The sequence below is a fragment of the Histoplasma capsulatum genome (assembly GCF_000150115.1).
Source record: "Histoplasma capsulatum G186AR genomic scaffold supercont2.9, whole genome shotgun sequence".
Taxonomy (NCBI): domain Eukaryota; kingdom Fungi; phylum Ascomycota; class Eurotiomycetes; order Onygenales; family Ajellomycetaceae; genus Histoplasma; species Histoplasma capsulatum.
Window position 1 is genome coordinate 1,003,064 of NW_025544809.1, and position 247,171 is coordinate 1,250,234.

Genomic DNA, 247,171 nt, shown 5'->3' on the forward strand with positions numbered 1-247,171 from the left:
CCGGAGTAAAAGTCAATTGGGTAATCCGGTGTATGTGCTAGCTATCCGCCGCAATATACTGATATGTTATCGGAGACTGACATGAGAATATTAGCAACGGGACGAGGCCCATGTTGGATGTCGCCGCCATTTGTAACACCACTGAAGAAATGGATAGAAAAGCTCGCAAGTACGCCTGGCAACAGCGCACATCAACCCAGGCCGTTTCTACAGCATTGTGCTAATCCCTTTGCATAGACATCCGCTTCCTGACCTGGTTTAGTCCCTGCGTTTTTAGTGAAGCTGGTGGCTACAGCGCCATCCGCAATTTCCTCCACGGCACTGCTATCGGCCGAGCTATTGTCAACACTTTTTGGAGCATCCTTGGCGGAGATGTCATAACACTCGGTGGATTCGACAAACACCCGGAAACAGCCAAACTAAAGCCATGGACTCATCCAATGTTCACAGGAACTAGTTTCAGCATCTTCAACTATGACACTGACATTTTCGACTTGATCAAAAAGGGTGACAAAATCTCGATCCACATTGGTGAAGTAAGCCACCTCAGCCCTGGTAAGGTGCACCTGGCCGATGATACAGAGTTGGACTCAGACGCCTTCCTCGCCGTTACCGGCTGGAAACATGTGCCACCCATGAAGTTCCTTCCTGAGGGAATCGATAAGGAGCTGGGACTCCCGCATGCCCGCTCAAAGGATGCCCCAGCAGAAGACCTCGCCAACCAACAAGATCTTATTGAACGTGCCGACAGAGAGATCTTCGAGCGCTACCCGCGGCTTAAGGACCAACCAGCCTGGAACAAGGATTACGTCCCACTGACATCTCAAACGGGCATCAACACAACGGATGATATAACGCCCTGGACACCACTGACGCCCTATATGCTACATCGCTTCATCGTACCCCCATCCGAGCGTTTCCTCAAGGCTCGCGACGTGGCATTTGTTGGCATGGTCAGCAACTTCAGCAACATCCTCACTGCCCATTTGCAGGGTCTTTGGGTCAGCGCCTACTTCTCTGGGCTCCTGGCGAATGATCCCGCAGCGGCGATCGCTGACGAAAAAGCTATGCAGGCACTGTGTTATGAGGCTGTGTTGCACAACCGATTTGGCAAATGGCGGTACCCTACAGACTGGGGCAGCAGAGCTCCTAGCTTTATCTTTGATGCCGTTCCGTACCTCGACATGCTGCTACGCGATATGGGGCTGGAACCCCACCGGAAGAGAGGGTTCATGGCTGAGATTTGGGATCCATATGGCCCCGAGGATTATCGGAATGTGAATGAAGAATGGCAGAAAAAATATGAAAATGCTAAAAGTACTATTTAGAGTTGCATATTGATGTGCAGGGAATCCCTCAGTGTGGACGGGTTCAAGAATTGGCCGGAGCACCATGGAGATGAGGGGATCAAGGACGTAATTCAAGGCGTGGGCCGAAGTGGGGCAACGGGCCCGAGACTTCGTGTTTTCTCCCGTATCAAAATGCGACTCTGACTGCTGACGCTTAAGCGGCTGGTAGGAGCGACAGCTAACTTTGCATTTGTTGAAGATTAGCGCACTTTTAATTAGCACCTTTCTTTCTCCAATCCATAATTAACTTTCTACTAAGCCGAATTAATGCATAACAAAAATGGGCTCCTCCGTTACGTTGAACCACATGCAACTGCATATACTATAAAGTCGCTATCAAAAGTTTATAACAATCCGCAAGAAGATCTTGCGCCAAAGTGCTATGGTAAAAGAGCACGAGAACAAGAATGTCGCGGGCTGAATTTGATGTGGCACCTTTAGGGTTATCTTGATCTGCCGAAGGAGTTTGAGACCATCGCGAACTTCATGCTGGCGGGGTGCCACTAACTAACGCTGTTTGGTAAAACCTGCAGCCAGCGACAACGATGAGACTCATGAGAGGTTCAAATACGAAGTCGGCACACTCGCAGAAAAGGTCAGTTTCGCCCATCGCTGGGCCGTCAGTCTAAGTTGAGATGCATGGCAATGGCCAAGAGAATTGGCATACAGCCTCTTTCGAGTCTAATGATAACAAGCGTTTAGCTGAAAAGGACCATAGAAGCTTGGAACAGCCCTCGAACTATCGAACTCAGCTACTGCATCTAATGCCTCCGAGGAGATGGAACACTCGCATCGGTCCCAGAGATTGATGTTGAGCGAGCCCGGAAGCCCCGAGAAAGGATCTGGCTTATATCCATGTTATGAAAGCGCTTGTTCCACCCCGCGTATGGTTTGATGAGAGATGGGAAAACGAGGATATGCGCCGGCGGGACGCCACTTGATCCTGCTCTGTGGGGAAAATCCGATCAAACGTCGTCCTCGTTGCCCAAACACCCTAACGCTTGCTCACGATACCAGCGAAGGAAAGCTAATAACCCTCCTGTGGCGTCCATGATCTTTTAACCCTTGTCCATATGACTGGCGGAAAACCTAGTAGCTAGCTCGGTATTAGTCCAAGAAGCTTTGCATAGCAACGGCCAAATATTGAAACTGTTGGACATCTGAGTGGTTGGCAGAGGCATGCTGCGTGTACATGCAATGCGCTAATGGAGCCAGCAGAAACGTTGCAAAAATTACTGGGACCGAATTGTCGGGTCCAATACAAGTTTTTCTCCAACGGGTTCTAATGGCTCACGGTGTTAAAATTGATCTGCCGGCTTGATCTTCATGTCCACAGTACTATGCAAGTACTGATTGACCTGGTTTCTTCAAAACCTTCACAAGAAAGCATGACTTTTCTTATTCCTACTTATCTCAACTAACCTACAAGTTACGCAAGCAGAGTTGAACTAGTTAACCATGATAGCCACCCAGTTGTGCTAATACCTTAGTAAGATACATGATGCGAACCGATAAAAAATGAAGGGAGGCAATGGGTTAATTGCTCTTGGATATTTCTTCCTTTCTTTTCTCCTAACTCCGAACCAGAAAATCCTAGATGTCGATCAAGCAGAATAAGAACCTACAAGAGGGAGGGAGATAGGAGCTGTAGCCTGTCATCGCGATTGGCCATCTCAGTTGACCACAACTCTTAAGAAGAATGTAGTTGCAGATAGGCCTCCCTGATTCCACAGGTAACTCTACCTACACAACCCATAAATCGGCTCATCTAACCTAGATGAGTTTGCCAGCCGTATATGTTCTGTAAGCAGCTTGACTACCAGGAAATCCTCGCAAGGATCCCGTTCAGCCAACTCCGAACACTGTATTTTCTAGTTCGTCCAGAAAAGGGGCCCAAGACCAAAACTCGAACGATAGGGAAAACGTGCTCTAGTGACAATGTTGTGATTTGCAGCAATCTCCGGAGGACAATATAACATTCTTGATTTTTGTGGTCAAGGGAAGCGACAGTCCGTCAATTGACGGTAGAAAGAAGCAGGGGAAAGTACATATGGCTAAAAGGAAACGATCAGCGTCGACTCAGGGAAAAAGAGGCGAAGCAGCAAAATGACGGTAGAAAAAAGACACAAGTATGAACACTATGCACAGAACCTGTACCATAGCGAAAAGGAGGAATAGGATCTTGGACTGTTATTTTTTGAAAATCGGTGGCCGCGAGAATATGCCTAGATATCTGGTGCGGACGACGAAGTTGACAAGTGTATATATCGATTGCGTCTTATTTGATATATTGACAGCCAGTCCGGACCCTATTGCAATCCAAATTGCCATTCCTCAGTTTCACGGCACGGAATGGAATGTTGTGTGCCTATACACAAACAAGGAAATGACGAATTGTTAATTTAGTGATTTCATTTCAAGGACAACCGTTCAAGGGGGCAAGAGGTGTTGCATAACGTGCCCCCATGTAGCAGAATTCCATGATAAAGCAAGTTGCACATTCATCACCAATAAATCTGTAGGCATAGGGGATGAGTCTGATATTTACCAGACCACCCTTTTTTCTTTGGAGCACGGGGTGGTCGAAAGAGAACGCCAATTCCAAAAGTTCAAACACTGAAGTGATAACATCTACCGCAATCTATAAAGAGATGTCGGTATCCTAGACCAGGGTCTGGATATATCAGGCATCTCTGACCTCGCCGGATATTAATCTGAGAGGGATAGAGCACAGCTCTCTCAAGCAACCTAAGCCCACTAGGCATGATCTTGAACAGGAAATAAAATTAACGAACGTACCTACGACCACCCGCCCATATTTATATGCTTAGCAATTGCTGAAAACGCATCGAAACGTATCGTGTCTGCTGCCTCGATGGCAATATCGGAGCCACTACCAAGGGCAACGCCCACATCGGCTATCTTCAAGACGGGTAAATCATTGACCTCATCTCTTGTCATAGCTGCAGTATTCTCGTGTGTTTGGAATCCCTTAACAATTCGAAGATTCTGTTTCCCTGTTGTGCGGGGGGAAAAGGTTTCTTCATATTTCCAGAGTTGTTCCCATTGATTATCATTGGGGGTTATCGGTTTAGGAACACTTCTAACGATTGACTGAAAATTTTCCCAACTTCCCTGGAGAAAATATGAAGTCACAATCAAGCTCGGTGATCCCATGAATAAGGAATGGCATGGCTTTGATAATTTCACGATCGGTGGTGATTGCTTGCCTGATTAGCTTGAAGTCTCTAGTGTCTGTATAACGTTATGTATATCTTATGACGCTGAAAAATTCTGAACATTTGTTAAACAGTGAAGATTTTGCGGAAATAAACCAACAAGCACTTACAACTGGTTATATCAGGCCAACAAGGCCCCACAAAGTCAAGTTCTCCTTAACTCTATCCTTGACCTCTATCACCACAGCCTTTTCCAGCATTTGGTTCAATCATCACGCGTTGTCCCACGAGTGACCATTGTTCTTGATTGATTCGATTTGTGATGGATCCGCACTCGAAACAGTGTCATCTTTTTGAACTACACTGCTTCATTGGGGAATCAGGGCATCTGGCGTGCCTTTAAAATATAGTCTAGGAGAAGTTAGCTCGTGACTGTAAATCAAAACAATAAAAACAACTAACTGCGCATACATGGTCTTCAACATCTGTGTGTAAGGAGTGCGTAATGCGGATCATGAACTTGTCCTGGCTGCTGAAGGTGATCTCAAAGGGCTGTTTTTATATTCCGGAACTTATGGCCGGGATTTTCGAATCACCATCCATTTCGATCTTGCTACGCGGGCAGCAAAGCGTTGAAGTATCAAACTCTGCCGCATTGCACAAACCCCCTAGTTCCATGTGGCCGATGTATTGAGCTTCCCAATGAGCCGTCGATGTGTTCTCCTCTCATGAGAGATATCTGCGAAGCTTCGTCGGTGTATTCCTCTCAACCAGTGAAGCAACCGGCCACAAACATCTCGTTCTAGAAAATCCAATATATTAGCGAATATCGGGGGGATAAAGTTAATACAGCTCGATGATGTTAACTTTGTCAAAGTGGCAGTTTTGTCCGCGCAAATGAAAGAAACAGTACTGAGAGTTTGACTGCCGTGAGAGATTTGCGGAGAATTTTATTTCCATGATATCTGCTCTGATGGCGAGGCTCATGACAACAACCACAACTGTGAGCTCTTTCGGTATGAGAGCAATTCCAATTGCGTGGCAGCTGGCAATCAGAAGGGGAACATTGGCAATCTTATGAAGGCAACCAACCCAGCTCAGTAGGTAAAAGGGAAAAAAGTGCAAGGGGGCCCACTTCCGCAACTCCAGCCTAACAATTGAAGAGATGTGATGCAAAATAAAGTACATGGAAGTACATGTACGTATCTTTTTGAATGGAAAACTGCTGCATTTTTATATCCTTTCTACAGGAGTTAAAATCTTTTGAAGACAGAAACACCCGCTCTTAACACCCTGCAGCTTGTTCCTCAGCTTCACAATCGGAGATGGCCCGTAGCACAAAGGCAACCAATATCACAGAAATTATTTTTCATATCTCCCAATTCGTTTAAATCCCAGGGGCAAAATTCATGCATAACCATGTATGCATCGGATGAAGATCCTTTCTCCAAATAATCTATATTGACGCAAATAGACTCTCTGTATCATCAAGATCTTCTCCCAAGTCAGAGCCGTCAAGGAGGATTCCAGTAGACTTTGTCTGTGTTTCGAGATGCGTGCGACAGCTGATTTTCCTTTTTTTCCTACTAAGACTGTCATCTTGTTGTGAGCACTGCGCGCAATAGGAGTGACTGCAACGTTAGGCGCAGATGTTTCGTCGGAAGTGTTTGCGACCTGAACGCGGAAATAACGAGGCCATGCGAGTGATAGGCCGACGCAAGAGGGTTAAATTCCAATATAGTGGTATGATTGTGATGGAGGTGGAAGGTTGGTTCAATGTGCTACGAAGTATCTAACGGGCGCAGCGCTTAAATAGGTATGGTCACGTGGCATTCTAGCGAGCAATAGGGATGCCAACAGATTGTTTATTTCTTTATGCTTCTGCTAGCTAAATCTGAAATATCCTCATCCTCAAAGGTCCTTTTGCGTTTACAATACTCAGTCCGGAGAGGGATGTCGCTATTCAACCTTACGTGCGGTACGTCCGGCTCCGTACGCATTGCCATTATTGTAAAATTACAGGCGATCCTTGGGTGCTCCTCGCTTCACAATGAGATTGCCCAACTACATGGCTTTCAGGAGGTAGAAGTCGTAGGAACCAAGGCCATGTTACTCCATATATTGGTGGGACTTTCATTGAAAAAGAATATTTACTAGTATCCTCGAGTTACTACTTCTTCCATGCTTAATTTTCCTTTTCCTTCGCAAACCGTACGTGCTCGATCCAGGATCCGTGCTTGATTCAAGAGTCTTTGCTTGCTTTCATCATGGGCTTCGATCGCGTTGAGGACGGCCTATACTCTCTTCAATCGCTATCACCCCTGTCCTGGACGGAGCGAAGCTGGGATGTCCACGTTTTCTGTCCGCGTTTTGTGTCCGATGGCAAGTAGATCAATTCGTTTATGCCGGGAGCAAAATAAAAGGCGTTCACCGCTCCAACCGCCTAGAGTCACCGCTGTTCTGCGTAAAGGAGAGAATGATTCTCCAGGCAACCAGGATCAGCTCCCCAACAGCGGACAGCAATTTCCAGCAAAGTTGTCGAGACCCCAAAGCTGTTTCTCCACCGGCTGCGGAGTTGTTCGCTTTCCGGCAGAACCGAGGACCATCAGCGTTTACTAATCAGCCTTCAGCATGCGAAATGTAACATGCAACCCACTCCGGTCGTCACCGTCGCCAAAAAAGAAAAGAAAAGAAAAGAAAAACAGGTCTCGTTCCTCATTCATTTTCCTTCCCCTTTGCTGGGGTATCAACTATCGTCCTTGACTCCGAGCCCTCTCTTGACACCACACTGCTCTGCCCCGCTCCGTCTAAGTATGAGCCCGTCGTTGACTGCGTCCCAGCCCACCTCTCCGCACAATACGTCCAACTTCCTTCCGCCGTCCCCTACCGTAATACAAATAGCCCGTTCGAGTCAAAGGCTTCCGTAGTCAGCAGCCTCATGCGGGCAGAACGAGCGGCGGCGGATTTCTCTAATTCCAATTCTCCTGTTGGTCTTAGGAATGGGCTGCCGTTGCAGCAGGGACAATATCCGCCCTGGCTGATTGCGGCCAGTTGGGCCGCTGTCATCTGGTACCTGATTGTGACCTTTGTGATCCTAGTGGGATGGACTCGACTGTGAGATCTTCTTGTTGTTGAATTTGATGCTAGATGTGGAAAAAAAATTACATATTAACGCTCAGGTCTTTTCCTTCCCTTGTATCTAGACAAATAAATTACTCCTCCGCCCCGAAGAAATCATTCTCCGCCTCACTTCGACCTTTCCAAGTTCGCCATGTCACCATCATTCGGCCCGTCAAAGATCTCGAGCCCCATCTCTACGAGTGCCTGGCTGCTAGCTTCCGTCAGAACTATCCTAAGGATAAGCTTACGATATATCTCTGCATTGCAACAAAAACCGACCCGGCGTTTGCCGTGTTGAAGAAACTATTGGAGGATTTCCCGGACGCAGACGCTCGGATTTTTGTGGAGGAGGAAAGCGGGGAGAGTGACAACCTTGGACCCAACCCGAAAATTAGGAACATGAGTCGTGCGTATAACGAAGCCAAGGGCGATATCGTGTGGATTGCAGATTGCAACGTGTGGATGGGGAAAGGCGTTTGTGGCAGAATGGTGGATAAACTGTGCGGAATAGTCGCGGACGATGGCACCGTCGACAAGCAGTACAGGTTCGTCCACCAGATGCCTATCGCGGTCGATTTGGGAAATGAAGAACCGCCAATGAGGAATGCGGACGAGAGACCGGACGAGCGACAGGACTTTCCATATCAAAACTACTACAACGGCATTAACCCCTTGAAAGCATCCACAGGGGCAAAAACTAGAGGGCAGTCGCCGTCTATCCTAGACATAGCAGGAGGCCGTCTAGAGGAACTCTTCCTCTCATCTTCCCACCCAAAATTCTACTCTGCAATCAACACCATCGTCATCGCCCCGTGTGCTGTTGGCAAATCAACTATGTTCCGCCGCTCACATCTGGACTACCTTACTTCACCTGCCGTCTCAAAACCCCAAGCGCAACCCCGACGGCCCGGAATTGACTACTTCTCAGATAACATCTGCGAAGACCATCTCATCGGGGACTGCCTCTTCAAAGGGAAACCCCCGGTCAAAGTAGGGGAGCGATGGGGTAGACACAAGCTGGTATACGGTGATGTTGCCATCCAACCAGTAGCTCGTATGAGCGTCAAATCCTACCTCCGCCGGCGCATCCGCTGGCTCCGTGTGCGCAAGTACACCGTGCTGCTTGCCACACTTGCAGAGCCGGGTACGGAATCATTCCTCTGCTCAACCTACCTTGCCTTCGGACTTAGCAACCTCCTTGCTCATTATTTCCCCCAATACACCACGTATCTAAACTCCTGGAGTGCGTTCTTTTCATTCTGGTCCTTCAGCATCGCCTTTTGGATCGTCATTGACTGGCTTCTCTATTTAACACTGCATTCTGCCGCTGCTCTCGAAGTAGACGAACATACGCCTTCCTTCGCGCTTCCTCATCCGAGCTTCTCCCGTGGCAAGGGTTTTGGCCCCCGACGCCCGTTCCATGAGTGGTTCCTTGCGTGGGTGGGTAGGGAGGCATTGGCGTTGCCCATCTGGCTTTGTGCTTTCTATGGTGGGTCAACGGTTGTTTGGAGAGATCACACATTCCGCGTAGGGATGGATTTGATTGCGACGAAGATTCCGGGGGAAATATCACACAACGGAGACGAAACGGTGCGACTTCGGAGTTCTAGCCAGTCCAGGGATGGAGAAAGGACCGGCTATGGTGCTCTAAACGATCATGGGAAGGGGAGGATGGATGTACGCCAGCGAAGTCCTAAAACTCGCGGGGTGGAACTTAGGAATTGATTACAGGAACTTTTCCCTCCCCATATTACCCACCCAAGTCCACTCCTCGCTTCTATAATTCCTAATATTGTTTTCCTTTTTTGTTATTTCCTTATTTGTTGTGATAAAAAAATACCACGATACAACGTTTGGATACCTTTCGCATTATTCCCCATTTTCATCTTGTCTCTCATCGTCTTTTACTTGGGTCATTCCCCATACCCCATTTGTTTATACTTGCAAATTGATACCTCGAATGTTATCCCCAGGAGCGATTAAGTGATATGCATATGTAATGACATTACCAGAGCCCCTTTCCTCCAACGTCGGTGCACATATCCTTCTGCACTCTGGCCTTGTTTCTTCCAAAGTTACTTCGCTTTGGGCAAAACCAGAAAACTTGCAAAAATTGAGCCTCTATATTCGAGCGGGGAATTAGGCCTTCGCCTCACCATGATTTGCCTCATTCACTCAGTCTGACTAGTCATTAAGAAAGAACAAAACAACTTGTGCCCTAACAATCAATTTCCCCCTTCCAACCCATCCATTCTCCCCGCATCTCCATCACCATCTTCGCTCCCCCGGATCCCCGCCCCTCTCTCCAATCCCTCCCCTTCCTCACATTCCAACAGCCACTCAGCAACCTGCATGCCCTTCGAAACCGGCCTCCTTCCCTCTCCCTCTCCCTCCACACCATTCGTAGTTGCTTCTGTCTCTCCATCTTCCCCTTTTTCATCATCTGCAGGCAACGCGGTCCACCCTGACCTCTCAGCGAGGAAGACGGCATCATGGCCCGCGTCGTTCTTGATGGCAATGCCTGCGCCAGCATGGACGAGCGCCTTAACGCACTCTAAGTGCGTGTTTAGCGCCGCCCAATGCAACGGAGTGTTACCAGAGTTGTTCCGATGGTTTATGATCGGGCTTATCGGTATTGCCGTTGTTGTTGAGTCTTGGGATGTTTGGGCAGTAGCTGTTGTCTGTGATTGGCTTTGTGTTGGCGTCGTCGAGAGGAGGCTAAGGAGGTAATTGAGCGTTTCTGGGATTCAGTGATTTTGTCAATCATAGTCCTTAGGGACTGAGATATAGAATAAAGTAGGAGAGTATATTTTTTTCCACATATACGATCACATACCAATATTCCCGTTCGCAGCGGGCCAATGCAACAAGCACGCCCCTGTCCCCCCCTGACTCTCATCTTCCATGTCGATAGCGGACTGTATGATATCAGAAGCGGAACAGCTGTATTTCTGGCTGAGGCTCGTGATATCTGTCCGCAGCGCATCTACGTCTCCCAGACGTGCGGAGTAGATGAGGTCATCAATTTCCTCAAACGTGAGCGGCAGGGGCGACGTGACGCCTGTCGTTTGGCCAGTTCTTGTTTCCATGGCTTAAATGATTTTCGAAAATTTTGTTTGAAAAAATGTCCCCCTGTAGGATATCTAAGGATTCCACGGAAGAGACAAAATAAAGCTAGAGTATACTTCGCTCTCGTGTATAGTTGACCTAGGAAATGTTAGATACTAGTACGAAGAATTGTTCTTGTGCCATATCCTGTCTGTAGTTCATCTCAGAAGGGACGCGAAGGTGAAGTGAGGGGTATCCGGAAAAGTCATCCAGTTGGCTGAAAACACTTGCAAGTAACTATAACGATAATGATTCATTGTTCCGATTTCGTTTCAGAACCGGGAAGAAATTGGAGAGATCCATCTTCTCCTCGCATGATCAAATGACGGGAAACAAACTTCCTGAACGTCACACATGCTTGAACGATTGGAACAGGAGTATAGAGCAAACTTCAAGACATCACCCTCGCAGCTTTAGCACACGCATTGAATAAAAGATTCACAGCACAAGTGCGATCCGTCATAGATAAGGAACGAACATATTACATGATGGGCCAAAAGAAATAGAATAAAGTATTTTTCGTTCCACGACCCTAAGCTTTCCAGGGCTAGCGATAATCATATAAGGATATAAAAAATATATATATGGTAACCAGAAGGTTACAAAAGTATAACTACAATAGTAGCGGAAAGAGACAGCATCCAAATCAAATGAAAGGAAAATACTCACCGGGCTAAGGGCTAATATATATATATATATCTCCTCTCATACGAGAATCCCAATTTCCTGTCGTTTGATGCTGTTGCGGATATCTTGAAATTAGGGACAAAAATTATCATACCGAGCCACGTGATATAAAATTGCTCCTGGCAGCGGAAGGCGGTTCAAATTCAATTCAGCACAATTCAACGAGCCACGAACACTAATAGAAGGACTGGGGGAAACTCGGCACTTGTGGAATGGATTTGAGGATATGAAAATTAGCACACACTTAGGAAATAGGTCGTCTACGAGATACAATACTGAGATAATGACTATCGGTACAGCAGGAGAAACCAATAAATACATGCCTGAGGAAAGCAGCGGAGGGAGTCAGAACCGGAGAGCATGTCCACAAAAAAAAAAAAAAAAAAAAAAAAGCCAAAGAAAAAAACCGATCCAAGCTTCGTCTTATAAACAAAGCCAAGGAAGAAAACATATATAACTCCATGGAATATGCGCAAGAATCCAAGTTTTGCATCCTGGGTGCAATTGAGACACAACTTAAACACCGATAGAATCGCTGGGTCAATTAAGTCGTGAGGGTAGATAAAGCTAGCGGCACGAGAGCCCAATCTCGTGAAAAGGGCAGCATAACAAAGACAAACGTAAACCACAAAATCAATCTCTTAACCAAGCTCTCCGTTTTTCCTCCTTCCTCTCTCTCCTCTTCTCCTTGAACGCCTTCAACTCCTTTTTGGTCAGTTTCTTCCCACTCCGCTCGGCTTTGAGACTCTTGCCATCATGGCTGTTGGCCGCCGCATCCACGTCGAAATATGCATTCATGTGTCTTCTACTTTTACTCTCGTCGTTGAAAGTCTCTGGAGTCAGAGAGCCCGGTTGCCATTTGCCCGTGAACCGGTTGAACGTGCCTGTGGCTGTGTAGATGTAGTTCGGATCGGAGGAGGAAGCGGCCGCTGCAGCGGTTACCCCTGTTTCTTGTTCGGTCACCTGAGCGTAAGGCGCAGTGGGGTCATAATCACCGTGGATTGCGGGATCATAGCCGCCAGTAACTCGTGCCTTACTAGGCTGTTGCTGTTCTGAGAATCGTGGCGCGTCTGTCTTCTGCTCCTGTTGTTGTTGTTCGTGTGTGTCAGGTACCCGGGGGTTTTCCCACTGTGACAGACCAGTGAACCGGTTATAAAAGTAATAAGCTTGTGCATTGTCATCCCAAACAGGATCCCACCCATCATCTTCAATTTGGCCAGGGGGTGCTTCGTTAGGGAGGGGAGGTGGGAGGTCTTCGTGCGGTAGGGGTGGAGCTAAGCTGTCAGGCTCTTCCTCTCCTGCTTCTGCCTCATCCTCACCCTCCTCCAGCTCCTCGCCTGATTCCTTATCATCCTCGTTGTCCCTATCACCTGGAACATCTTTCGGTTCTGTATTTTTACTCTCCTGCCTCGACTCATCTCTCGGAGTCTTGGGAGATTCTGTTTCCGGTTGTGGCGCATTTTCCACGCAGTCAAGCAGCTGGCTTTCCCCAGCGCCGATGGAAGCAGCGTCAGAAGCCATTGTGTATGAGCACGACCCTACCCCGAATTGAACAAAGGAAATGGCTCATGAAGTTTGGCGGCTGTGTCACCGCGGCATGGCCTTGAACGAATACAATCTCAGTTGAAGGTCTCCGGTATGCATTCATTTCATTGCTTGTTTTTCTCAGTTTGTCTGTTCAAGCTTGAGTTCTGCAGGGTCACATGACTAGTTACTTCGGGTTTAGGCTTGGCGCTGTCAAACCAAGACATATCCCATCCATGACTCCATAGATTAATGTAGCAACTTCATCTATCTTTTGTATCCTAGATAACTATGATATGTTCTTATGTTTGTATTTCCCAGTTCTCAATTAATATGTCCTATTTGTCGGCACTACGCTGGGACACTCGTTCTCATCCAGCGTTGCGAAAATATCATCACGATAACCCACTTTTACACGTAACGTCTCCGTCCAACACCATAAGATCCAAGGCGAAAAACTCAATGAAAAAGTTGCAATTATGCTATTCAAGCATTAGTCGCGGATTGTACCACATATTGGATTTGGCGCCATCCAACCTTCAAGGCCTGTCCATATAAAGTATGAAGCATTGCATGGCCTGTCCACTCTTGCTGTATTTCAAGAACTGCCCTCCAATAGGTCGCTGCAAACTTATTTTTGGTTAGATTTTTTGAACCCCATATGGATTGAAGCTTCCATTGTTGTAGGTATAACCTGATAAATCTTGCACTCCGCAGTGCGCGAAAAGGGCATTCCGTATCTCTCCAACCCAGCAATGATTTGAGGTGCTTCCTTACAGATATATTGCTAAATTGGAGATGTGAGCAGAAGCATATTACAGTAAAGGATTAACCAGCTAGCGAATATACAACTGCGTCTTGCTCCCCTAACCAATCCGAACCTTTAACTGTGTCATACATATGCCATTTCCGGTCGTCCGATGTCATATTCCCGAGAGCAGCATTGATGCCCCCTTGAGCAGCTACTGTGTGTGACCTTGTTGGAAACTACTTCTTTCAAGACCAGGACACGGTCAAATATTAGCCAGTGTTACCCGTGCCTCACGTCAAATAAAATATGTTCGACGGCAAAGGAGAGGCTGCGTAAATGAATATTTCGATAAAAGGCTGGATAACAAGAGCATAGTGACGCACCAACTTCGATATGCATGGTGTCTCCAAACCGCTTTATGCAAGGCCGACGGCGGCCATGAGACCTGCTCCGCCTGCACCAACAACAAGGGCACTAGGAACATTGATTAATATAGATATCGCAGCCTGAGTACTTGTCCAGAAGCCAGCGAGAAGTTCATACTCATATCGATGATCGATAAGCTTGATATCAACCAGACCAGAACCCTTGGCTTGCGAAATGGTTTCCACAGCTGATACCCTCGGGGTTGAACAGAAGTGTCTCTTGCCCGACCACAGTGTAGCCAGACCTGCGATAGGCTTCCGTGTGCAGCCGTTTCCTTTTCTAACATGCGGAGAGAATATATGCGATTCTGTTTGGCACGATTGAAGGAGGGACCAGGGTGGGATAAATATTTTCCTCAACGATGCAGAGGGTCGCGAAAGCATTGTTACCGTTCGTTCCACCAACTAAAAGGCTTATATATCTGTGTAAAACGCTAGTCCTCACCATGTTAACGGGTCTCTAGTTTCAATTGGATTCCAACGCAACAGTTTGTTTGCTTTTCAAGGCTGTCTATTCCACGTCGGGCAATCGTCGGTCTACCTCTCTAAACCCAGAAAGCTATGTCTTGATCCGACGTTAAATTAACAGGTAGCTTGCACCAGCCTTTCGGTTTGGGATAAATAACCCACAGGGAGCTATGTGGCAACGAACAAGCCTCCGCCTTCACTTCCAAGGTTGGTTTCGAAATCTGCACATGAAATGTTCACCGCATAATGCTGCTCGAAATCTCGATGGAAAGAAACCCGGAAAGGCAAAGGAGAGAGATATAAAGCGAATGAAATGATCTACTGTGCGACAGTTGAAAATTAAAAGCCAACGGTCGCCTCTTTCAGCAAGAGCATGAAGAAGCGTTGCATCTCCAATCAAGGGTTGGTTTGCCGCGGGCGTAGACCAAGCCCAAAACCGTTTCTTCATGGGGTCGGCGATTTCGGCACATTAGATTATTCCCTATCGGGTTTCTTGTGTGATCCTCGTCAACTGCTGGATTGCTTCTTGGTTCCGTATGGGCCCAGAAACACTCTACTTTGAACTTTGGTGGTCAGCCTTTGAGTCGGTGGTTGTAAGGATCAGGCCGAACCCGCGGCTATTCTGCAAAGATGCTTGCCGAACCGTTGCCGGAAGTAGCCGGCTGTTTCATGACAACCTTGAGACTTGAAGAACAAGAATCACTGGGGAATCAGGGAGCAGGGGATGATTGGAAATTAAATATCTTTCCCATTCTGGTTCTTTTCTTTGTGCATGCGGTCTTGGAGTGTACTTCAGTTTCCTACTATTGCACCGCCAAGTCACCACCCACAGAAAAACTTTTGGCCCATCCCTACTAATCAGACTTGTCCATTGAGCTTCATTAACGTGAAAGTGGGAAATACAAGCATGAAAAAAAGCAGGGATAAGACAAGTTGAGAGGAAACGACGTGCGAAAAGCGAAAATCGCTTGCATTTAAGATATGTCCTGTTCCAGCCCTTGAACCTGCTCATTTTCCTGAAGCACTGCAGATTCTTGAAGACAGCGATGATCATGATGTGCGTTTGTTCGTTTCGCTCCTGGTCTCACAGGAGGATGTAGCTGTCTGGCGAACAGACACCTGCACATATCCTTCTCATGCAACAAAAAAGGGTAGAAACAGCGTCTGACTGGCAGCTATGTTAATTTGGTTTTGTCACCCTTTCAATCCCGAAGACGAAGCGTTTGGGCGGCCCTCCTGCATCCAGAGTTCAGGCGACCATGAACCAAGTACCTTGTGGTGTTGCGCAGGCTTAAGTTTCTGATTCCGATTTATCATCGGCTAGTGGAATTATGGTGCCTTTACTTCATCCGACCGCCAGAGTGAGACATGGATCATCAGTTGTTTACTAATATTTTTGCGGTGAATCGAGAGCCCATCCGCCTCAATTATTATCCATTGTCTGATTTCCAGGAAGCATACAGACTGTGCTCCATAAGCAATACCTTCATGCCAGCCCTGCACCGTGCCGCTGCGAATTTCCTCGGACGAGGGTCCAAAATGGGGAAAGGAACCAATTGACAAGGGCCCACATTTAGTTAGGCTCCGAAGGCTCAATAACAATTCTGCAACCAGCACAATGTGTCTATCGAAAACATGCAGGGAGTTTTCTTAGAAATAAACCACGCACCAGAGTCAGAAGAAGGATATCACACGTCACAGGAAAACATCAGAATTGAGAAATGGGAACTCGCTGCCAAGTTTTGTATGAATTTTTGCAAAACAATGAGTTGTTCCTCAGTCCCCGATCCTGTTGTCACTCGTCGGAGGAATCTTGCTCGTTTGAGCCGCCTATTGGTGGGTTGCGAACGCTTTTTGTCCAGGTTCCAGTGAGAGCTTTGCCGATTCTGACCACGACATGATGTCGATCAATGAGGTCAGCACGCTGCCTGGAGCTTGGTTTTTGAAACTGTTCGGCGTGGAGAACTGAGAACAGCCTACCAAGTTCTCACCAAGTGGACTTGGAGTAATCCAATCATGTTTTCCTAAAAATTTTGCTAAGTGACGATGCGAAAAGACCAAGAATGGCAGACGGAGCTGAAAAATAAAGCAATATTTGATTTAGAGAGGCTTGTAAAGAAAAACTTCTCGTATGGCCCGTATCATCTTCGTACATGGAACCAGCTCATGTTTACCCGACCAAACTATTCGGCCACCAGCAGCCACGCTCCCATGCTCCCATCCTTGTTTCCAGGCACTACTGCATGGTGCAGTGCAGATCTTATCCTAATGCCAAACGTTATCTAAATCCTGGAGAAGATCTGACAAAGCGGGTTTTGTGGCGTCGCCAGGATTCTTATTTGGAGCAAGCTCCCCTTTCTCTTGGCTGAGACGAGGAGCTTGAATATCGACGGGTCATCTATTGGGTGCATGTACCCTTTCGCTTCGTGCCTGAGTATCATCATGAAAAATTCTAATCTGTAGAGGCCAGTATTTTCCGAGCTTTCCTTTGGCAAGCCACCAGAAGAATTTGCCAGAAATACGCAGTGTACTCCCCATATCGTCTATGGATGTCATTTATCTGATAGGTTGTACACGTTGCAGCAAACGAGAGCTAATTTACAACGAGGCTAGAAGATTGCAGCAAATGTGAAGTGTCTGTCATGCGTGAGGTGCAGAAAAGAGAGATCTCACATCGTATCTGTCAGAACAAACTCAGTAATGAAGGCTAAATGTTCTGATGGAGTTAGTCTCTTTTCCTCCTCTCATTTTAGGGGCAACAACGGATGGAGCAGTCCTCCGGAGGTGGATGTGCTCAATTTGCGTCGACTTCTTTGCTCCTTGATGGAAATTAATACATCTCAAACAACCAGAAAGGATCCTTCTCGACACCCTTCTCGACACCCAGTTGAACTCCAAGGATAATATCAGGCACAGCGGGAGCCAGCACATCCTGAATGTATTTTTGGAAGCTTTGACAAACTGAAGAGAGCAGATCGTAATAATATGCGGAAAGATTTCGGGAGTCCGGAGCATTGACAATTCGTCACCACAAAATAGGGCCACAGGGCTGTAAAAACTAGTACGAAGCCTGAGTCTGGGGAGAATTTTTCACTTGTCACTTTAAGTCCCTAGCTCCGCGCTGGCCCTGCCTCCCCAGAATACGGAAATGAAAAGGGACGAGCTGGGACTAGGAGGTAGGATATAGCTCCGGAAGAGTTTTGAGGCTCACGAAAGAAGCACGGTTGGTCAAAGCACATTGCAAGGAGCTATCACATTTTCATAGCCTTAGGGGGCGTTTTTAGTGGTTTGGGGGCGTTCTTAGTGGTGTCGATCGTCTTACTATCCCTGAGAAACACAAAACTCAACGGCATTCAACGCCATGGGGTAATGTAAGTAAAAGATCTGTAATGTTTCAATCGATTCGAGGCAGTCGAGAAAAGATGTTCGCAGTACGCTCACCGTTTTTTTGTTGCATCTTTCAGTGGGGTAGTGGCAGATTTTGCTTCCCAATTGACCACGCCATTACACTTTAGCGGGCGGCATTTGTGGTTGCAAAGCAATTTGAGCCTGCTGAGTTCAACGGGAGAAGACAGAACAAAACAGCCGTATTTTTCGTAACTGAGCTCAGAATTACTAATGAACGAAAAGATAGTCAGGGGCATTTACGCCAGTGCGATTGCTCGGCGCGGCACCGAAAGCCGCAACCAGGGATAAATCCACGACACACATGCCCAGCACTTCCCATGCTAACACTACTTTTGGTCCAGAGAGAGGTCAGGGTCCCATCAAGCTCTGCCAAGTCCGACTTGCTGATGACTCGAATATCTCACTACCCAACGCAGTAGTTTTCCTGGTCTATCAGCATTTACACATCCTGCGACGTGGACAGCCATGTTTGGAATTGCTTGACTTGTGTTCGAGAGCTCGAAGCTCAATGATAATGTCTCATTCCTCAGTGCATACAGTGGCGTACGCGTGAGGAACATGAACCATGGGATCAGACAGCATGTCAGGATATTCTCTGCTCGAGCAAGTGTTATTTTCAATAGTTTCTTGTTCAGAAACCGTGTATGTTGCTTTTCTTTTTCTGTTGCTTCTCAGATCCGATGGGTCCCAGGAGCCCAGTCAGAGCACGGGAAGTTCAGCCCCAACTGCTTGTGAACGTCCATCATTTTTGATCCCATTGCTGGGTATCAGGAAAAACAAAACAAAAGAACTGTACCGCGAATTTACAGCTGTGTGACAACTTGTATTTTTTATTGACTTGTCGTTGTGGGTTCTCTTGCATGATATCCTGCGTGTTGCATGTCCAGCATTTCCTTTTTGGGCATTTGGAAAAATTTCGGGTAATTGGGTTGTGGCGCACGCAGGCTCTCGACTTCGTACCGTCTGCTGGGACAAACGTCGTTGAACAAAACGGGTTTGGGGAGCGGCTGGCCAAGAAAATTACTTGGAAATCTCCTCCGTATCAGACTTCCAGTTCGGATTCCCACAGGACCAGGGAAGAGCAGCCAGGGGGGAAGTTTCGATCCTGTTTATGCCTGCGGGAAAAGGGGCCCCGTGGAATCTATAAAAGGGCCCTCCTCCACGGTATCAGACCCTTTTTCTTTCTCCCATCATCAGCATCAATCTTCATCCTTCGCTTCGAGTATATCCAAAACTACCACACTCTTTTCAACTCTTATATATAATTCTTAATATCGGTTTTAATCCTTCCGACCCACCATCAAAATGAAGTTCTCCATCTCCGCTGTTGTCCTGGCTCTTGCCGCCGTTGCCGTTGCCGCCCCCGGTGGTGAATACAGATCCCCCAAGGGTGATGGTGACGTTGAGGTCAACCAGGTCACCAACCAGTGCGGAAAGGCTCAGATCTCTTGCTGCAACAAGAAAATCACCACTGTCAACGGTGGTGACAAGAACACTGGCCTTCTGGCCGGCGTTTTGGGCACTGTCGTTGGCAAGGGCAGTGATATTGGCATTTTCGACCAATGCTCCAAGCTCAGCGCCAGCGGTAAGTTTTGCACGTGTCTGCCATCCGGAAGCGAATTTAGCTAATTTTTGATATAGCTCTCATCGGTGTCACCGACATCCTCAGCGGCAACCAATGCAAGCAGAACGTCGCCTGCTGCCAAGGCAACTCCCAACACGCTGTAAGTGTCATCTTAACGTGGCAGACTTGTCAACAAGTTCTAACGCACATTGACAGGAGGGCTTCATTGCTCTTAACCTTCCTTGCATTCCCATTTCCGGCTTCTAAGCGGTTTCACCTCCCGTCGTCTAATTTAGCTATTTGACCCTCGACTCTGGTTGTTTTCTAAGGCGATGTCTCTTGATCGCTGGGAAAAAGGCTTCTGTATGGCGATTTGAAACTGAAATCACGAGACAATTCCAATATTTTCGAACAAATATATATTCCATAGCATGTACAATATTTGTTCAAAAAGGCTTTCTCTTCTTGTCTCTGTCTCTTGTATATGAGGTTGGTTTGGAGTGCATGGTAATAAGACCTGTATTTGATGTGTCAATTGTGATGTTACTACAAGTATGGGGATAGATATTTTTGGCCCTTGTATTTACAAGGTAGACTTGGATACTTAATGGAGTTTCGAAGTTTGCTGATTTAAATTGTTCTATTATTCCTTCGTGAATACCGCTCGCTTTCCACGTGGCCATAACTACCTGTCCGTAACATCATTTGTGTTAACCTTGGTTCGATAGCCCTTTGTTCAGAGTAGTACATTGAAAAAGTTTGAAACTTCGAAACCACAACTAATCCCGTTTTCAGCGCGGTTTTGTCCCAGCAGTAAGTCCGCACCTATCGCCAATACCACAATGCGCCAAACGTGGATACCTCGTATCAACCCTGACTGCTGAACAAGGGTATACCATAAAGCCCGACAAGCCTGATGTATAGCTGAAGGGCTAATGTCGTGGACTGTCAGCGGTATGTCACAAGTGTACAGATGCGCAAATTAGGCACAAATGCTCACAGTATGACATGTACACCACCCGTATGTTACACGAGCATTACATCTACGGGTGTCTTCCAACCATCCTCGCTGTTCTTCCCGCGAATTGTGGGGTAGTTAGCCCAGGTACATGACGGGAAATTTTGTGTTTGTTGTTACGGTGAGCAATCCATAGTTATCGACTATCATTCGGATCAGTTAGATGTCGGTCGCCTGGTGGATTTGTAACAGGGTTCAAAATCGGCACTACGAAGAATTCATGAGATTTCCTTGACGAGGAACCTATAATTATCTAAGCGGCAATGAAACAACTGTAACTTGCAGCGAACGATAAAAGTGTCAGAATGTTTCACTGTGGCCACTTATTAACGGATATAACGAGAATACATACCTCGGAAGGGTATATCTCCCCTGCCCCAGGACGATGGGTAACGGCTATACTTCAATATCATGCCGTTGCCGGGGATTGGTTGGCTGCTGAATAGATTAGCAATATGTGGGTTTGATAACAGTGCGAGAACACTGGACGTGATTGAGTGGGATGGGGTGAGGGTGTGGGGAGGCGTTCTAGGCCATAGAACAGTTTGATGGAACGAATATGATACACATGCTTGGAGGGAGGGGGGAGGCAAAGAGAGATTGTACGTGGCATATTTCGATTTCAGGAATCTGAACAGCCAGCTGCATTGGCTAGAACAAAGGTAGTTGAAATGCTTGGTGGAGTTGGAAGTGGTCGATTTCTGATGGCGCTCGTCGCGTACATATATTGCGTGGGAAAAGGGGTAGTGAGTTAGTGCAATTCCAAAACGAATGATGCAATATCCCAAGCGATGATGAAGCCGCGAGTTGTCTCGCTCTGCGGCGCCCTGGAATTTTTTTCCCCCCTCGAGCCAAGACGCCACTCCCATTTGATAGAATGAATGAGTTGATATTGTCTTTCCTTTTAAAACAAAATAAAAAACCTGCGGCGCAACCTTGTCAAGCAAAGAGATGGTTGAGTAAATCAAGGATAAATATGTGTATTCCTAAAAAAGTGTTCTACAAACCCATAATAAAGACCCGATGATAGAATATCTTATTCCATCCGCTGCTCTATGTGCCCAAAATAAATTCAGCACTGATGCATTAACAAAATCAAAGTCGACAAACCCGCCCATAACCAAAACTAGAGTTGAATGAAAAGTTGAAAAGGCAACTATGACTGTGAAATCACAGCTTAGCCGTTGGCGTATAGAGGCTGCTGGTTTTCGACATTGTTTCAACGGCTTCCTTTTCGATGCGGGTGATCAGCTCCTTGCAGGATGGGATATCGTGGATCAAGCCCATAACTTGACCAGCAGTCCAAACCTATATTAAAAATGAAAAACATGGGTTAGCGCATTCAGTATAAAGTGACAGTGAGAGGGGTAAGTTTCGAAAACTCTGGATCCTGCTCCTCATGTTGGCGGAAACAAGAAGACATGGGAAAGTACATACGCCGAAATGAATATCCCCATTGATGAATACTTCCCGTCCACGCTTGCCACTGACATATGGTCCGATCTGTGAGAAGTCATCCGATACGGCCTTCTTCTCAATATTATATGCATCTACGGCAACGCGATTCTTGAAAAGTCGGGTGGTGTTTCTCCACTTCCGCAAGACAAGTTGGGTATCTTCCTCGCTGGCATCCACAATAGCCTGCTTTACCTTCATGTGAATAGGCGCCTCGATAGTTGCCATGAACCGTGTGCCCATGTTGATACCTTCCGCACCCAATGCTAGGGCAGCAGCAAGGCCATGTCCATCCGCGAATCCTCCTGAGGCAATGAAAGGAGTTTTGAGAGTCTGGCGCGCCCGGCTAAGGAGGATGAAGTTTGTGATGTCCGTTTCACCAACGTGGCCCGCACACTCAAAGCCGTCGATGGAGAGGAAATCAATACCCAGTTTCACGGCGGATTTGGCATGCCTGATCGTGGTGCATTTGTGCAGGATGATGATACCGGCTTTCTTTAGCTGGGCAATGATTGGGCCCGGACTGTTGCCTGCGGTCTCGACGATGCACACTCCCTCATCGATGACCACCTGGGCGTAGGCGCTATAGTCGGGTGGAACGAGGGCTGGGAGAAGAGTGATATTTACGGCGAAGGGTCTGTTGGTCATTGTGCGGCATCTGCGGATTTCCTTGCGGAGGTCCTCAGGAGTTGGTTGCGTGAGCGCAGTGAGCTGTTGGGGTGAACATGTTAGTGGCAGCTGCGGGGGATTTTCTATAACTTTTGCTTCCTGAGATAAAACAAATAGAGATGGCTCTCATTTGTTTTGCCTCTGACATTTTCGAACGGGGAATGCACGTACGATTCCCAGACCGCCAGCGTTGCTGACCGCCGCGGCAAGCTCAGCGTATCCAACCCATTGCATGCCACCCTGGACGACGGGGACTTGTAGGACATGGTAAGCTTGAATCCGCTGCTAAACCGCAATCATGGGACGCAACGAAAAGATGGACCTACCCGTGATGCCCAACTTGCGGGTAAGTGCGGTGTTGAATGGCATTTTGGAACAGCGCGGGGTGTGAAAGTGCCGAAACAAGGATCCCCTGTACACGTCTACTCTATCAGGGTAGAAACCAGAGGAAGGCGATCTAGAAATCACAAACAGGGACGCACGACAAGAAGATATAAAGACATCGGCCGCTCCACACCCTTTCTGCAAATTCCTTGGATGGTTTGAAAATGCGCACCTGAGCAACTCCAGGAACCGAGAGCCGAGGTCCAGGCTCTGAAAGTTAAACTTGTCGGGTGACACTCACGTGCTGCATTTTCATGGAATCTTGGATGGACGCTACAGAGTATGGGTGATTTCCAAGTAGATTAATTTGTCATAATGGAAAGAAGATTTTACAGTTTGTATATCAGAGTTGGATTCCCTGCCGAGGCTGCAGGGAGCTGGTTCGAGAGAGCTAGGTTTGAGAGCAGGCCTATGCACTGGATTCCCCCACACTTTCTTCGAAGTTACAATATCACAGTGCTCCAGACGTTTGATACCAGTGCCTTCCGAGAGATCGGGCTTGGGCAAGAGGAGATTCGTAGAAACCCCATTCCATCATACATGCACAAGAGGAAAAGACACACAACCACAACCAGCACCCATGAAACCATTTCACGATGGCAAGATGTGAAATCCTATCCGTCATCTACTTGCCAACATTTCAGTTTTGATTCATGCCGTCTTATAGCTCATCATGTAACCCTGATATGAAACCCTCTTCTCTCATTGACAGAAAGAAATGGGCGATTAACGACGGGTCAAAGATTCCAAAAAAAAAATCTCTTCTTCTGAGGGAGCCCGTTTCTCCATCCAGCAGTCAACGACAGAAAGTCGCAACTATAAATGGGATGGTTCGCCTTGGAACATCTGTGTCATGCCGTTCCACCACCTACACTGAGTGTGGTAATGATGGGTAAACAATGTAAGCTGAGGTCCTTGAGGAAGAAGAGAAGCAAAAGGAAGGTGAAGAAGAAGCCTGAGGTTGGAATTACCTTTTAAGGGCAGTGAGCGGACAATCATTGTTCCGAATGGTAATCGGCAGGCTGTGATTTGCTGGGCTACAGAAGCCGAGGTTTTCCCCGGAACTATCCCGAAAATGGAATCTGAATCTCCAACTTCCACTGACGATTCCCTTGTCAGTTCCAACAATTGATATTGATCATTGATGGTTCGTTGGTATTGATTGCCAGACATTGAACTCCTTAACAACCATGCTACCCCAGAGGGTTGCCCAGCAGTCGGTGCGACGGCGTAAGTTACCTGCTAACTAACCCTTGCTTGCGAAACTGCACATTCGATGATTGAGAGATGAATGACGATGGGAAGAAAACAAGATGATATCAGCTAACATCTCCAAATAGTTGTTGCACACAACCCTTCGCAATTAAGAACCGCAGTTTCGAAGATGGCTCGTCCCGTGGCCATTGCGACTGGCAACCATATCCAGACCAGGTCAGTTTGGCCCTAGAAGTAGGCTATCATTTGAGCGGGGAATGGAATCGGTGTTTATGATAGCTGCCAAACGGACACAACCACGGTCCCTGAGAATAGGAAAAGGGAAACAACAAATTAACTAACAATTAACACAACTTGCTCCCTCATAGATACACCGCCTCGGCTGCAAACCAAGACCCAACCTCACTCCTCCCCCAGCAGCGTCTCAACCGCCCTGTCTCCCCGCATCTCAGCATTTACCAACCCCAGATAACCTGGATCCTCTCCTCCACGAACCGCATCACAGGTGTCGCTTTGTCCGGCGGCCTGTACATCTTCGCCTCCGCATATCTCGTCGCCCCACTGCTGGGGTGGCATCTAGAATCCGCATCGATAGCAGCGGCATTTGCCGGCTTGCCGCTGGCTGCTAAATTTTGCCTCAAGTTCGCCGCTGCGTTACCGTTCACGTTCCACTCATTCAATGGGTGCAGACATCTTGTTTGGGATATGGGGAAACAGTTCACTAATAAGCAAGTTATTGTTACCGGGTGGACGGTTGTTGGGTTGACTGTGAGCAGTGCGCTTGCGTTGGCTTTTCTGTAACATGGCGTGATGTAGTTATATGGGTATATAGGATAGGTTGATATTATGCAATGGTGGCTTTTACCTTTCTTGTCTCCCATTAGTTTCTCATTTCTCATTTCGTCCTTGCTTCTTCTCCTTGTTGTTTCACGTGGAGCTGAAGTCTGAAGATATTCACTTTATGTGTCCATGCTTATCTTCTATGCCATTTCGGATATTGAAAAAATTGTATAGTGTTTTGGGTTTGCAAGTCAGTAACGTTGTTTGATATTCACCGGGTGGGCCTATGTGCATTACTGGGTGGTTATAGTAACTGTTGTAACTGCATTCGGCACAGTAGATAAATAGGTTGAATGTAGGACCCCAGCGATTATTTCCATGAAGCATTATAATTATTCTAAAAAAACAATGTTCCCCTTCCAAAGCTTGTATTATCTGGGATAATGCCATGCAGCAGAGCAGCAATTGGGCGGATTAGACAAGACCTGATAGGAATATATGATCTTCAGACAAAACGAAACTAAAGCGTCCCAGGGTACCGCCTTTATCGTTACAATAATTAACCCGCCTGCTCGATGGACTTGGATCAAACGAAAATAGAAAATTCGTCAGAAGAGTTGAACGCGATCTTGACAAAACACTCACATATAGAGGGAGGGCGCGGGGGTAACATTAAGGGCAAAACGCGTATTATTTTTCAAATAGAAAAAATAAATAAATAAATAAAGGCAGAGCCCCTCTCAGAATCGGTTTCATGGCACAAATAGAGGAAATGGAAAACCCTCCAACAAAGAGATTTGAGTTCACTTTTTGTATGTTCGAGGGTGTCTCCGTTGTATGCTGTAGATGTATCGTTGTAACACTGTTCGCCAGTTTCGGCAGAGTTGGCCAGGCCCATTCGAACTGCAAAAAGCAATGGCATATGGTTAGCTCCTTTTCTCAACGCTGGCTAACTCGTACGAGGTTGGATATTTCTGGTTTAGTGGGGTGTGAGGTACATGTAGAAAATCAAACCAGATCTTCACGAGCGAGTAAGGATATGGAAGATCGACTAGGTAGAAGAAATAAAGCAGGAACAATAAGGTTGGTAGGGACTGGACTAATGTCACTAGATATGTAGGAACGGGGTAAATGGCGCCATTATATGGCCATCTGTTCGATAAGGGGCAAAATTGGGGAACTGACATATGTATTTAATGAGACTTGAGCACCCAGGCATCAGACTGGACTTGGAGGAGGGTTCGGAGGATATGGGAGGGGTGAGGGAGGGTCTTGGACGGAGTATACGGAGTGGAAGGAAATTTCAGCCAGAGCCGCGCTCAAGGGACATCTCCCAATCGAACAGGATGCATGTAGATACTGAGCGCTCGATTGCGGATGGAGTGAAGTGTCAGCGCGCGGATGGGAGGAGAGTCCACGCCGTTGAGAAGTCATTTGTGCGGAGATCGAAGGCTGTAAGCTGTGCAATGGAGACCAACCGGAGAGGAAGTAGTGAGTCAAAATATTTGATATGGCGGACAAGATGTGCGGTTGTCATTCAAAAAAACCAGTGAGAGAAAAAAAACGAGTGACAGACAATATTTTTGTTATTTGGCAGAAAGGCGGTAATGGCAGGAGTCCTCGGATGCGGATTCCACCCGCTTTTATACCAATTAAGTACTTGTAGCAAGGAAATTGCATGTCGATACACTAGGCGCCTGCGCTAGAATCCACCAGATCATTGTATTCGGAAGCTGAACTCCATGAATACAGTGCTTGATGCGAATTTAGAATGCTACAACAAAGGAGAGGTGAAAGAGGATCCTAGAAAACATGCAGGGGCCCGTCAAGGCATAGGTGGCTCCCGTGTGCTACTGGAGGGCCTGGTCGACTAGCCGCGCGACGCACAATCCGTTGGCGAAATGCAGAAATGCCAACGTCCTGAAGCCAAATCATCGAGGTACTTTCTATGCAAGTACGACGAGTGTGCTGGAGCCATGATTATCATCATGACAATTCACTTGTACCTGGTTATGTTTGGACTTCGAAGGGTGAAGTTATTTGACCAAGTTGACAGGAACTGATATACGATGGCAGAGTATATCATCCGCAGTATTCAGAAAAGTTGAGCCAGTATAAGCTATGGGCCGAGCCCCCAGTGTGACAACAAACAAGGGAGAAATGGGCCAGCGACATTGTATCCGAAAATCGGCTGAGGCGGGGAACCGAGCCGAAGCAATAATGCAATAAAGAAACAAGGAGGGAGAGGTAGTGTAAAGAGTTCTATATAAAATGGGTATCAATATGCTCTACATTCTCGCCCTGTCTTGGGCCTCTTTGCCTGAGTTGCGATAACTGAGTTGCACCGGAGGTGTTGATGATTGACTCAAAGTAGCCAGCCTTCAAATCCATTTCAGAGGGAGGTCTGAAGAAACATAGGAGGAAAACAAAAACACAACAAAACAAGAGGAGCACTGTTCGAATGGGAGATCCCATTTGACACGTGTTGCAACGATTATTCTCCAAGTCTCTTTAATGGAGTTCAAAACCAAATCTTGACTAGAAATGCAAATTGGGCGCTGTCCAGGTTTGAATCCATCACCATCACCATCGTCCGATCAGTGAGCCTGGATTTGATTTTTTATCGGCCTTAGTAGACGCCGATAAATTTCACAAAGCAATTTCTCCTTGATACTAGTATTCATTCCACACAAAGATAATCTGTACGATTGACCTGACGGGGCGCTGGACGGGAGAGGCGCGATGGTTGTTCAACCCAATCACCACTGGGCTGCAATTGCTCGGAGGGCATCCAATGGTATACCGAGGCTCAGTTTGTCTGCAATCTTTGTTTAACAGTCCGTCCGTCGATCCAATTTCACAGCAACGGGAAATATCAAAAGAAACTTGAAGCTATCGCTGTTGACATTGTATACGGATCATGGGCAGGGTGGATTTCCCTATTAAGGTTAGCCTATAATTGCGGAAAATCTTCCAAGCTCCGGCCTCAGGTCGAGAATCTCCAGTCGCGACCCAACACCGCAATCCCCATAAACCCTTTTCGTGGATGCGATTTTCCCTGCCACCGATGGCATCAAAAATACCGGGCCAAGCTTTCACTGCAATCTCGCGGCCAGGGCGGTGGCGTGCTTCATCCGCTGTTCTGTCAATTTCCTCACGATCCACTCCCTCTTATATTCGAAGACATGCTCTCTCCTCTGCTGCTGGCCCAGAGGGTTCAGAAACACCTACAATAGCCCGATGGAAAGTGACCCCGCCGGCAATGAAGGCGCCGGTACGGTTGCGTGGGAGTCCGGATGTACCGGAGTTTCCCGTCAATTCAGACCCGAACATTCTTGATCAGTTCTACCTTCGAATGCTAGGGCCCGGCGGTGACAAGATGCTCACGGAGGAGGTCAAATGGCAAACCGTTACGCACAAAAGCTTTGATCAAGGACGAAGAGGTTTCAACGAGAGATTGTCTTACCTGGGTATGTTGAATGATCTGTAATTCTTTTCTTTGACATAGGATTTTGAGTGCTTATCTGCAATATTCTTTCTATAGGCAAGCAAATTGTACAGCTCCAGGCTTCACTCTCCCTGTTGGAAAGCTCGTCCAATGCTTCCCCGGAAAAGTTGGAAGATCCATATGGTCGGACGGCGTTCGAACATCCGTCTTTGCAAGGGTTGGACATTCTCACCGAAGACAACAAGAATATGAGGGTAAACCGAACGAAACTGGCAGAGCTCGCCCAGCAATATAAGCTACAGGAAGTCCTGAGATGGGTACCGAGATATGTACGAGCAGTCCTTCCAGGAATAAAAATTTTATCGTTCCCTGCATGCTAACTGTCCTACAGCGCAATGATCTTGCGGCATCCGGATTAGAAGTCGTTTTGACCCAGGCGATTTACGCGGTGGTTGGCGCCGTTGCGCTGGAGAAAGGGGGTGCGGTTGCGAACCAGGTAGCTAGGGATTCTATACTGAAGCCGCTGGGGTTTGACGTCGGCATGCCACGAGAGACTCTATAGGATTTGTTTCCGATGTTTTAAGGGCACCGCATTTTGGACGGCGTTTGTATGGTTTGTATGTATTTCTATTAGAATTTTCGCGATGCCAGATATTAATGTATTATCAGGGTTTTAATTTTACGGAGTATACCCTTCTTCTTCTTCAATTATACATTATTCTAGAGTATATAAACTAAAGACAGTCAATTTGTATTCCTATCCAATTACAGTATGTTTGATTCCTCTGACACCGCCCGCGTAACCAAGAAAAATACACGGCCAGTTCTTATGGAGTCTCCGTTGTTTAGTCTTCGCACCACCGTATCGCAAGATCATCAATGGTGTAACCCGGGAGTTGAACCCTGACAGGAAGCCAGAGGCCAATTTACAGGAAAAATCATGATAATTTTTTGTGTTGACTTGCACTGTCTGTTGGGTGCGTGATTGAAAGAAAATAAAAGTTCATGGAAGAATTTTATATGGCTGGTGGATGGCACTAGACCTGATTCGGCAGTAGTGCTACTTGGGCAAACGACGCCGCCTGCTACTGACGCGGGAAAGACATGGAAAACAAATGGATATTTTGAACTACTGAGCGTTAACAAATGCCCTCTTGGGCACCGTATCCTGATTTCCTAATTTTCATGTCGCCTGCGATGGCTAAATAAGCCCGCACACCAGAATATCCCCTCCTGACTCTCCGACGTTGAACGCAAGCCCTTTGATACCCAACACCGCATCATGGCCTCCGCTATATTCTTTCTGGATCTGAAGGGCAAGGTATGATCGATTCTAAGAAATTTCGAGCATACAAGCATGCGGATATCCTTCATTAAGCGAATTCGGTATATTTGCTGTTGTGGGATAGCCTAAGCTTACACTGGGCTTCGATACAGACCCTCCTAGCCCGCAACTACAGAGGAGATATTCCTATGTCCGCAGTCGAAAAGTTCCCTATCCTCCTCAGCGAAGCAGAAGAAGAGAGCTCTGCTGTACCGCCGTGCTTTTCTGATGAAGGCATAAATGTGCGTTTCTTCTATATTCTCTGCCATACCATGTTGCGATTCTGGAGACCCATCCCGTTTAGCTTGCTGGAGACCATTTTATATTTACTATATGATGACTCCGTTAGTATCTTTACATCCGCCATAGCAACCTTTATCTCCTAGCATTAACGAAACGGAACACAAATGCTGCGGAGATACTGTTATTCCTCCACAAGATTGTCGAGGTTTTCACCGAATACTTTAAGGAGTTGGAGGAAGAGAGTATTAGAGATAACTTCGTTATCATTTATGAATTGCTTGACGAGATGATGGATTTCGGATATCCGCAGACAACGGAGTCCAAGATATTGCAGGAGTATGTTAATTGCTATTTTCTGGTGCCCCGCGTTTTCGAACAACTTGGTGGACCCCGCATTACTCGCTAGCTCCTCTTCTAATGTTGGCTCCAGGTACATTACCCAAGAATCACACAAACTTGAGATACAGGCTCGACCGCCTATCGCTGTTACGAATGCTGTGTCTTGGAGAAGTGAAGGAATTCGATACCGCAAGAATGAGGTCTTCCTCGACGTGGTTGAATCCTTGAATCTCCTAGTATCTGCCAATGGCAACGTTCTTCGATCAGAAATATTAGGGGCAATCAAAATGAAATGTTATCTAAGTGGTATGCCAGAACTGAGGCTGGGTTTGAACGATAAAGCGATGTTCGAAACAACAGGCAGAGCAACAAGAGGAAAAGCCGTCGAGATGGAGGATGTAAAGTTCCACCAATGTGTTCGGCTATCGCGCTTTGAGAACGACAGAACAATAAGTTTCATTCCTCCAGACGGGGAATTTGAACTTATGAGTTATCGCTTAAACACTCAAGTGAAGCCCCTAATATGGGTAGAATGTCTGGTGGAGTCTCATTCAGGTTCGCGCATTGAATATATGCTTAAGGTAAACTGAGCCAAGGAAGTTGTGATCCCGCTTATTTTTTATCTGACCGTCATATAGGCAAAAGCTCAATTCAAACGCCGGAGCACTGCGAATAATGTGGAAATTTTGGTTCCAGTCCCGGAAGACGCAGATTCTCCACGATTCCGCACTAACATAGGTTCTGTCCACTATGCACCAGAGAAATCTGCGATAATATGGAAGATAAAACAGTTCGGTGGAGGGAAAGAGTTCCTCATGCGTGCTGAATTAGGGTTACCGTCAGTGAAAGGGGATGATGAGCATGGAGGCGGTATGACTGGTGGCTTTGGTGGTAGCATGGGAGGTGCTGGACAAACTGGAAAAGGCAAACGCCCAATCAACGTCAAATTTGAGATCCCGTATTTCACCACCAGTGGTATCCAAGTACGATATCTTAAGATCATTGAACCGAAGGTGAATATCTTTTCCTTTTTTGCTTTTTCCCCAGCCTCCCCACCTTCATCGGCAGGCCCAAAATCTCAATGCTCCAAATTCGGCCACCTGCATCCCAAGATCTTTTTTGCGATTCTATGACTGGATACATTGAAGCACCAATGTCTTCATGCCAAGCTCCCAGTTTAAACCCCCTACACGCTGCACTCCCTGCACTTTGTCAGCATACAGCAACATCCACCTCCATAACTGTCCACAAGAGACCCCCCACGTCAGCTCTCTGGCTGTTCCTGGTTGAAAGCCGACATCTAAGGCACTTCACGCAACCATACTATCTTTTACCTACCACACCCTGCTCCTCGTCCACCATCACCCTTCCCACCCTTGATATGCTCATTTTTCCATCTTACACAAATGCAATATCTAACCAATACCTCGTGCTCTCATATAGCTGCAATACCCATCGCTTCCATGGGTCCGTTATATAACCCAGTCAGGCGATATTGCAGTTCGTCTACCAGACGTGCAATGACGAAGCAATCCAACGCTACAATGGACGCAACATGACCGAAAACACGGACCCCACCTAGACCCGCATAAAATGTGCGAAACGCGTTACAGGATGGAATTATGTTTTAACCTACTTTACATCGGCCCGCAGGAGGGAAGGGGTACTAGTTCAAGGCTTCCATACAGTTTTACTTGGTGCTTCACCCTTTACTTTTACTCGCAAGGACGAGAGGGGCCGTGATTTTTCACCTATGTCGACGACTATGTAGTTACGTGGGTTGGGTTAGTCCTTTACCTCGCGCTGCCGTGGCAGATTAAATATATGAGATGACGATAGATTTTTTTTCTTTTTCCTCCTTGGCAAACTACGCCTTTGTGTTAACCATGTGCAAATGGAGTAAAAGTTGTGAATTGGAAAGTCCTCATGGCGAGTATTTCTGGTGGTTGGATGGGAAGGGTGGGCTAGGAAGTAGGGGAGAGAGGGGGAGAAACATGGAAGACAAAAATGCAATAGCCAATGAACAGTATGCGCGTAGACTGAATCTACTCCTGGTTGATTATTTTTGATGGATATGTGGTTGCTTATGATCAAAACGAAGGGGAATCAATGTCTTGTAAGAAGGGATCATTCATCATCTCTTCTTGAAATCCTCTAGAAAAATGGATAACAAAATGGGTCATATTCTAATGTGTGAGAGGCAGCGAACGGAATTGCAAGTGACATCAATGAAAAATGGACAATCATGACAGCAGGTGAGAGAAATAAAAATGTAAGATTTTAACTCGACATAACGATGGTTAGGGTTGTTTAGATGAATTGGTTCCGCAAATATACCGTTCCCCTCGACTGCGGACTCGGTTTTCGAAACGCACGGCAAAACACTCGAATGTTGGGAGGTCGATAACGCTTCTATTCTAATATCCGCGAAAGTGCATACCGAGCTACATGATCACGGATTTATTAAAGCACCAAAATGCCCCTGTGACCACTTGTCCAGCGATGCGTCGTTGCTACCAATACTCTTGATCGAGACTATGACTCCCCGGCTATGAACCCCTGAAGAACGTTAGATCACTTCTTCGTTAAAAGTTTGGCTGTACTCACTTCTACTTCTCATTCCGTGAGGAACCCAATTGGGAGGCCTGAATGCTCGGATCGCTTCCACCGTCAGCTCAACATCAGGACCGTGTTCAGGAAAAGGTCCACTAAAAGCTGCGAGCCCAATTAAGAGCGCTAAGTTTCCGGCAAGAGCTGTGTTTCCAAATACATTTTCATCCAGATCATTGTAGTCATAAGTCTGTGGCATAAGCTCTGGCATCCATCTTGGAGACCCTGGAGCAGCGAGGACATTATACGGAGCATCGAAGTCAAGAACTGATATATGATTTCCATTGTTTATGGGCTCTGGATGTTTGAAGGTAAGTCTTCTCCAGCCATACCGCGCATCCCTAGTTTTGATTTCTTGTCCCACACTCCTTTTCTTGCAGTTCAACGGCACTCCGAGGAAATGATCCCTTTCGGAATCATAAAAAAGAGAACACTCTCGGAAATTGTTACCCCCAGAAACTTGTGCCTGGGTGATTGAACCGAGTTCCCATTTTCGCCAACCAGTTGTTGCCACAAGAGAAACGGCGTCTGGTTCCGTCGGTGGATACCAGTTCTGCTGAGCGTCACGAATTTCACGTTGGACTTCGTAGTTTGGTTGTACGAAGTCGATATTGAAATAAAATCTCAACAAGTTGGCAGACATGATAGATGCTTCTAGTACAAAGCCACGTCGGAGATATTCTCATAGAAATGTTTGAGTTCGAGAGGGTCGTCAAACGAGAAATGACCTGGAGTGGTAAACATAAGTTATGGCGATGAAATGGAAACTGGAATTCTCAAATAAACTCACCGCATAAACACACCCGTGATGTGAAGCTATAGAGAATAGCAGATTTTCCACATGGTTTGATCATACATGAGGCTGGAGGCAAGGGGTCCCGTTTCCATAATTTTCATGTGTCAAGCAGAAAGCTCTGCCCTTATATGTTCAACTTGAAAGGGGAAGATAGATCAAGGCCCAACAGAGCCCGTAAGCACTTTTAGAGATCTGTCGCACCTATCACTTTGCTGGTCATCCATTTAGCCCCTTTTTACCTAGCAGCGTTTCGCACAGTATTTAAAAAAGAATGCGTGGATACCCGACGAGAAGCATGATTGTCAGGGCTAAATCGAGATCACAAGGACAGCGAAAGTTCTGTGGTTCCCAAATTATGCTTGGGAACCGAGGGAACGTTTGAATGGTCGGTATTGTGAAATCCATGTTAAGACAACACTATTAGGTCAGGTCAACCAAAGGCCAAAATTGTATATGAGGCGGATGGGTGGCCAGAAAGCTGCCGAGTAAACTCGTCAGTTGAGTTTGACTGCTAACACGACAAGAGTTGCGGGATCACAGGTATGATGCTGTGTGGAATCCGACAATTCCGCAGTCGCGAGAGGACCAGAACTCTGCCAACAAACAAAAGACTTTGTATCATCTAAACTAAGGAATAACGTTCTCGGAAATGTGGGAGAAATAATTGGAGGGTTTATGGCATATTCGATGGGGAAACTTTCCGCCTGCCAGCTGGCTGAGGGTACTCAATCGACCTCCGATGATAGGTGCTTCCCCTGGAAAGCGCCGGTGATTGCCGGGCAACGGCGACCTGCTGGCCAATAGCCTATGAAATTATGGTAAACTCCAGTATGTGACGGGAATAAACGCTAGGGGAGCCTGCGCGCACTCGAAAGCCAGATGTAGTAATACTGCGGCTTGCAGTGCTATTTCATGAAGATCGAAAACCAACAAATTCCGACCATGAGCCTGAACAAGGAACAAAAAACCAAAAAGTGGAGTGAAGAGAACAAGAAAAAAGAATAAAACAAAATAGAGGATATGGAGGAAATCCATGTTTGATATATAAACGTGGTGGGAAATGCAGTTGGCCTTGTAACGGCAGAGGTACCTCCCTTGCTTCTCTTAGCTTGTTGCCTTCCAGTTGCCCTGCCATATCTCCTGATACCATCCCCTGTGCCGATTGGAACGGAGGGTCTTTTTTTGAGGAGCGAAAGCGATTCCTCTGGGTTAGGCACTCATTTGTTCAACTGCATTGGACAACCCACGGATTTCAAGTCCCGATGGATGGTCCAGACGTGATCGAGAAGCAATAGCAAATGCAAGCCGGAGCAATTGGAGACAAAATTAATGTAATTTACAGGTGGGCTTGTCCGTGGACAGGTTGGTCGTGGCAGCATCGTAGTTCCTATTGCGTTTGCCTGCACTACCACGTTGTCCCGCGTCTGTCCACTTGGATTTGGGAGGACATGCTATTATTAAGACTCCTTCGGGATATATGCATAACATCACCTGGAATTTCCCCGCGCCAATGGAGGTGAAATTAACCAGGGAAGAAGTACGGACAAAGGCGTCCCATATAGGTCATTTTCAAAAATATGATATGAGAGCCCCATTGGCGGTTGGAGCCTTCTACCCGTGGTCGACCTGCCAATGCTATATTCTCAAGCGTTTGGCTATTGAGCACATCGTTGCTTTTGTCACCTAAGAATAAACCCCTCGAGGCTGGGAGGAGTTTCTTCGGCAGATTATATGCCATTTGTAAAGCGTGATGCAAAACTGCCCGAAGGTTAGCAGTGGTTCAGCAGGTTGCAAATGCAACCGTCCGCTCTTTGCGAGCTAGACAAGTCAATCGAGACAGATGTCAGACAAATAACCGGACAAGATGAATGAAACCCGCATTTATCAAGAATATCTCGTTACGAGGTTGAGTTGGGTTACGGGACAAACGCCTTAGGGTTGACGTTGTGCGTTGTGCAGTCGGTAAAGGAAAAGAAAGCAACAGTTGAAGCTCGGACCGTTCATTTCCTCTCGACTCACGCCAACTCATTTTCTGCTGCACACGGATATCAGCCGTTATTCCTCGTATCATGCAGGGCATATAATACTATATAAGAATTTGTTCTAGCATCCTATTACTCGAATTTTGCCATCCCATGCAACGTGCTCTCTCTACCGCACATTGAAAGAGTCTCCTTATACTCCAGCTCTTGAACTTTCCGGTCAGCTACCTTTACAAATTGCCTAACCTCTGTTCTATGGGAAAGGCCAATCGATGAGTTTTCCATATCGATTACGTATGGTTCTATTTTGTTCGAGGACCTAACCCAATCCTGAGGGGAATCGATGAAATGTGTTGGAAAATAACAAATGAAGCTGCATGCTGCGTGGAAGGCCATTTGCCTATGCAAAAAGCTGGTCACCAGTGTGTGAAGCAAAAAGTTTGTAGATTTGCCAAATTCAATCTCCAAAACAACTGATTAACAGGGAGAGCAATAAAATCAACAAAGAATGTACCCAAAAATTAATAATAATGCCCGATTTAACAGACACCCAGCAAAACGTAAAGAGAGAGAAAAATTGTCGACAGTGAGAATCAAATACTACAAAAATTGTACTTGAAAAGCGTTCAACCCGTTACGACATTAACCTCTTCGTCATCGGCCTACATAACTTCATTCCAACAATGGCCGCGGCCAAGGGCCTTGTCGCAGTCGCTTCCGGGGAAATTTCTCCAGGTGGGACCGTTCTTTTTGCAATTGGAAAACCATCCGTTGTAGTCCATGCATACATCACTGCGTCTCTTGCATTTGCCGTGGATGTTGTATTTATTGCTGCAATTGGGGCCACCGTGATTGTTCATGCAGGATTTCTTCCCGCTTCGCTTCTGGAGGCGCCCGCTATGGTCGTGATCAAGTACAACCTTGACCCCAAAGTCGTAAACGTAGGCGTTCCCATACTGAGCGTGCGGCCTGGGTGGGTTCTCCAGATAAATTATACCGTTTTTAATTATATTGCCTTCGACCCCGGTGACGTGGGACGTCTGTTTTCTCCCCAGCACTGAGCAATCGCCGTGGATTTTCTGCAGGTTGAGCTCTCCCAGGTGGTTTGCCTCGTGTTGTTCCCCGTCGTGGGACACTAATGCTCCCTCCACAGGGAAATATATTCTGAATGTACCGCTGGGCGGGTCGTAGAAATAATTATTCAGCTTTCCCCATTCCTTAGGGTTGCTCATGTAGTGCTGGTTCAGGTCGCCGAGCTCGTGCTCCGGAACCTTGACCTTTTTGAATCCGATCAGCTTGATTGTATTGTTGGGGAGCTGATATTCGAGAGAGTTAAGAAAACGCTCTTCGAACATGGTGATATCGCGTCTTGCGAGTTGGGCTGCTTGGGTAGGGCTCCATGTCAATGCGAGAGCCGCAAGCGACAGGACCTGGGAAAAGGGTGACTTCATTTTCTGAGTGGACAGACAAGTCGGCTTTTGATTTGTATTGTTGAACTCTATAAGGAAGAGCAACAATGATTTTTGACTTCCAGATTTATGAGATGGGAAAAATGTCCTGTGTCCGCCTTTATACTTCATTGTTCGCTCACCTCCCCATCCTGAAAGCGCAGGACCACAAACGCATTCCTGAAACGAAGTACTGCCTCCTCTCATGCTATCTCTTGATGCTAATCTTTATAAAGAGGCAGGCAGCCTGCAGAGTTGGGTCACTAAATTTAGCAACTATACGACCTTTCCCAAGAAAATGTACGAGGTTCTCTGAACAAATTAAGCTTGCTGCCCTGGTCGGGGGTGAACAGCAGGGATATTTGACAATATCTGGGGTCTTCACGGCTTGATCACCTCAAGGCTCTAACGTGCACAATGCTGGCTTGCTCAGCCAACGCGATACCGTTAGCACAGCCCATTCCGGGTTGATCAAACAGTCTTTGACGCGACTGCATTATGTGATAACAGGAATTTTTATATCTTCCGCTCGTACAAAGTATATATTCCAAGAAATTCGGAAACTCCACACCAGGTCACGATGACGATGCTTCATGGATGTTAAATCTTCAGAGGGATAGTTTTCTGTGCATACATTCAACTAGCTGAATGGTTCCACAGGAGTTGGGCCACTCACTGCTCAGCAACAGAAAAAGCAGAGCTATTACCATCCATGCTGAGGTGCGGTTGAATACGGGGTGTGGTCTGAGAATTCGTGTTACTGGCAATTTTGGCTTTCAAAAAAAAGTGAATTTCGAACGAGGCTGATGCTGCCGGACGTCTCCATGTCTGGCACTATTAGAAGTGGGGCGAAGTATCTTCCTGTATGACTTTGTATCAAAATGTATGATACTTTAGCATTCGCAATAGAAGATTAACTTCTATTAGATTGTTGCTATCTAAAGCTCTGCTCTTCCTCTATGACTAGATGGATTTAATGAGTATTTTATACCCACATATTCGCAACTATCTAATATCTATTGTGTTGATATCTCTTAATCCAGTGGTAGATGGGGTGGAGTTTAATTATCTCCGAAACCTTGATTGACATATATCCTCACTGAATAAACCACTCAAAAAGGAAATAATGAAGCTTTTAACAAGGAAACAGGAATGAATATATGGCTATCGTATTCTTATTTATTCGTACTTAGCTTTAATCTACACCCCATATAATGATATGACGGTTAGCTGGTGGCAGAAACTGGCGTTCCATGTTGCCAGTTTTCGACACCCGCTAACCACCCAACGTCGATTATCCTGTGAATCAACCCTTCCCTCACTGCCAGGATTTTTGGAGTCTGTGCACTTCGTGGCTCTCTTTTTGCTGAGGGGAGGGTGCGTTTTTGACGCTTCGCCAGTTTTACATACATCGCCCAGGCGCTTGCTCATTAGACGCTTGCTCATTAGGTGTACACAGCAACTGAGAGTTTAATATTAATGTTGAAGCCATGAAGCTCCCTCCACTTGTTCACTGTTTGTATCTTGATATAAATTGTCGATTACATTTAGCAGCCCTAATTCGTAGATTAAAATTCCAGAAGTAATCGCAGTGGATAAAGACGCGTAAGAAATCAACCCGGCTGAGATTTCGTGAAGGGCAAATCATTACTAACATGATGAAGTGTTGAACTTCTCTGGAGGGATTCAACTGTCCACCACAAAAAAAAAAAAAAACTCGAATGGGTAAAATGAAGTTTCCATGTTTTTTTTGAAATATCTGGTATGGGGCAAGCTTTCTTGTTTGTGTTCAAGTTCTCCAGAAGCTAAATGAGCCTCTTTTAGACGTTTCAAGTGCAATTCATTAACCCTCGGTAGAGGAATCATCATCGAAGGCAGGGGCAAAAACCCCTGGTGGTTCACCTGGTGGAGGCTGTCTCTTTTGACGAGGTCTACGGGGTGACAACCAAGCCGTTCGCTTCTTGCCCTCAAACCAAATCGCCACATCTTCACCCTTTGCGTAGTTCTCAATCAACTGCAAAGCATCGAAGTCAAGGACGCAGTATTGCACCTTTTCCGGTTCTTCCGGCTCTGGCTCGCTGTCGAACATCGTCGTCATGGTCGTCCATAGTACCTCCGGCACGCTCGGGAGATTGGCAACTTCTTTCACTTTCTCAGCGGTGGGGAAAGTTCCCGAACTCGATATGATGACGGGGTACCGAACCGGCGGTCGTGGCGGTGCTGCCTTAGCTCTTTGCCAGTCCTCCGCCGACCAGGGCGGATGTTTTTTATATTTCTCCTTTAATGCCTTGTCCTTTTCGAACCTCGCTAACTGTGCGCGTCTCGCTTCTTCTTCGAGTTTCTTGAGGCTTGAGCTGCTCAGTTCAGTAGTTGACATGCTTGCGCGTTGATCAGACCTTGGAGTGCTCAAGGAAACGGGAGGAGGGTGGACGCTTCGACTAAAAACGCCAAGAAAAAGGGGATGGCAGAGCCGCCGGGCCGGGATATCATCCGATTAAAATGGAGATCGAAGTGCCGATCGTTACATTTTTAAGCGCTGTCACCTTCTCAAAAGGTCCAACATCTCAAGAAAACTAAGAACATCTGCACTGGTCAAAATATATTTGATCAATGAATAAAGATATTCATCATCTTCTCTTTCTTTAAAACAATGCCAACTATTCTGCGGTACTAGTAAGTATTGCATTTTTGAGAAGTCTAAGATAAGAAAACTGATGAGAATGATAATACTTTGATTCTGTTTATATATTCTGCTCACTTCCGGTTGTTCGACCCAAACCCACGTCTCTTATTTACAATACAGCTTCACAGCCAGCCCGCGTAAGAGCCTTACAAAAGGGATCATTTACTATGACAAACCAGTGGCGGTAAATACACCGGCTGATCGCAAATATAATGTGTGGGCCCTACTCAACATGGGAGAGATTGAGGTTTGGAAGAAAGGTGTTACTGCCGTGACGGCGAAAACATGGGCCCCGCTCTTCGCCAAAATCGACGAGCCGACAATGAAGTAAAGCATCCTGCTTGGTCTATGCGAATCACGTTATTTGTCCTGGAATTTCCAGAATATTGCGAGTGCATGTGGCACGATTGAATTCCGTCGCCCACGGCTCTCAAGTCTGCCGCAGAGGCAATTCATTGGATCTCCTTCGCGTTGGGGTACATCGCTCATTCGATGTAGAGAGATTGGAGTACAGTCGCGCAAACAAACACCTTCCCTTCCACGAATGATCCCCGGGCAGCTGTCGTCAACGGGCTTCAAAAGAAGAACGAAAAACTAATGAAGAAAAGTGTCTTTTCCGAGAAGGTCAGTCCACACATCAAAATTTCTGGCTCTCCGTGGCTAATGTCGTTTGTGTTTCAGGTCTCTAATTCGCGTCCAAACACCCCAGTTGGAGCTGCAAGTCCATGAGCGCTGTCCTAGCCCTTGATTGAACTTCCGGTTTAATTTGTATAAAGTTCCAATATACAACACAGCTTAATTTCAGTTGCTGTGGGTGTGATACTCAGTAATTTGAGTAAATGGTTATGTGAGATGTGCAGCTTGGTCCTTGATATCCCCAGTTATTAGGCTTCTTTTTCCAAGATTGATGTCCAGTTAGAAGTTCAGTTTACTTTTATGAAGTGAAGTTAAGAGTTAAGTGTTGTACTGCAGTTATTTATATCTCTGTTGTTGTTTACATGTATATTCTAGATGTTCTGCTCTATTGTCATGGCTTTGAAAGAACTAACTAAAGCTTAGATCAAACATGACATATTGAAATGCTTACTAGTAGTTTTATTGCTTCTGAAGAGTAGTTCTGAGTCCCTCAGAAAGAAGTTCTAAGAAGTTTGTAGTGCTGAATAAACTTCAAATTAGATGTGTGATGTCATACCGGCTATTATATCCTAGTGCTCAATTCTTGCTATCTATCCATTTTTATCTCTGCCGCTTCTTTTACTGCTTTTTCATTCTTCACAATCAATTGTTATTACCTCTACGGAGTACTCTGTACATCAATTGTTATTTATTGTATATAATTATTAATCATTTATTTTCAACTATACTATTTGCTCGTTACACTGTCAACCAGGCAGATATCACAACAGATAGCGTCAGCTGCGTGTCAAGATCCTTTTCTCTTCTCTTTTTCTTCTTTTTCTTGTCAGTTTTCTGCTCCTTGGAATTGAGCTGGGACCTGCTGACGCTGAACGATGAAGCTATTGGATCGACGTGTGTTGATGGTCTCCAAGTCCAAAACTAGGTGCTTATTGGAAACTGCGACGGAATAGCGTGGGTCGTTTGCATTTCATTTCAATGTATCACACCCTCCTAGGAACGAATAATGGCTGTCTCGGTCTTCCTCCGCCAACTGTACAAGATGATAAATATAGAAAATTGCGCTTCCATGCTTTCCCCTCTCTCACTCATCCTCCCCATTTCTATACCTACCATCAAGAGGCAGGAGCCTTTTCACAGAGCTTGCTCTTTGCAGAAAAATGTTTCGATGATGATTTGATCGACTTCAAGACATGAAAATTGATCTTAGAATGCAGGAAATAGTGGTGTTTTGGGTGGGCTCAATTTTTCGACATCCAATAACAGGCAACCTGGCAGACCAAGACTTCCAAAGAACCAGCGCTATGGCCGACTTGGCTCAAGCCTAAATTTGGTGGACGGCGGGCTGTGGAGGCTTGAACCTTGGAAACAAAACATGTTTCCCGTTTTCGACTAGCGTGTGAAACGAGCTTATAACCACCACTGCTGCTTTGAGAAGACAACATCTTCATTCTCTTTCACTTGGATAATTGTACTGTGAGGACAGTGAATATCTGTACTGCCCCTACAACAATAGTCTGATACAGCTTTCATTGTTGTTTAACGCCCAGCATGACCCGCCAGTTCAGATCCGGCCTTGTTGCCTCGACCTCCAACCCTTCTTCCTGGGCCACCGAACCCAAACCCCATCCTCAAACCCAAGAACAGGCGGATACAAATGGTGGCCCAAAGCCTTCGCTTGCCTCACCGGAGTCCTACGCCCAGCCCTTTTGCGATTTCATGACAAACAACCCGACTAGCTTCCACGCCGTTGCCAGCTTCTGCGCCCAGCTCCAGCAGCACGGCTTCACCCGCCTGTCAGAGCGTGACTTGTGGTCCTCCGTCCTCAAAGCTGGCGGGAAATACTACTGCTCTCGTAATGACAGCTCCCTGATAGCGTTCTCCATTGGTTCCGAATATAAGAGCGGCAATGGATTTGGAATTGTTGCTGGACACGTTGACGCAGTCTGCGCGAAACTGAAGCCCGTTTCCAAAATGAGTAACAAGGCGGGGTTTATGCAGTTGGGCGTTGCACCATACGCGGGCTCAATGGGCTCGACATGGTGGGACCGCGACTTGGGGATTGGCGGGCGTGTGCTTGTTCGCAATCAAGAGACGGGTGCGATTGAGTCTAAGCTGGTGAAGCTAGATTGGCCCATTGCGAGAATTCCAACCCTTGCCGTGCACTTTGGGGCTGCATCTCAAGGCCCATTTAATAAAGAGACGCAGGCGGTGCCGATAATTGGGTTGGATAATTCTGATATCCTTGGGAATGAACAGGGCAATGCTCAAGAAGATGATGGTATCAAGCCGAACACGTTTGCGGCGTCCCAGCCGTCTAAACTGATGAAAGTTATTGCTAAGAAATTAGGTATTTCTGATTTAAGCACTATTGTCAACTGGGAACTTGAGCTATTTGATACACAGCCTGCGCAGGTTGGCGGGCTGAATAAAGAGTTCATCTTCGCTGGTCGTATTGATGACAAACTCTGTTGCTATAGTGCCCAGGAAGCACTTCTAGCGTCCGAGGATACTGCATCCTCTGGAATCATCAAGATGGTGGGAATGTTTGACGCAGAGGAGATCGGTAGTCTATTACGCCAGGGTGCCCGCTCAAACTATTTGAGTAGTGTCATGGAGCGCATCGTAGAGGCTTTTGCACCTTCATACGGTCCCAATGTGCTTTCGCAGACAGTTGCAAACAGTTTTCTTCTTTCCTCTGACGTTATCCACGCGGTGAATCCCAACTTCGAAAACGTTTATTTGCATCACCACGCTCCAAGATTGAACGTTGGGGTCGCCATATCTGCTGATCCCAACGGACACATGACCACTGATAGCGTCGGCACAGCGCTTCTAAAACGCATTGCGGATAAGTGTGGCTCTACTTTGCAAGTGTTCCAGATTCGCAATGACAGCCGCAGCGGAGGAACGATTGGACCTATGACGAGCGCTCGGATTGGAATAAGGGCGATCGATGCTGGTATTCCTCAACTGAGTATGCATAGCATCCGTGCAACGACGGGGAACATGGATCCTGGACTTGGTGTCCGGTTGTTTAAGGGATTCTTTGATTATTTTGAGGAGGTGGATCGAGAATTCCGTGATTTCTAGATGATGTTGGTCGTTATGGTTTATATCTCTTATTTTATTTTGATTTGATTTAATTTAATTTTTTTCTTTTTTCGTATTTGGATGGAGACATTGCGATTGAGTTTGTTGGATATTCATTATTACATTGATACTTCGGGGTTTTTTTTTTTCGTTGGAGGAAGTCATAATGCCTGGGGCTAGAATTATTGTTTGGAGGTAGAAAAGACGTCAATAGAATTAACATAATTTCATGTTGAACTATAGAAGAGCTAAATCCTTTGGTGAAAGGATGTGGTTTCCTAGCCAGAAGATACTTGTAAATGATATTTACTTTACCCAATCCAATATTATCTGCTGTAGTTTCTTCGGCCACAGAACAAAGAGAATCCTTGGCAATATGGCGCTAAGATAAGATTTAAATAACCTTAAAACCTCCACCAATTGCCAACACGGCACAAAAATTTATCCCCAGTATCAACGCTGAAATGCACAACAGCAGGCGTGCACAATATTCTTGTCACATATACTTTACTGATGCCATATAACTCCGCATGGAATTTGGGAAGTGTGCAGGAACTTCAATATCTATAAGCATGGCGGAACCTAGCCCTTCCAAACCAGTCCACACAATAATCCTCGACGCTGCGCCCCTCATCCGCAATGTACCCCCGATCTCGACGCTGCTTGCGCAGTCTCACGCCCTCATCACCACTCCTGCTGTCATCTCCGAAATTCGAGACCCTGCTGCGCGCTCTAGACTTGAGACGTTATACCTCCCATTCCTCATACAACGTACTCCCAAACCGGAGTCCGTAAGGTTCGTCGGAGAATTTGCACGGAAGACTGGCGATAGGCCAGTGCTGAGTAGACAAGATTTGGAGATTTTGGCACTGGCATATGAAGTTGAATGTGAGAGGAATGGAGGTGACTGGAGGTTAAGAAAGGAGCCCGGACAGAAACGGATTAATGGAATGCCACCCACGAAGGCTGACGAGGAACAGAAGAGGGAAGGCGGGGCAAATGGCGATGAGCCTCCTGCGGAACAACATCATAAAGTTGAAGACCCCATCGAAGATGTGGTGAACGGCTTGGCACAGGCTACTCTAGATAACAAGGGAGAAGAGGCACAAGGGAATTCGGCACGAGCTACGAACGGCGTTGAGGAAACACAATTGGAAGAATACTCAACACGGATACAAACAGACGAATGCGACGAGGATGACGAGACGGATGACGACGAGGACGACGAAGGCTGGATAACCCCTTCCAACATCAGAAAGCACCAGGCAAAAAATGCCGCAGCTCCCGCGGCATCCGTTGAAACAAAAACAATGCAAGTCGCAACTATAACCGGCGACTTCGCTATGCAAAACGTCCTGCTGCGTATGAACCTCAACCTCCTCTCGCCCAACAACATGCAGCGCATCCACCGGCTAAACTCCTATATCCTCCGTTGCCACGGTTGCTTCGCCACAACGAAGGAAATGAACAAGCAATTCTGCCCGCGCTGTGGCAAGCCAACACTAACCCGCGTCTCCTGTTCCACGTCTGCGGGCGGCACGTTCAAGCTCCATCTCAAGAAGAATAAGCAATGGAATACGAGGGGGGATAAATATAGTATTCCGAAACCGACGGCGGGGACGTCGAATGGAAAGTGGAAAGGAGGTGGCGGACAGGGGGGCTGGGGGACTGGTCTGATACTGGCGGAGGATCAGAAGGAGTATGTGAGGGCAGTAGCTGAGGAGGGGAGGAGAATGAGAAAGGAGAGGAATCTTATGGATGACGATTTTCTTCCCGGAATTGTGACTGGGGAGAGGATGAAGGGCGGTGGGAGGGTGCAGGTGGGAGCGGGTAGAGCAGTTAACTCAAGGAAGAGGAGGTAAGATATATTCGCGAGAAGAAGGGAATTTTACATGATTGCATTTACAGGTTTTGAAAAAAAAAAATGGGAGAGAGTGCACGATTATGTTATATAATCCTTATTTTCACTGATGATTTTTCTTTAAGCATTTCATACTAGTAGGGAATCAAAGATAGATAAAGGATCGCAAATATAAAACCCCATTTCAATACTTCAGGCATGGGAGATCGCTTGGATGTGCAACGTAGAGTAGAATGTCACATATAGAGTGAGTCGTATGGCATCTGAACTCGAATTATGTCCGCAGCACCTTGATTTCTGCTAGTACTTCGCCACCATAGAATTTGTACAGAGCCATACCAAAAGGAAACCGTGGAGCCTTAGATAGGTAACAATAGATGAGACTAGTTTAGGATTATATATGCCTCATTTTTAAAAACCGCCCTTTCCTCGCCACAAAAGAATAACGCCATTCGCCCGGATATCAATTATTGCCAGAGAGCGGTCACATTTTGGGTTCTAAGTCGCAAGGTAGAATATATTAGCTCTTACCCTACCAGCCGAAGAGGCAATAAGTGAGTAGCTTGTGCTGTCAGTCCACGTACCAGGCTGCTGCGTCAAGAGCAGTCCATATCGTTTCTTCAATGTAACTCGCTGTCTTGAAGAAATTAGTTTTGTTTTGCCCATCGCAGGCATACCTTTGTCTGGAAACTGACCTGGAGTATTTGTCATCTGGCGAGAATCTGGCGGGATGGGCAGATTTTGTGACCTGGCCATCCAGCACCTTTTTCAATGTGTAGATGCGCTTGCCTTCACTGTCGAGGGTATACATGAGATGCATTCTGTAGGGAGTGGTTAATAGTTAATCCGAATAGTGCGGCAGTAATTGGGTATCTTACTTTGCTAAGAGGTTTAAGCCGACTCTTAAGAACAGTGAGTGAGTTCTTAGAGATCTTGTCTGTGAACGTAGCTGGTGAGGAATGACGATGATTTAATTTTTGATCAAATTATTATTTGGCACAGTGGTTCGGAATGGTAGGTTTTGCCGACCCGCGCTAACTCACCACAGCTCATTCAATTTCGAACATGAAAATTTCAAAACCACTTGAAGATCAACAATCCAATATTCAAAAACTATCCTCTCAATATCCTGCATGTTTTGCTTGTTCTTTCCTCTCTATATACTTGGTAATTGACATATTAATCACTCATACCATAGCTACTAACACCGAAAAAGTTATGAAGGAATAGAAGACAATTTGTTTATGAAAAAGGGTTGCCTTAGTGGCACAATGACTGAGCACTCCTGCATGGGCGTTAACAGTTAATAGAATATTTGGTAGGTGATATCATTTCCTTTTCCCGGTTTAATTGAACTTGAACGGGGTTTTGTGTTTAAAGTAGCATGTATTTCCCCCTCTGTTTCCGGTGATGACACCCATAGTAGCCTAGGTAGCAGTACTGATTTTTCGCTGCTGTCAATGTTGGCTCTTATATGACTACAACGGTATCTGAGAAGCCTGCATATATTTGCACATATTTACTACTTTTTCTATTCGGTGTGTTTGGGAGACTTCATTTGATTCTGACTCAATTTGTCTAGTTGCCCCATCTGCGAGTAATACTCCATTCAAGATGGCCTCATCTACCTCCTTTGTCATTCCAACCGTCTCAAATGGACCTACAGACTCTAACAATAATAGCAATTGGAAGTCTTTAAAAGATGCAGCTAACCACCTTCCTCCACGGCCCCGGCGGCCCAATTATAAACATCTCCACCGTTTTCCTCTTCCCCTCCACGTCCACCCCTTACCTCCACTAATTCCCCACAATCCCCTCTCTCTAATTAGCATAGCCCTATCGTATCTCACATACTTTATTTCTCCTCCTCACCAGCACATCTATTGCGCGTACTTTGACTCGACAACGTCTTCAGTCCATGTCACTGACGCGAAAGCGATACGTGCATTGTGGGAGATGGGCTTCTTTGGGAAAGGCAGCTTGAGTAGGAGTGAGCCAAGTTGGTTAGATCGAGAGAAAAATAGAAGGGGATTGACGGGTGATGCGACAAGTGAGGAGGTGACAGGGAAAAGAAGAGTAGAGCGGCGGGAACGAAAACTTGAGAGAGCTAGAAAGGAAAAAGAGGCTATTGCAGAGCAGCTGAAAGCAGAAGCGCAATTACGGAATTATCGTGGTGATGTTCGACCTATTGAATTTGATAAAGCTTTGTCCACCTTAGAAAGCCCCGTCAATGATGCTGCTGTTGCTCACCCGAGTGAACAGCCTCAGGAGAATCGAGACCAAGAGTCTATAGTTCGAGCAACAAACTCATCCATCCCCAGGCAATATATGGCCAATGGAAATTCTGGGAATGAACGTTCAAATACTGGCAAGACCGTACATTTCTCGCCAGTAGTCGACCAAATGAAATATGATAATGCACAACCTACGTTACCACAACTACCTGAGCATCCAATCCCTCATACAAACAAACAAGAGCCCACCCAAATACTCAATCAAGAGCATCTCCAACTGTCGAACGAAGAAGCCTTCTTCCTCGTCTTCTGTCTAGGTGTACTACAAGTGTATGACAATGACCGCACATCGATCCTTCCCGCAACCTCACTCTTATCTCTCTTCCGCCGACATTCCTATTTTCCCCCACGAGAGCCATCTGTTCCCGAAAAACCAGATGATCCGTTTCTGCTATCTTATGTCGTATACCATCATTTTCGTTCGCTTGGGTGGGTAATCCGCTCCGGTGTAAAATTCGGCGTTGATTACCTTCTCTACAACCGCGGGCCGGTATTCTCACATGCCGAGTTTGCAGTTTGTCTGCTTCCTGCTTACTCCGATCCTTACTGGACAGCAACTGCAGAAAAGAGACAGAAGACTGCGAAGAAAGAGGGCCGAACCTGGTGGTGGCTTCACTGTGTGAACAGAGTCCAAGCCCAGGTCAAGAAGAGTTTGGTACTATGTTATGTAGAAATCCCGCCTCCCCCTCCCAAGCCACAACCTACCGGTGCCAATGGGGAAAATGATGAATTGGATATTGGTGCTCTGCTGAAAACGTACAAGGTCCGTGAAATGACAATTAAACGATGGGTGCCGAATCGAAGTCGGGATTGAGGACTGCTTTCTCCTTTCTTGTTTATCCTTTTCTACCCATATTTTGGGGAGGACTCGGTGACTTGATTGTGATCCGGGTGTTTTGCATCTTTGCCCCAATATTGGCCTGCTACTTAAAAGCTTTGTATGATAGTACCTTTCTCGTGTGTATATTGGTAGCTATATGAGTTTATTCCGCAATTTCCAAGGTTAAATTGTTTTAAGATGCCCTTCCTTAATCGCCATATACAAATGATATCATCGACGGAAACCAACATACACAGAATTGAGCAATGCTTGTATTTCTACGACGTAATTCAAATCGGCCCTCAGGAGGTAACTTTTCAACTTGACCAGGTAAGGCGCATTAGCCCAATCAGGCATGATTGAATTATACACACGTGACCGCGTGCATTCGACAGTCGCGTTGGATGTCGCGCACTTATTACCGTTTCGGGTAACCTGGAATCAGTAATAACAGCGCTGGGCGACGGACTCTCTTCCGGGCCGTTTATATGCCCCAACCATGGACACTCAAGATGATAGCCTTGATCTGGATTATCTGAAGCAAGCAGCCTTCGACTTGATTGACGTTCGTATCTGTATTTTATCAATGCTTCTTTTTTCCCTTTCGTGGCGTGACGAATGCCTTGTCCAGGCGTTAAAATCGCGCTAACTGACTCTAATTGTTTGATAGGAGCGGCCAAAGCAGGACGTGTCTCGAAACTTACAATTACGAGGTGAGATTAACTTGGAAACGATTGCGGAGTGGTGGGAGTCTTGCATCACTGGAATTTCATCACTCTGGGGACTGCAGGAGTCAAAAATATCCATTCTAATACACCTCAACTACACAGATATTGGTCGTTTTCTCGGGACTCAAGCCCATGCCATTGCGTCTTTGAATACCACTACGAAGCTGCCATTGCAGCCTGACGCTGGGCATAGCTCAGTTCCAGAGTCACCCTTTCCCAAAATGGCGGCTGCAACAGGTAGTTTACCGGGCGATACGCAGCCAATCTCTCAATCAGTCTTTGAGAGTTTCATGAGCAAGGCGAGAGCAAACCAAGGACGTCCGAAAGACCAGGAGGGTAACGAAGACGGTAATGTAATGGCAAAGGATGCGACTCTACATGAGGGGGATACAGGCCATCTAGATTTACTAGCTGCTTTTGGCGAAACTCCTGTTGCAAATCGTGAGTTCGCCGACGAGGATGGACAGCTAGAGGACCTTGACATGGTTGGTGGAGCCTCATCTCCAACCCAGTACCAGCTTTTCCCCGAATCCCAACGCTTCATTAGCATGACCCCTGCGACACCAAATCGTGAACACTCACAGCCCGAGGTCTCAGCTACACCAATACTTCCACGTTATGCCTTCAGCAGCGAATGTCACAACGGTAGCACTGTAATGGCATTATCCCAAGTGTTCAATGCAACCCAAAATCCCTCGTCGCCCTATACTAATGGACCTCCACTTTCGTCGGATATGCCATCACCAAATATCCCTATTGAGACCCGACTGACTGGCACGACCACAGTGTTCTCACCCCCCCTTCCATCCTCAGTTGCTCGGCCGAAACATTTAGAACCTCAAGCAAACTACGTTTCGATGAAGGAGTCGCAGGCTGTGCGGGATATGCTGGCACGTTTGCACTCGGATGAAAATCGTTCTAGCGATGACGATTTTGGGGGGGACGATCGCTACGTCCAGAGACATGTAAGGGAAAAATACACGGAAGAGGAAGTGAGAAAGCACTTTGCCAGTGTGACCGCCCCCGCTAGGTGCGGCTCAAAAGGTCGTGGAAAAAGGACTGCAATAGATCAATCCTCCCCGATCCAAGCAGAATCTCGAAACGGCTGTCCTCCCGGTACTGTTACTTTAAAAGTGACGGAGATTGGGGCTATTGAAAGAAATGAAAGAAACAATGCTGGAAGCAGTGAAGAAGAAACCGAGCAGGAGGATGAAGTTGAGGCCTCGCAGAGCCGACGGATTCAGCACTCCCGAATTTCAGGAGAAGATGATAAGGAAAATGTTGACATTGGGGCCGTTCGTGTTCCTGACACTACTACCTATGCTCATGACGCTCTCTCTCAGGCCCTTGAATTAGAGCATTCAGGCCATCGAAACTTAATTAGCGAAGTTTCAGGACATATCGACGGCAGTCAGGAACCAGCGAATCGACCTCAAAGCACTCAGAACAAAAGCGAAGACAACACACCTACTGGCTCTCAAATCGTTAATATCGCCAATTCTCAACCTTTCAGTAATCCTAGTCAAAAGAGACGCAAAGGCAGACCCAGGAAGGTAACTCCGCGTTTGGCACAATCTCCTACCGAGGAATGTATACTATCATCACCTGTTTCCGGTCTACTTAACTACCCTAATCCACATGCTCTCAGCCGTGGTTCAAAGAGGCCTGGAAGCAGATCTCGATATAGGAGGGTAGAAACGCACTTGGATCAATCCCCGGAAGAAGAAAATGTGCATTCGTCACCAGTAATTGCCCTGCAAGAACAGAGCAGCCTTGTTGAACAACAACCGTCTCGCGAGGGACATCGTTCGTCGAAATCGGTTTCTGGAACCCAACATGACCTTGGAGACGCAAAATTTATGGAAACGTCTCACAAAATGCCCCATCAATATGGTCGGCATGACGACCATGCTCCGAATGTGGAGTCACCAAATTATCAGAAGACATATATGGAGACTGAAGTTAAAATATCAGATCCGAATCCTTCATCTGAAGAAATAGGCGCGGCGAAAGCCTCTTCCATACCTTCTCGTGTTTTAGAAACACCGACCCAGGATAAGCAACCGTCAAAAACATATCGTCAGATTATACCGGAAACATCTCCACCTAGTCACTTCTCAAAATCCGTCCCAACATTTAACAATAACTCTTCAAGATCTCCCACTCATGATGATGATCAGCTTCCTGTTCTCCCCAAGTTTTCCCGCCCTCAAATTGGACGCCTTGGAGTTCCTGGGTTGCACACTAGGGATGGCCCACACCGCACCGTCTCGGCTGTACTTTCTAGCCCTAGTGGCCGCCAGCGTCGTAGCATGACTGAAATTGCTGCGGAACAGTCGCCCTGCCGCTCACTGCCTGATTTTTTGCCAGACTTTGGACTTATTACTGCGGAGGACAGAGAATTCGCATCTATAATTCGAGAAACAGAACTTCCTGCTCAAAAAAGGAGGAGAGGAAATGATGGAAGAATCACCGGCTCGTCGAATCTGTTTGATCGGAACCAAAGGTTTATCCCTGGTGAGCCACGCGTCGTTCCGCAGCCTGCAGTAGAGAAGAGCGAGCCCGCGAATAAGGTTTCGGAGCCTGCTATCCCAGTACCAGTACCTCCTATGCATATGGACGCTGTCGTTATCCGGCAAAACCCGCGGGCGCATGTCAGGGGAACTGCAGGTCTCTGGGAGGTGGAATGCTCTCCCGTTCAACTAGTGGAGCAGGCTAGAAGGGCACGCCAACCCCGTCTCAGCCAACCGTTAGAGCGTGCCGTTTCTAAAACGCGAACTTCTCGGCAGCTTAGAAATAGTATTGCTGGGCCAATTGAGGCATGCAAGTCAACAAGCCTGTCGCCAACATCAACGGAGCTGATTGACAGAGCGGATAGCCCTGACCCAATTCAGGGTGAGAAGACTCATATACACTCGAAACAAGGATGCGCTTCACCATCGTTGAATAATCCTGGATTGGAAAATAAAGTATTTGCCTTTTTCAATGGCCGACCACAGGGGTATTTCCCAGCAACCTGTGTTGGAATCTCACACCCTGTTGGCGGTACTCGATACCTTGTAAGATTCGAAGACTCAATCAAACCTGACGAGGTGAATGCGGACGCAGTTAAGAGGTTGGAGTTGAGAATAAACGATATAGTCAAGGTGGACTTACCTCAGGTCCCAAAGATTCCGCATATAGTTGTGGGCTTCCGAAAGCTGAATGAGGTCACTTCCTTCCATGATAGCGAGGTGACCCTCAGTTCGACCATGACTGATGTTCATGGGCACCACTTCGTCGTCCTTAGGCCCAAGAGCTCGGATGGCTCTTTCCGCCATGGGCTTGATATCACTGTTCCGATCTCTAACGTTTACCTTGACAGGATTCTGTGGACTAGATTGGAAAACCGGCAATATTCGCACTCACCGCAACTTGTCAGCACCTCTTCATCGGAACTACGAACAGCGTTGAACCCGCGCCCCAGTTCTGTTCATTCTGCTTCACGGACTGACAATCTCCTCCCATCGGTTTCTGGCTTATTTTCCGGAATGGCTTTCGCTGCGTCATACAATGATGACGAAGAGAGAAGGCTGCGCATTGAAGAACTCATTACTCAAAACGGCGGAAGGATCCTGAAGGATGGTTTCACTGAGTTATTTAACCAACCATCCAAATCTCCTTCTACGTCGTTCGAAAATAACTCTGTTGTCACAATTTCAACAGATCATAGCAACGAATTACTATCTTTGCATCCTACAGCCGAGAATACCGGTTTCGTTTGCCTCCTAACAAACGAACATACCCGTCGCGTGAAATATATGCAAGCCCTTGCCCTCAACATTCCCTGTCTATCAGGACGCTGGGTCCATGATTGCGTCGCCAAAGACCAAATCGTGGACTGGGAACCTTACCTCCTGCCTGCGGGCGAATCTGCTTTCCTTAATGGCGCAATCCGATCGCGAGCCATCTCCCCAAACCCAGCTCTAACAGCACGCCTACAAGACACTATCGCTGCCCGGCCCAAATTACTGGCTGGCCAATCCGTGCTCCTCGTCATGGATCGCGGCAAAATTGCTGAACAGCGCAAACCTTACAGTTTTCTTGCTTGTGCCCTTGGTCCCAGCAGAATCGCTTTTGTACCAGACATGAATGCCGCAATTAAGTTATTGGCGCCACCTGGACGGGAATCGCCGGCATCAAGCGCTCATTCAGATGTCAGCTGGGATTGGATTTATGTCGGTGATGAGAAGGCGGGTGCGGCTGCTCGTGCACAACTTATCAAGGCGGCGCAATCCGTGGCAGTAAAGCAGACATCCAGGAGCCGCTCGCGGGGCCGGCCGCCTAAGAAAGCCAAAAGTCGTAGTCGACCGACGGAAGGGGCGGCACGAGCTGCTGCTATTTCTGCTGGTCTGACTTATGGCGGTCTCGGTATGATTGGAGGTAGCGATGTGACTGTTAATGGAAAGGCAGTGAGAATTTTGGATAATGAATTTATTTGCCAGAGTCTTATTTTGGGGAAGTTGTTTGAGCCGTGACCATGCCATAACGAGACTATCAAAAAGAACGAATATGCAACCAATCACAGCGGGCTGAAAAGAGGAATGTATGTTTAGTGTCCCGGGGGGGAAAAGGGGGGGGGGGGGGGTTTCGCCCAGGCAGCGCCTGCGTCTCCGAAGCCTCCTGAAGGATATGGAAACGTGCTACGCTGAGGAAATCTCTGTACACGAGAAGAGCAGAATTCAGATAGCAACTCATGAGACTCAGTCCTCTGTACTGTGCACCCACTTCTGGCCCGTCGAAAAGAGGTACCTATGTATAGTACATTTACAGCTATATATACCTTGCTGGTTATTTCACATTTTGTTCTCTTTTTATCCCCCATTCTTCCGCCTGTGTTTTTCTATGGTTGATCGTTTCATTTCTAGGATTTGTTGCATTTGTTCGTACCTTCATTTTCTATTTGTTCTCCTCCACCTTCTGGGAAGAATGTCGCAGATGGAGAGATCACAATACCCTGTTCAGCAAATTAATTTGACGTCCAACTCTTGTGTTAATAGTCTACAATCTTCATTTCTACCCACCCCCAAACTACACTTTAACCCTCAGTATCATGCAGTTTAGCCTCTGAACACTAGAACCATACCCCCGGTGTCAGCTTCTTTCCCCCAAGGCAATATTCACTGCACATATTGGTTTTTCTTCTTGATTTTCTTCTCCTGAATAACTAGTGACACTGCATACATCTGTGGACTGCAATACCATTTTCTCAGCTAGAAAACTAAGAAGAAATGCACTTTAATGTCTGGAGAGCATATTGCCATATGTCGATGATTTGATAGCTACGAAGGCCCATGGAAAAGTACACCAAAATAGGTATTAGGAAAGTAAAGGAAAATATTCTAGTCAAAGTCTTCTTGTTCTAGTATACAATCAAAAGAAATGTAAGGATGTGAGAAACACACTGCAAGTTCGTCTACCAAAATAACGATAACAACCTTGAATCTATGTTCCCATTAAAACATAAATCCCTTACTCTTATGCCTTATTCTTCTTCCCCTTCCTCCTTGATTTAGCATCTTTCAACTGTGCCGCAATCTTTCGCCTCTCCATCCTCCTTCTCCATGCCGCAAAGCGATCCTTCTTATTCCATTCAGGCACTCGCACCCCCGCACGCTCCGCCACGCGCCCAATCTGCCAATTGGCTACACGGTACATGTATCCAGGTCTAAGCGTAGGTGCAATTTCCGCCTCCTTAAGCGCCTTATTAGCCTTCTCCTGTTCGATATCCCTTGGGACAGCCACCATACCAAGCCGTCTCTTGGTAATGGCGTTCCGGGGTAAGGGAAACTTGTCGGATTTGTCAAAGGCAACCCCGATATATTTGCGGTTAGGATGGCGCTCGGGATCCGTGTAGTATTTGACATAGCCCGTGGCGAGCGAGTAGATGGTGTGATCACGACCCATTCCACAGTTTTCTCCGGGAAACCATTTGGAGCCACGTTGGCGGAAGATGATATTTCCGGGGATCACGAATTGATCGCCCGATTTTTTTGCACCGAGACGCTTGCCTGGACCGTTTTTTGGGCCGTTGTTTGCGCGGCCTTGGCTAGCATGGGAGGCATAACGCACTTGAAGCTGGGATCGGAGGATGGTCGGGCGGGATTGGGGCTGGGGATGTCGTCGTTGTTGGAGGACGGAGGAACCGGATATGGAAGGGCAAAAGAGGTTCGAACTACTGGCGTTGCTAGCCGTCTTCCATGAGAGATGTGATAGTGATCGCGTTGTTTGTTGAGTGGAGAGGAACGATGTGGATGGGGTGAAGAGGAAGTCGAGAACCCGCAATGGGGCATTGAATCGAGGTTGGATCATGATATTATAAAACAGGATCGAGATCAGATAGAACCATGTGTATCTTTCCCCGCAGTCCCGATCTCGAGGCGGCGCGGGTGTTGCAGTTGGCACTGCTGGTATATTATGTTTAATGTATGGAAAGCCTCAACTTTTTCGGAGTTGGGTTAATTCGCACGTGACTTTGGGTTGACCAACCTAATGATCTAGTTAAATCATAGTGGAATGCAGAGGAGTTTGAGGACAGCTTTCAGTCTATACAAACCACAAAATAGCAGCTGCAAAATGGTCCACATATTCACAAGTATTCTTTTGGGTTTGCTGTTGCTTGCGACGGGCACTCGAGCCCAATTTCAATTCTTCGAACAAATGTTTGGTGGCGGACAACAACAACAACAGCACGATTCCAGAGAACAAAACGTCCCAAGCGACAGCGACTGGTACCAACGAACTTATGACAATGGTATATCGCATTTAGTATATACATATGAATTTATTTTATTTTATTTTCTAGATCAGAATGCTAACCGCGACGTCTGCTCAGCACGATGTTCGAACTATCTCTGTCCCGGGACTCTGGCTTGCGTCGCTGTTCCACACCATTGTCCCTGCCAACACCCAGCCGTCGAAGATAAGTTTGAACTAGGTGACGGAAGCGCAATATGTGTGTCGAAGGGCGGATTCAAGTTTGGCGAAGCGGCTAGGAAGGTCGAGCTGGCCAGAAAAGGATTACTGTGAATTCAATATTCGGTAACTCGAACGCGATGCGATTATATACCCTGTTCATGCGATTTGCTACGCATTTCGCTCTTCATCTTTGGCGCTACATATGTTCAATTACGACTGCATAGAGCGTGACGAGGATTTTGCATGTTGGTCGACGATATTTTGCAGTTATTATATTTGCATATCCCGCGCTCACAGCGGCAAGTTTCTTTTATTGCAGAATATCTGGCCGGGGAAATAACTGAAACAAACGGCAATGTGTGCAATGGCAATTAGGAGTTATTTCCATTGATTATGAATTAGCAGAATTAGATTTGCCCATTTGCTTTCTCTGAAGTGCTATGCGCTTCTATGTAATTACATAGGGTTCCAAAAGCTTGTTTACACTTTTGGTTCCCCATAAAAGAAATCTGCCACTTTTTCCACCTCTATCTAATTCCTTCAATGTGTCTATTTGGCATTGAAACTACCGAAAATTGAAGATCAAATTAAGAATTATCAGAATTCTTATGTGTTCATTTTGTTCGGTCTATAAACAAAGAGAAAAGCCAGTCAAAATTATCACTCTTTATAATGTCATATATCAAACTGTCTACAATACAATCAATTGTGTACAATCTATCAAGATCTTCAACTCTTGTCTCTGAAGTGATTGTTCTTGAAAACTTGATTTTCGTAAGCAAAGATACATTTTTTATTTAATATAACAAGCTTGTAAGAAATCCCGCTCCTTGCGGATTCTTTCCAGCTATCCCTGCCTCTCATACGTGGGACATACTGCCCCAATCACCTCCCTTTTGGTGGTGGGCAAATGAACCTCTAATTCCCAGAGATGAAGGCATCTTTAATTTCTTCAACGGGTTGGAAAGCTCAGGCACAACACTCTATCGCAGGAGCTTCATGAAACATGCAGCTGGAGCAGGACGGAGTGAAAGTGCGAAGTCATTCATTATGTTGCTATTCAACAATATCATCGCAGATATCATTGGTATATATCATCGCTAGATGTTATCAATAGATATCATCGGTGAATATCATTCATTCAAGCCGGTCAGTAGATATATAGGCAGGTAGTGGGCTAGTAAGTTGGCATTGATAGGTAGGTGGGTAGCTAGATGATGATGTAGATTCTCATAGAGATTGGTTGGATATTGAGCAGGCAGGTTGGTTGGTAGGGAGGGAGGCAGATAGCTAGCTAGCTATCTAGCTAGCATTTCCTATTCTATTAGCAATCGATCGGATATCGAGCAGGTAGGTATGCAGGTAGGCAGATAATTCAGGGGTAAGAATAGGGGGTATTTCGCAGCGGGAGATTATATAGATGCAAAAATCTCCTCTAAAATCATTCAGATTCAGCTATATTTTTGCACACATTGATATCCAATCATTTCAGCCACAAAATGAAGCAACTTTTGTTTCACCTCAGAGCTTTGTATGATTCTTAGAGACTTCGCTTCGCTCCGTCTAATAATTGTTGAGATGTTCAATTATTTGTAAGGGTGGATTTTGGTGATTTTAAAAGTGTAAACAGACTTTTGAACCCTAGACGTAGTATTGACATTTATCCGCTGCTGGCAGTGCCAAGACACAGCATCTTCAGCAACTTGTTCTCGTTATCTCCGTTCTTAAACTACTGGTAGAACCTAAAACATTCAACACGATATCTCTTCGATATTCATCCCTATTACTATGCTGCTCGCTTTGCTACCATGTTTTGCTGGCGATCAAAGCTACCCGCCCCACGCCCCATGTTAAGTACTAGGGCGGCATCGTTAAGATCACACCCTTGGACAAGGAAGAACTTGAACTCACGAATCACTCCTCTCCGCCGGAAGGCGCTGAACGTCCCTGGTCGACGAAATCCACCCCCTCCTCCATCCCATGGAGACTTGACGAAAAATTCGCAATCTGGACCTGAAAATGCCAGCGCCGCGCCAGCACAAGAATCGGTTTCCGCGACTCTGCGGAATACCAACCCGGAAGATAATACACTTCTCGCACCCGTTCACATTCCAGAAGACCCAAATGCAGTTCTCAAGGAAAATCACCCGGCCGCGGGGCTCCTGGCAAACTCCGGCTTGGTTGTTCAGAGGCAGTTAGAGATGATGAATGTGCTTCTGTACGTCAGCATTTTAACTTTCACTGATACCTTCTCTACTAGGGGCGACGCTTTGCTGATGTGATACAGTGGTTTCGAACAAGCGAATCGGTATACCATACTGGATGCGCAAGGGAACCATGTTGGTTACATAGCTGAGCAGGACAATGGAATGGGCAGTATGCTCGCTCGTCAGTGGCTTCGAACACATCGCTCGTTTGTCACTCATGTCTTCGATAAACATCAAAATGAAGTCCTACGTGTATGTGGATTGCCTTTGAGAATGGTTGCGTATATTGATTTTTCTAACTATTATCACCAGTTCCACCGGCCATTTGTCTGGGTCAACAGCCGAATCCGAGTCTACGACCCGCTAAACCTAGCCTCTTCGTCACATTCATCTTCAGCAGCTGTGCAAACTAACGGTTCGTGGCCCCTGATTAAACCTTTCGAAGGCGATTCCACAAGAATATCCTCCCTCGACCTCGCAGATATGCGCGTGATTGGCGAAACACATTCCCAGTGGGCTCTCCTGCGACGGAAATACAATCTCTTCCTCTTACATCCAAATCCAACTCCGGAAACCAATCTCCTCACAAAACGCGTTCCTTTATCTCAAGCACATCTTTCCAAATCTCAACAATTACAAGTTGCCAGCACCTATGAACCCGGAACAGCCGGCGAGTTCGGCCAATTTGCCTACGTCGACGAACCTTTCCTGTCATGGGATTTCTCTCTCCGATCCGCAGATTCACGGCTGATAGGATCCGTCAACCGCAACTTCGTCGGTTTCGCTCGGGAATTATTTACGGATACTGGTATGTATGCGCTGCGGATGGACGCTGCGGCTCTAGCGGAAGAGCGAGAAAAGGGACACGTCATCTCCCAGACGCATAAAGATTCACACCCCTTGTATGATGGCAGTGACAGAAGCGGGATGACCCTGGATCAACGTGCCGTCATGCTTGCCACTGCCGTTACAATTGACTTCGATTATTTCAGCCGCCATAGCTCTTCTGGTGGGTTTTGGCCCGTTCCATTTTTCGGCTCGAGTGGGGCATCAGTTGAAGGAGGTGCAGCTGGAGGTGCTGTTGAAGGTGCTGCTGCGGAAGGTGCTGCAGGCGCTATCGGGAGAGGTGTCGCTGGGGCCGGAACAATTGCTGGATACGAAGCTATGCAAAGGCGTGCATCTGCTGATAATAATCAGCAGCAGCCACATGAAGAACAGCAATCGGAAGAATACCCCCCACCACAGCAAGGGGACTACCAAGATGAAGAGGTATGGGGAGAGAATGGACAGGATTGGTGGAATAGAGATGGTGAAGGCTCGTCTGGTGCCAATAGAGGAAACGGAGGGTGGGACCAGGAAGGCGGAGGTGGTGGTGATGGCGATGGCGATGAATGGGATGATTTCTTCTGAATCTATTATGCTGCACCCGACGGATTTTGTATATAATGTTTGTTTTTTTATATATCCCCTTTAAATATCATCTTTTTAGAGCGGCGCACTGGTGCGGGTGGAAACTGAATCCAAAGACCAGACTATGGATGTATGTAACAAGTATATACCGATATTTCTCTCCATATCTTTTGTCATCAGATTTACTGTTATATAGTGTTTCTTGGTGCAATGCTAGCTTAATACGAATTAATTATTCACGTTGATATATCCTAGTATGTATATTTTTTCGTTGGTCATTATTGCCCTAGGTGTCTGGCTCTTGTTTGTTGTCCGCCCAGAAATTCCCCGGACGAGTAAATACTTCCAACCTGGCAGCAAATAGCCACATCTCAGCTCTATTGACTAGAACTTGTACAACATATACTGGCCCTCGTATACTCTCGTTTTCTCTTTCTGGATACCCCCGAAATACCCAATATAACGTCTTGTCCCAAGGCAATCTTTCCGGCACCTCTCGAAGAACCCCCGCTCACCTCAAAACGCCAACAGCCAACCGCCACCCACCACGAACACCACATACCAAATCGAACTCTTTCCCTCGCAGCCCGCACACCTACTCAAAAGGCCTAAGAGGCGTATCACGAAAGTATACGATAATGGCGACCTCTGTCGCCCAAAAGCGACTTTTCCACGAATACAAGCTCCTCTCCACAAATCCACCAGACGGCATAACCGCCGGCCCCGTCAATGAAGATGACATGTTCCACTGGGAGGCGCTGATCCAGGGCCCTGAGGGCACACCTTTTGAAGGCGGCGTGTTTGCTGCTGAGCTCAAGTTCCCCAAGGATTATCCGCTCAGTCCGCCCACGATGAAATTTCTGGGCGGCGGGGTGTGGCATCCGAATGGTATGTAATAGCCAATAATAACAAACAAGGGTGATAGTAGACGGTGGTCTATCAGTTTCCCTGCTTGTATAATGATGCGGTGTGGCGAGCACCGGATAAGATGTTACAATGGACTTTATTGTACTGTACAAAATGACTGACTATGTTCTCTTTTCCTCCCTGGCTTATTTGCAGTGTATCCCAACGGCGCTGTATGCATCTCCATCCTACATCCCCCAGGAGACGACCCGAACCACTACGAGCACGCCTCAGAGCGCTGGAGCCCCATCCAATCCGTCGAGAAGATTCTTATTTCGGTCATGAGTATGCTTGCGGAGCCGAACGATGAGAGTCCGGCGAATGTGGAGGCAGCGAAGATGTGGCGGGATAAGAGGGACGAGTATGAGAAGAGGGTTCGTAGTGAGGTTAGAAGGAGTTTAGGGCTTTGAGTTTTAATAGGGGCACGCGGCTGGGAATGCGCTGAAGGATCAAGGACTGGATGGGGTGGTTTTATATAGTATAAGTAATTTTGGCTCTTTTGTCTTTTTCTTCTGAGGGGAGCGCTGGATGGTTGGTGATATTGGTTTTTTTTGATATGATTTGTTTTTTTTTTTGTTTTTTTTTTTTTTTTTGTTTTTAATTTTTTTTTATAGGGGTTTGTTTCATCGGGCGTTCATTTTAGGGATTGGATTTGTTCTTATGAAGCGTTATGGTAAACTCATGTCTATAGCAACCGTTTCGTTTTTCCCCTACTTCTCTCATGAAATTCATGGTAGTGCGCTTAGACCAGCTCATGAACAACGGCAGAAGCAACTCCATCTCTAGAGACCGTTTGAGATGCATTCAGATCAATGTCTGCAGCTTATGGTCTAGCCATGTCTCAATGCCCCCTTCCCGTTCGTACAACATCTCAATCTCCGCCTTCACATTGGTCATAAGCATATGCTGCAGCTCCCGCCTCCAGGTCGGTTCCGGCCCATCCTCTGCGAAAACCGGGCTCCGCCCTAACATGTCCTGGGCCTTCTTCCTATCCCTCGAGGTCAGCGGTATTAGAGCATCATCGCCCTGTATTTCAAGGCTTGAAGGAACTAGTTCTGACGCCTGCAGACCGAGCCACTGCACATTATGGACTGCAAGATTGGTGTTATCATGTGCTTGCGCTCTTGAGCCGTATTTATAGGTTGACATGATAGCCATGCCGTCTGGGTCACCATCCACAAGCATGAATATAGGAGGTTGACGGAATGGCAGTGCTCCTGATGCTGATGGTGGGACTCGGGATAATAAATGGAGAAACGCACGGGTGCTGATGTCTGGATACCCCTTCCCCTGGACATCGTTTCGATATCAGATTACCCACGGTTGATTGAGGAGAAAAATATGGAATTCTAGGGGATTATATCCTACCGTGATAAGAATTCCTGATCCTGCAGCAGATGTTGTATGGTAGTTAACAGCGGCCAAACGGTGGAATGTGGCCTTCCATGTGCCATTTGTTAGTAGCAGAACTCGCTTGGAAGCTTGTGGCCTGAGCTGCATAACGGATTTCAAACTGTAGTTTACCTCTTTTTCAATCACCAGGATCCATCTAATAGTTGAGGTATCGATTTTCTTAACCGTTTCGACCCGGGGAACGAGCATACCCTGTATACATGTCAATAACAAATAGGAAAGAGTCCGGCAGGAGTAGCAAAGCAACCTCAGCATGAACGGCCAAATCGATCATGGAATCGTCATTTAGTGTGACATTGAAGGTTCCAACCACAACCCCTTTTGCTGCTGCTGCCTTTTTACAACAAGTTAGAAAGAATACCTTGGCGTCTTGCGAGATAATGAGATATCCCAGTTCACAGTACCACGTGTAATGCTGTCCTGTCGACACCAATCGTACAAGCAATGTCGTCGATGCATCGATCCACCACACTCTGGGACCCAAAGCATACCGGGTCAAGATAATAGATATCCCGCTTCGAGCTAATGAAGTCGCCTCGGATGGCCTCTGATATATGGCCAAGGATCCGCAAGAGAACCGCTGGGTGATACGAAAGGAATGAAATATTAAACTCGTGAAAATATGTGAACAGAGCACAGCATCGGGTCGGGAGAAACGCACCAAAGCGCCAGGCCTCCTGTGCAGTTTTACCTGGCCATGAATAAGTGCATGAAGGTTCGGTAGTGTCACGTTGCAAAGCTCCTGTTTCCGGATTCAGCGAGAAGTGGGAATGATTCGAGCGTCGTTTTAGAGTGATTGATGGGCATCCGTCAACTCCCATTAGCTCATCGATGAGCGAATCCAGGAGCTGTGAAACAAAATTGCGAACTTTGTCCTCTGGGATTCCATTTTCATTACCAGGGCTCGTGTTAGTGCTTTGGCAAGGGATGTTGGGGGGCGTGCTCAAGGTTGGTGCCTCCGACATCACTTGGATAAAACGATATATATTTAGATATGTTCGTGGAATCGGGAGATATCACTTGACTTCAAAATAGAAGATGTTTAGATGATTTGCTCAGAGTCGTAGAAGATGGACAGTCAGGGTATTGCTAACAGACTAAAGCATTAGGAATGGCACCTCCTGGAGGGGAGTAAATGGACATATCTCCTAACAATTCAATATACAGGTATAGCAAATTGGCCAATCATAGTAGGACCCTCAAGGTAAAAGAGAGTATGGCCTCTTAAGAAACGTGGTGATCTGAGTGAAGATTTCGAGATGAGGTTGCTGTGATAGACTGATTGCAAACAGGGGTTGTCTGGTTATGTCATCGTCATTCACAATCTTCTTCACATGTGAACGCTGGAGGAAACAAACTAAAGGACTTAAGTTCCCGGTCTGCCAGGCACCCGCTGTCCACCCACTATATAGGAATAGTGGCCGGGGCCGTGGAGATTTCAAAGCGTCACTATATCTTAGTTCTTGAACTCTCCGAACACCCAGGGAAAATGGCTTTCAGGGATTGGCTTGAAGACATGTGATTTCCGAACGACACTCCGCCAAGAAAACGTTGGGCTTGGAACAAAATTCAGGCAACTCAATGCATTCAGGTGTTGGCTTGGAGGTCTTCTTGTCTCTCATATCATAACACTGATTCTGAGTGCTTCAGCTAGTGAGTTGCTTGTTCGGAGGGAACTTGAATATTATCGCCGCCCGATGCTGCGGCAAAGATGTCCAGGACCAGGCCTGCCATGAATGGTAACAACCGCACCCTCGACACTGATGAAAAAACCGACTATTCAAGATGGAGACTGCGCGATGACCGTGGTCGACAAACGTGGCATTACTTGAAGACTGACGAGGAATTGAAGGCGTGGCCGCAGACTGTTGCGGACAAGTACTTTCTTGGGCTTCCCACCGTTCGTCAAAAATTTCATTCCCCTCCCCGTCCATCATCATGTATTGATAGATTTTAAATATCATAGGGCCTTCCTGACCTACCTCCCGCGAAAAGGCCGCTGGACGCTGCGTCCAATGGCCTTTCTTTCCTTTCAAAACTTCAACTCGAGCCTGGAAATTGGGGTTGCGAGTACGGAGGGCCCATGTTTCTTCTGCCAGGCCTGATCGTCACCTGGTACGTTACGAACACTCCGATTCTTCCTGAGTACGCAGTCGAAATCAAGCGATACTTATTCGCACGGCAACACCCGGAAGATGGTGGTTGGGGTCTACATATCGAGGCTCACAGCTCGGTATTTGGCACCTGTATGAACTACACAGCACTTCGAATCCTGGGTGCTAGCCCGGAAGACCCTAGGATGATTAAGGCCCGTGGCATGCTGCATAAGCTAGGTGGTGCCTTGTACGCTCCTCATTGGGCAAAATTTTGGCTTAGTGTCTTGGGAGTCATGGAATGGGAGGCTGTTAATCCCGTTCCACCTGAACTCTGGTTTGTGTGCCATTAAGCCCCCAACTGCTGATTCGCTTGAACTCTAATTTCTCCCATGCCAGGTTGCTTCCGGACTGGGTTCCATTCGCGCCATGGAGATGGTGGATCCATATGCGTCAAGTATTCCTTCCCATGACCTATGTATATTCAAAGAAATTCAGCCACCCAGTGGACGATTTCACTCGACAGCTGAGAGAGGAAATTTACACTCAACCATATGCATCCATTAATTTTCATTCTTATCGTGGTGCTATAGCTGATGCCGATAACTATTACCCAAAGCACTGGCTCCTAAACGTGCTTTTCTGGGTGCTAGCAAATGTCTGGAGTGTAATCCGATGGCCCTCCTTGGTCAAGCGCGCAGAGGACTGGGTGTGGGAGTTGATTACAATGGAAGATCGAAACACGGATTATGCCGGCCTAGGACCCGTGAACGCACCAATGAACACCCTTTGTTGTTATATACATGACGGACCCGGGAGTTATACCTTCCGTCGACATCTTGACCGGTTGCACGACTACATGTGGATGAAAAATGAAGGTATGCTCATGAACGGTACGAATGGAGTGCAAGTCTGGGATACAGCATTCATCGTCCAGGCGATCGATGTCGCGGGCTTTGCGGATGCTCCAGAATGGCGTCCCATGCTCCTCAAAGCATTGGAATTTTTGGAGGATCATCAAATGACAGAAAATGTTGCTCAACAAGACCGCTGCTACCGCCATCGGACTAAGGGTGCGTGGCCCTTCAGTAACAAAACACAGGGATATACTGTAAGCGACTGTACTGCAGAAGGCCTTCGTGCTGCACTTCAGCTGCAGAAAGTCCATGGTTTCCCCCCGTTGATTTCCGATGCGAGACTGAAGGATGCCGTGGATACCCTCATTTCCATGCAGAACAAGACCGGGGGTTTCACAGAATATGAGACAACTCGAGGATCCCAGTACCTTGAGTGGCTCAATGCCGCAGAAGTATTCGGTGGCATCATGATAGGATACGATTATCCCGAATGCACGACCGCTGTCCTTACCGCTCTGTCGTTTTTCAGCAAATTTTTCCCAGATTACCGCGCCGACGATATCAAGAGAGTAAAATCCAAAGCAGTGGGCTACATTCGCCGGTCACAGCGCTCTGACGGGAGCTGGTATGGTAGCTGGGGTGTCTGTTTCACATATGCAGCTATGTTTGCTCTGGAGAGTCTTGCACATGTTGGCGAAACATACGAAACTAGCGAGCGGGTTCGCCGCGGCTGCAAATTTCTAGTGGACAGACAAATGGACGACGGTGGCTGGGGAGAGTCGTATCTCAGTTCTGAGAAAAAAGTCTACACGCACTACGAAACATCACAAGTTGTCCAGACTTCTTGGGCATGTCTTGCGCTGATGGAAGCAGATTATCCGAACAAGGATGTTCTCAAAAGGGCAATGAAGCTGATTATGACAAAACAAGAAGCAAATGGGGAGTGGTCGCAAAATGGAATCGAGGGTGTGTTCAATCAGTCATGGTATGTTGTGTTATTTTCAAAAAGAAAAGAGGGGCGATGAATAATGCTAACGGTTGTCTAGCATGATATCCTATCCTAATTACAAACTTTACTGGACAGTACGGGCATTAGGCCTATACGCAAGGAAATTCGGCAACGAAGAAATCCTTTAGCTTAACCGGATATAGTCAAACATAGGGCGACACGGGTTTTATTTAGTAGGACCGGCGATTGTTTCCTCTTCAAACTAATAATAATAATATTAATTCTTTTCCTTTCGGTTCTATGGATGATGAAGAATGAATGCTTTAGACCCGGAAGCTGTCACGTGTTTTTAACTGTATCTAACATCTGGAGCTGATTCCGATCTCAAACCATCAATTGAATGAAGTCAGCCAATGTCAAATTTTAAGTCGCTCACCCTAACGCACTTCTGATGTACTCGCCATTTATTTCCTCAAGAGCAATTTTTTAAGAGTACAAAAGCGGGCGGAAATAACCACTTAGCCTGTGTAACCTTGCACCAACGCACCAGCAACTCTCCCACTCCAAACTCTTCCCCCCACTACACCTAACCCCAAACTCCATCATAAGGGTTGCCAACTCAAAATGGATGAGGCCCAACGAGGTGCCAAGGCTCTTGCAGCCTCAAATTTCCCAGCGGCAATCGAGCACTATACGCGCGCCCTGATCGTCAACCCACACGCCGCAGACTACTACATCAAACGCTCGACGGCATACTCGCGCCTCCGCTCGGAGGACGGGGGCTCCAACGGCCAGGAAGCTCTCCGCGATGCCGAGATGGCCGTGGCACTGGGTCTGCAGCGTGCGAGACGGGAACAGATACTGGCGGGCCAAATGCGCCGAGCCATTGCGCTTTTCCAGCTTGGAAGATATGGAGATGCGGATTTTGTGTTTAAAGTCGTCAGGGGTAAAGTTGGGCCGAGCGCCGTAAATACCATGGAGTCGGCGATGGTGGCGAATAGTGGCAGCGCTACTTCTGCGACTGCAACTAGTAAAGAACTGGATATTTGGGAACTCAAGGTAGGGAATTGGATGAGAAAGTTGGAGAAAGATGATGAACGGTTGCGCGTGACTGTTCAGGAATTCCCCGATATCAGGGTGCCGGAGGAAGCGAAGTTGAAGGAAATTTTCCGCAAGCAGCTGGAGGAGAATGTCGGGATGGCTGTGGGGAATACGGGCGCAGAAGAAGAATCTGTAAACAACGGGAAGAATGTGTCTGCGTTGGGAAATACGGCACGAGAAGGGTCACAGCGGACGTCGACAGCACCGCCTGGAGCGAATCCACAAGCTCCCGTTGTGACCAGCGTTCGGCATGAGTGGTATCAGACGCACGACACCGTAGTCGTAACCTTGTACGCGAAGGGCGTCCCAAAAGAAAAGGCTGATATTGATATCCAGGAAGACTCCGTATGTACATGTACAACGCGTGGCTACATCTTCACCACAGATATCGAATCTAATCTGCTAACAATTCGAAGGTCTCTGTAGCATTCCCTATGGCCTCTGGATCAGACTTCTCTTTCAATCTTGAGCCCCTATTTTCACTCGTCGATTCAACCGCCTCCAAAGCAACTGTGATGTCTACAAAAATAGAAATAATTCTTCGCAAGAAACAGCCAGGTCAAAAATGGGGCGCCCTAGAAGCTACATCTACATCCCAGCCAGCAACAACCAGCAGTAAAGGAAATAGCAGCCCTACTATACCACCGGCCACAAAGGTATCACCACAACCGAGCACCACAACACCATCTACAGACCATACCCCCTCGTACCCTACCTCATCCCGCAATGGCCCAAAGGATTGGGATAAAGTGGCCTCCTCCTTGACGAAGAAAAGCAAGAAGAAGGAATCCAAGGGCAAAGAGAAAGAAGAATCGTCCACTAGCGCCGACAAGGATGCCAAGGAAGAGGTGGACGATGAAGATGAAGGTGTCGAATCCGATACTTCAGAGTACGGAACCGGAGATCCGGTTGATGCTTTTTTCAAGAAGTTGTACGCCAAGGCGGACCCTGACACGCGCCGGGCTATGGTGAAGAGCTACTATGAGAGCGAGGGGACGGCGCTTAGTACGAATTGGAGTGAGGTGAGGAAAGGCAAGGTGGAGGTTAAGCCGCCCTCTGATGATTGAATTGAATGAATGGAATGGTTGGTTGGGTGATCAATTCTTCCGCCTTTTTTTGTCTTGGCCTTCAAAGGAGCTGTTTTCTAGCTTGGATTCAACCGACACTATAGCTGCGAGGGATATGAACTAGGGAGAGAGGGGAGCTTTACGGGAGGAGAGGGATCGGCTTTGGGTTCAAGCTGGTCAGAAAGATACCCTTGAGGCTGAAGAGATAGCTACACAGCGAAGTTGAAATAATTTTAACGACGAATGCGATTTCAGTTGTTAGCTCACGATCCACGGGCAGTAGTTTCCCTGTTCCTTTTCACTTTGCCTTATCTTTTGATTGTATGATTCTAACGCTGGAAATAGCGATCTCTATCAAGGAACTGACTCAATTTCAAAACAACTAACGTTTTTTGTTCATCCTCTATCGTGTTCTTCGCTGCCCTCGCCACTTGGTCGATGCATCCCATTTCACCATTCACTACAGCAAAAGCAACGACCTTTGAAATGCGGGTAGCTTTCGTGTGACTCTCTCATGGAAATGCACCGCCACGGGCTATTTTATATCACAAGTCTTTACATCTCCACAGAGAGTGTCTAGAAAAAGAAGCCACTTTTTAGCTCTTTCAATTAGTTTTTGCTTCTCAATAGGATATTTGGCATATTATTGTCTTTTTATATCTTTATAGGAAACTGATTACCATACAGTGTGGTGAGCCGCATGATTGCCCACCAAGCGCCCCATAATAAAAACTAGTAGTAAAGGGAGTTTGCAGTGCAGCGCCTGCGTTTTCTAAGCTATGACTGTCAAACATCCTGAGAATACCCTGGTAATAATACTTGCCAGACGGCAGAAAATCTTATTGCATCACTAAGTAGATAGCTAAGGCGACCTGCCACACATTTTAATTATCGGCTTTCTTCGAATATTTCATTCATTGTTTCGAAGTATATCTCGTTCCTTGGCACCGAGCCGAGGCTGACGTAGCCTTATAGGGCTGGAACACAATGACTAAGCAGAGTTATCTCGAATAGTTAACTATTGAGGGAATTGGGTTGGGTGATTCGTACCCTCTTATCATACCACCACGGCGCTGGTGGTGATCGAGCTCTTTTGCCCTAGTGGCCTAATATTAACTATTTGATGTCTATCGATGGCATGGATATCTATTGAGATATAATTATCCAGCAATGATATGAAGCTCCAGTACTAACACTAATATCAATACCTAGCAATATATACTATTGCTGATATCGCTATCTAGCAATATCTGCTTTATTCATGTTGTTCTCCAATGTCACATCTTAGTATATGCATATGTAACTGGTTGTAGCAAGCGCGAAGCATGCTTGTTTAGTTATATAAAAGAGCTATATTGATATTGACTAATCTCTGGTCACAACGTATGCCGTGGGAAACAGAGATTTAACCACTCTCTGCTTCTCTCCCCTCATCTAACCGTTGAGCAAGCACTTGGCAGGGCCATTCGCCTTTCACCTTAAAACTTTCAAATCGCTTAAACCCCTGAGACTCGTAGTATTGAACCAATTTGCCATCGCCGCCTGCATAGCAATCCACCCGTAACAGTAAGGCTCCAGCTTTGTTGGCAACATCACGGGCGTGTTCTAAAAGGCGAGTGCCTATCTTGCTGCCGGCGTATCGTCGATCCGTGACTAGCAATCGTACGTAAAGCTCAGGCTCAGAGACAGGGGCCACATAAGACATTTTCTCCCCGAGAGCAAGCGCTCCTACAATGACCCTCGGAGCTCCGCCGTTCTCGGTTGGAGAGTTGATATTGAAGTGTCGATCTTGGCCCGGTATGGGAGTGTCACCAGCATCCTTGACCGCGAGCCAAAGACCTTGCCCTGTTGTTGCGAGTTCTCTGAATTGCTCAACTCGTTGCAAATTCTCGGAAAACAATGCTGTCCCCCATTGCCCAGTTCTGCCTTGCGATTCCAGCCATTTCACTGCCATGTCGAGAAGATGAAGGACCGCTGGACCATCGTCAACCGTTCCTCGTACAATAGCCAGGTCGTGGACTTCCGTGTAATTTGTGCTGAAAAATTTTAGTGTATATGAACAGCAGGTCTTGCACCTCTACGGTTCACAAAATATTGTCTCCCTTTTTTTTTTTTTTTCCATCTATCTGTGTGTTTAGACTGATGCTTCACAGAATAGTTAATACTTACTTTGATGCCATTTATTCAAGGTGTTTTGATTTGAAGAGAGATGTTGAATATTCTCTATACACTGAATTGAAAAAGTTGAGAAAAATTTAGGAGAATATCATTTGCTGTGATATTAATATGAGATCAAAGATGAGTATTGAGTGCAAAATTATGACTCTTGCTTCATCTGTAAAACTGTTGACACTGTTGCCTGATTTTCTTTTCCTAGCTCGCTAGTGTAAGAGCTAGCTTTTTTCGGACCTTTCTCTCTTTTTCTCTCTTTTTCTCTTGGACATGCATGCTTTCTCTTCATCGTCACATTATGCCACTTCGTAAAAAAATGGAACTTACAACTAAGTATGGCGGAATACATTAAAAATCAAGAAAGGCCTTTCTTCACCTTTTTCCCCCCGCAAATTTTCATCATCTCAATAGGCCTACGCTTCTTCCTCGGACTTTGCATTTCCACACGCACATCACTTCCACGCGTCTTTCTTTTCAAGGGAGACTCCAAGTGCTTATCGATCAGCTCATCTTCAAGGAATGCATGGCGCACGTATACATCAATGGGCGGCCGTAAAGGGTGTGTATCCACGATCCAGTGCTCTTCGGAAAACAGTCGACGGATCCAGCTCTCGTTCACCTTCATCATTTCAAAGTTCCAAGCACTGCTGTGGATGCAGATCCCGCGAATTTGAAGTAAATGATTTTCTGCTGTGCAGATCGGATGGATTCGACCTCCGAATGCACGCGTTTCCCAACCAGTACCAGCTTCACGACATGTGATTCCAGGAGGAGTGTCGAACGGCTCACCGTCAGGACGTAGTTTGCCTCCATGAATACATCGGAATTCCAGTATATGGGCTAATTCATGGCATAGCAATACTGCTAGGAAGAAGAGACCGGCGAGTTTTTGACTGTCTCGGCACCCCGGATCCCTGAGAAGGCGAATGAGATTGTAGTCTAAGACGATCAAATCTGATGCAGCGTTGGGGCGTAGAGATGTTTCCGCGAAAGAGCGGAAGTTCAGTTTCATCTCGGGATCGAAGTCAATGTCAGGCATCAAGCTTTTGACCCGACTGATAACTTCATCCTTTGATAGCTCAAGTTCTCCATCTGAATCAAGCCACCCTTCTGTTGGGTTACGGTGCTGACGCCGGACAAATATTCGGAATGACTCCCAACGTTGGATTATAATTCGCGAGGCGAGGAGGAGGGCTGGTTCGATTAGTGTGTAAGCGGTATCAGCGACACGAGTTTTTTTGAGGAGAATTGGAAATATAGCTCGTGGGAATAGATTTTCAATTTCAAGACTGCAAAAGTCATGAGGGTAATCACTGTAGTCTTCGAGGATAAAGTCTTGATCACGGAAAGCGAATGACGTGTGCTCGGTATGCGTGTTTGCCATATTGGACGTAGAGATCTATTCTTGAGACCTCAAGTGACTTAGGTTAACCGCTAAAGGTTGGTTTAGCTCAAGCGTGATTTGGCAGTTTCTTGATTCGCATTTCAGTCATGTCGCATGGTGATGAACACTTCAAATAATGAATCTGAGATGCGGATTCGATGATGTTTCGATGACTTAGAAACAAGCTTTAAGGCAGTTAGTGTTAGGCCACTGGGGCAAAAGCGCTCTCTCACACCAGCGACGAACCAATCCAAACCCCCAAACAATTAGAAGGGTTCTTATGTATGTACTGTACATAAGCCTAAAGCTCCATCAGCAAGGATCAGAAACAAGAATTGAAGAATTAGTTATATTATTTTAATTCCTTGATTGATTGATTATCCTCAGTGTAAAAACAAAAGAAAACAAAGGAATCTCCCTTTTAAAGAAATAAAAACAAACAAGTTCACAAAAGGGAGGAAGTAATGAGGGTAAACTGAAGGACCAGCAAGGAAGGAAGGATTCTGTTTAAGGAATCAAACTCACTTCCCTTCGAGGCTGATGCTTTGGAAGCAAGCAATTTCGACCGAAAGACCTCTCGACACGGTTTATGCCCGCCATAGTAAAAAAGAACCCACATCACAAAGATACGATGTATCGCTCAATTGCAGTTTGTCTTGGAGGGATTGTCACGGTTTGGACGACGTCGGTACATAAAACAGGACCTTAAAATCCCCGAAATTATCAAAATGTAGTATTATAAAACGGTGACCTACGAATTTTTTTCTCTATCTATGAAATATTTCCTTTATTGCTCATTAGCCATGCCTCATGCGCCTTTTTCTGTCTTTCCCAATCTTTCCTCAGTTTCTTGCTTCTGCTCTTTGTAATCTCTTCTCCAGCTGCGTCTCTGGTCGGCAGCCCATCCTCGTCCCAAGCACTGTACTCACTGTTCCGGAATAGATCGAAGTGGCTGATTCTGCCCTTCTCAGCTTTCTTTAGTGCCTCCTTCTCTTTGTTTTCTTTTTCTATTTGCTTTTGGAGAGCCCGAGCCGCCTTCTCCTCACGTGTCTGGATTAGTTCTCTGCTGATTGGACGAACGAGGGCGGGTTGGTTATCACGGTCCTCAAGGTAGATTCCAAGGTCAAATAGGTCTACGTCACGAACGCGGTCGCAGAGAGTAAGGATTTCCTTTGAAATAGAGTTAGTTTTCTCCAGGGAGGATATCTTCGTGGAAAAATCCAATAGGACATTCTTGTAAATTCCCGCCTCCGCTTCGGCCACCCCTGAGTTTCGCTGAATTGCTGCGGTCCCTATTTCAACAATGGACTTTAAGGTATCCTCTGATATTCCGTCCTTCGCTCTGGCGGCTTCCCGAAGAGAATCCCGCATTGTAGACAAAGGATAGAGATAAGGTTTTGCAGCATCTGGGATATCAATGCCTGACCAGCCAATTTCAGTTGGGGTTGGCGGAGCGCTACCATTAAGACCGAATACGTTGACCATTGAAGTAACCCACATGGCAGCCTCCTGGATGTGCTTGGTTGGTATCGTGGATTTATCAGCGATGTTATATTTGGATATAAGCTCGGATATTGCATACATCGCACCAGCAGTGTTAAACGAATCACACAAGCTTTGATGAACAGCATCCTGTGCGGATTCAAGGGCGACGGCTAAAGTGTTATCTGCTGAACCCGGAGCAACGTCTGGCTGTCCCACTACGTCTCTGGATTTGATGAAAAAGTTGTTCACTTTTTCTTCCCAGGCATTCCCAGCATTGATGAGGTCCTCGGTGATTTCAATTCCATCCTTCCATGCACTTAATAGGAACACTATTCGAAGGCTTCTAGGTGTCCAGTCCCCTTTATCCAGAGCCTCCCGGATTGTAGTGAAGTTTTTGAGCGATTTCGACATCTTCGAGCCCTGAATAGAAAGATGTCCCATATGTAGGAAGTAATTAACCCAATGGCCGTGAGCGCAGGTTTCATGCCAGTAAGCTTCACTTTGAGCCAGCTCGTTGTCATGATGTGGAAATGCCAGATCTATTCCACCGGAATGGATATCCATCTGCTTCCCAAGCTTGGCAGATGCCATCGCTGAGCATTCGATATGCCAACCAGGGCGGCCATCACCCCAGGGGCTTGGCCAGCTAGGCTCGCCAGCTTTTGACGCTTTCCAAAGAGCGAAGTCTGCAGCAGAACGCTTTTCCATTGTCTTTTTTGTTAGAGCTCCTTCTCCCTCCGCATGAAGTTTCGTATCATGCCGATTCCAGGGCTCCAATCTGGCATAACTATTCCCCGCAGCCTCGAAGGCGGTAATATCAAAATAAACAGATCCATCAGAAGTAACATAGCCGAATTTATGCTTGACAATTCTTTCAACGAAGCTTACAATCTCTGGCATGTATTCTGTTACTCGGGTGACAGTGTCTGGGTCTAAGACGTTTAGATCCCGAACATCCTGCATAAAGCGATCCTCGTACTTCTTCGTTAATTTGGTGAAGATTGAACGGTCTTCTCCACGTATGGACGATCCATGAATTGAATCAAGGTATTCTAGGAGTACATCCTGGACATCATTATAGAATGTTTCGCTTAGGATGCTTTCCTTCGTAGACGATACTTTTGTGAGTGCATTCGCTGCAGATGACGCGGTTTTTATTTTCATTTTCAACTTCGCTTCTTCATCCCCAGGCTTTTCGCTTCCATCAAGAGCTGCGCCATTCAGGATGGCAGCGTACACCTTTTCTGCCTCCTCCCCATAGCGCTCGGGGGCTAGTCTAGCCTCAAGGAGTGGAAGGTTCCGTTCTAGGAAAGCGGCGAATGCCGAGCGAACTATCTTAGTAACTTCATCATCAATTATGGGATGTGAATTTACAAATTCGGTAAAAAAGTGATGTTGTCGGCCTCTGGTAATAATCTGGCGCTTGTATTAGTCCTGGGGTTGATCAGAGAAGGTGATTTCCCCACACAGACAGACACACAGACAGACACACACCTTATCATCCACATCTGTGATATTCATAATAAACTCAACATCGAATTTAAAATAATCGCGCATTATTCGCCGTAGAATATCGTTGGTGACATAGTTTCTGGCATGGCCTAGATGCGCATCATCGTAGACTGTCGGCCCACAGGCATACCAAGTAACTTTTCGGCCAATGGGATCAAGAGGAACGAATGGGACTTTCGATCGGGTAAGAGAGTTGTAAATCTTCAAGGGAGGTAGACGCGAAGCGGATTCAGGGTGCAGCTGGGGCTGGTTCCATGGCGGTTGCTGGCGAGCGGTTGACATCGTTGTGATTCGAATTGGGCTGCTGGTCAAACAGAATAGGGTAGGGCGTGCTTTGGCTGGGTCAAAGAAGCTGGACAAGCAACCTGTGCGAATAAAGAGCCTCATAAATGGGAGATGCGCATAAGAGTAGCGATCGGGAGAATAAGAAGGAGAGAAGAGGAAGGGAATAAAGGAGTGAGACGAGGGGCAGACGAGGGGCGGAGGCGTGGGTCAATCAGTCAAATCCATGCGTGTGTCTGCATTGCATTTGGTGATGCGGGGAGCCCGAAGCAGCAATCCTGCCCTAAACCCTATTTGGCCAGATGCTGTAGTTTTTTCTTTTTTCAACATTCCCTGTTTGGCGGACATTGTACGGGGTATGCAAGACAAAGATGCTAATTTGAACTATATTTTCCATTTTCACTTGAGAAACAGATATTTTGGCATCTCTTCAATCCCATTGGATTCCACCAGCATGCCGTCCCCGTTCCTTACGCCTGGTCCCACGGCGAAGGCGGATTCTCTGGCGGTGCTGCATCTGCGGCGAAACCTTTTGATCCCCACGGTCCTCAAGACTCACGATGACGAAAATCTTGGCTATGATGAAGGGAAAGTAACCAACACCCGCTTCGGCTCGTTTCCACACAGTACATTGATTGGGCAGCCTTGGGGCTCGCAGATTGTTGCATCCAAGGTCGACACTGGCTCGCGGGGACGCAAACTATCCCAGAAGCAGCCGCCCTCATTGAAGCGAAAAGCAGATGAAATGGACACATCTGAGGCCAATGATGATGATTCGATACCTACAGCACCGAGAACTGCTGTGGCTGCATCCAGCGGTTTCATTCACCTTCTCCCTCCCACACCCGAGTCTTGGACAGCTTCCCTCCCCCACCGAACGCAGGTCGTATATACCCCCGATTACAGCTACATATTACACCGCATACGTGCTAGACCTGGATGTAGACTTATAGAGGCAGGCGCAGGCAGTGGATCATTCACACATGCGGCCGCGCGGGCGGTGTTTAATGGGTACCCGTCACCTGCAGAACCCCCAAGCAACAAACATCTCGGGAAAGTCTACAGCTTCGAGTTCCATGCGCAGCGGGCGTCGAAGATTCGCGAAGAGATTCGCGATCACGGGCTAGATGGTATCGTCGACGTGAGCTACCGGGACGTCTACAACGAGGGATTTTTGGTAGGCGAGCCTCTCAAAGACGAATCCCCTAGAGCCAATGCCATATTCCTGGACCTCCCCGCGCCATGGCTCGCGCTGAAACACCTCGTTCGAGAACCCACTGACGGATCTCCATCTCCCCTCGACCCATCGTTGCCAGTACATATCTGCACATTCTCACCTTGCCTGGAACAAGTCCAGCGGACCATCAGCGCGCTGCGTCAACACGACTGGGTATCTATATCGATGGTTGAAGTAAATCATCGCCAAATTGAGGTGCGGAGAGAACGTTACGGAATTGAAGGTGGTGGGGGTCGAGGCACGATCCCCGGTCCCCGAAATGTGGAAGAATCAGTAACTAGGCTTCGAGATATTGGGGAACGTGGAAAAGCTTTCCATGCTAGCCAGGCACAAAGTGAGGTGGAAAGCGCTCAAGCTACCGCTTCAAACAACGAAACAGAAAATGACAACTGCAAGGGCGGTGATGGTGACGGTAACCGTGAGAGCAGCAAAGAAGGTACAGAAATAGTCGACCCAGAGGGTAGCGACAAGAATGATCCATCGTCTTCAGTAATATCAGGCGTATTAAAATTAAAACAACCAACCACTTCAGTACAGCCATTGGTGCCAGTGTACAAGCAAGGCAATCTCATACATCGCAGCGAGCCCGATCTCAAGACTCACACGTCCTATCTTGTCTTTGCCATTTTGCCCGTTACATGGTCTGAAGAGGAAGAACAACGGTGTCGAGATAAGTGGCCAAGCGTTACGAAGTCGCGCGCTGTAGATGGGGCATCAGTGTATCCGAAGAGCAAGAAGCAGATGAAACGGGAAGAGAAAGCTGAGAGGAAGACGGCTAAGAAAGCGGAGGAGGAATAATTGTAATGTTCCCGGTGAATGAATTGTACAAATTATATCCCAGTTTTCATGGAGTCTCCAGCCTCTTTAGGATTTTTTCTATATTGCCACCCATGATCCCTTGATGGCTTGACATTGCCAATTAGGGACGATTGTATATTGCTCAAATCAAGGGGTTGAAGACGCTCAAGGTGCCTCACCCCTGAATGAGGATGTAGGAATGGGCACGGTATCTTACATCGAATATCTTAATCGACACTCTCGGCACAGCTTGCTCTCTGTGCGACAGTTTGCTTGAATATGCATGTAATACGAGACGGAGAGCTTATGTGCATTGAATACATGTCCTGTGGACAAAACGGAACAGTCCTAATCATCTTTCAATGAACATAATCAAGGAATCATAAACCAAAAACATACTAGAAGCATTTAATATCTGTCATTATTCTCATGGCATAAACATCAAACGTTCAAAGATCTATCTACAAGCACGCTTAGAAGCCAAAAATTCTTAAGTTGTTCATGGTATAAGAAAGGCAAAAGCAGGTCTGGGATAAACGATCGATAAACGTGGGGTAGCGCTGAACAATGATCTGGCGGTGATGGGTTCCGAGAAAAGAAGTTCGCCCGGGGTGTGGAGAGTTTACACGGAATCTGTCGGAAGGTGAATAACATTGTCCGTGCAGGTGTTAAGATCTGTTGCTACAGTCCATTTTCATTCTTGAATTTGTCCCACGCTTCATTTAATGCACTGAATACAGCACCAGCAATCATTTTCTGCTCCGTGGTTGCGTTAACCGGGATCTGTAGGGGCACATACAAAAGGGATAGTTAGTAAAACCTATATTCTAGATATCCACGAACTGCAGACTTCGTAAAAAGGAAAACGAAAGTAGGAGGGAAGGGAGGAAGGGAAGGGGAGACAAACCTTATCCGGGTGCACCTTGGCAATCCCCTTCATATAGTGGATTTTAACCTTGTTGGGTAGAATCAACTCAGCCATACTAATCGTCTTCCACGCAGCTTCTGGCCACAAAACAGTGTCCAAACTTGCCAAAAGCGCTCGCAGATTATCCTGCTTCCCCGACTTCCATGCGGTTATACGAGCCTCCACAGAATCAGACAGGGCGAATTTTTCGTTATCAGCTCGATCTGCCGCCTCATTTGCTGCGCGGAGACGAGAAACCGCTTCTGCTGGCTTGGACTGCTGTCCAATCGGCCTAGCCGCTGGAGTAACTGGTTTTCTGGGTTTTACGGGACCCGTGGACGTCACCGGCGTTGATGTATGGGGAGTTGGCTGGTTCATACCAGCCGCCTTCTCACACCTATTTCGTCCCTGGATGCTAGTGCTGCCTCCGTGGCCTGATTCAACCGCATCTCGCCAGATCTTAGCGGCGTCAGACCACCGTTCAAGTTGCTCTAGCGCTTCGGCTTTCCTCATCAATGCTTTACCAAAAACCTCTTTCATGTCTTTGCTAGGCTCCCCCTTCGCTAAGTCGATCTTTTCCGACTCTCCTCTGGAAGGGCCAATGATTGCCATGGCAGTATCTGCGTCGGCGATCGCCGATTTGGGTTCGCCAATTTTAAGCCCGGTGAGCGCACGGTTACATAGAATGACTGCCGTGAGGGGGTGCTTTTCCGGTAGGTGAGAAAGGGCAGTGGAATATGCCGTATGCGCAGAAGCATAGTCGCCACGTTTAAAGGCTTCGGAACCTTTCTGACGTGAGCTATGGGAGGACGCAAGCGCAGAAGAAGAAATCTGAGGAATTTCACGTGGAGGTGCTCTAGGACGCACTGGCAGTGGCTTGGAAGTCTGGACTTGACGTGTTTGGGGATGAGGCGATGTCGTTGCAGGTCGTGCAGGTTGGTTCACTGTGTTAGGTGTATCGAACAAGTTAGGCTGAGATTCCGAAGCTGTCGGTGTTGGAGCTGCTTTCCGTCTCCTTGCTGGGCTAACGTATGCTTGGGCGGCTTGCTCTTCAGCGTTCACACGAGTGAGCCGAGTTCGAGGGCCTTCCCTAATTTGCGGTTGAGTATCCCTTTGCACCGGAGCGCGTGGTGAACGGCTTCGGAGAAGATCTGGGTTGGAAATGGGATAAGACTCTTCCCTCCGCCTGGGTGACTTGGTAGGCCTTGCACCAGATTCAAGCAGCAACGCTTCATCTGTGAAGTTGCCCTGGTGTGGAGGGCCATTGCCTCGCGCTCCTGAACGCGTTGTTTCCGAGGCAGTTGATGAGGATTCTCGCATCCAGCGAGGTTGATTTGAATCAGACGGGCCATTAAACTCCTGGACAGCTTGTTGCATCTTTTTCGTTCCGCTCTTCCAAAGGGAATTGGCTGATTTGAAGAGGGTATTACGTAATTCTGCTGCCAACGCTGCCGGGTCCTTGTCCAGTCTGGAAGGACTTGGGCTATGTGCATGATTGCTTGAGGAGCGAGAGCTTTCGTTCTGCATCCATGCGGGTACACTGTTGTCTCGCCGCTCAGGAGATCTGCCACCAGAACTCCGTTCACGGCTTCTATTTTGATGCTGATCTTTGCTCAGTCCCCGATTTTTCGCCTTTTGTTTTGCCTCCTCGTGAGCTTGGTTTAGGAGCCAGCCAACGGCAGCCTGGACATCAATTCCAGACTCTGTCGCAGCAAGGGCCTCTTGAGCCTTGTCCGCAGGAAATCCCATGTCTACTAATTCAGCAATGTACTTATCTTCAGTGGAAACGGGTGGAGAAGGCTTTTCGGGAGCCTCTTTCGGTGATAATACTTCAACTTTTTGTTTCTGTGTAAACTCGGACACCGGTTTCCCAAGTGAACCTAGAATGTCATCGTCGACGGTCTGGGGCGTGAGATTTTGTGATGTAGCCTTGAGTTTGAGGTCCCGCAAACCGAATGGGTCATCATCATCAGGAATCTTCAAGCTTTGATGTGTAGCCTGCACATCATTCGATCCGAGTTGTAAACTTGACGTATTATTACTAGAGGATCCACTGTGAACGGGTATAGGGAAGTTTGTGGAGGCGTCAACTGGTGCAGATGCATTGAAGGCAGCCAACAGATCATCTTCATCACCAGAAGGGCGACGTTGTCCCAAGAACGTATGCGCGCCTGCGGGGGATGCTGAAGTCCGCGGCTTTTCGAAATTGTCCCAGAATTGTGTATTGCTTCCCCCATATTGGGTCTCTAAGTTCGCCCTTTTCACTTCTTCCTTCCGTGCTCTCTGTTCTGCCAACTGCTTCTGTTGTTCGAGCAATGAAAGCGTTTTTCCAGAGTTGGCAGAGTTAAATGAGACTAGATTCGCAAAACTGTCATTGGCCGGAGTAGTTGCTTTTGAAGGTGGCTTCGAACGCACCGAAGGACCAAAAGTTAACGGAGTAGATCGTCCTGACATAGGAGGTGTAGGCCTTAACTCAGAGAACCTTGATGGAGGCGCGGATCCAACCGGGGATGATCTTCTCGCTTCAGACCCTGAGGAGGGTGTCCAGTTGAGCCCCGATAGGTCATCCATGTGGTTTTGGTTGGAGTTGATTTTGACCCTCGGAGTTGTTCGCCGTTATTGAGGCGGAGAAGAAGCTTGATATGTAGCTGAGGTCATTTCCTTCTCCAGGTGCTCATTTAGGTCACTATTTGGATTGTTCAAGTTAACTGATGCGCCACATAAGATATGAAACTCATACACTCAATCTCCACAATCGCTGAACTAACCTTATTCATCACATGCCTCGAGTAAGAGAAAATGAACGACTATCTATAGAACCCTGTGGTAAACTTGTAATGATGGAATAAAAGGGATCGTGCAGCACTAAGTCATGTGATATGTATATTTGTTGGAGGTCCCACATGTTGGTCCTAAGCTACCTATTACGGACTAGCGTACCGCACATATATACGCCCAATACAACCACTGAGACGTCCAACATATATTATTAGATAGATCATACCTCTCTGACACGGAATTTAGTTCGTCCGATTATGTTTCCTGCAATAACTGACACAGCACGCGAGGGGGCAGGCGAGAGTGGAATGTGAGCAATTTGTGAATCCTTATACTCACGATACTAGGTGACTTCTGTTCATTAAACAATTCTGCCAAAAACAAAGTATGGGATTTGGCTGATTGTTGAAAGATTTGAAACAGTACGAGTAGTAAAGTTTGTGGTAGAATAGTTGAGCAGTTGAATTGCTTGAAATTGTAGAAACGTGAGATCATCACTAGAAAACCAAATCAGGTTTCATAAAAATTTGGTTAGATTTCCCCCGAGCTACCTTCACCATACCACCGGCCTTTCCGAAACCAACTTCCTGCAAGTCCCATTCGCAGCTTAGATTCCAAAGACGGTTGGAAGCGATACATATGTGATGGATAAAAAGAAATAGGGGATAAAACCTATATCCCTCAGGAATTGAAAACGCCACGGCCTAGCCCTAGATTTCCAAGGAATGACGGATATCTTCAAACAAGGTTCTCGGACCGATTTTCTCGGATCAAGAATGCCATACCTGCCGCTTGCACGACAGCGGCAAAGGATGGAGAACTGAGCTTCGGCCATGTCTAATCAGCATTGACTGTGAACTGGAATTGTGTGCCAGACTCGGGCCTGGCTCAGGAGCACGATGGGTTGAATGAGTGAACTGTCAAATATGCCCGAACGAGGGAAAAATTCCAGTAAATAGGGGGATATTTTCGCAGGGAAGTTTCACTGTCCTTCACCTAACGAGGACTAATATGGTTTGTTTTTCTCGCCTTCTCCCCCTTTTTCATATTTTCTCTTAGTGATCGCATTTGATGACGATGCTGCCAGTCATAACGTTGAATTTCAATGAGTATCGTTTTCCATTTGGTGCATAGCCTGCCTTACTGGATTTTCCGTAGTTGTGCGTCAATTTTTGTTTTCCTCGTTGGGGTGTTCAATAGAGGACGTATTATAGGTATCTCCCTTTTATTCGAGACACCATTTCTCCGAGATCACTCTACACGTTTGCATCCGATCCCTCTGAACTTCTGGTCCCTGGCTCATCAGGAATCCCGTAAACCGTTCGGATCTTCGTGGTTGCTCCGAGTCTGGTTATGAAGTGTATCGACGAGAGATTTAGCGCGAGTTAAAATGAACATTTCATTGCTTTTTGATGATAAGTAGTATCTTTCGCTCCCATTCAACCATTTGTCTGGCTGAAGTCTGTTGTGTATCCGTCTCTTCATTCAACCCCACAATACGGTTGGGGTTTTCATTTCGAAGCCATTGATGGGGTGCGGGCGCGAGTGCCGCGGTGTGCCCATATTTTACCTGGATGAGCACAGATATCACGGCGGCAGCTTGTACCTTCCAGGGCCTTGAGTGTGGGAAAGTCAGCCCTACTACCACCCTTCCTCGTTATCGCCCATAATCTGCAGTGGCCGATTTGAAGGTAGATGGCGAAGATAATCCGCAGCAAGTGAATGATAGACGTGCAAGTAAGAAGTCCTGCTGTAGGTGAAATAGGAATATTCTTGATAATCTGTGGCTGTTTTCGACGTAGGCGCACCATCATGAGAGCAGGATGCTGGGCAGAACATGGCGTATATCAATTAGGACCAAGCTGACTCACCCAACATCAAGAGCGCAGTGAGGATGTATCCTGCCGAGACGATTCAGCGTCCCAACAGGCCAGCCCCATGTCGACCTTGGAACCTCGACGCTACCGTGTCAGTGGAGCAAAACAGGGCACCCGCCTAGTGGCCCCAGCTCCACGGCGGTGGGGAAGGACATGAGTGGTAGGCATCTCCCGCCGCGCTACGGAAAAGCTGCTGTCAACCCCGCTAGACAGGTTAGCAATTACAGCTAGAGGCAATTTGGGCGCAGTTAGCGAGAGAAAGCACTCCAATTGGCGCGGAGTCACGGATTGACAGAGACAAAGCAACCCGGCTTTTGCTCCTGGTTTTCATTTTGATGGAAAATTTTTTGGTGGCCGTCTTTCCCCGTGTGGGCGAGTGGGTGAAATGACGAAGCTACGTGAGATGTTTACGTCTTGTTGACAGTGAAAAAGACATTGAACTCAATCAAGGTGGGAAGATGCAAAATAGACTGATTGGCAAGTCTTTGAAACCAAAATGAGCGCAGATTGGCCTCTGCATCTTTCTTCCCAATTTCGATATGCAACGTCACAGTCAGCGCTAGAAAAATATGTAGGTAACTCACCGTAACTGCCAGGCGGAAAATCAAACGCTCAAAATGCATGTCCAACTCGGGACACAACAGCAGGCTCAACATCGTTAGCCTGGACAAACCGCCGAAAATGTCTGGAATCTTCTCACCAGCTGGTTTTGTGTCTTTGAAACGTAAAAAATACCTTCGAAAGTTGTCCAACCTAACCAACGTGTAGTTGAACGCCGAATTTCAATACTGGGTGCACCATAGTAAGGCTCACTGGGTACAGAAACCCCTTGAAGCAACCAATAACACCTTTCCAGAATGCATGGATGGAGCGGCATGTGCCAACGATCGCCAGTTTCAAGGTTATGGGATCAGCAACTTGTAGTAGATTTTGCATCGTTGCGGTGAGGCTCGAAGGGCACACGAACGAACCGCTGCCAGCCTCAACACAAAATGTGCCTAAGGAAAACCAAGCACCAAAATTATGCAAGAGAATATTCTAAGAGAAGTTTTAGTGGCCATTATGACATATCCCAGCAAGGGCACTCCTGGTATCTGGCACATTTAACAGAGGAGATTTCATGGGTATTTCTTCCGCTGTCCTCGGTGCATCGACCTGGTGGGACCCATCCCTTGCCAGCAAACCCATCTGGGGTGGTATCCCCTGGCCAACTGCCAATTCCGGTATATAGGATACGCAGATTGCGATTCGAAGATTTGCTGAACAACCCCGAACAACTCCACCATGTCCACCATGTGTTTTTCCTATGTCCTTCTGGGTGCCCTTCGCTCAGAGGCAGGTTGTCCAAGATTTCGTTGCTTCAACCATTTGGGACTTGGGGCTGGATCACCCTCATTCGCGCCAATGACTCGGCTGCTGCAACTTAATTCTCTTCAAGGGCGCTTCACTATTGGAGCCGAAACTCAAGAAAGCTCCACCAGGCTGGCAGCCATGCAGTGGTCAATGCCTGGAAGGATGGGTTCTCTGGGCCCAGATCTTCCCATGTTTCCTCAGTCATTCTTGGGTGGAGCCTATCCTCGATCATCTCGAGCGTGGCTTCATCTGCAGAACGACGGCTCATCTTAGAGTTTTTCCTGTCTGGCCGCTAGGAACCATTTAGCCAAACGCTGCGATGTGAGAACACCACCCGGGGACGAGCGGGCCATTCGTTGAGGGGCTTCCCCGACTCTGTAGTTCAAAATCCAACAACCCCCGCCACCCAAGTTTTTTGACGGCTTGGATGCTCCAACGAGCAGCAGCATGTAGCGTGCGCACTATGTTGTAAAGTTCATCGTCATGTACGCCTGTGCACTGAAGACTCAGCCAGATCCCAAATATCACCTACCATACCTCCCAAGTTGCAATGAAGGTTTAATAGTAGTCCTGCCCTGTTACGAATTTCTCTTGGGGCTGACCGGGTTCCATGAAATTTGACCTCCCCTAGTCGTTCAACCAGGGTTTCGAGAGCTTGTAACCCTACTGGCTCAGCAGGAGAAGATATCCGGAGTGTCGATGTGAGAGAACTTGGCCCCTTCCTCCTCATGTGCCCCTTCGGATCAACCTCCGCACCAACCGCGCCTCCATCCCCATCCCTTCCTCTCTCCTCCACCTCCCGTTTCCTCCCCTCACTTCTCCTTTACCACTCGCTCTCGACATAATTCTTTAGCCCTGCTATGTCTGCACTTCCTAAGCTTGCGATCCTGGAACTCTAACTCTCTTTGCAGCTCGCAGCATCTGTGGCGCATTCCCGCGGTCGATCGGCCATGGTTATCATGTTTAGACGGAAAGACTCAAAACTGTCGACCAACGACGAGAAGGACGACCGCGAGTCCTTTGTGTCAACCAGCAGTACAAGAACTTCAAATGCATCAATGAAGGTTCCCATGACAATTAAGACTGTAAATGGCGGATCTGTTACAATCCCGGAGGTCCCAGTCGCGCCTCCACCAGACCCAAACCTGGACCCAGCAGCTTATCTACGAAGCATTCATTCTGTTCGCCAACGATCAAGAGCCGTTATGAAAAAAGCGAAGAGAAATCAACTGAATCACTTCGATATTGATTTTAGCAAGTTTGCGGACACAGCTCAATACGTTGCGTCCATTATCAAGGTATGCGGGTGTTTACACACACTCTCTCCAACCTCTCTCTCTCCGTTAAAGCACCGTTCTAATATTTTATGGTCTAAAATCTATAGCGGGATTACGCCCCCGATTATCATGCCATACCCGCCCATAGTCGTTGGCATCATTTTGACGTTGGCGGGAGACCTCGGATCAACCAACTCCTACAATCATGGCCTAGTACCATTGACACGTTTGAACGGACTAGGCGACTGATTGACCTCTTTCTTATATCGGTCTTGTTGGACGCTGGGTCCGGGAGTAAGTGGTCGTATAAATCTAAGGAATCGGGAAGAATCTATAGAAGAAGTGAAGGTCTAGCGGTCGCCAGCCTGGAGATGTTTAAGACCGGCTTATTCAGTAGTGATCCCACTGAGCCGTGCCAAGTGGATGGCGCAGGCTTGAAAAAGGTCACTGTAGGGCAGCTTGCGAAGGGGATGCAGCATTCCGAAAATAATCCATTGCCCGGGCTGGAAGGACGGGCTGGCTTGCTGATCAGGTTGTCAGAAGCGCTGAACAACCAAGAATTTTTCGGGGTTGATGCGAGACCAGGAAACATGCTTGGTATGCAATTTTAACCTATGCTTTGTGCGTAATTAATTGTTCGTTTCACTATGCTAACTATCAATTGTAGATTACCTTCTTTCCCACCACACCACTCTCGCATCCTCCGTTCCCATCATTTCTATTCCGACGCTGTGGTCCGTGCTTATGGACGGGCTGTCATCGATTTGGCCCCCGTCTCGAACTCAGGTTGACGGCGTGTCTATCGGAGATGCCTGGCATTGTTCTGTCATAGCATCGCCGCCGGCATCGAAATCTTGGGAGAGTATTGTTCCGTTCCACAAGTTGACACAATGGCTCTGCTACTCACTCATGGCACCGATGACAAAAGTGATGAAGATTCAGTTTTCCGGGACCGGACTTTTGACGGGGCTACCCGAATATCGGAACGGAGGACTTCTCATCGATATGGGCCTCTTGAACCTGAAACGCGAAGATGCTGAGCGGGGCATCCAGGCGTATAAATCCAACTCAATGATCAAAGGCCAGCCAAATGTAGAGGTAGTTCCACTTTTTACGGTGGACGATGATGTGATTGTGGAGTGGAGAGCTCTCACAGTCGGGTTCCTGGACGAATTGCTTGAGGAAGTGAACAATCTACTAGGTCTACCTTCTGCGGAGCGTCTAACCCTTGCACAGATGCTCGAAGCTGGAACTTGGAAGGTCAGTAATGATTATCTAGAATCCCACAATGCATAGCTAATTTGTCGTTTAGGGAGGGCGTGAAATTGCGGAGGTTTCTCGGCCAAACACGAAAGAAGCCCCCATTATGATTCTTTCCGATGGGACTGTCTTTTAACTGTAAATTCGTTACAATGTCCTATTCGCGTCTTATTCCATTCATGTTTCATGGTGTGATATTGGGCCTTACTAATGATAATGATACCTTCTCCTTCGTCATCCGTTATATTGTGACCTTCTTTATACTATTTCAAACCTGTATCCTTCGGATATTCTCTTATGTTCTGCTCAACTTTCTTAATTCCCACCCTTTTGATATGCGCATCGAGAGTTGCCGAGAAATGCTTGGCGAGAACTTACTTGCCAAAGGTTGGATTGGTAATTCCTATTCGTTATCTCTTTCAAATTTAAAAGCCATATAGGTCCGCGACTGTCCACATTTCCCTGTTTTGGAGGTCATTGTCATTGCTTAATTATGGCGGGAGGCAGGGGATGTTGGTCCATAATTCAACGCTAGAAGTTTGAAGCGAAACGAGCCCCATATCTATGGGATACCCATTAAGTGGTTCGCTATTTGTAAGGAAATGCTCCCATGACTATACAGATCCAGCAGATATATCGTTTCTTGAATAAAAGCGGATATAAATATTGCCAAACCTCTGATAAATTCTATATCACGTGATTACGCCGTTCGGCTTTGGAGCCTTCTTCCCAAGTTGCCCAACCTCAAGATTTTCAACCAATGTCAACATCGTCTGACTGCCGAACTACGCATAAACAACCGAACGTGCAGTTCTCCGCCTTCGCCATGATTTTGGCCCTTGTTCAAGTGTGAGGCCAGGACCAATTGAGCACAAACCCCAAACTTCTGCCTAGATTTTCTCCTCCGCCCTCGCGACTGAGATGGTATGCGCATCTGGCTCTACGGTCATTAATAACTGGGGTGCCCCCAGCTTATTCGCGAAAGAAACAACGGCACGGCAACAATGGATATACGAAAGAAGAAACGCAAGGTCCTACTTATGGGCAAGAGTGGGTCTGGAAAGTCATCTATGCGCTCCATCATATTCAGCAACTACGTAGCCAAGGATGTCCGCCGCTTAGGAGCTACGATCGATGTGGAGCACAGCCATGTCAAGTTCATGGGAAGCCTGACCTTGAATCTCTGGGATTGTGGAGGGTGAGTCTTTGCGATTAATAGGATACTCTTTCCCTGCTTCTAGGAATATTTGATTGATGGGTTTTTTTGTTGCTGGTAACTAACTGGCACATACGATTTTTTTTCAGCCAAGATGCATTCATGGAAACTTACCTCGCGTCGCAACGGGAGAACATATTTTCCGACGTCGCTGTGCTCATTTACGTCTTTGACATCGAATCGCGTGAAGTCGAACGTGACCTCGACACCTACTTTTCCATCATAACCGCTCTTCAAGAATTCAGCCCAAATGCTTTCGTCTTCTGCCTCATTCACAAACTTGATTTAATCCAGACGGAGCATCGGCAGCGAATATATGAGGAACGTTCCTCGCTCATCCGTGCAAGATCTGGGCCTTTTACAATAGATACATTTGGCAGCAGTATATGGGACCAATCCTTGTACAAGGCATGGGCGGGAATCGTCCACAAACTTATCCCGAACCTCTCCGTCATCGAGCGATTCCTGCAAGCTTTCGCGGAGAAGATTGAGGCGGAAGAGGTCATTTTATTTGAGCGCTCGACATTCCTCACCGTCACATCCGTCGCGTCGGAAGTCGGCCGTTTGAACCCTATATTTGACCGCCACGAGCGCCTCTCGAATATCATGAAGGCTTTCAAGCATTGCGCTGCGAGGAATACACATACTACACCGGCCTCAGCGAGCTTTTTGGTTATGCACACTAAAACTCCTCAGTTTAATGTGTTCCTGGGCCGGTTCACCGATAATACATATATATTCGTCGTTGTCCCACCGGGCGAAGCCGCTTATAACTGTGCTGTTCTTAATACCATGCTCGCTCGTGAAGGATTTCGCAAATCGTCAACGCCAGGTGGTGGCGATGGGTTTCCCTTATCATATGCTGACCCTCCTCCCCGTGGCAGTGTTACTAATGGTTATATTGCTGGGCCATCAGAGGCGCCAGAGGGCCGATAACCCAAACATTTATTTTTGAGACTGGCGTAATAGTGTTGGCGTCAGGCCAGATTAGAAGATGATCATGTGTTAAGTTACCCCTCAATGTTTTCTCTCTGGATTACTGTATGTTTATTTCCTGAACGGGGAAAGTATTATTTGGAATATAGACGGGTTCGGTGGTAGGTGTGACACTTTTAAATACCAAAGCTTTTGCTTCGCGTCCTCTTACATTATCCCCTGTCACATATTCGGAATAGGCAGCATCCTTCATTCTTAGTTCTTTCATGGGAGCGGAATCTTCGTCCTTGCTCTGTGCTTTCTAAGCCAGAATCATGGACTCAAGCCAGGACATGCACCATAATGTAAAAGCTCCCTTTTGCCTTCGGAACCAACTCGCTCCTGTTTTTTTTTTTTTTTCTTGTATACAATTCAAGACCTAAGATTCCGCACTCTACAATCGAAGATTTTTCTCAGGCCGCACCAAACAGCCTACTCACGCATGCTTTCCCATCCATTCCAGACATCAAACGGTGACCGGCCGTCCTTCCACATACATGGATATACAACCTGCGACAGGCAGCGGGAGCCGGATGCAAGGTAATTGCTATGCTTCTCGAGGGACGATACCTCCTAAACCCAAAGTTCAGTTATTTATGCTTCAAACCCGCTTTTCCACGTTCTACGACAGCTACCAGTGGACTCTGAAATTTATGTACGGATGGATGTACGTGGGAATCAATGACAGGTTTGCTATGAGGTAGATTTTCTAGACAATTTGCGCATCATGCTAGAACGGTGCTTGTCTGCGCAGCGCACCAACACATCATGAGGAATATAGCCTCTATTCCAACGGGATGTCGGATTTATTTGGCTCTTTCGAAAGTGAGCAGATCTGGACAGACGTTTTGAAGCAGGCATCCCAGAATCTGTAACGAGGATGGCTTTTCTGGTCCAAATTTCTAGCTTTCTGGGTGATACCTGTGAAGCCCATTTGGATAGTCCAGAAACTTCGAAGTAGAGGAGGCAATTCGGTACGTGTGATGTGCTGCACAATTCAAGGAGATACCAGCATCGATAACATTATGACTATGCTTCTAGAACCTAGTCTGGTAGAAGGACTTCCTACCTAGTAAGTGACCAGCGGATATATATGTTCCTGGGAGATCAGCAAATGCAACAGGGATCTTATACTACCTCGGGAAGAACTGTGAGCCATGTATCGATGCCCCTTGCTCGGTTGAGAGACTTAGGAAACGGCTTTAAAAAGATCCGATTGGTACGCGTTTAGTAGCCACTTTTAACTGGAAAGTTTATGATTTTCCACTCATGTTATGTGATTAGCCTTGTATACACCGCTCTGCAGATGTAGTTCTACATCTATGAGGATTGGTAACCATTGATCGGGAATATCTGTACCATTTCCGGGATTTGTAGGCGGTCGGAGCCTCTACCTCTGACAGAGCTGCAGGATCCTAGGCACTGTGGTTTAGCTCTGTAGTATTTGTTTCAACGGTACAAACTGAGGTGGCAATGTGCATTCCAGGGGATTCAGATGAATGAGCAATTCCCGCTAAATACTGGGATCTCAAAACCCTTGAACAAAACAAACCTCCAGGTGCGCTTGGTTTGTGAAGTCAATTAGCCCCTTGTTTGTGGGTATATACGCAATACATGGTGCAGAGAGATATCGTGGCATGTAGAGAATAGGGGCTGTTGCATATGACAGGCATCGTCTCCCAGATGTAGAAACCTCAATATCCGAGGAACTTTGCAGAAAGGATATAAAGGTCTCAACCATTTGATCCCCGAGAATCGGAAAACATACTCCTATTGTCTCTCTGAAATAAAGCGAAAAAAGACCAGCATACGAGTGGCCTGGAAATAATTTATTGCCGAAGAGCAAGTATGAGGCTGAGGATTTGCCGCAGGAAGAGCTGAGTCCCAAATTGGTTCCGGCAGGGGAAATCTCCGCTAATCCTGGTAAACGGAAGCGAATGCTGGCCAAAGTTCATGTTCCTGGACTGAATGTTCGTGACAGAGGCTGGAGTAGCCACGAATCATAGGCGAAATTTTTGATAGCAACCAGATAAATAACGCAACGATGACTAATTTACAAAATAAAGAAACTATGCCAGGATCGAGATACCCTCGTCATCCGCAGTGAGGCTGATTAACCGAAGTGAACAAACGAGATCGCCTAATACTGTACCCACAGTAGGCTTGCAAAGAAGGCTGGCGAACTCTAGGTAGGGTGTTAGCGTGAACTGTTGGTCTCTAGTCGTTGGTAAGAAGAATTGATAACTCTGTGCAGACGCGAGAGAGAGGGCCGAGAGGAGGCGAGGCGAGGAGTTTGAGATTGTCCTTGACAAAGCCAATCATTTCCATGCTCTCACCCCAGAGGAAACCGGCGACATTTCCATCGATGGGCAGCAGCGCCACTGGTTCGTGGTTTGCTATCAGCGGTCGGATGCAGGACTGTTCAGGGTTACAGGGGATTAAAATCGACTGATAGAAGAGAAGCATTGACCAAATTTCCCTAAATGACTCGGTCGCACTGCGGGCCGGACGATCGCAGAGCGTTTCTTTCTTTCTTTTTCTTTCTTTCTATTTATTTTTATTTATTTTAGTATCATTATTATTTGTTTCCCCCTTAGCACCTGAAATAATTTTATGGGTCAAGGTGGGCGATCGATCGATGTACCCCCAGCATCGTCATCACAAGTCTAGCATAAAAGGATATTGCCGCACCGTGGGCCATAATATTAGACCAGTGACGCAGTGGTTAGCGTTCCGTTCTTATATGATTCTCAGTAGCGCCCAGAACATTTGTTTTGGTGTGGCCTGAACTCATATGACTTATTCCTCAGTGATGCGGGGGTCGTGGGTTCGAATCCCACTTGGTCTAGTTGAAAATAACCACATTGGTCTCTCTTTTTTTTCTTCTTCTTTCGGTCACATCCCCCCCCCCCCCTCTCTATTTCTCTCTCGATATTACATATATATAGATAGGCATGTCAGTCATTTTTGCTTGCCTATCTATCTATGTCCGTCCGGTTCCCTCCTCGGTGATGCGACGGTCGGATAATCTAGTATTACTACATACTAAAATGGCAGCGGCTCATGCATGGAACAAAGCTAAGCGCCGTACGTATCCATTGCTTGCTTACTATTTGGTTTAGCCTTCCTATCCAAGCCCACAAAAGCAATGGTTAAAGAAATTTGGGGACGAATTAGATTAGCAATCTTCACATGGAAAATCCATCATCACATTGGTGCAAGAAAACTTGTTTAATTTTCTCTCCAATTTTACCCATACTAATTATACCAAGGCGGGAAGAGAATTAGACATCTCTTTACCGAACCGAAACGAAGGATTCAAAATGAGGCAAAATAATGGAGAAGTATAAGATTCATACCTAATGTTGACTGAAAATGCGCGCTGTCCTCATCGATTCAGTCCCTATCCTTTCTTTACTAACGAACTGGGAGCTTTTTGGAATTGAAACAACAGCCGAAATGCGGATATTACATATCTTCAAAACCGTTTTCGGCTACATTCGGATTGACATAGTTTTGAATTGTAATCTGACTTTCCTGACGTTCCTGATAAAGTTGTCGTATTAAAATTACTGGGATTTTCCCTACCACGGATCGGCAAAAACATTGTTTTTGACGACTGGTTAATCGTTCTTTTGATAACTCCCTAAACTTCTGACCGAATGGCACAGCTCTCACATAAATTTATACCCCACAAACAACCCTCGAAAAACAGTATGTAACAGACATTTATGGTCAAGGTACGAATTGATATTTACAAGGACTCAGGACATGGCTGATCAGCCGTAGAGGCTTGGCAGCCGCTTTGGTGTGTTGGTAGCGTCTTTGGTGGGGTATTTGGACCTGAGCAACGTGTAGCGTGATGTCAAGTTAGTTAAGCTTGTTCTTAAGCTTACTTCAACCGCCTTCTGATTATTAGGCCACTAGGGCAAAAGAGCTCAATCACCCACCACCAGCGCCATGGTGGTATAGAGGGTACGAATCACCCAATAGTGAAAGCCAGCACCCCGTGCCGTGCACTGATTGTCAACTTTTGCCTCACTACCCGATATTTCCTAGCCCACACGTTTAGTTTCCTGATGAATATCGCATATTATCATAACTCGACGGACACACTTCAGGGATGACAGTTTTTCGCCAATAAACAAAATTTTCAGCCCGATAACGATCGAACCCGGCGAATAACCCAAAAGGGATGGAATGATAAGGCGTCCATTTGATAATCCCGCATACAAATCTGGAATCCTCTACCGTTTAAAAATTCTTCACATTCTTTACTAGGATGCATATAATCCCGCACAGAGTGGCAATTTTGGGGGACTTTGATGCACACTGACGATGAAAGGGGCACAAGAATCAAAGATAGGGGGAAGAGATAAAAGACCTCCCAGAGATCAAACTGACCATATTCATTTTGAGTCGCTGGCGCAACTTATTATCGAATGGCTTTCTTTGATAGAATTTTCACCTTTCGCGGCAACAAGAACGTTCTCGAAGCTCTTTTAGACCGAGGACTTTCCAAACCTCCTAGACGCTCTCGGAAGGCAGGCAAAACCAATCCTGGCGTTGGACGGGAGATCTTACTTGGTTTCGTTATCTAACGGATCTGGATATATTACTCTATATGCCCGCTTGCCGTTCAAATACGGTTTCTTATCTCTCCCTTATCTCTCCCTAGATCCAAAGCGGAAGGAAGATCGGTTCCACAGAATGGTATGGTTCCTGAGCTTAACAAGGAGAAAATCAGCAAGCAGCTTGCATTATCAGGCTAACAAACGCTTTAAAAACCATTGAAGAATCATCCAAAGGGGTTTCAAACATCCTCCACGCAGCCTATCACTGGCAATTTGCCCCATTATTGTTCGGAAAGTCAAAAATTTCGCATGCTTGCAACTGCTTGCTTGACAACATTTTATCCCGAGCTCATATTATCCGAAAGTGTCACTTGTAGGAAACCACGTGAATAAGGTAAAAAATCTATGTGAGTTTGATCCAGAGGGAGGCGTTTCACAAAATGATGGCACATTTATTTAACTTCACGGTTCATGACCACCTATCGAATTAACTCGTACATGAGTTGAACTCAAACCCGGATTGGGTCACACGAGCATCCATCTGGGATTTTAACTTCAAATCTTCGTTGCACCCCCACATTTCCATAGAAGGCTTGAACCGTGGTAACTCAAAGATATATTTACCACCCCGATTCTCCATCGCCGTAATGTGTCCTATGATTAACAAAGCGCAACTTTTCCCATTTCCCGAAGCCATTGCAAAGCACAAATAAACGCCCGGTGTGTCTTTATATACGATTTACCGTGCGTGGCATGGCTATCTGGAATCGGAAAGCAGATGCTGCGTTCGCCGAAAGCCAAGTGAAAAATGAGGAGTATATCGAGCAAAATTTTTCGGCCGAGCCTGACGGTGTGGTTGATGAGGATGAGAAAGGAATTGCCCTCCATCGCGGCCTGAAGGCTCGCCATATTACTATGATTGGTACGGATTTTCATTTCGTAATGCTTGCAACGACTTAAAAACCTTTTGCGCAGCATACTAATCCTCCTATAGCAATTGGCGGTGCCATTGGGACGGGTCTTATAATTGGTACAGGTTCTGCTCTTGCAAAGTAAGTAAATTCTGTCTTTTTTTATGATGGCCCTTGCATGCAGCTTTTGAATTCTTTACTTTCTTTTCCTCTTCTTCATTTATTAATTTTGATATGCAGGGCTGGTGTAAGTGATTCTGGACCAGAAAATCGGCACCTGTTGAAGTGCTGAAGCCGTGGAACCTAACCTTTGCAGCCTGCGTCTGTTTTGATCAGTTATTCGATTGTCGGTTTTATCGTGTACATTGTTATGTGTGCGCTCGGCGAAATGGCAGCATGGCTTCCCATACCTTCTAGCTTTACTGGTTATGCGGTTCGATTTTGCGATCCTGCATTGGGCTTTGCGCTGGGCTACTCGTGGGTTTTCCTATATTTCTGGCCTCACTCTGGATTGTCCCGGGGATCGTTTGTTTGATTATCTAACTGACTTGCGATAGGTATTACTGTAAATACGTGGTTGTTACCCCGAACCAATTGACAGCAGCCGCATTGGTGCTTTCATATTGGGTTGATAGGGACAGGGTGAATCCAGGAGTTTGGATTGCGGTATTCCTAGTAACCATAGTGTGTATCAACTACTTCGGTATTCGATTTTTCGGGGAATTTGAATTTTGGCTCTCGTCTTTCAAGGTCATCGTCATCATATCCTTGATTCTGCTGTCCTTGGTCCTTGCTCTAGGCGGGGGTCCAGATCATGACAGAAAGGGATTCCGCTACTGGAAGGATCCGGGAGCTTTCAACACGTATATTAGGGAAGGTTCCGCAGGCCGTTTCCTCGCATTCTGGTCCACAATGGTCACGGCAACTTTTGCTTTCTTAGGCACTGAGCTCGTTGGAGTTACTGTGGGGGAGGCTCAGAACCCTCGAAAGACTATCCCTCGCGCTATCAAGCTGACCTTCTTCCGAATCCTCATCTTCTATATACTCAGCGTCTTCTTGCTGGGGATGTTGGTTCCATATAACTCGAGAGAACTTGCATTCGCAACCAAAGCATCTAACTCTGCTGCCGCCTCCCCGTACGTTGTGGCCATCCACCTTGCCGGTATCAAGGTGCTACCAGGAATCCTCAATGGTTGCATTTTAATTTTTGTATTTTCCGCCAGCAACTCTGACTTGTACATCGCCACAAGAACCATATACGGCCTTGCTCGGGAGGGGAAAGCGCCAAGGATTCTTGCAAGGACAGACCGGAGGGGTGTTCCCATCTATGCGCTCGGCCTGTCTTCGTTATTCGCTCTGATCGCATTCATGAACGTTTCGAACGACACGAAGGTTGTTTTCGGTTATTTTGTGAACCTAGTCACCATCTTCGGGTTGCTAACCTGGATCTCCATCCTTGTTACGCACATATATTTCATTCGCGCACGCAAAGCACAAAATGTCCCCGAGAGCTCTCTTGCTTATAAAGCACCCTTTGGCTCCTACGGCTCATATGGTGCTCTTGCATTCTGCATTCTCATCTCCCTTACGAAGAGCTTCGAGGTGTTTGTTCATAACGAGGCCAAATACGGAAAGTTCGATTACAAGAGCTTTATCACGGCCTATATTGGTATCCCATTATACCTCTCTCTCATCTTTGGGTACAAATATTTCACCAAATGCCAACGCGTGAAGCCCCACGAGGCTGATTTGTGGACGGGCAAGGACAAAATCGATCGCGAGGAGGCTGAATTTTTGGCAAGGAAAGCAGCGCAGACCAAAAATCATGAGAAGGCTGGGTTTTTCTATCGGACTTTCGTTTCGTGGTTGTTCTAAGAGGAGTGGCGCCAAAGGGTACTTTCGTTGCTATCTTTCTCCCTTATTTGAGGCTGTATATCAACACCCGGGAAATGGAGCAATGCAGGCTTCGACCGGAGATTGGTGAATGTTTTGTCGTCTTACAGCATATGCAACTTCTTTATCACTAACTTCCAACCCCCGATTCGATCGATGAACGCACCGTCATGATTTCTTGTTTCTCTGCTCTTTATATTCTCTATATACTATTATTTTCATATCACCAATGTTTTCACTATTCTTCCACCAATAATTTCTTTAAATGGCTATTAATATAGCTACCTCGGTGTCAGGATATGAGGGTCTCTGCATGCAAACGCATAATTCGTGTTATTTTAATATCTCAATCAGTGGCCAACTTAACTTTGACCTGATTGCGTATATTTATTTTTCCCTTTCTCGAATTACTTGGAGGCAAAAGTGTAATAGTATGCGAACTTACATTAAGTAACTAATACGAGTTTCTCTCGCCAGTTTTCGACACATGTTGTTATTCCAAGAAACTATATAATCGGATACGAAATGCAGCTTACTCGATTAGGCGTAGGATTTAGTTTCATTGAGGCCCCCTACCCCCCACGCCAGAGTCAGGAACAGAACTGCCAAGTAAAAGACTTTGTTTACATGTTGAGTGCATTTTGTTTTTTTTTTCTTTTCTTTTTTATTTGGGACCCTCATCCTGTTCAGCCTTGACGATTACATAATCATCGGCCCCCCTCATATTGACCTGTCATATTTTGGCCAATATTATGAGTGGATGTTGAGGAAGACTGGCGGGCTGTCATGTTCCTTTGGGAGACGTCTCGTTTCTTTTTTTAGTTCATGCTGCACTGATCACACAGGACTGTGGGCCTCCGCTAGCTCCAACAGGCTTGGAAAAAGGAAACGGGAAAACGGGAGGCTGGGCCTACAGGCGGCGAGCGCTAACGGGCGTGATGCGAGTGGACAAATTATGAAAAAACATATTTGCTTTTTGAGGCCCGCCCTGTTTCGCCCGTTTAAAGGCAGTCTCATCCGTTGCCATTGACGATTTCCATTATGATTAATTAAATACCCCCATCAAAGAATATTTGGGGGAACCTTGTTGCAACAGTTGCAAAAGTCAATTCCTTCAACGACGCTCGTTTGTTTCTTTGGAATGTCGTGTGCAACTAGAATCGTCAACTCACCTTGATATATGTGGTACAGACCCCTCACCATTGAGCTGTTGCAAGCGCTGCAATATCACTGCATTTTGTCCAATTGCCATTCACTCACTTGAGCTATATCCAAGCTTCCAGATGGCTACTCCACGGACCCCAAGGAGTGGGGTTGACTTCAACTTGCTCATATACAACCTCAATGCGACCTATAATTTAGACCTTCCGAACCCACCAGTTTCAACTCCAAGACAGCGTCCTATAGAGGGGCGATCCTTGCCAGAAAGATGTGTTGGCCTTGCAAAATTCCTATACTACGATGACCCTGTCAATTTTCAACGGGTGATAGATTCTTTTTCCGAGTGGGCGATGGCTTTTTTCTCCGGGTGGGTTCAGAAACCAAAGCAAGAACCGGAGGTCCTGCCGTCTTCGCGTTCATTCATTCGTAGCAACACGATTTCTATGGCGAGGAACATCACCCCGGAACAGCGCGCAAGAGTTCTTGACGAATTGTGGAAAGTCCTTAGCGATGAGGAATATATTGTGACCAGAGGAGCCTCTAGGATACCACGAGGTGCGAGTGTCTCCTCCCCTGCAGGTGCCAGATCGGGGCCGGGATGCGACTCAGGGGTCGCAGCTACTACTACGGGGGATCCAATGGCAGGATCCGGAACGAAATCAAACGGCGCCCCCAAAGTTCCGCCAACAGCACCTGCCAAGATGCCACCTTCCCCAACTAAAAGAAAGGAAGTTGTTGATCATTCAGAGGTATTTTCGACTGCTCCCAGTACTCCTTCCAATCCGTTGCACATGATGTCATCGTCGTCGTCTGACGATGAATTTGAGAATTCCGATCTGGATAACCTTGATATCAATCTTGATATTTCTTCATTGGGCTTGGCTGATTCTTCCGACAATAACCAGGGACCAAAGGCTCCAAAACAACGGAGGATTGATGAATACATGACGACTTCCAAAAATGTCCGGAAATCTGTCTCTTCACCTTCTGGGAAGCCTCTAAATAATGAAAATACGAGCTTTCAAACAGTCACTACAGAACAATCGAACTCATTTGGAGCTAGTTTCGGGGCCAGTACTCCTGCTACCTCCTTTTCTCGGAGCTTCGAGACGGGCCAGTTTGATTTGAATGAGGCATCCACATACTCTTCCACCGCCAGGCCACCACCAGATGCCAAATTCTCGGGTTTATGGAGCAATGCAAACACAACAAGTCCGTCCAAAAATACAAAAATGCAACCGGAAGCAGATCTTGAATGGCGAGAACAAAAGATTCGCAATATTATCCAGGATTTGGAGGAGAACGGCCCATTTTCTAGCCAAAACGTGGTTAAAACCACTGTCCCCCTACGGTACCGATATGAAGCGCAAAGAGCAGCCAATTTTTTTAAAGTCCCCGCTGAGAATATTCTTCAGAAATTAGATAGGCGGAAGTTACCTGAGTATGAAGATTTCTGGAAGTCTCTTCATGATGGCGAGCAGGAGAGGTTGGAGAAAACAGCTCCAGAGCCATGGGATATGGCAGTTGACCAATATAAGGACAGGAAATTGACTGGAGATGTGATGACCTTGAGCTGCGAACTGACGTGGTGCTCGCAAAAAGAACCAGGCTACTTTAAACTTACTTTGAAGCCTTTGAAACTTTTGAGGGGTTACCGATTTTGCCGACGGTTTGGCTCGGATCGATTTCTTGAACTGACGTACCCCATCTTGACAGAGCCACCAGCACATCTTGTTCGAAAAGGAAATGCGGTGGAAAAGGAGATTTTGATCGACGCGATTTCGCGTTGGATGGCGACTAGTGAACACCATCTAGTGGGGAGAGTTTGGAAGGTATTGTATCTTGAAGACATTCAAAATAAACAGAAAAAGGCGAAAAAATATGATAGTGGAGAAATAAGAGCTGGAGGGAGCGCAATAGAAACTCCTCACAAGCAAAAGGCGTATTTCTTTGCCACTGATGGGATCGATTTTCGTAAAGCCAGAGACCCTCTGGAGATTCCTCCGCAGGGCGAAACGTCTGGGCAACGCACTAGTATGAGTATCGACGCATTGATTGATTGGCACATGCCTAGAGCCAAAAACGGTCATCAATCTGATATGAAACTCTTCCAGAGGCTCCACCTTGGATTATCCCGTACATTGGCCACGGTAATCCTACGACGGGAGGAAATCATTTATGTCAAGAATCCTCCGGGAACGGTAATGAATGATGGCTGCGCGTTGATGTCTAAGTCGCTGGGAATGGCAGTTGCCTCCGCTTTGGGCCTGGATGGCCACCCGGCTATTTTCCAAGCAAGAATTTCCGGCGCAAAAGGGGTATGGATGGTGGATCTTGACGATTCAAGATTTAAAACTGGTGACCGAGGGTTTTGGCTTCAAATTACCCAGTCACAGCTCAAAATACATCCCGCCCCTCCGCATGATACAAAGCCCATGGATGATACGCAGCTGACGTTTGAAGTCGTTCAATGGTCGCGGCCGCTCAGTCCTGCTTCGCTGAATATGCAGCTCCTCAATATTCTTCAACATGGTGGAATCCGCAATGACCATATCAGAAACCTGATTAAACAAGAAATGTCTTCATTTTATGATGAATTTTTGCGAACCCTTTTGTGTTCCAGTGGTGTTGAGTGTCGCAGCTGGTTGCAGAAAATGAAATGGATCACCAATGGGAGTTCCAAACGGCAGCCCAAGCGTACCGACAACTTTTTCCCATCCCAATATGCGGAACAGGCAATCATGCTTTTGGATGCTGGCTTCTTACCATTAAAACTTCCGTATCTAACTAAGATATTTAGGCGACTGCTTCAAGATTATCTAGATAACCTTAAAAAACTAAAGATCACAGTCTCTCAATCAACGTTCGCATATTGCGTTGCGGATCCCTTCGGAGTATTGAGACCAGATGAAGTTCATCTTGGGTTTTCTCGTGAATGGGAACATGGATCTGCCGGTACGGAACTCCACGACATTGATGTCCTTCTCGCTCGTTTGCCTGCTCATCTTGCAACCGATATCCAAAAACGAAGGTCGGTTTACAAAAATGAGCTACGACATATGAAGGATGTCATAGTTTTCCCGACTACTGGAGATACACCACTTGCTTCACTGCTCTCTGGGGGCGATTATGACGGAGACCAGTGTTGGGTCTGCTGGGATCCAATTATTGTGCGCGAGTTCAAGAGCACTGAGTTCGATCCAGGAACGGTGCCATCAGCAGAAAGTCTTGGACTCCGTTCCTGCTCAACCCTGATGAGTGAAATAGGGTCTACGGAAGAGTTCCTAACCAATGCTTTTCGGTTCAATGTAAAACCGTCGAAACTAGGACAATGCACCATCGAGCGTGAAACATATTGTTACCACGAAAATAACATTGCCTCTCCTATGGCGGTTAAGTTGGCCTGGCTGCTTAGTTATCTAGTAGATAGCAAGAAGGCCGGGCTGGAACTGACCGATGATGCTTGGGAGTATTTAAAACCAAAATACTCAAAGGTAATTACTGAGAAGCAACCGCTAGTTCCTGCTTACAAGTCTCTTTCCAGAGGCTTCAAACCCCTGGTGTGGAACAGCTGCAATATCATCGATTATCTACTTTTCGATGTTATTGTGGCCGAAAGTGATCAAATGCTAGTCCGGTTCGACAAATTCTGCAGCGAGCATTGTGAACTCCCTTTGGATCACGACTTACTATCCGAATGGGGTAAGGTGGAAAAACGGGGAATTAAGGAAAAGGATGAAATGAACCCAGTTCTATACAATGCTCTGAACGATATTAAAAAGAGATTCAGAGACAAGAAAATCAACTGGGAGAGGCAGCACGGCCTGAATAGCGAAACACCATACTCCAGGAAGATCCTTGAGGCGGCTCAAAGCCTACAGGAGCTTACTCCTCCCAATTTTGACCACCCTCTAAGCCACACATGGGCGAATAGTACCTACGAATGGGAACGGCTACGTGCGTTATGTGCGTACAAGGACTGCAGATCGGATTTCGTGTGGTATGCAGTTGGCCCAGTCCTTTGCGAAATTAAAGCAAAGGCCATGGGGCAGTGTCGAATCGTTTTGCCGAATATCCATAAAGTCTTACATGTGAACCGCAATGTGGCCAAGAGGGTGGCAGAGGATGTTATGAGGCGGAATGCAGGTGAATTGAGTGGTGATGAGGGCGGGGGCGAGGACGATTATGATGATGATGATGATGAATTTTTCGATATCGATCCCTTTTCTTTCCCAGAAGACTTGGAGAGGGATATCGACGACACAACATCTCACAATAGCTTCCCATGAAGAGACCAAGGTAGGTGCTGGAAACGATACTTTTGCCTGGTCTTCTAGATCGAAGTCGAATGTCCTATTTGTTTAATTACATTTCTCACACCTTCTCGCCCCCCCTTTCCTCCCTCTTTTTCTTTTCTTTTTCTTTCTTTTTATCTATTTTACCATGCTTTTGGTTTCTGGTGTTCGAGGTTCACCACATGGTACCATTTTGGATGGAGCATTGATCTATTTTTGACTTCTGTTTGTCAAGCGTATTTCCCATATGCACACATTTTTCTATTTCATATTTTCTTTTGAGGATAGTCTATTTTTGCGCCCACATGCACAAATTTATTTATTGGATTGGTTTTTAAAGAGCTCTTGTTATTGACAATAAATAAGAAATCAAGGAGCCCATCGGATTTATAGCATGGAGTCTCCGTATGATATTTTTTTGGTTTTCCAGTGGCCCTAGCGTACCACGTGATTTTTTTGGATAGAGGATACAGGATTCAGTCTGCTGTTAGGGTCAAGATGCTGGATAAAACCTTTTGCTGCTGACAAAATCAGAACTTGACGACCAATCCGCCCGTTAGGGGTGCTCTTTTCACCTTTCATGCTTCTGCAACGTCCACCGCATATTTTCTCCTTCACACCTAGGCAGTTCTTCAAGCGAATGGACTTTGAGTTTATCCGTTGGCTCCGGGTCTGATCCCATGGAGGCCGCGAAAAGTTGAAACCGAACGCTTATGCTTTTGATTGAGTAGCTGCGCTATCAAATGCCGTGCCATTATGACACGTATACACAGTAGAGGATCTGGGTTAAGAAGGCTTAGATATATGTGAACTCTTCGAAGGGATAACCTTGACACAGAAATTACAAGGTAGGATACACATATACACATGATATCAAGGCTCATTGGCCAGGCAGAATTGCGGTTAAGTGGAAAAGTCGAGAGTTGCGAATATTTGATTTGTCTCCATTTTGTTAAATTTTATCAACTACATGGCTGTGTTCCAAGCAGTCACATCTCTCGGAAACATCGACAATAGAAAAAACAAATTATATCTGGATATATTTAAACGAGCTGATGGAGACAAAGTTTCCTGTGAATTGCCTCACTGATACGGTGGCTGACCCTGAAAGGCCAGGATTAAGTTTCTCCAGCAACCTGCCGAATGAATTTTGAGACTTCTTCTGGATGCGATAGGAATGGAGAATGACCGCAATTTATAGGCCCAAGCAGCTGTTGGATGCCAGCATTTTTTGCCACACGCTTTTGTCTCGCCAAGGAGACGGCTCTGTCGTTCGAAAGCAGCAAGCATGATGTAGGGATTTGACGATAGGATTCGTGTGTGATTTGCGAGAGGAATGGACTTGAAAATCGCGTTAGAAAGGTGACCAAAAGGGAGGAGGTTTGGAGACAGGATGAATATATTTGGCATACCCCACAGATTGACGTCTTAATAAGCTCGCATAATATTTAGCTACCGCCGGGTCGAGATCATGGTAGAAGGCCTCAATTGGGTTTTCGGGAAGCAATGCCGTCGGGTCCTAAGATATGAGGATGGTCAGCGATTGATTTCTTGTTCGGGTTTCCGAAAAGGCACGAAACACAAGCGCCTTACCTCACTCGGGGCTGTCTTTATTATGGATGGGCTCTCCTTTTCCTCCGGACTGCAATCATTCATACTTTCTATGGCTGATTTCCCCTTTTGGGGCAGATGCGCCGACACGAATAACATGCTGACGACACCCCCGGCCAGCCCTTGGGCCTGTCTCTCCTGCTTGCTGAGACCTTGAAGTCCTTGCGATGAGGGCACGCCACCATAAGAGTGTGCAACAAGCAAAACCTCACGTCCCAACTCTACAAGTCCACCGACAACAAGATTAACTGCTTCAACGTCTGGTGAGAGGTCCGGAATTCCAGGGGAAACACCCACACTAGGTAAGTAAACTGAAGCGGTTGGATAACCAGCTGCGTGGAGGAATGGAAGTACGGGATCAAAAATGGCTGGCGTATGAAACCCGCCAGGAACGAAAACAACTGTAGGTTTTGCCATTATTCAATGGAGTGGAATGTGTATGAATTGGGTACTAGAAGTACTAGGATCGAATACATCTCAGTGTTACGCTTCTGACTCAGCTGCCGACTGCCATCACCCTCCCTTATATAGATAATTGATTAGTACTTACCCTGGAAGGTACATATCTACCAGCTTCACTAGTCACATCAGCACTATTTGGATCCTTCCCTGACGGTTATTGTTAGCAATCATTAACTGATACCATTGTGGTTCCGCACTATGCTGCGGCTGGAGGTCACAGTGTATAGGTGGTGGGTTGTGTGGCCATGCCCGCAAATGGTTACGTTGACTTTTTGCTATGGATAACCTAGTTGTCACAGTGCTATCTTATCACACTATCATATAACCGATTCAAGCACACTCACAATCTCACCATTATAGCGTAGTAGTGAGTGTGCCACACTGTAACGGACTTTGTGTCACCATACAAAAGATACAAAGTCCGGTACAGTGTGAACTCCGTTACGGTGCGGCACACTCACGACGCTGTAACGGTGAGATTGTGGGTGTGCTTGGCACGGTTAATTCTGTATGATACTCCATGATTTATCCAGTGTTCGTGGGGTCGACTCCCGGCGACATTATTCTAAGGACTGGTGACCGTTGGCTTCCATATGCCGAATATGGTGCAAACCAACATATTCAACTGTTGGACGCACAACTTCCAATAGTTAGTCAACTATGCGGTAACTGATGACGTCATCCAGTGAACCACCATTCCATGATGAGTTCTAATGCGTAAACTGATTTTCGCCAGCTGATAAGATACGTATATTGCAGAGATGGGGGCTCATTGTCAGTAATATTGTATTTTTATTCTAAATCGATTTATGCTAGACTTAAACTTTTGCGCCGGACAAGAGATCTGCCGGAGAGATTTGGATCCTGTGAGCGACAGGGTATCAACGCCGCACAACATGACACCAAAGGCAAACGGTAAAGCATATTTCTGATTATTTATTCTGATTTATGATGAAACTAGCATCGAAATTTATGCAAATTTTTGGTTTAGCCACACCATCACCCTTCGATAACATCCGGGGCGAGCTCGTTATTGGGGATGAGATAAATATATCTAACCTCCCTGCGAGCTACGTGCGCCTGGCCAAACTTTCCAATGGCTCTGTTCTAGCCGGATTTACAATTAATGAGGGAGGGGTCAAAGTGATAAAAACATCCAAGCGCACAAATGGTGATCAACGGTTTTCTCCCTTCGGAGAAATAACTCGAGGTGACTGGGACATCGGCAACATATACCTGCTTGAGGTGGCACCTTCTGTCGTCCTCGGCGCATTCCGAAACCATACCAGTGTCGGTCCCAACCTGATACACTCACGCATCACCGTCTGCAAGTCAACTAATGGCGGGAAAGACTGGAAATTTGCGTCCCAAGCATTTGAGATGGACGGGAACTTGGGCGCCTGGGAGCCATTCATGAGACTTGCTGAGAGCAACCCGAATGAAATCCAATTGACGTACTCGCAAGAGTTTGCGGCGAATGAACAACGGACGATGCTCGTCACGTCAACCGACCGGGGCGATACCTGGTCAACTCCGAAAGCCGTCTCGTGGAAGCCAAAACAACGAGACGGAATGACAGGGATCGCGAAAACGAAAGACGGCAACCGGGACGCCCTTGTCATGGTCTTTGAAACAACGGATAACATGCCATTCTTCAATGTCAAAGCCGCAATATCTTATGATGATGGAGCCAGCTGGTGCCATCGGCAGGACGTGCAGGTGGCTCCAAGAGGGAAAAATGCCGGAGCACCACAAATAGCCTCCTTTGCCGATGGATCCTTGATAGTTGTGTATATGGCAGATGAAGACATCGAGGGCAACTGGCCGCATAAGGCAAACATTAAAGCGACGTTTTCAGGCCCGCCGAAGGATGGGAAGATGTGCTGGAGTCCTCCCCAAGTTGTTAAGGAGGCAGATGCTTTTTGGCCTGGTGCATTGCAATTTGAAGATAGCACCGTCATGGTTACGTACGATGCTGATGGAGCGCGAGCAAAAACTATCCGCTTGAATTGACTCTGGTCCATGGCAGGGCAGCGCTTTTGCGGAGGCTGTGAATAGAAGTTAATCTGCTGGATCCATTTTCATCCCACATTAGATATATATGAATACTCAGCGATAAATCTTTTGGGAACCATTTGGGAACCGCATTTGTTGAATCATTTCCATGGAACTTGATTGATTGGCTATTTGGTTGTATCTAGCCTAGCATTTTTGGGATGTACGTGGTTCATGGTCCAGAGTTGAAAGCTACTTCCTGCTTTTCACTACTATTAACAGCATGAAAATATCCACCATCCACTATGCGTCATTCCGTTATGTGCAAGTACTTATAGCTTTATTGTACGATTTAAGGTGCGAGCACAAAATGGGCCTACAGATTCCGTCAAGACTTTCGCGGCCACCTTAATCAATTCAAGCGACTGTTATCATCACCTGAAACCAGGGCCTGACCCTTTAGAGGGCGAGTAACCAAAGACTTTACTAGGCATGAGAACTGACTACCTGGCCCTGAATGCTGGTCTCCAAATAAATCGAGATCGAATGCAACAATTCCGCATGGGGTGGGCTCCAATGCATGGTAGATGGTGACCCTCGGATTGATGATGAATGGGGCCACACCTTGCCGGGTTGTGAGAAAGGGACCTGGCAAGGCAAAGACAAGAATCGCTGAAGCCCAGCAAGACGATCGGGAAAACGCTCACGAGCAGTCCTATTTTCTGTGGAATAACTCACGGCGGGGGATACTCACAAATAATAGCTACTAATAAACCGAGAAAACATGTCAGCACTAACAATAGTTACACTGTGTGGGACAAACCTCTCAGTTCCCATCCCTTCCATCCTGCACATTCATGATATTGTAACTGCTCACGATGTCCCGTCATTGCAGTAGTTTCGTGGTAGTCCCGCCTGAGCTTCCCAGACACCACGCAGCAGGAGCACTCCTCCTTGTACTAGTAACCCATCATCAGAATGGCATCAAGAGGCTTGGTGCCACGCTATTCCTAGACAGGAAGGCGAGTAATCAGCTGGGAGCACGTGTTTGCAGAGTTTGCTAGCCTGAGACTTCCCAACGCTGATTGGCCATCTTTGGCCTTTCACATGCTAATCCTTGGAATGCGTCTGATGCTGATTCGCAGCCGCAGCAGTCACATGTCAGGCGCCGTCAAACCGATTTGGGTGTGGGGGGAATCCTCAACATCGATTCCTACCTAGTATTGTTTCTCCTTGCACCATCTCCTCAACAGAATCAACTGGAATGTTCTCCCTCTACTGAGATCCGAACTAGCAGCTTTTGTGTGTGTGTGTGTGTGTGTGTGTGTTAGTGGCCGTTGCAACAGTGTTCCTGGAGTTGATTCATCCCTTCTACGAAGGACCAAAGGCTCGATTCCGTTGACAATTCGATAGAGTCCAACGGGGCTCGGTGTCAAGCCATCGCCGTTCCTATAACCTAATTGGTAACTGACCCCGTCACATTCCAAGCAACTGTCGCATTCAAGTCGCTCGAATTGGGTATCACAGAGACCTACCTATCAACCACGCCACGCCACGATTTGTCAGTCGAACATGACATCGCAAATCCAGGATTCGCCTCATCCTGCACTTCCTCCGTATCCTGACAGCATCGCTCAGTCTAAGCAGACAAATGCTGCTACCACTGCCTCTTCCGGATTGCTAAATACCACTCTCTCGACTACTGCCAGAATGGCAGTCTCAAGTGGCCCTACTCAGCTGGACATGGATAAGGAGGGGCGCAGTCGCAGGGCTACAAGTGTACTGTCGATGGACGATATCGAGGCGGCCCAGGCGTTGGAAGGCCTTCGAACAGGTCAGCTTATGGGTTTGAATATCATCAAACGAACTACAATGGTATAATTCTAACCATATCTGTTGGTTTTACATAGATTTTGTTCATTCCCCCGCATCGTCTCGCAGCGTTGACCCGTCATCCCCGCCAACAACGTCCTCACCTGGACAGCAACCGAAACCGCAACCGCAAGCGCCAGAGCCATTACTCTCTCTCCTCACCTCATCTCATCCTCTTCTTTCTTCTGCCATAAACAGCTCCGTTTCTGTCTATACATCCTCCAAGTCTTACTCACCAAGGTTCAAGTATGGAGCCGAATTTTTGGAACGGAACATCGGTTCTCCTGTGGTGAAGAAAGTTGGCTCCGTCGGCAAGAAGACCGGTGTCGAGGAGGGTATCCGTTGGGCACTTCAAAGACGGCGGGCTGGCGATGACACAGCCGTCGATTCAGAGACTCCTGACAAACGGCGGAAGATTAGAAATACCAACACAGACATGCTGGATGTTGAGCGGGCAATGGCTGAACTTACACCATCCCACACGAGGAGATCGTCCACTGCAGAGTCGCTCCCACCATATGACAATCTTTCGTCTCCTAAGTATGAAGAGCTGGCGGAGTTGGATAAGAAAACTTTACAAAACAACAACCAATCTACCTGGCAGAGTCGGCTTATGATCTCTACCTCCGGTCTTGGCGTTGCTATGAGCGAGGAGTCCCTCCGCAGCCTGGCTTATTGTCTAAGCTGGCTTCGATGGGCGAACGGTCGGCTGGGGAACTCGATTGTATCCTTGAAAAAGGTTCTGGAAGAGTCTGATGCTTCCAAGAGAGCTCAGCCATCAGATGACCCAGCGATTTCCGAGGCAACATCACGCAATTCCACTCGCGTTTTCGAGCAGATTCAACAGGTTAAAGGAGATATATTGCGTACGCTTAGGCAAGTCGTAGACGTGGTCTCTAAATATGCGGGCGGCGCACTTCCGGAAAATGCACGACTTCTTGTCCGCAGACATCTCACTTCCCTCCCTCAACGCTTTCGGCTTGCATCTACCATCACTACATCCGGAGGTAGTTCTGGCACGGAAGCCGATATGAAAACTAGCGCACAACGGGTTCTAGTTCTTGCAGAGGAAGGATTGGACATGATGGCCCAGGTTAGTGGTGTGGTCAATGATACCCTCGTCAGCGCGGAAAGCTGGTGCGAAAAGCTACGCCGACCCAAGCCCCCACGAAATGAACCGGCATCTGCATCAGATCAAGAACCAATGGTGTTTGACAGCAAACCACCCGTTCCTGTGCCTGCAATACCGAAGGACATTGAAATGACTGGGATGACGGAGAAGTTATAAACCGCTCGGCTTAGCTTTTGTTGGCATAGACGAAAATACCTCCTACCACCGCTGCTAGGCCCACATCCTTGTCAACAAACAACAAACAACATCCAACATCCTCATACGTTAAGACCAGCGGTACCGATACACTCTGCGGGTTCCCCCGCTATCTCATATTCATCGTTCAACATATAATGACACAACCCCCCCCCCCCCCCCCCCCCCGGCCTTCCAACGTAAGAAAAGCCTCCGTACAATGCTAGACCCATTTCAGCACGGCGATATTTTCCATCCCACCATCTCTACCAATTTCCGCCGGGCACGCCCGCTGCCCACCACTACATTGCCCTCTTGAAATTTCTTATCTAATTGGAGTTAGCCCGCCCACCGCCGCGAATATCACCTTTCATTCCACATTCAATTATTCAATTCTATGCGCTCGCCCCACTCTGAGATATGCTGGCAAAAATCTTTTTATTTTTTATTTATTTTTTTTCAAATTTGCGCCTCCTTTTACTTCATCTTACTGTATTGAATACCGTGAACTAATTGGGGTTCTCTGCTTTTCTTTTTCCTTTTCTTTATTAATTCAGCTCGTCAATGCTTTTCGGTATTGTGGCGCTCTTCCCTTTCATTTTGCGCTTCTATCCAAAAACCCTAAATTTGGAATTTGATACATTCTTTCGCCCCTTCAGTGACGTACGCATCTTGCTATTGCTTATCGGTCAACCCGACCTACTCCTTCTGATTTCCTGATAATATGATATATATATATATATATTTACATATTTATATGTATCAAAAGGAAAGAAAGAAGGAACAATTCAACTAATCTCGGCTGCGTGAAATATCTTCCGACTATTTCGTCTCAGCGTGTCACTCTCGTGGTCCCAAATCGCCCCCAGTCCTTTCGTTTCCACGTGGGCCTTTGTAAAAATTCTTTCCTTTTCGGACTGAAATGATTTTCTCTTTTATTATTCTCCCAAACACCAAAATGAAGAGATAAAATCAGGCTTCCAAGGCTTGAAAAGTATGTCTATATATGTGTACATAGGTATCTATCTCTGTGGCTTACAAGTAATGTTTTTTCAGTAAATGAGAGAGGAGAAGAAATTGTTAAGGCTCATTTGCGTCATAGTTTGATCTCTTTGGATCCATAGGATTTTAACATGGAGTAGAAGCCCACATCTCGGCACGCCATAGTGCCTGTCTCGATGAGAGCTTCTATGATTATGTTGTTCTAAATTCCCTTGTATCCCTTTCTGGATTTCTCCTACGAGCCGTTCATTCGCACGTTTCTTTTGTTGTTTGCTTATTTCTTTGAACCTAACCGAAACAAGTGCTCCCGCATACTAATTGGCAACTCCCACCACTGTTTGACCTCGACAAAAATATCACCAAAATGTTATGATATCTAATCTGCCATTCCCCACACCTTCACACATTATGGCAGATACCTTAGGGGATCCAAAGAACCAACCCAGGGCTGGTGAACAGTTGTCCGCACCATCTCCCCGCACCATCTCCCCGCACCGTCTCCAGCACCATCCCCTGGATTCCAGTATCCAGGACCCAACCAAGATAGACATCAACAGCCAGACACTACGGAGTAAGTCAGATTAAGTTTACTTATTCCTATCTCACCTTAATAGTCGCACTCGACCATCCAGCAGCTTAGCACCACTCTCCGGGAATTTCTGAATAGCTCGAGTTCTTGAGGCGATGGGAGTCACATCTATATTGAATTAATTACTCTGTTTACGTTGACCTAGAGTTGTTGGCATACCGCTCCGGGCGTATTTCGTGGCCTCCGCAACGTTTTACACAACTTTCTCCAGGTGGGTAGGATGGTCTCCATATGTGTACTGGATTTTCGCAGAACCGTCATTCAGATGCACATTTTGTTCTGGAGAACCTAGATCCCCACAATCCACCGAAGCTAACAGCAGTTCATAGTTGACCTCGCTATTTTCTTCTTGAGTTTTTCTTCAATCTGGTGTTTTGCAAAAAAAAAAAAACAAAAAAGCTCACGGGCTGAGAGGGCATCCTGAACAAGTTGAATCTCTGTCTTCGAAATCGAAGGGGATTGCGGATAGTACTCGCTCTGGCCATGGCTCCCTGGTAGGCCCGGAATCTTAGGTTTCTCTAAGTATATTCGGGTCTTCAATGAATGTATAAAGTTGTTGTGTTTCTTTCAAGGATCTTTGTGTCACCGCACCCCTAAACCAAATTTAGAACAATGATACCAGATCTCCTACCCTTGGGTGTGCGGCGTACACGATAATTTCCAAGGCTATCCATGAAGACTGCAGCGTAGTCTAAAAAGCACTCGAGATCTTGGGGTCCAGCATTGGACTATTCCAAGAGCAATTTCCAATCCCCATTACAAACTTTCGAGAGCTTGATAATCAGATCGAATATGCCCTCGGACTCGGGGGGGGAAGAGATTTGACGAAGCAATATCCTTGCACCGCAATTTGAAACGCTGGTAAGATTCAGCATTTCTTCAAACAGGACACAAAGGACTGATACTACTTCCCGGCCCATATAGTACGCATAGAGCTTTTCCCCCAAAAAATCGTGACTCAAATGCCTCGTTGCATTCTAACAGATAAATAGAAGGCCTTTTCTGAGCCAGGAGACGATCTGAAGCCATTGTATCATTCTCCTTTCGCTCGCGATAGACTTGAGTGCACAGAATCCCAATGGGACGGAGGATTGTCCATTGAATATCCAGGTCTGGTCGGCGAAGGGCCTGCCAAACACGTGCAACTATTGCGGATCCATTGCAGGAAGCTCAGCCTCTTTTCTTGATATTTTCAAATGAGTTCAAGTCACGAAGTCATTTTATCGACTTCTATCAAGTCCTGCTAACTTCTGAATCAATCAGAAGTCTCACATATAACTACTAGTATCTTATGAAGAATCTGAGAAGAAACAAATTTATTGTCAAGCATATATGAGATTATGAAATACATGAATAATTTATAAGGGTCAACAGGAAGTGAAGCCACTTCTTTGCCCAGTCAGGGTTTGGCAGGCCTAGAATTCCCGGGGGTTAACTATATACGGGGTACGTGGGCCAGCCCTATTGTGGCTGACAAAGGGGTTTAATCTATTAGTTATAGTTAAGCTTAGCTACCATGGAAGTTGCTGCCACAAAGAAAATGCAGTGTGTTCTACTCTTGACTATCCTGTATATCTGGAGGATCTCAGTAACCATGGGTATTCACTCTCATCTTAATTTCTGCAGCACAGACGCTCTACTACTAGTAGACAACCGAATTGAATACAATAGTAACCCTTTTATTCTCCGAGACGTAACAATGAAAAGGATTAACTCTCATCATTCTATCGTTTCATAACATGCAGCCCCGATGTGTTATTTGAGTCTCTGTTCGACTCTCCCATCCATCTCATTACATATTATCATGCATTCTTAGCCACCAGAAATCAATACCCCAAAGTAATTCTACATACAGCCCTCGACCTAGAAGGGAAACGCAATAACAGCGATGATGCTGACACTACCGCAGCCCTCCTTCCTTTCTTTTCACACCCCTATATCATCTTCAGTCACTACTTCTCCTCCCGTCCAGCCAGAAGAACCCATATTTCTCCCATCGGATACTCAGTTGACATCAAGCACAGATGCTCCAACTGCAGTATCTCAAACACCAGTCCCATCATCCATCATTCTTTCAAACCTGATCCCGACAGTTGTCCTCCTCATATACGCTTTTTATATCATCTATCGCATCAGGAAATATAAAAGAATCAACAAGTTTTTCCGCAACTTGATCACCTTCCCACAGGGTAGGCGCAGAGCTTGGAGGCGAACACGAAGGGGGAAGAGTTATGGCCCCGTCAATGCCAATTTGAATGTTGGCCGTGGTGACGATGATCATGGTGATGGCGAGGATGATGACTATCAAGAGATTGAAGAGATTGAACTAGAGGGCCAAATGCAGCGCATGAGAGGAAAATCGAAACGACGACCCCAGCATGAGAATCAAAAACAAGGATATCAGCTTATCGATTTCCCAAGCCCAGACTCAGACTCAGACTCAGACTTCCCCTCAATCTCAGCCTCTGATGCAGTATTACTGGACACCCCCTCGAATGACGGAGATGACGGATACAGTTGCATTCATACCCATAATAGTCACAAGGTATGTGGATATCCTCGAAATGCCGCATCCAAGCAGGAACAGCTTGTAGAACTCGACATGTCCAAATATTTTGATCCCACGACGTCAAGACTGCGAGACAATGTCCTCTTGGCTCCCAAGATGAAGATTGGGAGTAACGGAGAGGGTAGGGACGACGAGGGAGAAATAGGAGATATGGCCGCATGGGTTCATAGGATTGTTGACTATGTGGTTACAAAGCTTCTCAATTGGTTGGATGATTGACTGTGGAATGAACCCCTTTTAAGTGGTGCGCTGAGTCATGAAGGCGTGTGCTTGGAACGGCGTATGTTGCATGCAGTACAGATGTAGGCATGTACTGATATGGGGAGGTGGCTGAATGATTGTGCATAATGGAGGAGAAGAAAGAAGTGAGGCACTCACCACCGTTGTAATTTTTCTCAGTCTCTCTCATTTATTTTTCTCCCGAAACTATGGGAAAATAGGGAGGTAACACAATATATTTTAATCCATTAAAAAGAAAGGAAAGAAACATGTAAAGGACTTTTGTTCCTCACCATGTTACCTGATGCTCCAAGGCAACAATAAAAAATGAATAACTAATTTATTCAATTTCCGTTACCAACGAATAATTGTGAATTTGGTGGGGAAACGAAATATGTAACAAATGCAGATCGCACACTGGCATAAACCCAAGCGTGAAAGGGAACAAAAAAAAAGCCCTCCCAGAATTGATCATGGCAAGACATATCCTCCATCCACAATAATATCGGTTCCGGTTGTGTAACTAGAAGCGTTCGAGGCAAGGTACAGGTATGCACCAACAAGTTCGTGGGTTTCTCCCTCGCGGCCCATGGGGATCTTCTCGTGCCACATGGCCTTGGTGGCAGCAGGGATGAAGTTGGAGAGCTCAGTGGCGATATAGCCGGGAGAAACAGAGTTGGCACGGGCGAAACGCACCCATTCAACGGCGAGAGATTTGCCTGTAAGTAGGTCGTTAACTAGATAGAAACCTTTGTATTTTCCTTCCTCCAACCTTTTTCTTTTAATAGCACATCTGCTGGTATATAGGTAGGAAGAAAGGCACTTACACATTTGAATCACGGCCGCTTTCGCCGCATTATATGCCGTCTGTAGCTGCGGGTAATTGACAATGTGCGCACTCATTGACGCCGTGGCGATGAAACTTCCATAGGTGAAATTCTCCAGCTTCTTGCCGTTGATATCGGTGCCCTCTTCTTTCTGGCGTCTCCAATGGGCGGCGGCTGCGCGGGCACAGTAGTAAACGCCGTCGACATCTGTCCTTATGACTTTGCGGTAATGGTCCAGGTCGGCATCTATCATGGCCCCCTTGGTCCAGGGAACACCGGAGTTGGCAATGAAGATATCGAGGCGTCCATTGAATTCCTGGACGATGGTGTTTATGGCGTCAGAGACTTTCTCTGGGTCCGTGACGTTGACTTGGTATGCTCTACCTGAACGGAATTGTTAGAATTTGGTGGTCAGAAACATCATTTTGGTATTTATTTTCTTTCCTTTTTTTTAATAGGCTCCGTTTAACAAAAACAAAGGAAACAATTCATTGTTTGGCCGTACATAAAAATCTAAAACTTACATTGAACTCCATACTTCTTCTCAATCTCCGCGGCCCGTTCAATGGTGGCTTTGTTGCTATTGTACCAGATGGCGATATTCGCTCCAGCTTCGGCCAACGCATGGGAAACGGCCAGGCCAATTCCTGCACCAGCACCAGCGACGATAGCGGTTTTTCCCTTGAGTGAGAAGAGGTCCAGAACACTCCCAGTGGAGGGTGGGGCCTTTGTGTTATCTGTCCGGAACTTGCCGTCGACAATTGGGGAGTCCATAATGAATATCAGTCGAGGTGGAATCTGGTTATATATTAAGTGTTAGGATCTGAAGACCAAAGCAGTGTGCTTCTGGCTTCCTAGATATATGTTTTGGCAGCTATGCAAGAAGATAATGGAGGTGGTGGTGTGGGGGTGAATGGGGAGTAACGCCGCCGTAGCACAAAGAGCAACAGTCAGCGGCACAACCTTTTGACGTGTGAGGGTGGAGCAGCGATGTAAGGATAAAACGCTTATTATTAACAGATCGTAAGAGATATTTATGGGGCGCTTGGTTTAAATGGATGCTAGTAAATACGAATAAATAGAGATATGGTGAGTAAGAGCAGCAAATCTAGAGTGGATCACAAAATGATTGGTTCATCGAATATGTCAACAGGGACATATTGCGGCAGCGCGAAACTATGCCCAACCGATCAATCAATGGAATTATCTCTAGGAATTGCTTGTCCGTCTCCGGCCCGAATTTCATGTATCATCACGAAAAAATGGATCCGCTTGTATGTGGTGCGGAGGCAGGGAAAAATGAGGACTTCGCCATGACGTCAGTGGCTGGTGATTGTCAGGAACTGTGGCGGGGTCCTTGAAATTTTCACGGCTATGGTGGGAGAGTGTCTTTGTCTTGGTATCGGAGTTTCTCCAGCGGGCAAATATGTTATCAATTCGGTTCTAGTAGGTAAAATGCTTGCTCAACATCATCCACATTTAAAGAAAATTGCACAGCATAAATGGCCGAAAAGGAAAAGGGTAATTATTGATAATAGAAATGGTGCCTTCAGGAAAGATTCGGAAAACAGCGAGTTCAGTAAGGGGTTGCAAACCCGCTTCAAATTGTTCACAGTGGAGCAAGAATATATTACCGCGATTTGATTCCCACGCCTTCTCGGCAAGCACAAGGGAGAAAACGAGGAGTTGAATGTGCTTTTATGGAGAGTGGTTACATTGATCTGCCTAGTTAGAATGACCTAGCGGGGATGACCGGTGAGAAATCAGTCTATGGTCGCTGGCCGCTGGCTGCTCATCCGCTACTGTTCTGCTGCATTTATACCACGTATTTCTTCCAGGTCAGGGTAATTTGGTGGTCGTTACCAATTAATGATAGCAGTTCAGAAACAGAGAGGAGCTTGATAGTTACTAACTAGTTCAGCCAGGTTTGCTTACTAATAATATAATTGGACCATTGTGGATCCTGATTTCAACGTCAACGACATACATTATGATGGTCTTGACCAGAGCTTCAGGCAGATTCAAGGGCTAGGGTGCTTTGATTGATGCATTTTTGTTAGCATTTTCCTTTCCAATGGCCAGAGAAATTTGGTTGAGTTCATCGCTTTCTGATTGTTGCAATCTCTGTGATACTGACATCACTCCTTGCCCAATGCTGGAGATATCCCCTCCATTGACTTCTGGATACAAAAGCAAGCTATGTGTCTCTGGGTTGGTACTGGTCTAATATGGTCTTTGATAGCATATTAACTCCATACGCAATGCTGCAATTCCCCCCTGTCCTCAACTGTTTGCTCAGTGGCCATGCTTGAAAAGTCATCATTGCTCAAGCAATAATTAACATGTATTAGAAATACTCTGATATCGCAAGCTTTTTTGTTCGTGTATCATTTCACGGAATGCCACTGGACATGCCGCCACACAGTATGAAGCTGCAGAGTGTCATCTCAAAAGAGGAGGGTTCAGTTAAACGCTGCTTTATGATGAGAACCGCGTCTGACACTCTGGGTGCTATGACAACCTGTCACCGCGCCAGAGGAAAACAACATGAGGACAGTAGCTCTTTTACTTCAATGGTCCATTTTTTGCTTCTTGCACACGGTTTAGCGCCCTTCTTCTCTCGCAGTATGTGGCTCAGCTTCCTACTTCGATCCTTCAATCATCGTCCTTTGTTAGTATCCGTGCTCTCGAGAAACCTTGTACTCATTGCTAGCCACCCCTTTGACGCGTGAATTCAATGGCTCCTCTGAGTGACCTTGTTTTGATCGCCGTTGTTTGTGCTGTTACTGTTTTCTTGTGTGTGTTGCTGGTGACGGTCCTATGCCTGCGCTATCGGCGGAAGAATATCCTCCATTCCAATGAGACCAGTTCCAATCTATACCCCCAGTCGCGTGGAATATTCCACACGACATTTCCTTTCCCGTACGCGGGTGCGAGACAATGGTCTGCCATTGGTTCCACAGAAGATCTCCGTGGGCAATTGTCCCCGGGGATTCTGGAGCCGGCTCCCTGCCATACTTCTGAGAGACGAGATGCTCGTATGTCGACGCTATCGATGCGTAATACGCGTCGCCTCCAGAAGAAATCAAGTAGGGACATACCTCTCGAGTCTGTGGCATCTCCGCGTTCGCATTCAGCGCCCTCAGATGTTGAAAACATGGGTTTCTCTCCTCTCGCAATCGCAGAGCTTCAAGCTGACTGCACTCCAAAGCGGAAAATACCTCTACAAGATGGCAACACTACAATTGATAAGGATGAGGGTGGTCGTATCACTTCATGGCCACTGACTACAAGGAAAGGGTCATACTATGACATAACTGCAACAATGCGAGGAGGCCCATTCATTATTAATCCCGAATTAGCCAAAAGACGGTCTGAAGGGATTCTGCATCAGGCCCCAGGCTCTCCTCCAAAACAGGAAGTTCCTCCATTGCCGTTTTCCCGCCCACCTGGAATACCTCACTTGACTAGGCACGATTCGATGCTCCTTTCAAACAAGAGTTTGGATACTGCAGGGAGCTCAATACTTGATTACCCAGCTGGGGAGAACTTAACTGATTCGATTGACTTAGAGACGCCCAGCAAACCCCCTCCTACGATTCATGAACGGTATATATCGACTGATGGGTGGTGGGTGCCAGCGTCCACAAGAAGCGGATCGGTATCGCGTATCTGGCAAGCATCGTCACCCCGTCGTTACAACTCTACGTCTGGTTCATACAAGCAAATTGAAGACCGCGGCTCTCCCAGGCGAAGCGCATCCATGCATTACCCAGAGGAGAGATCATCTTGTATTTTGGGTGTCCAGACACCAACTAAAACCTGCCAACTATACGTCCCTCCTCTCGGAGAATCAGGTTCTCTGACGAGTGGGCCATGGATTCCAAGTAATATCCGCTATCAAAAAAGTCAGCTGCCTGTTGCACATGAGCTAAACACATCTTCCAGCCTTGAAAGTGACCGTAGGTCGGATGAAGTGCGTTCTCACTCAGCTATATTGAAGCCGATCACGGAGAGCGGGAAGAATTGCGGAACCCGAACACTGGCAAACGCCAATGGATGTCCTTCCAATCGAACTCATTGCGTCCGTGCATCACGCCTATCAACACTTGGGGAAGCATCTCTCGACGAAGCAAGGAAGGGACATCAACGTCGAAAGAGCGCCAGGACATCTATTTGTCAACGAAACTCTATTCTAACTTCATTGTCGCCAACTATTGAAGAGCCAGAAGACAATTCTTGTAAATCTACGCCTCGAGCGAAAACCATTAATCCAGTCCGCCAAGATAAGAAGTCTTCTGAACTCCCATCAACCAGTGAAAATTCGCACAACCCTTTTGATAATGACGAAGATGACATTTCTGACGATGGCGGGGAACCAACACCCACTCCTATCGAACGAGGCTCAACAACAAGTCTATCGGTAACTTGTCCCTCCAGCGTACCAAAATTCTCTCCAACTCCCGTCCATGAAAGACCAAACATTCCCCGTCGTTCATCGCTGCGCCGAAACTCATCGACTGTCCTACGATCCCAACATGAAGCTCAGTACCAACCCCAGCGCTCCACATCAATAGCCTCGACTACTACCATTCTTGCAAGTGAACCCTACGCATCGACTCCATCAATAACAACGCCGACAAATACTGTTTCTGGCTTCCCCAGTTTAGAAAGTTACGGCAACATCATCGCGAAAATGGATAACGAGGCGATGAACCTCAATAACGGCGATCGCCCCACAAGAAATGCCTTTGCTCTCCCCGAAAACTCCGCGCTGATGGAACAAGAAACAGGAATGTCAGGCGAGAAAAAGCCAAGGCCCCTACCTATCCTTCCTATACCCAAATTGTCCCAACCGCTTTCCCGCTCACGCCCTCAGAAATTCCGAGCAGCACTCACAACCATACAATCAGCGTCTAATATCGCTATGCCTGATGGTGCTGATGGAGTTAGTTGCCACGATAGTGATAAGGAGAATGGCGGTAACGCTGGCAGTAAAAGTGACGATGGTGACGATGGTAGCCGATCTCCCACTTCAACATCCAGTCCATCGCAACTTCGCCAGTTAGAGAAGGGGGAAGGAACGGAGAGCTCCATTCAACATGAGGGAACTGAGTCGCCTTCTGAGAAACAAGAGAGACCTGGAGGGCCGGTGGCTTCAACGCCTTTGAAAGCGGGAGCGGCAGTCGGGACAGAGAAGCTGACCTCATCGATTGTGAGAACACCTGGCAGCATGTATGATCAATTTGGATTCTTGAAGGAGTAACGATGAGGAATATGGCAGCCCTAATGGAAAGAAAGGATAATTGGAACATGGCGTGCATGGCAAGAATGAGTTTATCATTGATGATGTTCCCATTTTAGGTTGAACGTGGGTTATATCTTTCGTTTGGAGTTGCTGGAAGCTTGTTATCCATATTTAATGGCGTCCTTCGGACTTTCCCCTTGCGTTCGTCCCTTGCGTGGCATAGGAGTGGGTTAATTTTTAGCTGACTTCACATTATCTGACCTGGATGTTTTGTTGGTGTCTTATTGTATTTATCGATTGGAATTTGATTTTGTTTTGGGCGAACTGGAAGATGTATGTGAATACAACCTTGAGCCGATTCATGGCTCCAAGTTCCTTTTTCTGGTGATGATATCGCTTCTTCAGTGCTTTTTTGAATGACTACATGAAATTATTGTTTATTTCACGTTGTCCGTTTATCACTCGAATCACCAAGTCGCTGTCTGGTTTCTACTAGTTACTTTTGTATTTTAATGTTTAATTGCACCCAAGGTAGCTTCAGCTCTGTCGATGAACACCCCCCCAAACCTGCATGGAAACAATACAATTCTCATAATTTCCCCAACTGATTTCATTTTAATCAACTTTTTATTTCACAATTACACTTAGCCACTTACCAAGGGTATCTAATACAGAGTCAGAAGCTATCATCGGCCCAAAAGATAACGCAAAAGCCTCCAAAATATTCATAGAAAATTCTTTTTTTACTGATTTCTTTTGTTTTCCATACAAACCCAGGCACTCAGCCCGTCCTCCTCCACTTCGTCTCCTCCCCACCCTCATCGGTATTCACATCAACAGCATCTTGCCCATTTCCCTCACCACCTTCCTCACGAGGTCTAACCATCCCAGCCCCAGGCCCCAAAGAAACCCCACCCGGCCCTTCGCTCCCATCCCCAATATCCTCACCACCTTTCCAATTCCCCTCCTCATCAAAGTACTCATGCATATTTTCTGCCGTAATCCAACCTCCACTCCCCGGCATCGCAGGCGGTAAGCCGCCTGTGCTATTGCCAGGGGTGATCAGCCCTCTCTGATACAAGATACTACCATCCAGCTGTTCGGTGGGGTGATTCTGCATATCCGCGTCGCCTTCTTCGTCGCTTCCATGTTGCGATGCTGGATCAGGATGCAGGTTCGAACATGCTGAGACGGCGGCAAACAGATCTTGCGCAGGCGTTTGGCTGTGTTTATTTTCTTCTTCTTCCGTAGTGAGGAGTTCGTCTTGTTGTTGCGGTTGTGGTGGGGGTTGGAGTTGGGGAGGCGGAGGCACTATTGTTAGACACGTGCTATCTTCTTCCATATCCTCGTCCTCCTGGCTGTCCTGGCTGTCGGCTGAAAGTTGCATATATAAACCCTGCACTGTATTTTCATCTGCAACGGAGGAAGTTGCGGGTGAAGTGGAGTTAGGGATTTGGAGGCGTTGAATCGCATGCAGGGAGATTGATGGGTACGGGATTGCGACACCGGTTTTCGCACGCTGGGAGTAGAGAAGGAGACGTCTATTTCACTGTTAGAGATGCGCATATTCTCCTGAAAATAGAATTTGAATCCATACTCAGATGTTACCCAAACATCGACCCCATCTATCACAATCTCTTTGTTCCCATCCGCACCGTCGGTAGATGTAGCGGTAGCGGAGGTTGAAGCTTCGCTAGCTGAGGTGCCATTCACAGCTTCAGCTACGGAGGCATTCGGTCGCAACCCATTTAATGCAGTGGATTTGTTTAATTCTTCTTCCAAAATCACTATTTTACAACGTTCGCTCAGATGGTGCAGGATGGGGGGTCCTGAATAGAACGATGCCGGAGTATGCGATTGGTGCTCGGCAAGCGGAATGAATGAAGAAGGTTCGGGGGGGTTGCGAAAGACTTCCATTGCGAATATGAGTCGATTCCAGCCCAAATTGATAAACCTGGGTTTCTGGCGCATGCGATCCCATATCAGAATTGCTGGTTTGCTAGTGAGGTCACTTTAGTTGGTGACTAAGCAAGATCTGATGCTTGGTCAACGACACAGCACTTGACTACATCACGGATACTGCAACGCACAAAGGCAAGAAGGATGAGAAGCGCGACCACTTCCAACTATTATTGCCATTTGATGTCCTAAAGCCTACCGGGGCGTTTGTAGTCATAAATGTTCATATAACTCTACCCAAGAACAACGCGCTTCAATGCCGAGGGAAAAGGGAAACAACAGTGGGAACATGAAGATATAGCCATACAATACACCCAGAACCATTTTCGCTATTATGTCTTATTTATGAACGGGAGCCTTCCAATCAAACCTTCTATGGGTTTGCCAGTCAGTATCTTTCCCAAAGTGTTTTCTACCATCATTAATGTCTCGGGAAGAACTTCTCCGCCAGCAATCATGAGCTTTGCGATTAAAGGCGCCAGGGTTAGCGCATTCGTTTGTTTCGATGGTCGCTGCCATCCCTCAAGATATGGCAACCGTTCTTGCTCTATTTTATCGATTAGAAAGGTTACTGATGCATGAACTTAGGCTCCTAAATTTCCTTACCGAAGAAAATCCTGATCCAATCAACTCGAGGGTTTCCTGTATCAGGGTTCCCAAAAACACTTAAATACTGCGCCGTTTCAGTATAGCTAATTATATCGTCCTTCGCATTAAATGTGAAATCAGGATTTCGTGCTCTTTCCGTTTTGATTCGATTTAACCGTGCGTGAGCAGCTGCTCCCAAGCTTACAGTGCGGTCGTCGATGAAGTAGTCGAGGACGCTCTGCCAAATCGTCGCGTTGAAGCTGATATTGTCACCAAAGTAAATGTCGCCTCGTGATAAACTTGCGTCGTGTTCGGCAAACAAATCGTGATTAGCGAGATCATCTAGGTTGAAGTAGAGCTGAAGTGGATTTTTCGCCCCTATCATCCCCCCGGTGCCAGCAACAAGTGTGAGATCAAATCCAACATTCAACCCCTCCAATATGCCTTTAAGCAAGGTCGGATAAGTCATTCGCTTTCCGTTGCGAGGAAGTATGCCATGATTTGCGAGACTGTTTAATGCAGGGCATGGTCCACGGACTGTCAACGTTGTCAGAATTACAGAATTTTCTTGCAAAAGACTTTTTGGTCTAATAGCTTACCGTCATCTGGTCCTGGTGGATGCCATCGCGTGTAATCCACTGCTGCAGACACCAGACGAAAGCTCACAAAAACCATCACAATCACGGTGGTCAACATGACTTGCGATAACCCCATTTGCGATGTGTGGATCTCCGTCTTTTGAGCTTGGAACGGAAAGAAAACTGCACGAAAGAATCAATCCCATGCGATTTCACTTGCTGTCAATGATATATGTGCGATATTCTTCATAAAGAAGCGAAGATGGTGACACCGGTGAGGTAAGAGTCTGGAAGCAAGGCGAGCGATTAACTGTGAGTAGCAATTGCAAAAAGGACATCTGCGCACGGTCACAGCAAGCTCATGATCTGTTCAGATCCTCATCCGTATCAGAGTCAAGTATCCATTTCACCCGGAAATTGAACAGGATCTACAAACTAAAGCCTTCCGTAATCTCCCTGAAAGGGAATTGAGATATTGGTGGAGATCCTCAGCACAATTCCCAGCACTGGTTATTTGCTTGGCTCGAGGTAGGTATCATATCATAGGTATCGGATGTGAATGACCCACGGGAAGCCATTCTGCCAATTCCTCGCCAACTACGTGGTAGCGCATGTCCTCTAACCTTCGAGCGCATCAGATGGACTCACTTCAACAAGCGGGTTGATAATCGACCCACTGTCGATCAGATCATCTCAGCGTTTAGAGCGCCACTCGCATAATTAGGGATGGTTTGAATAGTGATGGGCTCCTTCAGCCTAAAAACATATGGCATATTCTCTGGGAAGCCATGGATATGAGGTTGAATTGCCAATGATACTAAATAAAGGATCGGAATGCTTATTTTTGCTCACTGATTTGAATATCGGGTACATGTGAGGGAATGCTTGGAGTCAAATAATACAACGCTACAGCAGGAGTTATCAACCTGATATACGTTTATCACATAAAAGTAAGTGCTTGTGGTGGAAACAGACCCCGAGCCGTCACTTGAACTACCTGATAGTGCAGCATAGATTGCATTCCGCAATGTGATTGAAGATCTAGAGAAAGTAAACTGGAAAGAAATTTAGAATGCAACCGAGCTCCTAGACAAATCCATCCATCCATACAAACTGTTCAAAACTTCAGAAGAGCGTTTCTATCGACTAAGCTCATAGCTTTCTCACACATCCACACCTCAAGTGACATATTTTCCATAATGCACGACGACAAAGTTAATTTCCTGAATTTTTCGTCAGAAAAAGCCCAGGTCGAAGTCAACACCCAGCCGCGTATGCAACAATCTGAGCTTATATCACGTCTTCGCAGCTTAGTTACCTTTTCAACGATTACACCGCCCGTAGTCAATCCCAAGAACACTAAAATCATATTGGATCCTTTCTCGTTGTCCTATGAGCGTTAGAGAAAAATATTGTAAAGTAAACTAGTGATCTACAAATGATGCTCTAAAATATCTGCAAGGTAGCAATTAAATCGCAGCCAGAATGTTTCAACCAATGCCCTGGGGGGTATTACGATACCAATGCTCAGGATCGCACACAGGGATCGTAATGACACATTGATGATCGACATTGGTGTTCCGCCTAGCCTATGTGGCGCAAATTAACTCTGTTAGATGAAATGCTAAGCTGTTTGAGGTTCGGTCGGGGGACCTAATATCAACCCCATTTTTGAGCCAGTTGTTTTTGGTGAAAAACATATCCGCATTGCAATTCTAACCACGGAAAGATAGTAAGAAAGAAAATAATTCCATTACATGATAAAGTTTTCACGTATCAAAACACACATGCAGGAGGAGAACACCAAGCGTCAATATGTCCAGCTCCATGACCGAGCTCCATGTGATTCTACTACCTTGGTGATCTTCTTTTTTATGGCCTCTTGCGTTTTTGGTGGAATCTTCTTTTGCTTTCCCCAACGGCTAGCCCAGTACCACGGCATCAGGATCCGCAAGAGCATGAAAGGCAATGATTTGATGAGAAGTATGGGATCCTCCAAAAATGGAGGTAGGTCGCCTCCGAGCCGGGGCATCTCGCTAAGCACGCCAGCCTTATACAGCTGAACTACAGAGCAGTGGATTTTCGCATCTCGGGGTATATCACGGGTCGCACCGAGGTTTGGGGGCCAGTAACGTGGGATCCATTCTCCGTATTCAAGTTCCAGGCGGGTGAATAGAGGGAGGATTTCTGTGTAGGTAGTATGAGATTCCGGTTAGCGCTCAGATAAGCCTAGATAATCGGAGACAGTATAGATTGTAAATCTATTAACGGTCTGAACATACCTAGAATCCACCACATTAACGTTGCGAAGCGCGTTACGCCACGGTCGAAAGCGAGGAAGTCGTGTGGTCTCCGTTCTTTTAGAGCAGATTCACGTGGAGTGTGTGAGGACAGGCCATGGGTTGGCAGCAACACTGGTGCACGTCCCGCTTTCATATGGCCTCTTTGGTTAATCGTCTCCTGGTCAAATGCTAGCTTGCCAGCTGGCTGGTCCCCCAGGGCGTTCACTTGGTCGATCATCCATGCCAAGGGAATATCGGACAGAAGATGCTTTCCGGGGCCTTCATAGTGAAACCCTCCGCCAACATCGCAGTGATTTCCCGCAAACCATACTTCGTGGATGTCAGAATCTTGATGATCCTTTTCGAATAGGAAGAGAGCTGGTTTGAACTTCAGCCGGCGTTCGTGGATGGAAACTGCGTGGCGGATATGGACTGCCGGGGGCTTGATTTCATGTTAAAACAACAGACACAAAAAAATATATGTATTCAATTCAGGGAAGCAATTGTTTTTACCGTGGCAATGTAACGATAGGATTGTCGTCGGAAAGGAACGTCAAATTGGCCGACACTGTTCACGCAGTCAAAAAGCCCCAGGAAATATACCTTAACATCGCGACGACAAAAGGTCCGCTTGAAATGCTCTAAGTATCGTTCTTGGTCGCGCTCTTTCGTGCTCTTGTTAATCTTGCCCCGATTACGTTGAACTTCGCTGAAGGATTGGAAGGCAAAACGGATCATATCTTCGTTTCCCTGGGACAGGAGGCCTATGACGTTGATCATCTCAGCTAGGAACCGTGCAGTATATGCCCCACGAGAAAATCCGAAGATGTATATCGCATCGCCTGGCGAGTAAAACCTCATCAGGAATTTGTATCCAGCGGAAACATGGTACTCGAAAGTGGTGCCGATCGCTTGGTCCATCATAGATCCGATACTGGCTCTTAATCGTCCTATGAACGATATGCCAGAGTTACTTGTGCCAGCATCAAATGTCCCAATCCCGGCTAATAAAACAGAATGTACATCAGCTCCTAGTTATTCTTGGTGACCAAACGAAGGAAATGTACGTATTGTGAGTTGAAGCGTATTGATTGATATACTAACGCTGATAGTAATGGAATTGGTTCTTGTCAAAACGATTCAACATATCATATATTTTGACGACATTTGTATCTGACTCGTTCGCTTGAAAGCTGTTCCCAGTGCCGTCGAAGCAAAGGACAAGCCGGCGAGGTACATCACTTCGATTCTCACGATTTGTGCTAAACGGAATCATAATTGAAATTGGTTATGAGGGGAAACGACAAGGGAAACTCGACTAACAGTGAATGAAACAAAAATGATGAATGGAAATTTGAGCAGGTGAAACGGGAGATATTCCTCGACTTCGGGTGGCGAATATCACGAACTCTTCGATCGGCAAGAGTAATAATGTTTATACAAAATGCACGAGTCGCCCATGTTGTGATGACGACAATAAAATATCCACTTATGCTCTCTCATTATCACGCTGGCTTGTAAAATAAGAAGTTCAAATAATCCCACAAACGTACCCGCACTACGGAGTACATACATATCCAACCACATCATTCTGCACGATAAGTATCCTAAAATGAGTTATCGGGCAGCAATCTCCATCCGAACCAAATATCGGTCAACTGAATGTTCCAATCGCAGTTGGACACCACAGTTGAGAGCTGCGATAGCTTAGGCTTCGATCAGCTTTGCAGGGCTCTAGTATGTATTAAAAGTCGGTTGGCGAATGGATATCTCTTTCCATTGAAAGGTTAAAGCCCCAATAATGAGTATGGCAAGCTGTGTGCGGGGTGACGAAGAGTAAAGTGTATGCATGTTCAAGTCCGGAGATCAACACCCTCGAAATTGTGAAGCCAATGGGCAATGTATCGCAATGGCATCGCCCTCGGCTCCGAATCTTGAAAGGGATAACTTGATAGTCCCGAAACCGCCTGCATGATTCCATCTACTAGATCCGTGATTGCCATCCCGCTGCCGGTGCACGCAGACTAAACTTCCAGACCCAAAATGCGCTAACAGGACAACGCTGATATGAATGTGGCGGACTGAATAACTTGTCAACCTGCATGCACCTTGACGGATTTGCGCAGGATGATTTTCGTCAATAATGAGCTTCCCAAGACAACTCGTTCACCCACTTTCTCTCCGGTGGTGTGAAGAATCTGTTTCCCGCTTTGCTACATGATTTGAGGACCAAAGCCGGCGACAGCTGAAGGCTTGAGAGATTTCGGCATATATTACTATCTCCTCGAGATCTATTAGACTGAGCGCACTCCCCACTGGTTCTGGTTTAAGGATTTGCAAGTGAAACGTCAATTTTTTTTGCTATTTTTTCTGACCCCGAAGAGAATAATGGCGGGATTCTATTGGACAGTCACGGCTGTGGTAGCTGCTGTGAGCTTCGCTGTATACCGATATGGTCATGATATCCGTCAGATTGTCGCTCCGAAATCTACGAGTCCAGATGTTAAAAAGAAGGATGATGATGGAACGGGTATTGACAGTGGCTCCCTCGTCCTAGCCATCATGAAACACCACCCGAAGAATATGGATCTGAGAAGAGTTGGCGATGTGGTGAAGTTTGTAAAGGACACCATCAAGGGGAAACCAATGAATGATAGGTTGCTTGCAGTAGGTGACGTTCCGGTGAAATCCTTCCGTGTTCATGGGCTAAGCTTGGTGATATATAAATAGATGGAAAACATCATTGCTATGGTCGGCGCATTGCCGCCGAACAACAAACATCGGATTAAATTGACAAATATACTTATCACGAAATTGTGGGATAGTCTCGAACATCCTCCAATAAACTTCCAAGGACCACAGTTCTACTACCGCACTCCAGATGGGAGCTATAATGTGAGTCCAGGTTGCGTCAAGGCCCACACAGGGGTAAAGACAACTAACATCATCGTCAGAATGTACATTTTCCAAACCTAGGAAAGGCTGGGATGCCGTATGCAAGATCGATTCGAAGTGACACTAGGCTGCCGGGTGTTCGACCGGACCCAGGATTGCTTTTTGACCGTAAGTTGAAAGGTGATGATCTCCACCTGAAAGCTGCGTCTGACATTTGAGGAACAGTTCTCATGAAACGGGAAGATGGTAAATTCAAAAAGAACGAAGGGGGAATCTCATCGCTGCTGTTCCATCATGCAGCACTTATTATCCATGGTACAGGACAAGACCACCATTGGGGGTGAAAAAAAAAACACTGTCCCATGCATGAATAGTTGCTCACTGTTTTTAGATATATTCCGCACCGATCGACGAGACATGAATATCAACAACAATTCTTCCTACCTCGACCTCTCGCCGCTGTATGGCTCTAGCCTCGAAGATCAACTAAAGATCAGAACTATGAAAAATGGATTCCTCAAACCTGACACTTTCCACGACGAGAGATTAATTGGGCAAGCCCCCGGTGCCAACGTCCTTCTAGTACTTTATAGCCGGTTTCACAATTATGTAGCTCAGACCCTGCTTCAAATCAACGAGGGCGGACGTTTCACCCCCAAGGGAGATGATGAAGCTTCGCTTGCCAAGTTGGACGAGGACTTATTCCAGACTGCCAGATTGTAGTTGCATCCCACCACGTGAAGTCGAAGATATATGCTAACCAAGTTTTAGGATTGTCGGGGGACTGTATATTAATATCAGTCTTCACGACTATCTCCGCGCGATTACGAACACACACCATTCGGCCAGCTCGTGGACTTTGGACCCACGTGTCGACATACCGGATTCGCTAGTAAAATCCGGCCCTGAAAGAGGCATTGGGAACCAGGTCACGAGCGAATTCAACCTTTTGTACCGTTTCCACTCTTGTACATCGTTAGGAGATGAGAAGTGGTTAAACGACTACTTCGCGGGAATATTCAAAAGTACCGGAAAGTCTTTGGAGGAATTGACCTTAAAAGATGGTATGCAGGCTATCGCACGATTTGAAACCCTAATTCCCAAAGACCCTAGCCAGAGGAATTTTGGCGGCATCAAAAGAGGTGAGGATGGTAGATTCCGGGATGAGGATCTGGTTAGAATATTGAAAGCAAGTATTGAAGACCCGGCTGGTATGTAGTCCTCGCAATATTATGCGCAGTCGCTATTGCTAACGAGCTACGTTTAGGCGCATTTGGCCCCAAAAACACACCAAAAGCTTTGCGAGTTGTAGAGATCCTAGGGATTCAACAAGCTCGTCAATGGTCGGGAGCCCAGCAGTTATATTATTGTCCTACTCTTCTTCTCGCCCCGTTCTTGCTAATACTCGGTATTCTGTAGGAGGACGGCATCGCTTAATGAGTTCCGCAAATTCTTCAAGCTTAAACCTCACGAAACGTTCGAAGACATCAACCCTGACCCGGAAATCGCTGACCATCTCCGAAACCTCTATGGGCATCCCGACATGGTTGAAGCGTACCCAGGCTTATATGTTGAGGACGCGAAGCCAAGAATGGACCCAGGCTCAGGCGTCTGCACGCCCTACACCATCGGTAGAGCCGTTCTTTCTGACGCAATTACCCTTGTTCGTTCAGATAGATTCAACACCACAGTGAGAATTAGCTTCAGAATATCCTACATGCTTCGCCATCACTAACACATTCCGCAGGACTACAATGTCGCCACATTGACAAATTGGGGTATGGCAGAAGTCCAACAGGATTATGATACGTAAGATACCCTTGCAGATGGGGAACCTTGCACATATATGGCGCTGACAAAATCAAGTCTCGGAGGATCTATGTTCTATAAACTCATCCAACGTGGGCTGCCAGGGTGGTTCCCGTATAACTCACTCTCAGTAATGCAGCCAATGTACACGCCAGATATGAACCGGGAAATCGCAATGGAGATCGGGACGATGTTTCAATATACCGAGACCGATCCAAAGCCACCTCCACGTCGTCTCATATTAACGAAACACTCAGAAATCAGTCAAATGCTGACTGACCCCAAGGGGTTCCCGATTCCTTTTGGAAAGCCTTATGAAAATTTCATCGAGGGTCGCGATTTTGGCCATTTCATGCTTGCCGGGGATATGCCACGGAACAGGGAGCAGCGAAACTTATACGGTGCCGCGCTTTACGGAAGTGGCGAACTAAAGGAACTACTCTCGAAGTTCATCACAGACCAGACTGACATATTTTTAACCAGCAGTATGTTCCAGATTGGGAGAGGCACGTATCACGTTGATATCCTGAAGGAGTGAGTTGTTTTCAACAATATCCCTTGCAATAACCCACAGACCTTCAGCCCCATTTCTAGATCCATATTTCAAAGCCAGCTAATCCATCTTGATGTCAAAATAAAGCGTGGCAATTCCTGTCATGACAAGATTTATGGGCGACCTCTTCCAATTCGACCTGAAAACAGAGGAGAACACTTCGGGAACATATGACATTGACGGCCTGTACGGCGATCTCCTGAATATCCGAATCTGGGGATTCGGTAATGATGATCCCGCTCAGTCGTGGAACCGCCGTCGCGACGCGCAAGTGTCAACTAGGAGACTACTCGCTTCCACAGAAGCATACATTAAAAAGGTGACGAGTCCAATCAGAATCCGTAATCTCGTAGGAGCCGTGACAAATGGTCTCAGTTCCAATGGCATCAACACTTCGTTACGCTCCTTTGGACGTGATTGCATCATGGAGCTTCTCGCCAATGGAAAGTCGGTGCAGGAAATAGCTGATATTATGATATTTACGGCACTCGGTGGTATTGGTGCGGCTATTAGCACGGTATGTTGCGAGCGAAATATCTAATTTTTGGTGGGCGGACAATGACTGACAACATGTAACCGTACATATATCTAGCTTGCGGAAATCTTGGAGTTTATGATTGCAGTTCCCGAAAACGTAGAACACCTCGAAGCATTTAGACACCTTACTCTTGAAAATTCCGAAAGGGCAGACAATGATCTTCGGCGATACGTTCTCGAAATGCAGCGCCTGACCGCAGGCCACGTTACGATGCGTGTTGCGACCCAGCCTGGAAAATTCGGCAATCAAAGCTTCCAGCCGGGAGAGCAAATTATTGCATATTTTGTTAGTTCACCAATGCAGAGCATCCCATTGTTCGGAGGGTTGTGAACTAATACGTTAAAATAGGCAGCAGCATGTCGAGATCCAGAGGCGTATCCTGAACCAGAGAAAATAAAACTTGATCGTCCACTCGAAAAATATATAGCTTTCGGCGACGGTCCCCACCAATGCTTTGGCCGAGAATTGGCCTTGGCATATCTGGTTGGAGTCCTAAAGCAGGTGACTTCGCTCAAGAACATTCGTCCAGCCTTGGGTGGAATGGGCGTCTTGAAGAGGATAAAGCGGAATGGTATCCCCTATTACCTTTCAGAGGATTGGTCGACTTTTACCGGTTATGCATCCAGTAAGCATGTCCAATTTCGCAGCTAAATAACCCATAGTTATAATTTGTAGCGTTACTTGGTTGGCAGTAACTGATTTGGCTTGTTTTTAGCGTGGCAACTTCAATTTGACGATCCTGACTCTGTGGTATCCTGAGATTTTGAGGGTAAGGAACGAGATATGGAGTTGAAGCGCATTACGTTGTGTGAAACGAGAACATGGTACAAGGGTGGTGTAAGGGCATGTCCCGATGCTGTTAATTCACATTTCTCATTTCCTCATTTCCCATTAATATAGTTGTTCGGGCGCTGAATAATCTAGCCATACAAGTCTGTCCACAGCGCAGGAGGGGCAGTATGGCCGAGCATGCAGAAAGTAACAATTTTCATTCTAGAGTTATGATAGCATTTGCCCACGAGGCACTGTCTGCTAACGTCCTCTTTCCGCCATAATTTCGTAGAGTATCTGCGGGTTCGGGGTATTGCGTGGTGGAAATTTCCTCTATATCCAGGTGACGCTTTGCCAAACGTTCACCATCTGTGCTTTAGGCTACTCCGTGTTTTGTGGGTAATTAGCTTTTGGAAAGCTATATTTTTTGTCTATCGCTTCAATTCAATATTTCAACCTGGGAGGAGTCCCATTTTCAGCTCATTCAATCACTCGAGATTGCCAAAGGCACGAACCAGCGCTTCGCCTTCACTTGTTGAAACCGTATCTGGATTAGTTTCCTCATTTTCTCCCGGAGACAATTGCTGACTCAATTGGGGAGATGTATGGGCTTCAGACGCGGGTCGGGATATTTTCACTGGCTGCAGCAGCTTTTCCTCACGGTCCAGCCATCCGGGAGCAATTCTTCGTTTTTCTGCCAAATCGCGTTGTTTTATCGACTCCTCCCAGTCTTTGATTGTAGCCAGGCTACCTTCTCTGATCTTATTCATGTCTTTCTCTAGCGCCTCGCATGATGCTAGGACATTACCAGGGTGAACAACATGGCCTCGCCCAGAGGAAATGACATAGCGGGCCTTCTCCGAGCTGTTAGGGCCGAGTGCGACTGAGGGTGGAAGTGTGGACGGCACAGATTTATATGTATACGGAAGCGTCGTTGCTGTAGGTAAGGATATAAAGGGAGACACAGTCAAGGGTATCTGAGCTAGGAGTGGGTGGGGTTCTGAAGTGTTTGTTAATCCTGAGCTTTTGGAACTGGACGAGCTGGGCACCAGAGTAAATACTGACTATATGATTCGTACATGAATTTGGATGAATGAAAATGATTCTGGATATTGAAAGAAAAATAAACATAAAATTCGGGGAGGTATCACCGATAAGAATGTCGATTTAAGGTGTCCAAAACCCCGGGAACCATACAGAGAAGTGGTCTACAGTCACGCGTTGACAAAGTAAGGAATATAAGGTGAGGGTTATATGCCTGATGGACTTTCGTGCAGTTTATGTAGCTTTGTTGCAGTGGATGTTAGACAGGTGGCGTTGGATGGATGTTGGATGTTGAAGCTGGGGTTGAGGCTGAAATTTACCAGCGGCTCAATCGAGGGGTTTGCTGACATTTCATCTTCCCCCACACAATATCGCCAACATGACCGGACCTTGCAACCAACCTTCCCAGTTCCCCTCAATATTGCGATCTCAGTAATACGTTTGCGATTTGCGACGGCCAGGTTTTCCTCTCCCAGTCAAGACGACCGTCTACGAAAACCTGTTGCTGTTCACACTCATCATTCTCATCCGAGTTGCCCAATCCAGTTACTTATCCTAACCATCGATTCCAAAGAGCCCTTAGGAATCCCCATCGCCCACTCTGTTGTGGAGAAATTCACTCCCACGCTGTGCATTCTAAATTCTATATTTTAATTGAATACTCCGACTTATGATACCCGGCGGCTGGACTCACTCTTTGCATCCCACGCCTGTTTTCTTTGCCGCGATTAAACCTCTTCCGTCGTTGCCCCTTGAATAGCAATCGATTACTGATATACTCCAGTTCGGGTGCGTGGGTTGCCGTCCCTTCACCTGCATTGCCTTGAAGCCGCCTCGTCACCGTTATCAAATACCATCGTATCCAACCGTTTTCCATTGAGGAGCGAAGCGAACAAACATGGAGGCCCAAATAGAGCGAGCGGTAACAGAGAAAAGGCCCGTCCCCGAAATCGACTTCACCCTGCATACAATGGAAGACGGAACTCAAGTTTCCACACATGAGAGAGTTTGTAAAGGTGATTTGTTTTTCGGGTTTTAAATTTTAACACGACAATTAATTATTTTGATAGATGTGCAAGCGCCCGCTTTCCAACTTCCAACCAACGAGCATTTCTGGTCGCCAGAAGACCCATCGAAACCCAACCTGCGGTTTCTTAAGCAACATTTCTATCGCGAAGGTCGCCTCACTGAAGAGCAGGCGTTATGGATTATACAGACAGGAACCCAATTATTGCGCGCGGAACCTAATCTTTTGGAGATGGATGCGCCAATTACTGTTTGTGGCGATGTCCACGGCCAGTACTACGACCTAATGAAGCTGTTCGAAGTTGGCGGCGATCCTGCGGAGACGAGATACCTGTTCCTTGGTGATTATGTTGATAGAGGTTACTTCAGCATCGAGGTACGTACCCCTCCTATCCACATACCTGTCGACGTAAAAAGACGTTGCTAAATCTTCACTCAGTGTGTTTTATACCTCTGGGCCTTGAAAATATGGTATCCAAATAGTTTATGGTTGTTACGCGGCAATCACGAGTGTCGTCATCTTACAGACTATTTCACTTTCAAACTAGAATGTAAGCACAAGTACTCGGAGAGAGTCTACGATGCGTGCACGGAATCATTCTGTTCGTTACCACTCGCGGCCATTATGAACAAACAGTTCCTTTGCATTCATGGTGGCCTTAGCCCCGAACTGCATACATTAGAGGACCTGAAATCGGTACGTTTTGGGACAGGTCCAGCAAATTGTATAGTTACATTATTACTAATTCCATGCATAGATCGACCGTTTTAGAGAGCCCCCGACTCACGGGCTTATGTGCGATATCCTTTGGGCTGACCCATTGGAGGAATTTGGTCAGGAGAAAACAGGTGAATATTTTGTGCACAATAACGTTCGAGGATGTTCATACTTTTTCTCTTACCCCGCCGCTTGCGCATTCCTGGAAAAAAACAATTTACTTTCCATAATTCGAGCCCATGAAGCACAGGATGCAGGGTACAGAATGTATAGGAAGACCAGAACGACCGGGTTCCCCAGCGTAATGACGATATTCAGTGCGCCAAACTATCTCGACGTCTACAACAACAAAGCCGCCGTTTTGAAATACGAGAACAACGTAATGAACATTAGACAGTTCAATTGCACTCCCCATCCTTACTGGTTACCTAATTTCATGGACGTTTTTACCTGGTCTCTCCCCTTTGTCGGTGAGAAGATTACCGACATGCTTATCGCCATTTTGAATACTTGCTCCAAAGAAGAGCTGGAGGAAGAACCCTCTTCGTCTGTATCTTCCGACCGCGCATCGCCTCCCCTTCCAATGGATCCCGAGAGCACCGAATTTAAGAGACGAGCGATCAAGAACAAGATCTTAGCTATTGGTCGTCTCTCACGGGTCTTCCAAGTGCTACGCGAGGAAGCAGAGCGAGTCACAGAACTCAAAACTGCCTCAGGTGGCCGCCTTCCTGCAGGCACCCTCATGCTTGGAGCAGAGGGTATCAAGCAAGCAATTCATAACTTCGAAGATGCACGCAAGGTTGATTTGCAGAACGAGCGGCTTCCACCAACCCACGAGGAAGTGATTAGGAGGAATGAAGAGGAGCGGAAACAAGCCTTGGAACGTGCTGCCCAGGAGGCAGAGAATGATACTGGTCTGACTAATATTGCTAGAAGGATCAGCATGTAAGTTTATCACGATTTATCTTTGAGTCCATATTTTCCGTGCCAGCGACAAGCAGGCTAACAGAAAACAACAATACAGGTCGTCTGGCACCGGTAGAGGCCGTCGCACCCGGCCTGAGTAAATGGCCAAAGAAGGAAAATCATATAAAGTGATAATAAAAGGGAAGGAAAATTGTTTTAAAGCAAATTTGTCATCCGATTCTACTTAGAAAATCCCTTAGCTAGTAGGCTATTGTCTCACGATATAATTGCATGTTAAAACGACATATGTCCCACAACTTGCCATACGAAGAGATAGTCCTTTACTTGAACTTAGGCATCGTACGAATACTAGTTGAAGAGACAGCAAGAAGGGGTCAGCATATGTGGATGTGCGATTGTTTCTTTTCATTTTTGCTTTAATTTCCCCCCCTTTTTGACGCCAAAGTAATGACCTAAATTTTGAAGGATTTTTTGAAAATATGGGGCGGAGCGTAGTAATAATATTGACTCTCACCTTGGATGCAAAGTGTTATTATTTCTTCCGTTTCTGCCGTTGTTCTCTCGTTCCTGGTCCTTTGTCCCGCCTTGCAGTATTCTCGTGAATGGTACAAGCGATATATGTGAATGATATCCCCAAAGCTGGTGCCACGACAACAAAATCCTTGCTCTGAATATTGTTGTCTTCTCGGGATTGCTTAGGGGGCAAACCTTTTCGTTATATCATAAAATATGGAGGATGTATTCAAGCCTGATACGGAGAATTGAGCCTGCGATAGACACATAAACTGTAGCTGATAAATTATTCAATCTATCCGGTCGCTGAATCAGCACTTGTCAGGTAGTTATTCAATCTTCCTTCCTGCGACCGCTATCAGGGGATTTTGACAAATGATTCGCACTTCAAGTTGATAAAGTGGCCCATTGAGCGCGTAATGTAACCAGTATAATGCAAGGACTTTTACGCCTCCGTAATGTGATTGGAAATATCCAGCTCTATAAATTGAGCAAGTGATCCCACCGGAAAAGAAATTCAAAAGGGAGAATGATAAACAGAGTCAAGGTTCCGATTCCCATTCAGTACCTATGGGAGGGAATATTTGTGGTCTGGTTGTTTATGGAGCCCCAGACAAGCTAAAATGCTACTTTTTCGAAGATCAATTCCTCTCATCATCATCCCACAGCAAACAACCCGCCTTCGACGCTCGCTCTCAATGCCACCAAAACTCCGTTCTCCCCTCTCAAAACAGGTCGGCCCTTTCACAGAAGCTGTCTTTTTCTGTCCGTCATGCTCAATATGGCGTTGCTCAACCCCCTTGCGGACCGCCCACTCACGCTACCGGAATTTTAACCTTCGCCGAGCCCGTTCCGCATCGACTTTCGTGCACCAATCTGCAGCTGCACACGCAGTAAATATCACGAGAAATATACCAGAGCGGTTCCAAGAACTATACTCCGCGTTAAACAGTGTCCATGATACCGCTTCCAACCATGTCAATTCGAGCAGGCTGCAATTGGCGCTGAGGGGCTTGGAGACAACGAGGCCTGTGATCCGGGTTGCTGGTATGTTTTCGCGAACTCTTCTAGACTGCTTCGGAAGGATGTTGACCGCGTTTTCGCTTTTGAAGCTCAACTCAAGGCTGACCGGAGCAACTGATTATTACAGTCCTTGCTTTAGGTAATACAGCTACGGCACCCAGGCTTGTCCGACTACTGCTGGCAGATCCCCTGAGTCCAAAACAACAATGGGAGGATTATTTGGAAGCACATCGGGTGGATAGATCCGGCAGCTTATTGATAAAGTACGACATCGTTGAATGCTATTCTTTAACAAAGAGTAGGCTTACTAACAACCCCCGGTTTGTAGGTATGGAGAACAAACAGATCTCGCAGTGGAGAACAGCCTCGTGCCAACCATATCGATCCCCTCGAGAGTGCTGAAAGCGGCCAACTTGGAGATTCTTCTTTCACACCTCAGTACGAACGCGGGTTCGGATGCCCAAATCACTAGTAACACATTCCTTGTTCCAACAATTGCCATCCAATCGACTAGTACCGGAACCCATACTTTCGTCAGATACCCTGTTCATAAGAGCATTGTTTATGGAACGGGCATTGATGGGCTGCTAGCATATACAAAACTAGCGGAACGTGCGAACATTACAGACACGGATTCAATATGTGCAACATTTGACTTCGAATTACTAGGCCAGGGTTCGGCCCAGAGGAGAAATGGTGTCTCTTGTGTTGATCCCAATCGTGCAGAGGCGGCATTGAATATGTTTCGCGAATCCGCCCAAAACGCTACAGAATACGAGAGAGGGTGGTCGGGAAGTGGGGTGCAGCCGCTGATAGATTGGGTGTCTGCTCCTCCGGATGATGCCGCTCTAGATCCGTCAATTAAGAAACTTGTTGGGTCATTGCTGGATGGGGTTGAAGAAAGCATTAGTGCTGAAGAAAACAAAAAGATACTGGTGCAGCAAGCCAGGAACGTTCCAGAAGAAGTACGACTGGATTTGGACAGGACAGTCACAACGTGGGCTGAACGTGCGCACACAGAACTTCGCGACTCGCTCAACGACGGATTTGCAAGCAAACCGTGGCGAGATCTAGCTTGGTGGAAGCTGTTTTGGCATGTGGACGACGTGGGAATGGTCACCTCCCGGATATTAAGGACGAAATGGCTTCCCGAGGCGGAGAAAGAGGTGATCTGGATTGGTGGGAAAATTCATCAGGCAGGGCTATTGAACAACAATACATATACTACAGCCAAAATTCAAGAGTCCCCGGATATCAGGGTACCCCATACTGAGGATTCGTCTTCGGTGTCCCCTGAGAAGCCTTGGCCATCCCAAATCGCAGACATTCGGGGCCGTCTTACAACCTCCAGCGTACCCTCCTTACATGCCGTCGCACAAAATCTTGTCTTCTTCAGCTTGTCAACAACATCACTCAGTGCCGCACTTTCTGCTTTGGTATACATTTCCACATCCAGTGCATCTGTATACGAAGCCGGCACAATCGCAACAATTGGCCTCTTCATTTCGCTACGCCGGCAACAGAAGGGATGGGATGCTGCACGCAGCCTGTGGGAATGCGAGGTCCGCGAGGAAGGCCGCCGCGCATTGAAGGACACTGAAGAGGGATTGCGTACCGTCATTCACGAGGGCGGACGGGTTCCCGAAGCAGCTCCTGAAACCGAAGCCAGGCAACAAGTCAGCAAAGCCCGTCAAGCTCTCTCATATGTAAAATAATAATTTCCTTTTGTGACCCATTGTAGTTGTTCCTCCTACAAGAAGCGAGAAGTAAAAACGATTTATAGACCACCATATTTCAATATTCCAAAAGCAAACCAAGGGATACTAGCAACAGCTCAGCTAATTTCCACGCTCCCTTCTGGCACAGCACTCGGTACTCCTCAACCTGCTCGCTAGCCACTGCATGGTAATGAAAAATTTCCTCGCGGTTATTCGGCATCTCGTCCCCATTCCTCCCCTCCCACCTTACCACCTCCACATTTTCAAAAATCCCCCTTCGTCCTACCTATCCCAGCATCCGTAACCGCAGTTCGCTATGGCAGACCCTCAACCAACTGCACAGGTGTCCCGCATTTCCCATTCCTACTCTCCTGCCCCCAATACCCGAGCTTCTGCACCAGCACTGGGCAAAATTAGCTCCCGGATGATCTTCCCAAAAGCGTTCCTATTAAGGTTATGGCGGAAAATAATTCGAAATCGCCGGGCTGGCGTTTACCGCGGTTGTCATTGATCTATTTTTATAGAGCTTCAATTGGATATAAAAAGAAGGCGTTCAAGGATTTGGTTTGCTCAGCGCGAGCAAGAACACGCTTATCAAAACCTATAGTGAACAGCAGGCGAATATCCCGCGTAAAATAAGACACAATAGTAAATAAAACTAAAAACATACTCGTTACTATTTTTGTACCTCATAATTTTTTTTTTGAAGGAGCAAGGGTTCAGATATCGTAATGTCCACTGGAGTTTGTGTCCATGCACAGTACATCATATTTTTAAACTCGCGTAACTTTTTGGACCATGGCAGGGCTCAGTTTTCCGGCCGAAAATATGAACTGCGTTCAGCTTGATTGGACCCGTAAAGATAAAACTTGCCGCCAAACTTAAGCGGGCCCATCCTGATACGCCTGAGGCCCTCCAGGTTCTTCTCATTGCCCATCAACAGCATCGTTGTTGCCATTCCGATTTCCTGATGGCAAAATAATACCGGGAATAAGTGCCTTGATTCGCAGGGCAAATGCTCGGAGAACCCGACAGCGGTGTGGATTCCAGCGGATGGTTGTTGCTTAGTGGAACCGACCAAAGCAGACCGAGGGGAAATAAGGTTTAAATGACGAAGGGTCCTTTCGGTAAGTTTTAAGCATGAAGCAGGAAATGTTCGCATTGGCCCTTGGTGATTGCGGGGAGTTAGGTGAATTTGCCCAACCCAGTTGTGTGGCATGTAGTACTGGAATTAGCTGCTATGTAGAAGAAATGGTGTGATCAAGGGAAGACTTAGCCATTCGCCTATTGGCGGGTACGGTTAGCAAACTAGATATCTAGCATCTGATATCAGAACCAGCAGAGTTGTTCCAGCTGGGAATTCCATTCAAAAGGCCCGGAGCTGGGTTCTAGATTGAAGACCGCGGCACGGCAGCACGGCTGTATGGCGATATATCAATGCAGTGCATGTTGACAACAGTGTGATCAACTCAAGAGAAGACACCCACACCCGTAAAACCGTTATCACCTTCGGGCAGTGGATATTGTTATTCAAAACGGATTCGGTTTCTGAACACAAACATCAACCACGACAAATTTTCTCTTTTATTGTTTTATCGACCTCAAATCCCCGAGGCTTAGCCGGCAGCCGCCAGCTTATTTCTATTTTTGAATTTTGAATTTTTAAATTTTTAAATTTTTATCCTTTTTGGAAGCCAATCTTCAGCATGCCAGGTCCCCATTTTCGTGAAAACTTCCCGTTTAGATCCTCCCTAACCCTTACCACTTAGCGCGAGAAACTCAATGAGAGAACGTCCGTCAACCCCCGTTTCGATTTCATTTCTTGTAGGCAGAGCTGCGCTATGGCGGCAAATCAAGTAGGTTGAAAATCGGCAATTCCACGAAGTTACATGTACTGTACTATCAAAGCTAGGCGAAATGTGGGGTGATTCCAGCAGGCGCAGGGAATATACAGCTCATCCGAATATAGCTACATGCTGGTATGTACGGTACATCAGAGTCCAAAACAGCACTGATTCCGCAGCTGCAAGAAGACGTGCTTCGGGACATGGCCAATAACAACCAATAACAAACAGTAGCTATGGCCGTCGTCTGCATATTGCGGCAAAAAGCAAAAGTAACGGTATTTGTTGGTCCAGCTGCGAAAAGTCGGGAAGCATACATAGCTCCAACGAAGAAAAGAAAAGCAAAAAGCTATTCTGCAAACTAATCCAATCGGAACCGGTGCCGTGAACAGCAAGCAGCCCGGGATCAAACAAGCTCGTGGGGAGAGCTGTTGCTGCTGCCTCACTTTTGACCAAAGCAAGGAAAAAAAAGCTTCAAAAAAAAGGGCCAAAACACAACAATGAACCGACCGGCGCCTGCCGAGAAATAATAAATAAATGGTACGGGGTACGTACCTCACATACGCTTCCTATTTTCCCAATATCAAACGCCATGACTCTCCTCTCCTCTCCGGCGCCAAAATGGAGAACGGTTTGAGGCGAGAGGACGCATCCAGATGTTTTCCTCCAGATTTCTTTACATTTTCGCGAACTCAACCCGGAGGAGGCAACGAAAAAAATTAAAACAGAGACTCTGTGAGAATTGAAAATTTGAAATGAGTAGTTACCAATAAATCCTTTTCATATCTTAAAAATCCTCGCACCTAGGTGTTACAGGTGGCAGAAAAGGTGTAAATCGGTGGCTTAAAAAACTGTTGTCGCCATTTCATCGCACAGATATACTACTTAATAAGGCCCCAGTATGTATAATGATAACAATGACCTGAACAAGAAAAAACAACTCAAGCCGCACATGTAACCACGTACTAGCTTGTGACGACCCATGCTTCATAGGAGATTTGGTGAGAGAAACGAGGCAACGCATGAAGATAACTGCACATAAGCAATGAGAGGTAAGGGGCGGATGGAAAATCAAATTATTAGGAAAATCTACGCCTGTCGATTAGGACATCACATCAACCACAGCACCCAATCTAGTACCGGCCACGTTACGCAGACATGGAATCATCGGTGCATGTCAAAAGTTATGGTTTAGGTTTCTATAGAATGAACGCGTTCTTGATCTCGCTATAGATGGCGTGGAGCTCGTCAGTAGCGAGCTTTTCGAGCCTGTCGAGGGCATCCTTCGTCTGATCTTTCAACGAGCCAGCGTTGTATCCACCCTTTCCCACAATTTCTGAGTAGTTGGAAGAACCACCTCCGTTCCAGGCAAGTAACTATCAAAAAGTATTAGAAAGAATGATAGTTGTATTACAATAATACACTTCCGGATATAACTTACGTTTTTGGTATCCTCAGGCATCTGAGTCAGCATATCCTTGGTGGAGATCTGGGCGAGGGCAGTCTTAAGGTCCTCGGGGGAAAGAGGCGCGACAGCGAAGGCGGACTGTGTCGACGGGTAGAGAGAGACGAAGTAGGCCGCGAGGCCAGCTATGTGAGGAGATGCCATGGAAGTGCCAGAGATAGTGTTGACAGCGTACTTGCTGCCAGTCCAGGTAGAGAGGATGTTAAGGCCGGGGGCAAAGATGTCAACGCATGGGCCATAGTTAGAGAAGAAAGCACGTTCGTCGGACAGAGTGGAGGCTCCGACTGTGATGGCAGACTCAGCAGCAGCAGGTGAGTAATTGCAGGCGTCGGCGTTATCATTGCCAGCGGCCACAGCGAAGTGCATACCGGTGTCAACAGCGGCATTGACAGCGAGATCCAAGACACGCGAAGGTCCGCCGCCCAAACTCATGTTGGCAACACTACCCTTGAAGCCTTTCCGGCCGGTACCTTCCTTAGCAGCTTTCATTTGTTTCTGATGGCTTTGAGCGGCATATTCAACGCCCTTAACGACGTCGGACATTGTTCCCGAGCCGTTGGACCTCAGGACTTTGACAGCGTAGACGTTAGCCTTTTTGGCAACGCCAAATGTTGCGGCTGCGGAAGTCCCAGCGCAGTGGGTTCCGTGGCCATTTCCGTCAACATTTTCTTCACCTACTGGGATAGTGGCTCCCCAGAATGCACGTCCTTGGAAATCAACATGCTCAGTGTTGATGCCAGTATCGATGATGTAAATGTCGACGCCTTCACCTGCCAGGTCCGAGTAGAGGTATGTGTTGAAGGTGGAAAAGTCCAGGGTATCTCGATGACAGATCCTGGCGAGGCCCCATGGAGAATTATTTTGGGTTTCGAGGGCCGTGGTATGGACCTCGGAGTCTTTCTCGATAAAATCGACCTAGGCAATGGGTTAGAGTGACGAGCTCCATCAAGAAAAAGAGCAAAACATTTGGGAGTCAACTTACATCTGGATGCATGCGGACCTGGTCAATAACCTCCTCATCAAATGAGCCCGAGTATCCCAAAAGCGAGCCGGCAATATCGAAGGTATGTTTCAGGCCAGAGAACACGTCGTTCTTGAACGGAAACTGGTTACGTTTGTCAAGCTTTGATCTCTTGGCCATGGCTGTAGTATGGAGGTTTTGCACCCAGTTCTGATGGGCAACCGCTGAAGCGCTGGTGACATGTTTTTTGAAGACAACAATGTATGAGTCTTCAATCACTTTTGCATCCACCGACGAAAGGATGGGGGCGGCATCTTTGTGGATGGAATCAATCACAACTGGTGACGCAGCCGCCAGTAACGGGACGATCGATAAGGCGAGAAGGCCTTTCATGGTGATGAAGGGCGCAGGAAAGGAGTGAAACAGAAGACAGGATATTTGAAGCCAAAGGAAAAGGATACAATGGATGGAAGATGAGGAGAGAGAGCTGGGTTGAAGGGAGGTTGGAGATGGCTAGGTTCACGAGGAAGTTGGGGAGAGCAAGAGAGTTGAAGTTTCGGGGGAGGACGGGGAATGATGCAAGCGCTGGGTTAGTCTGGTATCGGTATGGTCACAACAATGTGGCTGGTACCGCCTGACCCAGGGCCCAGGGTTGGCGGTGGCCTGGCCAACGGGGGGTCACATGGGCTGGGTTACCCGGAGCCTTGGAAAGTTGGAAGCTGAACGTGCAGAACATCCGCGGTAGAGGGTCGAACCATAGCTCCAGCACTGCAGCAACAATGGTGTGGTTCGTCTGTTGTATCCTTAAAAGCCGGTTGTCTGACACGAGTTCAAATCATCAGATGGATGGCTACCAGTGTTCTTCTACGGCTCAGTGATCAAGTCAAAGTAAAGAGCTTCACTGTCAACTAGAAAATTTTGTGCAAGAGGGAGAAAGAAAAATAAGCATCTGATTATTTGATGAAACTCATTGCATCTAGCTGCCACCTTTGGAGTCAACTTCGCGGAGATCAATAGATGTGTATTTCAAATGACTTGGATGAGAGAGTTCTTTTGATATAAGCACCATATCCAATACATATAAGGAGTAGCTTGATAAATACATGGAAAGCTGGGAAATGCTATATCTATCATCCTCTGTTTACAGATCTCAATTCTCCCTTCCCGACATATTTTGCAAACGCTGTCTGTTCCATAAAGCTCCCAGTAGAGTCATTTGCCTGAGCGCGATCGACTACTTTTTCCTCTACTCCATCATTTTGGCTATTAGCTGGCATGACGACCAGTAGGAAATATGCAGTGAGAGGACTACGGGTTGGCTCGCTGGCGATTATATGCCGGCGTCAAGTTTTTGAATTAATCAATCAGCTTCATGTACGACTCTAGCGGTAGTCAGCAACAAATACGGGTTTGTGAGAATATGAATCGATCGTGGACCGGGCCGTCTCATGAACACCACAGCATACACCTACCTGTCAGGCGGTGTGAGTCAACAACTACTACTTGGCATAAGGTGTACGCAGTATCGATTGATGAGTTCAGTTACTGCCCTACACCCGATTTTGTGTGGCAGGAGTTTCTTTATCAAAGTTGGTGTCTCTACAAATGTAAAATTCCAATGGGAGCCTTACCAAATGCAAGGACGCATACATACGGGCGAACATTTGACTCCTCAGCAAGGTCAAGGCCCATCCCAAGATACCCTATGATATCCGTATTTCAAGTGCATACCAAAGACCTAGTTCACCAAGTAGTCTTTTTTCACCCCTAGTGACAAAGCAGTCTTGCACATTGATTGATAATAGTATTGGCAGTCCGGCAAGAGCACAGCAGTCTACGAATCGTAGGCAAGGCCTATTCAACGATGAACAGCACCTACTCCCGAGCAACTAAGCTTGCATCCAGTCAAGGAGGCCCTGACACTAGAATCGCACTGCCCAAATGGTTACAAATGACTCGCTGATAGGAGTGTGCCTATATCATGCTGAAAAGGTTAGTTGCCTGCAATGGCAAGCAAGCAAACAAGGATGAATGAATGATTCCGATGATTAGGGAACTAGTAAACGAGAACTTTTATAGATTCGAAGTAAAGGTTGATGTTCCACTCTGCGACGCCATTCTTACAGGTCGCAAGATTGTCACTCTCCTCAAAGATTTGATAGATGATGTTAAGAGCATATGAAGGGTTAGCTGCGAAGCAATGGACATATCAGTTCGAGATCGATCACCCCTAATCTACTATACTTGGGGTAACGATTGGTTACAGGTAACGGCACTGTAGCAATCGCCCCTTTGTCAATCATTTCCCTTGTGGATTCCTGGGGCTGGAGGATAACTTTTCGCGGGACTGTCCAAAGATTTGTGTGGAATTATCTAGATTAGCTGCTGGTCAAGATGGGATTGCTTTCTGGATGCCTGATTATATAATCAACAGCGTCACAAACGATGTTCCGTTCCGAACATCATGAAGGCAATATCAGACAGAGCTGATAAACATAACCCTTGACTTTCCCCGGCGCAGTAAGACGACAGCTTTCTGTTTCTCATGAGTGCGCCTTCTCGTCTCGCCATACTCTTCGTTATTTAACCTGTTGAATTCAACATCTAATGTTTGAAACACGTTGGCATCGGGTCATCTCACAGTGGAGAGGGCTCGTTTTGACCATCATAGATGACGAATACATGACCTGAACACTGAACGCTATACTCCGGTAGTTAAATCCTGTGGCATGTTCCCAATGACCGGATTAAAATCTTTCTGGCCCTAATCATTGGTAATTTACAATAGAAGACATAGGTCCCTCGAAGGAACCATGAATAGCTCTTCCTCCCGCCCTCAGCGCCCATCGTCTCCGCCTTTGTTAGCCTCGGAGCGCCTGGTTGCTGAATTGCGTCCTGTTATTGCGTCGTTGACTGATGTTTGCAATCAGAAGACTGACTTAGTCCAAAATATCCTTAGCGCAACTGAGAATCTCCTCCGGTTGCGCCACACTTTTATCGACGATGATAACGCCAGAGGCGCAAAAGACATTTTCCGCCAACTGCTTGGCTTCCAAACTCTACTCCGGCTGCTACGGTTAATAGGAGACATTTATGACCCCTCTACATTATCGAAGGAAGATAGGAAGAGCCTTTTAGTCTTAACTAAAGATATCCATGGTGTTCTTGCCGAAAGCCTGAAAGACCACCCTGGCAACAAGAGATATTTCTCCAAACAGCTGGATTCGGGTGGTGTTGCGCTTCTGGAAAGTAGCCTGTCGCCATTGTGTAACAAGTTGGGCCAGCATGCGGAAGGAACCAGTTCCCCTGATACTGCTGACATTGAGCAGTTTTATGGCGGACTCCTTGCTGCGGCTTTGACGCAAGAGATGTTCTCTGACTTTTTCGCAGTGATAGGGAGAAATGTTGATCTAAAAAATGATTATCCAAACTCCTCAGCAATAGTGCAAGAAGTCACCAGTGAAACTCTAGGCCAATCAGAAACAATCGAAAATGGCGAGTTCGTGGGTCCTCTTTTGAGACTATGGCTCGCACAGTCATCAAAATTTCCGGGCTCTATCCTGCATTTAGCTATTCCGGCGTGCTTGATTCACCTAGCAAAGCAGTCACAGCGCAATTTATTAGCACTCCATTCAACGGCAATGCTCAGCAGCCTTCTGCCAATCGTTATAGATTCAAAAGCGCTCGGACAAGAGCGGGACCTGTATCGCCAACTAGCGAGTATATTATGCTCCGAGGGCATAAATAACTTGGAAGATGCTGCGCAGCTTTACCGAGCGGCTCATGACACCCCCAACGTTTCGAGATTCCTACTGGACGCAATTAAGTCGTCGAAGAATCCAGCATGTATTCATTTTGACCTCTCCAGGCATGGATATTCTTCCCTTGAGCTACCGGCGTTGGGCAAACCATTTCCACCCAGCCACTCTGCTGGGTATACTCTTGCCGTGTGGGTGCGCTTCGATAACTTTGACCCGGCTGCTCACACCACCATATTTGGAGCTTTTGATCCTAGCCAGGCTTGTTTTGTACTAGCGTATATTGAAAAGGATACTCATAATTTTATCCTCCAGACGTCAATGAAGGGTGCTCGCCCGAGTGTTCGTTTCAAATCAACGGTATTTGAGCTTGGTAAATGGTACCATATATGCATTGTCCATAAAAGACCTCGACCCATATCATCGTCACGGGCAACATTATTTGTCAACGGGGAGTTCGTAGAGCAGTTAAAACCCGAGTACCCATCTATTCCAGCTACTACTGCCCCTCACCGCGTGCCTCGCGTCCAAGCCTTCTTAGGGACTCCGGAGGAGTTGGCAACTCGGCTTGGAAAAGGGGTGTCAACGTCCCGATGGTCCTTGGCTTCTGCTATCTTATTCGATGAGGCATTTACGGATGATATTATAGCGGTTTTCTACCATTTGGGCCCTCGATATCATGGCAATTTCCAGGATTGTTTAGGGTCATTTCAGACTTACAAAGCATCCGCTCAGTTGAATTTGCGCAATGAGAGTTTCCATCCTGGTAAGGAAGAGCAGTCGGATATCGTCGCCGTTATTCGTCAGAAAGCCAGTAGCCTGATTCCAGAAAATTCTGTCCTGCTGAATATATCCCCAATGACAATCCTCGATGATGATGATAGCAATAATGTTGATGAATCACAGCTCGTTAAGTCACTGTCAAAACAGGCTGCCAGAAATTTGAATCGTCTCACTAAGGCTGGTGGAAACGCTGTTGCTATCAACGGTTCCGTTCCTGCAATAAATGATGCGTTAACCCAAGCACATGGTGTTGCAACTTTGACTGGAGACCCTGTTGTGATCGTACCACAGTCACTGGATGATGCTAGCTGGCGGATTGGTGGATGTGCTGCGCCACATCTCAGTTTGATCGAAGCAGCATCCACGTCCGATAGTATTTGTATAGCTGTCGAATCTCTGTTCGAAGCCGTCCAAGATAACTGGAGAAATAGTGAGGCGATGGAGCGGGAGAATGCTTACAGCATACTTGCTGTTCTTCTTCGCGAGAAACTTGGTCTATCATCTCACATTCAGAATGCCATTTCGAAGCCTACCGCTCTATTTTCAACCCCTGAGCACCACAATGGGTTAGCTATGGAGATTCTCCTCCTTATACTAAAATTTGTTGGCTATGACTTCCAGGACCCGAAGAAGTCTATAATTACTAACCCACTAGCTTATCGGGTCCTTCTCGTTGATTTGGACATCTGGAGGCTAGCAGATCTGCCTTTGCTTGAGATATATTATTCTCAATTTGTCACGTTCTGCTCCGAGTCCAATAATCATCAATTCAATACCAAGCGTCTTTCTCGAATGCGTAAGAAGCACTATCGCATTCCTGTGCATTTCCCTATCTATGACGCTGACATTAACTTTTCTAGGTGTTGTCAAGAAACTCCTGGATGGAATAAAAGGGGAGAACTTTACTGCAGAATCTATCAAACTTTTTATTCCTTCACTTAGTTCCCTCGTAACGTCATGTATGTCGGCGGAAATTTTTCGGTCGCTTGCTCTATTTATCACCTACTCCATTCACGGTGTCTCGCAGAAGCACAAAGGCGCTCGCTTCGATGCTCGGGCTAAACAACCGAGGTTTGCCCATTTCTTGAATCTGGATAGACCCTACCTCTCCAAAACTCAAGTAGGAATCGAAGTCTTGAAAGCATATACAAACATCGTTTGTAAAGAGAATGGCACGACGAATATTGTCAAATTTGCGAGAACCGTGACCAATAAGGTTAGGCCTTCGTTGACTGAGTTCATGCGCAAGCTGTTATTCTTTTGTTCCTTACTAACAGCTATCTTTATTGTGTAGTGGTTGTTATACTTAATCTTAGAAAACAATCCCGAAGTGGTGGTGCTGGCAACCACCATTCTTGCGAGATTACTAGTCACACATGGCAGCAGTTATACGAGGAAGTTTGCAGACAAATCAGGTGGATTCGTCATCATGCAACGTTGCCTGAGACGTTGGTGGCATATTCCTGTTCTTTGGCCGATTTGCTTTGCGATCCTGTTCGGAAAAGATGTTGGTCAATTAGACCTTGACCGACCTTTTGACCACTTCGGATTTTTAGATCTATTTAACTCCGGTGGGGACCTGAAAGTCCTCTGCCCTGAGATTCTTCCTGTCATTACAGGAATGCTTAAAGCCGGCATCAAAGCGACAGTCCTGAAAAGCAGCGAAACATCTGTTGTCGAAGGCACAAATGAGCTTAGTAGAAATCGAGAAAATCGACGTTCCATGTCAAGCACAACACCTCCAGGTTGGTTCTTAAAACCTTATTGCTTGTTTCTCTTATCCCATTTCTCGTATGTCACACAATCTAACTGGCCTTTTGTTTTAGATTTTGGTACCCTCAACACATCTTCTGGGTCAAATATTGAGCTGTTAAACACAGTCGTTGGCTTTCTTGCCGATATTCATGTCAAGTCTCAGCATTTTCGTGACTTTACTATTACGTCTTCTTATGTGCAAGAGCTTCTTTTCCTCCTGTTTCCAGTCGTCGTTGGCTCAGATGCAGTTAGCGCCGATGTAGAGCTGCATTCTCAGTCTTCCGGACTGACATTTGGAACGCGCGATGTGGTTATCCGCCCGCTTTCAAATGCTCGTCCGGTTCTACGCACCACAACGGTAGAGAATTCTGAGCCTCCCGACGGTGACAATGGCCTTATACGGCGCTCTTCCTTCGTTCTCGTGTCATCCGATAAATCTCAGCTCGCTCCGTCGTTGGCTCGACTTCACCAGGCTGTTGCCCTGAAATCCGAGAGGGTGAATACTCCTCCCGCCCATTCAATTGTGCAAGGGGTCTTGGAAGTGGTTGCGGCGGTTATCATTGACCAAGTGCTCACAAGAAAGGACTTCGAATTGGCGCTCCACTTGGCAACTCCTCCAGGGTTCGTTGAACACCAAACATATTTTGAGTCTTGGGTCCTTCGGAATGTACTATCTCAACTCAAAAATACCATCTTATTAAACCGGAAACTTCTCTGGGAACCTCGAGTTTTAACAAACGTCTCCAAGCTTTTAACACACCTTGTGGAAATTCTTTATGAGGGTTGGTTTATAGACGGCGCGATTTCCATTTTAGAATTTTCAGGGCCAATCCTCGAATATTTGCAGCAGCCCGACGTTGCGAATCTAAAAAGCATTCGACTATGTAGTCAGGCAATCTCTTCGATCCGATCAGTGGTCTCGCGCACAGTGTTACTTCGGCTCTCTGAGGCTGAGGCGTCGGACGCACTCGACTTTCTCAAGAAGCTAACCTACTGGCAAACAGTAATTCTGTCTACCGAAGAGCCCCAGGCAGAATACTTACCTTTGATATGCTATTTGCTCTATTCTAAATTAGTTACAGACGATGAAGATGTTCGAGTGGCTTCTGCAAACTTGTGGCGGGTGCATTTGGTACAGAAGCCATCAGAGATGTCAGCGCTCCTGAACTATGCCGGTTCCTCCCTTCAAAAACGCTTGTTTTCCGGTTTCCAAAAGCTGGTTGGTTTAGATGACGATAGTTTCCTGCGCTGGGTTGATGACCAACGCGATGATCTTGACTTGTTTTTCTTCGGCGCTCTGTCAAAAAAATGGGAAGCCTTTGTTCGTGATGAAAACAACAAAACTGATGAACGTGCACGGGTAAGGCTTTCAAAGAGAAAGGATAAATTGAAACTGTGGAATCAACTTGATATCGCCCAGGACGAAATAATCCGCAAACATGATACCACCTATGAGCACTGGACATCGAACATTTCTACCTCTGAACATCTCAAGCATCAACGATCCCTACAAGACCAACAGGACAACCTAGCATTTTTATCTTCATCTTTTGCCAAAATGTACCGTGATTTGAGGCGGGATAATGGGATCCTGGCTGGAAGCACTGAGACCAAATGGCGCCTTGACCAGACTGAAGGAAGGGATAGGATGAGACTACGAATAACTCCAGATGACACGGCCGGAGGGCAAAATTACCAACCAAAGCGCAGAACATTACATGAGCATCCAAGTATTAAACTAGACACACGAGTCCGTGCTGTTGAACAAGACATGGTTGGAATCACACCCACTCCTTTCGTTGCTGAACCTACTGAATCTGAATCTCAAGTCGAAGGTCCAACGGACGCGCCCAACAGCGATCGTGATGACAGATCGGGCCTTGAGGGTAGTTATGAAATGATAGAGGACCCGTTGGATGGACAAAGTGATTATGAGGACAAGAATAGGAAGGTTATGAGAAGTCTCCATCGGGGAGACCAAGTCCAGCATGTTTGCAATATTTCTAGAATTGAGGGGCTTGAAGCGTGTGAAGGACTCCTAATTCTCGGGAAAGATTCGGTCTATATTCTGGATAACTTTTTTCAACGGGCTGATGGTGAAGTTGTCAATGTTAGGCAAGCGCCTTCTGAAGAGCGGGATCCTTACGTTCGCATGATTTCCGGCCGCCAATCAGATGACCGACGAGTGAATAATGGAGAACATGAAACCAGAAGTTGGAAATGGGCGGAGGTGATCAGCGTATCGAAGCGGCGATTTTTGTTCCGCGACGTTGCACTGGAAATATTCTTTGCGGACGGTCGAAGCTATTTGCTCACAATGGTGTCTCCTACACTTCGGAATGAGTTATTCTCGCTTCTCTCATTTCGTGCCCCCCAAATAAACGGATCCGGGAACGCAACGCAGACCGAAGAAATGTGGAGATTTGAAGCCTTGCGCAGTCAAGAGGACAACACTCAATTCTTCAGAGCGAAGATTGCTAACGTGTTTAACCAAAACCCTACTAACCCAGCCACTCGAAAATGGATCAAAGGAGAAATGTCAAATTTTCATTACTTGATGTTTGTCAATACCATGGCCGGACGAACGTTCAATGACTTGACGCAATACCCTGTTTTCCCCTGGGTGCTTGCAGATTATACGAGTGACGAGCTGGATCTGACAAACCCTAAAGTCTTCCGCGATTTATCGAAACCGATGGGATGTCAAACTCCAGAACGGGAATCAGAATATCGGAGCCGATACCAATCATTTGCCGAGATGGGTGACCATAATACATTGCCGTTCCATTATGGGACGCACTATTCTTCCGCGATGATTGTCACCTCGTACCTCATCCGCCTTCAGCCATTCGTAAAATCGTACCTCCTCTTGCAAGGAGGAACATTTGACCATGCCGATCGTCTTTTCTATTCGATCCCCAAGGCATGGGAATCAGCATCCAGAACTGCCATGACCGACGTGAGGGAATTGATCCCCGAGTTTTTCTATCTGCCTGAATTTCTGGTAAATTCAAACAAATATGATTTTGGGCTGAGACAAAGCAAGTCTCAGTCAATAGATAATGTCGAATTACCACCTTGGGCTAATAAAGACCCGAAAATATTTATTGCCAAGCATCGGGAAGCGCTCGAAAGCCCATATGTGACGAGAAATCTCCATAAATGGATTGATCTGGTATTCGGCAATAAGCAGAAAGGCGAAGCTGCTTTGGAGGCAGTGAATGTATTTCACCATCTATCTTACCAGGGCGCTAAAGACCTAGACACCATCGATGACCCTGTCGAGCGCTTGGCAACGATAGGCATAATCCATAATTTTGGACAGACTCCCCATCAGGCATTCCAAAAGCCCCACCCGCAGAGAGAGGAGATATCACACAAACAGAAACGGTTGGATACGGCGGCAGAGTCACTAACTCGCTTGCCCTTCACGTTACTTGGTATGCGAGTTCAGCGTCTAAGACGATATTTCAACGGGCTAAACGTTTTTTTACAGATAGTCAAGAGCGAGTATCATCGTTGCTATTCTCATGCAAACAAGATCGGCTACTCTGTTCTGCTGCCTTCAGACTCAATATTCCACCGAACTATGACAAGTACATTGAGTGGGGTTTCTCCGATGGTAGTGTCAGGTTCTATACTGCTGATACCAGGAAGGTACGTAGACGTATTTGGGAATACATGTTCGTTGTCGAATTGCTAGGACTAATTGACTGTATATTTTTAAGTTGATCGGCCATTTCGAGCACCTACATATAGGTCAGCTATCCGGTGCCTTATTTGCAGATTCCCAGACTCTGATCACCTCTGGAACGGATTGTACTGTCTCGGTATGGTCATTCACATCGACGTCCAAGTCAGCAGATCTTCATCCGAAAGCTACGTTATTTGGACACCGTTCGCTGGTCACCACTCTTGCCGTTTCAAGATCCTTTAGTACCATCCTCTCCGCTTCCAAGGATGGAAAGATAATGCTATGGGATCTAAATCGTCTGGAATTTGTGAGGTCATTACCGAACGGGGGACCTGTCGATGTAAGTTTTGCGTTTCGCCCAAATCTACACATTCTTCATTTTTGGGTTCTAACCTGATCATCCATCCGAATAGTGCGCACGCATCAACGATGCTACCGGGAATATAGTTGTCTGCCGTGGAAATCGTATAAGCCTCTATACACTAAATGGGGATTTGCTTCTTGAGCAAGCTGTGTGCGAGCAAGCTGATGATTGTATCCTGTCCTGTGCTTTCTACGAAGGTGTTAGTAGCGAATGGCTAGAACGGGAGTTATTATTTACAGGTCATAAGCGTCGAGTGGTCAATGTGAGTGATGTCTCTTTCTTTCATTTTAATTTTCATCCCTCACTCCCACTGAGATGTCCCCTTTTGCAATTGGGCTTTGCCGCGCCGTAGACACATTTCCCCACATAGTTTCCCCATCTTTGTTTGATATCCGCAAGGCTAACAACAAGTGTTTAGATATGGAGTAAAACGATACGGAACGGCCGATTCGAGCTCGATCTAATCCGCCAGTTACATCATGTTGACAACACCCGCGAGGACGGGGCCAGCAACGTTACTGCGGGTATTAGTTGTATTCTGCCGTTGGCGCAGTCTGTTTATACCGGTGATGAAGTTGGGCAAGTTGTAAGTGCCCTCTTTCCTCGCTCATTTCACACCGCTTGGTTGATTCCGCTGTCCCCTGAATACTGTCTCGTAGTGCGGCCAGCTAATTATCGTTTTCTTAATCTCTTCAAATAGTATGAATGGGATTGTGTCCCCCGCCGTTGACGAAAATATACATATATATATCTCGATTTACTGCTTGACAGGTGGACATGCTTGACATGTCGATCTGGGATGATCATGATTTTATGACGGACTAGGCTTTCGTTTTTCGACTAGCCAAGAGATAATGCTTTTATGCTATGCTATGTTAGTTTATGTATGCTTGAATTTTATTTGCGTTCTTCATCCTCTCTCTTACTCGACACGTTTGTTTTATCAGGGTTAGTCGTCTCTTGTGGGATCAAAATTATTTGTAGATAAATGAACCATCATTCGCAGGCTACGAATCAACGGATATGGTGTACTGTGCTTGGCCCGGATATCGGCTGTCCGGTTCAACGAGTTTGTCACGTTGAATTTCTTGAACCTAAAAACCGGCTTATAACTAGATATTTTCGTTGGTACAATCCACTGCGAGTTTTTACAATTTTTCATTTTTTTATATTTAAGATCTCCCCCGTCTCTTTTCCATATATCTCCACCTTATCCCGCAGTTCTCAAATGGCCAGCGCAGTGCATTATAAATACCGTTTGAAACCAGCTTCCTGGTTGCGTTACCGGACCTGAGTTGCGAACAGGATCCATTTTTCCTGTGCAATGATGTAACACTTTCAAGATTTGCCTACAGAAACGTTTTGTCAAGTAATACAACTATTCGCCGCAAGCCGAAAGGTTCACTGCATACACTTTTTTTGCCTCACTTATTAACGGGGATTGATGGTCAGCCATTTCAGGTGTGGCCCAGAGCCGGGCCTTTTTGGGCTGCCGTACTTGTCATGATTTGTCATTATCGTGCAGTTCAAGGTTACTCGGAAGTGAAAAGCAGACTTGGGCTTCTATATTGCTGCTTCGTGTCGGACCACAGTCCCCCGGGATTGCGCCAAAGAGTCGGTGTCGGACAGATGGTCAGAAAACCATAGTGACATACATGGCAGATTGGCCTGGCAGTCATGCGTTGGTAAATCGATTGCACCACCGTCGCAGTTCATCAGTGAGCAATGGCAACTTGTAGTCGGTGCTGGAGCAAGTTACTTTTTGTAGTTAAACGACATAGCAACAAAGCATCCACGCCGGCTAAGAGATTAGTCAGTATCAAGCGGGTTTGCAGCCGAAACCCAGTGACCGGGCGCATCGCCGGTAACTTTATCTCCGTTATTTGCCCCACCACAAACCTGGAGCCAACACCCGCCATCATCCATGAGGGACATATATATGACCTGCTCACCTTCTCGTCCTTCTTTGAACTCCGTATAAAGCCAACCAAAGCAGGCAATATACTCACCATTGCATCACACACCCGTTTCTCTTGATTCATTGAACTGTGCTGGAAGCACTTCTACTCCCTCAGTTGAATATTCTCTCCACACGCCTCTCTTCTTTACACAGAATTACACCCCCGCAATCCGGCATGTCTTCCTCCCTTCATCAATTAAAGGCCACTGGCACGGTAAGTTACCCAGCGCCACGCTGCCTATCTCACATAAGAGCAATGTATACGGGGATAGAATTGGGGGCTGACTCTGTTCTCTATACATTACCGTATAGGTTGTGGTCTGTGATTCTGGTATGCCATGCCACTCGAATATAAATTTCCCCTGTGTGCCGGTTTCAAACGCAATGGAATCTGTTGCTAACATAGAAGGTTCCGAAATCTAGGCGACTTTGCAAGTACGTCTTATCAGTCTGCTGCTCCCGTCGTTTCTTCACTATATATCTCTCTCTACCCCATTAGGGATTTTACTCTGACATATTCGAATAGCCATAGGCAAATATAAGCCTCAAGATGCCACTACCAACCCTTCGTTAATCCTCGCCGCTTCGAAGAAGCCAGAATACGCCAAGTTGATCGATACAGCAGTTGAATACGGAAAGAAACAAGTACGTAGAAAACATCTACCTCTTGGTGTTTCTGCCTATATTCTGAGCTGAAAGCTGACCTATGCGGCAAATAATGATAGGGCAAGACTATCGACGAACAGGTCGATGCCACTCTCGACCGTCTTTTGGTCGAGTTTGGCAAAGAGATCTTGAAGATCATCCCCGGCAAAGTCTCAACTGAAGTAGATGCCCGCTTCTCCTTCGATACCAAAGCCTCCGTTGATAAGGCTCTCCACATCATTGAAGTATGTTTTTTGTCATTTTAGCGAAGCCGATCCATTGTTATATTAGACGGAGCCTAGATCGGTAAAACTAACTCAATTTGCTTTTTTGCCCAAAAAAAAAATAGCTCTACAAGGCCGTTGGAGTCCCTAAAGAACGTGTCTTGATCAAAGTCGCATCTACATGGGAAGGCATCCAAGCCGCCCACATTCTCCAATCACAGCACGGTGTCAACTGCAACTTGACATTGATGTTCTCGCTAGTCCAAGCCATTGCTGCTGCTGAAGCTGGCGCATACCTCATCTCCCCGTTCGTCGGCCGAATCCTCGACTGGTACAAAGCAGCCATGAAGAAAGACTTCAGCCCTGAAGAAGACCCTGGAGTCAAGAGCGTGCAGAACATCTTCAACTACTACAAGAAATACGGTTACAAGACCATAGTCATGGGTGCCTCCTTCCGGAATACCGGGGAAATCACCGAATTAGCTGGATGCGACTATTTGACCATCTCGGTACGTTATACACTATATAACTTCATTGTTCCCTGCTTCCTGTTCCCCTTCCAGAGAACTGGAACTAATTAGCGTATTTCCCAAATCAGCCCAACCTCCTCGAAGAACTCTACAACTCTACCGCAGCCGTCCCCAAGAAGCTAGACGCTGCGGGCGCTTCCAGCCTCGACATCCCCAAGCGCACGTACCTCCACGACGAAGCCACCTTCCGCTTCGAGTTCAACGAGGAACAAATGGCTGTCGAGAAGCTGCGGGAGGGTATATCCAAGTTTGCTGCGGATGCAGTTACCCTCAAGAACATTCTCAGAGAGAAGATCAGCTCGTAGATCCGAGCTCTGCTTTTGTTTATGTATTGAATACAAATTTGTATCAGGAGGTACAAAGGAAGCGAAAGGAAACGAAATAAAAACCGCTTGCTGCGTGCGCGTGTATTCCGTGCATGAACCTTTTATCTTCTTGTCCCTTTTTTCCTTCTTTCTTAATTTTACAAAAATGGCATAAGTTCATGCAGGGTCTTTTTTTTTTTTCATACGCCTCTTTCGTCCCCTATTTTGCTCGTTATTGAACTCCCAAGGAAGTACATATATATCAAATTACATCAAATTGGAGCTTCCTCGCAAACAATTGAATACTTTACTCCCGTTTTCTTTGGATTCCGCAAGAGGTCGACAAGACTGAACACTCCCCATATTAAACATATCATGGAAAAGTCAATAGGGTTGACTAGAAGGAAAATTAGGAAGAGGGGTGGTGCGTTTTGAGAACATAACTCCTTTCAGCACACGCCTGTAGAAAATCAATATTTGAAATATCAAATACTAATGTCAGAGCTACCGACTTCCATCCAACTAATCGAAAAGTACAGTACAACAAACATTCCTCCAACTAACACCATTCCAAAGGGAAAGGGGATATAAAACATCAACAGCAAAACAGCCTCTCCATCTTCGTATCCAGTGCATAGTAGTTCCAAACACATTTCCGAGCTGGCGTGGGAGTGGATATTTGTTCACCTATGTATATATTTCCCTGTGCTAGCGGAGCAAGGATGGGAAATACTGGAGACGGTGTGGAGGTTCATTGTATGTGTTTCAGCGTCATCGTCGCCGTCGTCGTCGCCGTCGTCGTCGCCGTCGTCGTCGTTGTCATAGCGTTCGTAAGTTGTATTGTTGGTGTGGGAAAATGGATTTGTGGAAGATTCAGAGAAACTCCAATATAGTCAATTCCGATTGGGCATAAAATGCTGACTGAAAATGTTCTTGAGTATCCAAGTATACCTTATAATCCCTAACTCCGAGTTATCCCATAATCCTTTGTATTCTTGTTCGGCCTCTGATCCATGTTCCCTCCTTCAACCTAGCCTCTTAACAATGTACCCGAAAGTTCACAATAAGGAATCACCAGAATATGGCATAAATCGCTCCACGAAGACAAAATGTAAAAGCGGCGTTAAAAAACGACGAAAAAAGAAGCACATTAAAAATCGCTCAAAACCGTATCTCATGTTAAAGATGAAATGCAAATCACACCTCACTGGTAAATGGCACAAACACGACTGCCCTAACGGGTCACCAGGGTTTAATGCTCACAGAGCGAAAACACCCTATGCCTAAAATGTCTATCTTGCTCCGTGACCCTCGCCGTCCTCTCCGCCATTAACTCCAACCGAAACCGCTTCGCCTCCTCCATGTTAAACGGGAAATCCGCCTCACTGCCACTGCCCAAAATCATGTCCACCAACTCCTTGGGCAGCTTCTTCAGCGCCCCCGTTGACTCGATATGCTCCATCCACCAGTCCCGGCGCTGCGGTGGTACGTTTGCCGTGGAGATTATGCGGATGTGCGGGTCCACTAGGAACAGGGTTAGGATTTTGCGGTGACCTGGCTTGGATTTATCGGCCAGCTCAAAGGGTTCGACACGGTGTTGGACGGTGTTAGGAAATGTAAGGAGGCGGCCTTGAGAGCATTCAACGCTGCCGGGAATTTGGGTTGCGGAGGATAGAGTGTGCTTCCCAAAGATTTCGGGGAGGAATGCTGGGTCTTCTCCACGGCTATTTTTTATTTTTGGGTTTGTGGCACACTGCTGGCGGAAGGCTACGTGGCCATTGGTGATGTTTTGGTTATCGTAGTAGTAGAGTGCGGTTGCGCAGATGTGCTCATTCTGCGGTTTACCAACAAAAAAGGAGGTGTTCGTGTTAGATATGTGTGAATAACGTGGGTGCATAGTACGCTCTACTTACAAGTTGGCCTTCTACATGCCAAGCGCCGCCATCATATTTGGGTTTTTCGGGGGTTAGATGGATGGTTGCAAGTTTCACGATCACTTGCAAACCAGTCTTGCGGTATTGTTTCTTCAAATCCACGGATCCGGGTGACAGTGACGGTGTCATCGTAGGTTCGAACTTTCTAGGTTCTGGTAGTACATATCCAGACTTAGTTATCGAACGTTTCGGTTTTCTCGATCCATTTGTACCCTCCCGAGACGGGGAAAGTGAACTTTCCCTAATGCATATGTCGTAGTTAATCCGTCGAGTATATTCGGCACTTAGAGAGGATAGGGTTCTGTTCCACAACGGTATTGCGCAGGATATCACCTTCTCGATGGTTCTGTACAGTTCTCGATGTTTGTGGGGGTGAAGGTTGTTGATATAGCTTGTTATCCGACATGGTGGCGCAAGGGATGCTGCTGCAACTTTAGAAGGGTCTTTTGGATCTAGAGGCAGGTACGAGCCCGGCTCGTCAATAAACTCCACATTACAAGGTAGCCATTGGAATTTCTGGCTGTATATCTTGTCTTTCCAGAAATTGCCCGCCCAGCCAGAGTGATTATCTAGCTTGTCGTCAAACACTGTGTACTTGTCTTGGGGAACAGGAAGTGTTTCTCCCAAACCACAGCTGGGGATGCAGTCATCCAGGCCTAAGAGCTTCTCGCTGAGGATACGCGATCGGCCATAGACAAGAGGGAAGAGAGACGGGTGCACCAAATTCAGGACTTGCTTGTTCGTGGAAGGGTGGTAATCCTTGAGATCTTCTGGAACATCTTCCAGTTTCTGAACCCCTGCTTTCAACTCCTGATTCACTGATCCAGGCAAAGCTGTGTCTGATTTGACCACTCCACCGTTGAATACGTCCACAAGTCCGTATTCGTGAAAAATCCTCGTTTTGTAGCGAAGCTCATCCATAACCCACTTTGTCATAGCTTCAGAAAAACCGTAGTTTCCCGTCAGCATTTCCTTCCGCCACTTATCCACGATGGCATCGTCAGAGACCTATTGTCAAAGTCAGTCAACAGTTTATCCCACTGTTCATGTGCACATATTGTAGAAAGGGGGTTGTTGAATTTTTCTCTCTTCTTTTGTAAGGTTCGGAGGGAGGAGAGAGGGAGGAGAGAGTGATATAATGATGAAATAGCCAGATAGGAAGTAGCGCTACAACTGAGTAATCCAAGGGTAATATAAGTTCTAACCTTCACGTTCCAGTTAGGCTTATCCGTGATTTCGTTCATGATTTGGACCATCATGTTTTCCCGAGTCGTTAGGGCTGGGTATCTGCCAAGTCAATACCTAGTATCCCAAACCTGGAACCACGGGTTTACCTCAAATTATCATCGAGAGCATCTTGATAGTTCAGAGCGTTTCGGAAACGGCCCCTTTGTATTCCCTGGATGTGGAGGATATTGAGTCTAGGAGTTCGCCCGTCCATGCTAGCACGCGGGGTCGTGAGCGGGGTGTTCATCGGGGTAGGTTCCCAGTTTAGCGGGAGTGTGAAGCCTGGAAGGCGAAAATTAACATTATCTGGCAGATCTTCCTCCCAATCCGAAAGCTGAGAAGATTCTGTATCGCTCATTTTGAAGGCAAGATACAAAGAACGTTCACAAAGTAGTAAAATGCTCGGTACAGATCGTAGAGACCGCGGGGAACCAGACGAAGTCTGATCGAGCCTTGATAAGCGTAAAAACAAAGTGACTAGCAGATTTGGGCAAGATAAGGGGTATCTGCGAAATATCCTAACGGGGTTTTATGCCAGGACAATAGGCGGCTGGGCTGGCATCAATCGCCGTAACAGTTGTCTTATTCACCGGTCCGGCGCGATGTGGTGATCATGAAAGGGGGTCAGCCAATCATGAAGCTCACTAACCCCGCTGAGAACAATAGGAAGCAAAATCCTATTGTTCTTTCCTACAGGGATGTCGAGATGTGGCCACCAACAAACCACCAGTGAAACAGGCCTGAAAGGGTTCAACTGTGCAGGCGCCAAACATATGCTGAGAACATCTAAAGGGCTTTGCACACAACAGTAATGATTGTTTTTTGAATTACCCTCAAAAAGATGCGAGGATAAGCTCGCGGGGCTAGTAATGCGCTAGTCTTATCGGACTTGGCTGTCTTTCCTGTTCTTGGCTTGTTGCTGTGGACAAAAAAAAAAACCGACGTAACGCAGAGGATTGACACGGCTTGTCCCAGCTAGCGGCAACAACGTGGAGCGGTCCAACGATAGCCCTGCCCACTGGAGTTCATGTTAAGCGCCGAGGTCATGTTCAAAATCTAAGTGTCTTGGTCCTGCGCTCGAGCCCGTCGACATCATGGAAATACAACCATCAATTAGTCATGGAGAAGAGTGAAAGTGTAGTCCAGATGACAAAAGCTCCAGAAGGACTTTTTTCCCCAACCTTCCATACGTTGATAGGTAAATTCGTCCTAATGTGGTGCGCTGCATTGGTGTGTCCTTCAAAATGTCCGAGTAAAGAGTAAGGATACTGGCGGCAGAGCTGGAGTGAAGGAGCAAATCTTGACTCGCCAGCCAGGTATATTGAACGGCGGAGGAAACAGTGGGTTTGGTAGGCAAGGTCAGATAGGAATATATGTGGCCCGGCGGCGGCAGCACGTTTCCTTTGATGCACTGAAAGCCCATATCTGGTGGATTGCGTGATGTCCAACAAACTCAAGCCAACCTGAACACGCGAGACATGATCAGCAGCACAACTACATGTGAATCGATATCATGAATATCTGCAAATCTCAGTTCCAGTTGGCAAAGAGGATTGGTTTCCCTGAAAGTTTTAGTTTCCGTCGCCTGGAGATGAGGCGGTATCAAGACTACAGCAACCATTTGAGGAGCTGGAGCATTGAGTATGGCCCTAAGCTTCCGCGCAGAAGCAAATGTGGGTAGCATGATGCGAGTGGATTCGCATATATTGAGATCCCCTCCAGATCCCCTCCAGATACTTGCGGATCAAAGCCAGTCATCTTCTGACCCAAGATAGACAGATATAGATATCTGCTTGGTAGTAAGTATCCGTGGGTCATGCGTTGCAGGAATTGATACCGGGTGCACTGATTGCCCAGGCATAGACAGATACATAGGGCCAGCAGTGCAAATGAAGTCAGAGAAGATGTATTTATGATATATCTACCCAGGTATCTCGTTGTTCATCTTCGTTGAGATGTCGTTGCCCTTGCCCTCTATTGATACCCGGAAGAGGAAAGGCCGGAAGCTCGGACGTCGGAGCTTAATGATCACGTGACATATAGCGTCATTGAGCCTCGGCCGATCGATGGCGGGGCAGTTAGTCAGCCTGCCCCTCCTGAGGCAGGAAATGACATCGACGAGGAAAAACCCGCTTACAAGATGTTGTCCTGGTTCTTTTGCTTCTTCTCCACCATCCTATTTATATCACCTTCGACTGCACGAATCCGTCACCCACAATTCATCCTCATCCAACAACTCGCCTCCTGTCTTCGCATTTAACCAGTTAGCTCACGTCCCGTCACAATGGTCAAGGCTGGTAAGTTTGTCCCTCGATTTCCTCTACTTTAAACTTTCCCCCTCCCCCGGCTATTCTTCCCGTCCCTCTTCATGCAACTCCTGGGAGTTTCATCCACGGTCCTTGGTTCCTGGGTACCTGGCAGATTGGTCATGGAGTGATCTTGCCGAGGCCGTGAGCATATTTCCAAACTCTAGGCCATAACCATCATTTTCCATCCACTCAACCCTTTGAAAATTTTTCGGAAATGTTCGTGAAGCAAATTGAACTAATATCTCCCCTCTCTGTTCTCTTGCTGTAGTCGCTGTCCTCCGTGGTGACTCCAATGTGAAAGGCACCGTAACCTTCGAGCAGACCTCTGAGTCCTCCAACACCGTCATTTCATATAATATTTCAGGCAATGACCCAAACGCCCTGCGTGGATTCCACATCCATCAGTTTGGCGACAATACCAATGGCTGCACCTCTGCTGGCCCTCACTGTATGTTCTTTACATATCAGTACATCTGCATCCGACAATTTCCATGGTCCACTCTCAGAGGGCTAGAGCTAACATGCCTCTTAACAATAGTCAACCCCTTCAGCAAAGCCCACGGCGCGCCCACTGATGCTGAGCGCCACGTCGGAGACTTAGGCAACATCACCACTGACGCAGAAGGTAATGCCGTTGGTACCATTGAGGATCCACAGATTAAGCTCATTGGCGAGCATAGCATTCTTGGGGTAAGTCCTCATCTATCCCCCACTTTCTTTCCTGTTCCCTACAGTTTTGGTGATTGCTAACCAGTAAACCTCTTTGTTTGAATGAATCAGCGTACCGTTGTTGTCCATGCGGGTACCGATGACCTTGGAAATGGCGGAAATGAAGAGTCTAAGAAAACCGGCAATGCGGGTACCCGCCCCGCTTGTGGTATGTATTTTCATATCTCTAGTTCGCTGTTTGTGGCAAGAGGTCGTGGGCTAATTTAAATCTCTTTACCTACAGGCGTCATTGGTATCACCACGTAAATTAGTCTTTAAGATGCTACCTTCCCGAAAACGAACGATGGCATTCGAAAATTAATTTGCGGATGAAACAGGGATTCGGTTCCCGGGATGTAAAACAGCTTATACCATCACCTGTGCTTTAGTTGTGAAGGAGAGGTGGAAAGAAATTGATGTATATATTTGATAATATAAAAAAGAGGGGATGGGTAAAACAGCAATCTTGCATGTGTAGCTCTAATACGCTTTCAGCGCTGAGTCTCGAATGAATTTACCTCCTTCCTACCGAATGATGAAATATTCCATGTACACTTTTAGCCACAAATGGGGCTTTTCAGAAATCGTCCGTAAAACCTGAATTCAATCAGGCTGGATTTTCGTATGAACGCATGTACTGTACATGTTCATGTACTGTGCATATACAGAGTGCAGACGTATATGCAGTTCATCAAGCGTTATTTCTTCACCTTAAGGAGACAGCAGGCAGGATGAAAAGGAGGGGGTATCTAGGAGAGTACGTATTTAACATTTCGATGTATCAGGGTGGAGAATAAAGGGGTAGATAGTGATAGAAAATTAATAACGAACAGAGACGGAACCAGGGAACCTATATAGAAAGAAAATTGGATGCATGTATTTGTTGTATCCGGCAAGCTCTTTTCTGCGCAACCAGTGTCCACTAAATTGAATGTTTATATGAAGGAAATGATCGATGAAGTCGAATCGAGCTTAATGAGATTTACCACCGCGCAGGGCGGAAGCGGCCCACCCGCGAAATATCCCCTGGCATTCCAGCAAAGGTTCCAGGTTATCCGCTAAAGGGAGACCTTGCAAACTGTCTCCCAGAGGTCGAAGGCATGCGATAAAGTGTTGGATAGCTGTAAAAAGGAGTTAAAACGATTTAAAAGGTTTTAAAAAAACCCCGCAAGAACCATCATTGCATTGTCGTTGCTCTGGAGGCTTTGCCAGAGTTTATGCTTGAGCTTTTCAAGATACCGCAACAACAAAACTTCGGGAGCTCCGTACATTCCATTCCACGAAGGGTGCTTGGCCGCTAAAAAAAGTTAAATTCTGATAAGCTCCGTGGGAAATCCCTGGCGCTGGCTGGCCCGCTTTTTTTTTTTTTTTTTTTTTTTTTGAAAGCCACCGGGGACGGGGCCAGCTGTTGGCCTTGTCTCAGGTGCAGAATGCAACAAGGAATATATTTATCTATGAGCAATAAATCATTACTGATATTTAACTATATGGCTAACTATAAGAGGTTGCATATCGAATTATTGAATTGAATAACAAACTTATATTAAAAGGCAGAAAAAGAAGTGGTATGGGAACAATTGACAAATTATAACATTTATTATTACTTCCTACATTTCGTTATTCATTTTCCATACGAGAAATAATGTGAATATGCACATAACTGTACACTGGATGATACTACAGTAACTATATCAAACTAGTAAAATAGGGAACACGGAAAAGCTTCAGCAAGTCCATAGGTTCTGTAGCTGAGAGCAGAAAAGAAGAGAATAAACCAAAGGCTCAAAGAAAGATATTTCAGAGCATATCAATCTATTGATGATCTTCTATAGAGTGTAATCGCTATCTCTAAGCATTCATTCATTTTTTATGAGTTCTACAAGAAGTGCTCAGGAGGGTTATTTTACTGACTTACACTCCCAGTGTAACACCGCCCGCAAAAAGATATCCTGACACCCGGTTAGGGAACCTTCAATTGAGCACACCTTCAATAGTGAAAAAAATATCATATCATGGGTGCTTGGCCGAGCTTGGAGGCCTGTTCATTCCGGTGGCGCCGTTAGAATCCTGTCATTGGAGAGAATTCCCCCGCCCTAGACCTCTTGGACTTGAATACAGATGGATGGAAAACAATGGCGCTCATTCCGTTTGGGAAACCTTGGCAAATGTTGAATCGCACGCCCTAGGATTTTTCATTTTGAACAGGCCTTCGGAACAGCATCTGTGTGAAGAAGCAGAGCGATGACAAACTCGTTCGATTAACTAGTTACCTACTGCGTAGTTAACCAACTTCGTTGACCCATGAATAAGGCGGCTGAATGGCCTTGAACATGCAGACCAGTTAGTCACTTGGCTGCATATAAAAGTGGACAGCCTCAGTCAGCACTATGCCGCATTCATCATAGCAGGTGAGATACATTCTACTGACAGCAAGTTCATTGTCGACGTCTGCTGAGACTGGAGCCTATAACCCTCTCGAAAGAACTTCAGTTAGGAAGAACTTCCAGATAAGCTACACCTGAACTACCGCTTTGGCGGTTTGAAGATCAGTTTCTGCATTATTCACCACGGCCTTGCAGGGCTGGTGGTGCTCGCGCCCTAAGCACACCGGCCAGGGTTTATAATCGTTTCCACATTGCTTTTGGAAGACATAACTTGTGGACTGCTGAATCCCGGTCATTTCTCTTTATTTTTATTATCGATTCAGTTGCTTGGGCGATGGCTGAATAGCGCTGAAGTGAAATGAACACGGTGGAGCTGATGGTCGTCTTGATCTTCCAGCCCGTATAAACAGCTATCCTGATCTTTGAGCAGACGCCAATCAATCAAACCCAGCAGCCCTTGAACGGTTGCTGGACCATGTCTCAACGACCAAGATGGAGCCCTCCGACTTGTACTTCCCCGTGTACGCGCCGTTGATGTCAGGAGTCGACTCTGCCATGATGCAAGGACGGGATGAGAACCTTAAATGTGAAGCCGGAGCAGCAACTCGGCCGCAGCCGCCAGTCCAGCAAGTCCAGCCGACACCACCACCGGCATCATCGCCACCTTTTGGACCCCAACCTTTTCAACCCAATGTTGTACAGAGACCTTGGCCTGGAATTCAACCCCGTTCTCGCCTCCACCTGCAAGGCAGCCCGGAAACGGAAACTATCCAGACAGTTGGGAAACCCGGTACGGTTCTCACTCTGGCCTGTTTAAACTGCCGAGCAAAGAAGATTAAGGTCTGCTGCAAGATTTATGTTGAAATATTGGGATACATTCGCATTTTTGTATTGGGGTAAATGTGTGAAAAGGGCTGCTAACATCGTTTTCCGACGTAGTGCCAACCAGAGGATGGCGGTTGCAAGAAATGCAAAAAGCTGGGAATACCATGCCCGGGGCCCGAGGTTGACGAACGGAAAAGGTTTGCTCACACGATAGCACATGCCTTCTAGATAAAAACGATTAACATTTGACTCATAGACCCTCATCCAAGCGGTATATCCGGGAACTACACAATCGAATTGATGACCTCGAGAAGGCTCTTCGCGAGAGTGAATTCCATCGCAGCATACAAGCACGCGAGATCATGACTCTATATGAGCTCAACCAATTTCCTAGTTATCTCCCATCGCCACTCATTAGGACGTACCCGGAGAATATCATTGCTTGTCTCTGTGACGGTAGATATCATCTAGATGGCAGAGTAAAATATGGCGGCCCAACCTCAAGCTTACATCTAACAGTAAAAGAACATGAGGAGGGCGAGTCCTGGTCGACTCTTAGTGCATGGGGAGCAAGGGCCACAGGGCCACCTTTTGGCTGCCGCCTTGAAGTCGACATGGACACTCAGAACTATTTGCTCGACCTATACTGGAAGTACCAACATACAGAGCTACAGGTATTTCACCAAGGAGCGTTCATGCGCGATATGGCTGCAGGCAGAACAGGCTTCTACAGTAAAACTTTGCTCTATTGCATTATGGCATGCGCGGCAAGAATCTCACCCCGGCCAGAAATACGTGTTTTAGTCCTGCCGTCCGATAGAGTCCACAGAGGAAAGGAGCCATCGCACCCAGGTGATCACCAGTGCTTGTTTGCTGAAGCTTCAAGATTACTTGAAGAAGAGAGAGAAAATCCTGGGGTAACGACTATACAGTCATTGCTATTACTATCAGTTATATATTGTGCATTCTCTAATGATATGGCGGGTTTGGCACTTACAAACACAGCTTGCCGTCTTGCGATTGAGATGGGCCTCCACCGTGACTGTTCCAATGAGCGTATTCCACAAATTGACATGGAAGCTCGCCAGATTACTTTTTGGGGATGTTTTGTTTTCGATAGGTAAGCCTCTAATCCCGCAATGTCGATATTCCGGGACATACTCAAGCAATGCCTGACATCGCATATGTAGACTTTGGGGTTTGTATCTTGGACGCTCCTTTTTCTTGACCCTCGATGAAAACGTAACCGTCCCTCGACTGTCTAAGGAAAATGCATCTTTACCGTTACACTCGCTACTGGCCGGCTCCTGGGCCTCGCTTTTGGAGTTGGTGGGACTCGTCTGTGAGAGTTTGTATGTCGGTTCAGATATAATAGTATTCTAAACAGCTTTTAACTAGTCTGACTACAGGAATCGAAATCAGTGTACGATGGCGGAAATCAACATTTTAGGTGACCAGCTCCACCATTGGTACAGCCGTTTGGACCCTCAACTATATTATAGAAAAGACGGGCTTCCATCGGTTGCAGTCATGCAGTATGCCTCCCCTGATGTCACCAAAACTGGAAACAACACAATGAACTGACATGTTTTCTCCCTTATTCCCAGTATGCAATATTGTGCAGCGATCATTATCCTATATCGCCCACTAGCTGGCTTTGGAAAGGTTGACACGCGAAAGATAGAGACTGCGGACAAATTTCGAAATATCTGTGTACTGCATGCCATCAAAATCGCGCACTTCCTCGCGGACTATCGGGGTTTCCATAACAATGCAACCACCCTAAGTGGAATAGCGCTACATATTATTGAGATGGCCTGCACCGTACTCATATCGGACATTGCAGAAAGGATCAAAACCACTGACGTAACCAATGAGTACACCTATTTAGCCATCTGCGTGCAGACACTCCTGGAATTAGAACAAACATATCTGGTCGCTCAAAAGGTCCGCAAAATACTCAAGAAAATCATCGACATATGCAACCTCGACTTGAACCGGCTTAAGCAGGTGTTGGCATATCTAGATGCTCGATATCAAACTTCTCCTGGTTTTTCTGCGGAGACAAATGTCGGCCCGTCGTCGCGAATATCGTCTGCGAACCTCGCTAGACCGGACTACAGGGACAGCACTGATACAAGGCTCCATGGACACCAAAATTTATCCACAGAGCCTCACGATCCGCCGCCTCAAAACCTGCATGTTCCAAGCTCTTCAGTTCCCGATGCACCCTACCATGAGTTTACAGAGCAAGATATTTTCCATACGTACGAGCTCCCTCTAGACCAGACTCGTCACTTCGAACAATGACCACCCACCCCTGACATAGGCGCAGTATCTACAGCACTGAGAGCTACGGGATATAGTCGGACATTGCATAGCTGGGAGTTTCGGGATTGTTTTCCCGGCGATCGACAACTCATTTCATCAATTGGAAGCTAGGTTGGGTATCCAACCAAGCCCCGCACAAAGTGGGAGGAGCTAAGAAGGGACCTGCAGGAAATGGGAATCATGTCATTTCCATTCTTGGTTACGTGGGTTAGAAACCACAGCTGTGGTGTAAATACCGTTTTGAAAAAAATATACGGCTCTTAGGGGCGATGTTGATTGAAGATATGAGCGGTGTGCATATGAGTCAGTGTCCTGCATGGTGGAGTCTGGCGTATAGGTTGAATGACTGTTTTCCCCTTGACTGATAGTGTAGTGTCTGGTCTGACCCCTTTTTCTTCCAAAATGTTGGGGACACCATTATTCATCCTCGTACTTATTGCCCCTGTTGCATGCTAATTTGTTTGCACGCTAAGTTCAGAAAGTTATGACATTTCTGTCTTCCTGTCCAAATTTATATTATCGTTATATCCGTATGAGAATAGCTTTTTCATCTCACTTCCCAACCAGGCCTCCTATGCTGAAAATGCAAAGAACATATCTGAAGAGTGGATTCGAAGACAAGCCAGAACTGTCCTACCATTCTGGGGAACTAATTACATAAAAAATTAGGATTGCACAACTATCCTCAGGCCAAATGACTTATCTTAATGCTATTATTAAAAGTTGCTAGGCAATTCCCTGATCCACGCACCTGAGGCTCCATCATTTTTCTTGTCGGAAGGTCGACCTGGGCTGACAGCCACAACACACATATGATCTGCCGAGATCATCATGGGTCAGGTAAAATGGAACCATCAACCAGCCCACTCTGTATTGGGTGAAGCCTGCAGGACGCATGCAGCCAATGACGGCGTAGCTCGACTTTCCCTGCATGCAGTGATTCATCCATTGTCAGAAGCTCCACAGGAACTACTACCTCGAAGCTTGGAATTTGGAGCACGAGGAACCAAATGGAAGAATAGACGAGCATCCGGGCTACAAGCATGCTAGGTTAGCAAAAGACAAAAGTGAGGAATGAAAGGAAGGGCGACCCAGGCAGCTGCTACGTTGGCGTATACAAGTCTTTCATTCGACGATGAATACCTTCCAACTTCCTTTTCTTTGTGTACGGTGGGATTATCCCTCAAGCATGTTGCAGGACTTTCCTCCCAGTCAATAAATATGTACAGATTGTATTCGTTTCCTCGTCTATCAGGTGTCTCGAGTAGCTAGAAGTGTTATCTAAATTGTGGCTACGCAGACTCTTCTTTGTTATTCGGACTTCTTTGGGAGTCTGAAAAAATAGGAGGCTTATATATCTATATATTTAATTCGCGATTTTCTGACGTAAATATAAAGGAAGGAGTTTAGAACCTATGATAATTCTGTTTTGTCATTGCCAGAGCAGAACGGAGAAGTAACCCGCTAGGAAAAATACCCTGTTCAAGTGCCTAATCGTGTAGAACCAAGACTCGAGAGAAAAGTCATCCCTCGCTATGGTGTCCCGATAAAACTTTGAGCTGAAAACCTGCATATTGTATTGGACAGTACAAGTACTTTACATACATGTCCATGTTGTTATAATGCATTGCTTGTGAACCTGGACAAAGAGAAATGTACACAGCGCAGATGTGATTGACTTTTGTGTTAACACCTGCATTGCTCAATGACAAGGGACTCTTGGAAGCACAGTATAAATTGAAGATAAAAAGATGACGAGCCCGCAATCAATATTTATCTCGTAAAGGTATCTTTCACCCGCATTGAGACCGAAACTCCTTAGTCTTGACACCATACGAAAGTAAGCGCATATGTTTGATCCAGCAACCAGCAAAATTTACTGACGGATAGTTTTTAAGTTACGTATCCCAGATTAAAAAAAATGAAGCTCCTCCTTAGTCTTGTTATCTTTGCAGGCATCACCACGACGTCAGTCATGGCATACCCTCAACCGGCCCCTCGAGAGTTAGACGACAGAAAATGTGCTCTCCGCGGGACTGACTGCAGGTTGGTGGATTGTTGTGACAAAACCAAAGACATTTGCTTGGTGTCAGTAAGTGTGGCTGTTTGCATCTTGTACAAAAATGAATTGTATTATATGCTAGGAATGACAATGGCTAACATCTGGTTTCAAAAGCGGACATCTCGAAATTGGTACTGCTACGATAGAACCACGGCTTGATAAGTACGGATGGTTTGAAGGACAGGCACGAGAAGGGTTGGAATTGGAATGTTTTGGGAGTTGGGTTGCAGGTTGCTCTGCATGGAGCCTCGAGGGGAGGTGGGAGACCTGGATAAATCAAATCCCTGTAGGACAAACTATCATAACCCGTCAATATCAATCCATCATATTTGTGTGGGGCAGTCCTTGTGCTTTGGCCCGCAAACAGAAATTTTACAGCTCGGATAACTGGAACCCTAATTTTTGGGATATATTGGTTAACAAGCCAGCGACGCTAAACTTCAGTGAAAAAGGAATCATCCGAAAGTCCGAAAGTTGTTTTTGGAATTGTGAGAACTGCCCTTGGTGTGTCGATATACCTAGAGCATGCCATATAGTAATAAGTGATGTGATGGTCAGGATTGATCGTTGAACGAGCATCACTATGAGTAGAGTAATGGCTCTTAATAGAGGGTGGCACTGATGTTGGCAGCAATTCGGAGGTGAACCATGAATTCAAAGCGTCCACCGGTAACCGATGATGGAATCTTGCCATTGCTGTCAAGCGCTCAAACAAACACAGCTGGCCGGCTCTTGTAGCGATGCTGACGAAGTCACTCCAAACGAGGCTATGACGCTGACTGATTTCATACAAAATGAAGATGTCGTATTTTAGCTCTCTTTCCCCTTGCCCTTGCCGCATTTTTTAAATAGTTTTGAAAAAGTAAGCCATGTTGGACAAAAGCCAGGCCGCGGGCCACTAGGCACCCTTTGAAGGAGATAAGTGCTCCTGGTAGAGACATGCTACATGGAGTAAATGAACGTTAGCATCGCGATCATACATTCTCCAGCACGCAAATCCAGACTCCAGCTGTATTTTCGTACTGATATCTGCTCCAACTATTCAAGTCCTTTGCAAACAGGACTTCACTGACCAATACATCGTTTCTCTCCCCGATGCTGAGCCACTACCACCTTTATCCCCATCTTCGGTGCGTGTAAAAACATACATATTTTCTCTCACAACGAACAATATAAGGTGAATTTTTGGATGCCGGAGGGATTCCTGGACTATCTACGAAGATGCAGCAAGGAATGGGGGCTGTGGCGGAAGGGTGGGATGCCCTGTGTTCTGGAGGCCCTGGGCCGGAAACCGGCTTGGTGTTCAAACTAGACTGATGTTTTTGTCGCGTCTTCCACTTTCAATGCTCAATGGCGAATAAATAGGGCCGTTCGCTTCCTTTCAAGTTCCTCAGCCTCTTGTAGATAGAGAGCTCTACGGCACATCTCTCCCCCGTGTAACCTTTCAATTAGCTGGAGTGTTGGAGCATGTGACCTGCCAAACCCTACGTTGCCCCTGGAGCATCCATGACGAGACTTCGACGCAAAACCTGGAGCTTAGTATACAACAACTGGTGTGCTCTGGTTCTGAGGAAATTGGGATGTTCGACAACTATATACGGAGCAGTGCAGCAAAGCCTTTGCACATAGAAGAAACTCATATTAGAAAATTGCATGCTTAGCAAACGTGTTGTATAAGTTGATAGAGCCTCGAAAAGCTTTAGAGTTCGTTGACAGGGTTTGATTCGGTGAAGTTTGGCTATCGAGTTAGCTGTCAAGCCCCCGTCATTGCTGACACGATGGTGGGAATCATTTGAGGCCTGGCATGGGGATTTCGATTGACACAGTGTGCAATGAATTTTGTCCCAGTTATGGAGTAACTACGAGACTCTACAGAGTAGTTAGCTTGAGCTTTGATTCTGTCAGTAAGCGAAAGTAAATCTGTGGCTCAACCCTGGTGCTCAATCCTGGAATCGCACGCTGTGGCTGAACCATGCCAGCACTGCTAGTTCGGGCAAGGCCCACAAATAACTATGTCAAGCTGGCCACATACTATGTAGTGACAACAACTCCATCTTCGCACTGTGTGTTCAAATCCCTTCCCACACCATTTACTCCTGTATACCTACCCGCTCAGTGCATCTCCATCGTTCGCCCTCACCATGTCTCTCCTGGAAGCCCGCGTCAAGACCGTTCTGTCTGGTGACACCCTCATCTTGACACATGTCATCAACCGCAGCCAGGAACGAACGCTGAGCTTGGCCTATGTGTCCGCTCCGCGGTTACGAAGAGAGGGTGACGAGGTAAAATTTGATATTTCCCCTGGTTGCCCCTTGCATGGGGTCCCTGTTCAGTTGCTCGTCATGCCCCTCTGCGGTGTTTGATGGTTCTCTACTAACGAGTAATATTATTTTGCCCTCACGGCACAGCCATTTGCCTTCCAATCTAGAGAATTCCTACGCGAATTGCTTGTGGGCAAGGTCGTTAAGTTCCAGGTGCTCTACACCGTCCCCACCACGAAACGGGAATACGGCATCGTGAAACTTCATAATAATCAGGAATTGCCAGAGCTCTGCGTTGCGGAAGGATGGGTCAAAGTGCGTGAGGATGCGGGCAAGCGGGAAGAGTCCGAGGATATTGTGGCGACGGTGGACAAACTGCGGGAACTTGAAAACCGTGCGCGGTCGGAATCAAAGGGCGTGTGGGTGTCGACTGGCGGGGAACTCGAGACTGCTTATGAAGTACCAGATCTAAAGGCACTGATTGAGAGCGAAAAGGGGAACCAAATTGCTGCAGTTGTGGAAAGGGTACTTAGCGGTGACCGCCTGATCGTCAGGTTACTTGTTGCCCCGCATAAACATATCCAAACATTGGTTGTGGTTGCTGGTATCCGGGCTCCGGCAACGAAACGAACGAACCCAGACGGCACAGAACAACCGGGAGAACCGCTTGGAGAACAGGCTCAGCAGTTTGTGGAGCTCCGGCTACTCCAGAGAAAAGTTAAGATCTCGCTGCTTGGTGTGACACCGCAAAATCAACTCGTTGCCGGCGTCCTCCATCCTAATGGCAACATCGCTAAGTTCCTTCTCGAAGCTGGCCTGGCCCGATGCGCCGACCACCATTCTACTATGATCGGAAAGGACATGACTACTCTACGACAGGCCGAGAACGCCGCGAAAGAAGCGCGAAAAGGATTATTTATGAGCCACAACGCGCCCAAAGTTGGCGCCGGCGCTGCGCAAGCGGATTATGTTGTGACTCGAGTGTTTAGTGCAGACACCATTTTTGTTCGAACGAAGACAGGAAAGGATGAGAAGCGGATAAGCCTCAGCAGCGTCAGACATCCAAGAACATCCGACCCTAAGCAGGCACCTTTCATCTTAGAGGCTAAGGAATTTATGCGCAAGAAGCTCATCGGTAAACACGTCAAAGTAAAAATTGATGGAAAAAGACCCGCATCGGAAGGTTACGAGGAACGGGAGGTTGGTACGGTCATGTCTGGAAACACAAACATTGCATTGGCCCTCGTGCAGGCTGGTTACGCATCCGTCATCCGCCATCGCCGGGATGATGACGACCGGTCTCCTGAATACGATGATCTACTCCGTGCGGAAGAAGCAGCTCAGAAGGAGGGGAAAGGAATGTGGTCTTCTAAGCCCCCAACCGTTAGAGCGCCTCAGGACTACTCCGAGAATGTGCAAAAGGCGAAGATTCAGGCCTCCGTGCTCCAGCGGCAGAGGAAGGTGCCTGGTGTTGTTGATTTCGTAAAATCCGGCTCTCGCTTCACCATCCTACTTCCTAAAGATAATGCTAAGCTCACACTGGTCCTTTCCGGCATCCGGGCTCCCAGATCGGCGAGGAACCCAGGAGAGACTGGGGAGCCGTTCGGGCAAGAAGCCCATGACTTCGCCTACCGAAGATGTATGCAACGCGACGTTGAAATAGACGTCGAGACAATTGACAAGGTCGGTGGATTCATCGGCAGTCTCTATATCAACAGAGAAAGCTTTTCCAAGATTCTTGTTGAAGAAGGCCTTGCGACTGTCCATGCCTATTCTGCTGAGCAAGGAGGTCACGCTGCAGAGCTGTTCGCAGCGGAGAAAAAAGCCAAAGAGGCCCGAAAAGGCTTGTGGCATGACTGGGATCCAAGCAAGGATCTTGAGGAGGGCGAGACCGTTGCCACGAACGGAAAGAATGGCGCAGAAGCCGGCGCAGACGCTCCCCAGCAGCGCAAAAAGGACTACCGCGATGTGATGGTCACGAATGTAGACGAAAATGGAAAGCTAAAAATCCAACAAATCGGCGCCGGCACAACAGCCCTCACCGAGATGATGAGCGCGTTCCGAGCCTTCCACCTCAACAAGGCGAACGACACTGCTCTGAGCGGCCCACCCAAGGCCGGAGATCTAGTCGCGGCCAGGTTCACGGAGGACAACGAGTGGTACCGCGCAAAAATACGGAGAAACGACCGTGAAGCGAAAAAAGCCGACGTCGTTTACATCGACTACGGCAACTCCGAAACCGTTCCGTGGACCCGCCTCCGGCCTCTCACGCAGCCGCAGTTTTCCGTGCAGAAAATTCGACCCCAAGCCACCGATACAGTTCTCTCCTTCTTGCAACTCCCCGCGTCTCCCGAATACCTCCGTGATGCTGTGGGATACCTTGGTGAACGGACATTGGATCGCCAATTAGTTGCGAATGTCGACTACACGGCGCCCGATGGGACATTGCATGTTACTCTGATGGACCCGGCCGAATCTAAGAGTCTGGAGCACAGCATTAATGCCGACGTAATCAGTGAGGGACTCGCGATGGTCCCGCGCAAGCTCAAGGAATGGGAACGGTCGTCGACAGAGACGCTGGCGCATCTCGAGAAACTGCAAAACGAGGCAAAAGAGGGGCGCAAGGGCATGTGGGAATATGGAGATCTGACGGAGGACTAAAAATAGAGTAAAAATGCTCCGAGGTATGCCGTGTGGCGTTTAAGCCCAATCATATTTAGACACCGAGCTCCATCATGCAGGAAAAAAAGAAAAGAAAGAACAAGGAAAAGAAAAAGGAAAAAAAACTCTTAACTCTTGGAAAATGACTCGGTGGATAAAAATATACAGTCATAAATTTTCAATGGCCAGACATTTTGTATTGGCTTCGCTGTTGCATGTAGATTTTGACACCAAGTCAGTTTGCTTGAAACAACAGTCCTTCCAAAAGCAAATAACTATGGCATCTTGACTCATCCAGCTATCCATCTCTTGCCTGTGAGGTGAGGCTTGTAAGGCTTGTAGGGCTTGTAGGGCTTGCCACGGGCGATGCTCGGGCACGGAGCTCGGATGTGCCGCCCGGAGCGAGCCGCCGCCGTGTTATATCCGTGACAACCGCTGGGTATTACCAATCCTTCCGCACTAACGAGTAGCGAGCTGAGGACATCTCGAGGCTGAGACCCGCTGGAGCCCGTCAACAAGGCCACCAGGGCTTGTGCTTTGCATCCTCACCCTCATCCGTATCGTTGCCCATCTTATTGTTTCCTTCGCTGACTGGCGAGATAGATTCTTCGCAGATACCCTTGCACAGAACTGCCGTGTTTGCTGTGTCTCTTGTCTGGAGAACGGCTGCCTTATACAAGAAACCCTTCATGCGATATACCCCAATAGAGGAATCATACACAAGAACATAGAAAGTCAAGGAGGCAGAAACGGGGGACGAAGATAAAAAGAAAAGAAAAAGATAATAGAAACTCCAGAATACCCCAACGACGAAAATAAATAAACATGACCCTCTCACGAACTGCCACCAGCCGATCCAACCACAGCCGGCACTCGATAAAAAGCTCTCATTCCCATCCCAAGTCACACTCACAGTTACAATCGCAGGAACTTCCCCCAGTCACCAAGACTGAGTCGTTCGAAGCGGCTGCTGCAAAGGCCAGCAAGGGAGAGGACAGTGAAGGTCCAGATCCGCTGCTGGGTTTCCTAAACCACCTATCACCGCAGCAGTCGGAAGCGCTGACAAGCTTCAAATTGGTCTTGAAGGAGGAACAACTATATACCGAAGCGCATGGTGGAGCTCGTGCCAGCCATGATGATTCTACTTTGCTGTACGCACTGCCCACCTAATATTATCTATCCACAATGTTGGTGTTCTTTCTGTATGCCAAGGGGAGAAGGTGGTTATGGGGCATCTTTGTTGTATTATCCGGGGTTGTTTTCTCTTGGAAACCCCTACCAGGAGCAGTGAGGGAAAGGGAGGGTTCTGACGCAAAAGATCCAATTGGCTGTCTACGATCTAACCGTTTTTCTCTTTTTTTGCTTTTGCCATGTCTGCAAATATAGGCGATTTCTTCGCGCGCGTAGATTCGACGTGCAGGGTGCCCTAGATCAGTTCCGGGACACAGAAGAATGGCGCAAGACGAACCAGATCGATGCGTTGTACCGGAATTTCGATATTGATTCATATGAAGATGCTCGCAGAGTGGTCAGCAAATTTGTTTCATTTATCGGGTTTTCCTAAAACTCCGATCTCCCCTTCAATGTCGCCCTGTTGATTGAACTCCCCTGACTTTCAGGGTGACTGACGTCTACCTTCTTTGTCTTTTTATCCAGTATCCTCAATGGACCGGCCGGCGAGATCGTCGCGGGATCCCCATATACGTTTACGTGATAAAGGACCTAAACAGCAAGAACATGGCAGCCTACTCGTCCAGTGCCTCAGCGGGCAAGACATCTGCAACCCACACCTCCTCCAAAGTACTCCCACGATTACTCCGTCTCTTTGCCCTGTACGAGAACATGACCCAGTTTGTGCTACCGTTGTGCAGTGATCTGGGGCGTCCCCACCCTGAGACTCCAGTTGTGAACACGACGAATATCGTGGACATTTCAGGGGTGGGACTGAAGCAGTTTTGGAATTTGAAGGGTCATATGCAGGATGCGAGTGCCTTGGCGACAGCGCATTATCCGGAGACTTTGGATAGGATATTTGTATGTGGAGATTTGTTTTTTTGTCGATCGGAGCTTTTGCTTTCGTTCATCCCTTTCTTCCTGTCCTTGTCTTTCTTTCTTTTTTGTCACATGCTGTTCCGCTCAACGTTGACTCCGTGCCTTGTTTGTTGGCGGTTTCGCCTATCTCAAAACGGACATACGGACATACGGATATACAAAAGCAGCAAGCACTTTCCTCCGAAAGGAAGGGGAAATGAAAAAAAATGAATTGTTATTTTCAGCGATACAATTGAAAGCGTAGAATCGAACTAACATAACAAAACCGCAGATAATCGGAGCCCCCGTCTTCTTTCCCACCGTCTGGGGCTGGATCAAGCGCTGGTTCGACCCTGTGACAACGTCAAAGATCTTCATCCTGTCCGCATCCGAAGTGAAATCCACCCTCAGCACCTTCATGGAACCCTGCAACATCCCAAAGCAGTTCGGTGGCGAGCTGGACTGGAATTGGGGTGACATGCCGTCACTCGATGAGCCGGCGAAAGAACTTGCAGGCATCTTGACACGCGTTGGAGAACGGGGTGTAAACGATGTCTCCGCCACAGACCTCACCACGCCCGCCATCGGGGATACAAGGAGGGATTTCGTCAAGGGACCTGTCGTGTGGAATAACGAAACTGCGGAGATTATGGGGAGTGTGGATGGGGCAGATCGGAGGAGGGCTATCACTCTTCCGAAGAAGGAACATAGCCAGGGTGATGACGGTTTTGGAGCTGGAGCTACAGGTGTTGAAGCGCTTGCTGAGAAAGAGAGAGTGGTGAATGGTGATGGGGGCGGAGCAAACACAGATTCGGCCACCGCGGCGGGCCTTGCTTCTGTGGAAGTGGACAATGAAAAGGTTCCTGAACCGGCGTCTGCACCGTCTAATAAAGTTTCGCCAACAGCTACAACTGCGTGAAAATCTCTAAGGGTTATTTGTCAGCATATTTTAGGCTGGATCGCGGGCGGTTTCTTTTTGCAGCGTGGTTACATTTTCTTTTTGGATCTTGCCTCTACCTGCCATCCCAGCCTTCTTTTCCTTTCTTTTCATTCTTAGATTCATTGGCCTTCTATGTTTGAGCTGCTTGCGTGTTGCAATTTCATCATTGCATGGTTTAATACATACCCTCACTCTGTTCATATCTTGTGAGATAGAATATATATCGGCTAACAAACTACATTTCCTTTTTTTTCTTTTTTCTTTTTTTCTGTTTTTTTTGTTATTATCCTTTCTTTTTTATTTCCTTTCAGTATTCACTCTGTTTTCTTCTTTATCCGGACCACAATTCCCACATCGTCTAATGTATGTTTCATTGGGGACTTTCTCTGACAGCAGCCCCTTTCTTTGTGTAGAGTCGCTAAACGAGGCTGGGAGAAAATGAATGGCGTGATACCAACCACGATAGACAAATGCAGCGGCCCATTGATTCGTAGCACCACATCCCTTTTTTTAAATTAGCATTTGGGACACTGGAGCTACAAATTGCCCAGATCCGTACCTCCGTCGTAGCATCCTGAGTGGTTTTGTCCCCTGGCGTGTCCTGCCCTTTATGTAATCCACCGAGGCTCCTCCTGCGCCATCTCCACTCCCAGTCCCAGCAGTCCCAGTCCCAGTCCCAGGCCTCCCACGGTATCCCGATCGCTGGCCCCAATCCCACGGTAACCGCCAAAGGGCTTCCAAGGCGACGGTTGCAAAATCTTGGTTCAGGGCACGCTAACCCCTTTCAGGCCCAGGCTCCGAATCAGGCAAGCGGCTGGCCCATGTTTCCTGCCCGCCCCGTGCTCAACGAACTAGCCGATATTTTCCCCTTTTCGCGTCTCCAGCTATTTTCTTCTTCTTCTTCGTCTTCATCATCACCATTACCACCACCTTCTTCTTCGTCGTCGTCTTCGTCTTTTTTGCACTTCCTGCCGTCACTGCTGCGCCAATTCGAACCATTGGCCATTGTCCACCCTCTACCACCTTTCCCGCAGCTATGGCTGATGCTCCCTTGCCCAGAAAGCGCGGTCGCCCGCCAAAGCTCGACGCGACTGGAAACCCCGTCAAGAAGCCCGCTCAGAGCGATGGACCCCCAAGGAAACGAGGCAGACCACGCAAGAATCCCAGCGATCCCCCAAAACCAGTCCCTGCTGGCCCAAAGAGAGGGCGCGGCAGGCCAAGGAAAGATGATCCGACTGCGCCTAGCAAAAAACCGCGACTGAGCACCGATGCAGCCGCGACTACGACCACCACTATCTCCTCCTCCTCCAAACCGGCACCAACACCGTCCAAACGCGGCAGACCCAAGAAATCGGCTACAGAAGGGGCTGCCAAAGCTGTCAATGGTGCAGGAGCCACTGGGTTTCTACTAGATAAAATAATTGGCATCTACTCGTTGGATTGTAAGGAGGTGGAGGACAATTGGCCGGACGACGCGGAGGAGATGGAGCTTACGATCACAAGGACGTCAGAGAGTCCCTTGGGGTTGATTGGCGGGTTCAATTTGGGTGTGATTCAGGGCACGATGCTGTTCGCGGCAGACAAGCGTACGTTGGACAAATTCCGTGCCGTGATGAGCAAGCGTGGTCGTGTTGCTGGCGGAGCGCGCGGTGGCAATGGAGAAGGGGAGACCGGCAGCAGCGACGACGGAGACGATATCCCGCATGCAGCGGGGCCCGCGCACGTGAAAGATCTCCGCGTTTACTTCAGCTGGCGTGGGAGGTCGACAGGCGAGGGTGAAATCCACACGGAGGAGGGAACGTCGCCGCAGGATGGCTACCTCGTTTTCACGAGCGATGAAGCCATCACCTTCAATGGCGTGGCGGGCTTCCCTGCTCTTGGCGAAAACTGCAAATTCAAGGGAACAAAGATTGACGATGACGCTGCTGATGCGCCGGAGCCGTGGACTTCGTTCTCTAGGCAGGCTGCTGAGGAAGCGGCTGTGAGGAGATGGGGGTGATACGCAATCGAAATAAAACGGATCCGTTGTTATATGTCTTTTCTTTTCTTTTTGAGGTGGAGTCTTTGGCCTTTATTTTTATTCTTTTCTCTTCATTTTGTTTTTGATATGGGTTTCTTTTTTGATCCAGTTTAGTTTCAGCTCAGGAATGTATTTCCCTGAATCCACGGCGTAGCGAAACAAAATGCACCACGAATCTATCGATTTCTCGCAATCAAAGAGCTGAAATGGAGACTGGGGGTGACGGCTTTCAATTTCCTGTCCAGGAAGCTAGCGTGTGAAAGAGGAAATTGAACAGATGGCAATGCAAAACAGGAGGAAATATATACTAGTTCCCCGAGTTTCCGCAAGCTGCAGTGACACAATTTAGGCTCGTTATCACCTTTTTCATTATCATTTTTCATTTTTTTTTTTTTTTTTCAGAAAAACACTTTTCGGATATGCTTATTTTCTCTGGGATGAAAACGGAGGAATACGAGATAAACGAGCTTTAGTTTTCTTCTCTCGAACAAATAAGGCACGGGCACGGAGGAATTTTCTTAAGGATGCCCATATGGATAGGGACAGATAGATGTCTAACCAAACCCCCTCCCTCCCCCCCAACAACTTTGCCGTTGGACTTTTTTTTTTTTTGCCGGGTCAGATGATAGAAACCGGTGCCGTATTTCCTCTTTCTTATTTCTTTGATAGATATTTTTATTTATTCGATTCATCCTCTCTTGTCTCCCGCGTCAGCGAAGACAGGGTTGGTTCTTCTTTGTTTTGACCTTGTCGCCATGCGGAACTGATAAGTTTGTTATCATCGAAATCATGTCGTGGCTACTCCTTTCTTGTGTGCTCAGCGCAAGGCGTAGAGAGGCTGGTTTGGATTGAAAGGAGTAAAAAAAAAGAAAAAGCTTCGGGTAGAGGTTTCGGAGCAGGTTCTCAGCGTCACCTTTGTTACATTATCTCCAAAAATACAAGAGTATTATTACTGACCGTTTAAATATATTATATACACCATATAGAGTTATTATATCTATATACAAGTACGAGGACCAAAAAGAGATTGAATAATTACTAGATACAAATAACCTGAGCCAACTCCTTATTCCAATTGGTGTCGCACCTCCGGTTCAGGCAGTTCCACATACGTTCGTTCCGGCATTAGCTCATGTCTTCGGTGGGCATCAACGCCGTGCATTTCATGAATCACGGGTCCCAGATCGCCATCCAAGGGCGATGGTGGCTCCGGGTCAGTCTTACCCGCGGCCGTCTCCGCTGTAGCCGTGGCTGGTTTCCGCTTCGATCTTCTCCAAACGAACACCAGGACGAGAACAAGGACGAGAAGGCCGCCCACGCCGCCGACGACGCCGCCAACAATTGGCCCTATTGGGGGCTTTGAGGCTGAATCTTCAGAGTTATCGTCGTCGCCGTCGTCTCCTGGTCGCGCGGTATTGCTCTCCGTTGCCGCCGTCCTGGGAGCCGTGGTTTCAGGATCTGAAGTGATTGTGGCAGAGGCAGCCCGAATGGCTAACAAGACCGAGTCGCCGACCCAGGAAATCGACATGGTTTCCGTAATCTGGTCATTCTCGTCCTTGACATCGGTCAGGGAGCCGATGGTAAACATTGTCTCGGCCCCTGAGGAGGTGCCTGAATAGGTGCATTGGTAATCCGCTATCGAGAGACCAGGCCACGTCCTGGTATGGCAGTGCGGGTCTTGGCTGCCAGTGCACAACATCACGAACGGATCATTGGAATAGGTGCGAAGGGAAGGGGTTGCCGAAAACTGAGAACTACCGTAGCAAGTGCTGATGAAAGTGCAAGGCGTGGTGGTGGAGACAGTCGGACAGCAACCCACCATGGCGGGGAAATTGGCGTTCGAAGAATGAAAGACACAGGCATTGCTATTGTAACAAGCTAAGCGGGACTCTGTATACGTTTTTATTTAGTTTATTTGGTTCAATCGCAAACTCGTTTGCTGTTGACTGGGACTCTTTGGAGAGGGAATCTGACGTTTGGAACCTGCATAGTAACCACAGATCGTGGCTTCGGCCTGTTGGGTGGTGGCCCGACGAACAAGCCTCCGAGCAAGCCCATCTTCCAAGGGTAGCTTGGTAGGTTCTGGGATTACGAACGGGGGGTTTTGCCTGTCATTGGGAACTGTCGCTGAGGGAAAAGCGAAAGCGAGAGAGTTGGCCACCACCACAAAATAGAGAAGATACCACATCGCGCTGGAACGATTTCTGGCGACATCTGAACAAAAGCAGAAGAACGATTTTGCAATTTCCATCGTCGAGCTGCGGCCCCTGACAAAAACTAGCTAAAGGTTAGCGCCTTGGCCGTGTGGAGACTGTGATGCAAACAACTAGGATGTGTATCCACATGTCATCGCGGTATCCTCTAGTGTGCTTTGTGCGACGAAATTCACTCTGAGACGAAGTTCAATTTGAGGACAATGGCCGTGAGAAGGGTTATATATAATGTACGTAAAAAATGGATAGTAAATGTATTTCTAGAGCTTCCGATGAGATGCATGCCTCATTGACGAAATGTACAAGCAATATAGCAAACAGGGGGATAAAATGAAATCAGAATACTTCGGTAAAGGAACTTTTATCTTTCTCCTTTTACTTCCATATATAAAATAAAATACAGCCAAATATTCTCTCTATCAAAGAGGATGGATTTGAGAAGCGGATATTTTGGGTTTGCTGAGTGGGCTTCACGCATATTGTTCCGTGTGAATTTATTGGTCTTTATTCTCAAGACTTCCATTTCAAGTCCACTTGTTTCCGTCGGGCCTGTGAAAATAAGCGAGAAGATTCGCTGGTTAGCATTCACAGTGATTGCAAGTACCAAACCCAACCAGGTGTGGGAAAATCACAAACAGGGGAAGAGAGAAATTTACCAGAGGAGCCAGCATCGCAACGCCAACAGCTAGCGCAATAACAGTCAACAGCAACTGTATCTTAGAGAAGCCCTTGCCCAAAATATCGAATGCCTGACTAGGATGGATCCGTGTGCCAAATACATCCAACCCATAGGCGAATACAAGGCTGGTGCTTTCTAGCAACGTCTGGCTCGACTCAATATTCTGAATACCAATGACATCGCGCGAGTGCGTGAGAAACCACCTGCCGTCAAAGTCTAGGAAGGCTGCGTATTGGGTCAGGCCCTCCTCCGCCTCATTCGCCGTTGGCGAGCGACCAATTGGGCGCCGGGGGTCTAGGAGTTGACGCGGGATACCGATGACGCCGTTTGAAGCGGGCAGGGAGCATAGTAATTGTTTGGTGGTTATGCCTTGGCGGGTCTGAGAGACGGCCATGCTTGAGATGGGTTCAGGGATTATGTAGGCTTGAGAGATTACGTGGGGTCGGGGAATACCGGAGTTTGAATGGATGCTCGAATAGTTTGCGGCGTCACCTAGTGGGCCGCGGTCATTGGCGATGGGGGATTCATACAGTTCGGATATCACGAGCTGGTAGCCTTTTGAGTCTGAAATTTCTGTTACATCGGCCCAGAGAGAGTAAGTGAACCAGTTTTCTGACAGAGCTGTGGTAATTGGTTGGCTGGTGTCGACACCGGTTTGGGTGATGGAGTGAAGGACTTGTCCGGATACAGCGTCGAGAAGATAGAAGGCAGCTGTCGAATCCCCAACGGCCGTGAGGAGAGCAAGGTTTGGATTCAAATATTTGTAGAGAACAGAGCGATCTCCCAGTACTTTTCCAATTGATGCAACCGGATCGTGAGGTGGGCGGGCTATAGCATTGATAAGTTTCTGGCCTTTGGGAGGTAAAAATTCCCAAAGGGGCACCTTGGGGCTGGCGGAGTTCCAACCGAGGACACGACCGCCATTTAGTGTTACAATGAATGTGTTGCCGTCCAGGGGCACAGAGGATAAATCGGGTACACCACGAGCTTGGACACTGACCGCAACTTGATGTCCCCCGCTGGGTATCAGGACGATAGATTCAAGGGGTTCAGACGGATTGCCACGTTCAATAATCTCTCCTGAAGAGACATTGACCTTGACAAAGCTGCCATCTTCCACATAGACTGTCGCAATATAATGAGCAACATTGATAGCTTTCACGTTCCAGTCAGCATCGCGGGATTCAGCGACCTTGGTCTTCCACAAAATTTTGCCCTTATTCGCGTGATCTATAGCCAGAACGTAACCATTCCGGGTGGCCACAATCACTAGTTTCCTGAATCCAAAGCTGATGAGATCTGAACCATCACTCGTCATGAAACTCGATAGAATACGGACGGGTAATCCGCGGAGCCATGTAGGCAAACCCTCCAGATCCTTCACATGGCGTTTCAACCGGTGAACGTATGCTCCCACTAATGATTCATGGCCTTCTACTTCCAGTGCTTGAGCAAGTTTCTCCCCACCATTGACGTCAGCCCAGGACACTGCTACGGCTTCGGTCAAAATCTCTGGTCTGCTCCATGCAATATCGCCGTTTCGAACCAGCATCCAGTTGCCAGCCTCCAAAACCTGGGCAAATCGAACGGCATAGGTAGAGCCACGAGCAACGACTTCGGAGACCGCGTGGCGTGCATTTTCAGTTACAGCTTCACTAGGAGTCCATCTAGCAAGGATTTCATGAGAGGTAGACGAGACGACACTTATATCAGTTTTCGTAACCCGAGTAAAGTAGACGTTGGTATCCCTATTACTCGTAGTGAAAACCGAACTTTCAGCAACCATTGGAAGCTGGTAAGCTCTGGATATTTCACCCAATTTAATGTCCGTGTGATATACCTCTGCCCATGATTTGGATTTTGTCGCATAGTGGATTAGGAAATGTGGTTCCGCATTGAGGGCACGAGGAGCGTGGAATTCGACATTCTGGATATCCTCGCCGCTGTTGTTTTCAACATCAAGAGAATGGATGTGCTTGGTTCCAATCACATTTATTTTTATGGTCTTCCATGTGCTATCCGCCCATACAATCAACGGAGATTTGGAATTTGCTCCAACGAAAATGATAGATTCGGGAGAGGAAACCTCGCCTTCAGAGTTCAGGGTATAGTGGTTCGTTTGGTGACCCGTGTTCAAATCTAGCGCTGTAACTTTGATTTTATATCCCTTCCGTGTTGCAGGTTGTAAAGAAATATAGTAAATAGCAGCTTGTGAAGTCGACACCTGGAACGGGGAGTTATCACTTTGAGAAAACAAAATAGTTAGTCAGGATCCAATATAAGTCAGAATCCAAAATAATCTTGACGGGCGGAGAAAACCTCAGTACTCCTGAATAATACTAAACACACCTATCATCTTTGTATTCCCATTTAACATTTCCGGATGCCCCATCTAACCGTCTAACAATGCCCGATGTCTTGCCAAAAAGCACGATTAAATCCTTCGCAGCCAGCTTCGGGTCCACGGACTCATCAAGGACAAGCGTCTCCAACCCGACAACCGGGCCATCATGGAACTCATTCTCCCAGGCCAACTTCCCGTCCAATGCGCTCCACGAAGCCACCCTCCCGCCAATTGCACTGACCACAGCATCCTCACCTTCAACACCTCTTAGCAACGACGGCAATGGGTGGCCATCATCCGCCGACGCTGCTGTTGCCAGGTTCTGACGCCAGACAATCGCACCATCCTTCGGGTTCACTGCACCCAGGACATATTTTTCAGATAGCGTGTAGAGTAACGACGCAGCAGAGGAGGTGCTGGGCTTGTGGAAGAAAGTCGAGTGTCCCTGGGGAGTTCCTAGTAAGGCGTGGTGGTAATCTATGTGGTAGGCCTCGTCTGCGAAAATTGCCAGGGAAGCGGGCACGGCAGAGGCCAGCAGAATAAGGGCTGCTTGAAGCCGCATTATTTCAACTGGGTTGCGGCGATCATTGGGGAGGGGTGAGGTTGGGGAGTGAGGGCGATATTAGGTGGTCAGAGTTAGCAGGCTGAGTTGTCAGCATGAAGAAGTCAAGCTTCCCTGCGTTCTAGAATAACAACTACTCATTGGCCAAGAGGGCTGGACCACCGATCAGTGCAAAAACTGTGCTGGTTTCTATTGGCGACTTGAAAATAGCTGCTAGGAAATTCCAAGGAGAATTATATTTCGCAATTACATTATAATACAACTTTTCTTTTGTTATACAATAGATAACTGCTTGTTCTGAAGCACTAATAATCAACATGGGGCACTAAGCTAGGAGCTAACAGCAATTGAGTGATCAACCAAAGGGACAACTATGAATTGTTCTCAAACACAATTTTGTTCCCGATCTCAATGGCTTCCCTCTCACCTTGAGACATACCTCCCTGAACCTGCCATGGTGCATCACCCATTCCCATGGCCTGTAAACCATCATGGCTCAATGTCGACCAATCCACTGCTCCAGCAAAGCCAAACTCACCGGGTCCGCCAGCATTTGGATAGTCCCACGGTGGAGAATATATTAAGGCCGCTTGGCGCTGCTTCTGAAGATATCTTGCGTTCATCTCGCACAGCGGGGCTGCAGGAATATACAACACACTCGAATCACCTTTACCTCGATGTTCATTGTCAACAGAATGGAGACAATCGCAGTGCCATGCAACATAATCACCTGGCTCAACCCGGGGTACAGATACCATGGTAATGGAAAGCTTCAGGTGCGGGTGAGATAGGTCCGAGTATTCCTGACACGCTCCAGGAACGGAGCCGGGGAATGAAGAATCCATCAGGGGTTCCGAAGTCTGGACATCAAAGAATGGGCGGAGAATGGTGTAAGCGGTACTGGATTTTAACATTGGGCATACGTGCAAGGTTCCTTCTCCTGGTCCCGTGTCGGACATCGACAGCCATCCTTGGAAGAACCGTAGCATGGAGCAGGCACCTGCTCCATTGTAAAGATCCATTTTCGCGTGAACGCGGTGCCGTGCATCAAAAGGGTCATACTCCTCCCACAAACCATCCAGTATCTTCTGGTAAACACTTGAATATTCAGGATCCTCCCACCTTTCAAGCGATCCTCCATCGATATGTGGGCCAAGGGCAAACTTCGCATCGCCTGGATTTCTGATGCGAAATCGATCCGCGTAGGAAAGAGGGTAGGTCGTGGAGAGCTGTGTTTTGGGATCGGAAGAATACCAAATTCCTTGCAGAAAGCACTGGGTCCGAAGGATATTGGGATGCGCCCTAGCTGCGACTTGTGAGGGTGACCAGTAAAGTTCATAAACGGCGGGGGAGTCAGGGGGAAATGCTTTCACGTTATTTTTATTGGCAGAGATATATTCAGTTGCCTGTTGCTTGAGGTCGAGAGCCGCTGGTTTCGGAATAACTGCCCTTACAATTGCACATCCACGCCTACGAATCTCAGCTAGCTTACCAGGCGATACCTTGCCTGATAGAATATCTGAGAAATCAATTGATGGTATAACCTGTGGTTTTGGCAAGTGGCGTCAACCCTCGCATCGTCTGAACGTCCAGCGTTGGTTTCCCACGCCATCGGATCCTAGCTCAAGCACCAACAACGCTATACTTACGTCACTGCCAGCTTTCCTAATCTCCTCCACTTCATGCTCAAGGCTGGCTAATAATCTAACCCAACTCTTCTTCAGTGCACTTCCATTCCGCAGGAAGTGACGTAACTTTAGGTCTTCAAACCGCTTTGGGAGGGGCTCTGGCTTATAGTCTGATCTCAAGCTAGGAAAAACGGACGATATGTCCCCCGCAACTTTGGTGGGTTGAGGTGAGGTAGAGGCAGCTCGGACCGCAGTTCGAATACCAACTTGAGATGCGAACTTCCACATAGCCATGTCTATCCAAGAAGGTTAATCTCGGGTTTAAGCAGATTTCAACGCATTCCACAATCGACGAGATACCTCTAGGCGAATCTTGTGTCAAAACTGATTGAAATTAAGAAATGCCTTATAATCGAGTCTGCTTCTTCGTACCGGAGAACCGGTTTCACGTCAGCAATGAATAACTATCACAAAACACGATATTGAGACTGTGTACAGCGTTGCAATTGACAAAGTGGGATGGTTATTGTGTGTTGCCACCAGAGTACGCCAAGAGGTGATCCCGTCAAACGCGTAAAGTCGCTCGTCACGGTCATACCCAATTGTGCCTTCATGGCCCAGACCAGAAGGAAGCCAAAGTGTGATTTGATTGGTTTACGTAGTCTGGCATGCCCACGGCAGCAGCACATCAAGCCATGTTCAAGCTACTATGTAAAAGCCGCATCTTGGTGTCCTTTTTCCCGACAATGGCCCACTGCTGTGGTGACAAAAAGAGGAAATGGAAGAAAGAAAGTCAATAGTTAAGTTCTCATTTTAGAAGATCTTTAGCCATTTAAAGACACCAGATAAACAAGTGACAAAGTGACAAGGCAACCTACAGCTCAACTGAAGGATATGAGAAGTGATGAGTTTTCTTTTGCTGTGAATGTGATAATAATTTGAACATGTATTAGAGTCCATGCAGTTGCACACTTGCTGGAGGGTGATTACTAGCAGGATGAGGAAGTGGAGCAGCAGATGAACTTGATCACATTATCCTTTCTCTGTGATTCAAAAGCGATTATTCTAAATCAAAGAGCGAAGAATGATCCAACTTGTAACAGATCAAGTGATAGCAATTTCAGTGAACAGGCAAGTGCATTACATACAAGTATAAAGAAGAGGAAAAGAAAAGAGAAGTAAGTTTCTATCTAGTAGCTCTTGATAACACCAGTGATAACCTGACAACACATATCACAGATTTCATCACTTGGGGAATTGCATTCTGGGCAATACCGGTTCTCGTCTCTGATGGGATGGTATCCAGAGCTCTGCCTTTTAACCGCCTTCAGCAGAGCAACCGATCGTCGTGGACTTGGAGAGCGATGGAGAGAATTCTCCGAACGATACCCAATCCAGGAGGACCATCGGCCCTGATATGCGAACCGGTGCTAAGGGCAGAGGGATTGTGTATACATCTTCCAGCCCGGAGGCCAAATCGGAGCCAGGAACTCCCGCCAACCGGGAAAGAGACCCTACTTACATCCAGAGGCCAAGGGAAATATTCACAGAAGAACAACGAAAAATAATAACAACTAACAATACATCCGTACAAGAACGGATCCGACTGGCTTATAGAGTTGGATAGTAGTTATGAGAACCATCAAGCGTTATCCAACGGGGTCCCCGGTCAAAGTTATGGCAATTCATCATTCGACAACGTCAATAAAACGTTATTTCATGTCAAATCCGTAGAGAATGTCATTTATGGGTGTTGCCAAGTCTTATGCGTAAACCGCCACTGGGGCAAAAGAGCTCATTCACCACCAGCGCCGTGGTGGTATAAAAGGGGACGAATCACCCAATCCAACCCCTCCAACAGTTTATTCTCAGCGAGATTTTGTTTCAGCAACGGATAAGGTCTCTCTTGTCTCAGAACAGTCCGTTCTTGATTTAGTATGTGAACTATTCCAAATTTGGAGAAGTGAGGCTGAGTCAACTGGTGGATGATTTGTTAGGTAACTGGGGCAAAAGAGCTCTGTCACACCAGCGCCATGCTGATAGAGGGGACGAACCGATCCACACCCCCAACAAAAACACCCACAGCATCACCAATACAGCCTACAAGAATGGCTCGCAGGTTCATGTCCGCTACAGTTGTGACTGAACTGGCTCGGGACGCCGCGCGAACCCCGCCTCCAACCGATGATGCTCAGACATACTTTGATCAGAGTCTAGTTATCCTCGGACGAACATTCGAGGTTCAAAGACGGGAGATGCAAAGTCAGCTTCAAACCCACAATGGCTCCATTTTAGACCATATAAATGGGTTGAGGCGAGATGTGGACGAGCGTTTTCGAGAGGTAGAGGCAAAGATGGACCAGCGTTTTCGAGAGGTGGAGGCAAAGATGGACGAGCGGTTTCAAGAGGTAGAGGCAAAGATGGACGAGCGGTTTCAAAATGTGGACAAGCGTTTCCAAGATGTGGACAAGCGTTTCCAAGATGTGGACAAGCGTTTTCAAGATGTGGACAAGCGTTTTCAAGAGGTAGAGGCAAAGATGGATGCGGGGTTCAAAAGAGTGGAAGTCATGCTTGAGAATGAGAGAGCAATACGAACAAACAGCACTCTTCGCCGAATGCATCAGCCCATCAATCTCGTTAAAGTTCTCAAGCCCACCGGCCCCGACACTGTTCAATGGCAATCCCATCCCAGATTTCCCAAACACATGAAAGGCCTCTACCGCCTTGGTCAGCAGGCAAAGGATGAAGCTAACGATCGCACACCATACAGTATGTTTACCCTGCCACTTTAATATATCTCTTAGCTCTTATCCTAACATTGTTCCTTATATCTAGGGCGGCAGCAGCAGGAAGCTCTCAGAACCATCCGCGAACTAGCTGCATTTTATGAGGTGGTGGTTTACTCAGATGAGCAGAGTGAGAGTGAGGGAACAGAGGTGGATGTCCAAGCGGATGTGGATGCGTATATGGAGATTCTCCTAGATAAATGGGGAATGGATTGGACAAAAGTCTGTGAAATTGCACAGAGGACTTTGATGCTACAGCAGGGGCATGCAGGCACAAAACGGCCTGGGAACCCAATTGTTTAAGAATCAATGAGGCGTTCCAAGTATTCTGGTCTTTCAGCTCAAGCTGGAGCACTCCTCAAGGATCGTCATTATTTATGGCCTTTCTGTTGATATTAAGCGATGGTCATGTGTTCATGCTTGTTGTGTTTTTCTGCATGCGTTCTAGCAGAGGCAGATATATATTATATACAGATACATGTATGAGTTTCAGATCTCTTACATGCGTTTCAACCGCCGTGATCCTCAACACTTTCACCCAGCATTGTGCCATCCCGCAATGCGTCATGATTGAGTTTTGAGTGATCTGAAAAGAGTCCGGAAGCTGGAGTGTCTTCTAGCTCGCAGGCAGCAAGCATCAATTGACTCACTAACAAGTTGGCTCGATAAGTCATATTCCACGAAGACGCGCGGACCCATCAGCTATCGTGGAAGCGGCACCAGGGAACTTAGCAAGAGAAGATCCTGCACCATGTTGGCTTCTTACGGACTTATAATTTCGTGGCATTTTCCACTGGGGTTGTGGCACCCCTAGGGGACCTTACTATGGTGGCTATTAGCTCAAAATCGTGACCTTCCCCAATGGGCTCGCTTCACCAGGGACGCCGACATGCACGTTCCCTGAGGGTTCGCCTCCATCAGTGTTCTTCCAAATTCCTAACTCCCATATTCTGACATGGTGAGCACTATGAAGATGATCCCCCACTTCTTGTACTGCTTATCCGACGTAGTTTCTATATATATATTAGCACCGGGCACAAACTGACCCCTTTGGCAATTCAATTCTTCGGGAGAAAGAGTCGGATTTGATCGCTTAGCAGGTAGATCATCATTAGTCTCAGAATAGAATCGAAAGAATTGCCAATAGATCTGAAGCTGTGGAAAAGTACGTAGCAAGCATTAAAAAATTAAGAGGTTACGATTTTGATATATAATATCTACAGAAGAATATCAAATATTACTACAGTTTTAAAACAGTATTGTTTTCCAAAATTTACAAGGACATCCCTTAAGTAACTTGTTGATCAGGAACAATAGGAAAACAAACAGAAAAATCAGTGAATGAAAGTGTCTTCATTTCTGAATATCAAAAATCACAAAATGAGATAAAACTGGAACCTGACAAGAGAATAAAGGCAGAAAATGATACACAACAAGACAGTGGCAGACAAGGTTACTGAGCCAAAACAACACAACCAGTGATCACACAGTGATCACCAGTGGCTGTGGGGTGATGGCCAGCCCAGGAATGGAGCAGTCAGCTTGCATTTCACCTCAGCAGCTGGTGTGCTTTGGGATCTTGTTCTGCTCACTACATCATCAGTCAGTTGTGTCTTGTTGATTGGCTGCTGTGTTTGTCAGTTAGATCTTGATTCTGTAACTTGTGTTGATGCTATACTTTGTTCTTCTTGTGAAGAACCTCTTGCATTTCGTGTTTGTGAAGAACTACATGTTGTTGAAAAGGCTCTGTCTCAGACTGCCAGTATCTATGATTGTCAATGAAGTGTTGAATCTTCTTTATCTACTATGATGACAACCCATCATTCTTCAGGAGATGTTGATAAGACAGTGCAGGTGCTCAACAACAATTCACTGTGAGCTCAAGGTTCACACTGCATTCAGCACATGCTTTCTGCCATATACTCTCTTTAAGTGTGTTACCTCTGGAAATTTTCAGCTTTTGGTGTGGTTTGAAATGATTGCACAGCTCTTCACATATCCATTGATAGCATTGCTCAGCATTGCCTCGGGGTTTGAATTCAAAGGTTGATTCTTCTCAGCTCTGAAGCACTTTCTTCAGCTGTCTGAAGAGATTTTTGATGAAGAAATCAGCTATGTGATCAGCCACATCAGAAGGGTTTTGATTTCCAGTGGGAGGTGTCGCGCCCAGGTAAATGAGATAGATGATGCTTAGCGATTCGAAGGTATCCGGGAAAATGATTCCAGTTGAGGCGGAACGATTATAAAGGTATCCGAAACTATTCTTCCTGTGTCAGAATGCAACGATCTTGAGTTCGATGATGAGCTTGAAGCAACTGGAGAAAAAATTCTTGCATCTGCTATCTGGGAATCCTGTGCTAATATTGGGCATATCCAACCATCTTTTGCTTTTTCGATAATTACAGTAGCTTAACTGCTATCAGAATGCTGCAATACGTCAGTTCTCAAGGAAGGGGATAAGATGTTATTTGCACCATAAGTTTAATCCGCCCATTCAAATAAATTGGAACGGAATATATGAGAAGCTCAATAATTGCACACAGTAAGCGAAACGAAGCCAAAAAGAGCTCTAGTCAATACATTTGCTATTTGGCATAGTTAAATCTTGCTGGCCATTTGTAAGATGTCCCCTGTTGTGATCAGAAACACTGATTAGTTTTTGACCTAAGAACTAACTTGGCTTTTGCCGAGACTGCGCGCCAAGCTCGATGTCGTGAAATCCGCTCAAAAACTCATGATGGCCGAACTTTCGCCCTTATCAATCACTCAAATATTTTTTTTTTGTCACCTAAAACACCAGCTTTTTATCTCAATATAGTTAGGAACGATTTATGCCTGATTTTTGGCTATAACAGAGCCTCATTTCCTCCCTCTTTTTCTCTGCGACTGTCCTGCGATGCCTCGAGACCGCCACAGGTTCCATCGATAAGTCCTGAGAACGCAGATAATCAATCCACCACGGAAGTCTATCCGTTGGCTGTGCGCTTTTGATTAATAATATGGATACCGAAGCATCTGCGGAGGGAGTTGCTTCGAGTAGTAGTGGCTCTCACAGTTGGTCTCGCCGGTACGGAGATACCCTTGAGTTCTGGGGTGGCAGCACTGTGCCGATTAACTCTCTAGAAGAAATAGCGGAGATGACGATATGGATGGCTAACCTACGATAGAGGCAGACGACACCATGCGGGAAAAAGAGAGTCTGGGCTGGGTGGACAGGCGACCTGGCTAAGCAGCGTTATCAACCTGCTCAATACCAGTGAGTTTAAACGAGTCGAACAGCCCAAATCGTTTCCCGGAAGATTGGATTTTAATGCCGTAGTAGTTGTTGGTGCTGGTGCTCTTGCAATGCCCAGCGCCCTCGCACGGATGGGAATCACCCTCGGAGTCCTTATTATCCTATGGTCGGGAATCGCAGCCGGTTTTGGTCTGTATCTACAGTCGCTATGTGCCCAATATTTGGATAAAGGAGCCGCATCCTTCTTCGCCCTATCGCAGATCACATATCCGAATGCTGCCGTTATATTCGATGCAGCAATCGCCATAAAATGCTTCGGCGTCGGCGTAAGCTACCTGATTATCATAGGAGATCTTATGCCTGGGGTAGTCCAAGGTTTCGGTGCGGACGCTACTGGGATGGACTTTTTACTTGATCGTCATTTCTGGGTTACGGCGTTTATGTGTGTAATCTCATATTTTTACCATGTTCTTTGTCCTAGGACAGTCTGCTTGGGTCATTGTGCTAACTTTCTACTTCTAGGTTGGTTGTAATTCCGCTTTCGTTCTTGAGACGGCTGGATTCGTTGAAATACACGAGCATCATAGCTTTAACCTCTATTGGCTACCTGCTCGTCTTAGTCGTGGCTCACTTTATCGAAGGAGACACAATGGCGGAACGTGGCCCGGTTAACTATTTTAAATGGCAAAGCGCAGTGTCTGCCCTGAGTGCGTTTCCGGTTATGGTGTTCGCATACACCTGTCATCAAAATGTATTGCTCCATTAACACCCGGTCTCGACTGCAACCTCTTGCATCTCATTGCTAACACCCGTATGTCAGATGTTCTCAATTCTCAATGAAATTTCCAACAGCACACACTTCAGAACAACCACCGTTATTGCCTCCAGCATTGGTAGCGCTGCCTTTACATATATCCTTGTCGCAATCACAGGCTATCTTTCCTTTGGAAACAATATTGGGGGGAATATTGTTGGCATGTATGCGCCGTCATTATCAGCAACAGTAGCCCGTGCTGCAATCGTCGTCCTCGTAATGTTTTCATACCCGCTTCAGGTTCATCCTTGCAGAGCATCGCTAGACGCCGTTCTTAAATGGCGCTGGAGTCCCAAATCCTCATCCAACACTGCCAACTCCTCACCTAACCGCAACCCGCTTCTTCCGCGACCAAATCGACTTCAGGATTCCATGGGAGATGCTCGGTTTGCAATAATCACCACTATCATTATAATACTAAGCTACATGGTTGCCATGACTGTGTCATCCCTTGAAGCCGTGCTGGCCTACGTAGGGAGCACCGGCAGCACCAGCATTAGTTTCATCCTTCCTGGCCTTTTCTATTATAAAATCTCCTCTCCAGAGTCTGCCATACATCAACAATTGATGAAGGAAAATGACGAAGCGGCCGCTGACGATATGTCAGATGTTGGCGCAGAGAGCGAGGGACTTCTGAGCGCCAGTGGCCTCCTCTCAGCTAGTGGAATCCTTAAACGAAACACACGACAGTGGCGAAAGGCTCTGCTACGCAAGCTGAGCCTGGGCCTCGCAATATACGGTGTTATCGTCATGGTTGTTTGTCTGGTTACCAATACGTTCTTCCTTGCATCACACCAATAACAACCATTCCCGCACAAGTACAACACGCACGCGCACGCGCGATGACGTAGATAAAACAGATATCTCTCCTCTAAAGCCTCAAATGTATTATTTCAACCCAAGTGCTCTGAGGTCCGTCGTTGTCCCCTGCTTTTCCGCCTGCAGCATAGACACAAAATCACACACACACACACATCCCAAAACGAAAACCCTTTTCCATATCCTTTTCTCCATAATATCTACCAGATCTATGCCAACATGTCTCCGTTACTCGACCAGGCATTAGCGAATTTGGGGAGTCGGGTGAGTAGAAAAAGTCTTTTTTCTCCTTCGGAATGGGATTCTTTTTTTTTTTTTTCCTTTTCATCCGTCACCCGTTCTCTTCCGCCTCTTTTGCTTCTATATACATATACATACACATAAATTTTCTTCTTCCTGGATAAATGGCTTATTCCCGGAGTCGAGTCGAGCAACCCGTATCTCGCTTTTGAGGAGTCGTACATAATATTGGCGTTCCGGTTCCAAACGCTGGCGTTTCCTCTTTTGTTTTTCTTTTCCTCCCTTTTTACTCCTGCACCTAGCGTCGCCGCAACCCACTGCTCTATTTCTTTTATTCTAGTATTTTACCCTTGTTTTTTCCCATTATATCATACGTTTTTTCTCTCGCCCAGAGAACGTCTTTTGCGCGTTGGAGTACTTTACGATCTTTGCTCTTCGATTCCTTTTTTTTTTTTATAACTTTTTTCCCTTTTCTATTATTCCCTCTCTGTACTCATCTTTCATCTCCATTGTTTTCGTTTTTATTATCATTTTGTGTGCCATACCTGTATATATCATCGCCTTTTACTTTCTACAATTGCATTCACTTTGGCCTCCAACATCTTCATTCATATAACACAATATAAAAACCCATTTCCGCAGGTTGTCTTGGACCCCCGCGCACAGTGGTATTATATTCACCATTCGTACGTTTTGTCCAGGATATACACAAAGGAAATAATGGCTTTTACAATCATAGCGGAGGACTTTATTCATCTTGGAGATCCTAAAAGAAAGGAGGGGAAATGGTATACGTGAAAATAGGGTTACTTCTCTCTTACATGGATTTGAGTCGAGACGGAATGCGCGAAAAGCTCATATTCGAATGGATAGAAGAGCTTGGGGAAAAAAAAGGAAAAGAAAAGAAAAAGAAAAGCTAAACAAAAATTCGTACAAAATTTCCCGTCCAAGAGAGATAGAGGCAATTTAGTCCTGCTCGTTGAAACTCTTAACTCTTAACTACATCTCCCTGTCCACGAAAGTGAAATACGGCTACATACAGCGGTACAAATGAAAGAATTAGCCTTCACAGATCCCATCGAAATTTTTCAACTCAGTCACTACTTTGACTATTCAGGATCCGCAGGATGGCGAGGAACAAGTTTACAATATCCAGGTACAGGGAAATGGCGGCGGCAATCTCCTCCTCAACATGGTAGTGGCGCATGATCAGTTGGGTATCCACCAGGACATAAGCGCTGAACAGGAGTGCTGTCACCGCACCGTACACCAGCTCAACTTTACTGCTCGGCCCCATGAAGGCGGCTACGAAGCCGAAAAGGATCAGGAACCAAAGCCCGCCGAAGAGATACGGGACCCAGCTTGTGAAGTCATACTTGGTTTGGCAGGCGAAAAGAGTTAGTGCGACGAAGATGCCTTGGGTCAAAATGAGAGCCAGGAGGACGACACGGGCATCGTAGAAAGAGGTCACGACGCTGATGGCGTAGGCTTCAAGGGCCGTGAAGATGCTGAGGAAGATGAGGTTGGTGGGGTAGCTCTTTCGTTTCCAGTAGGTAAGGCCCATGAATACCAGAGCGCTGACGGCGGAGACGAGCACCAGCCAAGAATGTGACTGGATCCAGCTGCGGTAGCTGTCACTGACGAAGGAAACACAGCTTACGACTGTGGTGAAGAGGATCTGGAGAGATCTAAAGTTGGATTGATTTTAGTATTCAGCATGAAGAACATCGTATATAACAATATCTGTATCTGGATAAGGCCAATGAGAGGAAGCTTTAAAGCACAGGCAGGCGAGAGGCCATATCGGATCGGGGTGGAGAAGAAATGATGAGGCTTACAAGATAAAGTAGACCTTGCGGATGAATTGCATCCGGATGGGAAGAGTTGTTTCTGCGACAGAGTTTCCAAACTGCACAACGGCACCACCAACGAGGGGTCAGCAACCAGACATTATCTCAACTGGACATTGGACAGGGCGGTTCTCCAGAACAAAGCGGGATACCACGAACCTTGAAATCATCAGGGACGTTATCATCTTCGTAGCGGGGATGGCCGTCGAGAAGGCCACCCGTTGAGCCGGATGTTGCCTGGTACGATGGAGGGCTCTGGGTATACGGGCGCGAGTCTAGCGAGTCCCGCTGTGGTGCGGGCGTATATTTTGAATTTGTTGCCATGGTAGGCGAGTCACCAGCAGGAGATGTACGGGCTGAGAGAGAGGGAATGAGTGAGTTCGAGCGATGGAAGGGAATGAACGGATGGAGTTGCAGTGGACAGATCGAAGTAAAATAAAAGCTTGTTGCATCCGCGGCGGGCGGAAAGGGCAACCGATGATGTCAAGGTGGCAGTTAGTCAGCTGCGTGTCACATGATGAATTTCCATTTGGTGGCTTTACGCCAAGATGTCGGCTCAGGTTAGAGGCTCAGTTACGCGGGTGGAAGTCTTGGCAGCGCGAGAAGTACTCCGTGCAAAACAAATCTCTTTATAGAATGATCAAAAACAGTTCAATTTCTCTGTAGATAGAAGTCAATAATATGAAAAGATTTTTCTATAGAATGGCCAAAATAATGATGCAAAATGATCAAAAAATAAGTAAAAATGATCTGATTCTCTCAGTTGAGATACATACAAGATACACAGTCTGAGTGAAATGACCAAGCAAAATCTTCCCAGGTTTCAGCAGCACTGATTGGTAGAGAAACAATGGCTAAATACATCATATCTGATTGGCTGCTCATATAAGTTGCTTAGCTTGTTAAAACGCCAGGATCGTATAACCTTTAGCTAGTTGTATCGAATATTGACAGAGGAAGACCATCCAAGAAAATTTCATGGTGTTTCCCTTTCAACTTTTCTGTTCTTCTCTTCCCCTTATTTACAAAAACAAAAGAAAAAGAAAAAAAAAGACCGTACTTGTATTGCAAAGGGGCAACAGAAACAAAGAGGGAGAAATTTGATACTGCCTGACAAGGGTTGAAAATAATGACAAATAATAACAAAGGAAATCTATTCTTTAACTGAGAGCAGGCGGTCAACTAAAAGAAGAAGAAAGGGGAGGGGGGAAATATAACAGCTAATTGAAAGAACTAAACTCCTTTCCAACCTCCAATCCCAATCCCAATCCCAATCCCAAGTCCTTCGATAGAAAAGGGAGCCTTGGAGCTTGCTGCAAATGCACCAGTCAGAAGTGGTAATACTTAAAAGAATAGAAAAATATAAGAAAAAAGAGAGAGAGAGGAGAAGCAATGGAACCACTGGGGAGATTCGCGCCGGGTCGCTTTAAACACCAAATGCAAGGACGCAAGGGAAATAAATGATATAAAATAAAGTGAGAAAAGGAAGGCTAATTCCGCTATGCATATGCTTGGAGAAAAGAAACAAGGAAAATAAATGGGGATGTAAGGGAACCAAGCAGGAGAAAACAGGAGGATAAGAAGGTGATGGATGTAGAGAGTAAAAGAGAGGCAGGGAGGAAGAAGTCAGGTCCCTCTCCTCCCCAGTTTCCCTTAACTCCTGGTATCCTGATGGCCATGATCATCATCGTCGTCGTCGTCGTCATCATCGTCATCGTCATCCATCACAAGCTCATTATCCGAATCACTTCCCCCAAACATATCATCATCATCATCCACATCACTATCAACCCAAAAATCCTCATCATCCATCGTGGCCAGCGCATCCGGCCCCGCGCCGGCCCCGAGCCCTTCCTTCTTGCCCATCGCCGTGGATTCATGCGTCGGCATCACAAAGCCCGCTGGAATGTCCTGTTTGCTCTTCTCTACATCCGCCAGCACCGTCCGCTTATACGCCTCCGGGTCCTTGCGGAGCATGACGCCCGCGTCTACATTGGCTGGCGAGGAGACCTCTGCGTCGTCGAGGAGGGAGAGGATGGATATTAGGACGGATTCCACGCGCTGAGCCGGGGACCAGCGTTCGGCAGCGGTCTCGCCGGACAGTTCGTCTTCGCCGGGAGAATGGAGGATGGAGATGCAGAGGCGGCCGTCTTGGTAGATGTTGGGGTGGAAGAGGGGGCGTGTGAATTTGAAGCCTGTGTTTTGTTTCGGGGATGAGTTTTCTTTAGTGGTCTGTAGAGATAGGAGTTGGGCTTATTCTAGTCCGTATCTGAGGGGTAATTTCTGTTCTGTTTTTTCCCCCTCATTATCTCAGAATAGGATGGGGGCGTTTATCAGGGTTGCCTTTTTGGTAAGACATGTGACAGGGCCGTTTCAGGGTTATATTTATTATGCTTCAGCATGACATACCTGGTGGTGAATAAGGATAGTTTTGCGGGAAAGTCATGGTGGCTTTGAAGTAGCCACCGTAATAGAGTGAGTCGGGGTTCAGGACGATGAGAGCAATATTCCAGTGGAAAATGTCATCGTTGTTGAGCTATAAATTCAAATTTACTTAGTTGACGACTTTTCGTATACCTTATCTACTTCCATCCCTTTGCTGTAACCGAATGGGGTTGCGGGAGAGGATGCCGCCTTTTTGGCCAGGCGGTGGAAGAAAGGACTCGGGGGAATGAGGACCAACCTCAATATGCACCCATTTTTCACTAGCAAGGGTTTTAAACTCGTTCATCAAGATCCTTTGCGCCATGATGATTTAAGACCTGTACTTGTATAAAGTGGACACCGCGTGGATTCGGGGAAGAGGGGGATTTTTGGCGCAGCGGAAGGGTCCGAGGGGGGAGAGAAGTGAGTTGAGGGTGTTGGGCGGGTAATAATGAAGAGAGGTGAGTAAAGGGGACTATAGCAGATCCAAAGTAGTCATTATATCTCTCTTCTTTTCTTTATCAGAGTGAGGTTACAGAGTGAGGCGTTGGAAGTGTTGGTGGAACAGCTGCGGCGAGATGCGGCGAGATGATCAACATCGAGGTTCGTTCGTTGGTTATGTAAATAAATATTGACAATGGTGGGGGACAGCTGACCAGGTACCTCTCCGTGCTATCCTTGCAGATGGGATACATGGCACTCGAACGGCTTGCTGTCAGGCTTAAGCTACACTGTTGGCTGCTGGCTAAATGACCTTCCCTCCTTTTTGCTTATTTGTCTGCCTTGTGTTGGATCTAGAAGTACAGGCCTGCATAGAAAGGAACGGAGGGCGCAGCCTGATTTCACTTTAACTACGGGGTAGCCATCTTATGGGATCCAAACAGTAACCCGAACGCCCATCTATATTTGTTTTTCAAGGGCCACGTGCAGGACATGGATGGGCAAGTCAGCGAGGATTCAATTAGTCGCGGGGGATGTGTGCTATTATTCCCAAGTCAGTCTCATGCCTACAGTGCATAGTTTAGCGTTCCCTGTGGTGCGGGAGACATTCTTATGGTGAATGACCGTTGTTTCAACGTTTGATCAACTAGCTGGTTAACTAGTTAACTAGTTACCTGGTTAACGTGGATGACATAACTGTGTCAGCGGCGGAATCTCGATGCTCTGATTTCCTGGCGGGCGAGCTTCGGAACGTGACCGGAATAACCAAGACTCACTCCATCCAACCTTTTTCTACAACTCTCGCTAATTCAACTACCAAAAACCCTACCTTGTACTAGCCCTCCACGGTTGTCGACCCCGTTGACTGTACTCTCTCTTTCATTTCCCTCTACTCCACGGCTTGCTACGCTTAGTCAAGCTGACTCGGGTCTTGTGGAGTAAGCGGCATTGTAACCGTCCATTGTCTACGACGTCGAAGCTTCCTCTACCTCTGATCTCTCCTCATCTCTTTTCATGCGCCCGATTTTCCGCCACGCTCATCTCGGAGAGTTACTCATTGGGAGCTGGTACTATTCCTCAGTCATGTCTTCTCAATTAGACTCCATTTCCTGATTCATTGTTCGCCATCCGCTGGCTGAGAAAATTGCTACTTCACTTCTCGTTCGTCTCTGTATAGCATTTTTTTCACTGATTTGAAGCTTTTTATTGCCCCCCCCCCCTCCCCTTTTTTTTTTCCCTCCTTTGTCTCCGTCATTCTCGGGACTGCCCCGCTTGATTGGAGTTGGGTTTTTATATACGCCATGCGTCAGGGCTGTGAAGGTCCCGTCTGGGTCGTTGATGACCTTAGCCTGTGTTTTCAGCAGAGGTCTGTTTCCCAAAACTCTTTCGCATTCCATTTTTGTATTCTGCTTGCTGATGTTCTCATCCTTACTCAAACAGGTTTCTTAAATTTATATTCCCGCTTACGGCATGTGCTTTGTCACTATTATTGATAGTTTCCCACGTCCTCCGGCATAATGTTCGTCTCCCTTGGGCCCGCCATGGTTACAAACCCATTCCGACCACCGTTGTTGAGTACAATGATATAGAAGATGAGAATGATGGAGAGGATGTTGAGGATGCGGAGAGCGATTTGATGCTACATAAGGCCCTTAGCCTTACAACACCTATAACCATTGAGCGGAACTGGCCGCGGTGGAAGAATGTTGTAACCATATTGGAGATTGTGGCGCTTGTCGGGGAACTGGGAGTTTCCGTCAAGAGCCTCGCAACACCTTCGCGAGCTTTGAATGAAACGAGCCCAACAATTGGAAGGTTGATTTCGTGGGCCTATATGTTGATGCTGGTGATTGCCAGGTTGGTCCTCTCGACATCCGAACGCTGTACCATACCGAAGTTATGGAATCACACTGCGTCATTATATTCGTTTCAATGGTTATGCACCGTCATGGTATTTCGATCCGTCTTGATCCACCCAACCCCGAATCATACTCTGACGATCGTCGACTTCTTGCTATCCTCCTTCCTTTTTCTCTTGACTATCACAACCCGCAAGGGAAACCAGACCCTCCTCGTTCGGCACGAAGATGGAATCCCCCCGCCTCGAGAGCAATTTGCGAGTCTGCTAGCCTTGGCTTCATTTGCATGGCTAGATCCGTTAGTCTGGCAAGGTTTTCGGAAATCCCTTGAGATGCCGGATGTCTGGAATCTGCTCCCAAGCTACCAAGCTGCTGCTGTTCTCGCGGATTTCCGCCAGGCTAGACGAACTTCTTCTCTAGCTTGGAGCCTACTGCGTTATTTTGATCGTACGCTTCTCATCCAGGGAGCATGGACCATCTTCTCCAGTTTCTTTTCCTTTATGCCGACTTGGCTGCTCAAACTCATTTTGGAATACCTTCAAGATCCTGAGAACACTCCTAAGAATGCTGCTTGGCTCTACGTCAGTCTCTTATTTGTCTGTGCGACCGTTCAAGGTGTTGCAGATGGCCAAGCACTTTGGAGAGGACGCAAGTTGAGTGTTAAGTTGCGCGCCATCATCATCGGCGAGCTATATGCCAAGGCGTTACGGCGTAAAGCTGGTGCAATTACGAAAACCTCGAAAGACGAGGAAAAATCTCAGAAGCTGACGAAAAAGAAGAAAATATTCTCGTTGGGTTGGAATAATAAGCCGGCAGACGCTAACACCGAAAGTAGTGAGCAACCAAAACCGGGCGAACCAGACGCACAAGCCAATATCGGTAAAATTATCAATTTGATGGCAATTGATTCCTTCAAAGTTAGTGAAATCTGCGCATACCTGCACTACCTCTGGGCAAGTTTCCCGGTGCAGACGGCTATTGCCATTTACATCTTATACAAAATTCTAGGCTTTAGTTCCTTGGCTGGAATCGGCGTAATGACTCTTATGTTACCGCTGAATCTTTATATCGCATCGCGGTTCAGGGTGCTTCAACACGAGATTCTCGCGGGAACTGATGCCCGTATTCACTCGACCAATGAGGTCCTTCAAAACATACGTATCATCAAGTATTTTGCATGGGAACAGAGGTTTGAAGATATAGTTAACGAGAAGCGGAAGGCTGAGTTGAAGAATCTCCGTCGGCGATATATGCTGTGGGCCTGTGCCGCCACAGTTTGGTATGGAACGCCGATACTGATCACGCTGATTTCATTTTTCCTGTACACCATAGTTGAAGGCAAGAAGCTGGTTCCTTCAGTAGCATTCCCTGCTTTATCCACTTTCTCGCTCCTCCGAATACCTTTGGACCAGTTGGCAGACATGATCGCTCATGTCCAGGAATCCAAGGCCTCCATCGACCGCGTGGAAAATTTCTTGAACGAGGAGGAAACCGAAAAATATACTCAGTTGCGCTCGGACAAGCATTCGGAATCAGCCCCTAGAATCGCTTTGGAAAATGCCACCCTTTCGTGGGGACCTTCCCTCCCAAGCTCCACGACGGGGCCATTATGCTCGCAGGGTAACGACTCTGGCGAAGCATTCTGTCTCATCAACATGGATGTTTCGTTTCGCATTGGCCAACTCAACGTTATTGCCGGACCGACAGGTTCAGGGAAAACGTCATTGCTAATGGCACTTTTGGGAGAGATGACGCTCCTCAAAGGATCAGTGTTTCTCCCTGGTGGAACGAGTGATCGAGCGGATTTGCGCGTTGACCCGGCAACAGGTCTTACTGACAGCGTTGCTTACTGTGCGCAGGAAGCATGGTTAGTCAATGCCACGATCAAGGATAACATCCTGTTCGCGTCGCCATTTGATCAAGGTCGGTATGAGGCTGTAATAAAGGCCTGTGGCTTGGGTAGAGATCTGGAAATCTTAGATGCTGGCGATCAAACCCTGGTGGGGGAGAAAGGCATAAGTCTTTCTGGCGGACAGAAACAACGGATATCCTTGGCTCGTGGCATGTACAGCAAAGCCCGACATCTGTTGCTCGATGACTGTCTTAGTGCGGTCGACTCACACACAGCAAAGCACATTTTTAGGGAGGCCATTATGGGCCCCTTGATGCAAAACCGTACCTGCATCCTTGTCTCACACAATATATCGCTTGTCGTTCCCAACGCCGCATTCCTCGTCGTTCTTGATAACGGTAGAATTACAGCACAGGGAACGACACAGGAGGTCGTTGCTTCTGGAATTCTTGGCGATGAAATTCTTCAATCCCGACCTGCTTCTGTCTCATCGAAATCTCGAACGCACTCTCTATCAAGCATTGAGACAGTGAAAACTGGCTGGGAAAACGGGACAACCTCTGCTAATGGAACCACCAACGGAGCTGCTAACGGAGCCGATGTAAGGTATAACAAGAAAAAGGGCCCGGCTGTCGCCGTTCCTCTCAGGGAAGAAAAGATTGTTGGCAGCGTCAAGTTCTCCACAATTATCATGTATCTTCGGGCCATGGGTCCGTGGTATTTCTGGTTTTTCGCCCTTCTAGCCTTTGGCGCACAGCAAGTAGGATCATTAGCCACTAATATCTGGATTCGAGAATGGGCAAACGCGTACCCAATGAAGAAGGTCTCCATAAGCGACGTAGGAAACAAAGCTGCTTTGTCTAACTTCAGACTTCCAACGCTGGTCACTGCGGATATTCCCCGCTCGTTCTCGTGGAGAGCTCCTGAGATGCAGTTTACAGATAACGACAGCCCCATCCGCGACGATGTAAATCCATATTACTATTTGGGGGTATATGCAGTATTGGCATTCGCTTATATCTTTACAGTACTTGTGAGGGAATTGATTCTCTTCGGGGGTTCACTGCATGCATCGTGGAGGATCCACAAGCGATTGCTAAACGCCGTGACCCATGCGAAGTTTAAGTTCTTTGACTCCACGCCGCTAGGCCGACTGATGAATAGATTCTCCAAGGACCTTGAGGCAGTCGACCAGGAAGTAGCAGCCACCGCAATAGGAATGCTCCACTGCTTAGCCTCCGTTATTCTGATTGTTATCCTTATTTCGGTTATCACTCCCAAGTTCCTGATCGCTGCCGTGTTCATTACCGCCATTTACTTTACGCTAGGTGCCATTTATTTGAATTCATCTCGTGATCTTAAGCGGTTGGAATCTATTCAAAGGAGCCCTCTCTATCAGCAATTTGGAGAAACATTATCTGGTATCGTCACCATTCGTGCCTATGGAGACGGTGCGCGCTTCATCCACGATAACCATGTCTTAATCAATACCTACAATCGACCATACCTATATCTGTGGGGGAGCAATCGATGGTTGGCGTTCCGCGTCGATATCACCGGTGCGCTAGTGTCGTTCTTTACTGCAGCGGTAATTGTCATGAGCGTTGGCCAAATTGATGCTGGTGCGGCGGGCCTGGCGTTGACATATGCAGTAACCTTCACTGAGAACGTCCTCTGGTTAGTGCGGCTGTACGCGCAGAACCAGCAAAATATGAATTCTGTCGAGCGGATTGAGGAGTATATGCAGGTTGAGCAAGAGGCTGAAGCAGTTATTCCTGACCGTCGTCCTCCAGCGGACTGGCCAACACACGGTGCATTGCAGTTTGATAATTATTCTACCCGCTACCGCCCCGATCTCGATCTAGTTTTAAAGAACGTGACCTTTTCAGTGCAGCCTGGCGAACGTGTTGGGATCGTTGGCAGAACAGGCGCTGGGAAGAGTTCGCTTGCCCTGGCTTTATTTCGCGGTCTCGAAGCGGAAAGTGGCAGGATCCTCCTTGATGGTGTCGACATTGGTCAAATTGGTCTAAGGGACCTCCGTGAAGCAATCACAATTGTCCCTCAAGATCCCACCCTCTTCACTGGAACAATCCGTAGCAACCTCGATCCCTTCAATCTACTAACCAACGAGCAAATCTTCACTGCGCTCCGCCGCGTCCATCTAATTGGCAGCTCAACATCCGCCTCTGTCTCGGGCTCCAATACTCCAGCATACCCCAATGTGGATAACAACAGCAACTCCAGCGACCCAGACCTCACCTCTCGCTTCCCCGACAACAAAAACATTTTCCTAAACATCTATTCACCAATCTCCGAATCTGGCTCGAACCTATCCCAGGGTCAACGCCAGCTCCTCTGCCTAGCACGCGCCCTCCTCAAATCGCCCAAAGTGCTCATGATGGACGAAGCGACCGCATCCATAGACTATGCCACCGACGCCAAGATCCAAGATACCCTCCGCGAACTGAAAGATAACACCATTATCACTATCGCGCACAGACTGCAGACAATCATCGACTATGATAAGGTGCTTGTGCTGGACCATGGGGAGGTTGTAGAGTATGACGGGCCGTGGCAACTTATTAAGAGGAATGGTGGAATATTTAGGGCCATGTGTGAAAATAGTGGAAATTTTGAGGCGTTGATGGAAGGGGCTAGGAAGTCGTGGGAGAGTAAGAGGCTAATTGATGATGAGTGAGTGAGCGAGCAAGTCCACTCAGCTCGAGGAGACTTGGTTTTGAAAATTTAAGCGGTTTTTCTCTTTTCTTTTGTGTTGGTCCTTGGTTTTGCGACGTTTTTTATGGAGTTTGGTAAGTTACTGCCAAGGCAAGGTTGGGTGGCTTTCTGTTTTATATATTAAATAGCCCCGAGTCGGATAAAGGAACACCTGTACATATACAAAAAGTAAATGCTATCTATCTACTTACTGCTTATCTGCCGTCTATCAATCTATATGCATCTTTATATCCTTGGCTTTCCATCATTATATTTTCGGATTTAAAGGGCTTAACAGAAGGAGCGGACGGGATGAGAAACCAAACTAACGAAATCGGAAATGATTATTATTATTGAAACTACATAATCGAGAGTCATGGCGGGCTTTGATTACATTACCCATTCTATCTGATAATACAGGTATGCTTTCTGCTCGGATGTACCAACTGTTATTGATAAGCAAGTGGAAAGGGAAATGGAACACTTGGAAATCAACTCAAAACTCTTTTTAAAGTCACCCTTTTAAGTTTGCTGGCTGGTGTTAACCCGTGTGAACAATTCCTCATGAGCAAAACACATCCATGAATATCATTAGTTTCGCAAACGCCCCCGTGAACGTGAACTATCCATCCTACGAGACAGGCACAACGCCCCGGTTTCAACACATTTCGTATTCTTAGATGCGGCTCGGACTATACCTTTTTATCCGGGCTATTCGATGATGGCCGCCCGGGGGAGTAATACTGTACGTATTTCTGGCGCGTCGGTGGGTGGTGGCCCGTGGATCTCACTGGCAGAACTGCATTCTCCTTCAGAATAGGGAGCGAACATTTGTCGAAGCCGGGGGCGTCATTGCCAAGAAGGAGAGGAGGAGCCTTGACATTTTCACACTCAATTGTGGCCAGTTCTTTAGAGGCAAGCCGTGCGTCGTCCTGTTTGGCTCCGCCGTTAGAATAGGCCTGATAGTTCTGGACGAAGTCTGCATGTGCATCAGGGGCTCTTGGAGGGCCGGTACGTGTACCAGTTGGAGTGACAACTGGATTCTCTCGAGTTGGTGATGACGAATTTTCTCCAGCTCTGAGACACCCATTCAGCACAGCGCATTCGCCGTATTGGCACTTGCAGGGGCAATCGCAAATTTCAACACAGCCGTGTCCACAAGGGAGGAGATCGGTGCATGGCTGCTGACATTTCACCTGTGAATGCGATACCCTATGAAACATAAGTGTCAGTAGATTGGCTAAGGGACCCGGGGTTGGTGGGAGTGCTCACGCGTGGCAGCGAAGCGGGCAGTCATGACCGCACTTCAATTTCTGGTCACACTTCAAAGTACAACCTCCGTTGGTTAACGACCAGTGATCTGGCTCCGCGATGTAGGTTTTAGCCTGGTGGTTGCCACAGGTAATTGGAACGCGATATCCGATTCTCCTTGGGCCGCAATTGACAATCTGAACAACCTCCCACCAAAGCGGGTTGGACACCGCAAGAAACTCTGCGTTTCCAAAAATATAAAACCCCCGTTTTGCCCTTGACAGAGCTACACACACTCGGTTTTCAACAGCAAGGAATCCCATATTTCCAGAGTTCTCATTACTACGGACCAAGGACAGCAGGACAATTTCATTTTCCTCCCCTTGATACGAATCGACTGTGGATACCTTTAGATACTGCCCCTGCAGTATATTATTGTCTCTTAAAGCTTTCAGAATTTTCTTTCGTTGACCGTTGTAAAAGGTCAAAATGGTTATGTCTTGCACAGGCACTCCGTTGAGGTGGAGATAAATGAAAAACCCGACAATCATGCGTGCTTCCCTATCATTATACTTGGATAGCAGACTATCAGAAGACTCCGGCCAATCATGGCAGAAGAAGAATGAGTTGACCCCGCCCATTCCAGGAACTGCTGGTCTGGCCACCACTGACGGATGGTCCTCTAGATCGTCATATATGGGCGCCAAAATCCTTCTGATTTCAGGGGCCATACGCCGCTGCTTTGTCAAGGTTTTGAAGTCGATTCCATTGTGCACAAGTCGTTCAAACAATGACACCTGGAGGAAAAATGGCTCTCCTTCGAGCTCCTTAACTGCGCAGTTACCCTGAAGTTGTTTATGGTCCCCAATGAGGATAAGATGTTCCAATGACTTTACACATGCTGCGGTAATGGGGGCTTCTATCACCTCAGCTGCCTCTTCAATCATAATTATCTTTGGCTTTACGCTCGAAATAAGGGCGCGATATTTGCTTAGGCCGGTTGTCGTCATGCCCACAACCCTTGCAGATTGAATAATTGTCGAATTTAACTCCCACTTCCCAGTTTTAAGATTCTCAGTGGCCATTTCGTATCTCTTCGCAAAGGAACGAAACAAGGCTCGAATGGCTGCCTTCGCAAGTTTTTGAAATATCGAATAAACTCCCCCACGGTCGCGCGAAGGAACTTTCCAGAGATCGTCGTACTCTAAATACCGGGCTCGCAAAGCCTCTGCTGCTGCTGCGGAAAGGCTGTGTCCTCTAACTTGCTCCATTAACGACATATATGGACCCCTCAAATATTCGGAGTCTTCCTCATCAAGACCTTGTTCCATTTCCAGTTCCTTGAGCTGCTCGTATTCAAGATCGATGTCATCCTCAACAAAACCAAAGTTGTTCGCTTGGTAAACTACTTCGAATTTGACTTTTCTATCTCCGAGCCAGGCAGAAAGAGGTTCCACCTGATCACCCCCATGAACCCACCCCTCAGCCCCTTTGACCAGCAAATCATACTGCAATTGAGAAATGATATTCAATTTGAGCAGTTGTGCGGCCGGTATCGGCGACTTAGAGTTGCCTGGGGCAAACGGCTCGAGGAGTTTGAAGATGTTCTCGGCCAGCTCCTTTAGCCGTTTCTTGGATGGACCGAATAACCCGCCTGGGATTGTTGGAATAGGGTTGGCTTTCCTTAACTCGAAGATAGTCCGCTTCTTTATGTCCATATCCGTGCTCCTTCCACCAAGCCGAACATAATTCATTTCGAACAACGCAACATGGCGAAGCAACTGGTCCAGTGCGTGATTTGTCTGAGCCGCGATGATAATGGGTGGATCAGTGAAGGGTATGGTTGCAAGGAGCAACCTCAATGCAATGACGGAGACATGAGTTTTGCCGGTTCCCGGCGGACCTTGTACGATAGCCAATCTTTTCGTGAGAATTTGGCGTAGCGCATTCCACTGAGAAGAATCCAGAGACTCAGGAGGAGGTGGCCAGTTGTTAAGAACATCCACTTTTTCACCCTCTTCACCGATAGCAGACATGTCAATGAACGGATTCAGCTTGATGTACTCGGGGGGTTCAATATTAGGCTGAAGACCACACAAGTATTCCGAGAAGGGGAAGCTTTTAAAATATCATCAGATATACTCTTAATGCACACGAAGTCGTAAATATGAACGAATCTACATACCCTTCCCTTGCCATTTTCTGCAACGCGGTTAATGTATGCCGCGATGCCTCATAATAGCCGCTTCTAGCTTCTATCATCACAAACTCCAGTTGGGGGTCAAACTCTGCATCCTCAGCTCGTGTATAGAATATATCTATTTCCGCTGGATTCTTTTTCAAGCCGTCCAGAGGCCTAGCAGCAACAACAGCGACAATGCATTTTGATTTGAACATGTCATTTGCCGGGGTCAGTGCGACGATGGTGCCGGTGGTTAGCCTTGGTGAATATTCCCATACAATATTCTTTCCAGCACGAGCGGTGGAAAATGTAAGCTTTACAGCTATTCCCGCGTCTCCGCAAGTTATCCCAACGATATATACCTAGTAAATACATATATTAGTTTGGAAAACGGAAAAAAAAAAAACGCCTAAAAGATTACTTTTTCATAGATGCAGACATCTAGGGAATCTTTCATGCGTGGTTGGCCTTTCACATAAGCCACCGCATCCCTCAGCGGAGCAACTGCATTTTCTCTGAGGAGATTGTAATGAGCCCTCAGATACATCTCTGTTGACAGCCATGGCCCGTCTATGTTGTTCGGGACCAAATCGACAATATTGCTTCCTGAGGAGCCATCGCTTTCGTCGATCCCCAAGATTTCATTTGTGGTGGGAAGCTCTGGATTTGCTGCCCAGGTATCCCCTGCAGCTGCATGTCGAGTCTCCTGGACGTACGCCTGGATATCTTTGTTTAGAGCAATATTTGGACCTGGCAGACGCGTAGGGTTCAATCTGCCTGCTCTCATGGTGGTTAGCCTCAGTCCAAGGGGGCTCAGCGAACCACTAAATATTTAAGCGACTATATATATATATCTAGCTCCATAAAATCTCCCTTTTTCTCCCGAAAACTCTAGAGCACATGTATAGAGGCATCAAAGGGCTAACGGCTGATAAACGACTATTAATTAGACTGACCTCTCAAGGGTAAAGGCATTGCTTCATCGGAATGGTGGTGAATACGTTTCTGGCTTGGCGTGGCAAGGAAAAGTCACAACTTCGCAGCCAAAATCTCGCGGTGAAGATGCATTCAGATTTAGAATTCGTTCCTGAAAGTATGCACGAGAGCAAATGGAGTGGGTGGAGTGGACTGGGTCAAGTTATTTGTTTATGGTTTTTGTGTCCAAGTTGCTGCGGCTCCCTTTATGTTACCCTGTGCGGTGATTTATTTCAGCAGCCTTCAAGCACCGGCAACATCTATTCGCCAACATCTATTTGTCTCGCTCGCCTTCCATACGATCCTCAGTGTTTGGAATTGCTTCTCCTCAATTTTAGAGCTAGGTTGGAAGATGGATGTAGAGAGTCAACTCCGTGTCTCTACGGTACCTTTAACCATTCCAAACGTTTGGATAGGGAAATATGGCCATCACTGGGTTTGGGCCAAGGGCGGAATTCAAAATAGAATAGAACATCAAGCTCCGCGACTCCATCTGAGTAATATCGAGACTCAGAGGAGTCGCATTGTAAACCGGAAGAAGGGCTTCTCGCATCAGACAATGGACCCTTTGTACTCTTCAAGCAGATAGAGGAAACTGAGCTAAAAGAATTTCCATGTTTCCCGTTGCACAGTTTCAGGCGAAGTTGAGCAATTTCGCAGACATTGAAATGAGGTCATTTCAGACCCTAGAATTGGCACGGTGAAATCGTCTTCTCAGCAAATAATCAAAGCTTATCACGATGGAGAAAGAGTCCACATTATCTATGGCTTGCCCGTCCATAAACACGGCGAGACTTTACCAAAAGGAAACATAGAAAGTAATGGAAGGAGTATGTGCAGTATATACTAGTTAGTAGTTAGTACATATCGTATACACTACTTTCTTAAAACTCATTCGAGCTGAGATGGAAATAACCCTGCAGTGTGGTGTACAATTGTCTCTATGGGCTGCCGTAGAAAGTCTGTTTAAATCATCGTGCAGCAATTGCCGAGCTAAACGAGCTGCGATACACCAACATCATGCCGCGAGCACTATAACTTTCCCTTTTTCCTCCCTTTTTTTGGTGGATTAATATTGTGTCAGTAGTTTTTAATCCTATATCCCGATTCTCATTACGACTCCCTATCCCGCGCACAACGATTACTATCGTTCTTCTCTTATCGTTGGACAAAGGGAATTATCTCGACTTGGTATAGAACTACTAGCGTGACTTAGTACAAAGATGCCGTCAATTGGGGACGAGGACGATGACCGTGATATAGCAGGTGAGGGATATTTTCTGTGGCGCTGCTTTAGGTGTTACTATCTTCGATCTAATATCGTTTCGTCCTAGGATCGCAAGATGGCAGCTCCGATAATGATATGGATGACACGATGGGCGACCTGGAAGATGTTGCTCCAGAGCCCGACCCTGAAAGCCCGTCGAATTCCAGCATTGTGTCTGATGGCCAGACTGCCGCAGCTAGCCAACAGAATAACCAACCTCTTTCTCCTTCCAATAATTCCGTGTCCGATTCGTCTCTTCCCCTACGCCCTGCTGTACGTCCCGAAGCGCTCGCTGCTACCAGCTATGATATTGTTCCAACCACTGCAGCTCCACACAGTACGTCGATTAATGCCGTCACAGCAACAGCAGATATGCGATGGATATTTAGCGGTGGTTCAGACGGATATGTGCGAAAATTCAACTGGGTAGATTCCATCAACAGCAAATTAATGCTGACGGTTGCGCAAAGACACCCATTCGTGGATAGCGTTGTGAAGGCGGGCGTTTTGATGACATATTGGGAGAATATGGATGGGATCGCCCTGTCACCTGTTTACTCTCTTGCCTCTCACAGTCAAGGGCTGTGGCTCCTTTCTGGTCTCGAGTCCGGTAGTATAAGATTGCAGTCCGTCCGCCACGATGAGGGAAAAGAAATTGCCCTTCTCCAGCAACACACCTCAGCAGTTTCAGTACTCTGTCTCACGTCAGATGAACGGTCTCTCCTCTCGGGAAGCTGGGATAAAAGGATCCATGACTGGGACCTAAATGTTGGGCAACCAAGGCGAACCTTCGGCTCAACTGCGGGGCAGATATCTTCCATTGAAATACGGCCGGAATCCAATCTACCTGTACCACAAGAGAGTGGGGAGCCTCCTCTGACGAACGGAACATTCTCATCTAACAACCAGGCAAACGGCACTTCCAGTTTTGCCTTCCAAAATGGGGAATATGCAGGGCGGCAAGCTGGGGGTGGCTCTAGTGCGAATAATGCTGCTGGATCCCCGGCGGACTCGCTTTTCGGGACCGATTCACTTTTCGGAGACGGCGAAGGGGGTGAAACCGAAGCACCATCCGGTGGTGCTTTTGCGATAGACGAAGATGATGAATTTTCCCAGGCGCTTGCAAATGGTATTCAGCCACCCGAAGATAAGCACGAAATAGACATGGCTGATGCTCAACCAAACGGTGTCTCAAATAGCCAACATACGGAGGACATGGTCTCAGAAAAGGATGACCAAACAGCCCAATCTTCAGCAGCTGCGGTTGGGAATCTGCCCAATGGTATATCTTCTGAAATCATAGGGAATGGAGATCCCCACGCCGACGAGTTGGTACGTGCCCCAACAAGCCAAGATAAAACTGAGGCCTCGTCAGATGACAGTTCAGACATAACATCCGATACTACTTTCTTCTCCGCATCAATTGACGGGACAATACGTGTCTGGGACAGACGACAACCGAACCCCATTGCTAAGATAGTTTCTCGAAACGCTCCCCCATGGTGCATGAATGCGTGTTGGTCGCCGGACGGGAACTATATCTATGCCGGACGGCGCAACGGTACCGTAGAAGAATTTAGTCTGCATAAAGGCCTCCGCAACGCCGAACGGACTTTCAAATTTCCCCAGGGAAGCGGCCCTGTCTCTGCCGTCAAAGCAATGCCAAACGGCAGACATCTAATGTGGTATGTCCCTGTTCCTCTGTAACAAAACTCATCATCTTATTTTGGGATGAACAGCTTATTCCCTGGTCAGCCTCGGTTTTATTTACTAACGACGTTTCAATAGTGCTTCTTACGACATTCTACGTCTTTATGATCTCAAAGACGAAAATTCTTCGAGCCGTTCAAGTGTGCCATTCCTCATTGTTCCGGGCCATCGTACCGGGGTTATTTCGCAGCTATACATGGATACGGCTTGTCGATACATGATATCCACTGGCGGTAACCGAGGCTGGGAAGGGGCGAATACAGAAGTTTTGCTTGGTTATGAGATAGGTGTTCTCTGAAACTACCATTTCCTTTCCTGGATATTACTAGCAAGTTCTCGCATTCTGCTTCACATCCTCAAAATTCTGCATCACATCACAATTCGGTTTTGGGACGGATTTTACTATATACCGCCACAATTCCAGTGTACGTCTAAGCTTTTTTTTTTCTTTTTTCTTCATTGTACTCTTTCCTATCTACTATATATACCCCAATTGGTTATTTATCCTGTCAGGTGTCTGACTAATCATTTTGGAATGGCCTTTCATTTTTTCACATGGCGTACGGGGATTTTGGAAGTGATATCATTTAGCCTCGAGCGAATAAGTTTGGTGGTGCCATGGTTTTGCATTATGCATTACTCCGCAAATGCTGTCCACTCATCGGCATATATTATTATTATCAGGTGTCTGTTGGTGTTAGTTAGGGATAATCTGTGGAGCTGGATCTGGGGTATTCATGGGCAATTCTTCTCTGGGATTCTGACAGGGAAGTTAAACTACGAATGGCATGCTGGGCGATTGGAAACTATTAGCATATTTTATTAACTGATAATAATGTGCCATACCCATACAATTGAAAGTGCTGTCAATTTTGCTTACCCGATTTGGAACTCGCTGCCAAAAAGCATATTTTACAAATGCGGAATTAACTGTTTCTAAGCTGTAAGGAAATAAGAAGTTCCCAAAGTCTCTAGATCAATACCCAAAGAATTTCGCAATACAACAAAGCTTCAAGGCCCATTACATCCAAGACATAAATCATACGATAAATCGAAAATACCAAAGAGTATCAAGTTCAAATTCGTATGCATATACGCACAGGTTGGAAACCTGGAGAACTATCTGAAATTGCAAAGAGTACCATAGCAAGCAAAATAACCACCCATTGCACGCTTAACGCCTAACCAGAAATTACATCAATCATTAATGTCAATCCCACGGCAGATATCCTGCACCTGTTTCTTCCATTCTTGATAATACACATTCTCCATATCCTGCATTTGATTCTTATTTTTCTCAAAGAACACATAGGCAGGATGCATCTCCGAACCTTCCTTGACTGGAAATTTAGATACTGCCGGAACGATCAACGATTGTTTGACGGATGGAGTCGGTACATGGGATCTGATAGAAATACCACCTGAGGAGCTACGTTCCGTTGTGACTAGAATCGCATAGGGAAGGTCTGCGTTCGCGGTCGATAAGCGGGTTGGAACCCACACATCGGTCTGTGAATTTCCGTTCGATTGTGCTCTCTTCTTCCATGACGAAAATGGCGAATACGAAAATGAGGGCGAGGGTGAGAACTGGGGAGGCTGGGAGAAAAACAATTTATTGAGCTTTGCGGAATCAAGAAGCACGCCAGGAGAGCGGGTGTAAAAAATCTTTTCGTAGTGAATCAATTTATGTGAAGCTTTTCTGAGGAGCTTGGTGTTGGATGGGAAGCGGTAGTTTGGATCCGTCATGTCAATATCGTGTATAATTATATCATATTCGTCTTGGTGCTGTTTGAGGATTTTTAAAGCCTCCGCAATACTCCTCGTTGGTGAGTTCTGGTTCCACGATTTGGGGTATAGGAATACTTTGTCCGTCTGGATCTCGCTTTGGGAGGTGAGTGTCTTAAAGAACAAAAGACTCGAGCAGATACCCGATGCGCTGGGTCTTGATATCATTTGGAGGTATGCTTGTTTATGCTTTTGTCCATATCTGTCGCCTTGATCATATTGTCCTGTGTTAAGCCCTTCATTGCTGGAGGACTCCCCTCCCTCCCCGACTCCGCCTCCCCTTCTCCCTCCCGTACCATCATTTTCCACAACAACTTTAGGGAAGGAGAATGTGCCTTTTCGCTGGTTAACGATAGCGTATGCGCCAGCAGGTGACCCGCCGGGTACAGCATAAGGCCATGAGGTGAGGAGGGTTTGCGTGGCGGGGCTGATGGCGGCTTGTATACCCCTGACAGACTTCTGCTGCAGAACGTAGCCCGACAAAAATAGAACAAGAGTAAATAAACTAATTATCGATGTTGATATTGCAAGAGAGATAGTCGAAGATGTCACGAGCACCATGATCAATTATCGGGTAGGTAAAATTGCGACGCAAATTGCTGCATACCATGGTTCTTCTGTCGGCCATGAGGTTGTAACTCAGTCGAGCGTGGCTTGTAGTATTTTAGATGCAGGGTTTCCCTACGAGGATTCGGCCTATATTAATGGGATATGAACAACAGCCAAGCGGGACAAACTGATGACATCAATTTGGTTGCGAGGGCAACCTTATCGATAAGCTTAAATATCCTCAAACTAAATCACACGTGATAACCTTGGTCAACGCCAAATGAAAAAAGATTCACACAACGACCATGCCTTTAAGCAATCATATGTGTCCTACTCTTAGAAATGCCTGTTTCTTCATCACCCTACGAAATCAATTAATAAGAGACTTTAACTTCACTGCTCAGGGCCGACAATGGCGCATCACCGTGCCGATGCCAGCGCCCTCCTGGACAATCGGGGTTACTCCGGTCCCCTAATCCGCGGTGTTAATCCAGCCACACTCTTCGAAAAGGCCGTTCGCGATCGCATCACGGAGTCATATTACTGGAAAGAACAATGCTTTGGCCTCAACGCGGCAACCCTTTGTGATCGAGCCGCGGAACTGTCTTACATCGGTGGAACATACGGGCTTGCACAGAAGCCAACGCCATTCCTATGTTTAGCCTTTAAGCTGCTCCAGCTTGCACCAGAGAAGGAGATAGTGCTGGAGTATTTGAACTTTCACGACCCGGAAAATGGCCATGTTGAAGGTAGCGAAATGAACGGGCTGGAGGAGGAACAAGGTGGTGCTAGTGTTGTTAAAGCTGTTGGGGATTTCAAATATCTTCGTGCTCTAGCAGCGTTTTATATCCGGCTGACTTTTGATGCTGCGGATATATACAAGTCTCTCGAGCCTTTATTGACGGATTACCGGAAACTCAAGAGGAGGATGAAGGATGGTTTTGTATTGACGTATATTGACCAATTTGTCGACGACCTGCTGACAAAGGACCGTGTTTGTGGAACGAGTTTGTGGAAATTACCCTCTAGACATCAACTAGAAGACCTCGATATTCTAGAAGAAAGGATCAGTCCGTTGGCGGCCGAACTGGAAGATATCGATGGAGATTGAATTGGACTCCGGGATAGCTGGGAAGGGTCCAGCAATGGCGAAATTGACTGAACGCGATCGGCCGCTTATTTCCTTCTTCGTTATACCAATTGGTATTGGGTGTCAACCGCATTTGACTATCTTTTGTCTGCGCTGAACCTTTTGAGAAACCAGTGTGCAGTGCAGCCATCACTAGGAAGGAATATTAAGTCAGCGAGGATTCCTACGGTCGAGTTACTCGGGTTCTGTACACGCAGCATTTCCCTAGGTCATTTTATCTAGAACAGCATCAACCCACATAGTTGCGAGCTACCAGAGTCCATAGCCAAATATGAATCCTTGGCGTGGTTCATCCTAACTACATGTTGTCAACATCTCGAGATATGTCGCTATATCTTCATGCGAGACGAGGACTACCACCGACATTGCGAATGTACCGCAGTTGTTTCAACCAGCCTTTTACACGGGTGATGTTCCTTGTATACAATGACCATGAGCGGGATATACCGGTTCATTTAAATGTTACCCTTGATGTTTCACTCGACTCATGCACACATCTTTGTTTGTCAAGGGAGGTTCTTTTCTCAAATCATGGCTATTTAAATCTGTTATATACCACTTGTTCAAAATTCAGATTGGCGGGTCATTTTGACTTCTGCATTTGCAAATCACTTGCTTTTGATTGGGAAGGTTTGCGAAAAGAATGGATAATGGCAAAAAATTATCATTCACAAATCATTCTGAAGCAGTATTCGCTAGAGAAACTTTCCTCTGTTCTGAAAAAGGAGTATAATACGGAATATCATAAGCTCAAAGTCGCCACTCATTATAACTGCTTCACACCCTTACTACCTATGCCACTTTGCCTACCACCTTTTCCACCTAAGCAGCTCTCCTACTTCTCGGCTGTCGACTTCTCCAATACTGACCGCACGACGTGCTCGACATGCCATATATTTTATACTCCAGAGTGACCTCATGCCATCCTTCAGAGTCTTTGCAATCAGTTTGCCCCACTGAGTTTGTCTTAGAATTCCGTGATAGGAGTGGAAAGTTACTCGAACTAAATACATTAGAGGAACAAAGGGGATGATGACCGAGCATCTGGCAGCTAACTACCATGCAGCAGTCGCAAATGCTGAGGGACGGGTTTTGCAAGAATCAATGGAGCTCATGGGGTTCTCCTGGCCGGCTTCGAGGCTCCAGGATCCTTGTTGGATTGGCTTATTCGTGGGGATTTTGGGAAAAAATCTGACGATGGTTGTATGCGAAGGAGGGTAAGAGAAAGATGAGAGAAGGTTTTATTTCAACATTGTGGGTGAATGAAATGACAGGGGAAGAGCTAATAGAAACTCACCGATCCATAGAAAGCTGCATTTTCCATTTTTATAAGTCTGGAATTGGCACATGGATCTGACGCAGTTGAGGACCCATTTGTCTCTCTCGATTCCAACCAAATGCTGCACAAGTGGCTGAGACCCTCAACATAAGTATGTACTATTCTTTTCCATCGCTTGAGGTGTCTTCCTTTAATGATGTCCATATCTTCAGGGGCTAGAAACCCTAATTTTATGAGCAATTATGATAGCAGAATGTAATAGAGAAGGGAAAGTTTATCCACTGTATTTGTGAGTTTAGAACTCCAGATTCAAGAACAACATCAAGGAAATAAGAAGTCAGAAGATGAACTAAGAGTCACCAAACTGGCTGTCACCAAAGAACAAAAGGGAAACTGAATCCAGTCGCTACTCTATACTACATTATATCATACAGTTCGCAGACAACTTCCCAGATACAGCTCAATTCGCTGCACATCGTCCAAAGCAGCAAGAACACCAATATACCCATCAGGCCTCACAACTGCAATAACACCTTTATCCGTTGGTACCCCAAATGTGGCATACACATCCTGCAACGCACTCCCGTTATAAAAGCGCATTTCTGCATGCTTTTTGAGCTCACTAGGGACTTCGTCCCATAGGAAATCGGACTTAAGCTCGGGGTGAATGGCAACAAGTTCCAGAATAGAAGGCGGAAACTTATTAGTGAGGAGCGTCGATCCAATACTCTTGAGGGCTGCGGCGGATACGCCTGTTGGGGAAAGCAGGTCATTTGATGTCAGGATTAAGATCCTGAAACGCGCCGTGGAAGGGAAATCTAATTTTCGATTAGTTTTCAATGATCCGATTCTACTACTACCTTGGCCTTGAGGAAAAAACGTAGGACCTTGTGGTGGAGAAGAAATGAAAGAGGAACGCCTACCATCCTGGAGATCTCGAGGGCACCCATCCGCATGTCGTTTCACCTTTACGTTGAGTAGCCTCCGCCCCGGACGCAGAATTCCAGATAAGTAGTCTTTACCCTGAACTGGATTCTTAGGGTAGTCCTTCTCGACCAGGGAATTCTCCGGATACTCAATACCGCAACCACTGGTGAAACCATTTCCAGTATTGAAGACCTCGAGGAATTTTTCATGTGATAATCCGTTTGCATCACCTCCAATTTCGTCTTCTCCTGCGCCAATCTTCCCTGAAAACATAGAAGAGAAGGCTTTATCAAACTCAATGAGTTGCTTTGCGACGGTGTGTCGCTCCTCATGATAAGTATCAAGGATTGGGTCTGGAAGATTATCTGCAGAAGCAGGTGTAAGACCGTTGATGAAGTAGGCCAGCTTCCAACTGAGGTTATAGGAATCCATCATTGAAACGTTCATTCCTTGTCCTGCCTAGATCAAATTCAGTGCTCCGAATACATTTGAATGGATTTAAAACAGGATACTCATAATAGTCGAAGTGGTGCTGACCTTTGGGCTATGGGTGTGGCATGCTAAGAGATCGTCAGCTACCGTTCAACATCGACTTATGTGGTATTATGCTTACCATCACCGACAATGAAAACTCTTTGTACTCCCTTCGAATCCTTCACTATGAATTTATCTGCGGCCCGCTGCCCAATCTGATACGCCGTCCACCAATCCACTGCATCATCATCATATTTTGGCTTGATATAGTACGGCTGTAAGACGGACTGAACTTGCTTGAATATGCCCTCTACAGTAACATTGCTTCGGCGAGCCTTCGCGTCAACGGCAGCCCCGTTGCTGCGACCGTTGCATTCTTCATCCACTGGCCGTACATCCTCCTGAACTTGCACATAGAGGCGGGTAAGGTAGTCTCCATTAGAAATCCGTTCACGGGGAATAATCATAACGGATCCAACGGGAGAATGAATCGCGGTTCTTCGTCGAATATCAGGGAAATCCGTATCTGCAACGAAATCGACAACACCCCATACGTGGTCCATCCAGTCACCTTCCATCTGGAGGCTCATACAATTACGAACCGTGGACCGGGCACCATCCGCCCCGACAAGATGCTTAGTTCGAATGGTGCGCCGAACGTTGTCCACATCGATTTGTGCAATAACGGGGAAATCGGGATCCCCTTCTTCATCTATCTTCACATCCACCAGGGTGCTAGATCGTAAGACACCGCGTTTGGAGTACTTGAGTAGATTGTCCTCAAATATACGCTCGATGCGCCCTTGGTGAATGGTAACTTCATGTGGGAAACGTGCCGGAACACATATATCAGGAACAATCGATGTTCTCTCGATCAATCGTCCCTTAGATATTAATTCGGGATCCGCAGTAGGATTCCAAAAGGCAACATCCCACATTTGACAGCCTTCTGTGAGGATCTCGTCGGCCAGGCCCAAGCTCTTAAGCACCTCAAGAGTACGGGGTTGAAGGCCATCTGCCTGGCCAGATTTTAGTGCACTTGGTTTGGAGTCCAAGCAAAGGAGAGATGTATCTGGTAAGCCATAACGGGCCAACAGTAGCTCAAGCATCAAGCCCGCAGGACCTGCCTACAACAATTCACAGCGTGTCAGATCTCAACCCACATATCGCACATGACTAGAAAGACCTTCAGGTTGAAGCGTCCATAATAGTTACAGTAAACTCAACAACAATAGTTGGTATACATGATGTGGCGCGTTCGCCTTGCGTCTTTGATTGCATAAATAAGGACGGGCTTAACTACGACATAACAATTAGATGAGCAAATGTGATTCTCAGAACGTACCCCAGAGATAACTACTTCATACTTCTCCACTCCATCACTTTCTATATCAGATTGGCCATGCACCTTCGGTTGGAACTTTGGGGAGAGGCGGGGCAGTGGAGGCGCAAAGAGAGGAAGGACTCGCAGGTCCCGGGAAGAAGCTGAGAAATCCGAGAGCACAGCCATTGCAAGGCCAGATGTCAGCCAAATCGGGGTAACCAAAACAAGAAGCTGCCAGGAATTAAAAAAAAAAAAAAAAAAACACAAGCAGCAAAACGGACGAGTTTGCACTTTAAAGGACCTAACCAAACAGATTCAGGGGTACAGGGGTATTCCAAGTGCGCCAAGCAGCTGCAATCAACCACAAACCTCAGACGATGTGCTTCGAAAATCCTAAGGACTCCCATGAAGCGCGTGCTACAAGGCCTGGATTCAACCATAGGATGTGAGATTCGCCAACCCCACGCTCCAAGTCCTCTCAAGGACGACAAGCCAGGCCATGTGGATCAAGGCACCAGGGTTAGCAAGAAGAGCAGGGCTGCACCGTCGTAATGGCAGCGAGCCAACACATTCTAATCCTCCCCATGTGCGTTGGACTCGCATGGGAATTCGCTTTGGGATCTCACACTACAGTCAAAGCATGCATTATTGAACGGGGGATCAGAAGCTGTTGTTCGAAATGAGCAGCTGGCATAAGGTGAACTTTGTTTAATGAAGTCGATTCCTCAATTGAGGCATCCCACGGATAAAAGCACAGGTACTTCCGCCAATCACCTCACACACGCTTTATCAGCAAGCATTGCTGACATCCTTCAACAACCGGTAGTTATACGGCGTAGTTACTCTTGAGTCTTGATCACCCATAACGCCGCGTTTTCCTGAATGACAGGGTTTACATTAACCGTCTCAATTGCGTTTACGGGAATTTTTATATCAATTTGACTGAAGCTATTGACTCTCTCCCTGTCCTTTCTAGTTTTGCTCCAGTTTACCCGAAAATGCTTCATTCAGCTCATACAGGCCTTGATGCGCTCGCTGACGCCTCTTCTCCCCATGTTCACATCATACCAAGACTTCTCATTGTGCTTTCCCCAACAATAATGGAACCAAATTAACATCAATCCCCTCGCGCCAAATGCAACTAGCACTTGGTGGCGTCTGACACCTCTTGACCTTCTGCACGCATCACCAGGGTACATCATCCTACGTTCTAGAGTCAGCACACCAAGTGCATGGATTTCCAGGGAAGCTCCTGTTCCAGAAAAGTTTGTTTCCCAGGATATTGGGTAATACCGCTCCATGCAGCGGAATGGACGGAGCCCAAGAAGAAGAGACCACGGAAACGATGCGCAGGATCCTAGATGATTCAAACTCCTGCCTCGTTTTATTGCCCTTGGTCCTTGTAATGGACCACCTCGACAAAAGTGCGGTTATCTCCCCCACCATCCTACATATTACGGGCAATTTATAGTTATGCCTTCGAAGTTCCAAGATATTACGCCAGTTCCCACCTGCTTATCATCGCACTTTAGTTGGCGTGGAATCCATCTATCCCATTATAAATGGGGCTTCATCACCGCTCAATATACTTTGAAAGAGGATCTCTCATCTGCGTTCTCTCGACCTGACGTCAGATGTCGAATGCTGCGCTAGTATTGTGGGAATTTGGGCGTCGGTGTTGTGACGAATGGTTCCTTTTGATCGTCATTAGGCCCATCACGCAAACTGATCAATGATAGCCTGATAGGATCACGAACTGCATATGGCTTTGCATCGGTTGTATGCCCTATTTTGGGGACCCCTTTCACCAACCTCTTGAAATATATGCCAATGGTCATGTTGCCCGGTGGTTGCTTGGTCTTTGGTTTGCAATTGGGCGATATGAACAATGAATGGAAAAGTAGGCGCATCATACCCTCGTTAGTCGTCGAGTTGCATTACTAGGCGCTTTTCTATCATTCGGATCATCAGTGGACGGCAATCGGAACACCTCCGCAGAGGGTTGCTACTATGTTGTACTACGGCGTGTGTACTGCACTTCTTATTCGACATTCTCCGTCTTCTCTTCCCTGGGGTAGTTCTCATGCAGCCAGCGAACAAAGACGAACCATTTACCATCGTTCGATCCCTACAAGGTTCCAAGTATCAAAGGCATTATTCGCCTCCGTCCCCTGCTACTGAGACCCGTTTTTCCTATCCTGTAATTCTTGAGTGCCAGGCTCTTCAACGCAGACCAGTTCAATGTACTGGCTACCAATTCATACTCGATCAGTCGATCTGTTTCGCCATTCCAGGGTCCGTAGTTTGTCGAAGCTCCGCCCCATTTGAAGCACTTGAAGAGACCCCTGTTGGTACTGCGACAACAACGCATTCACAAACGCAGAGATCATGCTCTCAATGATGAGGAATTGTCAACTATCAAACTCAAAGCAGTCCAGACCTATGTTTTGTGCGTAGTTTCGACGGACAACATATATGACACGTCAATTAATGGTAAAAATACCGACAGGGCTGTCAAGAAAACACATCCGCACTATTCATTGAAATGAACTGAGAAATTGTTCAAGTTGAATCTCTTATCCATAATAATCGCCATAAACTTGCAGACCACGTGGATATTTTTCCGAACACCACAAACTCATGAAGTCTCAAGACAAGTCTGATTGGCTTCTTTCCTATGCGGGCGTGACCGATTTGAGATATTTTATTCATATTATGACGGTCGTTCTTCGGGAACGAAGGGAGTATCATTTAGAATTCTCCTTACAGAGTATTCAATTCTTTACTCCGCGGCGTGGAATTCCGTGAATTCAAAAACTCCCGTAATAATCAGTTGATCACGGACAGCCGCAGGTTATAAGCTACCAGGGCTAGTTTCCAAAATCCGCCAGTGGACCGGGAAAAAAAAGTGTCTGAAAACGAAGCCAAAATGGCCGAAATTGATGGCTCAATGCATCGGCTCGACCTGAATTCGTCGACCGGGAGTGGCAGGACTTGTTCCTGAAGTTCTTAAGTTAGCTTAGCTAGCTTATCAGTTGGCGTGCTGCTCAAAAGCCCCCCGGCGGGAGAGGTGCCAACCGCCCCATTAGGTCCTCAGATCATGCCAGCGGCCAAGAAAATAAATGACGGCTGAGCCCAGCGCCGTCCGTGCCGCGCCTATGTTCCTTGCGGTGTTCTCGAAAAGTCTGAAATCTTACTCCTCTAGCGCCTAAAATAGCGGAGACCGGGGTTGTAATTATACCGCAACCCTGAAATAACACTCTTGAGTTCACCTCTATGAGGACGCAACTAAGCGAAACAAGTAACGGCAAGCATCCGAATCTGCAGACTGCATCCTTTACACCATGTGGTACCCAGCTGATGTGATTAACCCGGTCTGCCCTGCAATCTAAACGAGCCTGGGATTCTCGCCCGTTTTTGTCTCGGGCCATGCCATTTGCTGGACCAAGGATCAATGCTCAATTGTCTAGCTTACAATGCAACTAGTCTGTCAAGAGGCGTGAAACAAAGGGATTCTAAGGAAATGTCATTCCAATTGACATTGTCCGGGGGACCTGGAGGGAATGACCCCTGAATAGTCTATGGCGTTTGTTGTGGTGGGAGCCATGTGGAATTCGGCCTGCGGCGTGTAAAGTTCACTACTTCATGCATGAACTTGGATTTTCGATGTCCCTTTTTTTTTCTACCTTCCCCTCTTCTCCTTCCTGAGTTCCGTATTCGTTTCTTTCCTTTTTCTTTCTATCGATCTTTCTTTTAATCTTCTCGTCACTCGTTTACCACACCTTTTTCCTTTACCCACTTTCTCCATTTCCCCCATTCATCTTCTCCTGCCGGGAAAAAAGTACGAAGAAATAGCAATGGTTGGTCAGGGTAGCTCCAGGCAGCCGTCCTCCGACGCCTCTGACCATGTCAAAATGACCATCGATGATTCTGGCAATCCAATTGACAATCTTGAAGCCGCGGCCGGGAAGGAAGGCTATCTTCTTGACACATCTCATGCGCGAAGCGGAGATCTGAAAACGACTCAGGATGGGCGTACAATCCTCATCCCCCAGCCATCAGCATCGCCGTTGGATCCCCTCAACTGGTCATGGGCGAGGAAGCATCTCATCCTCATAATTGTATCTATGACTGCATTCCTTCCTGATTATGGAAGTGCAACGGGGGCCGTGACACTGCTTCCACAATCTGCGTAAGATATACATCTCATGAGTCGAAATTTTAGCAGAAAATATTCTAATTATCTAAAAAAAATATCTAGGATCTGGAAGATGACCCCAGATGAGGTAAACCATTCACAAGTCGGAAATGTCTTCATGTTAGGTGCAGGAGGTGTATTTGTCGTGGCTCTTGCGGCGTATTTCGGCCGGTACCCTGTCTTTTTCTGGTTTGCCATTATCGCAACTGCGACAGCTGTTTGGTGTACAGCAGCCCAAACCTTTGAATCTTTCATGGTAAGCCCGTTTATAAGTCATTGAAACAGTGGGAATGAATATGTCTAACAAATTTTGTGCTTTTCAGGCTGCTAGGATTCTCAATGGCTTCTTTTCCACAGTGGCTCAAGGGGTTAGTTCAATCACTACCAAATCGACATGCGATCTTTGAGAGCCGAATTACTGAAAAATATTTTCTCCAGGGTGGCCTCATGTTCATCAAGGATCTCTTTTTCTTCCACGAACATGCGCGAAAAATCAATATCTGGTCTAGCTTCATCATTGTCTCTCCATATCTCGGCCCTCTCTTCACCGCTTTCATCATCAACACGCAGATATGGCAATGGGCCTTCGGTGTTTACACGATAATGACAGCTCTCTGCCTAGCCCTCATCATCTTCTGTATCGACGAGACATACTATGATCGCAAGCTTCCTGAATCTCAGCAGCCTCCTCGTGGACCACAGTGGAAGCGAATGGTTGGGATTGAGCAGTGGCACTCACGTCATCTGCGCAACACATTCAAAGATGCCTGCATGCGCCCCCTTATCATTATCTGCAAACCACCCGTCTTCATCTCCATGGTCTATTATTTATTAACGTTCGCCTGGGTTGTTGGGATTAACACCACCCTCTCTATTTTCCTTGGTCCCCTGTACAACTTTGGCCCCAAACAGATTGGTCAGTATATCACCCCAATCATCCTTCTCCAACACGTTTTCCTCCCTAACCACTAGCTCTAAAAGGCTTTTTCTATTTCACTCCCGTCACCGCTGCCATCCTCGGCGAAATTGCAGGTCACTGGTTGCACGACCTCATCGCTAGAACGGCCGCACGACGCAACAACGGTCGCCTAGAGCCCGAATCCAGATACGTAGCAACCTGGATCGCAACCCCATTTATGTTTGCAGGACTAATCCTGCTCGGCTTCGCACTCGAGCGGGAGTATCATTACATGCTAGCTTCGCTGGGATGGGGTCTGTATGTATTCGGAATTATGATCACGACTGTTGCGGTCAACGCATACGTTCTAGATAGCTACCCAGAGGCTAGTGGAGAAGTGGCCGCATGGATCAATTTCGGGCGTACGACAGGTGGGTTTGTTGTCAGCTATTTCATGGTACGGTGGGCGCATGAACAAGGCACCATTCGCCAGTTCGGGACAATGACGGGAATTTGCGGCTTTGCGTTTTTGATGGTTTTGGGATTACAGATTTTTGGAAAGAGGATGAGGCTTTGGGCCGGGCCGGCTAAGTTTAAGACGGTCTAAACATACCGCAGCCAGCCAGCCTTGGAGACTAATTGGGCGCTTTTCATTTTGCCGGTTATGTTCTTCCTACGTCTACTCTGAAGATTCGTTATAAATTTGTAGTATGTCCAGAACACAAACTGAACTGACGTTTATTTTATACTTGACCGCGGTTTCAGTTGCGGGCTCTGTGCGAGATAGCAAACAGGGTGCCCATAAAACAAGAGGCTAGCGAGCCTTTTCCATCCAGGTTCGATTTTCGCTCACTATTACCAGCGCCATGCCCAAGACTGGCGAATCTTGACTCGGCCAGTGTGAAAGGGAAAGGAAAGTTACCGGCTCCACAAGGGACAGGGGTATCTCTCAGGGATATTGCACAGTAGTGTAGTAACCCCCTCACGAACCGCCCCAAAATGCAAGATAATGAAAACCCCTCCCTTTCGACAGTAAATTGCAGCACATGGTATCTCGCCGTCTCCAGATGAAGAAATCCGCTAACTCTGTCGCTAGCCACTTTCGGCAGATGTCAGATATCCAAGAAATTGTGACGTGGTTCAATAGCTATCAGTTGAAAGGATTGCTGACAAGATCATGGATTGAAAGTTAACACAGGCGCAATTAACCTGATCAACCTGCATTCCAGCCGCGCCAATGCAAAATTAGCTCTGGCGTTGTATTACCCTCTCGAGTTATGTCCTATTCTCTAGCCATCATTGGTCAGATTCCCGAGATCAGGATATCCCAAGAAGAAACGTCCATGTGCTAGGATCCAGGTTTTCCAGACCCCTTCGAGAAAGCTGAGATTGTCCGTTAGCGGGGCCCATGAACCAGCAAAAGTTGTTCAATCAAACACATTAACTAGTTATCAACAACCTTCTCGTAAGCATCTCGACAACCGTCGCATCATGAAGCGGGACCCGTGGCCCAATTGGCAAGGCGTTTGACTACGATTAAACATACCTTCTCATCAAAAGATTGTGGGTTCGAATCCCACCGGGTTCAACACGAACTTTCTGTTTTTGGGGTCTGTTTGGAGATTTCTATCTATCACACTCCCGCTCTCTATCAATCATAGAACAAAACTCTCGGTTTTTTAACACCCCCTCTGCGTCTCCAGGTAACCTGTGGTTGTGAATCTGTATCATCAAACGAGGGCCCGTGGCCCAATTGACAAGGCATTTGACTCTGATTATATACTCCTTCTCATCAAAAGATTGTGCAATCGAATCTTACCATATTCGGTACCTTTTTATTATTGCCTTGTGGGCAAGGTTCTGCCCTATGTCTGGTAATTTAAGGTGTAATTCAAGAATTCAGCTGCCATCGGGCATGAATACACCAAATCATGCTTTTTTTGAGCCATTGTGTTTTCATACTTAGGAAAATTAGGTTTAAACTAGCCGAACAAAATAGCGCCGCAGTTGTTTCATTTCTCTGAAGCCTGTTTCCGCTGTCTGAGCTGAGGGGGGAGTTTTTTGCTCTGAAAAATATGACGTAATCCGGTAAAATGGGATTAAGACCACATGATATACGTTACTTTCAGAATCAGTTTCTATTTTTGTGAAAATCAATTTTGATATGTGTGCAATTCTGACCAACATACAAATAAACAATTGGGTGGGTGGCGGGGGAGAACAATCGAAAAAAAAAAAAAAGAATTCAGAAAAAATTGAACCCGGTGGGATTCGAACCCACAATCTTTTGATGAGAAGGTATGTTCAATCGTAGTCAAACGCCTTGCCAATTGGGCCACGGGTCCCAATTTGATGGAACCATGGTCGGTTGGCATCGTTATATCTTCTCAATCGCCCATATCGGAAACGGCAACGCCCTAACACCGCACTTTGTTACCTCTCGACGATTACTAGTTACTACGTCCACACAGAAGGAATGATATAAACGGTTTGAGCAGGGTTTTCTTGCACGCCTCACGAATTTGCGCTGCCGAGTCTGTTGGCGCTCTTAGGCTTTAATTTCCTTACACTAGGAGTGCTTGTCCAAGCACCCAGATGCTTGTCAAGCTAGTCTCGGTGCAGACTGACAGGAAAATTAAACCCACCAGGTACGGTGCCTAGAGGCATCTTTTTCCTTGGTCATGATCTTGCTAACATATTTGCGCAGGCGCGGTGGGCTCGGGCCATCCCAGTCAGACCCGGTTGACAGCTGATGCTTTGGCCTTTGTTACATCCTATACATCCTATACCATGGCGAACAAGACTCAGTCAGCCTTGATTTCCGACAACCAGGCGCAAACACCCCATCGTTTTACTTGATTGGAGGAATTCACATTCCCCATTATTGTTTGAATAACTTCTTATTCCAGATATGTTGCATCACTTTTTAGTGAAATGAGAGAACCACAGCTAAGACCGGATGGAAGCCCAGCCATAGCAATTCCAATTTTCAACTTCCTTGGATGTTCAGGGATCCAATATGGAGAGCTTGCTATCATGCTCTGCTTTGGGTATATGGATGCGAGAACGAAATGAAACACAAAATGAAAAGTGGAAGTTTGCGATGCTGTCCCACAGCCTTGTGCGGACAGCCTTTTTTTTTTTTTTTCCGTAATCAAACAGAATTCGCTGAGTTTGAACAGTTGGCTGTCTAAGAATAAGTAGACAATCTCATGTGCTATTGGACAGATAAAACGTGACAGAGGAGTAAACTAATGACAAAAAGTTCCTACCGTGGCCTGGTTCGAATTTTGACAAAAGAATATATTAGAGTTCGACTCGCGATCCTGTATCTCGATTACTGGCCCACGGTGTCGACGGCAGGGTGCCTGAATGAGACTAGGACGATACAGGTTAAAAGGATCAATAACGATACCAGCAATTTGGTATTAGAGCTGGCGGAAAATGAAGACCACATGGGAAATCCTTCCCGAAAATGATTTCGAATTCCTCACTGAAGAATGAATACCTTCGCTGACCAGCCCACGTTACAGCGTCGCATTTTCGTCATTTCGGGACACACCTTACCCTAACAACTTAGTTCCTTACTAAAACATCCAGGAGTAGCATAAGGTTAAAATACTCATGCTTGAGAGGGAATATCAAGGAAGCTCACACCGTTTTTCGTCGAATAAATGTTGAACCAAATGTTTAACATCAAAGCTGTTCTTGTCGGATTCAGTTACCAGACTGGCTTCTTCGCGTCTGCGGGCGTCTTACTTGCTTGAGAGAAAGGGAAATATGCAGAAAACTTGGCTGACTGTTGCAGACACTAAATCATGTAGCCAATGCTGATGTCTCCAAAGCGGAGCTATCGTCTGCGACTCCGCCAAGCGGCAATCTGAGGCGCGCCTTCATGGGGCCGGGATATGATGTGCTACCAACATGGGGAGTGGCTGAACAGTTTGTTTAGCTTCGAACTAAGCGTTAGTTCCGGAACAATCTCTGAAGGGGGAGATCAAGTATGGCCAAGTTGGTGCGGGACGAGATCCTCGAGGTCTTGAAAATCGCTAGTAATTATATGATGAGCGTTTCGTTAAGGGAGTCGAATGTGTGAAAGCATGCCCTTGGGCTTTTCAGCGTTGTTGGTTTTCACAGTCTTCAGCTCACTGAGGTATTTGCCCTCGGTAATATTTCAAAATCCCATGCGAGTCCAGAGGTATATCTTCCGATGCAGGCTTGGGCACTGGCGTGGAAACTTCTTGATCAGGATGCAGCCTCAAGAAACGAAACCTCAACTGTACAGAAGCAACAGACTCGGCAAAAACCCATCGCATTGATCAATTGCCACTCTATCCGCCTCTGGCTGTATTTCCATACGGCCTCCTCGTTGAAAAATGTTCCTCCTGAAAAGGCAGGAAGGGCCTAAATGACGGCAGCCCACTGGCTAAAGGAAGAGTGATTTAATGCCGGCCGCCCGGCACGCCATCTTCATTGGACAATGAAGCGATTTTCCTGTCGTCATCCCAGGGTGCAGCTAGTTCAACTCCTTGCAGGGTGATGGTCAAGGCTTAGGAGTCCATCTTTCTTGTGGCTGCTCTGGTATCAACGCGATTATTCGAGGTTACCTTGCCAGGATTTTCAGCCATGTTACTTTCCTTTCGGTACTTGGACTTCCTGCCTACGAAGTACGCAGCGTACTATGTACGCAGTAAGCCCCACGGAGAAAATGAGGAGGGGTGAGAATCGAACACACAGGAACATTTGAGCGGCGTTCTTCGATGTTGATATTGTCTCATTTCCCTTGCTTGCTGGGTCCGCGGTAAGCCGCAATATATTTTCCTGGCATGAATGAAAATATTATTCTTTTCATGTTCCGTCGTGGCCAGATCATCTAATTTAAGCCGTCCCGTTGGAGATCATTTTCATAGTTTGTTGCGGGTCACTTTTATAGACCCTTTTCCCTTCCACTGCTGCCTCTCTGCCACACTTTTGTCAATGACGTTTCACAGAGCTGGTATTTAGCTAGACTGGTGGTGGAAACAGACTATACTACCATGGACGATCTGGGGCCACCTCCAGATGGAGACGTTAACAAAGGTCCTATGCTCAATGCCATAACGTGGACGGAATGCGGTGTTGCGCTCGCTCTGGTCCTGGCAAGAATCATAACAAGAACCCGATTAATACAACGTTGGGGATGGGACGATGCTTTCATGTGCCTGGCGATGGTGCGGACTTTTTTTTAAAGCCTTTTCCTTTGATGTGCAATTTATTATGGTATCTAATTGTTTTCCTACAGGTATGCGCGCTTGTGAACACCGTTTGTGTAACGATCTGTATCCATTACGGAACCGGCCGCCATGTCTACTATTTAAACGATTATCAAAAGGTTCAAGCGAATAAGTACAATTGGATCTCCCAGGGCTTTCATGTCATGTCGACGAACTGGGGCAAGGTCTCCATTGCTTTTTTCCTCCTTCGAATCGTCGATAGAGCGAAACGACAGAGATATATCTTCTTTGTTGGTATGGTTGTACTGACCATTGTCAACTCCGTCTGCGTGTACACTATTTATGGTCAATGTACCCCGACAACTGCTCTCTGGAATGGCGTAGGCCCCGGCAAGAAGGGCTCATGTTGGCATCCAAATATCCAACGGGATTATGCATTTTTCCAGGGTTGTATGTATAACTTTCCCCCATGTCGGGCATGCTCCCTTAGTCGCTTTCTACAAGGCAATCAGACTGATATCAGATTTCATGCGCAAACAGCCTTTTCTGCCGCATCTGATTTAGTTCTTGCTCTCTACCCTGTTTTCATTATATGGCAGCTCCAAATGGCCCGAAACATAAAAATCGGCCTTACGTGTGTTCTGGCCCTCGGCGTTGTGTGAGTTCTTTTTTTTCTTTCTTTTTTCCCCCTTTACTGCGTCTTATCGTATCGACTACGTCCATTCGATTCTGCATATCAGAGCCTACTGCTAATTGAACAACGCGGGGGGAAAATAATCAGTGCCACTGCTGCCGCGGTTGTCAAAACAATATTTTTAGCTGAACTCGTCGCCCGTTCCGACTATACCTTTGAAACGATAAACCTAACAACCTGGATCTCAACGGAGCAATACCTAATTATAATCGCTGCCTGCATCCCCACCCTAGGCCCTCTCTTCACCGCCACCACCGGCCGCACGCCCTCCGGAAGACGCGCCGGCTCCTCACCGGGCTACAAACCGAGCGGTTCCCACAGTCGACGCTATTTCCAGCAGGGACATAGTTCTGCAGGTGCAAGCGGATTTGGGTACAAGAAGCGCGCAGGAAGCGACATGCTCACATACACTATGGATGAATTTACAACGACCACAACTACGAACGATGGCTGGACGCGGACGTCACCGCCTAACGGACGCAAGAGCGATGAAGGCAGCGAGGATGCTATTATTAAAGGCATGCCGGAGACCGATGTGGTGGATTTCCGCCAACGCGACCGGGCGGGTAGTAACGAGCGCACCCAGAGCTCTAGGGGAATCCTGAAGACGATGGAGGTGCAGGTTAACTCGCAGAACTTGGGGAGAAATACGCCGCGCCGGCCTCCTGCGAATAAGAAGGTTCTGCTGCCGTGGGAGCCAACGAGCCCCGCGTGATTTAGTTACTTATGGTATATAAGTTTTTTTTTTATGTGCTGTTTATTATTTAATGTATTTTTTTGGGAGGGGGGGATATATGTGTAGATATATATGTGTGTGCGCTAAGTCGAAGGGCTTGCTGCATAGCACCGGGAGTTACTATGGGTTTTGGAAAATATCTACTACTATCTGTGTATAAGCGATCCGGCTCTTGTGGCCTTATTTTTCATGGAATAAGGGGAAAGGGAGACAAAAAGGGGGTAGATACCTCGAGAATAGAATAGTTAACTTCTTCTCACCTTTGTCCCTTGTCGCTCCCCTTGTCGGAAATGCCAACCAGCCCAGCATTCAAAACGTAATAATCTGCTGAACTCGAAGAAACATTGATGTGATATTTACTATTGCCAACGGGGTATTATTCCAACTCGATTAATTATTTTATCTGTTGTTTGCCCGCGGAAAGTTATATATGCATCCATCATTGATTTAATCAGCAGTAACAAACAAGTGTGAGTGTCCCCTAACTACTCAACCCCACGAAACGCACACCTCCCTAAATCAATCGCAGGGGGAAAGATAGCCCGAGAAATGAAAGAGATTTTTACTCTCAAACATCTGTGGGAATGTATTCTAACAGTGGCCACATATGCGGCACATTTACATTTTGCTTCTCCCTGGAAAACATAAAGAGGAAAAGGGGTTAGGGGCGGACGGGGACGAGATGATTGCCGGGGGGAAGGAAAGACGACCCAAAGCCAATACATTCACAACATATCCAGCATGGATACAGGATCAATCACCAGGATCAGAATCTAATATATGCACGAATACTACATACGTACAGCGAACTAAATCGTTGCACATTAGACGATACCACCGCCAACCCTAGCCTTCCTACATGATGAGTTATTTGGCATAAGCTCAACCAGAAACGGAGTCCGCATTCTGCCAACCTCGTTAACTTATCAAAAATGGCTTCGGCGAATCTGAATCTAGCAATTGTCATTGCCCTTTTTTTAATACAGGTCTCTTCAATCCCAAAATAAGAAGTAGGGGAGAGGAAGGCAAGGCGAGGAATCATATCGGAATAGAAAGGGAGTTCTCAGTTTTGAATTGTGGGAAATTGAAAAAATAAAAATAAAAATAAAAATAAAATAAAATTCCCTGAGAGCAAAACCCAAATGCGAGATATGCATGAAGATGATTCTGAACTGGGCTGGAAGAATTTCTTTTATTAAGAGGAAAGGAAAGAGGGTTACTACACTACAATAATATAGATTATATAAATATTTTTCTCTCTTTGTACCTTATGAATTTCATGCGGATGTAGGGGTGTGCGTGTGTGTGTGTGTGTGTGTGTGTGTGTCTGCGTGTGAGAGTTGGTTTGGTTTGTGCTGACGAAGTTTAAAAAGCTGAGGTAGTAAGGGTAGGTAGACGGTAAAAAAAGGCGAGAGAGCAGAGAAAAAAAGAGCTGGATATATAAAGACAAAGCCATCCATCCATTCCATCACATGCTCCTTTTTGTAGTTAGGTACAGGGTTCCCACAAGGTGAGAAAGACAAAAGAGCAGAAAGTAAAATAAAGAGCAATGATCGGTTACAAACGCACGCCTCTCCCACTTTTTGTTTGGGAATGATATAAATTAAAAGATATCCAGGATACAAAGAAAGACAGGAAGCAAAGAGATGGAAAATGACAGGAGAAGCAAGGAGGGCAAATTTTAATTATCTGTTCCTTTGACTTTGTTTCAAGAGAAGGAAATTCGTTTCATCTTTTCAACTAACCTAAGATATGATATGTTCTATGGAGATTGCTCGCTGTGGATTTTATGTTGGACGATCAAATACAGCCCAGTCTCGGTTTCGGAGAAGGGGGTTTCGATGGGTACGTCGAGCAGGCGCGTGGGGCCATCTGGGTGAAAATATGGTGGTTTTATGCCGGAGTGACAAGATGCAATCAATGATGAAAAAGGGTATCACGAACATGGGGTCCCGCGTTTCATATGGGACGTGGAAAATATATGCAATGTTGTTGCTTGTGAGCGAAAAAAGTAAGGGATTGTTGAAGAGCCGTGGGTATTATGGGTCCGGGTTGGTTAACTGAGAAGAAGTCAAGGTTAGTTAGAACAGTGATGCCCAAAGCTTTTCACCGAGAGGATAGTTGAGAGTGAGAGGCACATACTCTCAATACAGGTCTCGAGTAATCCTGATTGTCCTGTAGAGAAATATTGCTCTGCCGATCTCCATTTGGATAAATAACGACATCCTTTTTCATGCGACTATCCGTAAAGCCTGGTACGTTCAATCGATATCGGTCGTTCGTACCCATTGCTCCCCCATTCATGGACATGCCTCCTTGGTAAGTCATAGGTGGACTTTGGATGGTGCTGTGGAAGCTCGGGGTCGGCGCCGGCGGCTCATAGCCGTTCACATCAATTTTCGTGTCATTTTCCCGACGTCGACGGACACAGAAGAGCCATAAGATCACGGAAATAATAAGTCCAATGGCCAGTAAGGTCCCAATAACAATACCCGCTATTGCTCCGCCGCTTATCGATGAACTAGACGTGGTTCCGCCCGTCTGGCCAGCTCCTGGAGGCAATGTCTGAGTAATGATTGCTCCAGAACTGGTCGACACGCCACTAGTTGCGGTAGCTGTTGAGGTCGACGTTGAGCTCTATATTTAGGAAACGTTGGAGCAAGATTAGCACAAGCATCATGAGTCTTTTAAAATCAGTGAGGCATAAATCACTGGACAAACACAAAAGTCCATAAAAATGAAACAATCATTGGAAAACATAGGTTTTCGTACAGATGTAGTGACCATTTTTCCAGACTGCGAACTAGTGACGGTCACCGTAATTGCAGCTTGAGATGTGGCCTGGGTATCAAATGTCAAAATGGATGCACATAACATACGGCTTCATCGAAGGTTTTAGGGGCCATGCGTTCATAATTCCATGTTGAGTTCGAAAAAGTGATAGATGAGGTAAGGAAATTAATTATAGGCAAGGGTAGCGGAAAATGGACTGGGACCTAAAAAAAATCCAACGTTTGTACTCACCGATAAGGGGGTTTGAGTTACTTGACCAATGGTTTGAGAGGGTTTCTTCAGCAGTAGATAGCCGAAGAGACCCTCTTGGGAGTTGCCGCACATGTCTGACGGGTACCCAGGACAGGGTTCGTTGCACGCACTTTGGGGGATAGTGCCACCCGGCACGTTGTTGGAACACCAGCATGATTTGCCTTGTAGAATCGCAACTGCATAATCATCGGTACAAGTAATGCGGCAGGCTCCGGTGGATTGATAAATACTAAGAACTATTTGAATTAAGTCAACAAAAGCCCTCCATTATCACAAGATCGATATAGCGAAACCGCGAAATAAGCAGCACAATACCGGAATCAAAGTTAGATCCTGTATTTACAGATGAGCAGTAGTCTAACGATACAGCGATTGTTGGAATTATCGTATGGAGGAAGGCGAATAAATAGGAGATGGCGACGAAATTTGAGCCCAGGGCCATGGCTCTTGAACTGGACCACCGAAAGGAAAATATCCTTTCTCGGTCCCTTTGGGAAGTTTCCTATCCGAGAGAACACAACACGAACGTTAGCTTTAGGTTTTAACACTTTTTTTCAGACGGCATAAAACGGAGGTGGGGTTGAATGGTCCATGAGTCGTGGCCGAATAATTAGCGGCGAAGGAAGAAACTCGAAACGGTTCCAAAGACCAGAGCTGCTTCTGAACCATAGTAGCTCTGATGAAGTACTATGTAGTGGAATGTGGGGTAAATAGGAAATGGAAAAGAAAAAGGGAAAACAAAAAGAAATATGTGAAAGGGGTGACAATGTTGCTGGCCTCGTAAACAGTAAGCAGTAGCAGTAAACAGCGTGCCAAGCCAGACAATCGATGTTGACGGATGGATGTATCAAGTGCTGAGGTGCCAATTCACGACCACGAAATAGGGACATGCCAAAAGGTCAAGATCTTGCTCAATGTTCCTGCTAACAAGTTCCTGACATTTGCGAGAAATGAAGAAAAGGAAGCAAAACACACATACTTCTTGATCTTCCAACCTCCTCGTGTTGATGCCTAAAGCCCTGTGGTAAACTTTATCTAGCCCTCCTGCAGCAGCCTTGAGGAGGGAAACGGCATTGATAGCAGACAGAAAGGACCTGTGGGCGTTAAAGGCAGAACAGCATCGTCGATGGAACTCGAGCGGGCTGTAGCCGGGAGAAGCGACCGAAACAAAGACAAACTGAGGTTTGCTCAAAACACAAAAAAAAGAGGGCAATAGAAAGTGATTGAAATAAAAGCAAAGGGCAAAGGCAAAGCGATAAACAAACGGCCGTGGGAATCGTCGACCACGACGTGTGCAACGGGGTGCCCGGAAAACCGAGAAAGACTGCGGGGGTGAGAGAGGCGGGGAGGAGGAGGGTGGAGGGAGGAGGAGGGAGCTGAATGAGAGATAAGAGACAAGAATCCACCGTGTGCGGCAACCGAGTCTGGAGAGCCGGAGAGGTTGCAGAGTTGTGGAGGTTGAGGATTGGGGATGGAGTTGAAGTTGAGGTTGAGGCTGGACAAGGAGGAAAGACACCAGCGCCTCCTGCAGGCCAAGTCGATCGGCGCGAGCCAGCCAAGGTACAGCAACTCGATGGGCCTTGGCTCCGCTTAACTAATGGCCGCGGAGTGCCAGCGCCAGCCCACGCCAGCACACGCCAGCCAACCAGCTCGCCGCCAGCACACAACCAGCCCACGCCGGTCCAACGCCGGCCCCAAGTCTGCTTGCTTCGATGAAAATGACAACGGGGGTTGATTGCTGGGCGATGCTGGTGCTTTTTTTCCCTGCAGACTGTGTTGGAGAGACTCCCAGGGTAAGGGAACGGGAAGGGCAAATCCTGGATTTCTTGCTCGCAATCCTGAAACAGCCGTCGTGGATGCAGCAAACAAGAAACCGTCCTTAAGTCTTCTTATTTCAATGTTCTATCTGCTCTGCGAGCAGGACATGGTCTCCTTTATCTCTTTTTTATAAATATGTAGACTGTATTCCCTCGTGACTTCTGCATCACTGTTGATGTGTTTTTCGTTTGGCAGTGCTCAAGTGACAAGTCAAAAACACCACTCCGCTTATTTTCCACCCATGGAAACAGGTCCATTCTTGCTACTGCGTACCGTAGTCATTTAAAACGACGAAAAGGCAAGGGGAGCCGATTTCTTTTTAAATTCTTACGCTTCGGACTCCCTGTTGATCCCTATGGGAATGGTTTATCTCGATCTTCAACTGTACTCCGTATACTGCGTTGCCCAGGATGGACAGGGGAATCGAGTTCCTCACAAAAGACAAGAGCGAAATTCATCGCCCACTTCTACGACAGGACGGGGGAGTGTGTGGCTTGGTTGGTTCGTCCTGGTTCGTCCTGCATTAGCCCCTGGTCTGGGAGTCTTCGCTGACGATATTGCCACCCAGCCATCACCAAATCTTTTTGGACGCAGGCGTGCGCGAGGTGGCCAATACGACTTGCTCTTCAGCGGTCTCTTTTTTTGACTGCCTTTTCTACCTTTGTCGTGGAGTCCTTTTGGCTTTTTACTGTAAAAGTCTCAAATCGACTTTCGGTGATGCGGATGAATACGATGTTACCTATGGATCCCGCGATGCGTCCTGATCTTCTGCTGACAGTCATCCTGATCGTCATTCCATGATGATACTTATCCCAGCATCATTCTGTGGAGGAAGGAGTAAAGGGGCCCTCCAACAAAATAGTAAGCTACCCGGTGTCGACCGGTCCTGCATGATGACATTTTCTGGAACCAGAAATCAATTGAGTTTGGCTCATCCATAAAACCCAAACAACCTCCCCTGCAGGAGCACGCCCCCCTTGCATATCCCCCTTGAGAGGCTAGGTTTCACATTCCCAACCCCACGTTCCACGTGAGCAACAACAACAACCTTGGAACGAGCACCGATGTTGGACGTTGTGGAAAGGAAAAGCAAAAGGAGACGGATAATGAATATTGTTGCAGTGTTTCCAGTTCCAACCAATTTTCTATCCATCACATGGTGGGTAGAAAATCTCAATACCAGACAGAGCTCAAGCTTTGAGGATCATAGTTGACCAGATAAATTTCCAGGGCGCATGGGGCTGTGTACCATGTTCTCTACTAAAACTAATAGGCATTTCTACCACTACCAATCCGTATCAATTCTCTAAACCATAGAGCAATAATGCCGCATTTTGATACCTTAGCTAGTAAATACATATCTCTCTCTCCTCCATGTGGAAAACCATTGGCCCTGACAAGCCCATCCTCTCCTTCCCACTCGTAGTATCCCAAGGGCATCAGATCGCCAGGGCAGGAAAGTGGCGAAAAAGCTAACTCATCAAGAGATCTTCAGATCCGTGAATTTTCGTGAATGTGCGAGTGTCAAGTGCCGCAGCGCTCATATACAACCATAGGGATTGGAATGTATTTCCTTGATTTAAGCTGGCAATCAGCTGTTTATCTTTTATTTCCTTCCATTGAGGGATCAGATCCTTCATGAAATTTAAACCAGTTATGCATTAATTGCTCCACTACGCATTTCGTTATTCCTATCGGTCCTCGGCCGGCAACTTTTTCCCTTCTCTGAACTCTTAGAGCACTTGAACCAGTTACTAATAAATAATTTTCCGAACCAGCGTCGTCAATATAAAAAAAAATGTCGTGGCAACTCTAAACAGTTTCCTCCAATAGCCCTCCCCCGATACAAACTGTGTTCATCTATAGATTGCTTTTTTCTCCAATTTATTTTCCTTGAGAACCCCCCCAAGCAAGGAACTTGTTAGAGAGCAACTAGGTTTGAACAGGGTTGAGTATCTAGAAAGTTCAGCGCTCCACGGCTTGAGTTAGTTATTCCTCCCAACCACCGACTCTAACCCCTCCTAACAAGTTCAGTGCAAGCATGCATACCTGTTTTATAGGGCTCGCCCTGGAACGAAATCTGCCCCGGGGCCCCTGGACCTCTCATACCGGTAGAGCCGTTCGGCCCGACGCTCCCTCTTTCCCCAGATTTTTACTCACCACTCGTTGGATATATCCTCCCTGGGGATTCGAGCACCATCTATTGCCTCCCGCGGGGTGGAAGAGAAGGAGAGAAGGAAAGAAAGAAAGAAAAGTGGGTTATTCAATTGTGTTTCCGACAGGGCCTCCTCGTAGGAAGCAGTTCCATTCATCACTGTTTGCGATTGTTGGCTCGTTGATCCCACAAAATTAGGTGTGCCAGAATTTGTGTCACTCTGCATATTCCCATCTGCCTGCCTCCGACATCTTTGATGCAAGATAACCGCTGCCAAGCAACGCCAGGTTGCACACTCTTTGTTGGCTAGAATGACACGTGACCACACCGATTTAACCGCTAAGATACAATGAACTGGCCTTCCACCTTCATCAGGTTATGGCCTTTGGTCCTTCAGCGCTGTCAAATGCTTGAAAGTTTTTCTTCAATCTAGTGGTTGATTCCGTCTTCCCTACGGTGGAGGTGGTGATTGTTGGTTTTGGAGCAGATTAAGTAAGTAAGTGCCTTGGAGAGGGCAAGGGCCCAGCTGTCTCCTTTGAAGTTGTTTTTGCAATCATGATGCATGCAATGCCCCTGGTAGGCTTGCTGCCTCTCATATTGCTATGCTTAATTGAATTCTTTTGCAATCATGATGCAGATGTCTCTAGTAGACATGCTGCCTCTCCTCTCACCCATATACAGGATCACCCCGCCATTCTTTTTTCTACGCCTGTTTTATCTATTGCATGGCTCAACTTGCATGTTTTCTTGAATATCACCACCATTGCTTCCTGGGGCTTTTGCCCTCGCTCCCAGATTCTGTTGATCAACACTGCTACAAGTCTCCCCTGGAGAAGGCGTCTATTAGCCACCTGCACCTTCTACTCGGTGTGGGTCCACAGGCTTATCTTGCTAAACCGTGGCATTGGTCTTCATGTGCCGGGTTTCACCTTGAAGCGGGACTGGCTCTCTCTCTTGACGGGGGATGGCTCTTTGAGACCGATGGATCCATTTTCAGCCAAAGGCCAACGCGTTCAGGTCACTCGGCTCTAGAGGCTGGATGGAGTAATTCTGGTGGGGTGAAGAGATGGCGTTGGTTTTTTCAACTTATAGGAGACAAAAGACTGCTGGGCAACAGAAGAATATCAGACCCATAACAACCAGCAGTATAAGATTTCATTTCTTCACGCGAGCAAGAGTCACAGAGGTGATTGGAGCTGTACCAGGTCAGGCAAGGCTAATCTAGAAGTATAAACTGATGCTCACATTGGATAAAATGAAGATGTATGGGCGACAAATTGACGATGGCCAGATTATTAGAGCAAGCAGCGAAACAGAGGGGGAGTAAAACAAGTAAAGCAACTTAAAGAGATAAAAAGGATAAAAGAGCACAACACAGCAGTAGACTGCGACACATCGGCGAAGAAACGGAAAGAAGAGGGAACAAATACCACGCCTCCTACGCACTATGCCCAATTTAAAGTCCCGCCGTAGCACCACCCGCTTCAACCTTAGACTGCTCACGAGTATCCACCGCGGTGGTCGTTTTGATGGGAGAGGGATCGGGGGACGTAAGAAACGTATTTTCTTGCTCATCTGAGGAGCTTTCAGAGTCAGGCTCTGCGGGTCCTTGCTGAAAGTCGTTGGAACCAAGCCAATCCCCCACACTCCGAGCTGCCTCTCCAACTGGCATGTCGTCATCGTCGTCGTCTTCATCGTAGCCTTGGTAGTCGGCAGCCGCCGACATAGATAACACCCGGTTCAATGTCCACTGCATTTCTAGTAGTTCTCGACTAGGGAGCGGAAGTCGCTTCGGATCAGTGGTTTCGAAGACGACTTTGTGACCCGAAGTTACGGGCTGGCCATCGATATGGATAGGGACCGCCGAAACGCCACTCCTATAAGAAGTTTTTTGTAAACCTCTGCTTGACAGGGTTGGAGTATCAAGACGAATGGCATCTAGAGGTCCATGGTTGTATCTCGGCAGCCAATGGATCTCAGCCTCCAGCGTGGTTTTATCGTTGTTGTAGTTGAGCGGACGAATCGCGATAAGGCCGTCTCCCCACAAAGAATGGATATTATTGTTCATACATATCAAGTTAAAGCAGGCGTCAAATGGTTTCAGCGGGTTTTCGGGATCACGGAATATCAACGACCGCCAGGAGTTGATCTTGTCTTGCGTCCAGAAGTGGGGAATTCGACGTGTATTTGTAGACTCGATAAGGCAGTTGGGATAGATATGTGCCACTTGGTAGGGGCCTCCTTTCAAAATCACACATCTTTCTCCGTCGCGTTCTTCAGCAAGTGCTTTTGGCTCATTATTTAGCGCCTTAGCTAGTTCATCGACTAAGCGCTTTCGTTCCTCAACTGGCCCGTGTGATGAGATAGCACTATGACCACGAGGTTATCCATAGCAAAAAGCCAACGTAACCATTTGTTAAATGGTTGCGCTCATAGTGATATATATACCCGTGGGCGTGGCCACTCAACCCACCACCTATACACTGCGACCGCCAGCCGCAGCATAGTGGGGAACCACATCCGTCTAAATGTTCGTTGGTGGACATCCTGAAACACGGAGGAGAAGTGGAAATACGAAAAAACGAACGATTTAGCACGCAACTCGGAGGTGGATATTATTGGATCGTCGTAGTGCAAGTGTTTGTAAAACTGGGAGACAAGTGGAAATACAAAAGCTGATGGATATTGGATATTGGAAGTGCCGAAGTCTTTGTGTTGCGTCAGGTTTAGCTAAGCTGAACCTGTTGGGCACTAGTTGCCCAGGTGGCCCTCCACCGCACGTGATTACCCCTATATAGTTAGCTAGCGACCACAACAATAACAAGATCAACCATCCCACAGGTTATGGCCCAGATAGCAGTTTTTTAAGAAAAATGATGTGTTTTGATTAGAATACACTGCAATCAATATTATATTGAATAAGTTAGACATTATTTCTCTGAAAAGAGAGCTCTTTATCTATAAAAGTAATATAATTGATGGAATTACTGTCAAAACTGCTGCAGAGATTTCATTACTATTTTAAAGAAATCAAAAATTTATTTATTTATTTTCATTCAGAATCTTTCTAAATCAGATTGATTATAAATGATTCTTAATTATCTATAACTTTTATATCAGAATATAAGAAGATACTATATTTATAATCAAGAATTCTTCAATTCTTCTTCTCTGTTACTGAGTAAGAATCTATCTTAGAAGTAAAGAATAATCAAATTGAATATACAATAACAGAGAAAGATATAACAATTTCTGACTTAGTATAAAATATTGATAAAATATTAGAATATAAGAAATCTGAAAATGATATACTCAGTTCTATACTAATATCTATACTGAATTTTAATAATATAATAATTATAGCAGCAGCAGATTTCATTACACTCTGTGAATAATTAATATTAATATATATATTATCATCTTTTTTATTATTTTTTTCTTTATCTTTATCTTCTCTGAACTCTATATCAGAAGAAAATCTGAATATATTGATTTGTAAATATTAGAAGAAAGTACAGATTTTATTGAATATAAAATCTGTTATTATATTTAATAACACTAACTATCAGATATAAAAGATGATATTTTTTTTAAATATAGAAATAATTAATAATACAGATATTCTCAATAAAAATCAATAAAAATTATCTGAAGATTTATCAATACTTAAGTAATAATATTAAATAATATATTCAAAATTATTTTTCTATTATATATTATAATCTCTGATAGATTCTGTCTATTTAACTATAAAATTCATTCAATTTAATAATACAGTAATTCTATAGTATAAAATAAATACAGTATATATAATATCTCTAGAAGAGAAAAGAATTAATATTTTCAAAAAATTTATTCACTTATATATTAAAAATAGTAATTATCTGATATATATATATCAATATCACTATCTGTCTGCTTGTATATGATAATTAATAGAGAACTATAATAAAAATTATCTTTATAATTTCTTTATTATCAGTCTCTGAAATTATCAGAGAATCTATATTAAATTATATTTTAATATATTCTATAAAATAAATCAGAGTCTGATTATTAATCTAAATATTAATAATTTTATAAAATAAATTATTTATTGAATGAGTAAATCAGAGGATTCTGAATACTCTAAAGCTTCAAAAATCAATATAATTATTAATAATAATAATGATAATATTACTGTGATTCAAAGATTACTTGAGCTTCTCAAAGTTTCTAAGTTTTGCAGCTCTTTTTATACAAAATAACTAGTGCAGTAGTGTATATCATCTTTAATAATAAAGAGTAATATATATTATAAAAGAATAATAAGCTGAAATTACTATATTCTTCTCTATCAAATCTATCTATATTTTTATAATAATATTCTATTGTCTATACTCATTTTTGCAGTATACTATCTCTGAAATATTTATAGTATATATTTGTCAAGCTCTTGTTGTGATTATATATTGTCTAATTCAAAACAGTAAAATACTCTTACTTTATATATATAAGAATTTCTATCACAACAATATTATCTTATTACTAACTATATTATATTCACAACTATTTCATTCTATTCATTCACTCATATTTCTTTATTTAATCTTCTCTGCTTTGTTTTCAATCATTCTATATATCTATTTTATTTTATTGAATATCTAGTTCTTTTTATTCTATAATATAGTATCTAATTATCACAGTTCTTACTATTTCAGTTGTATTGAATAATCTACTGATAAGTTTTTATCAATCAAATTTTATTAAAAGCTAATTTAACTGCAAATTGATAACTTTTGTAGTTGTTAATTATTGCTAACTTTTATTTTTCATTATCAGAGTATATATCTAATTTATAATCATTCTAATTTCTTTTCTGAAGATCTCTCTGCAGATAATCTCACTTCTATTGAAAAGATTATCTACAACAATATTATAAAAATTGAATGCAATAATAATAATATAGACATTTTGCTTAATAATGAGATTGTAAGCAAAATAGTTGATGAGGTCATTGATGCAGATATAAACAGTGATAGCAGTATTTATAAAGATAATATAATAATAAATATCTCTGTATTATCTTCTATTATTGCTTTCTCTGCTCTCATTTATATCTCTATTTTCTCTGCTATTTCTATCTCTTTCACTATCTATATCTTCTCTACTACTCTCAATTCTATCTTTTTTATTTACATCAATTCTCTCTTCTTCTTCTATACTGATTTCTCTTTTATATTTACTCTCTTAAAGATATTGTGTATTTTCTACAGTCTTTTTTTTTATTTCTCATATTCTTCTTCTACACTCACTGTATCTGATAAAATATATTTTTATATATAAGTTTTATACAATACAACTTATTTCACTAGCTATTTATTGATTATATTTCTTATTTAAAGTAAGTATAAAATATACAGTAATCTTATATATCTCTGAGATTTCAATATTATTTGAATGAATTATGCTGAGTGTATACAATATTCTCTCTTTCTCTATAAATTTATTCTAATTTATTATAAATGAAATTGTTCAGAGTCTCTGTATTATTAAAATTATAATAAATAAAAATCTCTGTATTATATTCATCTATATCAATTTCTGTATTATTTTCTTATTTTTATATACTTTCAGTCTATCAGACAACTGCTATTATTTTTTATATTGATATATAACTTCTGAACTGATTATTTATAGAAAGAAAATATATATACAGAATAGTTCAAACAGAGATATAATACTTTTCTATATTCACAGTAAGTATATATCTATTTCTTGTATTAATTATATACACAGTAAAAGCTTATTTCAGTTTTGTATTTTATTTTTTATATATAACTATTTCATCAGTCATCTTCATTTCTATTGCAACTGTTTATAAAACTTCAAAAGAAGTTTCTATTTTTTTAATAAATATATACTTTTTTTTTTATTCTAATAACTGCTAATACTTTGTAGTTACTTCAGATATCACTCTGTGTATATCTATTACTATTTCTATTTCTAATTCTTTTATAATTTATTTATTTTTCTCTGTTTCTACTTTTACTTTCACTCTTTCTTCTCTTTCTTTATTTTCTATTAAATAAGTGTTTACTATTTATTTTTATAGAGATTCAGATGCTCACTTCACTGCTTTATCTACTTTTATTTTATTTTTTCTTACTCTGATTAATTTTTCTCTGTGTATATATTTTTATTATTTTATTAAACTTTCTATAAATCTTCTTATTGAGAATATTGAATTAATATATCAGATTCTTTATGAGATAAAGATGTATTCTGTATTTCTATATACTTATTTTGAGATTTTAAAATTCTTAATACAGATTGAGTTTTAATTTTTATTGTATATAAATTATTTCTGAAGATGTTGAGCTTGAGTATTTTATTAATATATATTTTTTTCTTTTTCTTTATTTTATAATATCTATATATTTTTAGAAATTGAGTGAAGTTTTTACAGCAGTCACTAGAGCTGTATATAAATAAATTTTTTTTTTAATTTTTTTTTTTCTTTCTCTTATTTTTATCTGATATCAATTTTATATAATTTTTTATCAATTCTATACTTTGATAATCAGATGCAGTAGATTTTATATCTTTTAATAAAAATATTCTATTTTTGTGTATTATACTATTTCTCTTCACAAGCTCAGATAACTACAGTAAATAACTTATTGAAATTAATTTTATTTAATTTCTAAATATTTTTAGATACTGAATTGATTGAATTCAGTATATCTATTGATATTTCTG

At 46.4% G+C, this 247,171-nt stretch overlaps 82 protein-coding genes and 3 non-coding genes across 85 annotated transcripts in view; 49 read left to right on the plus strand and 36 right to left on the minus strand.

The window, feature by feature from the left end:
- HCBG_06565 (uncharacterized protein) overlaps positions 1-1,493 on the plus strand; it is a gene marked incomplete at both ends in the record, with an annotated part of 2,085 nt that extends 592 nt beyond the window's left edge. The window contains 3 exons of the mRNA XM_045433614.1: positions 1-30; positions 238-1,277; positions 1,329-1,493. The exon at positions 1-30 is cut by the window's left edge and continues 592 nt beyond it. Of these exons, the coding sequence (XP_045285927.1) occupies positions 1-30; positions 238-1,277; positions 1,329-1,493 (1,235 nt within the window). The remainder of the gene's footprint in view (positions 31-237; positions 1,278-1,328) is intronic.
- A 2,272-nt stretch (positions 1,494-3,765) lies between these two features.
- On the minus strand, positions 3,766-4,526 carry HCBG_06566 (uncharacterized protein; the record flags this gene model as incomplete). The annotated part of the gene is made up of 2 exons (XM_045433615.1): positions 3,766-3,865; positions 4,153-4,526. The coding sequence occupies 2 exons, from the start codon at positions 4,524-4,526 to the stop codon at positions 3,766-3,768; spliced, it is 474 nt and encodes a 157-aa protein (XP_045285928.1).
- A 2,940-nt stretch (positions 4,527-7,466) lies between these two features.
- Positions 7,467-9,622, plus strand: HCBG_06567 (ceramide glucosyltransferase; the record flags this gene model as incomplete). Its single annotated transcript, XM_045433616.1, has 2 exons — positions 7,467-7,642; positions 7,732-9,622. The coding sequence occupies 2 exons, from the start codon at positions 7,467-7,469 to the stop codon at positions 9,371-9,373; spliced, it is 1,818 nt and encodes a 605-aa protein (XP_045285929.1).
- Positions 9,623-9,873: 251 nt separating this feature from the next.
- Positions 9,874-10,737, minus strand: HCBG_06568 (uncharacterized protein; the record flags this gene model as incomplete). The annotated part of the gene is made up of 2 exons (XM_045433617.1): positions 9,874-10,388; positions 10,485-10,737. The coding sequence occupies 2 exons, from the start codon at positions 10,735-10,737 to the stop codon at positions 9,874-9,876; spliced, it is 768 nt and encodes a 255-aa protein (XP_045285930.1).
- A 1,339-nt stretch (positions 10,738-12,076) lies between these two features.
- HCBG_06569 (WW domain-containing protein) lies at positions 12,077-12,964 on the minus strand (the record flags this gene model as incomplete). The annotated part of the gene is made up of 1 exon (XM_045433618.1): positions 12,077-12,964. The coding sequence occupies one exon, from the start codon at positions 12,962-12,964 to the stop codon at positions 12,077-12,079; it is 888 nt and encodes a 295-aa protein (XP_045285931.1).
- Positions 12,965-14,134: 1,170 nt separating this feature from the next.
- HCBG_06570 (uncharacterized protein) lies at positions 14,135-14,527 on the minus strand (the record flags this gene model as incomplete). The annotated part of the gene is made up of 1 exon (XM_045433619.1): positions 14,135-14,527. One exon carries the CDS (start codon positions 14,525-14,527, stop codon positions 14,135-14,137), a length of 393 nt encoding a protein of 130 aa, XP_045285932.1.
- Positions 14,528-15,940: 1,413 nt separating this feature from the next.
- HCBG_06571 (uncharacterized protein) lies at positions 15,941-17,149 on the minus strand (the record flags this gene model as incomplete). Its single annotated transcript, XM_045433620.1, has 4 exons — positions 15,941-16,235; positions 16,411-16,559; positions 16,592-16,687; positions 17,027-17,149. The coding sequence occupies 4 exons, from the start codon at positions 17,147-17,149 to the stop codon at positions 15,941-15,943; spliced, it is 663 nt and encodes a 220-aa protein (XP_045285933.1).
- A 2,059-nt stretch (positions 17,150-19,208) lies between these two features.
- HCBG_06572 (hydrophobin 2) lies at positions 19,209-20,298 on the plus strand (the record flags this gene model as incomplete). Its single annotated transcript, XM_045433621.1, has 3 exons — positions 19,209-19,604; positions 19,661-19,743; positions 19,800-20,298. 3 exons carry the CDS (start codon positions 19,325-19,327, stop codon positions 19,848-19,850), a joined length of 414 nt encoding a protein of 137 aa, XP_045285934.1.
- Positions 20,299-21,296: 998 nt separating this feature from the next.
- On the minus strand, positions 21,297-23,273 carry HCBG_06573 (2-nitropropane dioxygenase; the record flags this gene model as incomplete). Its single annotated transcript, XM_045433622.1, has 4 exons — positions 21,297-21,909; positions 22,039-22,767; positions 22,897-22,979; positions 23,052-23,273. 4 exons carry the CDS (start codon positions 23,092-23,094, stop codon positions 21,772-21,774), a joined length of 993 nt encoding a protein of 330 aa, XP_045285935.1.
- A 925-nt stretch (positions 23,274-24,198) lies between these two features.
- Positions 24,199-25,345, plus strand: HCBG_06574 (succinate dehydrogenase cytochrome b560 subunit; the record flags this gene model as incomplete). The annotated part of the gene is made up of 3 exons (XM_045433623.1): positions 24,199-24,339; positions 24,450-24,540; positions 24,693-25,345. 3 exons carry the CDS (start codon positions 24,300-24,302, stop codon positions 25,123-25,125), a joined length of 564 nt encoding a protein of 187 aa, XP_045285936.1.
- Positions 25,346-25,858: 513 nt separating this feature from the next.
- HCBG_06575 (uncharacterized protein) lies at positions 25,859-26,978 on the plus strand (the record flags this gene model as incomplete). Its single annotated transcript, XM_045433624.1, has 4 exons — positions 25,859-25,916; positions 26,088-26,187; positions 26,306-26,595; positions 26,857-26,978. 4 exons carry the CDS (start codon positions 25,859-25,861, stop codon positions 26,976-26,978), a joined length of 570 nt encoding a protein of 189 aa, XP_045285937.1.
- Positions 26,979-28,171: 1,193 nt separating this feature from the next.
- On the plus strand, positions 28,172-29,114 carry HCBG_06576 (RNase III domain-containing protein; the record flags this gene model as incomplete). Its single annotated transcript, XM_045433625.1, has 3 exons — positions 28,172-28,574; positions 28,649-28,881; positions 28,944-29,114. 3 exons carry the CDS (start codon positions 28,172-28,174, stop codon positions 29,112-29,114), a joined length of 807 nt encoding a protein of 268 aa, XP_045285938.1.
- A 599-nt stretch (positions 29,115-29,713) lies between these two features.
- Positions 29,714-32,040, plus strand: HCBG_06577 (AP-1 complex subunit mu-1; the record flags this gene model as incomplete). Its single annotated transcript, XM_045433626.1, has 7 exons — positions 29,714-29,873; positions 29,990-30,118; positions 30,226-30,455; positions 30,550-31,039; positions 31,097-31,471; positions 31,902-31,925; positions 31,960-32,040. The coding sequence occupies 7 exons, from the start codon at positions 29,835-29,837 to the stop codon at positions 32,038-32,040; spliced, it is 1,368 nt and encodes a 455-aa protein (XP_045285939.1).
- An 870-nt stretch (positions 32,041-32,910) lies between these two features.
- Positions 32,911-33,711, minus strand: HCBG_06578 (uncharacterized protein; the record flags this gene model as incomplete). Its single annotated transcript, XM_045433627.1, has 2 exons — positions 32,911-33,017; positions 33,066-33,711. The coding sequence occupies 2 exons, from the start codon at positions 33,709-33,711 to the stop codon at positions 32,911-32,913; spliced, it is 753 nt and encodes a 250-aa protein (XP_045285940.1).
- Positions 33,712-36,508: 2,797 nt separating this feature from the next.
- On the minus strand, positions 36,509-37,297 carry HCBG_06579 (uncharacterized protein; the record flags this gene model as incomplete). The annotated part of the gene is made up of 1 exon (XM_045433628.1): positions 36,509-37,297. The coding sequence occupies one exon, from the start codon at positions 37,295-37,297 to the stop codon at positions 36,509-36,511; it is 789 nt and encodes a 262-aa protein (XP_045285941.1).
- A 1,636-nt stretch (positions 37,298-38,933) lies between these two features.
- Positions 38,934-39,671, minus strand: HCBG_06580 (uncharacterized protein; the record flags this gene model as incomplete). Its single annotated transcript, XM_045433629.1, has 1 exon — positions 38,934-39,671. One exon carries the CDS (start codon positions 39,669-39,671, stop codon positions 39,138-39,140), a length of 534 nt encoding a protein of 177 aa, XP_045285942.1.
- Positions 39,672-40,209: 538 nt separating this feature from the next.
- HCBG_06581 (uncharacterized protein) lies at positions 40,210-40,706 on the plus strand (the record flags this gene model as incomplete). Its single annotated transcript, XM_045433630.1, has 4 exons — positions 40,210-40,304; positions 40,360-40,453; positions 40,476-40,601; positions 40,659-40,706. The coding sequence occupies 4 exons, from the start codon at positions 40,210-40,212 to the stop codon at positions 40,704-40,706; spliced, it is 363 nt and encodes a 120-aa protein (XP_045285943.1).
- Positions 40,707-42,081: 1,375 nt separating this feature from the next.
- Positions 42,082-43,771, plus strand: HCBG_06582 (aspartyl aminopeptidase; the record flags this gene model as incomplete). The annotated part of the gene is made up of 1 exon (XM_045433631.1): positions 42,082-43,771. One exon carries the CDS (start codon positions 42,165-42,167, stop codon positions 43,704-43,706), a length of 1,542 nt encoding a protein of 513 aa, XP_045285944.1.
- A 507-nt stretch (positions 43,772-44,278) lies between these two features.
- Positions 44,279-45,621, plus strand: HCBG_06583 (RNA-binding protein NOB1; the record flags this gene model as incomplete). The annotated part of the gene is made up of 2 exons (XM_045433632.1): positions 44,279-45,564; positions 45,615-45,621. The coding sequence occupies 2 exons, from the start codon at positions 44,279-44,281 to the stop codon at positions 45,619-45,621; spliced, it is 1,293 nt and encodes a 430-aa protein (XP_045285945.1).
- Positions 45,622-45,653: 32 nt separating this feature from the next.
- HCBG_06584 (Nop10 family nucleolar RNA-binding protein) lies at positions 45,654-46,508 on the minus strand (the record flags this gene model as incomplete). The annotated part of the gene is made up of 4 exons (XM_045433633.1): positions 45,654-46,065; positions 46,152-46,204; positions 46,263-46,388; positions 46,446-46,508. 3 exons carry the CDS (start codon positions 46,385-46,387, stop codon positions 46,052-46,054), a joined length of 192 nt encoding a protein of 63 aa, XP_045285946.1.
- Positions 46,509-47,181: 673 nt separating this feature from the next.
- On the plus strand, positions 47,182-53,926 carry HCBG_06585 (BRCT domain-containing protein; the record flags this gene model as incomplete). The annotated part of the gene is made up of 4 exons (XM_045433634.1): positions 47,182-48,624; positions 48,835-49,011; positions 49,352-49,394; positions 49,512-53,926. 4 exons carry the CDS (start codon positions 47,182-47,184, stop codon positions 53,924-53,926), a joined length of 6,078 nt encoding a protein of 2,025 aa, XP_045285947.1.
- Positions 53,927-54,926: 1,000 nt separating this feature from the next.
- On the minus strand, positions 54,927-55,760 carry HCBG_06586 (60S ribosomal protein L2; the record flags this gene model as incomplete). Its single annotated transcript, XM_045433635.1, has 1 exon — positions 54,927-55,760. One exon carries the CDS (start codon positions 55,758-55,760, stop codon positions 54,927-54,929), a length of 834 nt encoding a protein of 277 aa, XP_045285948.1.
- A 264-nt stretch (positions 55,761-56,024) lies between these two features.
- HCBG_06587 (uncharacterized protein) lies at positions 56,025-56,477 on the plus strand (the record flags this gene model as incomplete). The annotated part of the gene is made up of 2 exons (XM_045433636.1): positions 56,025-56,202; positions 56,284-56,477. 2 exons carry the CDS (start codon positions 56,025-56,027, stop codon positions 56,475-56,477), a joined length of 372 nt encoding a protein of 123 aa, XP_045285949.1.
- A 1,668-nt stretch (positions 56,478-58,145) lies between these two features.
- HCBG_06588 (uncharacterized protein) lies at positions 58,146-59,983 on the plus strand (the record flags this gene model as incomplete). Its single annotated transcript, XM_045433637.1, has 3 exons — positions 58,146-58,584; positions 58,654-58,825; positions 58,886-59,983. The coding sequence occupies 3 exons, from the start codon at positions 58,214-58,216 to the stop codon at positions 59,981-59,983; spliced, it is 1,641 nt and encodes a 546-aa protein (XP_045285950.1).
- A 638-nt stretch (positions 59,984-60,621) lies between these two features.
- On the plus strand, positions 60,622-61,299 carry HCBG_06589 (ubiquitin-conjugating enzyme; the record flags this gene model as incomplete). Its single annotated transcript, XM_045433638.1, has 2 exons — positions 60,622-60,871; positions 61,046-61,299. 2 exons carry the CDS (start codon positions 60,622-60,624, stop codon positions 61,297-61,299), a joined length of 504 nt encoding a protein of 167 aa, XP_045285951.1.
- Positions 61,300-61,693: 394 nt separating this feature from the next.
- Positions 61,694-63,267, minus strand: HCBG_06590 (meiotic recombination protein spo11; the record flags this gene model as incomplete). Its single annotated transcript, XM_045433639.1, has 3 exons — positions 61,694-62,179; positions 62,550-62,636; positions 62,707-63,267. 3 exons carry the CDS (start codon positions 63,265-63,267, stop codon positions 61,694-61,696), a joined length of 1,134 nt encoding a protein of 377 aa, XP_045285952.1.
- A 746-nt stretch (positions 63,268-64,013) lies between these two features.
- HCBG_06591 (oxidosqualene:lanosterol cyclase) lies at positions 64,014-66,503 on the plus strand (the record flags this gene model as incomplete). Its single annotated transcript, XM_045433640.1, has 4 exons — positions 64,014-64,202; positions 64,269-64,732; positions 64,795-66,237; positions 66,299-66,503. 4 exons carry the CDS (start codon positions 64,014-64,016, stop codon positions 66,387-66,389), a joined length of 2,187 nt encoding a protein of 728 aa, XP_045285953.1.
- Positions 66,504-66,825: 322 nt separating this feature from the next.
- Positions 66,826-68,764, plus strand: HCBG_06592 (co-chaperone SGT1; the record flags this gene model as incomplete). Its single annotated transcript, XM_045433641.1, has 2 exons — positions 66,826-67,647; positions 67,719-68,764. 2 exons carry the CDS (start codon positions 66,826-66,828, stop codon positions 68,367-68,369), a joined length of 1,473 nt encoding a protein of 490 aa, XP_045285954.1.
- Positions 68,765-69,283: 519 nt separating this feature from the next.
- Positions 69,284-70,549, minus strand: HCBG_06593 (uncharacterized protein; the record flags this gene model as incomplete). The annotated part of the gene is made up of 4 exons (XM_045433642.1): positions 69,284-69,360; positions 69,433-69,467; positions 69,809-70,405; positions 70,539-70,549. 4 exons carry the CDS (start codon positions 70,547-70,549, stop codon positions 69,284-69,286), a joined length of 720 nt encoding a protein of 239 aa, XP_045285955.1.
- A 347-nt stretch (positions 70,550-70,896) lies between these two features.
- On the minus strand, positions 70,897-72,058 carry HCBG_06594 (uncharacterized protein; the record flags this gene model as incomplete). The annotated part of the gene is made up of 1 exon (XM_045433643.1): positions 70,897-72,058. One exon carries the CDS (start codon positions 71,923-71,925, stop codon positions 70,897-70,899), a length of 1,029 nt encoding a protein of 342 aa, XP_045285956.1.
- Positions 72,059-72,696: 638 nt separating this feature from the next.
- On the minus strand, positions 72,697-75,204 carry HCBG_06595 (cysteinyl-tRNA synthetase; the record flags this gene model as incomplete). Its single annotated transcript, XM_045433644.1, has 2 exons — positions 72,697-74,815; positions 74,903-75,204. The coding sequence occupies 2 exons, from the start codon at positions 75,202-75,204 to the stop codon at positions 72,697-72,699; spliced, it is 2,421 nt and encodes an 806-aa protein (XP_045285957.1).
- A 454-nt stretch (positions 75,205-75,658) lies between these two features.
- Positions 75,659-77,288, plus strand: HCBG_06596 (tRNA 1-methyladenosine methyltransferase subunit GCD14; the record flags this gene model as incomplete). The annotated part of the gene is made up of 1 exon (XM_045433645.1): positions 75,659-77,288. The coding sequence occupies one exon, from the start codon at positions 75,659-75,661 to the stop codon at positions 77,237-77,239; it is 1,581 nt and encodes a 526-aa protein (XP_045285958.1).
- A 351-nt stretch (positions 77,289-77,639) lies between these two features.
- Positions 77,640-80,717, minus strand: HCBG_06597 (UBA/TS-N domain-containing protein; the record flags this gene model as incomplete). The annotated part of the gene is made up of 2 exons (XM_045433646.1): positions 77,640-78,022; positions 78,147-80,717. 2 exons carry the CDS (start codon positions 80,715-80,717, stop codon positions 77,921-77,923), a joined length of 2,673 nt encoding a protein of 890 aa, XP_045285959.1.
- A 1,606-nt stretch (positions 80,718-82,323) lies between these two features.
- Positions 82,324-83,737, minus strand: HCBG_06598 (uncharacterized protein; the record flags this gene model as incomplete). Its single annotated transcript, XM_045433647.1, has 5 exons — positions 82,324-82,540; positions 82,796-82,870; positions 82,939-82,994; positions 83,386-83,504; positions 83,560-83,737. The coding sequence occupies 5 exons, from the start codon at positions 83,735-83,737 to the stop codon at positions 82,324-82,326; spliced, it is 645 nt and encodes a 214-aa protein (XP_045285960.1).
- Positions 83,738-84,085: 348 nt separating this feature from the next.
- Positions 84,086-87,202, plus strand: HCBG_06599 (DUF1688 domain-containing protein; the record flags this gene model as incomplete). The annotated part of the gene is made up of 6 exons (XM_045433648.1): positions 84,086-84,393; positions 84,798-84,855; positions 85,066-85,452; positions 85,539-86,028; positions 86,099-86,691; positions 86,744-87,202. 6 exons carry the CDS (start codon positions 84,086-84,088, stop codon positions 86,825-86,827), a joined length of 1,920 nt encoding a protein of 639 aa, XP_045285961.1.
- A 253-nt stretch (positions 87,203-87,455) lies between these two features.
- HCBG_06600 (rraga protein) lies at positions 87,456-89,304 on the plus strand (the record flags this gene model as incomplete). Its single annotated transcript, XM_045433649.1, has 2 exons — positions 87,456-87,889; positions 87,997-89,304. The coding sequence occupies 2 exons, from the start codon at positions 87,696-87,698 to the stop codon at positions 88,841-88,843; spliced, it is 1,041 nt and encodes a 346-aa protein (XP_045285962.1).
- A 75-nt stretch (positions 89,305-89,379) lies between these two features.
- Positions 89,380-90,888, plus strand: HCBG_06601 (uncharacterized protein; the record flags this gene model as incomplete). The annotated part of the gene is made up of 7 exons (XM_045433650.1): positions 89,380-89,549; positions 89,637-89,707; positions 89,789-89,856; positions 89,939-89,954; positions 89,989-90,101; positions 90,324-90,449; positions 90,724-90,888. 7 exons carry the CDS (start codon positions 89,380-89,382, stop codon positions 90,886-90,888), a joined length of 729 nt encoding a protein of 242 aa, XP_045285963.1.
- Positions 90,889-91,099: 211 nt separating this feature from the next.
- HCBG_06602 (uncharacterized protein) lies at positions 91,100-91,583 on the minus strand (the record flags this gene model as incomplete). The annotated part of the gene is made up of 2 exons (XM_045433651.1): positions 91,100-91,429; positions 91,527-91,583. 2 exons carry the CDS (start codon positions 91,581-91,583, stop codon positions 91,100-91,102), a joined length of 387 nt encoding a protein of 128 aa, XP_045285964.1.
- Positions 91,584-91,589: 6 nt separating this feature from the next.
- HCBG_11055 lies at positions 91,590-91,730 on the plus strand. The gene has a single exon. It is a non-coding gene; the product is annotated as a tRNA-Ile (tRNA).
- Positions 91,731-94,181: 2,451 nt separating this feature from the next.
- On the plus strand, positions 94,182-96,557 carry HCBG_06603 (dicarboxylic amino acid permease; the record flags this gene model as incomplete). The annotated part of the gene is made up of 6 exons (XM_045433652.1): positions 94,182-94,378; positions 94,451-94,508; positions 94,608-94,614; positions 94,684-94,844; positions 94,925-95,503; positions 95,618-96,557. The coding sequence occupies 6 exons, from the start codon at positions 94,210-94,212 to the stop codon at positions 96,240-96,242; spliced, it is 1,599 nt and encodes a 532-aa protein (XP_045285965.1).
- A 986-nt stretch (positions 96,558-97,543) lies between these two features.
- Positions 97,544-102,052, plus strand: HCBG_06604 (RNA-dependent RNA polymerase; the record flags this gene model as incomplete). The annotated part of the gene is made up of 1 exon (XM_045433653.1): positions 97,544-102,052. One exon carries the CDS (start codon positions 97,544-97,546, stop codon positions 101,708-101,710), a length of 4,167 nt encoding a protein of 1,388 aa, XP_045285966.1.
- A 782-nt stretch (positions 102,053-102,834) lies between these two features.
- On the minus strand, positions 102,835-103,744 carry HCBG_06605 (uncharacterized protein; the record flags this gene model as incomplete). Its single annotated transcript, XM_045433654.1, has 3 exons — positions 102,835-103,057; positions 103,129-103,235; positions 103,310-103,744. 3 exons carry the CDS (start codon positions 103,742-103,744, stop codon positions 102,835-102,837), a joined length of 765 nt encoding a protein of 254 aa, XP_045285967.1.
- A 996-nt stretch (positions 103,745-104,740) lies between these two features.
- On the plus strand, positions 104,741-106,032 carry HCBG_06606 (BNR/Asp-box repeat domain-containing protein; the record flags this gene model as incomplete). The annotated part of the gene is made up of 1 exon (XM_045433655.1): positions 104,741-106,032. One exon carries the CDS (start codon positions 104,741-104,743, stop codon positions 105,800-105,802), a length of 1,062 nt encoding a protein of 353 aa, XP_045285968.1.
- Positions 106,033-107,356: 1,324 nt separating this feature from the next.
- HCBG_06607 (clock-controlled protein 8) lies at positions 107,357-108,944 on the plus strand (the record flags this gene model as incomplete). Its single annotated transcript, XM_045433656.1, has 2 exons — positions 107,357-107,618; positions 107,695-108,944. 2 exons carry the CDS (start codon positions 107,357-107,359, stop codon positions 108,942-108,944), a joined length of 1,512 nt encoding a protein of 503 aa, XP_045285969.1.
- A 1,428-nt stretch (positions 108,945-110,372) lies between these two features.
- On the plus strand, positions 110,373-113,341 carry HCBG_06608 (uncharacterized protein; the record flags this gene model as incomplete). The annotated part of the gene is made up of 5 exons (XM_045433657.1): positions 110,373-110,535; positions 110,983-111,047; positions 111,546-111,692; positions 112,055-112,246; positions 112,463-113,341. 5 exons carry the CDS (start codon positions 110,373-110,375, stop codon positions 113,339-113,341), a joined length of 1,446 nt encoding a protein of 481 aa, XP_045285970.1.
- Positions 113,342-113,488: 147 nt separating this feature from the next.
- Positions 113,489-115,397, minus strand: HCBG_06609 (L-xylulose reductase; the record flags this gene model as incomplete). Its single annotated transcript, XM_045433658.1, has 3 exons — positions 113,489-114,060; positions 114,169-114,552; positions 114,693-115,397. 3 exons carry the CDS (start codon positions 114,940-114,942, stop codon positions 113,813-113,815), a joined length of 882 nt encoding a protein of 293 aa, XP_045285971.1.
- Positions 115,398-116,905: 1,508 nt separating this feature from the next.
- On the plus strand, positions 116,906-119,434 carry HCBG_06610 (uncharacterized protein; the record flags this gene model as incomplete). Its single annotated transcript, XM_045433659.1, has 2 exons — positions 116,906-118,130; positions 118,392-119,434. The coding sequence occupies 2 exons, from the start codon at positions 116,906-116,908 to the stop codon at positions 119,432-119,434; spliced, it is 2,268 nt and encodes a 755-aa protein (XP_045285972.1).
- A 763-nt stretch (positions 119,435-120,197) lies between these two features.
- HCBG_06611 (uncharacterized protein) lies at positions 120,198-121,333 on the minus strand (the record flags this gene model as incomplete). Its single annotated transcript, XM_045433660.1, has 2 exons — positions 120,198-120,957; positions 121,014-121,333. 2 exons carry the CDS (start codon positions 121,331-121,333, stop codon positions 120,198-120,200), a joined length of 1,080 nt encoding a protein of 359 aa, XP_045285973.1.
- A 374-nt stretch (positions 121,334-121,707) lies between these two features.
- On the minus strand, positions 121,708-122,659 carry HCBG_06612 (uncharacterized protein; the record flags this gene model as incomplete). Its single annotated transcript, XM_045433661.1, has 3 exons — positions 121,708-121,922; positions 121,982-122,500; positions 122,563-122,659. 3 exons carry the CDS (start codon positions 122,657-122,659, stop codon positions 121,708-121,710), a joined length of 831 nt encoding a protein of 276 aa, XP_045285974.1.
- Positions 122,660-124,351: 1,692 nt separating this feature from the next.
- Positions 124,352-126,099, minus strand: HCBG_06613 (uncharacterized protein; the record flags this gene model as incomplete). The annotated part of the gene is made up of 4 exons (XM_045433662.1): positions 124,352-124,728; positions 124,824-125,265; positions 125,427-125,827; positions 125,928-126,099. 4 exons carry the CDS (start codon positions 126,097-126,099, stop codon positions 124,352-124,354), a joined length of 1,392 nt encoding a protein of 463 aa, XP_045285975.1.
- Positions 126,100-127,211: 1,112 nt separating this feature from the next.
- Positions 127,212-131,518, plus strand: HCBG_06614 (fatty acid oxygenase; the record flags this gene model as incomplete). The annotated part of the gene is made up of 14 exons (XM_045433663.1): positions 127,212-127,490; positions 127,554-127,718; positions 127,778-127,886; positions 127,944-128,033; positions 128,110-128,437; positions 128,490-128,929; positions 128,959-129,076; positions 129,138-129,408; positions 129,466-129,527; positions 129,585-130,061; positions 130,168-130,597; positions 130,673-130,903; positions 130,967-131,243; positions 131,379-131,518. 14 exons carry the CDS (start codon positions 127,212-127,214, stop codon positions 131,516-131,518), a joined length of 3,417 nt encoding a protein of 1,138 aa, XP_045285976.1.
- A 359-nt stretch (positions 131,519-131,877) lies between these two features.
- Positions 131,878-132,470, minus strand: HCBG_06615 (uncharacterized protein; the record flags this gene model as incomplete). Its single annotated transcript, XM_045433664.1, has 2 exons — positions 131,878-132,389; positions 132,455-132,470. 2 exons carry the CDS (start codon positions 132,468-132,470, stop codon positions 131,878-131,880), a joined length of 528 nt encoding a protein of 175 aa, XP_045285977.1.
- Positions 132,471-133,331: 861 nt separating this feature from the next.
- On the plus strand, positions 133,332-135,244 carry HCBG_06616 (serine/threonine phosphatase 2B catalytic subunit; the record flags this gene model as incomplete). Its single annotated transcript, XM_045433665.1, has 5 exons — positions 133,332-133,449; positions 133,504-133,835; positions 133,899-134,156; positions 134,218-135,122; positions 135,202-135,244. 5 exons carry the CDS (start codon positions 133,332-133,334, stop codon positions 135,242-135,244), a joined length of 1,656 nt encoding a protein of 551 aa, XP_045285978.1.
- Positions 135,245-136,240: 996 nt separating this feature from the next.
- Positions 136,241-138,439, plus strand: HCBG_06617 (uncharacterized protein; the record flags this gene model as incomplete). Its single annotated transcript, XM_045433666.1, has 3 exons — positions 136,241-136,664; positions 136,789-136,903; positions 136,969-138,439. 3 exons carry the CDS (start codon positions 136,241-136,243, stop codon positions 138,353-138,355), a joined length of 1,926 nt encoding a protein of 641 aa, XP_045285979.1.
- A 2,526-nt stretch (positions 138,440-140,965) lies between these two features.
- HCBG_06618 (serine proteinase) lies at positions 140,966-143,164 on the minus strand (the record flags this gene model as incomplete). The annotated part of the gene is made up of 3 exons (XM_045433667.1): positions 140,966-141,578; positions 141,644-142,582; positions 142,650-143,164. The coding sequence occupies 3 exons, from the start codon at positions 143,019-143,021 to the stop codon at positions 141,402-141,404; spliced, it is 1,488 nt and encodes a 495-aa protein (XP_045285980.1).
- Positions 143,165-145,441: 2,277 nt separating this feature from the next.
- HCBG_06619 (uncharacterized protein) lies at positions 145,442-153,712 on the plus strand (the record flags this gene model as incomplete). The annotated part of the gene is made up of 9 exons (XM_045433668.1): positions 145,442-147,965; positions 148,030-148,385; positions 148,464-148,914; positions 148,996-152,364; positions 152,421-152,581; positions 152,653-152,958; positions 153,032-153,244; positions 153,401-153,568; positions 153,683-153,712. 9 exons carry the CDS (start codon positions 145,442-145,444, stop codon positions 153,710-153,712), a joined length of 7,578 nt encoding a protein of 2,525 aa, XP_045285981.1.
- Positions 153,713-155,117: 1,405 nt separating this feature from the next.
- Positions 155,118-157,188, plus strand: HCBG_06620 (transaldolase; the record flags this gene model as incomplete). Its single annotated transcript, XM_045433669.1, has 6 exons — positions 155,118-155,156; positions 155,366-155,390; positions 155,469-155,587; positions 155,668-155,832; positions 155,937-156,320; positions 156,410-157,188. 6 exons carry the CDS (start codon positions 155,118-155,120, stop codon positions 156,644-156,646), a joined length of 969 nt encoding a protein of 322 aa, XP_045285982.1.
- Positions 157,189-157,898: 710 nt separating this feature from the next.
- Positions 157,899-159,824, minus strand: HCBG_06621 (uncharacterized protein; the record flags this gene model as incomplete). The annotated part of the gene is made up of 3 exons (XM_045433670.1): positions 157,899-158,480; positions 158,560-159,588; positions 159,786-159,824. 3 exons carry the CDS (start codon positions 159,822-159,824, stop codon positions 157,899-157,901), a joined length of 1,650 nt encoding a protein of 549 aa, XP_045285983.1.
- A 2,197-nt stretch (positions 159,825-162,021) lies between these two features.
- Positions 162,022-163,284, plus strand: HCBG_06622 (copper-zinc superoxide dismutase; the record flags this gene model as incomplete). Its single annotated transcript, XM_045433671.1, has 5 exons — positions 162,022-162,104; positions 162,385-162,564; positions 162,655-162,806; positions 162,897-162,993; positions 163,069-163,284. 5 exons carry the CDS (start codon positions 162,092-162,094, stop codon positions 163,089-163,091), a joined length of 465 nt encoding a protein of 154 aa, XP_045285984.1.
- Positions 163,285-165,700: 2,416 nt separating this feature from the next.
- On the plus strand, positions 165,701-168,343 carry HCBG_06623 (uncharacterized protein; the record flags this gene model as incomplete). Its single annotated transcript, XM_045433672.1, has 4 exons — positions 165,701-166,048; positions 166,158-166,230; positions 166,553-167,153; positions 167,641-168,343. The coding sequence occupies 4 exons, from the start codon at positions 165,701-165,703 to the stop codon at positions 168,341-168,343; spliced, it is 1,725 nt and encodes a 574-aa protein (XP_045285985.1).
- Positions 168,344-170,285: 1,942 nt separating this feature from the next.
- On the plus strand, positions 170,286-170,962 carry HCBG_06624 (uncharacterized protein; the record flags this gene model as incomplete). The annotated part of the gene is made up of 3 exons (XM_045433673.1): positions 170,286-170,332; positions 170,541-170,712; positions 170,879-170,962. The coding sequence occupies 3 exons, from the start codon at positions 170,286-170,288 to the stop codon at positions 170,960-170,962; spliced, it is 303 nt and encodes a 100-aa protein (XP_045285986.1).
- Positions 170,963-172,567: 1,605 nt separating this feature from the next.
- HCBG_06625 (RNA-binding protein Snd1) lies at positions 172,568-175,623 on the plus strand (the record flags this gene model as incomplete). Its single annotated transcript, XM_045433674.1, has 2 exons — positions 172,568-172,708; positions 172,835-175,623. The coding sequence occupies 2 exons, from the start codon at positions 172,568-172,570 to the stop codon at positions 175,346-175,348; spliced, it is 2,655 nt and encodes an 884-aa protein (XP_045285987.1).
- Positions 175,624-176,173: 550 nt separating this feature from the next.
- On the plus strand, positions 176,174-178,298 carry HCBG_06626 (uncharacterized protein; the record flags this gene model as incomplete). The annotated part of the gene is made up of 3 exons (XM_045433675.1): positions 176,174-176,499; positions 176,968-177,382; positions 177,672-178,298. The coding sequence occupies 3 exons, from the start codon at positions 176,174-176,176 to the stop codon at positions 178,296-178,298; spliced, it is 1,368 nt and encodes a 455-aa protein (XP_045285988.1).
- Positions 178,299-178,757: 459 nt separating this feature from the next.
- Positions 178,758-180,318, plus strand: HCBG_06627 (uncharacterized protein; the record flags this gene model as incomplete). Its single annotated transcript, XM_045433676.1, has 2 exons — positions 178,758-178,809; positions 179,108-180,318. 2 exons carry the CDS (start codon positions 178,758-178,760, stop codon positions 180,316-180,318), a joined length of 1,263 nt encoding a protein of 420 aa, XP_045285989.1.
- Positions 180,319-181,405: 1,087 nt separating this feature from the next.
- On the minus strand, positions 181,406-182,161 carry HCBG_06628 (uncharacterized protein; the record flags this gene model as incomplete). The annotated part of the gene is made up of 1 exon (XM_045433677.1): positions 181,406-182,161. One exon carries the CDS (start codon positions 182,159-182,161, stop codon positions 181,406-181,408), a length of 756 nt encoding a protein of 251 aa, XP_045285990.1.
- Positions 182,162-183,062: 901 nt separating this feature from the next.
- Positions 183,063-188,059, minus strand: HCBG_06629 (DUF1620 domain-containing protein; the record flags this gene model as incomplete). The annotated part of the gene is made up of 5 exons (XM_045433678.1): positions 183,063-183,101; positions 183,209-185,474; positions 185,581-186,145; positions 186,577-187,681; positions 187,787-188,059. The coding sequence occupies 5 exons, from the start codon at positions 188,057-188,059 to the stop codon at positions 183,063-183,065; spliced, it is 4,248 nt and encodes a 1,415-aa protein (XP_045285991.1).
- A 1,814-nt stretch (positions 188,060-189,873) lies between these two features.
- Positions 189,874-191,221, plus strand: HCBG_06630 (uncharacterized protein; the record flags this gene model as incomplete). The annotated part of the gene is made up of 2 exons (XM_045433679.1): positions 189,874-190,534; positions 190,601-191,221. 2 exons carry the CDS (start codon positions 189,874-189,876, stop codon positions 190,852-190,854), a joined length of 915 nt encoding a protein of 304 aa, XP_045285992.1.
- A 2,113-nt stretch (positions 191,222-193,334) lies between these two features.
- Positions 193,335-195,401, plus strand: HCBG_06631 (vacuolar amino acid transporter 6; the record flags this gene model as incomplete). Its single annotated transcript, XM_045433680.1, has 5 exons — positions 193,335-193,618; positions 193,719-193,807; positions 193,874-194,228; positions 194,309-194,537; positions 194,607-195,401. 5 exons carry the CDS (start codon positions 193,551-193,553, stop codon positions 195,399-195,401), a joined length of 1,536 nt encoding a protein of 511 aa, XP_045285993.1.
- Positions 195,402-196,752: 1,351 nt separating this feature from the next.
- On the minus strand, positions 196,753-197,876 carry HCBG_06632 (bax inhibitor family protein; the record flags this gene model as incomplete). Its single annotated transcript, XM_045433681.1, has 3 exons — positions 196,753-197,347; positions 197,498-197,568; positions 197,669-197,876. 3 exons carry the CDS (start codon positions 197,831-197,833, stop codon positions 196,753-196,755), a joined length of 831 nt encoding a protein of 276 aa, XP_045285994.1.
- Positions 197,877-199,094: 1,218 nt separating this feature from the next.
- HCBG_06633 (ubiquitin-conjugating enzyme) lies at positions 199,095-200,258 on the minus strand (the record flags this gene model as incomplete). Its single annotated transcript, XM_045433682.1, has 3 exons — positions 199,095-199,704; positions 199,919-200,045; positions 200,193-200,258. 3 exons carry the CDS (start codon positions 200,256-200,258, stop codon positions 199,163-199,165), a joined length of 735 nt encoding a protein of 244 aa, XP_045285995.1.
- A 1,417-nt stretch (positions 200,259-201,675) lies between these two features.
- Positions 201,676-206,783, plus strand: HCBG_06634 (ATP-dependent bile acid permease; the record flags this gene model as incomplete). Its single annotated transcript, XM_045433683.1, has 2 exons — positions 201,676-201,740; positions 201,815-206,783. 2 exons carry the CDS (start codon positions 201,676-201,678, stop codon positions 206,781-206,783), a joined length of 5,034 nt encoding a protein of 1,677 aa, XP_045285996.1.
- A 709-nt stretch (positions 206,784-207,492) lies between these two features.
- On the minus strand, positions 207,493-211,020 carry HCBG_06635 (helicase required for RNAi-mediated heterochromatin assembly 1; the record flags this gene model as incomplete). The annotated part of the gene is made up of 5 exons (XM_045433684.1): positions 207,493-208,012; positions 208,073-208,612; positions 208,724-210,169; positions 210,237-210,595; positions 210,655-211,020. The coding sequence occupies 5 exons, from the start codon at positions 211,018-211,020 to the stop codon at positions 207,493-207,495; spliced, it is 3,231 nt and encodes a 1,076-aa protein (XP_045285997.1).
- A 1,213-nt stretch (positions 211,021-212,233) lies between these two features.
- Positions 212,234-215,060, plus strand: HCBG_06636 (transcription factor SPT8; the record flags this gene model as incomplete). The annotated part of the gene is made up of 3 exons (XM_045433685.1): positions 212,234-212,474; positions 212,543-214,160; positions 214,264-215,060. The coding sequence occupies 3 exons, from the start codon at positions 212,432-212,434 to the stop codon at positions 214,481-214,483; spliced, it is 1,881 nt and encodes a 626-aa protein (XP_045285998.1).
- A 184-nt stretch (positions 215,061-215,244) lies between these two features.
- Positions 215,245-216,598, minus strand: HCBG_06637 (uncharacterized protein; the record flags this gene model as incomplete). Its single annotated transcript, XM_045433686.1, has 2 exons — positions 215,245-216,432; positions 216,578-216,598. 2 exons carry the CDS (start codon positions 216,596-216,598, stop codon positions 215,383-215,385), a joined length of 1,071 nt encoding a protein of 356 aa, XP_045285999.1.
- Positions 216,599-216,834: 236 nt separating this feature from the next.
- On the plus strand, positions 216,835-218,346 carry HCBG_06638 (pre-mRNA-processing factor; the record flags this gene model as incomplete). The annotated part of the gene is made up of 1 exon (XM_045433687.1): positions 216,835-218,346. The coding sequence occupies one exon, from the start codon at positions 216,932-216,934 to the stop codon at positions 217,628-217,630; it is 699 nt and encodes a 232-aa protein (XP_045286000.1).
- Positions 218,347-219,374: 1,028 nt separating this feature from the next.
- On the minus strand, positions 219,375-221,859 carry HCBG_06639 (FAD binding domain-containing protein; the record flags this gene model as incomplete). The annotated part of the gene is made up of 5 exons (XM_045433688.1): positions 219,375-219,766; positions 219,872-220,334; positions 220,413-220,435; positions 220,489-221,476; positions 221,695-221,859. The coding sequence occupies 5 exons, from the start codon at positions 221,857-221,859 to the stop codon at positions 219,375-219,377; spliced, it is 2,031 nt and encodes a 676-aa protein (XP_045286001.1).
- Positions 221,860-225,530: 3,671 nt separating this feature from the next.
- HCBG_06640 (uncharacterized protein) lies at positions 225,531-227,516 on the plus strand (the record flags this gene model as incomplete). The annotated part of the gene is made up of 4 exons (XM_045433689.1): positions 225,531-225,865; positions 225,935-226,127; positions 226,229-226,787; positions 226,853-227,516. 4 exons carry the CDS (start codon positions 225,531-225,533, stop codon positions 227,374-227,376), a joined length of 1,611 nt encoding a protein of 536 aa, XP_045286002.1.
- An 18-nt stretch (positions 227,517-227,534) lies between these two features.
- Positions 227,535-228,299, plus strand: HCBG_06641 (uncharacterized protein; the record flags this gene model as incomplete). Its single annotated transcript, XM_045433690.1, has 2 exons — positions 227,535-227,711; positions 228,063-228,299. 2 exons carry the CDS (start codon positions 227,535-227,537, stop codon positions 228,297-228,299), a joined length of 414 nt encoding a protein of 137 aa, XP_045286003.1.
- HCBG_11056 lies at positions 228,269-228,357 on the plus strand. Its single transcript has one exon. It is a non-coding gene; the product is annotated as a tRNA-Arg (tRNA).
- A 668-nt stretch (positions 228,358-229,025) lies between these two features.
- Positions 229,026-229,114, minus strand: HCBG_11057. Its single transcript has one exon. It is a non-coding gene; the product is annotated as a tRNA-Arg (tRNA).
- Positions 229,115-229,129: 15 nt separating this feature from the next.
- HCBG_06642 (uncharacterized protein) lies at positions 229,130-230,248 on the plus strand (the record flags this gene model as incomplete). Its single annotated transcript, XM_045433691.1, has 4 exons — positions 229,130-229,136; positions 229,477-229,576; positions 229,700-229,819; positions 230,080-230,248. The coding sequence occupies 4 exons, from the start codon at positions 229,130-229,132 to the stop codon at positions 230,246-230,248; spliced, it is 396 nt and encodes a 131-aa protein (XP_045286004.1).
- Positions 230,249-230,772: 524 nt separating this feature from the next.
- On the plus strand, positions 230,773-231,177 carry HCBG_06643 (uncharacterized protein; the record flags this gene model as incomplete). The annotated part of the gene is made up of 2 exons (XM_045433692.1): positions 230,773-230,859; positions 230,914-231,177. 2 exons carry the CDS (start codon positions 230,773-230,775, stop codon positions 231,175-231,177), a joined length of 351 nt encoding a protein of 116 aa, XP_045286005.1.
- A 628-nt stretch (positions 231,178-231,805) lies between these two features.
- Positions 231,806-233,391, plus strand: HCBG_06644 (uncharacterized protein; the record flags this gene model as incomplete). Its single annotated transcript, XM_045433693.1, has 4 exons — positions 231,806-231,979; positions 232,051-232,432; positions 232,523-232,640; positions 232,764-233,391. The coding sequence occupies 4 exons, from the start codon at positions 231,806-231,808 to the stop codon at positions 233,389-233,391; spliced, it is 1,302 nt and encodes a 433-aa protein (XP_045286006.1).
- A 2,060-nt stretch (positions 233,392-235,451) lies between these two features.
- On the minus strand, positions 235,452-239,057 carry HCBG_06645 (uncharacterized protein; the record flags this gene model as incomplete). The annotated part of the gene is made up of 9 exons (XM_045433694.1): positions 235,452-235,472; positions 235,555-236,049; positions 236,292-236,408; positions 236,801-236,959; positions 237,437-237,644; positions 237,723-238,051; positions 238,123-238,342; positions 238,712-238,899; positions 238,935-239,057. The coding sequence occupies 9 exons, from the start codon at positions 239,055-239,057 to the stop codon at positions 235,452-235,454; spliced, it is 1,860 nt and encodes a 619-aa protein (XP_045286007.1).
- Positions 239,058-241,886: 2,829 nt separating this feature from the next.
- Positions 241,887-242,976, minus strand: HCBG_06646 (uncharacterized protein; the record flags this gene model as incomplete). Its single annotated transcript, XM_045433695.1, has 2 exons — positions 241,887-242,799; positions 242,879-242,976. The coding sequence occupies 2 exons, from the start codon at positions 242,974-242,976 to the stop codon at positions 241,887-241,889; spliced, it is 1,011 nt and encodes a 336-aa protein (XP_045286008.1).
- Positions 242,977-247,171: the final 4,195 nt, after the last annotated feature.